The 288,358-nt window shown below is 42.3% G+C and overlaps 8 protein-coding genes and 1 long non-coding RNA gene across 21 annotated transcripts in view; 6 read left to right on the forward strand and 3 right to left on the reverse strand.

Annotated features, from left to right (window-relative positions):
- The first annotated feature begins 38,548 nt into the window (after positions 1-38,548).
- Positions 38,549-41,259, forward strand: LOC117497007. The gene is made up of 3 exons (XM_034148891.1): positions 38,549-38,993; positions 39,848-40,874; positions 41,200-41,259. The coding sequence occupies exons 1-3, from the start codon at positions 38,746-38,748 to the stop codon at positions 41,257-41,259; spliced, it is 1,335 nt and encodes a 444-aa protein (XP_034004782.1). The 5' UTR covers positions 38,549-38,745.
- An 801-nt stretch (positions 41,260-42,060) lies between these two features.
- LOC117496975 (protein NYNRIN-like) lies at positions 42,061-43,444 on the forward strand. The gene has a single exon (XM_034148857.1). The coding sequence runs from the start codon at positions 42,177-42,179 to the stop codon at positions 43,323-43,325; it is 1,149 nt and encodes a 382-aa protein (XP_034004748.1). The 5' UTR covers positions 42,061-42,176; the 3' UTR covers positions 43,326-43,444.
- A 14,861-nt stretch (positions 43,445-58,305) lies between these two features.
- On the reverse strand, positions 58,306-106,822 carry LOC117496973 (NLR family CARD domain-containing protein 3-like). Of its 12 annotated transcripts, none has more exons than XM_034148847.1 (14): positions 96,334-96,438; positions 91,633-91,778; positions 82,381-82,464; positions 82,165-82,278; positions 81,927-82,046; positions 79,810-79,893; positions 79,594-79,707; positions 78,691-78,769; positions 75,659-75,884; positions 73,085-74,888; positions 72,809-72,982; positions 69,133-69,306; positions 60,296-60,342; positions 58,306-59,505 (listed from the first exon to the last, which is right to left on the reverse strand). In XM_034148847.1, exons 3-14 carry the CDS (start codon positions 82,398-82,400, stop codon positions 58,919-58,921), a joined length of 3,543 nt encoding a protein of 1,180 aa, XP_034004738.1. In that variant the 5' UTR covers positions 82,401-82,464; positions 91,633-91,778; positions 96,334-96,438; the 3' UTR covers positions 58,306-58,918. The 12 variants fall into 12 exon arrangements, 11 of the variants coding, with proteins under 11 accessions (XP_034004738.1, XP_034004739.1, XP_034004740.1 ...); XM_034148848.1 differs by having other exon boundaries at positions 96,338-96,435; XM_034148849.1 differs by lacking the exon at positions 96,334-96,438 and adding an exon at positions 95,033-95,174.
- Positions 106,823-129,352: 22,530 nt separating this feature from the next.
- Positions 129,353-145,631, forward strand: LOC117496980 (NLR family CARD domain-containing protein 3-like; the record flags this gene model as incomplete). Its single annotated transcript, XM_034148862.1, has 7 exons — positions 129,353-129,386; positions 137,880-138,209; positions 140,313-141,792; positions 141,901-142,068; positions 142,399-142,572; positions 144,259-144,305; positions 144,429-145,631. Coding segments are annotated over 7 exons (2,844 nt in total), but the record flags the coding sequence as incomplete, so codon positions are not given.
- Positions 145,632-158,269: 12,638 nt separating this feature from the next.
- On the reverse strand, positions 158,270-162,584 carry LOC117496981. 2 transcript variants are annotated; one of them, XR_004557336.1, is made up of 2 exons: positions 162,554-162,584; positions 158,270-158,505 (listed from the first exon to the last, which is right to left on the reverse strand). It is a non-coding gene; the product is annotated as an uncharacterized LOC117496981 (long non-coding RNA). The 2 variants fall into 2 exon arrangements; XR_004557337.1 differs by having other exon boundaries at positions 158,270-158,494; positions 162,554-162,577.
- Positions 162,585-165,803: 3,219 nt separating this feature from the next.
- Positions 165,804-171,612, forward strand: LOC117496979 (cytochrome c oxidase subunit 5A, mitochondrial-like). Its single transcript, XM_034148861.1, has 5 exons — positions 165,804-165,838; positions 165,919-166,035; positions 167,953-168,074; positions 169,450-169,572; positions 171,474-171,612. The coding sequence occupies exons 1-4, from the start codon at positions 165,805-165,807 to the stop codon at positions 169,561-169,563; spliced, it is 387 nt and encodes a 128-aa protein (XP_034004752.1). The 5' UTR covers position 165,804; the 3' UTR covers positions 169,564-169,572; positions 171,474-171,612.
- Positions 171,613-175,735: 4,123 nt separating this feature from the next.
- On the reverse strand, positions 175,736-215,269 carry LOC117496972 (protein NLRC3-like). Its single transcript, XM_034148844.1, has 16 exons — positions 215,192-215,269; positions 202,082-202,237; positions 199,918-199,985; positions 197,981-199,772; positions 197,025-197,198; positions 194,647-194,820; positions 191,020-191,193; positions 190,435-190,608; positions 189,892-189,932; positions 189,721-189,761; positions 189,596-189,642; positions 188,984-189,201; positions 187,503-187,762; positions 177,650-177,769; positions 177,389-177,530; positions 175,736-176,893 (listed from the first exon to the last, which is right to left on the reverse strand). Exons 1-16 carry the CDS (start codon positions 215,236-215,238, stop codon positions 176,451-176,453), a joined length of 4,071 nt encoding a protein of 1,356 aa, XP_034004735.1. The 5' UTR covers positions 215,239-215,269; the 3' UTR covers positions 175,736-176,450.
- Positions 215,270-216,148: 879 nt separating this feature from the next.
- On the forward strand, positions 216,149-232,703 carry LOC117496976 (protein FAM219B-like). Its single transcript, XM_034148858.1, has 6 exons — positions 216,149-216,344; positions 217,498-217,606; positions 218,723-218,816; positions 220,501-220,578; positions 223,664-223,715; positions 231,448-232,703. The coding sequence occupies exons 1-6, from the start codon at positions 216,282-216,284 to the stop codon at positions 231,598-231,600; spliced, it is 549 nt and encodes a 182-aa protein (XP_034004749.1). The 5' UTR covers positions 216,149-216,281; the 3' UTR covers positions 231,601-232,703.
- An 11,463-nt stretch (positions 232,704-244,166) lies between these two features.
- LOC117497024 (AT-rich interactive domain-containing protein 3B-like) overlaps positions 244,167-288,358 on the forward strand; it is a 118,073-nt gene continuing 73,881 nt past the window's right edge. The window contains exons 1-2 of the mRNA XM_034148912.1: positions 244,167-244,489; positions 246,886-247,518. Coding sequence (XP_034004803.1) covers positions 244,454-244,489; positions 246,886-247,518 — 669 coding nt within the window. The 5' untranslated portion in view covers positions 244,167-244,453. The remainder of the gene's footprint in view (positions 244,490-246,885; positions 247,519-288,358) is intronic.

The raw sequence follows: 288,358 nt of genomic DNA on the forward strand, positions 1-288,358 counted from the left end.
TGCGGACAATCTCTGGACCAATGGCCCATTTGGCTGCAACAGTAACATCCCTCAAACCGGAATCCTCTTCCACGTCTTTGTTGGTTCTGCTTCTGAATCTCTGGCACTACTCAAGTTTGAACTGTTGGAGGTGTCTGGCCTGCCTTCTCTGGTTCTATGGCCATCTCTGAAAACTTCTCCTCCCTTCTCCTTCTCTTGTTCCTACAAGCCTCAATGTCTTTCTCAGCTACCTGTATCTTCGAAAGTGTTATCTGTAGCGCTTCCCGCTCTGTCTTTTGTGTTTCTCTTTCTCGTCGTCTTTCTTCTGTGATTTCTTCTAATCGTATGTTCTCTTCCATCAGCTGTTTGGATTTACTGGTTAGCACTCTTACTTCATACTCCAATTATTTGACACTTTTGTCCGTGGAGACTCCATTGAACTGCAATACTTCTATAAATCCAACATTTGGGGAGGGAGGAGGGACTTCGGCCAGGCTTAGATACAGCTTTGGAGTTTGGATAACTTGAGCGTCTTTAGTTTTTTCTGCTATGTCTTCCCTCACTGGCAGGTCTGCTACTTGGACCACATTTGTGCTGTCTGTCAATAGGTTGGCATATTCCAGATGGAGTATCACACTTGTAACTCTTATAAACCTTTGTTCAGCTTCCCTCCCTACATTTAGCTGTTGTAGGCATTGTTCATGTTCATAGTCGAGTACTGCTCTTCTATGGGCCAGGTTGATCATCTGCTGGAATCAACCCTCTTGTTTGCCACTGTTTAAACAGTTTCTCTATTTGGTTCCATGTCTTCAGACTATCATTCGGATTTGTTGTAGCATCTGATCTGATGTTTACCCTTTCCTTGATGTCTGCAGTTGAGCCTGGCACTGCGAATGTTCTTAACTTGGTGTCTTTTGGCGACATATTTCTTAACCTGTTTCACGCCTTCCCCCCGGTACCGGGCGGATAAACGCGTCATTTGCAGGAAACAACGTCTAAGGAATCTTAATATTGAATAAAACTATGAATGTGTTATATCCATGTAACGGGAAGAAACTCAGCTAACTGATCTTTTTAATTTTTTTTTTCAAAAAAACCCCACAATGCTAGCACTCAGCCTCTGAATTAGCCTCGATCGAAAAAACGGGACCGACAAAGGCACATAAACTCACTCAGAACTCCCTTATTACTTATCCTAGATGCACAACCAAACACTATTTTTTGGTGTCCTGGAGACACTGAATCTAACGGTGCCCACCTCAACACTCAGTGATAAACATTCGCGACGCTATCAACGAAAGCGTACATCATCACATGTGGAGCCAAGAAGCTAAACATGTAAATATAGCTCACCTTGGTCAAAAGTGGTCTTCAATGGCATTAAAACGATAAAAAAACGATGCTGCAGTTAATCCATAGGTTCATCCTATGTGTCTGTGCCTTCTTTGAAATTATTTCTGATAATCCATAAGCAATACAACTGCGTTTTAGTTTCCAAACTCCAGAAGGAGACATTCCTCCAGTTTAGTTTCGCTTTCCACACGCGAAGCGGCAACATTTTTTCTTTATAATGTGTGTCTATGTGAGTCTCCTCCTTCGATTCTATTGGCTCTAACGGTCACAAGGGTATGTCAACCAACCAGATCGAGCAAGGGGGGCCAGAGATAGGTCAAATCCACCCAAATGACCCCAGATGGCCCAGTTTTTGGCTAAATCTCTCTAAAAAGGTCAAATTTCACTTGTTTTGCATCAATCTTGATACAGGGTACTTATTATATGTTGTACTTTGGATTCCTAAAGCTTTTAGTCTACTAACCCATCATCCAAGGGTAGTTTTCACTATCTGTAAAAAATAATTTTTGGACGGACACTATAATTTACAGTTTTTTACTATGTAAAATCTGAATTTTCTTTAAAATAAAAAACATTTATATTGATTCTGACACTTCTACATCCAACTCACAGGTTTATCATTACTTTGAGAAAAGATTATTAATTTAACCCTTTTAGAAGGGAAGATATGGTCATTTGTTCTGGGAATGTCATTTTCGAGCCTGAGACCTGAAAAACATGCTCAGAGTGGAACAGGTTAAGTAGTTGGATATAGTTATTAAATGTATCAAAGATGAATTACTAATCTACTGAATAGTACCTTCGTTCCTGATAGAAAACATCCTATGTCATCCGAACTTAACTTCAAAATCTGGTAATTATTTTTTTTTTTTATTAGAATTTTTTTAAGTTTTGTTTTGTTTTGTTTAAGATTAATAAAGTAAATAAAAAATTATGCAAATTTAAAAAATCAGAAATTTAAAAAACAAAAAAATTGTACAGTGTATGGTCTTGGCTTTGAAATATGAAAATATAAATCTTGTGAAAATCTAACTTTACTGTGTATGGTATATACTAAAGTGCATGGAATTATGCTAATGTCATAAACTGTGTTTACTTATAGTATATGGTGTTTGGATATTCTACAGTCTAGGTTGAAAGACTATTATGTAAGGTTTCTTATCTTAATATCAGGAACCACCTGTGATTCTATCTATGTGTGATGAAGTATGTGTTCATCTATAACACTTGAAATTAAACTTTAGCATATTATTTTAATCAATTGGTGTTGTATTTATACGTTTTTTTTTTTTTTTTACCCCTATCTTGCGCAACAATTCTGTACAACCAGCAGAGTGCGCTGTTGTAATTTTTCAGCTTTTTCCACCCGTGGAAGCCATTCTAAAACGGACTTCTTTTTAACAAGAAGCTTATTTTCTTAATAACTACCTTTGATATGGGAAGGAAATTCACTTTATGATTAAACAGTAAAGCATAAACCAGCCGATACACATTTGCAAGCACAATTTTTAAGGATTAAACAGTAAAGCATAAACAGCTATGCAAGGACTAATATTTCAAAAATCAGATTTGAGCTTTAGAAAATACAATAATCCTTTTCTTCAAAGACCAAACTCCAACAGTATAGATAACCTGATTCAGCAAAATGGAATATATAATTCCAACTTTGACTCAAGAAGAATGATTTGTTCTACACACTATGGAGGTCATGAATATTGAATTAGCCTCATGTGAGTGAAACTGAATGGATTTCAAAAAACAACTGGTCCTCTGAATTTGCATTTCACATAATGGCGACTGCCATGTGTTTGTTTGTCATCATGAGGTCAAAACAAGATGGCAACTGATTTCAAATGCTGACCTGCAGAACAAAGAGTTTTTTGCAAGAAGAATTGCTGTCTCTGTTGAGTTGAAATCCTGAGGTGTTGATCTCAACAAAGAAACCACATTCCAGGCCAAACTTCAGAGCAGTATAACAGCAAGACACTCTCAATATGCTGAACAATTTAAACAAGTTAACAATACAAATAGTTAGAGACCATCAAAACTATTAGTCTATGCTGCTGAGCAACTCTCACGCTATTATGCGACCAAATGGGAAGCCAGTCAAACACTATTAGAAGAATATCGTCTATCTAACGCACGAATGCCGTTTTCTTTCCGTAATGCACACGCAATGATTAAAGAGTATACTTCAGACTTCCACAGACTCTTATCACCAATTAAACAAGAGACCATCTCACTTATTTCGGACAATGAAACAAGACGATTCCATTTGTTCTTGAGATTAAAAACGAGAAGATTCCATCTATTAACTCTTTAACAAGAAGAGTCCATCTTTAACTTGCTAATAAAAACGAGAAGATTCCATCTATTACTCTTTCAAGAAGATACCATCTATCTTGAGAATATACAAACGAGAAGAGTCCATCTATTTTACTCGTCAAACACAATATAATATATAAATACCGGCTCAAAAGCACATTAATATATATCCGGCTTGGAAAACACACACATTATAATCATGCAGTTAATTAATGAACAAAGAAAGGAAAATACTTACCTTTGATTTGTCTCAGCGCCACGTGATATGTATTTGCTATAAATGTGGATATTTTAACATTAAACTAGGCAGTCCTTCTCAGGAGTTCAACTTACCAGACAGACACACACTCCTAATTATTTACTATGTAATCTATTGAAGATTTTTAATAAACAGGTACTACTTTACCTTTCCGTATGGGCCCGAGTGTATGTCTGCCGGCATTGCTCAAGCTCCTTTGAAAAACTGCAGCTTCTCTCCTGGTGTAGCGATCACGTCGGGAAGTTACCAATTATTGATGTTTGCTGATTCTCTCGCGTCCAGGAAGAAGTTTAAAGATTAAGAGACAAATGAGTCTCTGAAAGGGTTCAAATTGGTTACTTTAATTTAAGCAGCGTGGTAGTGAAACAAACAAAGGGTAGTTGGGGGACAAAAGCAGATGTTGTCCCACAGCTGGTACCAAGGCAAGAGAGCGAGCACACGTTGATTCTCCCGCTTGCCTCTCTCCTTCGCTCCTCCTCTCTGGGGGCTGTGACGTAGGGGCCGCCCACCTCGATCTTCAATCGTGCATGACAGAGGATTTCCACATTCTGTATTCCCTGCCTACTTCCTTAAGCCTTTTCTCCTCCTTATCTCTGTCATGACTTTCTATTTAATACCTTATAAACAGCTGTAATAGTTAGTTTAGAAGTCCTAGAAACATCTCTACGGCACAGTTCTCATTTACGGTAACTCCCTCTGACATCATAGCTACTCACGTATGTGAAAACACTTCATTTAATATTCAACAGTAATAATATCTTGACGTCTATAGATGTAGTGTTAAAGTCCGTAGGTTTTGGTGTGCAACACTCCATGTCATTTTCACTTTACATTCAGAAAACACATTGTTAGCTATATTCTACATACTGTCCGGATATGAAGGATTTTCAGAATAAAAGCTTGGCATTGAGATTTCCTGAGAACTTCCGGATTTTTCCACAATAAAACAGCTTTTAAACTGACGATATGTTTTAGACTAAATTATGCTATTAAACATTGATTTTAATTTCTAACAAGAGTACTCCCTTCATTCTTGTGCCAGGCTCAAACCACCATGCAAAACGTATCAAGAGAGTTCAGGTCAGTTTGAAGGAGAAACAGACTCTTACTTCTGGTCTGAGGGCTGTGGTAGATTACTGAATGCTGGAGGAAAGCCAATAGACCCGTCACTCTTCAGAGACAGACAGCTGGAGATGGAAGACTGGTCCTCTTCCTCATCTTTTGAATCACTCATCTTCTCCAGTCTGACAGATACACCAGTAACACTGCAGACACACACACACACACACACACACACACACACACACACACAAACACACACACACACACACACACACACACACACACACACACACACACACACACACACACACACACACACACACAAACTTTTACATTACAATTGAATCAAAAACATCATAATGACAAACCTTGGTTTCAAAACAACACATAAGTCAGACTTCTCACAGGTTGCTCATGTAACTATCATAGGAGGCCGTGGCTCAGTGAGGGAGTGCGCTGAACTTCTGATTACTGCAGTCCAAGGTTCGAGTTATAATCTGAGCTTTATGGGGGTCTTAAAAACTAATGCACGAGCATATGCGCGTAAGCACACACACACACACACACACACACACACACACACACACACACACACACACACACACACACACACACACACAAATTAATAATAATAATCAATAATTTATTGCGCACCTTGGAGGTGAAGTGCAGGCATATTGAAAAAGTCACACTTGACTCTAAGTTGCTGATTTTTTATCAAGTCTGTAAAAACTTTTTTTTTTTTACATAGGCCTACAGTATAACAGAGTAATAATAGAGTGACCAACACTCACCCTGTTGCTCCTGCTCTGTCGAATTGTAAAATGGTGTCTGGCTTCATCACTATCACCTGTGATGTCCCTCCCTGTCTGCAGCTCCTCCCTCTGTTCATCAGCAGCACTGGGAGAAGTACTCAAGGTTCAAGGTTCAAGGCTTTTATTGGTCATACGTGCATAGCTACAGTGTAGTTATGACGATGAAAATCTTAGGTCACAGGCTCCTCCAACAGTGCAACACAATAAAACAGATAAACAGAAAAAAATAGTGCAAGTAAATAGTAAATACAAAAGGAAAAATAGTTAAAAAGTGAAATAGTGAAATAGTGCAAGTGATTGGAATGATTATATTATGTTATGATGTTGTTTCAAGTTCAGGTGTTTAATAGTCTTATGGCCTGGGCTTTCTTCCTGAGCCGCTGGGAGTAAAGGTCCTCCATGGATGGCAGCTCCGTCCTGGTGATGTTTTCTGCAGTTTTCACCACACTCTGTAAAGCCTTACGATTGAGGGCGGTGCAGCTGCCGTACCAGGCCGTGATTTTGCCAGTCAGGATCCTCTCTATGGTGCACCTGTAGAAGTTGCAGAGTATCCTGGAGTCCATATTGAACCTCCTCAGCCTGCGGAGTCTGTCTGCGCGTGCGTGAAAAGCTTCTGACACTTTGGGGCGGAGCCACTGGACTTTGATTGACAGCTGCCAGGAAGCCCGGAGTTGCCAGGTTTGATCATTACCTGAACTACCAAGAGCCGAGGAGTGACAGCAGCAAGATTAGTTGGACGAGATTTAATGATAAAGTTGTCCATAAAAAACTATTATATTAGTAAAGTGTACAATTAATATATATATTTAAATTAATTTTATATGAAACAATATATTTTTGAGTGGGCTGTATCTATCGAAAACTGCTAGCTACTGTCTGCTGAAGAGAATGAATGTCCACAGTGTTAACATGTAGAAAACGAGTTAACTTAGAGGCCGTTTTATGATTACCCTGTCAGTGTGCTGTTGAGTCAGCTATTTAGCTAGCAAACATTAGTTGGGTGATTCTCTGAATCGGGTGCCGATTTTAAATGAAAGAAAGAAAAAAAAGTTTACAGTTTTTCTCAATTGCTAACACACATTTCTTTTGTAATTGCTCAGTTTCTCAGAACACTAAACACAATTCACAAATCCACACACCAAAAGTGCAAAACACCCGACCTGGGCACTCTGGGGTCCTTAATTGCGGGCTTGAAGTTGTTACGTACCTTGTCACACTAAGGGTTTAGAAGGCTGGCAATAAGAATAGCATAACTAGGGCCAAAAGGGTGGGTGGAGTGGGTCTGGAGGACGGATTTGGGCTGACAGCCCGGGCACAGCCCAGGGGCACAGCGGAGGACCTGGAAGGGGTCTCGGGCGGATGGCCCGGGGGCAAGGCAGAGATCAAGGAGGAGCGAAGACCACAGTGTGCGAACTCAGGGGGCCGGGCATGAGACCGAAGGCAGCGGCTGGAAGAGTCAGGAGGCCGGGCTTGGGGGCGAAGACCACGGCTGGGGAACTCAGGGGGCCGGGCTCGAGGGCGAAGACCACGGCTGGGGAACTCAGGGGGCCGGGCTCGAGGGCGAAGGCCTTGGCACTCCGGGGGCCGGGCTCGAGGCCGAAGACCACGGCTGGGGAACTCAGGGGGCTGGGCTCGAGGGCGAAGGCAGCGGCTGGAAGAGTCAGGGGGCCGGGCTCAAGGGCGAAGGCCGTGGCTGGGGAACTCAGGGGGCCGGGCTCGAGGGCGAAGGCCGCGGCACTCCGGGGGCCGGGCTCGAGGCCGAAGACCACGGCTGGGGAACTCAGGGCGCTGACGAGACAGCTCCGGAGGACGGGCAGGAAGGCGCTGACGGGACAGCTCCGGAGGCCGGGCCGGACAGGAACCGGAGCCGACAAAACAGGCGTAGACGGGATGCTGGACATGACATGGGCTGGTGTCAATGGGACCCCGGAAGGAGCAAGGGCTGGTGTCGACTGGACCCCCAACGGAACAGGACACAGAGTTGGCAAGACCCCCGGTGGAACAGGTGTCGGCGGGACCTCCAACAGGACAGGACACAGAGTTGGCAGGACCCCCGGCAGAACAGTAGTCGGCGGGACCCCCAACGGAACAGGATACAGAGTTGGCAGGACCCCCGGGAGAACAGGTGTCGGCAGGACCTCCAACAGGACATGAAACAGAGTTGGCAGGTCCCCCGGCGGGACAGGTGTCGGCGGAACCCCCAACAGGACAGGATATGGTGTAGGCAGGAAACCTGGTGGAGCAGGTGTCGGCGGGACCCCCAACAGGACAGGATCTGGTGTTGGCAGGAAATCTGGCGGAGCACTAGTCGGCGGGACTCCCAACGGGACAGGACATGGGATTGGCAGGCCCCTCAGCGGAACAGGTGTCGGCAGGACCCCCAACAATACTGGACGTGGAGTTGGCAGGACCCTCAGCGGAACCCCCAACGGCACAGGACATAGGGTTGGCAGGACCCCCGGCAGAAGAGTAGTCGGCGGGACCCCCAACGGGACAGGACCTAGGGTTGGCAAGACCTCCGGCAGAAGAGTAGTCGGCGGGACCTCCAATGGCACAGGACATAGGGTTGGCAGGACCCCCGGCAGAAGAGTAGTCGGCGGGACCCCCAACGGGACAGGACATGGGGTTGGCAGATCCCCCGACGAAACAGGTGTCAGCTGGACCTCCAACGGTACAGGACATGTGGTAGGCGTCGGCCGTAGAGCCAACAAAACACGGGGGGCTGGCGTCGGCCGGGGAGCCAGTACTGGAGCCGAAACTCTTCTCTCTTTACTGTGTTTCTTTAGAGTACTCTTCTCCCTCTTAGGTGCCTTACAAACAATGGACGTCCGCTCTCGGGAGCGTCGGAGTGGTGCGGTCACCCTAAGTGACAGACCTAAAGTATCCGGGATTCAGGCATCTTCCCTCTTAGGTGCCTTACAAACAATGGACGTCCGCTCTCGGGAGCGTCGGAGTGGTGCGGTCACCCTAAGTGACAGACCTAAAGTATCCGGGATTCAGGCATCTTCCCTGGCTTGTACATTTTTGGTGATGCGCCCTGGAGGTATCAGACTATTTTAAACAACTTTTCCCCGCCTTTCAAACACTTATTCCGAGGTTTTAGCCAGTCCTTTTGCACGAAATCATTTAACATTGACGGTCTCCTGAAAAAGCACATATTCTGTGCATTTTCAGGAGAGCGTCTATGTTAAATGATTTCGTGCAAAATGACTGTCTAAAACTCTCTTCCAGACATTTAAAAATACTTTCCCCGACCATTTAAACATTATTTCTGGCTTGTAAAGTGCAGTTATGCGCCCTGGAGATATTGCACTATTTACAAAATGTAGCACTCTGTTTATTTCACACCTCCAGGAGAGACCAGGGGGAAATCACCTCTCTCTGCCCGCTCACAGAGCCCCGAAGGACGGACTAGAGACCTCCAGCACCAGTCCCTAACAGTGGGACTCTGTTTATTTCACACCTCCAGGGCGGAGACCGGGAAAATCACCTCTCATTGCCCGCACACAGAGCCCCGAAGGACGGACTAATTACCTCCAGCATGGGCCCCTAACAGTGGGACTCTGTTTATTTCACACCTCCAGGGCGGAGACCGGGAAAATCACCTCTCATTGCCCGCTCACAGAGCCCCGAAGGACGGACTAATTACCTCCAGCATGGGCCCCTAACAGTGGGACTCTGCACCTCCAGCAGAGACCAGGGGGAAATCACCTCTCTCTGCCCCCTCACAGAGCCCCAAGGACGGACTAATTACCTCCAGCATGTCCCCATAACAGTGGGACTCTGTTTCTTTCACAGCTCCAGCAGAGACCAGGGGAAAATCACCTCTCTCTGCCCGCTCACAGAGCCCCAAGGACGGACTAATTACCTCCAGCATGTCCCCATAACAGTGGGACTCTGTTTCTTTCACAGCTCCAGCAGAGACCAGGGGAAAATCACCTCTCTCTGCCCGCTCACAGAGCCCCAAGGACGGACTAATTACCTCCAGCATGGGCCCCCTAACAGTGGGACTCTGCACCTCCAGCAGAGACCAGGGGGAAATCACCTCTCTCTGCCCCCTCACAGAGCCCCAAGGACGGACTAATTACCTCCAGCATGTCCCCATAACAGTGGGACTCTGTTTCTTTCACAGCTCCAGCAGAGACCAGGGGAAAATCACCTCTCTCTGCCCGCTCACAGAGCCCCAAGGACGGACTAATTACCTCCAGCATGGGCCCCTAACAGTGGGACTCTGCACCTCCAGCAGAGACCAGGGGGAAATCACCTCTCTCTGCCCCCTCACAGAGCCCCAAGGACGGACTAATTACCTCCAGCATGTCCCCATAACAGTGGGACTCTGTTTCTTTCACAGCTCCAGCAGAGACCAGGGGAAAATCACCTCTCTCTGCCCGCTCACAGAGCACCGAAGGACGGACTCGAGACCTCCAGCATGTCCCCATAACAGTGGGACTCTGTTTCTTTCACAGCTCCAGCAGAGACCAGGGGAAAATCACCTCTCTCTGCCCGCTCACAGAGCCCCAAGGACGGACTAATTACCTCCAGCATGGGCCCCTAACAGTGGGACTCTGTTTCTTTCACAGCTCCAGCAGAGACCAGGGGAAAATCACCTCTCTCTGCCCGCTCACAGAGCACCGAAGGACGGACTAGAGACCTCCAGCACCAGTCCCTAACAGGGGGACTCTGTTTATTTCACACCTCCAGGGCGGAGACCGGGAAAATCACCTCTCATTGCCCGCTCACAGAGCCCCGAAGGACGGACTAATTACCTCCAGCATGGGCCCCTAACAGTGGGACTCTGCACCTCCAGCAGAGACCAGGGGGAAATCACCTCTTTTTGCCCGCTCACAGAGCCCCAAGGACGGACTAATTACCTCCAGCATGGGCCCCTAACAGTGGGACCTCCATAACCTTGCACACCCTGAGTCCCCGGGCCCCCACAGTTAAGCACTCCCCCACGGACTAAACACAGGTATTCACACCCACCAGAACCTCGTGCCCCTGGTGACCTTACAAGGGGGTGGTTTTATGGTGCTTCTGTGTCCGCCCATCAGCATCCATATTCGGCCTTCTTCACGGCATCACCCCCCCTTCTGTGGAGGGTATTCTCGTGCCCCTGGTGACCTTACAAGGGGGTGGTTTTATGGTGCTTCTGTGTCCGCCCATCAGCATCCATATTCGGCCTTCTTCACGGCATCACCCCCCCTTCTGGGCTGGAGGGTATTCTCGTGCCCCTGGTGACCTTACAAGGGGGTGGTTTTATGGTGCTTCTGTGTCCGCCCATCAGCATCCATATTCGGCCTTCTTCACGGCATCACCCCCCCTTCTGGGCTGGAGGTTCAAACACTTTAACTTTTGTTCACCCTCCTCTGGCTTACACCTCCTCCGCCAACACTTGAGCGCTCATCACAGGGTTCAGCACCAAGGAGAGTGCCTCCCCGGTGCTGATGGAAAGTGGCACTTTTTCTGCCCCTGGTAACCATCAAGGTTATTGTTTTTTTTTTATTTTTTATTTTAGTTTAACAAAAAACACAGTACACAGTACAGAGAGGCTAAAACATAAACTATTTACACGTACTACTGCTGCTATAACAGTACTACTAAATTTCTTAACCTACGTTTTAAAGTGCAGTTATGCGCCCTGGAGGTGTTGCACTATTAACAAAATGTATGCCCAGGATTCTGGCACCTTTCCTGGCTTGTAAAGTGCAGTTATGCGCCCTGGAGATATTGTACTATTTACAAAATGTATACACAGGATTATAATAATAATTATATACACGGTATACATATTCACAATGTTTAGCGGGATTCAGGGGACCAAATTAGGCGTCTAATTCTTACGGTGCACCAGGGCAAACAGGTTGAGTCCACGGCCCCTGCCCCATCATCAGGAGTGTCAACCAGCCCCGGTCCCGACTTCATTGGCCTCTTTCCCTCCCGCTTCCGCTTCCGCTGCTGCTGCCGCTCCAATGACCCATCAGGTGAAGATGATAGAGCTGTACTGTTATAGCAGCCCTCTTCGGAGGTCTCCCCATCTGACAGCGGTAGACATCCTTCTGATGATGATGCAGCTGCTGCCGCATCTGATGACGCCCTGAACATGGAGCGGATTCTCAATGCCTCCTTTATACCTGGCGCATTCGCGTAGAACCGGTCCGCCGTGGTTACGTCGTGACACATAAACCTGGCGAGAATCGACCGGCTTTCTGGATCTTGGTGATGCTTGATATTGTCAGCCAGGGCAGTGCGCAGGATTGTGAAGGTGACGGCTGTTTCTAGCCCAGCATCAGCCCATGCCCTCTTCAAGTGAGCGTTCAGGTTCTTGGAGGCCCGATTCCCCCTTGTGAAAAGGAAGAATTCATTCTGAGGACCCAGCAATGCCTCTTTAATCCCCATCCACCGCATGACCCAGCTAAACTCCTCTACTGTAAGCGCCAGCTGTGCTTCGCCATATGTCTTGGCCGTCTTGTGATCCTGCACATGGATGATGTAGCCCTCAGCAGTTCCCCTTATGGCTGCCTCTAAGACCTCACTGTTTTTCATGTTTGCGTACACGCCCGTACGGTGGCCATACAGGAGGCTCCAATGGAGGGTGAGATAGCCATAGAGAAGCTTCTGGGTGGTTGAGGTCGGCAGTGCCGGCCATCAGGTCGAGGAGCTCCGGGATGCGCTTCTCAGCGGCCGCCATGGCGGCGAGAAGCTCCGCCTGGCTCGGCAGACGATCCAGTTTGTTCCTCTTCACCTTAAACTGATGTAGAGTGACTGCCTTATTCAAGTGTTTCATGTTGGCTTTCACCTCTCTCATTATGTGGGTCATATCAGACTGGGTGAGCTTGCACCCCCGGGGCTTTGACTCAGACATGTACCCCATGAACTGGTGCACATTCTTCAGGAAGAACTCTGATGTTGTGACTGCCCGGCCCGGCTTTACAATATACTCGCTCCAGCCACGGATCATCTTCATGTTTCTTAGGAACAGCCAGTCTGACAGGCGGTTAACACCATGGGCCATGTATACTATGAAGTTCTTTATCCGGCTGATCTTCGACACAACATTGTCTTTCTGTTTTACTGTCGGAGTGACACCCAAACAGTGATCCAAGTATGTCTGAAGGTACGCCTCCATGCTTCTAGGCAACGTGATTTCACGCATGGTATTCCCCCGTCCACACCCAGTGGACCAGTAATTTGAGGGAGAGGGCAAGTCATTAGCCAGCTTAGAGGCACGGGTCTTCCGGCATACAGGGGTCTCGCTACCGGAGGCTACTGCAAACATGACAGTTTCCACCGGGGTCTTCACAGGGGTCTCGCTACCGGAGGCTACTGCAAACATGACAGTTTCCACCGGGGTCTTCACAGGGGTCTCGCTACCGGAGGCTACTGCAAACATGACAGTTTCCACCGGGGTCTTCACAGGGGTCTCGCTACCGGAGGCTACTGCAAACATGACAGTTTCCACCGGGGTCTTCACAGGGGTCTCGCTACCGGAGGCTACTGCAAACATGACAGTTTCCACCGGGGTCTTCACAGGGGTCTCGCTACCGGAGGCTACTGCAAACATGACAGTCTTCACCGGGCTCTTCTCAGGGGTCTCGCTACCGGAGGAAACTGGTAATATGACAGTCTTCACTGGGCTCTTCACAGGGTTCTTGACCGGTCTCTTTCCACCGGAGGCTACTGCAAGCATGACAGTCTTCACTGGGCTCTTCACAGGGTTCTTGACCGGTCTCTTTCCACCGGAGGCTACTGCAAGCATGACAGTCTTCACTGGGCTCTTCACAGGGTTCTTGACCGGTCTCTTCCCACCGGAGGCTACTGCAAGCATGACAGTCTTCACCGGGCTCCTCACAGGGGTCTCGCTACCGGAGGTTACTGGGGACTGCATGACAGTCTTCACCGGGCTCTTCACAGGGGTATTGCTGCCTGAGGCTACTGTGTTTATGCCGGAGGTACTTGGGATTGCCAGGCCCTTAAATCGTATACATTCGTCCTCTTCCTCAAGAACAGCAGCACTCTGCTTCCTGGGTTTTAGCTCCTTTTTCAGCCTGGAGCGCAGGGTCTTCACCTCATCATTGAGGGCATCCTTCTGAGCCCTCAATGCCACATTTTCCAGCATCACCTGCCTGCAGTCCTCGTTGTCACACTCGGTATGTGGGGAGAAGGGTGGAGGGTGCCCGGGGTATTCCTCCTCATTGTCTATATCCAATGATGTAGCCATTCCAATGATGGGGTTAGTCTCACGGAGGTCATGGAGCAACTGCAGTGCCACACTATGCTTCAGCCTTGCCATGACCTGATGTGCCTCATGTCGGGACAACTCAGGGTGGTCATGTTTTACATGACGGTCCAGTCTCTTCCCAGCGTACGAACACCCAGCGATGGGACAGGGTTTGGTCCGAACATTTATCCTTCCACTGGCTATTTTCAGGAGGATTCCCCTCTCCTCCAAGTTCCGCACTGCATGCTTGTGCTTAAGGTGTTTGTTCAATGCCAGATAGAAGAGTCTGCACACCGGGCATTCAGATGACATCCTTCCTGAAACACACATAATGAATTTGATCAAAATTATGTTATAGTTCTCCGTTTATATGCGTTAGCGTGAGCGGTGGTTGCGACACTGGGTCCGATGCATCAATTCATGGTGCATGGACGAAGGGAAGTATTGGGTTACCACCGGGTCAGATGGTCCCACTTCCGCACCAACGCGGGGCTGGTGATGGCAACATTGGGTCCGATGCATCAATACATGGTGCCCCGACCATGAGAGGGTTTGGGGTACCCCGGAACCAGGCACCACCCCAGCAGGAAACGGGTTGTATGGTCAAAGGAGGAAAGAGTGATAGAACCGGGGTAAAGCAAAGAAAGTGTCCGACAATAGTGACTTGTGAGGCGGCCAGAGAGTCTGTCATATCTCGGTCCTATCCTCCAGGCAACGCTGTGGCCAAAACTGGGCTAAAAACTAAAAAAACTAAAAAATATTTCATCCAGGGAAATTTGGGTGAAAATGAAAAAAAAGTACCCGGAAATAGTGCTTCATTAGCCAGCAGCAGTCCCCTGTCGACTCATGTGACATTCCTACAGGGTTACATAGAACCAGGGTGTGGGCTCCGAGCCATCTCCGAGACATCTCTAGTCCGTGTTGATAATGGGGGAAATGTACCCCAAAATAGTCCTTCATTAGCCAGCAGCAGTCCCCTGTCGACTCATGTGACATTCCTCCAGGGTTACATAGAACCAGGGTGTGGGCTCCGAGCCATCTCCGAGACATCTCTAGTCCGTGTTGATAATGGGGGAAATGTACCCCAAAATAGTCCTTCATTAGCCAGCAGCAGTCCCCTGTCGACTCATGTGACATTCCTCCAGGGTTACATAGAACCAGGGTGTGGGCTCCGAGCCATCTCCGAGACATCTCTAGTCCGTGTTGATAATGGGGGAAATGTACCCCAAAATAGTCCTTCATTAGCCAGCAGCAGTCCCCTGTCGACTCATGTGACATTCCTCCAGGGTTACATAGAACCAGGGTGTGGGCTCCAAGCCATCTCCGAGACATCTCTAGTCCGTGTTGATAATGGGGGAAATGTACCCCAAAATAGTCCTTCATTAGCCAGCAGCAGTCCCCTGTCGACTCATGTGACATTCCTCCAGGGTTACATAGAACCAGGGTGTGGGCTCCGAGCCATCTCCGAGACATCTCTAGTCCGTGTTGATAATGGGGGAAATGTACCCCAAAATAGTGCATCATGACTCAGCAATCATCACACTCAACTTTGGTGAGAACCGGGCAAAGGGGTCAAAATCCGTCAATGTGGGGGGTGAAACGGCTGTAAGCGAGCCCTGGGGGGGCACCCGGGACCGGGCAGTGCCCCCGGCAGAAGGAACCGGGTCAAACGGGCCAAAACAGGAAAAAAATAAAAATAAAAAGAACCAGGCAAAAGGGGGGAAAATGGGAAAAAAGTGTCCGAAAATAGTGCCTCATGACCCCGCAGGAGTCCCCCGCGGACTCCCCTGACATTCCTCCATGGTCGAAATCATCCAACTCAACTTTGGTGAGAACCAGGAAAAGGGGTCAAAATGTAAAAATTGTACCCCAAAATAGTGCCTCATGACCCCGCAGGAGTCCCCCGCGGACTCCCCTGACATTCCTCCATGGTCGAAATCATCCAACTCAACTTTGGTGATAACCGGGCAAAGGGGTCAAAATGTAAAAATTATACCCCAAAATAGTGCCTCAAAATCGGGTAGAGTCACCTGCAAAGTGCCCTCGCATTCCTCCATGGCTCAAAATGTCGAACTTAAACTATTTGGAGAACCAGAGAAATGTAAAAAATACGCCCCAAAATAGTGCCTCAAAATCGGGTAGAGTCACCTGCAAAGTGCCCTCGCATTCCTCCATGGCTCAAAATGTCGAACTTAAACTATTTGGAGAACCAGAGAAATGTAAAAAATACGCCCCAAAATAGTGTCTCATAATCGGGTAGAGTCACCTGCAAAGTGCCCTCGCATTCCTCCATGTCAAACTTTAAGTATTGAGAGAACCAGGCTGGGGGGTCCTTGCGCCACAAAATTAGGCCCACTCAAAGTGCTTGGTGAGCGGATACATTCTTCCATGATTTGCAACAGCCGTTATTTTTCTGAGTGCACCCAAAAACTGGGTTTCCGATTTCGTGCAGACGGTAGTTTGAAAAGTATGGATGAATCTTTTTAACAGAGAAGTGGAAATGAAGCCCAGGGACTTTTTCCCCTTCTCCGTTGTACCAACCATCGGAGAAGGGGAAAAATCGGCCCGAAGCGCCAATAGTCTGGCCCCTTCTCCCGTTGGCACTCTGTCATTTTTTTGACAATTTTTCAAAACTTCATTTTTGATTATTTTAAGTTATAATTAAGCGTTTTCTTCAATTTTTTTTGCTTTCCACGGGTGGGGGCGCCTGGCAGGCCGCCTATGAGCACCCAAATTCGGCCTGGATCATCCAGGATTTGTGGGCTAAGCTCCATAAACTGACTAAATCACCCAGAGAGGTCACCTTTCTAGCCCAAATATATATAATACAAATACATTTAAATAGTAAAAGGTGCACTTGTGCTCTGCATTACCCGGAATTTTATTTTCATAGCCCCATGATAGTGATTAAAAATCATTTTCATGGGAAAAAGTGTTAAAACGCCTGATTAAATTATATGCAGGACCCCAGTGAGCTCCAGACTATGTGCATTGTGTTGGGGAACCATATAAATGATAGAATAAATGCATTTAAATGCAAAAATAATGATTTTAAATCATTTTAGGGGGACAATTGTGGAGAGGAGCCTGAAAATGACTCTGCAGCAGGCTGCCTATGAGCACCCAAATTCGGCCTTCTTCACGGAACCACGACCCCTTCTGTGGAGGGTATTCTCGTGCCCCTGGTGAGCACACAATGACCCAGGAAAGAGTCTTCAAAACACAGGTAAAAGTGTGTTAAATAGTGGGGTAACATGTTTGAAATGACAGCACACTGCTGCTTGTTGGCAGGCTGACTCACTTCACTTGTCTCACACACACCCAGGGGGGGAGAAAGAGGACACATTGACCCAGGAAAGAGTCTTCAAAACACAGGTAAAAGTGTGTTAAATAGTGGGGTAACATGTTTGAAATGACAGCACACTGCTGCTTGTTGGCAGGCTGACTCACTTCACTTGTCTCACACACACCCAGGGGGGGAGAAAGAGGACACATTGACCCAGGAAAGAGTCTTCAAAACACAGGTAAAAGTGTGTTAAATAGTGGGGTAACATGTTTGAAATGACAGCACACTGCTGCTTGTTGGCAGGCTGACTCACTTCACTTGTCTCACACACACCCAGGGGGGGGAGAAAGAGGACACATTGACCCAGGAAAGAGTCTTCAAAACACAGGTAAAAGTGTGTTAAATAGTGGGGTAACATGTTTGAAATGACAGCACACTGCTGCTTGTTGGCAGGCTGACTCACTTCACTTGTCTCACACACACCCAGGGGGGGAGAAAGAGGACACATTGACCCAGGAAAGAGTCTTCAAAACACAGGTAAAAGTGTGTTAAATAGTGGGGTAACATGTTTGAAATGACAGCACACTGCTGCTTGTTGGCAGGCTGACTCACTTCACTTGTCTCACACACACCCAGGGGGGGAGAAAGAGGACACATTGACCCAGGAAAGAGTCTTCAAAACACAGGTAAAAGTGTGTTAAATAGTGGGGTAACATGTTTGAAATGACAGCACACTGCTGCTTGTTGGCAGGCTGACTCACTTCACTTGTCTCACACACACCCAGGGGGGGGAGAAAGAGGACACATTGACCCAGGAAAGAGTCTTCAAAACACAGGTAAAAGTGTGTTAAACAGTGGGGTAACATGTTTGAAATGACAGCACACTGCTGCTTGTTGGCAGGCTGACTCACTTGACTTGTCTCACACACACCCAGGGGGGGAGAAAGAGGACACATTGGAGCACACAATGACCCAGGAAAGAGTCTTCAAAACACAGGTAAAAGTGTGTTAAACAGTGGGGTAACATGTTTGAAATGACAGCACACTGCTGCTTGTTGGCAGGCTGACTCACTTCACTTGTCTCACACACACCCAGGGGGGGAGAAAGAGGACACATTGGAGCACCCAATGACCCAGGAAAGAGTCTTCAAAACACAGGTAAAAGTGTGTTAAACAGTGGGGTAACATGTTTGAAATGACAGCACACTGCTGCTTGTTGGCAGGCTGACTCACTTGACTTGTCTCACACACACCCAGGGGGGTGAAAGAGCACACAATGACCCAGGAAAGAGTCTTCAAAACACAGGTAAAAGTGTGTTAAACAGTGGGGTAACATGTTTGAAATGACAGCACACTGCTGCTTGTTGGCAGGTAAACATTGTTTAATTGTTTAAGTGTTTTTAAATGTATGGAACAGTGTTTTGTCTCTTTCAAAACTCTCCCGTCATTGGCCGGATACATGGGGACGATTTTATATTCACTATGACCGTTACTATTCCAGTGAGACGAAGTACGTCCGGTGACGGGAGTGATCCCATGTTAATTTTGTCCAAAAACCAGAGCATTCCCTTATCCCTCTTAGGTGCCTTACAAACAATGGACGTCCGCTCTCGGGAGCGTCGGAGTGGTGCAGGTCACCCTAAGTGACAGACCTAAAGTATCCGGGATTCAGGCATCTTCCCTGGCTTGTACATTTTTGATGATGCGCCCTGGAGGTATCAGACTATTTTAAACAACTTTTCCCCGCCTTTCAAACACTTATTCCGGGGTTCTAGCCAGTCATTTTGCACGAAATCATTTAACATTGACGGTCTCCTGAAAAAGCACATATTCTGTGCATTTTCAGGAAAGCGTCAATGTTAAATGATTTCGTGCAAAATGACTGTCTAAAACTCTCTTCCAGACATTTAAAAATACTTTCCCCGACCATTTAAACATTATTTCTGGCTTGTAAAGTGCAGTTATGCGCCCTGGAGATATTATACTATTTCAAACAACTTTTCCCCGCCTTTCAAACACTTATTCCTGGGTACAAGTGTTATATTTATTCCCCCTGGGTGTGTGTGAGACAAGTGAAGTGAGTCAGCCTGCCAACAAGCAGCAGTGTGCTGTCATTTGAAACATGTTACCCCACTGTTTGACACATCTTTACCCACGTTTCGAGGACTCTTTCCTGGGTCAATGTGTGCTCCAATGTGCCCTCTTTCTCCCCCCTGGGTGTGTGTGAGACAAGTGAAGTGAGTCAGCCTGCCAACAAGCAGCAGTGTGCTGTCATTTGAAACATGTTACCCCACTGTTTGACACAGCTTTACCCACGTTTCGAGGACTCTTTCCTGGGTCAATGTGTGCTCCAATGTGCCCTCTTTCTCCCCCCTGGGTGTGTGTGAGACAAGTGAAGTGAGTCAGCCTGCCAACAAGCAGCAGTGTGCTGTCATTTGAAACATGTTACCCCACTGTTTGACACATCTTTACCCACGTTTCGAGGACTCTTTCCTGGGTCAATGTGTGCTCCAATGTGCCCTCTTTCTCCCCCCTGGGTGTGTGTGAGACAAGTGAAGTGAGTCAGCCTGCCAACAAGCAGCAGTGTGCTGTCATTTGAAACATGTTACCCCACTGTTTGACACATCTTTACCCACGTTTCGAGGACTCTTTCCTGGGTCAATGTGTGCTCCAATGTGCCCTCTTTCTCCCCCCTGGGTGTGTGTGAGACAAGTGAAGTGAGTCAGCCTGCCAACAAGCAGCAGTGTGCTGTCATTTGAAACATGTTACCCCACTGTTTGACACATCTTTACCCACGTTTCGAGGACTCTTTCCTGGGTCAACGTGTGCTCCAATGTGCCCTCTTTCTCCCCCCTGGGTGTGTGTGAGACAAGTGAAGTGAGTCAGCCTGCCAACAAGCAGCAGTGTGCTGTCATTTGAAACATGTTCCCCGACCTTTTAACACACTTTTTACCCATGTTATGCGTCCTGGAGGTATCAGCCTATTTTAAACAACTTTTCCCCGCCTTTCAAACACTTATTCCGGGGTTTTAGTCAGTCATTTTGCGCGATATCATTTAACATTGACGGTCTCCTGAAAAAGCACATATTCTGTGCATTTTCAGGAGAGCGTCAATGTTAAATGATTTCGTGCAAAATGACTGGCTAAAACTCTCTTCCAGACATTTAAAAATACTTTCCCCGACCATTTAAACATTATTTATGGCTTGTAAAGTGCAGTTATGCGGCCTGGAGGTATTATACTATTTCAAACAACTTTTCCCCGCATTTCAAACACTTATTCCTGGGTACAAGTGTTATCTTTCCCCCCCTGGGTGTGTGTGAGACAAGTGAACTGAGTCAGCCTGCCAACAAGCAGCACCGTGCTGTCATTTGAAACATGTTACCCCACAGTTTAACACACCTTTACCCACGTTTCAAGCACTTACTGCTGGGTGAATGTGTGCTCCAATGTGTCCTCTTTCACCCCCCTGGGTGTGTGTGAGACAAGTGAAGTGAGTGCAAGGTTATGGAAGTCCCACTGTTGGGGACTGCTGCTGGAGGTCTCTAGTCCGTCCTTGGGGGCTCTGTGAGCGGGCAGAGAGAGGTGATTTCCCCCTGGTCTCTGCTGGAGGTGCAGAGTCCCACTGTTAGGGAGTGCTGCTGGAGGTCTCTAGTCCGTCCTTGGGGGCTCTGTGAGCGGGCAGAGAGAGGTGATTTCCCCCTGGTCTCTGCTGGAGGTGCAGAGTCCCACTGTTAGGGAGTGCTGCTGGAGGTCTCTAGTCCGTCCTTGGGGGCTCTGTGAGCGGGCTAGAAAGGTGACCTCTCTGGGTGATTTAGTCAGTTTATGGAGCTTAGCCCACAAATCCTGGATGATCCAGGCCGAATTTGGGTGCTCATAGGCGGACATCGAAGCACCATAAAAACCACCCCCCTTGTAGAGTCACCAGGGGCACGAGAATACCCTCCACAGAAGGGGTGGTGGTGCGTCAAGAAGGCCAAATATGGATGCTGAAGGGCGGACATCGAAGCACCATAAAAACCACCCCCCTTGTAGAGTCACCAGGGGCACGAGAATACCCTCCACAGAAGGGGTGGTGGTGCCGTCAAGAAGGCCGAATTTGGGTGCTCATAGGCGGCCTGCTGCAGAGTCATTTTCAGGCTCCTCTCCACAATTGTCCCCCTAAAATGATTTTAAATCATTATTTTTGCATTTAAATGCATTTATTCTATCATTTATATGGTTCCCCAACACAATGCACATAGTCTGGAGCTCACTGGGGTCCTGCATATAATTTAATCAGGCGTTTTAACACTTTTTCCCATGAAAATGATTTTTAATCACTATCATGGGGCTATGAAAATAAAATTCCGGGTAATGCAGAGCACAAGTGCACCTTTTACTATTTAAATGTATTTGTATTATATATATTTGGGCTAGAAAGGTGACCTCTCTGGGTGATTTAGTCAGTTTATGGAGCTTAGCCCACAAATCCTGGATGATCCAGGCCGAATTTGGGTGCTCATAGGCGGCCTGCCAGGCGCCCCCACCCGTGGAAAGCAAAAAAAGTGAAGAAAATGCTTAATTATATCTTAAAATAATCAAAAATGAAGTTTTGAAAAATTGTCAAAATCTTTCTGAGTGCCAACAGGAGAAGGGGCCAGGTGTTTGGCGCTTCGGGCCGATTTTTCCCCTTCTCCGATGGTTGGTGCAACGGAGAGGTGGAAAAGGTTCTTGGGCTTCATTTCCCCTACCCTGTGAAAAAGATTCATCCATACTTTTCAGACTACCGTCTGCACGAAATCGGAAACCCAGTTTTGGGTGCACTCAGAAAAAAAACGGCTGTTGGAAATCATGGAAGAATGTATCCGCTCACCAAGCACTCTGAGTGGGCCTAATTTTGTGCCTCAAGACCCCCCAGCCTGGTTCTCCCAATACTTTAAGTTTGACATGGAGGAATGTAGGTCACTTGACAGGTGACTCTACCCGATTTTGAGGCACAATTTTGGGGCATAATTTTTACATTTTCCTGGTTCTCAAAATAGTTTAAGTACGACATTTTGAGCCATGGAGGAATGCAAGGGCAGTCGACAGGGGACTCTACCCGATTTTGAAGCACTATTTTGGGGCATAATTTTTACATTTTCCCCCATTTTCCCTGGTTCTCACAAAAGTTGACTTGGATGATTTTGCCCACATCAGATTGTCAGGGGAGTCCGCGGGGGACTCTTGCGGGGTCATGAGACACTATTTTGGGGTACAATTTTCTCATTTTTCCCCATTTTCCCTGGTTCTCACAAAAGTTGACTTGGATGATTTTGCCCACATCAGATTGTCAGGGGAGTCCGCGGGGGACTCTTGCGGGGTCATGAGACACTATTTTGGGGTACAATTTTCTCATTTTCCCTCATTTTCCCTGGTTCTCACAAAAGTTGACTTGGATGATTTTGCCCACATCAGATTGTCAGGGGAGTCCGCGGGGGACTCTTGCGGGGTCATGAGACACTATTTTGGGGTACAATTTTCTCATTTTCCCCAATTTTCCCTGGTTCTCACAAAAGTTGACTTGGATGATTTTGCCCACATCAGATTGTCAGGGGAGTCCGCGGGGGACTCTTGCGGGGTCATGAGACACTATTTTGGGGTACAATTTTCTCATTTCCCCCCATTTTCCCTGGTTCTCACAAAAGTTGACTTGGATGATTTTGCCCACATCAGATTGTCAGGGGAGTCCGCGGGGGACTCTTGCGGGGTCATGAGACACTATTTTGGGGTACAATTTTCTCCTTTTCCCCCATTTTCCCTGGTTCTCACAAAAGTTGACTTGGATGATTTTGCCCATGTCAGATTGTCAGGGGAGTCCGCGGGGGACTCTTGCGGGGTCATGAGGCACTATTTTGGGGTACAATTTTCTCATTTTCACCCAAATTTCCCTGGATGAAATATATTTTTGTTTTTTTTGTTTTTAGCCCAGTTTTGGCCACAGCGTTGCCTGGAGGATAGGACCGAGATATGACAGACTCTCTGGCCGCCTCACAAGTCACTATTGTCGGACACTTTCTTTGCTTTACCCCGGTTCTATCACTCTTTCCTCCTTTGACCATACAACCCGTTTCCTGCTGGGGTGGTGCCTGGCTCCGGGGTACCCCAAACCCTCTCATGGTCGGGGCACCATGTATTGATGCATCGGACCCAATGTTGCCATCACCAGCCCCGCGTTGGTGCGGAGGTGGGACCATCTGACCCGGTGGTAACCCAAAACCTCCCTTGGTCCATGCACCATGAATTGACGCATCGGACCCAGTGTCGCAACCACCGATCACGCTAACGCATATAAACGGAGAACTATAACATCATTTTGATCAAATTCATTATGTGTGTTTCAGTAAGGATGTCATCTGAATGCCCGGTGTGCAGACTCTTCTATCTGGCATTGAACAAACACCTTAAGCACAAGCATGCAGTGCGGAACTTGGAGGAGAGGGGAATCCTCCTGAAAATAGCCAGTGGAAGGATAAATGTTCGGACCAAACCCTGTCCCATCGCTGGGTGTTCGTACGCTGGGAAGAGACTGGACCGTCATGTAAAACATGACCACCCTGAGTTGTCCCGACATGAGGCACAGCAGGTCATGGCAAGGCTGAAGCATAGTGTCGCACTGCAGTTGCTCCATGACCTCCGTGAGACTAACCCCATCATTGGAATGGCTACATCATTGGATATAGACAATGAGGAGGAATACCCCGGGCACCCTCCACCCTTCTCCCCACATACCGAGTGTGACAACGAGGACTGCAGGCAGGTGATGCTGGAAAATGTGGCATTGAGGGCTCAGAAGGATGCCCTCAATGATGAGGTGAAGACCCTGCGCTCCAGGCTGAAAAAGGAGCTAAAACCCAGGAAGCAGAGTGCTGCTGTTCTTGAGGAAGAGGACGAATGTATACGATTTAAGGGCCTGGCAATCCCAAGTACCTCCGGCATAAACACAGTAGCCTCAGGCAGCAATACCCCTGTGAAGAGCCCGGTGAAGACTGTCATGCAGTCCCCAGTAGCCTCCGGTAGCGAGACCCCTGTGAAGAGCGCGGTGGAAACTGTCATGTTTGCAGTAGCCTCCGGTAGTGAGACCCCTGTGAAGAGCCTGGTGGAAACTGTCATGTTTGCAGTAGCCTCCGGTAGCGAGACCCCTGTGAAGAGCCTGGTGGAAACTGTCATGTTTGCAGTAGCCTCCGGTAGCGAGACCCCTGTGAACAGCCCGGTGAAGACTGTCATGCAGTCCCCAGTAACCTCCGGTAGCGGGACCCCTGTGAAGGGCCCGGTGAAGACTGTCATGCAGTCCCCAGTAACCTCCGGTAGCGAGACCCCTGTGAGGAGCCCGGTGAAGACTGTCATGCTTGCAGTAGCCTCCGGTGGGAAGAGACCGGTAAAGAACCCTGTGAAGAGCCAAGTGAAGACTGTCATGCTTGCAGTAGCCTCCGGTGGAAAGAGACCGGTCAAGAACCCTGTGAAGAGCCCAGTGAAGACTGTCATATTACCAGTTTCCTCCGGTAGCGAGACCCCTGTGAAGAGCCTGGTGGAAACTGTCATGTTTGCAGTAGCCTCCGGTAGCGAGACCCCTGTGAAGACCCCGGTGGAAACTGTCATGTTTGCAGTAGCCTCCGGTAGCGAGACCCCTGTGAAGAGCCCGGTGGAAACTGTCATGTTTGCAGTAGCCTCCAGTAGCGAGACCCCTGTGAAGACCCCGGTGGAAACTGTCATGTTTGCAGTAGCCTCCGGTAGCGAGACCCCTGTGAAGACCCCGGTGGAAACTGTCATGTTTGCAGTAGCCTCCGGTAGCGAGACCCCTGTGAAGACCCCGGTGGAAACTGTCATGTTTGCAGTAGCCTCCGGTAGCGAGACCCCTGTGAAGAGCGCGGTGGAAACTGTCATGTTTGCAGTAGCCTCCGGTAGCGAGACCCCTGTATGCCGGAAGACCCGTGCCTCTAAGCTGGCTAAGGACTTGCCCTCTCCCTCAAATTACTGGTCCACTGGGTATGGACGGGGGAATACCATGCGTGAAATCACGTTGCCTAGAAGCATGGAGGCGTACCTTCAGACATACTTGGATCATTGTTTGGGTGTCGCTCCGACAGTAAAACAGAAAGACAATGTTGTGTCGAAGATCAGCCGGATAAAGAACTTCATAGTATACATGGCCCATGGTGTTAACCGCCTGTCAGACTGGCTGTTCCTAAGAAACATGATGATGATCCGTGGCTGGAGCGAGTATATTGTAAAGCCGGGCCGGGCAGTCACAACATCAGAGTTCTTCCTGAAGAATGTGCACCAGTTCATGGGGTACATGTCTGAGTCAAAGCCCCGGGAGTGCAGGCTCACCCAGTCTGATATGACCCACATAATGAGAGAGGTGAAAGCCAACATGAAACACTTGAATAAGGCAGTCACTCTACATCAGTTTAAGGTGAAGAGGAACAAACTGGATCGTCTGCCGAGCCAGGCGGAGCTTCTCGCCGCCATGGCGGCCGCTGAGAAGCGCATCCCGGAGCTCCTTGACCTGATGGCCGGCACGCCGACCTCAACCACCCAGAAGCTTCTCTATGGCTATCTCACCCTCCATTGGAGCCTCCTGTATGGCCACCGTACGGGCGTGTACGCACACATGAAAAACAGTGAGGTCTTAGAGGCAGCCATAAGGGGAACTGCTGAGGGCTACATCATCCATGTGCAGGATCACAAGACGGCCAAGACATATGGCGAAGCACAGCTGGCGCTTACAGTAGAGGAGTTTAGCTGGGTCATGCGGTGGATGGGGATTAAAGAGGCATTGCTGGGTCCTCAGAATGAATTCTTCCTTTTCATAAGGGGGAATCGGGCCTCCAAGAACCTGAACGCTCACTTGAAGAGGGCATGGGCTGATGCTGGGCTAGAAACAGCCGTCACCTTCACAATCCTGCGCACTGCCCTGGCTGACAATATCAAGCATCACCAAGATCCAGAAAGCCGGTCGATTCTCGCCAGGTTTATGTGTCACGACCATAGACTGTATATATAAATGGACGTAGGGTCCGTGACGTCACCCATAGGATTCTGCAGAGTTGCCGAGAAGCCCTTAGTAGGCGGAGTCGGCCACTAACGGCTCGACAGTGACGTCTGAGTCTAACTCCCGCCTGCTCCAGCCTGCTCCAAATAAGGGCAAAGAGGCAGAGCCGAGGCGGGACCTTCTGCCTCCAGCTGGGAAGTAACAGAGCTAGCTCAAGCTAAGAAGCTAAGTTAACATGCTTCCCCATCAGCACACTGCCGTCACATTTTACGTTTCTAAGGTAAGCGGACATGAAACTATTCAGCAAAACTATAAATAATAATCTAAGTTATTGAGTTTTTAGCATAATACTTCAGAATCTTAAAATCCCTTAACGTTTGTATGCAATGTGCTAAATGCAACACTGGAATCAAGCAAATATTAATATGTTTGCATGACATTAGTTATTTATATTTTGCTATCACTTAATTATACGTTTAATACATTTAAGTTAAGCTAAGGTGCATGTGATGGTAGCTAGTTAGTGCTCTTACCTGTGAGGCCTCCTCCAAACCGCATTATAACCAGACTGTATCATTAAAACTATAAGTACCAGTTCTAGATCCTTGACTTTAGACAAACAATACAAAAGACAAAATGTATTTAAAGACCAATCTTTATTTGAAGGTGCCTCTTAACCTGGGATATTAGTTATACAGTAATAGTATTGACAATCTAAAAAAACTGAGCAACTCAACAGTCAACTTTATATTTCTTATTGTCTAAAGCATTTATTATTTTCATTTTCCCCTCTCATATGTGGACGGATTGAGACAGCGTGGTGTCCAGAGAGCTGCAGAGACTTCAGGGAGAAACCTCCGTGTGATGGACGTCCAGTCTGTTGGTTTGGAGAGGACTGAGGGTCTTTCCTCTGTGAGGAGGATCAGACCTGATGGAGGAGCCCATGCATAGCTGATACCACCTGATCAGGCCTTGTCTGTCACTTTATTTGACTAAATGTGTTTACTTATACATTTAATAGGTTTACACCTTCTGTCCATATGTGCTTTTTTATTTAAAACATGTTTGATTAACTTTTGGTTCAGATTTCAATAAATTGAATTTGTATTTGCACTCCTTTTGTCCATTATTCTTACTGAAAATGTTAGATTACACATTCACATCTGACTGAAGATTGGCCCCATTTATTTGCGTTGCAAACTCTGCGGTACAAGGTACATGTTGTGAAGCTCATAAAGTGAGGCAAATAGAATTAATCAGCTGATGGAGTGTAGATGTGGAAATAGGTGCATTCGATCAGCTGACTTCACAATAAAAGTAGTTTCTTAGTGAATGTCCTGTACTGGTCTTAAAATCTCATAACATCAGCTTTTAATTTTCCTCTTGGATGTTCTTCTTGACCCTCAGAGAAGGAGAACATGTTGAGTCGTGTCTTTCAGGCATGTCCTTTCCTAACAAAAATTACAGGAAACATAAAACATATTATTGCAGAACAAGTGTGTTATTTATGAAAGAGGTGTGCTTGTGTTTAGGGGCTGTAGATATAATTATTTTGTAATTGTAATGTTTTATTTTATTTCAACAGTGAGCTACAAAGACAATCAGATTATGAATGAACAGTATGAAATTCATCAACATTGAAATATATTTTATTATCAAAATAATATTGAACTGTTATCAAAACTTAGTGCAACTGTAGAAGCTTGCTCTGTTCTCTCACTGAAATCATAACTTTTACCACGTTTTTTACAGACAATATTGAGAGATAAATAGTAGCAGTTCTCACTAATAGCTTTGCCTTCAATACCTTAAATTAGAAAGCTGACTTGCTTGTTAACATCTAAATGTAACCCTTTGCATGGAAAAAACCCTCAACTTCACTGATGTGTAGGTGATCTAGTATTTAGTATTGTTTAATGGAATGTATATCAGTGTATTAAAGTCAATACTTCATTTATTTAAACCAATATCTTTCTTGATTCTTTGTACAGTATGAAAAAAGAGTATTTGTACCTGTGCTGAAGTTAACTGCTGTGAGGAGTCCAGTTCTGTCTCTCACTCTCTGGTCCAGCCTGTCTGCATCACCTGGAAACTTTAAACAAACAGATATATATGTAAAGAACCATGTGTACAAACAATATAACTTATTCTCTTCTGTTGAACATGTTGGATTGTGTATTGTCCGAGTCAGGGTTCTTTTTATTTTACTGTCTCACAATAAGATGTGTGTATATTACAATTATTAATGTCATATTTTCAAGATGATTACTTAGATATTACAATATGGTTGGTTGAGCTGGAGTTCATTATTGAGTTTACACATTATCGTCACAGTCATCTGAAGAACGAACCCAAACGTTGTTGTTTTTATTAATTGCATTACTAAATTGGTATCAAATAAACAGTAACACAACAGCATTGGTGATTTCACATACACTACTTCGACGTTAGCTTGTCTACATACTTGAGCATAGCTACCACTCGCTTACACGCAAACCCAAGCCTTAACATTCATTACGTATCATAAACACATAAATAAAGTAGAATTTCACTTACCGCAAAACGGCATTCATGCACCGTCTGTTTTAACCGCAGAGCGAGTCACAATATTCCGATATATAAGCATGAAGAACAAACAAACACGGCCGGGATCAAGTTGTGTTCCCTGGATGAACTGGGCAGGCAGTGTCCCTGTAGCTTCACGGACGGAGCAGCTAGCAGAGAGACAAAAAGCTAACAGCAGCAGTCACCTGACAGAGCTGTCACTCAATGTGACCACGCCCTAATTTATGCAAAAACTTTAAGACCTAATATAAATAAAAGGGTCGCGTTAGAAAACAATTCACTCACAGATTCATAATCACGAAGGTGGAATCTAACTATATACATAATAAAATGTATTGGAGCCAGGGCTAGAAACGTTTTTTTTTCTGCTGTGAAAATGGGCATTTTAACATTGGGGTCTATGGAAATTGCACCTTTCTGCAGTCATCGCCTATCGGCCAATATATGAACTGCAGTTTGTGGCACTTCCGTATTGGCGTCCCGGCTCTTCCCCAGAGTTTGCCGCTTGGTCACGACGTAACCACGGCGGACCGGTTCTACGCGAATGCGCCAGGAATAAAGGAGGCATTGAGAATCCGCTCCATGTTCAGGGCGTCATCAGATGCGGCAGACATCATCATCAGAAGGATGTCTACCGCTGTCAGATGGGGAGACCTCCGAAGAGGGCTGCTATAACAGTACTGCTTCATCATCTTCACCTGATGGGTCATTGGAGCGGCAGCAGCAGCGGAAGCGGAAGCGGGAGGGAAAGAGGCCAATGAAGTCGGGACCGGGGCTGGTTGACACTCCTGATGATGGGGCAGGCGCCGTGGACTCAACCTGTTTGCCCTGGTGCACCGTAAGAATTAGACGCCTAATTTGGTCCCCTGAATCCCGCTAAACTATGTGAATGTGTATATAATTATTATTATTATTATAGTCCCACTGTTAGGGATGGTGCTGGAAGTCATTAGTCCGTACTTTGGGGGTCTGTGAGTAGGTATTGCACTATTTACAAAATGTATACCCAGTTGTTGGGTGCACTCAGAAACAAAACGGCTGTTGCAAATCATGGAAGAATGTACCCACTCATCAAGTACTCAGAGTGGGCCTTATTTTGTGCCTCAAGACCCCCCAGCCTGGTGCTACACAACGTAGGTTAAGAAATTTAGTAGTACTGTTATAGCAGCAGTAGTACGTGTAAATAGTTGATGTTTTAGTCTGTGTGTACTGTGATTTTTGTTACTGCAACGTGTAAATAGTTGATGTTTTAGGCTGTGTGTACTGTGGTTTTTGTTCAAATAAAATAAAAAATAAAAAAAAAACAATAACCTTGATGGTTACCAGGGGCAGATAAAGTGCCACTTTCCATCAGCACCGGGGAGGCACTCTCCTTGGTGCTGAACCCTGTGATGAGCGCTCAAGTGTTGGCGGAGGAGGTGTAAGCCAGAGGAGGGTGAACAAAAGTTAAAGTGTTTGAACCTCCAGCCCGGAAGGGGGGTGGTGGTGCCAATAAGAAGGCCGAATTTGGATGCTGATGGGCAGACATAAAAGCACCACAAAATCCACCCCCTTTAGGGTCACCAGGGGCACGAGAATACCCTCCACAGAACGGGGGGTGGTGCCGTGAAGAAGGACGAATATGGATGCTGATGGGCAGACATAGAAGCACCACAAAATCCACCCCCTTTAGGGTCACCAGGGGCACGAGGTTCTGGTGGGTGTGAATACCTGTGTTTAGTCCGTGGGGGAGTGCTTAACTGTGGGGGCCCGGGGACTCAGGGTGTGCAAGGTTATGGAGGTCCCACTGTTAGGGGCCCATGCTGGAGGTAATTAGTCCGTCCTTGGGGCTCTGTGAGCGGGCAAAAAGAGGTGATTTCCCCCTGGTCTCTGCTGGAGGTGCAGAGTCCCACTGTTAGGGAGTGCTGCTGGAGGTCTCTAGTCCGTCCTTGGGGGCTCTGTGAGCGGGCAGAGAGAGGTGATTTCCCCCTGGTCTCTGCTGGAGGTGCAGAGTCCCACTGTTAGGGAGTGCTGCTGGAGGTCTCTAGTCCGTCCTTGGGGGCTCTGTGAGCGGGCAGAGAGAGGTGATTTCCCCCTGGTCTCTGCTGGAGGTGCAGAGTCCCACTGTTAGGGAGTGCTGCTGGAGGTCTCTAGTCCGTCCTTGGGGGCTCTGTGAGCGGGCAGAGAGAGGTGATTTCCCCCTGGTCTCTGCTGGAGGTGCAGAGTCCCACTGTTAGGGAGTGCTGCTGGAGGTCTCTAGTCCGTCCTTGGGGGCTCTGTGAGCGGGCAGAGAGAGGTGATTTCCCCCTGGTCTCTGCTGGAGGTGCAGAGTCCCACTGTTAGGGAGTGCTGCTGGAGGTCTCTAGTCCGTGCTTGGGGGCTCTGTGAGCGGACAGAGAGAGGTGATTTCCCCCTGGTCTCTGCTGGAGGTGCAGAGTCCCACTGTTAGGGAGTGCTGCTGGAGGTCTCTAGTCCGTCCTTGGGGGCTCTGTGAGCGGGCAGAGAGAGGTGATTTCCCCCTGGTCTCTGCTGGAGGTGCAGAGTCACACTGTTAGGGAGTGCTGCTGGAGGTCTCTAGTCTGTCCTTGGGGGCTCTGTGAGCGGGCAGAGATAGGTGATTTTCCCGGTCTCCGCCCTGGAGGTGTGAAATAACCAGAGTCCCACTGTTAGGGACTTCTGCTGGAGGTCTCTAGTCCATCCTTGGGGGCTCTGTGAGCGGGCAGAGATAGGTGATTTTCCCGGTCTCCGCCCTGGAGGTGTGAAATAACCAGAGTCCCACTGTTAGGGACTTCTGCTGGAGGTCTCCTGCATTTAAACAGATTCACCAGTTTATAACGTTACTTTAGCCCTGATCAGAGCCCTGTTTTCTGGGTAAGACAGCGAGGTGCTGTACCCTGGGTCTCTGGCTCTCTGAGACCCTGCTAAAAGCAGTGACTCTGCTGCCTGCATTTAAACAGATTCACCAGTTTCTAACAAGACTTTAGCCCTGATCAGAGCCCTGTTCTCAAATCGTATTTTCAGAATCTGACCCTCTGCCGTAACTCCGCTCCCCGAGGTCCTAGAGACTCGGCGATGGTACCATTGGATGCGGGATACGTGGAAATGGGGGGGGGTACAGAAAGGCCTGAACCAAACAGAGCTTGTTATCAAAAGTTATGGATTAGTAGCAAGATTTCACAATGTAGCTCTCCAGAGTGCTGAAGGTCATTAGTCCGACAGCCGGTGGCTGAAACCCGAGTAAATGTGTTTAACTTCCCACAGTAAATGGGACCCATGGGACCCTCCCCGAGACCCCCGATGCGTCCCCCTATTTTAGAAACCCGAGGACATATGAAAAACCAAGCTCAGTAAATGACAGTAAATGTGCATTGGCATATACAGCCGGTGGCTCTATATTATATGCGGAGAGGGATCTGGGGGGATCTGGAACGCTACTTTTGGTTAGCAGAATGACTTCCTAACTATCCGGTGGCAGTATATTATATGCGGAGAGGGATCTGGAGAATACCTCCATGGCGCATAACTGCACTTTACAAGCCAGGGAAGGGGCCATAATCCTGGGTATACATTTTGTAAATAGTGCAATACCTCCAAAGCGCATAACTGCACTTTACAAGCCAGGGAAGATGCCTGAATCCTGGGGTAAACATTGTTTAATTGTTTAAGTGTTTTTAAATGTATGGAACAGTGTTTTGTCTCTTTCAAAACTCTCCCGTCATTGGCCGGATACATGGGGACGATTTTATATTCACTATGACCGTTACTATTCCAGTGAGACGAAGTACGTCCGGTGACGGGAGTGATCCCATGTTAATTTTGTCCGAAAACCAGAGCATTCCCTTATCCGTCTTAGGTGCCTTACAAATAATGGACGTCCATTCTCGGGAGCGTCGGAGTGGTGCGGTCACCCTAAGTGACAGACCTAAAGTATCCGGGATTGAGGCACCTTCCCTGGCTTGTACATTTTTGGTGATGCGCCCTGGAGGTATCAGACTATTTTAAACAACTTTTCCCCGCCTTTCAAACACTTATTCCGGGGTTTTAGTCAGTCATTTTGCACGATATTTTTTAACATTGATGCTCTCCTGAAAATGCACATATTCTGTGCATTTTCAGGAGAGCGTCAATGTTAAAAAATATCGTGCAAAATGACTGGCTAAAACTCTCTTCCAGACATTTAAAAATACTTTCCCCGACCATTTAAACATTATTTCTGGCTTGTAAAGTGCAGTTATGCACCCTGGAGGTATTATACTATTTCAAACAACTTTTCCCCGCCTTTCAAACACTTATTCCTTGGTACAAGTGTTATCTTTCCCCCCCTGGGTGTGTGTGAGACAAGTGAACTGAGTCAGCCTGCCAACAAGCAGCACCATGCTGTCATTTGAAACATGTTACCCCACTGTTTAACACACCTTTACTCACGTTTTGAGCACCTACTGCTGGGTCAATGTGTCCTCTTTCGCCCCCCCTGGGTGTGTGTGTGAGACAAGTGAAGTGAGTCAGCCTGCCAACAAGCAGCAGTGTGCTGTCATTTGAAACATGTTACCCCACTGTTTAACACACCTTTACCCACGTTTTGAGCACTTACTGCTGGGTCAATGTGTCCTCTTTTGCCCCCCCCTGGGTGTGTGTGAGACAAGTGAACTGAGTCAGCCTGCCAACAAGCATCATTCTGCTGTCATTTGAAACATGTTACCCCACTGTTTAACACACCTTTACCCACGTTTTGAGCACTCTTTCCTGGGTTGAAAAGACATGTGCTGTAGCCTGGTTCTCTCCCAGTACAGGGTACTAGTTAATGCCACTATCACCACCACATTTAAACCAGATGAACTGGTAGTTATCCGGGGTGCTGCACAGTCATTTTCAGGCTCCTCTCCACAATTGTCCCCCTAAAATGATTTTAAATCATTATTTTTGCATTTAAATGCATTTATTCTATCATTTATATGGTTCCCCAACACAATGCACATAGTCTGGAGCTCACTGGGGTCCTGCATATAATTTAATCAGGCGTTTTAACACTTTTTCCCATAAAAATGATTTTTAATCACTATCATGGGGCTATGAAAATAAAATTCCGGGTAATGCAGAGCACAAGTGCACCTTTTACTATTTAAATGTATTTGTATTATATATTGTTGGGCTAGAAAGGTGACCTCTCTGGGTGATTTAGTCAGTTTATGGAGCTTAGCCCACAAATCCTGGATGATCCAGGCCAAATTTGGGTGCTCATAGGCGGCCTGCCAGGCGCCCCCACCCGTGGAAAGCAAAGAAAAGTGAAGAAAATGGTTAATTATATCTTAAAATAATCAAAAATGAAGTTTTGAAAAATTGTCAAAAAAATGACAGAGTGCCAACGGGAGAAGGGGCCAAGTGTTTTGCGCTTCGGGCCGATTTTTCCCCTTCTCTACGTTAGTATATGTTGGTAGTGCGTGAGGCCATATGTACAGATATGTACATGGGACATGAAAACAGTGCATCTCATATTGACAAAAATAAACCTCGCTAACCGAGTTTTCTAAATCACTCTAAAAATAAGCCGTTGTCATACACGTGTAGACAACATCTGCAGAATCATAAATGATCATTACATTGGGGTCATTAAACAATTATTTCGCTAAGATAAAAAACATTAAAGTTTTGGATTTTAGTGTAATTAACAAATGTTCCACCAGATGGTGCCACACACACCCATGGGTATATTAGTGTTTAAAGCCGTGGGAAATGTTTTAATTCAACAGGAGAGGGTAATTCAATTGTTACCCAGGGAACAGGGCTGCAAACATGGCTATATGAGTGTTAAAATGCTGTCAAACTGTTTTAATTCAGTCACAATTGTCGTTTTTAGACGGTGTACATTGGACTCAATAAACATACAGAGTTATGGACATAAATGTGTCAGTATAGACGGGATAATGTACATATTAATAATATTTAATTAGTTAAATGTACAATGAGCTAAAAACAGCAGAATCACTGCTGTTAGCAGGGTCTCAGAGACCCAGAGACCCAGAGACCCAGAGACCCAGGGTACAGCACCTCACTGTCTTACCCATAAAACAGGGCTCTGATCAGGGCTAAAGTAATGTTATAAACTGGTGAATCTGTTTAAATGCAGGCAGCAGACTCACTGCTTTTAGCAGGGTCTCACAGAGCCAGAGAGCCAGGGTACAGCACATCGCTGTCTTACCCATAAAAGAGGGCTCTGATCAGGACTAAAGTAATGTTATAAACTGGTGAATCTGTTTAAATGCAGGCAGCAGACTCACTGCTTTTAGCAGGGTCTCACAGAGCCAGAGAGCCAGGGTACAGAACATCGCTGTCTTACCCATAAAACAGGGCTCTGATCAGGGCTAAAGTAATGTTATAAACAGGTGAATCTGTTTAAATGCAGGCAGCAGACTCACTGCTTTTAGCAGGGTCTCACAGAGCCAGAGAGCCATGGTACAGAACATCGCTGTCTTACCCATAAAACAGGGCTCTGATCAGGGCTAAAGTAATGTTATAAACTGGTGAATCTGTTTAAATGCAGGCAGCAGACTCACTGCTTTTAGCAGGGTCTCACAGAGCCAGAGAGCCAGGGTACAGCACATCGCTGTCTTACCCATAAAACAGGGCTCTGATCAGGGCTAAAGTAATGTTATAAACTGGTGAATCTGTTTAAATGCAGGCAGCAGACTCACTGCTTTTAGCAGGGTCTCACAGAGCCAGAGAGCCAGGGTACAGCACATCGCTGTCTTACCCATAAAACAGGGCTCTGATCAGGGCTAAAGTAATGTTATAAACTGGTGAATCTGTTTAAATGCAGGCAGCAGACTCACTGCTTTTAGCAGGGTCTCACAGAGCCAGAGAGCCAGGGTACAGCACATCGCTGTCTTACCCATAAAAGAGAGCTCTGATCAGGACTAAAGTAATGTTATAAACAGGTGAATCTGTTTAAATGCAGGCAGCAGACTCACTGCTTTTAGCAGGGTCTCACAGAGCCAGAGAGCCAGGGTACAGAACATCGCTGTCTTACCCATAAAACAGGGCTCTGATCAGGGCTAAAGTAATGTTATAAACAGGTGAATCTGTTTAAATGCAGGCAGCAGACTCACTGCTTTTAGCAGGGTCTCACAGAGCCAGAGAGCCATGGTACAGAACATCGCTGTCTTACCCATAAAACAGGGCTCTGATCAGGGCTAAAGTAATGTTATAAACTGGTGAATCTGGCAGCAGACTCACTGCTTTTAGCAGGGTCTCACAGAGCCAGAGAGCCATGGTACAGCACATCGCTGTCTTACCCATAAAACAGGGCTCTGATCAGGGCTAAAGTAATGTTATAAACTGGTGAATCTGTTTAAATGCAGGCACCTGCATTGACACCTCCAGGGCGGAGACCGGGAAAACCACCTCTCTTTGCCCGCTCACAGAGCCCCGAAGGACGGACTAGAGACCTCCAGCAGCAGTCCCTAACAGTGGGACTCTGTTTATTTCACACCTCCAGGGCGGAGACCGGGAAAATCACCTCTCTTTGCCCGCTCACAGAGCCCCGAAGGACGGACTAATGACCACCAGCATGTCCCCCTAACAGTGGCACCTCCATAACCTTGCATACCGTGAGTCCCCGGGCCCCCGCAGTTAAGCACTCCCCCACGGACTAAACCCAGATATTCACACCCTCCAGAATCTCGTGCCCCTGGTAAGACTAACAAGGGGTGGATTTTGTGGTGGTCTACCGTCCGCCCTTAAGCATCCAACTGCGGACTAAACCCAGATATTCACACCCTCCAGAACCTCGTGCCCCTGGTAAGACTAACAAGGGGTGGATTTTGTGGTGGTCTACCGTCCGCCCTTAAGCATCCAACTGCGGACTTCTGACACTCAGACACTTTTCATATTTTTAGGTTACCAAGGGCACGCTTGTCTGGCAGTTATGCACATGGGGTTTTGTCCAAGGCAGTGTGCTTAAGTCAGGGGGCCCGGGGACTCAAGGTGCGCATGGCAGGCCGCCTATGAGCGGCCCAAATGTTTTAATTAACTCGTTATTGTCGTTTTTAGACAGTGTACATTGGACGACATAAACATACGGAGTTATGGACATAAACGTGTCAGTATAGACAGAACAATGTACATATTAATCATATTTAATTTATTAAATGTACAATAAACTAAAATCACTGCTTTAAGCAGAATATCACACTTCCAGGCAGACATACACACACCCAGGGGGGGGAAGAGAACACATTGACCCAGGAATAATTGTCTGAATCATGGGTATATTAGTGTTTAAAGCCGTGGGAAAGGTTTTAATTCAACAGGAGAGGGTAATTCAATTGTTACCCATGGAACAGGGCTGCAAACATGGCTACATGACTGTTAAAAAGCTGTCAAACTGTTTTAATTCAGTCACAATTGTCGTTTTTAGACGGTGTACATTGGACTCAATAAACATACAGAGTTATGGACATAAATGTGTCAGTATAGACGGGATAATGTACATATTAATCATTTTTAATTTATTAAATGTACAATAAACTAAAAACAGCAGAATCACTGCTTTAAGCAGCATATCACACTTCCAGGCAGACATACACACACCCAGGGGGGGAAGAGAACACATTGACCCAGGAATAAGTGCTCAAAACGTGGGTAAAAAGTCGGGGAACATGTTTCAAATGACAGCAGACTGCTGCTTGTTTGCAGGCTGACACAGTTCACTTGTCTCACACACACACCCAGGGGGGAAAAGAGAACACATTGACCCATGAATAAGTGTCTGAATCATGGGCACATTAGTGTTTAAAGTCGGGGAACTGTTTTAATTCAGGACCAGGGTGAAAAGATAACACATTTATCCATGAATAAGTGTCTGAATCATGGGCACATTAGGGTTTAAAGTCAGGTGAACTGTTTTAATTCAGGACCAGGGTGAAAAGATAACACATTTACCCCGCTAAAGTGTTCAAAACATGGGTATATTAGTGCTCAAACTCGATTAAACTGTTTTAATTGCGGAGGTTTTACGTTTTGGTTCACTCGTCTCACACACCCAGAGTGTTAACAACATTTTTTACAAATTTTATAAATTAGTCTAGAGCTCCATCTATTGTAATTTGAGTGTATTACACGTCTGTCCATGGAACGCAAGTTTTGCGCCATTTGAGTGGAGTAAACTGATATGCAGCTGGAGTAACATGTACATTGAGACGCATTGGGACATATCATCGTAACTTTCAATGTTAACCTTGTACATATGAGGCACAATATTCTTACTCTACAAAAACAATGCTTCTCACCGCAAGAACAAGGCTTCTGCACCGACTACAAACAATGACAATTCTTCAAACTGACATCAATCGGAGGAGGAGGTGGAGGAAGAAGGAATTCGGTCGGGGGAGACGGAACCTCTGCCTGCTGCATCTAATCAGGGAAGTGACACACACACACACATCATACAAGCTATTGAGAAATTGGGAAAATTTGGGAAATCTGTTGTTAGAAAGGGTACATATTTGAAATACGGTACTGATACAGCAGCATTTAAGAAATGTCCCACTCTAACTTTAGCTATAATGGGTGTTGATGTCACATTTTTGGTTGATTCAGGAGCTACACATTCTGTGGTAAAATTGGCAGATTTGCCTGGTTGTAAATGTAGTGGTAGATTTATTCACTCAATAGGAGCGGCTGGAGTGACTGTAAAGGAGAAGTTTTCTGTACCACTTCAGTGTAAAGATAATGGTGATGCCAGTCATCCATTTCCCACATCAGTCAAACACAGTTTCCTTCTATCATCTGTCTGCCCAATACATTTACTGGGCAGAGATCTGATTCTCCGGTTGGGCTTAGACCTCATTTCCACAACTGAGGGTCTCGTAGTCCGACGGCCATCACCTGCGATGGTTCAAAAACTTTCATTTGATGATAAGGATCTGTTGAATGTGTGCGAATGGCAGCTAACATCTCCTGATTCTCAGGAGTTGTTGCGGTTGACTCATCAGCGTGTTTTTCCACCTGCGGTGTTCATGGAGGCTTCTCATTTGCATTGTACTGCTAACGTTGTTGAAGATCAATGTAAACATTATGAAGAGAATTTTCTGTTGGAATGTGTGAATGATGAGCTCATGCTTAAAGCTATGTATTGGAGTTGTTGGAGCAGAACACCTCTGCTACGCGCCGTTCATTGGATGAGGCTGGATCTCTATTAAATTAAGAAAGGAATTGAAAACACCGGAATCAAAGTTATAACAAATTATCTGAGTTTACTTCTAGTAGGAAACCAAACACATATACAAGTTATACAGAGTACTCGAGCACTCCGGGCTTCAGGTTTGTGACGCGGTTTTACAGGTAGACAGACCAGCTTTCAGAAAACGAGAAGTATGGACTCCAGGTTTGTGATGCGGTTTACCGTCTTCTAGCACCAGCTTTCAACAAACCAGAAGCATTTTTACACTCAAAAACATCAGTATTCATATCTATTTTTGGGGCGGAGATCAGTTTACTCCTCCTTCCCATTTTCCTCCCAAGCGAATCAGAGTTCCGTGAGGAGGAGCTGTGTAAGCTGATCACCTCCCCCAAGTGTCCTGACTGGCTGGATTCCCTTCTGGTCTGGTTCAATCAGAGTTCAGACCATAAAGTTCCATAAGGTCAAAAGTCAACCTCTATCTGCGATTAGAATCTTAACTTCATTTCTTTCCCATGAGTTCTCCACATATTTAACGATGTCTTTTAACGACTTAAAAAACAACATCTGGTCTTAGCGGTGATAAGGAGCGATGTAATGTTGTCTTTAACGACCTTAATGACGACATCTGCTTTTAGGGGTGAACCCAGGCAAGGTGTGTGTATACACAGAATCTCTGGGTCAGTGAGTTTAAAAGTGAGAATAACATTCTTTTTCTAAGTGATTATCAAAACCCGTTTGTGATTACCTAAAACAATTCAAACAATACATGTTTACTTCAATACAGTGTAGAATCATATCTTTTTACTTCAGAGTGCGCTGCACAGTGCTATTTCTGTTACACTCACACCCACACAACACAAGCTGTATCAAATCCCAGGGGCGGTCCCACACATTTCACTAGCCAGGGGGCCCACTGATAGATGGAGGGATTTGGGTCCAATCGTTAAAGACTGGGAATATATTACTGATTGGACTATCACTGATGACCCATTAATTGAGTATTCCTCATCAGGTGACGTGTTTAAGTACATCATTAACTGCTCAGTTCATGCACTGCGTTCTCTGGTTCCCACAGGCAATGATGATTATGTTAACCCTGGTTCTAGCCCATCTGACCTGGAGTTCTCATGTTTCACTCATGTTTCTGATCTCCCTGCCGCGTTAGAAGAAGTGCCTATAACGCTGTGGGCTGCTCACAAATATGATGTAGGTTTGATCCACTCAGCTGAGCCTGTAGTTATCACTCCTAAATCCACGTTCCGCCCTAATCAACCACAGTACCCATTGAAACGTGAAGCTGTTGATGGCATTAGGCCAGTTTTTACCTCTCTGCTTAAACAAGGGGTTATTATTCCATGTAATGACTCCCCGGTACGCACTCCAGTGTTCCCTGTTAAAAAGGTCCGGGACAAGCCTCCGGATGAATGGAGATTTGTCCAGGATTTACGAGCTGTGAATGCGGCTGTTCATGCACGTGCACCGCTCGTTCCAAATCCTTATCTGATTCTTTCCCAAGTGCCTGCCTCTGCAGCATTTTTCACTGTGATAGATCTCTCAAATGCATTTTTCAGTGTTCCTGTACACAAAGATAGCCAATTTTGGTTTGCATTTGAATATGATGGTAAACCTTACACATTCACATGTTTGTGTCAAGGCTACTGTGAGTCCCCTACTGTGTACAACCAAGCATTGTGTACAAGTTTGGCCTCTCTGCAAGTTTCAAAAGGCACTGCACTCATACAGTATGTCGATGACATTATGATTTGTGCACCCACAGCTGAACAATGTGAAGTTGACACTGTTGCTTTGTTAAAACACCTCGCAGCGGAGGGCCACAAGGCCAGTTTGTCTAAACTCCAATATGTACAAAGGACAGTTACATTTTTGGGTCATGTCATTTCAGGTGAGGGAAAAACGCTTTCAGATAAGCGCATTGCATCATTGGCAGCTTTGCCAAAACCTGTCACTAAACGACAAATGATGTCATTTTTAGGTATGTGTTTATACTGTAGGTCATTCATTCCAAACTATTCTCCACTCGAACTGCCACTCCGTATTATTACGCATGTCACTGGTTTGAAACCTACAGGTCACCTTACGTGGACACCGGAAGCCGATCAAGCCTTCATTAACATGAAGCTGGCTCTCCAATCCCCCACACTAGGTCTACCTGATCACACTAAACCTTTCACTCAGGCAGTGGATGAGCGAGATGGGTGTATGACCTCAGTTCTCCTTCAGGATCATGGGGGAAAACAGAGGCCTGTTGCCTATTTCTCCTCCAAGCTAGATCCTGTAGCTGCTGGCCTGCCAAAATGTCTCCGTGCGGTTGCTGCTGCTGAAAAGGCTCTCAACTCCTCACATGACATTGTTGGTTATGCACCTTTGACTCTGTTGGTTCCACATGCTGTGTCTCTCATCCTCTGTGAACAGAGAACATCACACCTCTCTGCTGCACGTTACCTGAGATATCACACATGCCTGTTAGACATGCCTAACGTCCATGTCAAAAGGTGTAATACCCTGAACCCTGCCTCTCTCATGCCTCTACCTCACGACGGTGACAAACACGACTGTGTCGCCGAGCTGCTAATTGTGTGCACACCAAGACCTGACTTAAAAGACGTTCCACTGACAAATTCTGACCTCATTTTGTATGTTGATGGGTCTGCCTCTCGCGACCAAGGGGGCACTAATCGGGTGGGTTTCTCTGTTGTTTCAGATTCTGCTGTACTCTGTTCCGGCCCACTCCCATGCCACCTCTCAGCACAGGCAGCAGAGCTCATCGCACTTACAGAAGCCTGCACGTTTGCAAAGGGCAAAACTGTAACTATCTATACTGACTCACGATATGCTTTCGGGGTAGTACATGATTTTGGGGCTATTTGGAAGTGTAGACAATTTCTGAAGTCTGATGGCAAGCCAGTACTTAACCATGTACTTATTACAGGCCTATTGGACACCATTCTGCTCCCGTTTGAGGTTGCAGTCTGTAAATGTGCCGCACACACAAGCAGCACAGACTCTGTTTCCCTAGGAAATGCGTCTGCTGACTCAGCTGCAAAGGCAGCTGCTCTGATTCCTCTTGCACCCCACGCACACTCATTTGTTAAAATTCCTGTTTCCTCCCTGACTGATAACATGTCATCACTGTCTTCCATGCAGCAGCTCGCCCCACCGGTTGAGAAGGCTCAGTGGAAGGCTGCTGGTGCTGTGTTTGACCCAACCGCCAGCATCTGGGTTGGTCCAAATTGCAATCCATGTCTTCCTAGGCATTTCTTCCCTCATTTTGCTAAGTTGACACATGGGTTAGATCATGTGTCAAAAGGAGGGATGTTAGAGGCTATCAATCAGGCATGGTTTACAAGGGGGTTCACAGTAACAGCTCAAAAGCACTGTGAAGCATGCTTAATTTGCATTACAAAAAATTCTGGCAGACCGGTAAAGGTTACAGGATCAGGAGCACATCCACCTCCCACCAGACCATTTGAGCACCTAATGCTGGATTTCATTGAGCTTAGTCCATCAGAGGGTAAGAAACATTGTCTTGTGGTGGTTGACATGTGGTCCAAATGGGTTGAAGCTTTCCCAGTAAAAGCACAGACAGCAAATGCTGTGGCAAAGGCATTACTGAGGGAAATCATTCCTAGATGGGGAATACCAGATAAAATCTCTAGCGACAATGGTTCACATTTTGCTAATGAGGCCATTGCACAGATAGGAGAATACCTGGGCATGGACATCAGAAAGCATTGTGCTTACCATCCACAGAGTGGGGGGGCGGTGGAAAGAGAGAACGGCACAATTAAAAACAAGCTAGCAAAATGCTGCGCAGACACAGGTCTGTCGTGGACACAGGCTCTGCCCATTGTGCTGATGTACATGAGGATGCGGAAACGAACACGAAGCCAACTCAGCCCATTTGAAATCCTTTTTGGTGCTCCTCCACAGATTGGAATCAAGGCTCCAGGATATCCTCTCCCCTCCACAACTTTGTGTGAGGATGCTATGTTGTCATATTGTGTTAACCTGTCATCCGCTTTAGCAGATATCAGACGTCAGGTAGCAGCAGCTCTACCTACTCCTGCTACTGGTCCACTTCATCGTCTCCAGCCTGGCGACTACGTGTTGGTCAAGGACTTCCGGAGAAAGAGCTGGAAATCCAACCGTTGGCAAGGTCCCTATCAGGTGCTTCTCGTCACCCAGACAGCGGTCAAGGTCGCCGAGAGAGCCACGTGGGTCCACGCCAGCCACTGCAAGGTCGTAGTCACAGGCCAGGAGAAACGGTAGAAGCAGACAACGACAAGTGACGTGCCAAGTCACCACCAACACTACATTGCACCACATACACCTGACTTTCACACTACACGCACACACAGGGTGACATGAGTGAGTGCCAGTTGGGCTGTTTCATATGAATATATATATATATATAAACAACTAGTTTTACCATTTTCTGAATTTTTGGATCCATCAGTAAATATCTGTATAAACTGCCCATATTGTTCATACATTAATTTTGTTTTTCATTGAATGTAACCGTTTCAATAAAGATAAATCTACTATAGGTTGAGGTAGCAACCATGGTGGAACACCTGATAACAACAGTGTGCAGAGTTTAAAGCGATCAAGTCATATTAGAGGATAGAGGAAATACAGAAAAACTGCCGTTGCAGGAAAGACGGCCGGCCAAAATCACCGACTGTGTGAACGTGAACATTAATAGAATATCCCCTCCCATTTTAAGAGCAATCTGACTATTATAATATTATTATTATTATTATTATAAGCAACACATTAAGTTGACGAAACACTCGAGTCAAATGTAATTAAAGTCAGATCCACTCGTGTCTTAGACGGGGCAGTCAGAGCCGGCCCGACCCATTAAGCGACATAAGCGGCCGCTTAGGGCCCCGCAGCCACTAAGGGCCCCCTAGCAAAAAATGAAAAAAAAAAAAAAATGGAAAATCTGTTAATATGCCTAGATTGCCTACTCTCAAAGTCATGTATTATGTTATTGAGTCAATCATATAATACATTAACCGTGCTTTACCTGAACCTCATCATGACACTAGAGAGGACGGCAGGATTGTAATTTCCCGTGTTCAGTGAATGCAACAGAGGCAAGGCACCAGACCAACCAGAGAGTTGAAATAAACATCTGTCTTATTGGCTGACAGGTACCTATCCTGTGAGCTGTGACAATGTTTAAAATAAACTGTCAGTCAGACTCAGAGTTTTTGAAGATGGACATAAGAACATTTGTTCTTAAAAAAGATGACAATTCTCAAGTGGTGGTTCACACAACAACCGCAGAGCCAGCACTTGAGCCAGGAGAAATTACAGCTACGTTGACGTTACTTTGAATCGTGGGGGTAAGCTAAACCGTTAGCAAGTAGCTATAGCTAGCCAGATATATTAAATAAACACTTTTTCATACAATCTAAATGTAATGTTTTTTAGCGTTACCTGGTGATTTAAAAGAAAGCTCTCTGGGAAATGTTGACTTACTGTTCGACATGAAGCTAGAAGCTACCTTACAGTACACAGTTGATCCTGAGTCCTGTCAGTTCAAGTGTTTCATAGTTAGCTTAGCTAAGCATCAACCGAGCACTGAAATATATGGATGTTATGTGACAGTATTTCTGAGAAAAAGTCAGCTGAAATGGTGGCATAGTTGCCACTGCTTTACGTGTCGACAGCATTTTTTAACCAACCTGGTCTCACCAGAATGCGTGACTCCACCACGACTCCTTAACACCGCAGTGCGTGGTGGAGTCACGAACTTTGCTAGATTTACATGTCGGCACCACGCAAACAACCCCAATGTAAAGTGAATGAGGCTCCTTTGTCGTGGTGCACACACGCATTTCTACAACGTCCCGCAGTGAGCTTTTATTCTATAAAACGTTTTTAAAATCTACTTTATAGCTTGTAGTAACTCACAGGAGGCTTCTTTTATTTTATTTGTATTCATAATAATTTTTATTTTTCGTCAGAATGTATTCTGGTGCATTAGTTACGAATTTTTGTTCTCAAAAACAGTGCAGTGTAATACAACTGTGATTTTTATTAAATTAGTTAGTTTTTAAGGAAGGCCAGAGCTTCAGCTATGTCAAATAGATTGTTCCCTTTAGTTAACGTTATTTAAAAGATAATGATATTCCTATTTGATCAAGTCCCCTTTATTGTATTACGGACCCAAAGAGCAATGTGAGCGTCCATTCCCATTGGATAACGGAGGATTTTACACCCGGAAGTAAGTATTCTCCTTACTGTCGATTGATTTGACAGTGATATCTGCACTACTCATCAACTAAAAAACACCAGATTATCCTTGTTAATTACACAACATTGATTGGTTTAAATTGTGTACAATGCTTTTGTATTTTTCCCCTTCGATTCGGAGAAACAAATATTTTTTCGAAGTTTAGGATGGCAGAAGACACTACACTACCCAGAATCCTCAGCTATCGTTTAGGACTACACCATGTGCTTTGTTTGACAAACCCCGTGATTCGTTATCAAGCTCTGTGATTGGTTGACCTCCAACTGCATTCCATATGAAAAAAAAAACGTTTCGTAAAAGATAAAATCATACTTTATTCAGCAGTGCTTGCTTTACTCTTTGAAAGTCATCACATGAATGCATTGTAATGAATGGTTTGGCTGCATTAAACATTACACATCTGTCGTAGTTCTTTATTTATCTACAGAGATCGGGCCTCAGAATAGACCGGAAACTATTCTTTTACCGTTCTGTTTTAATTTCACAATAAAGTTAGTAGTAATAATTTGTTTTGATATTATTGTTTTTTATTAACTACTAGACCGCTGGGTCATGTTAAGACCATCTTTTCTGTGTTGCTGTGGGTTTTTTACATCGCTTTTGTGTTACAAATATCAAAACAATAACAGAATATATCCGTCGTAAACTAAACCAGAAACAGCAGTATATTTTATTTTGTTAACACTGTAAACTTGACAGCTTTTTAACCCGCACCTCCTACTGGTTAAAGCACGTTATTACACGTTTAGAGTAATGCAATGCAGGTAGATTGTGTTGCTTTTTAATGACTGTTTTAAAATGCCTTTTTCTTAATGTCTTTCATTTTTGTAAAGCACTTTTGAATGTGTTATATTTGATGAAAACATTTAAATATTAAGAGTACATTATACTCTTAATATAGTGGGAAAGTGGAAGGTCAATGATATGAATAATATAGAATAGAAAATATCAAGAAGATACTGTAAGTGATCCCTACAATAAAACAGTTTAGTGCCTGATAGGAGGATGTGCAAAACAGACAAACTAATAAGGCTTTATTTAAACATTAAAGAATACTTTAGGTTAAGGTCTTCTTTTAAATAAGAAAAAAGCTTTGGGGGTATCTACAGATATTAAGCCTGACAAAGTACTTAACGTCTAATATATTGCATGGTTTGTTTTGGAACTTGACAATCAACTTTCCTGCAATGTTAACTATGTTGAAGCACTTATTTTAACTGATATTATACATATTAATTATACTCTTATAAGATGTATGTAGATAGTATAAGAAAGGTGCAGAATATGTTTAATGGTGGAGGTACACAGATATCGATAGATGTCTTGTAATGCACTGTTGAGGAACCTGTGACCCAAGTTTTTCATTCATTGCATAACTACACCGTAGTTGTGTATATGATATGTCAATAAACCTTAGAAAATCTTGAAATCTTGAAAGGGATGTGCAAAATAGCCATTATATACAGTTTTTAATGAACTATTAGTAGAGAATAACGAGTAATGAATATGCTTTATAGGGATCTGCAGATAAATATTTAGTCTTCTCAAGCACCCACTACCAAATATCTCGCCTGATTGTTGGCACTTGACAATCACCTTCACTGAATTTTGCTCAGGTGTAACTTAAGTCTGATTTAAGGGTTGTTTATATTTCACATCATTAATCAGAATCTGTAAAGTAACTAAAATAAATGTAGTGGAGTAAAAATACCAGGTTAACCTTAAAGAAAGCCTTCAGGATTATAAAAGACCCCCATCACCCCAGCCACAAACTGTTCTGTCTGCTGCCTTTCTGGCTGGCGGTACTGCAGCATCCGGACTAAAACCACCAGACTCAGGGACAGTTTCATCACACAGGCCAGAAGACTATTAAACACCTGAACTTTGAAACAACATCCATAACATTCATCTGGCTGCTACTTAGAAATTATTTATCTAATATATCATATTCCAATCACTTGTATATAGACTCTTATTGCACTATTTCACTTTTTACTATTTTTCTTTTTGTATTTACTTGCACAATTTTTTCTGTGTATCTGTTTTATTGTGTTGCACTGTTGGAGGAGCCTGTGACCTAAGGGGGCGGTTTGTCAAGCATGGTGTAGTCCCATAGCTGAGGATTCTGGGTAGTGTAGTGTCTTCTGCCATCCAAAAACTCAGCAAAGATATTTTTTTTTCTCCGAATCGAAAGGGGAAAATACAAAAGCATTGTACACAATTTAAACCAATCAATGTTGTGTAATTAACAAGGATAATCTGGTGTTTTTGAGTTGATGAGTAGTTCAGGCCCTTTGTTTTGTTTAATGTATACCATGTTTATCTAGGCCCTTTTTGTTTTATGTATATATGTCACACTGTAGGACTGCGGGAAATGATATTTCGATATTTCTGGATGTACAACATGTAGAATTATTGACAATAAAGCTGACTTTGACTTTGACTTTGACCCTGAGATATATATATAATTAACAAGGATAATCTGGTGTTTTTGAGTTGATGAGTAGTGCAGATATCACTGTAAAATCAATCGACAGTAAGGAGAATACTTACTTCCGGGTGGAAAATCCTCCGTTATCCAATGGGAATGGACGCTCACATTGCTCTTTGGGTCCGTAATACAATAAAGGGGACATGATCAAATAGGAATATAATTATCTTTTAAATAACGTTAACTTTAAAAACTAACTAATTTAATAAAAATCACAGTTGTATTACACACAATGCACTGTTTTTTGAGAACAACAATTGGTAAATAATGCACCATAATACATTCTGACGAAAAATACAAATTATTATGAATACAAATAAAATAAAAGAAGCCTCCTGTGAGTTACTACAAGCTATAAAGTCGATTTTAAAAACGTTTTATAGAATAAAAGCTCACTGCTGGACGTTGTAGAAATGCGTGTGTGCACCACGACAAAGGAGCCTCATTCACTTTACATTGGGGTTGTGCATGGTGCAGACACGTAAATGTAGCAGAGTGCGTGACTCCACCATGCACTGCGGTGTTAAGGAGTCGTGGTGGAGTCACGCATTCTGGTGAGACCAGGTTGGTGAATACAGTCACTGGTTTATTTATGTCTGTATAGGCCGTTGTTGTGAGTGTGGACGGTCGGAGCATATACTGCGTTAGCTTAGCCAAGCTCCATTCAGAAAACACACATTTTAAAAGGTTTTTCGCCTGCCGTCTGTCTGCAGACTTGTCAAAGCATGTGCTGTCGGCGATGAAAAGCTGGTTTGAGGGGCCCCCAGTGAATGTTTGCCTAGGGCCCCCACCAACTCTAGAATCGGCACTGCATTACACTGCTTGTTCAGCATTTTACAACTCATGCCATAACTTGTCAAAGTGCTTATTTGCATGAATGACTCGTAGTATGTAAAGAGCTCTGAGGGGTCGAGAAGACCTGATAAAGGGAAAGTACAGTCCATTTACCATTTGCATAATGAATGCTGATATACACAGGCAGATTGGTCAGCTAAAAAAAGATGCTTATATCGCATGAAGTTTTATATATTCAAGTATTTTCATTGAATCATTCTATTTGGGATACACGTTGAGTGGACTGGAAGTGAGTTCAAGCAACCATTCTCAATGTAACAATACATTGTTTATTTCATTTCCAGCCTTGAAGTAATATATATTTCACCATTGTCCATGTATATAAAGCATGGAACAAGCTAGTTGAAAGCTACTACTAACTTGCTATTAATCACACATTTTAATTTAAGTTTAGTTTATGTTATGAGACTTTTGCACCAGTCAATCCTCAAATTAAATACAGAATTAAATCCCAGGTCTATTAGAGTCTTGAACAGTGGCGGCCGGTCCATAGGGACCCACCTCTTCCCATATTAAAAAATAAAAATAAAAATAAAAATAAAAATAAAAATAAAAAAATATATTTTAAAAAATATATATATTTTTATTTTTATTTTTAATGAACAAGGTAACTATTATATAATTGGTATCAGTAAAATGTATAATCTACAATACAATCTCGTTTAAAATTGTGTTACGATGTCTAAAGTTACTGATAAGTCACATGTTTCCTGCCTGGCCTTGCCCGTGTACCTTCTCTCGTCTGGGCGCTAAGAGAGGAGCCCTCAACCAGTGCAGCAGCAGCCACTAGCAGCTGACTGTTGCTATCTGTAACGTGTAAACTATGCCGCGAAAACATAATTTCAGCCAATCAGCGTCGTCAAATATGATGGTCACAGGGCTCCTACGTGAGCGCCCGGTGCAGTCTGTGAGTTGTTTGGACTCGTATCCAAGGAGACAAAACAGGAAGCTGTCATACACTCTGGAAGCTACCATTTAGCAGCTAATGAAAACTCCGTTTTTGACATAAAAATGGAATTATGGATCATCAATCATTTTTCAAAGTGACAGACACATTGGATTAATTTATGGATTAACCTTCAACTGCGTTTTTCTCGTTTTTGATCAGAATTGTTATTCTGCAAAAGGTGAGCATATCTCCATGTTCTGCTACCTAAAGCTACGTCGTGTGATGTCTGTATTTGCTTCCCCTGTCACGAGTTCTGATCGCTCAGTGATGATACTTATATTTCTAGAATATGTGGAATCTCAGCTTGTAAGCTTGTTTGTGCATATCCGATAAGTATATCGATTGATTTATACCTAGAGTGCGTTAGCATTTTTTCGCTCAGGGCTCATTTAGACGCTTCTTGTGAGACTTGTGTTTTGTTTCGGTAAACATGGTTCATATCATCAGTTAGATGCGTTTCCTCTGAGTAGGACACATGAATAGTTTATTACATTTTAAGAAGCCCTGAGACACAGTTTCGTGAGAAAAAAAACGGGGGAAAAAAGCCCCTTAACAGGTTAAATGGGAATTAAATCAGTGTTCCCAAAGCCCCGGTGTTCTGCAGTTTGTGTGGGCCTACTGTACTGTTGCACAGTTTATGCTGTAGAAACTATGTCCAGGACAAGGTGTTTGGAAATTTTGGAAGATTCATAGCTAACCACACTGAAGTTATGGAGGTATTGATCAGTCTTCTCATATTTTTAAGCCTCAAATTGTCCTTCTCCCCCCCTCTAACATCACCAGAAGTCATGATTTAAGGGGTCTTTTCTCAAAAAAAATTACCGGGGGAGCATCCCCGGACCCCTCTAGTATTGTTTGATCACCATTTCCACAGCCCCACCTAAAATATTTTCCACCAGCCGCCACTGGTCTTGAACATATTGTCTTCAGTGATTGTGATGTTAAATCTCTGTTTCCTTGTTTCTTGTCTTAACATTTGTCCTGCTTGATATTCCAGGTGGACAAGAGGAGTTGGCAAAGACTGGAAAATATAAATATTCTTTTATCATGCAGTTCATTGGCTGTAACTTCCCTGCATCTCAGTGAGCAATCAAGCACTTCTAACAGCTTTTACGTTAGGTTAGACCTTTGTAACAGTTTAAAACTGTAAGGATTTGCAGTACTCCCTCCTGCTTCCCTTTTTTGTTTGTTGTTTGTTGTCTGTCTGTCTGTGTTTGTCTCCCGGCCTGGGCGTGGCTGACCTACTTCTGGTTCCCGCCAATTCATCTCCACAGCTGCTGCTCATTCATCTTGATCATCTACTCATCCACACCTGCTTATTAACCCGGTCTCCTCATCCAGTCTTCACCAGTTCGTCGTCAAGATTACACTGGTAATACGTATTGCTTTCTAGCTTGGTTCATCACTACTCTGGAATTAGTTTTTGTCTTACCTGTTTGTCTCGTTATTCAGAATCCATCATCTCCTCCTCCGCTTGCCACGTCCAGCCACTTCCTCGTCGGACTCATCGTCTCTTCACACAACCAGCTCCAGCCTGTTCGCAAGCCTCAGCTCGGAAACTCCTGCTCGTCACTCTCCTGTCCGGCTGGACAACATCTCACTCCTGCTCCAACCAACTCGCACTTGGGAGCGCAAAGACACAGGCTTGTCCATCTTTTTTCTGCCTGGCGTAATCCCCAGCTCTCTCCGGAGCCTCGGCGGAGGATCTCCATTCTCTGGCTTTGTTTTCCCCTTTCCTGGACTATATAACTACAGTTAGAATCCTCTGACTTGTTTAGTAATAAAGAAACCTTTTGCTGCAACTCCTGTTTCTCCTGTCCGTGTTTGCATTGTGGGTTCAGTCCTGAAAGAGTGATCACGGAGCTTAACAGAACGAACTGGTCATAAAAGAATGAACCCTGCAAACCCCGGACCGGACTCCTCTCCTGTCCAGCACGCCCTGTCTGTTCAAGGCAATCTTTTGGGTCAACATGAACAGTTAATCCGTTCGTTGGTAGACAGTAACCAATCCATGGCTCAGCACATCTCTAACCTGACTGCTCAGATCTCCCACCTGTCGACAGCAGCTATTACTCCTGCCACCTCTAATTCTCCTCCAGTATCCACTCCATGCCGGGATTTCCCCATCACCGACCCGGAGCCGTTTCATGGTGAGGTGGAGAAATGCAGGGGATTTATCTTTCAGTGCAACAAGGTGTTTCGCCAGCGCCCCCAGTCTTTTTCTTCGGATGTTACCAAGATTAACTATGTGTTGAGCTTGCTTCGTGGAAAGGCCTTAACCTGGGCTGAGGCACTAAGTTCATCAGTGGATTATGACAACCTTTCTTTTGGAGTTTTTTCTGAACAACTGTCTTTAGTTTTTGACCACCCTGACTATTCTGGCTCGGCTGCCAATCGTCTGCTAAAGATACAGCAGGGGAATCGGACTGTGGCTGATTACTCCATTGAGTTTCGTACACTAGCGGCGGAAGCCCGATGGGACGAGGCGGCTCTAAGGGCAGTGTTCGTTAAGGGATTAAAGGAGCAACTGAAGGACGAGCTGGCTGCTCGAGATGAGCCAGCAGACCTTCAATCCCTGATTTCTTTGGTTTCTCGTCTCGACAGCCGGCTAAGGGAACGTCGTGCGGAGCGAGGACAGCGTCCACCAAGTGCCTTTTTCAACAAGCCGAGCTATCTTCCCAGAAATGCTCCTTTGGATTCCACACCATCTGCGTTTTCCTCGCCATCTCACTTACCCACCTTGGACATGGAGGAGGCGATGCAGGTGGGACATGCAGGATTATCACCAGAGGAACGCCTTCGCCGCATGAGGAGAGGAGAGTGCCTGTATTGTGGCTAACTGGGGCATCTCCTTGTCGGTTGCCCTGTCCGCCCAAACGCAGGTGCTCGTCGGTGAATTTGGGTGTCCTGACGAGTACACTTCCTACCTCAATTATTGTCCCTACCTTGCGCCGTTTCCTCATACCTGCCAGACTCTGTTCCAATTCTCAGACTTTGGCTCTTTCCGCCCTCATAGATTCTGGTGCTGAGGACAGTTTTGTGGATCTGGAGCTTGCCAACCAGCTGGGAATTAAATTGGAATCATTATCGGACCCCATGACTGCTTATGCCTTAACTGGCCAACGCATCTCTAAGGTGATCCAGCAGACCTTACCTGTAACTTTGTTTATTTCGGGGAATCACAGAGAACAAATCCAACTCAAGGTCATTTCCGCTCCATCTACCCCGTTGGTTTTGGGTTACCCTTGGCTTCGCGCTCACAACCCTCATATTGATTGGGCTGGAGGAAGGATAATTGCTTGGAATCAGAAGTGTCACCTTAACTGTTTGCAATCAGCTGTACCTCCTTTTCCTGCGAAACCAGTGTCTGCTCCTTGTGATTTGTCTGATGTGGATTTATCTGGCGTACCTGTTGTTTACCACAATCTGGGGGAAGTTTTCTGCAAGGTTAAGGCTCTGTCTCTCCCTCCTCACCGTCCATATGACTGCCCCGTCGATTTGCTTCCTGGAGCACCGTTACCAACAAGCAAGCTCTATAATCTGTCCCGGCCTGAGAGAGAGGCCATGGAAAAGTATATCGGTGATTCTCTGGCTTCTGGAATAATCCGTCCTTCTTCTTCCCCTCTGGGTGCGGGGTTTTTCTTCGTGGACAAGAAGGATACATCTTTACGTCCCTGTATTGACTTCCGTGGATTGAATAACATCACTGTGAAAAACAAGTACCCACTTCCCCTGATTAACTCTGCTTTTGAGCCTCTCCAAGGTGCCACCATCTTCTCAAAGCTGGATCTCAGAAACGCTTACCACTTGGTTCGGATCCGCCAAGGTGATGAGTGGAAGACCGCCTTTAACACCCCCCTTGGTCACTTTGAGTACCTCGTCATGCCCTTCGGACTCTCAAATGCCCCAGCAGTTTTTCAGTCCCTTGTGAATGATGTTTTGCGGGATTTCCTCAACCGGTTTGTCTTTGTTTACATCGACGATATCCTGATCTTTTCCAAGAGCCTGGAGGAACACCAGAACCATGTCAGCCAGGTTCTACAGAGACTACTAGAGAACAAGCTGTACGTCAAGGCTGAGAAGTGTGAGTTTAACCAGGAACGTGTCAGCTTCCTTGGATTTATCATCAGACAAGGCAGGCTGGAGGCGGATCCTGGAAAGATTCTCGCTGTCTCAGAGTGGCCAGTCCCCACTACGTGGAAGGAATTGCAGAGGTTCCTGGGTTTCGCCAACTTTTATCGCCGGTTCATTAAGAACTTCAGCAGGATCGCAGCCCCACTCTCCAGTCTCACTTCCATCAAGGTCAAGTTCTCCTGGACCTTTGAGGCTAACGAGGCCTTTCTCAGACTCAAATCTCTGTTCACTTCTGCCCCCATCCTCATCCAGCCGGACTCCAGCAAGCAATTTGTTGTTGAGGTTGACGCATCAGACATTGGAGTGGGCGCTATCCTGTCTCAGATAGCAGGGCCAAACAACAAGCTTCACCCGTGTGCTTTTTTCTCTCGCCGTCTCTCTCCTGCGGAGAGAAACTATGATGTGGGCAACAGGGAATTGTTGGCAGTGAAGATGGCTTTGGAGGAATGGAGACACTGGCTCGAGGGCAGCGAGCAGCCATTTCTGGTTTGGACGGACCATAAAAATTTGGAATACATCCAGTCAGCCAAGCGGCTGAACTCCCGACAAGCTAGGTGGGCTCTCTTTTTCGGCCGCTTCAACTTCTCCCTCACCTATCGCCCTGGTTCCAAGAATACCAAGCCCGATGCTCTGTCCAGATCGTTCTCATCTGTGAGTCCAGTTACCTCTGCTGACTCAATTCTCCCCCAGAGTTGTGTTGTGGGAGCCATCACCTGGGAGATTAGTAATTCCATTCAAGCGGCCCTTTTGGAACAGCCCGACCCAGGAAGCGGTCCGCCCAATCGTCAGTTTGTTCCCGACTCTGTTCGTTCCCAAGTCCTGCAGTGGGTCCACAGTTCCCGTTTCTCGATTCATCCCGGTGCCAATCGAACACTTTCTCTCCTCCGAAGACACTTCTGGTGGCCTACAGTCGACAGGGACACAAGGGAGTTTGTGTCAGCTTGCACAACCTGTTCTAGGAACAAGGCCTCCCATCAGAAACCCGCTGGGCTGCTCCAACCCCTTCCAATCCCTAGTCGACCCTGGTCACATATAGCCCTGGACTTTGTCACCGGTCTGCCTCCCTCTCAAGGGAACACAACCATTCTAACAGTCGTCGATCGTTTCTCTAAGTGTGCACACTTTGTTGCTCTACCCAAGCTCCCCTCAGCCCTGGAGACCTCCCAACATCTAACCCAGCAGGTGTTCCGGCTACACGGTATCCCAGCTGACATTGTCTCCGACCGTGGTCCACAATTCACATCTCAGGTTTGGAAGGCTTTTTGTCAATCTCTTGGAGCTTCAGTCAGTCTTACATCTGGTTTTCATCCTCAGTCCAACGGCCAAACTGAGAGGGCAAATCAGGATCTGGAGTCTGCTCTCCGCTGTGTGGCCAACAGTAATCAGAGGACCTGGAGCTTCCATCTACCGTGGGTGGAATACTCACATAATTCCCTCACCTCATCTGCCACGGGACTCTCACCCTTTGAAGCCTCTCTAGGATACCAGCCACCCCTGTTCCCCGAAGAGGAGAGGGAGTTGGCTGTTCCTTCTGTCCAGAAACATGTCCAACGTTGCCGTAAAATCTGGAGGGACACCCGCTTGGCTCTCCTCCAAGCTTCCGCCAGGAGTCAACAGTCGGCCAACCGCCGTCGACATGTTGCTCCCCCTTACGCCCTTGGACAAGCGGTGTGGTTGTCCTCCAAGAACATTCCCCTCCTCACCAAGTCCAAGAAACTGTCCCCTCGGTTTATTGGTCCCTTCCCCATTGTGCGACTCATCAATCCCTCTGCTGTCCGTTTAAGGCTCCCCAGAAATATGAGAATTCACCCTACTTTCCATGTCTCTCAAATCAAGCCAGCAATCACCAGCGACCTGTGCCCTCCGGCCATTCCCCCTCCTCCCCCCCGTGTCATCGATAATCATCCTGCCTACTCCGTGCGGCGTCTCCTGGATGTTAGACGCCGGGGTAGGGGGCTACAATACTTAGTGGACTGGGAGGGTTACAACTTGGAGGAACGTTGTTGGGTTCCTCGTTCTCGAATCATGGACCCAGTCATGATTAGGGAGTTCCACAGGGCCCATCCTGACAGACCTGGTGGTCGCCAGGAGGCTCCCGTTGAGGGGGGGGTACTGTAAGGATTTGCAGTACTCCCTCCTGCTTCCCTTTTTTGTTTGTTGTTTGTTGTCTGTCTGTCTGTGTTTGTCTCCCGGCCTGCTTTCTAGCTTGGTTCATCACTACTCTGGAATTAGTTTTTGTCTTACCTGTTTGTCTCGTTATTCAGAATCCATCATCTCCTCCTCCGCTTGCCACGTCCAGCCACTTCCTCGTCGGACTCATCGTCTCTTCACACAACCAGCTCCAGCCTGTTCGCAAGCCTCAGCTCGGAAACTCCTGCTCGTCACTCTCCTGTCCGGCTGGACAACATCTCACTCCTGCTCCAACCAACTCGCTCTTGGGAGCGCAAAGACACAGGCTTGTCCACCTTTTTTCTGCCTGGCGTAATCCCCAGCTCTCTCCGGAGCCTCGGCGGAGGATCTCCATTCTCTGGCTTTGTTTTCCCCTTTCCTGGACTATATAACTACAGTTAGAATCCTCTGACTTGTTTAGTAATAAAGAAACCTTTTGCTGCAACTCCTGTTTCTCTTGTCCGTGTTTGCATTGTGGGTTCAGTCCTGAAAGAGCGATCACGGAGCTTAACAAAAACTATATTCATGTTTTGAAACATGTTGGATGGAAAAACCACTACTTGGATTCATGAGATCATTGACACATTTTTTGTCTTCAAACCTTTATTGAACTTAATATAAATGAATACATCGATTATAAGCACCTATTAGATGCTGCTCCAAACAAAGCGTTATTAAAGGAGAGGTGTCATGCTTTTCCGGTTATTACCCATCCCCTTGTGTGTTATGAAGGTTTTTATGCATGTAAACGGTGTGCAGAGTCAAAACCCTCAAAGTACACCCTGTAGCGAGTAAAACTCTAACACAGAAAATACCTCCCCAAAACGCCTCGTTGGAGATACGTCATTGTCCATTTGATTCTTCCATTTCGTTCCGGGTACGGCATGATGTCAAGCCGTACCCGGAACGAAATGGACCAATCCGTGGAGCCGTTACGTTACGTACGCGGAGCCGTTACGTTAAGCCCCCGCTGATTGGTCCAAATTGACCAATCCACGGACTTCCTCACACACACATCTGTGTGCAGGGAGCAGGCAGCTCTGCTGATTTCTCCTCCCTGGCTGCAGGCTGATAACAGACAGTTGGGATCACGGAGAAATTCTCTCTGCAGACCCATTCTCTCTGCAGACCCATTCTCTCTGCAGACCCATTCTCACAGCGTTTATCAACCTTTTTCTTACTCAATATCAAGCCACACTTATTGTTTTTACTTCGGCTGTGACTTTGTGTGTGCTCAGGATGAGTTTGGCTGTGTATCGCTAACAAGGAAACAATACCTCCACGGAGCTCAGCGCGATTCACAACGTCCCGACCAATCAGAGCACACTGTGCTCACAGGGAGGGTGGGGGCTGGAGCTATTGGAGCTACAACGAGCCGTTAAAGGCAGAGAGTGAAATTCAGTGAATACACGTAGTTTACAGAGATGCTGTTTGAGAAACCAATGTGAGTTTGGAGAGATGCTGTTTGAGAAACCAATGTGAGTTTGGAGAGATGCTGTTTGAGAAACCAATGTGAGTTTGGAGAGATGTTGTATGAGAAACCAATGTGAGTTTGGAGAGATGCTGTTTGAGAAACCAATGTGAGTTTGGAGAGATGCTGTTTGAGAAACCAATGTGAGTTTGGAGAGATGCTGTATGAGAAACCAATGTGAGTTTGGAGAGATGCTGTTTGAGAAACCAATGTGAGTTTGGAGAGATGCTGTATGAGAAACCAATGTGAGTTTGGAGAGATGCTGTATGAGAAACCAATGTGAGTTTGGAGAGATGCTGTAAGAGAAACCAACGTGAGTTTGGAGAGATGCTGTATGAGAAACCAATGTGAGTTTGGAGAGATGCTGTATGAGAAACCAATGTGAGTTTGGAGAGATGCTGTATGAGAAACCAATGTGAGTTTGGAGAGATGCTGTATGAGAAACCAACGTGAGTTTGGAGAGATGCTGTTTGAGAAACCAATGTGAGTTTGGAGAGATGCTGTATGAGAAACCAATGTGAGTTTGGAGAGATGCTGTATGAGAAACCAATGTGAGTTTGGAGAGATGCTGTTTGAGAAACCAATGTGAGTTTGGAGAGATGCTGTATGAGAAACCAATGTGAGTTTGGAGAGATGCTGTATGAGAAACCAATGTGAGTTTGGAGAGATGCTGTTTGAGAAACCAATGTGAGTTTGGAGAGATGCTGTATGAGAAACCAATGTGAGTTTGGAGAGATGCTGTTTGAGAAACCAATGTGAGTTTGGAGAGATGCTGTTTGAGAAACCAATGTGAGTTTGGAGAGATGCTGCATGAGAAACCAATGTGAGTTTGGAGAGATGCTGTTTGAGAAACCAATGTGAGTTTGGAGAGATGCTGTTTGAGAAACCAATGTGAGTTTGGAGAGATGCACAATATACATCTATTTTAGTAGACCCCAACAATGGAATTATGATCAGTGGAAATGGCCATGACACCTCTCCTTTAAGATGCATATAAGTCACATTGGTTAGTACACAACTAGCTCAACACCAAGGAGATCATTTCACTATTTTTAGGAAGATACGTATAATTTCTGCCAGCAAAGGAAAGTTAAGTTTAACTTTACATCACATTTCAACAACAAGGCAATTCAAGGTGCTTTACGAAAACATTCAAAGGATTCAGACAATATGCAAAATAAACACATTATCAAATCACATGAATACATTTAAAACATTCATTCAATACAATTGAAAGAAGAAGTCTAGAGAAAATAATATTCAAAGATTACAACTATTTTACAATTTCATTAAAAAATAAGTTTGGTAACATAAACACATGGTTGTGCATCGATATATTGTGTATGCACGTAGACACAGAAAGAAGGAATGAGGGTTCACACTCAAATGTATCTGTAGTATTGTAACATAAATCCCATGAATTTATGAGATTAATTTAGCCTCATTATATCTCATCAATCAACATGAGGAGGAACACAGTGAGAGGAGACGTGGATCACTGAAGATTTCTGGAAGTGGTCTCCTCCTACAGATAACACAGAGACACTGAGGAGTCATGTGACCAGAACCCAAACCCAGCATACAGAGGTTCAGTGAATGTGGTTCTGAAGGTGTGGAGGTGGATCAGTGTGTCAGAGGAGACTCTGTAGAAGGACAGAGAGCCAGCAGGATGATCCAGATACACTGCTACTCTACCAGAGGGGGAGGAGGATGAGGAGGAGGAGGAGGAGGAGGAGGAGGGGGAGGAGGAGGAGGGGGGGGAGGAGGGAGGCAGGACTGTTGTTCTCTTATTGTGCCAGACAGAGTAACCACCATCATGACTCAGACTCCAGGACTGATCATTCCATCCAAACACAGATTCTTCTCTGTCTCCTCTCCTGCTGATTCCTCTGTAAGTCACTGCTATGTTAACCCCTCCTCTCCACTCGACCTCCCAGTAACAGTGATCAGTCAGAGCTTCTCTGCACATCAGCTGAGGCCAATAGTTAAATCTCTTTGGATGATCAGGATATGGCTGCTCCTCCTCCACCACATATGTCACCTCCCTGTTGTTGTCAGACAGTTTTAGTTCTCTGTGTGCTGTGTTTGTGTCCAGTGTGAGTTCACAGGAATCTGATGAGAGACACAGCAGCAGCAGTTTATCATCAGACACATCTGGATGGTGTACTACAAAGCCAGATTATAGCGTTAGTGAGGTATGTTGAGCCTAACACTACAGGTTATGTTCAGAGTATAGGTCTGAAATCAGCACATACCGCAGTTTAATACCTTTTTTTGAATAGGGTCACTGGCTGTAAAATAAACCTTTACATTTGCAGTTTGCATACATTTATAATTTCCTGTATTATTTGTAAGAATGAATTGTACTTACATATATGCAGTATAATTCCTTCAGACTGTAATTTCACCCCTTTGGGATACATTTATTTGACTCGTCACGATTGTCTGTTTTACACTGCTGATATATTGCAGCCGATAAGAAAATTGATAAGTCTATTGGTATTTATCACATTTGACATTCAAACAATACATTTCACTTTGATTTATTGAAAACCTAATTGATTTTCCAGTATCCTGCCAGTGTCCGATCTAAATACAATAGTATATTGTTTAAATCCGTTGCATTACGTTTAAAGTTCACATGCTGTACAATGTCGTGAAATTAGAAATAAACAGGAGGCACAGATTGCATCGAGCAGTATATTAAATATATAGCCTATCCTGCCGTGATGTATTTTTCTTATAAGGCTGCCTCTTTATATGCGAACGCCCACAGAGCCTGAAGAGGATAACCTGAGTTGATTGGGAGTATTAGTTTTGTCGAGCGAGATAAGGCAAAGAAACCCTGGCTCTGTTGAACCCCCTGAACGCTTTATTCTTTGTTTGTTTACTGTTTACTTACATTTCATCAGACCTGGTTTTAACCTCTGCTCTCCACCATGGTCCACCCTGGAGGAAGAAACACAGTCAGAATCATTTTTTATCCATAATTTCTCGGTGGGAAAAAGACACAAGGAAGAAGGATGTAAATAACATGAAGAACAAGAACAAGCAATAGAAAGGGAATACAAAAAGAATAAGTATATTGGAGAGAAAGTTATGTTTCTGCACAGTTTTTTGTTGTTTGTTTTATGCTTGCTCTTTCTCCCCCCTCCTCTGTTTTCTTCCTCTGCAGGGCCGGAGTGTGGCAGAGGGTGTGGCTGCAGACGAGGCACACCTGTTTCCACTCACCTCATCAACTTGTTCCATAACTTTGAGCCAAATGTTTGTGTTTTGCCTGTGACAACTCTCTCTGCTTCCTGGGGACTAACGAGACAGCTCCTTTTGTTTGCTTTCTTTATAAAACACCCATAACTCTCCTAGAGTAAGTGTCTGCTTTGGGGTCCTAAGAAATATCAGAACATTACAGAGAATATGAGACAAATGTGTTTGATTTTGGGTTTGATTATTAAAACGAAAGTTACGTATGTAACCACAGTTCTATGAATCCTGGTTGACCGCCAGAGGCAGTGCTTAGCACTCTATATCTTCTGTCTCGTGCATGCGCAGGTTGAGTATTTATGTCAACAAAGTCACATGTGACCTTGTATGACCCCAGAAGGTATAAGTTCCGGTGTTGTCATCGACTTCAGTCCTATGGAAACTTCTCACGGGAACACAAGATTCAGAGTGACCAAGAACTCTGGTGGTTATCCAGGATTCATAGAACCGTTGTTACATACGTAACTTTCGTTCTATTTCATCCTTACTGACCACCAGAGGACTGGATGACTGACATCAACAGAGTCACTAGGAAGCCTGAGTACTTACCTTATAGGGATGGACTAGGTGGACTCTGCAGGACGACCACACCCAACGGGTGAGGGGCGGCAACATTCACTCTGTAGTATCTGGCGAATGTGCTTGGGGATGCCCATGTGGCTGCGGGAAATATGTCCTCCAGGGGCACACCTCTCAAGGTCGCTCATGACGTGGAGCAACCCTGTCTCCTAAAAATTACATTCCCACAGAACTAAACTGCATTCTCAATTACGTTTAGCTAGAAACGTATTTTCTCCCACGTTACGTTTGTTATGAACGTATCTTAAATACGGTTATTTTCTACATATCTTTGCCATGTATTGTCTTGCTTATAATAATGATAATAGTCATTTATAAATATCATTTTAGAGCACACATTTGAAATCAACGATCGGGCTCGATATATGGTTAAATTAAAATCAGTAGGCGAGGGTATAATTTCAACACAGTCTCAAAGGCAATGTGAGTGTCCATTCCCATTGGATAACGGAGGATTTTACACCCGGAAGACACTACACTACCCAGAATCCTGAGCTATCGTTTGGGACTACACCATGTGCTTTGCTTGACAAACCCCGTGATTAGTCTTCAAGCTCTGTGATTGGATGTTGTAGTGGCAGTGCGCAAAGTTTACACAGAGCGTCAAACAGCAGTTTGAAATGGAATGAAACCCATCGACGGCACACTGTTCAAAACAGGAATCGAACGTGTCCTACCCCCCCCCCCCCCTCCCCCTTAGGTCACAGGCTCCTCCAACAGTGCAACACAATAAAACAGATACACAGAAAAAATTGTGCAAGTAAATACAAAAAGAAAAATAGTAAAAAGTGAAATAGTGCAATAAGAGTCTATATACAAGTGATTGGAATATGATATATTAGATCAATAATTTCTAAGTAGCAGCCAGATGAATGTTATGGATGTTGTTTCTAAGTTCAGGTGTTTAATAGTCTTCTGGCCTGTGGGATGAAACTGTCCCTGAGTCTGGTGGTTTTAGTCCGGATGCTGCGGTACCGCCTGCCAGACGGCAGCAGACAGAACAGTTTGTGGCTGGGGTGATGGGGGTCTTTTATAATCCTGAGGGCTTTCTTTAAGGTTAACCTGGTATTTTTACTCCACTACATTTATTTTAGTTACTTTGCAGATTCTGATTAATGATGTGAAATATAAACAACCCTTAAATCAGACTTTAGTTACACCTGAGTAAAATTCAGGGAAAGTGATTGTCAAGTGCCAACAATCAGGAGAGATATTTGATAATTGGTGCTTGAGAAGACTAAACATTTATCTGCAGATCCCTATAAAGTATATTCATTACTCGTTATTCTCTACTAATAGTTAATTAAAAACTGTATATAATGGCTATTTTGCACATCCCTTTCAAGATTTCAAGATTTTCTAAGGTTTATTGACATATCATATACACAACTACGGTGTAGTTATGCAATGAATGAAAACCTTGGGTCACAGGTTCCTCAACAGTGCATTACAAGACATCTATCAATGTGTGTGTACCTCCACCATTAAACTGTCAAATTCTGCACATTTCTTATTCTATCTACATACATAAGAGTATAATTAATGTGTATAATATCAGTTAAAATAAGTGCTTCAACATAGTTAACATTGCAGGAAAGCAATATATTAGACGTTAAGTACTTTGTCAGGCTTAATATTTATCTGTAGATACCCCCAAAGCTGTTTTCTTATTTAAAAGAAGACCTTAACCTAAAGCATTCTTTAATGTGTTAATAAAGGTTAATTAGTTTGTCTGTTTTGCACATCCTCATATTAATATCTTTATACATCCAGCACTAAACTGTTTTATTGTAGAGATCACTTACAGTATCTTCTTGATTTTTTATATTCTATATTTATATCATTGACCTTCTACTTTACCCCTATGAAAGTATGTACTCTTCATTTTTTTTCATCAAATAACATTATTCAACAAAAATAACATTATTCAACAAAAATAATTCAATAACGTGCTTTAACCACTAGGCGGTGCACACAAGGTACACACAGTATACTAATAATAACTTGTATTATTAGTGTAGGACACTTATGTATGTATAACATCTGAAGATGTGTAGTTTTATTCATGTTTTTACATAATTGTACAGGATATTGCTATACTATTTCTCATGTTTTACTTCTACATATTAAAGGACACCTATCATGCTATATTTGTTACGCTCTCACGAGCCTACAGGACTGAACTCCAAATGCTGAACACCAGGAAGAGGACAAAAAACCCTTTGGAAAATAACAGAGGGATTAAATGTCCACTTAATCCGGGCCAGGGTTTTGTCACCAGCGGAGATGCGGAGATGCACGGAGGGAACACCGGCGAGGTGAGCCGGGGATCCAGAGCTGGCGAGAGTTGACAGGATCGAGCTGGTGTGCGTGGAAGCACGGAGGGAACTCAGACGAGGAGTCGGAGGCTGGACGTGGCAGGCAGAGGAGTATGCAGATGGATACAGCGTGGTGAAACGACAAACTGGTGAATACTGGATGGAGGACCCGGGTATATATGCAGGTGAAGGTGATTAGTGTAATCCGGATGATGAGCCACAGGTCTATTTATACGTTTCTGTTTTCAAAATACCAAACAGATCATGCATTTTAGCCATGCCTCATTTCGCTCTATGTGCTGTTTGCTGTCTACGGGGCTGATCTCTGTGAGCTGCAGCTGACCACACCCCCCTGCAGGAGAGGGAAGCCGTGCTCTGATGAAGTCAAGAGGGGGAGAAAAAGAGATCTCCGTCCTCCGTGTTTTATTATATAGAGTCGTTATTCATTTGTTTTAAAGCTCAATAAATAACAAAGAAGACCTTTGACCGGCACTTTTCTAATTTTGTCCGGAAGATTTCAACTTTAACGGACATCTTGACCAGCGAAAGAAACTGAAACTGAAACTCTGCCGCACGGTCCCCTCGTTCCTTGGAAGAGGCGGAGAGGTGGGTGTTTGTCATCTGCTGGTGGACTAACCGGAGAGAATTACAGTGCTTGCCTCGACGGGGAGGGATTGCATTGAATTAAAGCAGCGGGAGCAAACGCTTGCCTCGGGGAGGGAGAAAGAAAGCCACAGCGGAGAATAAACAGAAGGGTAACCATGGTAACTATGGGCGGGAAGTCTTCTTCGCTGCTTTTGTGGCAGACTACAGCGCCACTTACAGGCCTGGCATATGTACTACAGCGTCTCCAGCGCTTTCGAGCGGCAATGGCCGGCCGTGGCCCAACCCCACATTCTCCTGATAGGTGGAGAGTTGGCCCAATAGCCGTAGCGCCACTTCTGTGACGTCATAGCCAGTCTGTATCAGATCCGTTGCACCCCCTTTTTTAGAGATTTGGGGATGGAGGAAAATAGAGAGGGTTGTGTTTTCTGACACTTGGTGAGTTCCCTGGAACAACGGGGACACATATTCATGTATAAAAGACGTACAAAAGTGCATTTTGAATGATAGGTCCCCTTTAATATCTGATTTGTAAAACATCACAGACAGAAAGGTATATCCGTCATTTAATGGTAAGCTATTGAAATTGTGATTCCAGAGATGTGTCTCCCATCACCTATTCTCTCAACTCAGTATTAACATTCTTATATTCAAAGAAAATCAGTAATATCTTTAAAAACTACAAGTCCTTTTCTATCAGCTGTGCACCGTTATGGTGTAAATATAACCTATCTACCAATTGGATCAAATATAAAAGTCAGCCGAATTACTATTGATACTGCGAGGAGACGTGTTTTGTGAAAATAAATGTAAGATATTGTGTAATTGTTAATATATTTATGATCCACGTCATGTATTCAGTTTCGGCGGCAGTTCTTCCTGTTTGTCCAGAAGTCTTCTCATCAGGGCTCTATAAATACAGAACTACGGCAGATGTGTAATATTTAATGCAGCCGAACCGTGTATTACAATGCCGTTATGTGATGACTTCCAAAGAGAAAAGCAAGCACACTCGGAATAAAGTATTATTTTATTTTTAAATGTTTTCGGATTTCACATTGCTTAAACACGATCTCCCAACGTGCATTGCGGCTAAAACATCCAATCAGCAAGCTGAGGATCTTTCCTACATCTGTTTCCGGTATTGTTCCTGTAATGAGAGTTCACATTTATGCTACATTGAAGGGTGGAATTGACTACACATCTTCAGAAACATAATTTGCTTCAGATATACTGTAACTCATAGCAATATTGTAACCATTAAGAAAAGCCAACTGCATTAAAAACCCAGTTAACAAACACTGGGTAAAGTATTTTTCCTTCAGTAATGAAGATGTAATTCCAATGTAGACACACCTGGGGTCGCTGTTCTGTCTGTTACGCTGAGCCATGCATTGTCTGGAACGTAAAAGGGACGAAGAAGAGTGAAGTGACGTACTTCCGGTTCCACATGAAAACATTCCCAGTGCAAAAACAAATCGCTAAATAAAAAGATAAAACACTGGTAGAGTGGCACTTTACTCTGGGTGGCAAGTGACGGTCACTCGCCTTGTATGCCTGGGCAATGAAGTCCACGATCCAGTGGGACAAGCACTGCTTTGAGAGCGCACAGCCCTTTCTAGGATCACCGTAACAGAGAAAGAGCTGTTCAGACTGACGTGTGGCGCGAGACAGAAGATATCCAGTGCAAAGCACTGCCTCTAGTGGTCAGTAAGGATGAAATAGAACCTACATTTCTTCACCATCAGTTAAAGAACTGTATTGCAAAGATAATTTAAAGTTATCAGACAATGGTGCTAAGAGCAGCCAGAGGGAGAAGTACTCAGATCTCGTACTTGAGTAAAAGTAGAAATACTCAGATCTTGTACTTGTTCCAGGTGGAACTAAAGTCTGATTTAAGACTTGATTATATTTCACATCATTAATCAAAATCTGTAAAGTAACTGAAGGTATTAAATCCATGTACCTCTGGATTCTAGTGGAGTCGAAATACAAAGCAGCAAAAAATGGAAATACTCAAGGAAAGTAAAAGTACCTCTAAAGTGTACTTAAGTTAAGTACTTGAGTAAATCTACTTAGTTATGTTGCCCCACTGGTAGCAGGAACTACATAAGAGAAGGTTTGAGATCTTTGCCAGGTGTTTTTATTCCTGACTATGTGTTTGTGGAAGATCAAAATCTAACTGAATATGGGTGTAATCGTAGCAAGGAGGTTGGCTCCCAATTCTTATGTTCTGAATTGGGGGACACAGGAATCTAGTATGAATCTGCATTAAAATATATTATAAGTAACAAGAACAAGTGTTCTCTTGGGTGTTGTGAATGTAATCACAATCTATCAAAAGTTGTTGAGATATTTCCCTATACTACGCAGATTTTCACCTACGGGTGGTGCTAGAATGAAATTCTGAAGTGTTCAAGGAGGAATCTTCTAGACACCATTAACCTGTTAAACCCTGAGCCTGTTTTTCAGGTCTCAGGCTCGAAAATGACATTCCCAGAACAAATGACCATATCTTCCCTTCTAAAAGGGTTAAATTAATAATCTTTTTTCTCAAAGTAATGATAAACCTGTGAGTTGGATTTAGAAAAGTCAGAATCAATATAGATGTTTTTTATTTTAAAGAAAATTCAGATTTTACATAGTAAAAAACTGTAAATTATAGTGTCCGTCCAAAAATTCTTTTTTACTTATAGTGAAAACTACCCTTGGATGATGAGTTAGTAGACTAAAAGCTTTATGAATCCAAAGTACAACATATAATAAGTACCCTGTATCAAGATTGATGCAAAACAAGTGAAATTTGACCTTTTTAGAGAGATTTAGCCAAAAACACTCCACCTCTGAGGTGATTTGGGTGGAAATTGTTTTTTTTTCATATCTCTGGAACCCATTGGTCGATTTTGATGGTTGACACCTCTTTCTGACCGTTAGAGCCAATATAATCGAAGGGGGAGTCCCCCACACACACTCATTGTGAAAGAAAAAGGTGGGGGCTTTGCGCATGCAGTTTTGCATTAGAGTGAAGCTACAGTCTAGGGTTGCGGTCGAATAGTCCATTTAGCTTAGGAACCTTCCTAACGGAGTGAAATGACCCGGAAGTCCCTCAGTGGCAGCCATGATAAGTGCCGTTCGAATTCTCTAAATTAAAAGGAAAGGAGGTTTCAAACTTCCTTTATAACCTCCTTTAGCTTATGAACCACTGGACCTCCCTAACCGAAAGGAGAGGAGAAAATGCTGCCCCACAATGCCTTGCGGCCGCGGCATTTGCCGTCACACAACAGTCGGCCGTTCACGGAAACAACCGATTATGAACGAGAAATGATATCATGAAAGTTACGGTGCTTATTAAGCATTTTAAAACGTATGTGGTTAGTTGCCAAAGTGCTTTGTTTTGAACGTTCATCAGTATTATAATCAAAAAGATAAATATGAACGTTAGTTTTTACTGAAATGATCAAATAAAGTCAACATTTCACAGTCTTTACTGAGCTGTGTGGGGTTTGTTCAACTTTTAAAAGATGTTTGAATGGTGATATACACAGTGATAGATGTTAAGGACTAACGTTTATAATAAATACATTTGTATTGATTTTAAGATCTTTTCATACAATCATACGTATTGGGATCATTTGTATTAATGTGGACCGGAGGGAGAGGGTGACGAGCATAAGTTTTTTATTTCAATTCCAACTGTGGTCATGAAGAATATGTTTCTCTGTTGTCCCCGTTCATAAAGCATAAAACAACAGCATCAGAGCACGGTGCAGAGTCTCTAGATGAGTTTACAGTAGTCCCTCGTTCTTATTAAACATCCATGTTGTAGTCCGCTGTATAGAAAACTGTAGTTTCCATAGTTTCCCCACAGCAGCAGGCGCACATTTATGACCTCCGCTGGCACATCATAAACACGTCGGATAGTGAAAGTGCAGTCGGATTCTCTAAGTACCGCAGTCTCTTCTCCTAAATCCTTTTGAATTCTCCTATTCACTATCCCTTAACCCCATGACGTTTCACTCAGAGGTCAAGGGATAGACGATAGGGTTAGAATTTAGGAGCTGATTTTTTGGAGTATTCGACCGCAACCCTGCTCTGACATCTAGAAACCTAAAAGCATGGATTATCCGTCTGTTTGCTCATGGATTATCAGAAATCATTTCAAAGGGACACAGACACATTAGATGAACCTATGGATTAACTTCAGCAGCGTTTTTATCGTTTTAATGCCATTGAAGACCACTTTGGAGAGACTACAGAGCCAAGGTAAAAATGTTAGCATTTTTAGCTACCTAGCGTCACCTGTTTTGATGTCCGTTTTTGCTTATAACGTCGCCATTTTGTATAATTCAGTGATAATGAGGGTACCCATCGATTCTGTGTCACCTCACGATGTGAAACCATGTCATGGATATAGAGTAAAGATAAATAATAAGGTTTTGTGAGTGATTTTCGGTGCAGTAATCTGTTAGCATTTTTCGCTCGTTGCTAATTCAGAGGCTCAGTGTTAGCATTGTGGGTTTTCTTTTGAAAAAAACAAAAAAAAGATCAGTTAGATGAGTTTCTTCCCATTACATGGATATAAAAAATTCATAGTTTTATTAAATGAACATGCCCTCAGACACTGTTTCCTGCAAGATGTTGCAGCAGTGCCCCGGTACCGGGGTCTCTCGGGCTTAACAGGTTAATGTCCAAACTGAATTTAATCTCAACATATTCAGTAGTTGTTTAGATATCAGGACCATAGTGGTAGACTACTGGAATTACCATCCCTACACTCTCATTGCTTTTAGTGATGAATATGATTTTGCTTTATTTTTATGTTTTTAATAAATGTTTCCATTTGATACGACTTTAAGGGATCAATGTGTTACCTAACTCATGCTGAATAACTATAAGAAACAAGATGTCCATCATGATGACGGACTAGTACAATAGGATATGAATTTAAAGGCACCTGCATTGTGTGGTCGGTCCATACCTCAGAGTGTCCAGTCTCCAGAGTGGATCCTCCACCCCATCAGAGAGCAGTTTCTCTCCTGAGTCTCCTGGATGATTGTAGCTCAGGTCCAGCTTTCTCAGATGGGAGGGGTTGGAGCTCAGAGCTGAGGCCAGAGAAACACAGCCTTCCTGTGTGACCAGACAGCCTGACAGACTGAACACACACACACACACACACACACACACACACACACACACACACACACACACACACACACACACACACACACACACACACACACACACACACACACACACACACACACACACACACACACAGCTGACTCAAGTTATGGTCACCTTTTACGGTTTGCCCATTTAACCTAAAGTTTGAGTTAACATTCAAAGTGCTCTTTCAGAGTGATGAAGGATCAATTTTGAGTTGCTGCTGGAGAGTTAAGGGTGCAGTGGAGTGGAACAGCTGATTCACAGCTTAAACACGAACCACAAAATAAATAGAAATAGAAGTTTAAAATAAAGTCCTAACTGTTTGTACATACAGTTGCAATCGAAATTATTCAACACCCACTGCACATTAGGTTTAATAAACAAATTACTCGAGAACTGTTTAAGTAGTTCAATGAAACTAATATTACCAGGATTTTTATCCTAATTCAACAGACAATAGGCGCTTTCACACCGGAGTACTTTTCCCATACTTTTCCCTTAAAACTCCGAAAAGTTTTTTGAAGCCGCCATTGTATTTGCTGGCATTAGCATTATTAGCATTAGCATTAGCCCAGCGCACCAACGGAGAGAGACTAACTTATGGCAACACAAAAGAAAACATGGGAGCGGTGGAGTGATGAGGAGGTGTCGGCATTCTGGCGATTTACTCGGAAGGCTTCAGTAGACGCTGCTGGGAGTCCCAGCAGCTTCTACTGAAGCCAGTCCCCAACTCCGGGTACTTCCGGCCGGGGACTTCGGGTGTCAGTATATGCCGTGAAGTTGTTTGCGGCCTGCCAGTAAACCCAAAGCAGAAGAAGAAGAAGAAGTTACGTTAGCGGCTTCATTTGCGTAATCCTCCCTCAGGGTCTTATTCCGGTGTGAATGCGATCTACTAGGACAGTTCCGGGACTAAAAAAAACAGGAACTATTCCTGGGAAAAGTTCCGGGACCTATTCCTGGGAAAAGTACTTGGTGTGTAAGTGCCTATTGCTACTTTTCATTACTACTTATTAGGATCTGTTTGTTTTCTGTTTTCTTTGTGTTTTCCCTCCCCTCCCCAGCTGTGTCTTGTCATCTTGAATGGGCATGTGTGTATTTGAGTTCTGGTTTTCTGTTGGGGTTTTGTGGGTTCTTTTTGAGATCAGAGGGAAAGAGTATTTGGCTGTGTTGCTTTTATCAAGGGGCCTTGATAAAAGGTTATTAAAACATTCGTCTGTCTGCTCTTGGGTCCACCCTGCGCTGGTCAACCCTAACACTACTGCAGTCTCAAAGTGATTGAACACCTTCACGACAAGGGAACCCTTTTGCTGTTATGACCCGCTGAAAATGTGATGCATTGCCAGATACCAGCTTTTGACAGCATTCCTGAGGAATCTTAGCCCATTCCTCCATGGGAGCCTGCCTGCAGGCCTCCACTCTCAGGACAGTTCCGGTGTAGGCTCCACTCTCAGGACACCTCCACTCTCAGTACAGGAAGTGACGATTCTGACGAACACGCTTTTTTCCCCGCCCCCCGAAAGACTCGTCTGATTGAAGTTTTCAAATCACAATGGAGACTCATCACGGAGGTGATGATTCTGCTCACCATGCACTTTGGGTCGGCCTTGGTCAAGACCTTTTGACCCTCCCAGCCTGGTTCTCGTAAAAGTAGACTTAGCCATTTTTCGCTCAAATGACATCATGGAGGAATGTAACGGGAGTTGACAGGGGACTCTGCCCGCCTCACGAGTGCCTATTTTCCCCTATTTTCCCCGGTTCTATTAATTTGAATTATTTTGGCTATTTCACCCGGTTCTTTCTACCGGGGACACAGCCCGGTCTCGGGTGTCCCCCCACGGCCTGTGTCCAGCCGTTTCCCCCCCCCACTCATCCATATATTAACGGATTTTGACAATTGTTGTTGCATTTTTCTCCTCTCCTCTCACTGATCGAATGGCACACGCGACCCACCATCGGAGGGCCTCCGCCGGCCCGGCCTAGTGCCGGTGCTCTGGCGGTCGGTTCCTCCGAACTGCGGGTACGACTCTGATGGCCGGGAGGGTGTGCTGCGTTGGGGTGGGGGAAATAGGGACACCTTGTAATGTTTAGTCTCAGTACAGCGCCCCTTTCTGAACAGGAAATGCACGCTAATACAAAATAAAATCGCACTGACACATATATATATATATATATATATATATATATAGATAGATCTATATATATTTATATATATTTATATATACAAATAACGTCATCTTGTATTTTAGTTACACCCGCCGCTAGACAACAGTGGAGGGTTCGAGAAACAACCGTGTTTGCCGGTTCCAGCTCGGAACCTCCACCCCGCTGCGGGACCCGGACCCCTGAGTCAGACGGTGCGTCTTGGTCACGCTTCATATCGGCCGGCCCGGGAAGGAAGAGACATGCAGAGTGGGGGAAGTCCCCCAACCCAACGCAGCAAACCCTGCCGGCCATCAGAGTCGAACCCGCAGTTCGGAGGAACCGACCGCCAGAGCACGTCCGGCACTAGGCCGGGCCGGCAGAGGCCCTCCGATGGTGGGTCGTGTTTGCCATTCGATCAGTGAGAGGAGAGGAGAAAAATGCAACAACAATTGTCAAAATCCGTTAATATATGGATGAGTGGGGGGTGGAACGGTTGTTAACAGGCCATGGGGGGACACCCGAGACCGGGCAGTGTCCCCGGTAGAAAAAACCGGGTGAAATAGCCAAAAAATTAAAGAAACGAGGAAAATAGGGGGAAAAGTGAAAAGAAGTGTCCAAAAATAGGCACTCGTGAGGCGGGCAGAGTCCCCTGTCAACTCCCGTTACATTCCTCCATGATGTCATTTGAGCGAAAAATGGCTAAGTCAACTTTTACGAGAACCAGGCTGGGAGGGTCAAAAGGGCTTGACCAAGGCCGACCCAAAGTGCATGGTGAGCGGAATCATCACCTCCGTGATGAGTCTCCATTGTGATTTGAAAACTTCCATCAGACGAGTCCTTCGGGGGGCGGGGAATAAAAAGGTGTTCGTCAGAATCGTCACTTCCTGTACTGAGAGTGGAGGTGTCCTGAGAGTGGAGCCTACACCGGAACTGTCCTGAGAGTGGAGGACTGCAGAATGTGCCCATTCCTCATGGGCAAATGCCTCCAGGTCAGTCATATTCTTGGACGAGCGTTTTGCAACCGCTTTCTTCAACTCCCACCGGAGATTTTTTGGGATTTCCCAATAATATCTGACCATTTCTCATAAGGGGGTGTCATGTCCCCTGGCCCTGGCCCCTGGCACAAACACTCCTGAGAGTCTATTTATTTTGTCCTCCACTGTTATCAGACTACTTATATTATTAAATAAACTTGCAAAGACTCAATAGCCTCTGATCAATCAGGAGGTCTGATTAATAGTCAGAGATTAATACAGGCCTGCCGACGCAACATAAGTACATTTAGTTGTGAAATACATTAAGCCTATAAAAGCTTACTTTGTAAACTTTTAAGTTTGAATATTTACCTGAGAGTTTCCATATAACAGTGTGGCCTCTCTAGTCCAGCCGACAGCAGCTTCACTCCTGAATCCTGCAGGTCATTGTTACTCAGGTCCAGATCTCTCAGACTAGAGGACTGGGAGCTGAGGACTGAGGACAGAGCTTCACAGCTTCTCTCTGACAGGTTACAGCCGCTCAGCCTGAAGGATTTTTTTTAATTAAAAAAAGATAAGTATTATATCTCATCCATAAAAAATGAATATGTTTAATAGTGTTTGTTTTCTTTATTTTGTTCCACATACACAGCTTTCCTGGAGGCTTTGACCACTGGCAGCAGCCTCAGAAGAGCCTCCTCTGAAGCAGAGTATTTCTTCAGGTCCAACTCTTCCAGATCTTCTTCTGATGACAGTAAGATGAAGACCAGAGCTGACCACTGAGCAGGAGAGAGACTCTCTGTGGAGAGACTTCCTGAACTCAGGGACTGTTGGATCTGCTCCACTAGAGAACGATCATTCAGTTCATTCAGACAGTGGAACAGGTTGATGCTTCTCTCTGCAGACAGATCCTCATCCATCTTCTTCTTGATGTACTGGACTGTTTGTTGATTTTTCTCTGGGTCACTTTTTGTCTGTGTAAGCAGGCCTCGTAAGTGTTTCTGATTGGTCTGCAGTGAAAGACCAAAGAGGAAGCGGAGGAACAAGTCCAGGTGTCCGTTTGGACTCTGTAAGGCCTGGTCCACAGCACTCTGGTAGAGATTTGTTAGTTTAGGTTTGACTCTGAAGACTTTAGGCCGCCTGGAGGTTGTTGGTTCTTCTGCCATCAGGTTGACTCCAGAGTTGATGAAGCTCAGAAGGACATGAAGAGCAGCCAGAAACTCCTGAACGCTCAGATGGACGAAGCAGAACACCTTGTCCTGGTACAGTCCTCTCTCCTCTCTAAAGACCTGTGTGAACACTCCTGAGTACACTGAGGCTGCTCTGATATCGATGCCACACTCTGTCAGGTCGGACTCATAGAAGATCAGGTTGCCTTTCTGCAGCTGCTCAAAAGCCAGTTTTCCCAGAGACTCCATCATCTTCCTGCTCTCTGGACTCCAGTGTGGATCTGTCTCAGCTCCTCCATCATACTTGATGTTCTTCACTTTGGACTGAACCACCAGGAAGTGGATGTACATCTCAGTCAGGGTCTTGGGCAGCTGTCCTCCCTCTCTGGTTTTCAACATGTCCTCCAGAACTGTAGCAGAGATCCAGCAGAAGACTGGAATGTGGCACATGATGTGGAGGCTTCGTGAGGTCTTGATGTGGGAGATGATGGTGCCAGCCTGCTTCTGATCTCTGAATCTCTTCCTGAAGTACTCCTCCTTCTGTGGGTCAGTGAACCCTCGGACCTCTGTCACCATGTCCACACACTCAGGAGGGATCTGATTGGCTGCTGCAGGTCGTGTGGTTATCCAGAGGCGAGCAGAGGGAAGCAGCTTCCCCCTGATGAGGTTTGTCAGCAGCACATCCACTGAGGTGGACTCTGTGACATCAGTCAGGATCTCAGTGTTGTGGAAGTCCAGAGGAAGTCGACACTCATCCAGACCGTCAAAGATGAACACAACCGGGAACTGATCAAACCTGCAGATTCCTGCGTCTCTGGTTTCAGAGAAGAAGTGATGAACAAGTTCCACCAAGCTGTACTTGTTCTCTCTCACCACATTCAGCTCTCTGAAGGTGAATGGAAATGTGAACTGGATGTCCTGGTTGGCTTTGCCTTCAGCCCAGTCCAGAGTGAACTTCTGTGTTAAGACTGTTTTCCCAATGCCAGCCACGCCCTTTGTCATCACTGCTCTGATTGGTGCATCTCTTGCAGGTGAGGCTTTAAAGAGGTCTTCTTGTCTGATGGTTGTTTCTGGTCTGTCTGGTTTCCTGGATGCTGTTTCAATCTGTCTGACCTCATGTTCCTCATTGACCTCTGCAGACCCCCCCTCTGTGATGTAGAGCTCTGTGTAGATCTGGTTCAGAAGGGTTGGGTTTCCTGCTTTAGCAATGCCCTCAAACACACACTGGAACCTCTCCTTCAGGGTGGATTTGAGTTTACGTCGGCAGACTACAGCAGCAGTTCCTGAGTGGACAAACAAGAAATGTGATTAAAAAGTAAGTAAGATGTCAGTCAGCGTCTAAAAAATACATCAAATTTGGTAAAGGGATTAATTTGCACTATTATTAGCACGTTAAAGTTACCCGATTTTTTGCGAACATTAACGTTCACAAGTTTCATATCATCATAGTTAAAGGTAGGGTAGGTAAGTTTGAGAAACCAGCTCGAGATCGCTAGAATTTGAAAATACACAACCGGAGAAAATCTGCCACTTCCTTACAGAGCCCCTCCTCCAACACACACGAACGCGCACATGACCAATGAGGGCACAAGATAAGTTTGTGCACAGATGGAAGGCTGACAGGCAGGTAGGCCATCCAGTTATTTTAGCCGGGCTGGCTAAAATGATTGGTCGTGCTTTTTACAGTACCACGGCTTCCACAGATGACATTTTTTAATGGATTATTTGTCAAAGCACTTCAGATATTCATTGCTATCGGGATGTTAAGAGCATTCCATGGAATATAACAAAAAGTGTATCTCGAGCCGGTTTCTCAAACTTACCTACTACACCTTTAACTGTTTAGCTTGTTTATTAGTAATGTACCTAGAACAAAAATATTTACAGTGCAACGTTTTGTTCTCCTTATTGTTACTTCCTTCACAAATGTTTTAGTACCAGTACTAACCAATAAGCGTATTCACTGATTAAAGACTATGTTTTATAAAGTGAACCTCCTCCCATCTTTCCTCCATCTCCTCTACATCGTGTTAAATGTGTTAAACCCTCTTACTGCTCTGCAGACGCTCAGCCAGCTCCTCCTGCTTCATGCTCCTCAGGAAGTGCAGTGAGATGTTCAGAAAGGCCTCTCTGCTCCTCCTCTGCTCTTCATCCTCACCGTCCAACACCTCCTCATCCTCCCTCTGACTCTCTAAGCATTCTGGGTAATCTGAAGTCAGGACTGTCTGGATCTTCTTCAACTCGTTCTTCACAAAAGTGACGATGTGGTCCTCCAGCACCTGGAACAGAGTAAAATGTAACGTGAATCAGACATGGAGACGGCTCTGACCCCTCAGAGTAACGGCTAACTTCACAGTGACACTTGTAAGAGTCGGGAGGGCTGATCATTTATTCCGGCAAATTACTCAGACCGTAAATTAACCTAACCGAAGTTATTGAGTCTATGTAAGTTTACTGCTTGGCTCAGATCCACCAACGTCAGCAAGATCTCACCTCTATTAACTCCTGAAGAACCAGGTTCAATTAACTGCTGTTTCAATTCAGACGACCTTCTAAATCTGTTTAAGCGATCCCGAAGGATTTTGATATCAGTAAATGAGGTGTGGCCCTACCTAAGTGTGAGTGTGGCAGGGTGCGATCTTACCTCTCAAGCAGGAGAGGAGAGCGCAGATGTCTTTCAAGTTGTCCCAATCCAAAAGGTGGGATCAGTTTATTTGAAGAAAAATTCACCAAATCAATTCACATCAATTCCATACCTTTTTTCCGACACAGATGGCGGGTACTAACATTCACAAACACATACCTATATCCCGCATGTATTCGGAGGAAGATCCTCACAGGTGGCGGTTACTAATACTCACAAACACATAACAATTCATTCCACTCATTCAACCCAGAAATTCACTCCACTTTCAACAAAGAAATTCGAGAGATATTTACCAAGTTTGAGAGAACCTTACCGAGAGCAAAAACCCAGCTCTTCAGGGAGAGAGCTTTACCGGGAGAGAGTATACTAGGGGAACCTCTCTCTCTCTCTCTCCAAAAAGAAAGTTCCTCCTCATCCGCCAGTGTCTTTATGCTCAAAAACAGGATAGAAAAACCCAAAGACACCTCCTCCATACCCATATTTGTGGAAACTGGGCATGGCCTCTGATGTAAAGAACTGGACATGACCAGACATATTCTATGGCTATGGCATAAGACACACCTTCCCATGTTTGTGTAAAAAGGACATGACCCCTACTCTGCAGGACTTGCAAAATATTATTCTCGGCTATGACATAACCACCTTTTTGGGGCCTCAATGTATTTCTCCTTAAGTCAGGAGCCCCCCTCCCTGTGTACTGCTGTGAGGGGAGAGGGAAGAAACTGCCTCTCCCCTTATCAGTGACACCCATAAACCATTTTTAGGCCTTACACTCAACTTAACAAACCACTTTGTTTATACTGTAAATATAGAAAATCATAACATATGAAACATTTTCATTGTGGGTTATACAAGAATATAATTGATTATATTTGATTATAACTAACTTTCGTTTTAATTATTCAACCTAATATGAAGATCTCAACACACTCTAAATAGGAGATAAATACCGAATGCCGAATAGAATGGAACTTTAACCATTTGGTATCCAGCACCGAGGTGTGACTTGATGCTTCACTGTTCGTAACAAATTAATACAATTAAATTATAGAAAATGCCTTAATATGATTGTAAAATAGGGAGAAAAACATATTTTTAACGGTTAGATATTGCAATTCTGATTCCATAGATGTGTCTCCCATCACCTGAAACCCCTAACCATTCACTCAACTCAGTATTTACCTTCTTTGATCAAAAGATTATTAATAATATCTTTAAAAACTATAACTCCCATTACATCAGCTTTGTACAGTGATGCAAAACGACATCATATTTGTAGTTTATTGTTGGTATGCAAAGAGGTGTGGTGATAAGGGTTTTTAAAAGCCTATCTACGATTTGATCAACTATGAAAGTCAGCCAAATTAGTGTTGATACTGCAAGGAGACGTATTGTGTGAAGAGAAATTGAAGATGTCTTCAAATCAGAACTACGGCAGATGTGTTATATTTAATGCAGCCGAACCGTGTATTATGTGATGACTTTCAAAGAGAAAAGCAAGAACACGCGGATTTTTTAAAAATGTTTTCGGATTTCATATCGCATAAACACCATATCCCAACGTGCATTACGGCTAAAACATCCAATCACCGAGCTTCAATGATAGCTGAGGATTATGGGTAATTAGATGTTTTCGGCTGTCCAAAACGCTGAAAAAAGAAATGTGTCTCTCAGAATCGAAGGAGAAAAACACAAGAGCATTGTAACCAATTAAAACCAATGAATGTTGTGTAATGAACAAGGACACACTGGTATTTTGTAGTTGATGAGTACTGCAGATATCACTGTGAAATCAATCGACAGTGACGAGATTACTCATATCCGGGTGTATGCAGCAAGAGCTGCGTCCCTAGCAACCACGTTACTATAGAAACGCAGACACCAGAAATACTGTGTTCACGGCGAGAAATGACGATAACTTCACATGGACACTGGCCAATCTAAAATCTTTTTAGTAACATACGTAGTATATATACATTTCCCTGGCGAGACCTGAACAAATCTTCGTATTCTCCACAAAAAGTTGTGTCATAGTGAACCAAAGGTCGTGATAGAGGCTTGCTCGTCAACATCCGGGTATTTCTCCAATGGTGGGCCATGTTAACAATACCATGTAACTGTGTGACGTTTTGAGGGGGTGAAACCGTGTCATCCTGACGTCTCCCAGCGTGGACCAACGTGACATTTTCACGTCTTGCCGTGATACCGGGTTGGGTTAAGCTGTGAAGGGTGTGTGTGTTCGTGTGTTAGCATACTAATGGTATACATGTGTCAGCTCTCTCTATTGAACAGCTTTTAGAGGCATTAATAGGTTATTGAAAAACATGGATTTCATTCATTGTTTATTTTTATTTCACTCCTTCTAACCCCAGCTCTCACGGGTTGGTGTGGTATGGATGAAACAGTTATTTACTCAAGATATTGAGCCACATACTCACCATAAATATGGAGTCCAGGTGAGTTTGATGCTGCTGGGCAGACGGACCACCAGGACCCTCTGATCTCTGCTGATGAACTCTGTGGAGCAAAGAGGAGGATTTTAAAACAAAGACAGAAACTAAGAGTTACATGTGCTGTGTTTGAAGATCCTCATTCAAACCGGACATACAGCTTAAAAAAATATGCACATGGTCATTTCATTGTTCTAAGTATAATACCCTTTCAGAATAATGTAATGTGCAGTGGACTGCTCTCAGATGGTGGATCCTTATAGAAACAATCACTGATAAAAGTGTAATAAAGAATGATTAAACTTGTTTGTCTGTACAGACAGCAGTTATTAGGCCTTGGGGTTTGGGCACCCTATTGTATGAAGATTTGCTGGCGACTGTTTCCTGAGGCTCTCTTCATCAGCTGGGTTAAGAGATGACCCCTTTCTTACTTCTTAATATGCATAAAGAAAGGTTGTAAACATTCTCTCCTTCAGATACTGATAGGACTCAATATATGCCATGAGTCAGAGAGAACACTTTACACTGCATAAAAGAAACACTCAACATGTAAAAACAGCTAAATATAAAATGCAGGCTGGGTAGACAGAGAAAGAGACATGAATGAAAAGCAGACGGGGGACAGGAAGTAGCATTGATAAAGAAACCGGAGGACTAAAGTGAGTAGGCTGATCCGAACAGGACAGTTTTGAAGGTGGTGATTGTGTCAGACTGTCAGAAGTGCAATAAATCTTCAGTGTCTGACATCAGTTTGAAGCTCTGCTGTGTTCTCCTTGTGGTTCAGTTCTTTGCTTCAAGAATTCCTTTACAATGTGCAGCAAATAAAATGCAGCTGAGAATGATGGAGAAATAATAAAGTTTTAAAAACAACAAAATAACTTTAATTCATACCTTGGTCCATCATCATGCTCTCCATCTTTAAACATTATAAGGTGAGGCATAGACCGGTCACTCTTCATAGACAAACAGCTGGGTCCAGGAGAGTCTGGTCCCTCATGGTGGATCCTGATAGAATCAAAAACATGATGAATGCAAAGGTGCACTGAAACTCTGCTGAAAATGAAGCTGACTTTTGAATATGTTAATATTGATAAGATAACTAGTAACTTTGGATCAGTGGTTTCCATCTTGCAGGTTGGCAGGTTCAAACGTCCTATGTAGATTCCTGGTGGATCTGTTGTGGTGTCGAACCTAAACACAAACACAACAACATGCTCATTACTGCTCCTTCCTCTCTGTCACACACTGGATCTGGGAATGAACAAGAAGGGAGTCTGTGTGAGCTTATACTAAATCAAACACAATGTATTTATCTATGGAGATTTACAATGAAGTGTGTTTATCAGCAATATCAAGGATGAGAGAAGCTAATGGACGAGCGGCATATCTGCTGTGAAGTTAGGGTTAGGGTTAGGGTTTTGGGCAGCGCAGCGTGGTGCACGGGCTCTCTGTAAATATTTTTTGTTTAAAAACCTATAAAAAAATTCCTGTAATAAAACCAATACAAGTTTATAAAAGCCCTGTTTGGTCTGTGTTAAAAATGTTTTAATGAAATAAAGAAAATGCAATAAAAGGGATGAAAGAGAGCAGCGGCTGCAGCACAGAGCTCCTGCCCCCCCGAGGGGGTCTCCCCTGGTGGGGTGTCCGAGGCTGTGTCCCACAACATCTGGTAAAAGACCTGGTGAGTGGGTTAAAAACATCTGGCTAAAAGGACCGAGGTTGATTTTGTTTAAAATCGGCATGCAGGTAAAATTAGTGTGAAAAAAAAAAAGATAAATAAATACATTAAAGTGCTTAGTAAAATAAGTGCTGAAAAAAATCACATCAACACAAATGTTGAAATATGTAAAATATAAAACAAATATGTAAAATATAAATTATAAAATACACACGGGGAGGGAACATATCTTAAAGTAAAGTCAACCAAGTGTCCCTAAAAGTGTTTAAACCCAGGCCGAGGTCTAGAGGGGGGGTGCAGGCGAGACATGGGACACGCCTCGGATGATGTTTAGAAATACTTTAGTAAGGGCTGACTTCAGGGTGTTTCCCTGAGGGAGGCTCCAGCATCCATTTACAATACAATGGAAAGTAATAACTAAAATATAAATAAAATATTATAAGCAATGTTTAAATAGGAAACGGGGATTAATAATATATAAAAAAGGATAAAGATATAACCTCCTCATTTGGAACCTAATGAAATAAGAAAACATGCAATACAGTGCAAACATAGAATAAACTGTGACATGTAAAATATAAATAATAATAGATTAAATATAAGAAACATATATAAAAAGGTAGTGATAATAATAATAAACAATAAAACCCATGCATTTAAAATTCATAAAAGAGTCCAGATGAGGAAGATTTATAAAATAATAGATAGGAAATATGTATAAATAATAAATAATACAAAGATAAATACTACAATATAAATTAGGGTTAGGAAATGATATACTTTTTATTTTATTTTTTCATAAGTCCTGCCACTGCAGTTACAAAGTCTGTTCCCTTGCATGCAATAGGCATTCAATTGGGACATACTACCCACTTTCGTATCCACTGCAAAGGATTGTGGGTCAGAATAGCCAGAAAAGCATGCTGGTTTACAAACTACAAAATGCAACCAGCTGCAGTTGAACATCCTGGTATTCTGGAGTCCTAGACAGGATGCAGGGACCCCAACACGTGCTGCACAGCCCCAGATTCACCCAGAAAAACTGTATATTGAACATATAGGTGTTAGGTTGTCTCAATGTGTTGAAGGACACCCACAATGAACTGACTTGGAGAGGAGAGGATTTCAGATACAAAGTCCAGCTGACATGAGACTCCACTGGAGCGTCTCTGTATGCAGTATCATTAATCCTTGTATGGTGTTCAGGTCTGTGGGACCCGTTTTATTATTTAGCTAAAGAAAAATGATATGACATGAATGAAAAGCAGACTGGGGACAGGAAGTAGCATTGATAAACAAACCGGACTAAAGTGAGTAGGCTGATCCGAACAGGACAGTTTTGAATGTGGTGATTGTGTCAGACTGTCAGAAGTGCAATACATCTTCAGTGTCTGACATCAGTTTGAAGCTCTGCTGTGTTCTCCTTGTGGTTCAGTTCTTTGCTTCAAGAACTCCTTTACAATGTGCAGGAAATAAAATGCAGCCGAGAATGATGGAGAAATTCTCAAGTTTTAAAAGCGAACAAAAAAAAAACTTTAATTCAAACCTTGGTCCATCACTATGCTCTCCATCTCCAAACATTATAAGGTGAGGCATAGACCGGTCACTCTTCAAGGACAAACAGCTGGGTCCAGATCCAGGAGAGTCTGGTCTCTGATGGTGGATCCTAATAGAAACACAATCACTGATGAATGTTCAGAAGATAAAACTTTGTTGATAATTATGTTGAATTTCAAGCGTTTTAATAGAGAAAAAGAAAAATGACTTTTGCTTTAAATTCTTACTCTGGACTATCATCAGGCTCTCCATCTTTGAAGGTAATAGGCTGAGGCATAGACTGGTCACTCTTCATGGACACATCTCTAGGTCCAGGAGAGTCTGGTCTCTCATGGTGGATCCTGGTAGAATCAAAAACATGATGAATGCAAAGGTGCACTGAAACTCTGCTGAAAATGATGCTGACTTTTGAATATGTTAATACTGATAAGATAAATAATAACTTTGGATCAGTGGTTTCCATCTTGCAGGTTGGCAGGTTCAAACGTCCTATGTAGATTCCTGGTGGATCTGTTGTGGTGTCGTACCTAAACACAAACACAACAACATGCTCATTACTGCTCCTTCCTCTCTGTCACACACTGTATCTGGGAATGAACAAGAAGGGAGTCTGTGTGAGCTTATACTAAATCAAACACAATGTACTTATCTATGGAGATTTACAATGAAGTGTGTTTATCAGCTATATCAAGGATGAGAGAAGTCAATGGACGAGCGGCATATGTGCTGTGAAGGTGTTATGTCAAGTCTTGGACCTTCTCAATATAACTATAATTTAATTACAGTTTCCAGATATTGCAAGAGGCCCATGAGTCTCTTTGCTAATTATCAATGGTCTTTGCATTTAACAGCAGATGTACCCATGTTAAGTAAATTGGCAAAGGTCAGAGGAACTCCAAGAGAGGTCTTCCTCAGATATAATACAGTTAAAGTCTTGTTAGTTAGTGGTTCATATCCAGCATGCATTAGCTAAGAAACGATAAGGATGTTGGTGTGTTAGTTAAATGTAAAGAAATGTATGTGCGCTCATGTGCAGACGATATATATAGTTTGTTAATTGGATAATTCATATCCTGCAAGGCTCCTAAAGACTTCATGAGATAATGACCTTTTGACATCTGGAACTTACATGTTGCTCTGATGTTGGTGCGTCCAAGTTTAGGAGAACTGACAATGTGTGTGCGTTAAACATGATTAGGGAACATGTTCGTGTGTCATTTAGGATACCTATAAGTGTCGTGTGTTTCTGAATATTCGCGGGACCATTTCTGCGATTGGTTGCTGTTGAAGCAAGGTAATGTTTCCCCATTGTTGTTTGGTGGTGCGCAAATAAATAATAATGATTAATCTCAACTATTTCTGTGTTTGTGTTTCATTGATTCCTCTCTGTTTCATTCTTTCCTGTTGTGTGAGTACTTGGATCTCCACAACATTTTGGAGGTTCTACCGAGATTGCCGATGCTGGAGGTTGCTGTGTTTTTCCCTGGAGGTCTTAACTCACCCTGATCAGGCAGCTACATAGAAAGCTGTGGTAAACTCGAGGAATTGAGAAACCAGACTTGAGACTTCCACAGAAGAAATACCAACTCACAGTAAGCAAAACGTATTTGGAATTAAATGACTTTTGAAGTTGTATTGGTTAAAAGGAAGATGCAGAGGAGTGGATTTGGGATATTTGCACAGTTATGGTTGAAATCTGTTGATTGTTTGTTTTGTTTGTTGGTCTTGTTTTATGTTGATAAATGTTTATACTGGAGAGATCACTGTATCTGACCTCGTAATCTGCCTGAGAAGCTAAGGGTTTGATTGAGGGGATATGATCTTTGCTAGCCGTAAGGACATGTTATGCTGGAGGAATCACTGTATCTGACCTCGTAGTCGTGAATTCTGCCTGAGAAGATCCTAATGATTGTCTAAAGGTTCAGATATTCATTTGGCTGAGGGGATATGATTTGCTTTGCGAGCCAAGTGCACATCCGGTCCGTTCGGTAATTAAGAGATTAATAAGCCCGATCTGAGTTCAGGTAGTTAAAAGTATAAAACTTGCCTGGCGACTCTGTGAATTCACTACATACAAAAGTGGAGTTTTCCATGTTTTGTCAGACCGTAATGTAGAGTCTGTGATAAAGCGCTAAATGTTTTGGTATACCATAGTTTGTTGTTTTAATTTCTTATTGGTCAATGAAGCTGCAGTTTGAAATATGTCCCCCCTTCTCCTGAAAAGGCTGAGAGTTCGAGCCGGGGTGTGTCTGTATTTGTCTGTGAAAGTATCTCCCCCCCCTTCTCCTGATTCTGCTCTAATTGTCGAGCAGCAGCCCGGAGTGTGTCTGCTTGTTTTTTCTCTAATGCCTGAAAGAAGGCTGCATTGTGTTTCTCTGTTTAAAACAAGGAGTGAAAGATCAACGAGTGATCTGAAGTTGGAGTGAATACATTGAAAATTAATAGATCAATGTGTGATTTGAAGTAGTAGATATATTGAAATAAATAAGAAACAATGATTTGTTGCTATTTAAACATAGTCTTTGAGAACTGATTGTTACCTTTGCATTGCATTGTGAATTTCATGGTATTTGCCATTTGACTAAGAATTGTTACTTATATTTCAAAGGAACTTAATTACATACAGTAACGTTAAGGCAAAGTAAGAAGAGGTTTACTGAGTATATGAAGTACATTAAGGTAAAGGTTTTATTCAAATTAAATATAAGAGTGGATTTTTCCACCTAGTACAATACATAGAAAGAGGAGAATTGTTAAACATTAAATAACAAACTTACTGTAAGAAATATATATTGTAATGTTATTTAGGAGTTGTATTTATCATACAATAGTGACTCTCATTTGATGGTTGTTTAAAGTAGATAGGAAACTGAAAACGCAAACGATTCACCACAATTGTATTTTTTAAGTTTATGAAGTAAGTAATAAGCAGGAGGTTTTTATAAGTTTGTCAGTCAGAAGGAATCTGTTAATGTTTAAGCATGACAGAGGCTCTGTACGATGCTTGCTCAAGCCCTCTCACACTGTTGGATAACATAAGAGGTCAAGTGTGATTGATGAGAGAAGCTTGTGGACAGGAGCAGCTGCAGGGCGCAGTGAGGAAAGAGAGAGACAGGAGAATTAAGATGTTTTGAGTCTAGAGAGAGTAAATGTTATATAAAGTTAACTACTATTCTGGAAAATGTTCCTATGGTTTACTGTTTTATGAGTAACATAAAATAAAATATAAATATATATATATTACTAGATATAAGAACAACATGCTTATCTAGGTTAACAGAAAGTTGCTATTAACCAGTTTCAGCTGCAACTATCCTATCTTTGTTCTAAAGAGAACATACGTTGAATTTACAATTAATGTTAAGAAAGTTCACAATTTATATCACTAAAGACCGTTTTGGATTAATGGATTGTTCTTTAGGCCCAGAGATATTTATTCTTGGAATATATGGCGTGTCTGTCATAAACATTCATGCTTAGATGGAATAAAGTGTTGAGATGTTGAGATGCTTTTTTGTTTTTATTGAAACAATTGAGTGATAAGGAAAGAAAACCGTTCCGTGATGATTTCTTTAGGTTTCAGCTTTAGTGATGAAGATTACATTTTGTGAGGAAACCACCAATAATTCATTAACTGAAATTAGATTACTTGTTTTTCAAATATAGCACTGAATACAGTTAGTTTTGTATTCTGTTACAACCTAACCATGCTTGTAACACAGAACTTAGATAAACAATTAGAAAATGAATAGAATAGGCAAGTAGATAAAAGATGAGTCTATAGTGGTTAAGGAGGGTTTCCTTATTTTGCTCATTGACTTAGAACTGAAGTAAAGAAGAATAGTGTTTTATGAAAACTGTCATTCCTCATGGTTTTAAAGATAAATCATCAGTTGTATGGACTTTGATGTTGAAATGCATCATGGTGGAGAAGGAAGACCTTTTTGGTTTCGAATTTAAGAAGATTTGAAAGATTATGTTTATGTTCTTTTCCTGACTAGAATTTAAAAGCAGGACAAAGACAAAAGACAAAAGAGATTTTACAATGTAGTTGTACTACTTTTGATGAAGTAAAGGATCTGGGTAAACTACCACCATTGGTTTGTTTTAACATTCACATGTTTCAGCATTCCTGACCATATGGACACTCAGCCAATTTTGTAACCCGTTGGGGGAGAGATTTAAATTAAGTTTTTCTCTAGTAGCTGATTGGCTGTGATTACAGCAGCACTGGATAGTTATGCGCCACCTTTGGGTTGTACTCTGAATCAGTGTGTTGGTGAAATGTTGCTCACTACAGAAACAGAAGAAGTGTGCAAAGAATGCATCTCTGAGGAGGTTTTGACATTTTGCTTGTGATGGACATGAACCCTTGTTGTCAAGGCAACAGTGGTGTGAAGAGGAACTGCAATTTTTGGGGATTTCTACTGTCCAGAGGACAACGTGTGTCTGCTGATTGTACCACATTGATCCAAGAGTTTCCTTCCCTCCAGATGCCAGAGAGAGTTTCCTTGAGCCCACTGACCAAGGCCGTTTCTAACTTTTTGGGGACCCTGCCACTGACTACAGCTGCAGAGGTCAACGAATCACTGACTGTTCTCATTATGACAAGATCTTGAGACAGGCTTGTCTCAGACTGGTCAGGCCCTGAAGAAATCATGCAATGATTTTACAGCATAACTGTGCAAGAGTTTTCCAGAGGGTGGTGCAGAACATTATGTTTAGTGTTTAAGAAGAGAGGCTGCTTGTTTAACGATGGTCTGGAATACTGAAAAGATTAATACTATTAATATTCTTTATTTTGCATACTAGACATCTAATTATTATATCACACAGAATAATCTTGAAATATAAACTAGCTATGGGTAAAACGTGTGGTTGTTATACCATTGTTATAATGAACTGAAAGTAAATAGGGAAATAGTATCTGGTTAAAGATGAACTGATTTGATATCCTAGAGAGGGTTAGTTATAGTGTGAATAACTTTACAAAGTATTTACTAATGTATTTTGAAGTACAAATAACAACAAAAAAAACACAAGTCCAGTTTTGTTTTTTAGTTTAAATTGTCTATTACAAAAAACTGTTCACCTTAGGTCTAGCTTTAGACTTTGATAGTAAAGGAGTATTTAGGTTTATTTTTTATATATCTGATATTTTTTATGTTGGCTATTCACTAGATAGAGATTTATTGAGGACATTTCTGAAGATTGAATATTTGTTCCATTTCTAATATTCCTATTTAAAACGTAATTTTAGAGTAAAGAAGGTTGATGCTGAACTTGGAGAAATATGTTAGTGGTTTGCATGTCGTAAACAAAGAGGCTTTGTTTGTTCAATCACCAGTTAAATGTGATACAGTAATAATGATTTACTTCAGTACCTGGTACTATAATATGGTTTGGTATGATTGATTTGGCTAAAACTTTGTTTAACATCCTGATGTAACATTATGAGATATGTTCACTTCTAAGGGTAAACTAATTAATAAAAAGGACTATTATTATTATTAAGTAATTCAAATAATTAATTGAAAAGGCCGATGACTGCAGGTTCATTTAGGGATGCCTTGCAAGAACATTAGTACATTAATAAAGTGTATTGATAATTTGTTTGTTTAACATCTGAAGAAAATTGTGCTGCGAACACGGGGAAAACTTTGTTGCATTGTTTGACATCAACACAATGATGTCACTGATTAAAAACTCCAGCTGGTAGAATATCAAAGTGCACTACTATAGGACATGAGATCTCGAGACTGACTTAGACTTTGCAAAGACTGAATGAATGTGAATTGATTTGTCAATTCCTGACTGTTACAGTAACACTGACCCACCGACAAAAGGTGATTTTATTTTGGGATGCACACAATGCTTTTGGCAATGGATTTCTGACTATGCAATATTAGTTGAACCATTGTGAGACATGACGCATGAACTTTGTCTGACTCTGCATGATCCCTGCATGGCTTGATGACTATGTAACTTGATATTTAACATTGTTGATTCTTTTTGACAGGAGAAAGTTTTCCTGATGATGAGTCATAGGACTTTGAAATAACAATGTATGTGAAGATGGGTACTCTGAGGTATCTTACTTGGGGAAACATGGTCTCTATGGTTTTGAGGACAATGTTTCCAGGAGGGGTATATTGGGTTTATTGTTCTTGTTCACGTGAATTTGTTAACCCTCACATGATCCAGAGGGCAAATGAAACAACTTTTTTGCCTAAACAACTTTTTGCCTAATGTTCGAAGTTGAGATCTGATTGGTTTCAGCACCGTGGCTGAACAATTTTGCAGAATATGTTTGTTGTGTGCTTAGGAAATTGTGTGTAAGTAAAAACACAACACAAACAACATTTCATGGTTTCAAGAAGTTTACAAATTATAGGTAAGACTCTAAGGCCTAGTGGTCGACTGTAGGCTGTTAACCCAGAATGCAAGTGCTATTTTCTACCCAGGTCAAAGCTGTTTTTCCCCTTGCAATCTGAAGGAGGGAAAATGGGTCATTCTGAGGCAGACAGGGTTTAAGGAGCTGCGTCTGGAGGCAAACTGGAGTGTCAATGAAGGCAGCTGGATGACTCCCTTCAGTTCCAGCTATTCTTCCACTGCTATTGTCTTATAGGTTTGGGTCAACACGAAGAACAAAACCCAAAATGTCTGAGATGATTTACAGCCAAGTATATTAGTAATCTCAAACTCCAGAGAAGAAGATCTACCGTGAAACTGTTCTTTTAAAGAAGTCTCAGTTTTCTGACTACAGTTCCGTCCAATTCAAATGGTAATGATGTTGCTTCAGATGTCATCAAGGGATTTTGCTATGAGATGGGACACCACAGCATGAAGGCTAAGATAGATATTCCATCTAAAGGCTACGCATGGAGATCGGAATGTGCACCCCCTGAAGAAGTGTTTAATGGACAATATAACAGAAGCAGAACGAGTAGACAACAGTTACATCTTGCTATAAGTGTTTTGGAAGATTTTTCATTATGTATAATCAAGTATTAAATTGAATGTTACTTTGTTATTATGTATGTATGTAAATTTGTTAAACTTGAATGGGACAAATATATTTTTTCCTCTTAAGCATACTGAGGTTTTTAAATGATTTTCCATTTAAGTAAGAGTAGATTAGCGCAAATTGTCTTTTCTTCCACTTTTTGTGTTATAATCAAGAAGGTGGTTTTTTGGCTATTTGTGAGTAGTACAGGTAACCCTGTGACTTCTGCCTTGAGTAAAATGATTATTCATTGATAAATATTTTTCAGAAAGTCATTTTGGACTTTCCAGGGCGGATCTCAAAAGGATATTTGTAAGAGTTTTTTTGTATGATCTGGAAACTTAAATTAATAAAAGGAGGGAATGTTATGTCAAGTCTTGGACCTTCTCAATATAACTATAATTTAATTACAGTTTCCAGATATTGCAAGAGGCCCATGAGTCTCTTTGCTAATTATCAATGGTCTTTGCAATTAACAGCAGATGTACCCATGTTAAGTAAATTGGCAAAGGTCAGAGGAACTCCAAGAGAGGTCTTCCTCAGATATAATACAGTTAAAGTCTTGTTAGTTAGTGGTTCATATCCAGCATGCATTAGCTAAGAAACGATAAGGATGTTGGTGTGTTAGTTAAATGTAAAGAAATGTATGTGCGCTCATGTGCAGACGATATATATAGTTTGTTAATTGGATAATTCATATCCTGCAAGGCTCCTAAAGACTTCATGAGATAGTGACCTTTTGACATCTGGAACTTACATGTTGCTCTGATGTTGGTGCGTCCAAGTTTAGGAGAACTGACAATGTGTGTGCGCTAAACATGATTAGGGAACATGTTCGTGTGTCATTTAGGATACCTATAAGTGTCCTGTGTTTCTGAATATTTGTGGGACCATTTCTGCGATTGGTTGCTGTTGAAGCAAGGTAATGTTTCCCCATTGTTGTTTGGTGGTGCACAACTAAATAATAATGATTAATCTCAACTATTTCTGTGTTTGTGTTTCATTGATTCCTCTCTGTTTCATTCTTTCCTGTTGTGTGAGTGCTGGATCGCCACAACAAAGGTAAGGGTTAGGGTTAGGGTTAGGGTTAGGGTTACCCCTAGATTCCACCGGGTCCGTCTGCGCCGTGTTACGGCTGCGCCGCGGTTTTGGTCCGGCCTCCTCCGGCGTCATACCCTACCAGGCGCGTTTCAGAAGCATTTCAGAAGCGGAGTCTTGCCTGCCGGCTCGCAGTTTTTGTTGATTTGGGCAAATTTCCTGGACAGGCTACTTTGTACAGACAAAGTTAATAATAACTGTAATATTCCAGTTATAAACGACATGAATCAAAGATGTTTTGCTGTATTTTAGTGGTAAAAAAAATGCATTCATCATCATAATTATTCTATATATATAATTTACACAGTGCCTGTAAACCGGAGGAGAACGCTGGCATTTCTCCTCCTACTTGAAAGACTACGGAGGGATAGGGTCTGCAAAATTAGTTTGTGTGTGTGTGTATATATATAGGTCTATATAGCTCTGAACGTTCCACTTCCTGCCTGCCCAACCTTACGTTACGGCTGCGCCGCGACAAAAATAGGATTCGATCCTAATTTTAGAAAAGCCCTGCGCCGAGCCGCTTCTGGGACGCTTCTGGGACGCGTCTGAGCCGTAACGCGCCGCGTGTGGTGGAATAGCACCCATTGACTAGAGTGGCCGCGATCACCTTGAGCACCGCGGCGCAGCCGTAACGCGTCCGTAACGCGTCCGTAACGCGTCCGTAACGCGCCGCAGACGGACCAGGTGGAATCTAGGGGTCAGGGTTAGGAAATTATATACTTTTTATTTTTCCTCTTCAAAAGTTCTGCCACTGCAGTTACAACGTTTGCTCTCTTGTATGCAATGGGCATTCAATTGGGACATACTACTTCTTCATAACATTGCACCTTTACCCTCTTTTTTATCCACTGTAAAGGATTGTGGGTCAGAATAGCCAGAAAAGCATGCTGGTTTACAAACTACAAAATGCAACCAGCTGCAGTTGAACATCCTGGTATTCTGGAGTCCTGGACAGGATGCAGGGACCCCAACACGTGCTGCACAGCCCCCATATTCACACATATAGGTGTTAGGTTGTGACAATGTGTTGAAGTGCACCCACAATGAACTGACTTGGATAGGACAGGATTTCAGATACAAAGTCCAGCTAACATGAGACTCCACTGGAGCGTCTCTGTATGCAGTATCATTAAAGACATAAAGGCTCTATACCCACAGTGACTGTGAAGAGACCACAAAGGATGTTTTATAACCTGCCTGGTATGTGTGCGCTTCAAAGATAAAGAAATAAAAACACCTCAGTCACGTTGATCCGAGCCGTCAGTCCGGTTCTTACATTTCCTCCCAGCACTAAGGATGCTTACTCAGATTACAATCAAACTGCTGCCAAAAACTGTCACCTTTACAAGGAAGTCTTTCTTGAAAAACATTCTCCACAATACTTTAGAATAGATATTTAGCAGCAAGAAACATTTAAACGGTGATACAGAACAAAAGATCCTGATGATCAAACATTTACAGGTTCCTCTGGTAGGATTCTCCCCTGATGAGTTTTAGGAAACAAAAACATGTTTTCAGGTTAGGTTACTTCTTTGTTGGAATTATCCAATTATCCAATTTCCAAAAAGCATTTAAATCATATTCTTACCTTCTGAATGTCCTTCAGGTCAATTGAAACACCTTCATGCTTCATGTATCACTGCTAATCAGTCCTGTGTCTGCCTGCATCTGATCTGAGGATGCCGTCACACCCTCATAACTTCAGAGCATCAAAACACATGAGTCACAAGAAACCTGTCCAACAAGCACAAGAAACCAATCAACTTGAGATATGGTGTAGTTCTACTAGCTGTCCACTAGATGGTGGTAACTGATCATCCAATTAAATAAAGCTCAGCACTAATTTACAAATGTTAACTCTGACAGTTGACGTGATGGCATGTCATGTCATGTCATGTCATGTCAATTGTAACTATGGATCCTACACCAATAACACAATTAATCAATGTCATTTATAATCGCACTTTTCATTTTAATAAACAAAACTCAAAGTGCTGCAGAGTAAAAATCTGAATAAAAACATTTACACATTAATTAGACAGGACAACAAGAGGAAGGTTAAAGTTCAAGCAAAAGGCTTTGTTAAAAAAACCTTAGGGTTAGGGTTTTTGGCCTTACAAGTACTTAAAGGTGGGGTAGGGGTAAGTTTGAGAAACCGGCTGGAGATACACTTTTTGTTATATTCCATGGAATGCTCTTAACATCCCGATAGCAATGAATATCTTCAAGTGGACCAATCATGCTATATTTGAATAATATAGTGTAGGACCATACCTATATAAGGCATATTTATACTTTTTTTTTTTCAAAATACCAAACAGATCATGCATTTTAGCCATGCCTCATTTTGCTGAATTTGACATTTTTTAGCTCTGGATTTGCAAGGGCAGATTCTGTGAGAACAGCACCATCTACAGGCCTGGCATATGTACTACAGCGTCTCCAGCGCTTTTGAACGGCAATGGCCGTGGCTGTCTCCTCCTGATTGGTGGAGTTGGCCCAATAGCCGTAGCGCCACCGTCCTGACGTCAGGACAGTGTTCAAATCTGGATCAGTTTTGATCAGATCCGTTGCAGCCCCTTTTTTAGAGATTTGGGTATGGAGGAAAATAGAGAGGGTTGTGTTTTCTGACACTTGGTGAGTTCCCTGGAACACCGGGGACACATATTCATGTATAAAAGACGTACACAAGTGCATTTTGCATGATAGGTCCCCTTTAAGTGCTTTGACAAAAAATCCATAAAAAATTTCATCTGTGGAAGCCGTAATACTGTAAAAAGCACGACCAATCATCTGAGCCGGCCCGGCTAAAATAACTGGATGGCCTACCTGCCTGTCAGCCTTCCATCTGTGCATAAACTTATCTCGTGCCCTCATTGGTCATGCGCGCGTTCGTGTGTGTTGGAGGAGGGGCTCTGTAAGGAAGTGGCAGATTTCTAATTATAGCGCACTCGAGCTGGTTTCTCCAAAATTACCTACCCCAAACTTTAAGCTTCAAATAAGATAAACCATATTGAGTGATACAAATAAAAATGCATTTTTTTGTTTTTGATTTTGATTGGCCAAGTTGGACATTGCGAGTTAAAGGTAGGGTAGGTAAGTTTGAGAAACCGGCTCGAGATCGCTAGAATTTGAAAATACACAACCGGAGAAAATCTGCCACTTCCTTATAGAGCCCCTCCAACACACACGAACATGACCAATGAGGGCACGAGATAAGTTTGTGCACATATGGAAGGCTGACAGGCAGGTAGGCCATCCAGTTATTTTAGCCGGGCCGGCAAAAATGATTGGTCGTGCTTTTTACAGTATTACGGCTTCCACAGATGAAATTTTGAATGGATTTTTTGTCAAAGCACTTAAGATATTCATTGCTATCGGGATGTTAAGAGCATTCCATGGAATATAACAAAAAGTGTATCTCGAGCCGGTTTCTCAAACTTACCTACCCCACCTTTAAGTATTTATTTATGGAAAAAAAAATGTTGGATGAAGTTTTAGTGAACATTTTTGCTAAAACGCATTGTTCTACAACGATTTGTGACTTTTTGAATGGCCAAGTTAAATACTGGATTCTGATTGGTGTTAGTTGCTCAGGATGCTCTGATCAAGGGACCCTGTGCTGTCATATCGATCCGGTCAGTTTAACTTAGTTTAAAGAAATGTTAACTGTCAGAAAACACCATGGAATACTTTGAGAATATGATATTTTAAAGTAAATAAACAGAGAAGAAGAACACTAGTGTTTAAAGGGAATGGGCTCTGGCTGTATTTAGAGACTGGTTGATGGGAAATACAATTTAAACATACTTGGAAAGTTACTGAAAACCTGGATCAGCGCTGCTGTTTTTCTAAAGTGGACCTATCATGCTATATTTGAATAATATAGTGTAGGACCATACCTATATAAGGCATATTTATACTTTTTTTTTTTTTTAAATACCAAACAGATCATGCATTTTAGCCATGCCTCATTTTGCTCAATTTGACCATTTCTAGCTCTGTTTTAGCAAGGGCAGATTCAGTGAGAACAGCACCATCTACTGGCCTGGCATATGTACTACAGCGTCTCCAGCGCTTTCGAACAGCAATGGCCGTGGCTGTCTCCTCCTGATTGGTGGAGTTGGCCCAATAGCCGTAGCGCCACTGTCCTGACGTCAGGACAGTGTTCAAATCTGGATCAGTTTTGATCAGATCCGTTGCAGCCCCTTTTTTAGAGATTTGGGTATGGAGGAAAATAGAGAGGGTTGTGTTTTCTGACACTTGGTGAGTTCCCTGGAACACCGGGGACACATATTCATGTATAAAAGACGTACAAAAGTGCATTTTGCATGATAGGTCCCCTTTAAGTTACGTTGCTGCAGTTCAGACGCTGATACTCGAACAGAAGACGGACCCCTCCACTAACATATCTCATGCTATCACAAACATCCCATCAGAAAACTCAACGCTCCATCAAACAGTTTCAAATACAAAGTCCAGCTAACATGAGACTCCACTGGAGCGTCTCTGACTGCAGTATCAGTAAAGACATGAAGACCCTTTACACACAGTGAATCTGAACTTTTTTTTTTAAAAACATGTCAGTCACGTTGATCGGAGCTGTTGGACCGGATCAGTCACTGCCTGCATGTCTCACTGCTGATGATATCTCAGATTACAATCAAACTGCTGCCAAAAGCTGCTGGCACCATTACAAGGAAGTCTTTCTAAAATCATTCTTCTTTAACTCCGAGGGACATTCTCCACAATACTTTAGAATAGATATATAGAATCAGCATCAGGAAACATTAGTCCTGTCCATTTAAACGGTGATACAGAACAATTTAATCAAAGTGATCCTGATGATCAAACATCTACAGGTTCCTCTGGTAGGATTCTCACCTGATGAACTGAGTTTAAAGAAACAAAAATACTTTGTCAGGTTAGGTTACTTCTTGGTTGGAATTATAATCTCAAATAAAAAAGCATCTCAATCATATTATCACCTGCTGAATTCCCTTCAGGTCAATTGAGACGGCTTCACATGAGGAGTAAACTCTTCCTCGTCAGTCAGAAACCCAGTCAGTGAGAGGTGATGTAGTTCTACCAGCTGTCCACTAGGTGGTGCTAACGGACCCTCTAATGAAATAAAGCTCAGCACTAACACATGATAAAGCAGCGTGGATCACGTGCACGTGTGCCTGATCGGACACATTATATTACATTTAGCCGACGCTTTTATCTAAAGTGACTAAAAAATGTACAATAAATCAAACAAGCTATAAAGAGACAAACTAAGAACAGCAAGACTCCAGCAGGTACATTCACTTCAAACATCCCAAACTTTTTTAAGGTACTAAATACAGAATGAGAAGTGTATTTATGTTTTGGCCAAGGTGCACATTGTTAATAAATGTTAATATTGTTGATAAAAATGATCAGTTAAATTCTCAAAGAGCAACGCATCAAATGGCAATACACATTGGGACTAATGTCGATGGGACTCAATTTCAAAGGAAACCAACATCAAAAATCTGCTTTTGACTCAGCCGACTGTGACTTCAGAAACAAACAGGTATAGTTTACATGATGTGCCTGCATGAGAGGAAAAACACTGTCTGCTGTTTGCTGCATACTAAGTACTGGATTCTGATTGGTCTGTTATTTCAGACTTGGACAGGTACACAAAACCTGGATCTGTGCTGCCGTCATTTTAAGTCACGGTTGCAGTTCAGACACTGATAATAGAACAGAACAACGGACCCCTACATATACATATCTCATGCTATCACAAACATCCCATCAGCAAAGTCAATGCTCCATCAAACAGTTTTAAATACAAAGACATAAATAATAAGACATAAAGACCCTTTACACACAGGTATTATATCACGTCTGCTATGTTTCAATGTTAAAACATTAAAAACAAACATGTCAGTCATGTTGATCTGAGTTTTTAGACCGCATCAGACACTCCCTGCTTTTTTCACTGAAGATGTGAACTCAGATTACAATCAAACTGCTGCCAAGACCTGTCGCCATTACAAGGAACTTTTTCTAAAATCATTCCTCTTTAATTCTGAGACTAATTCTCTACGATACTTTGGAATAGATTTATAGAATCAGCACCAAGACACATTTATTCTGATCAGTTAAACAGTGATACAGCACGATGTGATCAGAGTGATCCTGATGATCAGACATTTACAGATTAAGTTTAATTAGGTCCAGTAATTTATTGGTTGTATCTATCCCCAAATCTATATTAATGTACCTAACAAATTTACAATCTAAATAATTTTCTCACCTACTGAATTTCCTTCAGGTCAATTTAGACGCCTGCGTGTGTGGAGAAACTCTGCTCATCTCTTCCTCATCAGTCCTGTGTCTGTCTGCATCTGATCTGAGGACGCCGTCACTCCCTCATAACTTCAGAGTATAAAAACACATCAGAGTGACGTGAGAACAGGTCCAACGGGAAGAAGAACCAGTCAAGGTGAGAGGTGATGCAGGGGATGAAGTTCTACTAGCTCTCCACTAGATGGTGCTGACTGACAAAACCTTTCAGATCAGCAGGTACAAACACATCAGAGTGACATGAAACCAGCGTAGCCACAAACCTGGAATGTCAAGAAGCTCAGGCTGCTCGGGTGATGTTCTTTTTCCACTTCTTCAAACACGCTTTGGCTTGCAAACACATTTGATTTAATGGCAAATGTACTCCTCTGCCCCTGTAAAAACGTTGTATCTTCATTTTAAAAGCTTTTCATGTGAAATATCCATACATGTGTTATGTTTAGGCAACCCTATAGCATAGGTTAGGTAACTGCCTAGTTATATTCATCCTCAAATGTGCAACCCCAAACAAATATTACATTATATTCTGTTACAAAACAACCATATTTTTGTATTTCACCCACATATTCCAAAAATGGTTTTAGGGGATTTATGGTGGCAGAGATAAATCAACATCTGTGTTTTTAAATCCTTAAATGATGACTGAAGTTAAAAGGAGAGACTTGGTCATTTAAGTCGAACATTTGGAGCAATTTTGTTCTGTTTTCTACGTAAGGACATTCCTTTGTTTTGGGACTAATTGAGGAATGCCATCTGGGTAACAGATAGCTGTATTTGAACCCTGCTCACTCAATGCCTGCATGTTACATTAGGTGTTGAAAAATAATAGTATAACAGTATTGAGTATGTAAGTCGCTTTGGATAAAAGCGTCTAACAAGTAACACGTAATGTAATGTAATGAAAAATAATAGTCCCTCAGTCAAATTGATCAGTTTTTAAGACCTGTTCTGACACGTCCTTCATTTTCCACAGATGACAGGAAATGAAGATTACAATCTAAGTGCTGCACATTCTACTTGAGAAACACTGACAACATTAGCTGACGACCTGGATCACCTGAAATCAAACAAAGAGCCAGGACAAGACAATTATTTAATGTTATGTTTGAATATGCAAATGAGGCTTTATGATATTCTAACTTTTGGTGACTTAAGAAACAATCTACAAACACAAAGATAGAAAAGTAAAAATAAAATAAACAAGTAAATGTCGATTTAGGATGTTTTCTTTCCACTTGTCTGAAATAAGAGATCACAATTCGACCAATGCATGAAAAATATGTTTTTTCCTTTAGTAAGTCATTTAGAACCATCTAGTGGACAGCTATTGGAACTACATCACCACTAACACTGACTGGGTTTCTGACACCGGTTACACAGGTTTTCACGTCACTCTGTTTGTTTTGATACTCCCAAGTAATTGGTTGAGTACATGTACCCCAGTGATGTTAATTATGCCTGTGATGATAGGTCAAATTAAAGATCAGAATTTCAAACCCTCCCGAGAGAAAAGGGATGCACCGTTGGCCTCTTTCGACGACAGAGATTACATGCATGCATAGGCATTCCTCGGGGAGTGCCAGAGGAGTTTAAAGCTAGAAATCAGATATTGGCGGGGCTCTTATCACTCTTCTTTTGGGTAACTATTAATACAAATGTTGATATGATAAATTATATTTATTATATTCAGCAACGTTTCGTTAATTCCACTCATGATGCTATTAAAGGATTAGCTGAACTGTTCGATGCTCCCTCCCGCAGAACTAAATGGCACCAGACATGAAAAAAAAACTGCTGAGAAAGGAGGTGTTTGTGATCTGTCCGTGATGCTTGCTGTACATTTATCCCTAACAACACTACCCCTGAGAGATCTGGCACTAAAGCTTCAGCAGGGCTTCGGTCACTCAGAGAAGAGTTAGCTGAACACTCTGGGTAGAAACTTCACTTACAGGCTGGTTGATGGCATGCTAAATGGAAAGCGGTGACTTTAGCTATTCTCACCTCATGAAAGCTTTTGACAAATCAGTATCAAACACTTTGTTGGCCTATCAACCCCTGAAGACTGAAGCTGACATGTTGAAGTCTACTCCTCATCCTCTTTCTCCAGTTCTGACTTTGATGATGAAACAAATGCGTAAATATCTTTTGTGTTGTTTCCTTCAGATTAGCTTGCTCATATATCCCAGTGACTGCAATATGGCATATGTTTTCATCATACACTGTGTAAATTGAATCCTTGTGAATTTTGAATGCCAATGATAACATGTATAATACTTCTATATTTGTGATCAATATGTAATATGATCAGAAGAGTGGAGTGTAATGGAACATGTTATCATGCTGAGTGAGCATTTCAAGTTCACCATCTGTTCTTCTTTTACAAGCTATTTCTCACAACAGGTAGCAGTAACATGTCCTAACCTAAATGAGTCGTAAATGGTGTTAGAGCTATTTATTGTTGCTAATGTTTTTGCTAGCTGGTGTGTTTAAAAGAATCCTATATGTTTCTAATCAGACAGATACACACATGATCAACACGGCTGCTTCATCACATCTCAATGTCGCTGCTGACTGTGTTTCATTAGATTGTCAGTTACCCCCATCTAGTGGACGGCTAGTAGAACTACATCACCTCTCACTGGTTTCTTGCTCTTGTTGGACCTGTTCTCACGTTACTCTGATGTGTTGTTACACTTTGAAGTTATGAGGGTGTGTCTGCGTCCTCAGATCTGATGGACGCAGACACAGGACTGAAGAGGATGACATGAGCAGAGTTTCCTCCACACATGCAGGCGTCTAAATTGACCTGAAGAGAATTCAGCAGGTGAGAATATGATTTCCAAAATGTTGGATTATACATTTGGGGATAAATACAACCAAGTAGTTACCTAAGCTAACCACAGAGTTGTGTTGACTAAAACTCAGTTCATTGATGAGAATCCTATCAGAGGAATCTGTAAATGTTTGATCATCAGGATCACTTTGATCACATTGTGCTGTATCACTGTTTAAATGGACAGGACTGATGTTTCTGGATGCTGATTCTATATATCTATAAAGTATTGTGGAGAATTTTCCTCGGAGTTAAAGAATGATTTTAAAAATACTTCCTTGTAATGGTGCCAGTTTTTGGCAGCAGGTTGATTGTAATCTGAGATCATCAGTGCTGTGAGGGAGTGTCAAACCTGGATCCACGTGACTGAGGTGCTTTTTTATTTTTAATATTTGAAGAGTAAACATACCAGGAATGATGTACAACCTCTTTGTGGTCTCTCCACATTCACTACGTGTTTAGGGTCTTCATGTCTTTACTGATACTGCATTCAGAGACGCTCCAGTGGAGTCTCATGTCAGCTGGACTTTGTATTTGAAACTGTTTGATGGAGCATTGAGTTTTCTGATGGGATGCTTGTGATAGCATGAGATATGTTAGTGGAGGGGTCCGTCTTCTGTTCTAGTATCAGCGTCTGAACTGCAGCATCGTAACTTCAAATGACAGCAGCACTGATCCAGGTTTTCAGTACCTGTCCAGGTCTGTTTAAATTGTATTTCCCATCAACCAGTCTCTAAATACAGCCAGAGCCCATTCCCTTTAAACACTAGTGTTCTTCTTCTCTGTTTATTTACTTTAAAATATCATATTCTCAAAGTATTCCATGGTGTTTTCTGACAGTTCAAATGTCTTTAAACTAAGTTAAACTGACCGGATCGATATGACAGCACAGGGTCCCTTGATCAGAGCATCCTTAGCAACTAACTACTATACAGAGAAAACAGACCCACCAATCAGAATCCAGTATTTAAGTTGGCCATTCAAAAAGGCCAGTTATATCATCTGACGGTATGAGCAGAAAGTACTTGATAACTTGCTGTTGTTACTGCAATGTGTGTGCGACACAACTATTTGGCCAAGACGCTGCAGGCGGGCGGCTCAGTTGGCTCTGTTGTTGTTTCTGATGTTGGTTTCCAGGGGAATTCCATGGTGATCAGTCCTGTTGTTTATTATCATTTGGTGTATTGTGTTTTTGACAGTTAAAGTGACAATGTTTCAGCGTGAATATCAGAAGATGTAAGTCACAAATCGTTGTAGAACAATGCGTTTGATAAAAAATGTTCACTAAAACTTCATCCAAAAATAATTTGTTCTTAAATAAATACTTGACTCGCAATGTCCAACTTGGCCAATCAAAAATAACAACAACAAAATGCATTTTTTTTTAACAAAGCCTTTTGCTAGAACTTTAACAATCCTCTTGTTGCCCTGTCTACTTAATGTTTAAAATGTTTTTATTCAGATTTGTTTACTCTGTAGCACTTTGAGTTTTGTTTATTAAAATGAAAAGTGTGATTATAAATAACAATGATTTATTGTGTTATTGGTGCAGGAACCATAGTTAAGATTTTCTTGACTTTAACCTGGAAAGAATCCTAATAAAAGAATAGATCTGTGTCTTCAGGCGTCCGCAGAGAGGACGGAGATCAGTCAATATAGTACGTCTGTGGAAAACTCTTCATCACAGCTACACTAGGATGCTATTGAGATCACGTCAACTGTCAGAGTTAACATTTGTAAATTAGTGCTGAGCTTTATTCCATTAGATGATCAGTTACCAGTTAGTAGAACTACATCCTCTCTCAAATTGACTGGTTTCTTGTGCTTGTTGGACAGGTTTCTTGTGACTGATGTGTTTTGATACTCTAAAGCTATGAGGGAGTGACGGTGTCCTCAGATCAGATTATTACATTACATTACATTTCATTTAGCTGACGCTTTTATCCAAAGCGATTTACAATTACCAATTACAGGGACATTCTCCCTGGAGTAAATAAGGACTAAGTGCCTTACTCAAGGGCACACTATTGGTGGTGTTCCTGGCGGGATTTTAACTCACAACCTTCCGATCTTCAGCCCACCTCACTATCCATTAGACCACCACTATCCCTAGCAGATGCAGACAGACACAGGAATGATGAGGAAGAGATGAGCAGAGTTTGTCTAAATTGACCTGAAGGGAATTCAACAGGTGAGAATATCATTTAAATGCCTTTTTGGAAATCTGGGATTATACATTTGGGGATACATATAATCAAGACGTTACCCTGCCTTACCATGGAACTTTGTTTCCTGAAACTCAGTTCATCAGGAGAGAATCCTAATAGAGGAATCTGTAAATGTTCATCATCAGGATCACTCTGATCACATCGTGCTGTATCACTGTTTAACGGCCCCTACACACGGCGGCGTGCGTTGATGCTTCAACACTTCTGCCCATTCACTTTGAATGGGGTGACGTCACGATTCACCGAACTGCATTCTGGGAGCAAAGCGTAGATTTTCTCGCAGTGCTCGTTGCAAAAGTAGAGCAATGTTCTACTTTTGAAGCTGAGGCGGAGGCGTCAGCCAATCAAATCCTGCGTATGCAAATCTGCCAGTACAAACCGCGTGTATGCTGGGAGAGCCAGACCGCAATTCATTTCCTCATATGCCAAAAAATGGAGGAGAAAATAATCGTAGCGGTAGGGAATCACCCGGTGCTTTCAGTCTCTGTTCACCTACCGGGATACAAACCGGAGGAGCCAGGCATGGAGGGAGGTGGCAGAGACAGTGGGTGAAACTGGTAGGTTTTCGCCTGTTTGGGGAGTTTATATCCAGTGTACTTCGTTTGAATGGACAGCAGGCAAAGACAGTATATTTAGCCACCATGCAATGTTGCATAAAATAGCACCATAGACATTAATTAAAAATCGCTTTTTAGATATTAATGTCTATGGTGAGATTCATACACGGGAGCCTTTTTAAAGCCTTTTTTACCCCGCTGCAAACAGAAACCCCCCCCCCTTCCCATCACAAACTTTACACAGACCCCCCCTTCCAATTATCAACTCCTGTCTTGTTTCCGCAAACTCTTGTGTCCTGCAGCAGCTAAAAGTTTTGCAAGCCCCCGTTCGTTTAGTACCTAAAATAATAGACATCGCTTTTTCCAGCTGACAAACCCGACTTTCTGGTCACTTCTTCAATTTTCCAGCCCTTGGGGAGAGACACGGGAGATTCATGTGATTGGTTGTTGGTCGCGTTGCTCGCGTAAACTCCCCAAGCTCAAGACACGCCCACCGCCAAGCGGCAACGCACGCCGCCGTGTGTAGGCTGCGTAACTGGTCAGAACGAGGGGTGGTGACCCTTGTTATATAAACACAGGCGGAGCCCTCTACTGGACTCTATGGGTATTTCCCTCGATCCTATCATGCAAGCATTCATCCACTGAGACTTTCTAGACGTACCCGGCCCGGGGCGTGCCTACCTGAATGCGCACGCATCTCACCGCATAAAAGGAGGTCTCGCCTCCTTACTGTCATCCTTTACCTCTCTTCAGCAAGCAGCATAGGACATACAGGGCCCCTGAGAAGAGGGCTCAGCCTGTGTTTACATAACAAGGGTTACCATACGTAACCCCTCGTTATATCTCTCACAGGCTCCGCCCTCTACTGGACTCTATGGGTACAGTGGGCGGAGCCCCGATGTATATACGCGCTGTCGTCCCACAACAACACTGTTCCATCTCACTGTTTCTGACCGGCATTCTGGTTAGCAGCCGCTGCGCCTCACTCACCTCTCCCTCGCCCGTAACCGTGGAGAGATTAGGGGATGTGCAATCAGCTGTTGGGCCCCAGCGATAAAGCTGTGGTACTCTCTGGTGACCCGTCCCGCCGCAAAACTCCCCGCCAATGGGGGGTCGAAACAGAAAGGGCCGACTCTCTACTGAGGTCCTTGAACGCGCCGCGGCGCGCTCTCGTGGGAGCGCGTGCTCCGCCATGATGCTTTCACCCAAACAGTGAAATGCATCAAGCGGAGCTTTTTACACTCGGCGTTAAATGTTTCCTAACCCTGCTACGCCGGCCATAATGTCCCTGTACCCGCATAGCGAGGTTTGTTACTCTCACCCACGCATGCGCACTAGCTGCCTCCTTTACTGGAGTTACAACCTGGGCAGCGAGTGGGGAAACTGTACGGTCAACATTACGTGGCTGTGTGGATGTGTGGAAAGAAAATACACTCAGACTGGAATACAAGTTATCTTTTTTATTTAGAAAAGAAGACTTTGATACCAAGGGGTCAAACAGGGAGGAGGCGGGATTCCCCCTTGCGTACTGGCCGGAGAAATCACCTCTCTCCGCCGGGACGCTTCCTCCCGCCGCCAGTCAACTCCTGGAGGACGGAGCTCCCCATCCCGCACCCCTTCGCTGCGGTGGAGCGGGAGCCCGCCAGGTTCTGTCCTCGTGAGGGCCGGTACCTTGGGACGGACCACAGAGGCATTCAGGTAGGCCCGCCCCGGGGCCGGCTAGATCTAGAAAGTCTCAGTGATGAATGCTTGCATGATAGGATCGAGGGGAAGTACCCATATAGTCCAGTAGAGGACGGAGCCTGTGAGAGATATAACAAATGTTTCTTGGTGCTGATTCTATAAATCTATTCCAAAGTATCGTAGAGAATTCGTCTCAGAATTAAAGACAAATGTTTTTAGAAAGACTTCCTTGTTATGGTGACAGTTCTTGGCAGCAGTTTGATTGTAATCTGAGTTCACATTCATCTTCAGTGAAAAATGTAGGGAGTGTCTCATGCGGTCTTAAAACTCAGATCAACATGACTGACAAAAATGTTAACATTGAAACATAGCAGACGTGGTATAACACCTTTGAGGTCTCTTCACATTCACTATAGGGCCTTCATGTCTTGTCTTTAATGATACTGCATTCAGAGATGCTCCAGTGGAGTCTCATATCAGCTGGACTTTGAATAGGAAACTGTTTGATGGAGCATTGAGTTTGCTGACTGGATGTCTGTAATACCATTAACTATCTATATGGAGGGGTCTGTCTTCTGTTCTAGTATCAGCGTCTGAACTGAAGCAAGCAAACGTAACTTAAAATGATGGAAGCACTGATCCAGGTTTTCTGTACCTGTCCAAGTCAGAAATAACAGACCGACCAATAAGAATCCAATATTTAGCTTGGCCCTGTAACAAAAACAATTATTATCATGCTGTATGTACATGATACCTGTTTGTTGTCTGAAGCCTCTACGCTGTGTTCAAGTACAACTATTTGGCCTAAACGCTGTAAAGGCGGGCTGACACAACAGTTGGTTCTGTCAAAAGTACATTTTTGTTGATGGTTTCCAGGTAATTGAATTCCACACTGATCTTGAGTTAATGGGTCTGTTACCACCACCTAGTGGACAGCTAGTATAACTACATCACCTCTCACTGACTGGGTTTCCGACTGATGAGGACGAAATGAGCAGAGTTTCCTCCTCACATAAAGGTGTCTAAGTTTACCTGAAGGGATTTCAGCAGGGGATAATATGATTTAAATGCCTTTTTTATTAGGGGTTATACATTAGGGGATAAATGAGCTTGAGCAGGTCTCCCTTGAAAAAGAGATAAATGATCTCAATGGGATTAATAAAGGTTTGAAATTAAATGAAAACATATTACCAAGTTGATTCCTAACCTGACCTAAAAACTAGCTTTGTTTCCTAAAACTCAGTTCATCAGGTGAGAATCCTACCAGAGAAATCTGTAAATGTTTGATCAGGATCACTTGTTCTGTATCACCGTTTAAATGGACAGGTCTAATGTTTCCTGATGCTGATTCTATAAATCTATTCTATAGTATTGTGGAGAATGTCCCTCGGAGTTAAAGAATGATTTTAGAAAGACTTCCTTGTAATGGTGCCAGCAGCTTTTGGCAGCAGTTTGATTGTAATCTGAGATATCATCAGCAGTGAGACATGCAGGCAGTGACTGATCCGGTCCAACAGCTCTGATCAACGTGACTGACATGTTTTTAAAAAAGAACATTGAAGAGTAAACATAGCAGATGTGATAAAACATCCTTTGTGGTCTCTTCACATTCACTGTGTTTAGGGTCTTCATGTCTTTAATGATACTGCATACAGAGACGCTCCACTTTGTGTCTGAAATCCTCTCCTATCCAAGTCAGTTCGTTGTGGGTGTACTTTAACACATTGTGACAACCTAACACCTATATGTTCAACATAGAGTTTTTCTGGGTGAACCTGGGGGCTGTGCAGCACGTGTTGGGGTCCCTGCATCCTGTCCAGGACCCCAGAATACCAGGATGTTCTACTGCAGCTGGTTGCATTTTGTAGTTTGTAAACCAGCATGCTTTTCTGGCTATTCTGACCCACAATCCTTTGCAGTGGATAAACAAGTGGGTAGTATGTCCCAATTGAATGTATATTGCATGCAAGAGAACACACTTATGAAGAGGAAAAAGTAAAAGTATATAATTTCCTAACCCTAACCCTAACCTTCACAGCAGATTTGCCGCTCGTCCATTAACTTCTCTCATTCTTGATATTGCTGATAAACACTCTTCATTGTAAATCTCCATAGATAAATACATTGTGTTTGATTTAGTATAAGCTCACACAGACTCCCTTCTTGTTCATTCCCAGATCCAGTGTGTGACAGAGAGGAAGGAGCAGTAATGAGCATATTGTTGTGTTTGTGTTTAGGTTCGACACCACAACAGATCCACCAGGAATCTACAGAGGACCTTTGAACCTGCCAACCTGCAAGATGGAAACCACTGATCCAAAGTTATTATTTATCTTATCAGTATTAAAATATTCAAAAGTCAGCTTCATGTTCAGCAGAGTTTCAGTGCACCTTTGCATGTATCAGTGACTGTGTTTTTATCAGCATCCACCATGAGAGACCATACTCACCTGAACCCCGTTGTGTATCTATGAAGAGTGACCCCTCTATGCCTCGACCTATTTGGTTTAAAGATGGAGAGCATAATGCTAGTGCAAGTCCAGAGTAAAAATTAAAGCAAAAGTCATTTATCTTTCTCTCTATTAAAACGCTTGAAATTCAACATAGTTATCAACAACGTTTTATCTTTTCAACATTCATCAGTGGCGTTATTGTATGATCAGTATGACAGATGAACAGATCGCCACTGGGCTTTCAACTAAAGACACAGGCACTCACTTGTTTAATTATTTTGCTTTTGTGTTTATAAATTACCTCCAGGGCCGCATCAAATGGTTTCGAGGACCGTACTGGTCCGCGTATAGGAGGCCGGTGGTTCCCCACCACTGCTTTATACGTTGAAGCATAGACTGTTCACTCCTCATGGAAACACAGCTGGGTTCAGGAGGGTCTGGTCTCTCATGGTGGATCCTAATAGAAACACAATCATATGTAAAATAATATGCTATATTACAGTACTACTACCTCTGGGTCTTTGTGTGTCATTCAAGCTCGGCTCTGTGTGTGGCACGAGCGCATTGTGTGAGCGAGCGAGAGAGAGAGAGCGGTCCCGGGGATTGTTGTTATTAGCATCTGGTTAGCTAGCTCTGTTAACGATTATAAGGAGCTTTTCCAACAACAAGGTGGAGGAGAGTCCTCTCCTCTCAGACTGAGAGACTCAGTGAGCTAAAGGACTCTCTGAGTGTTTAGATAGTTCACTTTAGTCTAAGTTATCTCAGTGGGTCTCAAACGGTTTGGTCAGGATTAATGTAAACAAGTATTTCCGCGGCACACGTTTATATGATCATTATAGTTATAAGAAAAACAGTTATGAAATACTATATGACAGTAAAAAAAGAATAAAGTTTGAAAGGGGAGTGATTAGTAAAATATCCATAAAGAAAAAGAAAATCAAATCAAATCAAATCAAGTTTTATTTATATAGCACATTTTTAAAACGATTTTTGGTCGAGCCAAAGTGCTGTACAAATAATAATTACCTTACAGTAAGGACACTTTACAGAAAATACAACAGCACAGTTTGTGCAGAATATCAGTATGAGAAAAAAAATCTGTTTACAGTTCTGTTTCATATGGGTGTTGAGAGATGTATCCATAGATCTCTTAATGTTGCTCTCAAAGTGCACCAGATTGATGCTTTTCACTTCAATATTATAAAAAAAAAAAAAAAAATCCCGGGGGAGCATGCCCCCGGACTCCCCTAGAAGAGGTGAGGACTAGGGATGGGTATTGTTTGAAATGTATCGATTCCGATTCCGATTCCGGTTCTGCTTATCGATTCCGGTTCTTATCTATTCCGGTTCTTATCTATTCCGGTTCTTATCTATTCCGGTTCTTATCGATTCCGGTTCTTATCGATTCCCCGTTTCGATTCCAAAATTGTAAAATAAAGAGGTCAAACGTTTAGATAACAAAAATATCTTTATTCTTTTAAGCTTTAACTGACATTTTTACAAATAAAAAATATACATGCAATACAAATGTATTGCACAATAGCTGTGCTTTATGTTAACTGAGCTAAGCCTGTGGCAAGCTATCAACAGGCATTACACTGTGCCTTGTCTTTTTCTGTATTAGTGTAGTGGAGCCTCACTTTAGAGCGTTTACCGCGACCCATCTTTGGTGTTATGAAGTGACTGAGCTTGTGAACTGTTTACGGGAGGGCGGGGGGAGCCTCGCTGCGGGGCAACTGTGGACCTCTGTTGCCGCAACTTACATGATGCCGTTTAAAAAAATTAAGGGCGGTGCCGGCCGTCAACGGCCCGCTGACGACCGGCCGTTCTGTGATTCTCCAGAACACACAGATGGCCAGTCCGCCCTGACTGTATTCCACCGGGTCACCGTGGCGCTGCGGCGCAGACGGACCCGGTGGAATACAGGGTCTACCGCGTTTAGGAACCGTTAAGCAGAACCGAAATTGTGTATTTTGTATGGGTACCCGGTACCCGGCATTGTCTTATCGGTTGACTGTAAGGTTTCAGTGTTAGAGTTCTTTTAGTTTATTGTTTTGTGTTTATTTTTGTGACCTTGCATTTTATTTTGGTATTGACTCTACCCTCTCTTTTCAGGTGTCTACACTTCCTGTCTTTGTGTGTCACCTGCCAGCTTGATTGTGGTCTCCTGCTCCTAATTGTTTTTCACCTGTGCCTCATTACCTATTGTGTGTATATATAGCCCTTCTCTCCTTTTGTCTTTTGTCGGTTCGTCTTGTCTAAACACCAAGTCCATGTCTGTATTCCCTCGTGAACTATTGAGCAGCCTAGTCAAACCTAGAGAACCTTTGAGTATCCTAGTTGATCCTAGTAATCTTTTACTTTGAAAAGTCTTTTGTATAATAAAAGATAATTTTGAAGTCAAAACCGAATTGTGCATCTTAGTTCCTGTGAGTCCTTCGTGTCAGTGATGGACCAAGGTGAATTAAAGTTATTCAAAGTTGTTGTTCGCTTTTACTTATGAATTTCTACATCATTCTCAGCTGCATTTGATTTCTTGTACATTGTAATGGAATTTTTGAAGCAAATAACCGACACAAGGAGAACACAGCAGAGCTTCAAACTGATGTCAGACACATATTTCTTTATCTTTGAATTGTACACATACCAGGCAGGTTATAAAACATCCTTTGTGATCTCTCCACAGTCACTGAGTGTATAGGGTCTTCTAGGGTGAAAAAACGTGTATTCAGCTCAAACACATCGCTGCATTTATTATCCAGTGGAATGCCCTTACCTACTGGCCTAGTTAAATCAAAGTGGTTACTTTTTTTTGGCTGGGCAGTGTAGTTTTACACACCGTCTTATTTGACTTTCTCAGGACTTGAAACAGTTTTTTGGGGGCAGAGCCCCACAAAGAAAAAAATATATTTACACACGTAAGGTCATCATCTTAACAGTTTTTTATGCTCATCGAGTCATCCGTGAGCAGAGCATCAAGTTGACATGTCTATTACAGCTGAATGTGGCGATTACCATCTTGTTCAGCAAGCTCACAAACTTATTAAGATTTAAAGCTTCAGTGCGTTTTGATTCAATGCTGAGTACAGCCAAACTTGACAGTCTCTTCTCTGTCATTGTAGACCGCAAATACCTCATTCCTTCCGTCTACTTGGATCCGAATGCTTCTCGTTTTGCGCCGTCCCCCCGTTCAAATGAAATCGCTGCCAATCATATTTCCACACTCGCGCCAAGGCTGGGGGAGGGGTTACAAGGCTCGCGTCTTGTGATGCATTCACTTGCACTCGGACATTAGAGATTTTCTCTTATAAATGTCCGATGAGCCACAACTTTTCTTTCAAAACAAAGCTGCCAACTGGGGTAGTTGAACCGCCACTGATGCTATGAAGAAGTTGTATGTCCCAATTGCATGTATTACGAACCCACTAGGGATGAGTAAGATAACATACACCAGATGGATTTGGTAAGTAATTATAATAGGATTTAATGAGCAACAACAAAGGTGCACAACAAAATGAGGTCAAAAGAAGCCTAAGCCAAACAAAGAAGCCAAAAGGGCGCAGTTCTACTGCTGGTAACAGGAGGACTCTTAAAAATGAGCCTAATTAACACACCTGAGATCTCTTCTAATTCACTTTATTGGAAGGAGGCTGCAGGAAAACGCAGCTAACTAGATAAACTAAACACACGCTACTCTAAACACATAAATCAACACGCTACTCTAAGCACACATATAAACACACTAAACACACAACACTAAACACGGATCACAATAGTCAAACACAGTCTATAGCTCAAGACTGAAGAGTCCACGACACAGGAGCAAAATGTGTGAGGCGTCTGATCGCAGCAGAGCCTCCCGAGTGATAATTGTCCCCAGGCTTTGTAGTAATCTCCGGAAGGTGTGCTCTGGGATTGCACGGGGATTGGAGAGCGTCAGGCCCGGCGTGCTCCAATCAGCGTCTTCGGAGGAGGACCAGGAGATGATAGCCAACGACATTGGGGCAACCACACAGCTCATTTACATATTACACACAGCTGCAAACAATCTCAGACAGGTTAACGGGCAGACAGAAACAGCAGCCGTAACACCTCCTCCCTTAAGACACAAACCTATGGTTTTGTTAACCTACCTAATAACTAACAAACTTTGTAACTGCAGTGGCAGAACTTATGAAGAGGAAAAATAAAAAGCAGATAATTTCCTAACCCTAACCCTAACCCTAACCCTAACCTCCACAGCACATATGCCGCTCGTCCATTGACCTCTCTCATTCTTGATATTACTGATAAACACACTTCATTGTAAATCTACATAGATAAATACATTGTGTTTGATTTAGTATAAGCTCACACAGACTCCCTTCTTGTTCATTCCCAGATCCAGTGTGTGACAGAGAGGAAGGAGCAGTAATGAGCATGTTGTTGTGTTTGTGTTTAGGTACGACTACAGAGGACTTTTGAACCTGCCAACCTCCAAGATGGAAACCACTGATCCAAAGTTATTATTTATCTTATCAGTATTAACATATTCAAAAGTCAGCTTCATTTTCAGCAGAGTTTCAGTGCACCTTTGCATTTATCATGTTTTTGATTCTATCAGGATCCACCATGAGAGACCAGACTCTCCTGGACCCAGCTGTGTGTCCATGAATAGTGACCGGTCTATGCCTCACCCTATTACGTTTGAAGATGAAGAGCTAAGGTAAGAATTTAGAGCATAAGTAATTTTTGTTGTGCGCCATTACATGTTTGAAACTCTCTAAATATTTAATTATTTATTTATTAATGTATTATGTATTTATATTTTAGTATTTATCTGTGTATTGTTTATTATTTATACATATTTCCAATCTATTATTTTATAAATCTTCCTCATCTGGACTCTTTTATGAATTTTAAATGCATGGGTTTTATTGTTTATTATTATTATCACTACCTTTTTATATATGTTTCTTATATTTTATCTATTATTATTTATATTTTACATGCCACAGTTTATTCTATGTTTGCACTGTATTGCATGTTTTCTTATTTCATTAGGTTCCAAATGAGGTTATATCTTTTATCCTTTTTTATCCTTTCATTCTTGATATTGCTGATAAACACTCTTCATTGTAAATCTCCATAGATAAATACATTGTGTTTGATTTAGTATAAGCTCACACAGACTCCCTTCTTGTTCATTCCCAGATACAGTGTGTGACAGAGAGGAAGGAGCAGTAATGAGCATGTTGTTGTGTTTGTGTTTAGGAACGACACCACAACAGATCCACCAGGAATCTACATAGGACGTTTGAACCTGCCAACCTGCAAGATGGAAACCACTGATCCAAAGTTACTATTTATCTTATCAGTATTAACATATTCAAAAGTCAGCTTCATGTTCAGCAGAGTTTCAGTGCACCTTTGCATTCATCATGTTTTTGATTCTATCAGGATCCACCATGAGGGACCAGACTCTCCTGGACCCAGCTGTGTATCTTTGAAGAGTAACTGGTCTATGCCTCACCCTCTAACGTTTGGAGATGGAGAGCATAGTGATGGACCAGGGTATGAATTAAAGTTATTTTTGTTGTTTGATTTTAAAACTTTATTATTTCTACATCATTCTCAGCTGCATTTTATTTCCTGCACATTGTAAAGGAGTTCTTGAAGCAAAGAACTGAACCACAAGGAGAACACAGCAGAGCTTCAAACTGATGTCAGACACTGAAGATTTATTGCACTTCTGACAGTCTGACACAATCACCACATTCAAAACGGTCCTGTTCGGATCAGCCTACTCACTTTAGTCCTCCGGTTTGTTTATCAATGCTACTTCCTGTCCCCAGTCTGCTTTTCATTTATGTCTCTCTGTATGTCCGGTTTGAAGGAGGATCTTCAAACACAGCACATGTAACTCTTAGTTTCTGTATTTGTTTTAAAATCCTCCTATTTGCTCCACAGAGTTCATCAGCAGAGATCAGAGGGTCCTGGTGGTCAGTCTGCCCAGCAGCATCAAACTCACCTGGACTCCATATTTATCGTGAGTGGACGTACAGCTACTCCTGCTGAATACAACAGCCACAAACTCACTACTGAATTGTGATCAATACTAATCAAGTCTAATATGCATTTTTAGTATTTACAATTGTCGTTTTAAGTGTTATGTATAAGTGCCTCCCAATGCCACTCAATACATAATGGAAGTTGCATTTTTTTATTGGGTTAAAAGAGCAGCCTGTAATGATTTGGTAAATTGCCCGAGAGCGTTGCTAGCGAGCAACAGCTTGCAGTCCTGTGCGGGCACACACACACACACACACACCCACACACACACACACACACACACACACACACACACACACACACACACACACACACACACACACACACACACACACACACACACACACACACACACACACACACACACACACACACCACACACACACACACACACTACACATACACATACACATACACATACACATACACATACACATACACACACATACACACACACACACACACACACACACACACACACACACACACACACACACACACACATACACATACACACACACACACACACACACCACACACACACATACACACACACACACACACACACACTTCTTGTGCTTATGCAACCCTGTCTCCTACAAATTACGTTCCCACAGAACTAAACTGCATTCTCAATTACGTTTAGCAAGAAACTTATTTTCTCCCACGTTACGTTTGTTACGAACGTATCTTAAATACGTTTATTTTCTACATATCTTCTAGAAGCATATTTTCTCCCACACGTTACGTTTGTTATGAACGTATCTTAAATACGTTTATTTTCTACATATCTTTGTCATTTATTGTCTTGCTTATAATAATGATAATAGTCATTTATAAATATCATTTTAGAGCACACATTTGAAATTGACGATCGGGCTCGATATCCTATGGTTAAATTAAAATCAGTAGGCGAGGCTGTAATTTCACCAGCTGCGAGGCAGAAAATAATAGTTTTATCATGCCAAAAAGCTGCTGTGTCGTTTATTGCACCTCAAACATTAAAACAAATCCAGAGTTACGTGTTTCTGTACTTCCTCTAAGAAGAAAGGACAGAAGAGCTCTGTGGCTTCAGGCTTGATCGCCGTTCAAATGACAGCTGGTTTCCCCGAAAGTGGGCGGGGCTGTAAAGTGACGTAGGAAAGATCCTCAGCTCGCTGATTGGATGTTTTAGCCGCAATGCACGTCGGGATATGGTGTTAATGCGATATGATATCCGAAAAAAAAATCAGAGTTTAGGATGGCCGAAGACACTACACTACCCATAATCCCCAGCTATCGTTTGGGACTACAGTCCCGTTGACAAACCCCATGATTAATCTTCAAGCTCTGGGATTGGATGTTGAAGTGGCAGTGCGCCAAGGTTACGCAGAGCGCCAAACAGCTCTTTGAAATGGAACGAAACCACGGCAGACTTTCCAAAACTGGACTCGAACGCCCCCCCAGAACTACACATGCAGGCTATTGTGTTTCGCAACATGTTCTATGGCACGTCTCTACTGGGAATTGTAGTTTTAAAAGACGTTTTCGTTTTTCCCAAAATTAGAAGTTGACAGTATTAAACTGTACAGCCCTGGAGGTTTAGGGGATAGGAAACAAATTGGTGTGTACAAATGTAAAACATGTAATTAATAAATGGGTGAAAATCGCTTGTGTCCATAATGGGAAGCATTAATATTTACCCACATGCCAGCTCATTGTTACTTTGTAATTCTACTCCACTACAATTCAGAGGTTAACCTGGTATTTTTACTCCACTACATTTATTTTAGTTACTTTGCAGATTCTGATTAATGATGTGAAATATAAACAACCCTTAAAGCAGACTTTAGTTACACCTGAGTAAAATTCAGGGAAAGGTGATTGTCAAGTGCCAACAATCAGGCGAGATATTAGTTGGTGCTTGAGAAGACTAAACATTTATCTGCAGATCTCTATAAAGTATATTCATTACTCGTTATTCTCTACTAATAGTTCATTAAAAACGGTATATAATAGCTATTTTGCACATCGCTTTCAAGATTTTCTAAGGTTTATTGACATATCATATACACAACTATGTTGAAGTTATGCAATTAATGAAAAACTTGGGTCACAGGTTCCTCAACAGTGCATTACAAGACATCTATCAATATGTGTGTATACCTCCACCATTAAACTGTCAAATTCTGCACATGTCTTATACTATCTGCATACATAAGAGTATAATTAATGTGTATAATATCAGTTAAAATAAGTGCTTCAACACAGTTAACATTGCAGGAAAGCAATATATTAGACGTTAAGTACTTTGTCAGGCTTAATATTTATCTGTAGATAGATACCCCCAAAGCTTTTTTCTTATTTGAAAGAAGACCTTAACCTAAAGTATTCTTTAATGTGTTAATAAAGGTTAATTAGTTTGTCTGTTTTGCACATCCTCATATTAATATCTTTGTACATCAGGCACTAAACTGTTTTATTGTAGAGATCACTTACAGTATCTTCTTGATTTTTTATATTCTATATTTCTATCATTGACCTTCTACTTTCCCCCTATGAAAGTATGTACTCTTAATATTTTTTTCATCAAATAACATTATTCAACAAAAATAACATTATTCAACAAAAATAATTAAATAACGTGCTTTAACCACTAGGCGGTGCACACAAGGTACACACAGTATACTAATAATAACTTTGTATTATTAGTGTACTTATGTATGTATAACATCTGAAGATGTGTAGTTTTATTCATGTTTTTACATAATTTTACAGGATATTGCTATATTATTTCTCATGTTTTACTTCTACACATTAATATCTGATTTGTAAAACATCACAGACAGAAAGGTATATCCGTCAGTTGATGGTAAGCTATTGAAATTGTGAATCCATAGATGTGTCTCCCATCACCCAAATCCCCTGACTATTCTCTCAACTCAGTATTTACATTCTTATATTCAAAGAAAATCAGTAATATCTTTAAAAACTACAAGTCATTTTCTATCAGCTGTGCGCCGTTATGGTGTAAATATAACCTATCTACCAATTGGATCAAATATAAAAGTCAGCCGAATTAGTATTGATACTGCAAGGAGACGTATTGTGTGAAGAGAAATTGAAGATGTTGTCTAATTGTTGATATATTTATGATCCACGTCACGTATTCAGTTTTGTGGCATTTCTTCCTGTTTGTCCAGAAGTCTTCTCATCAGGGCTCTATAAATACAGAACTACGGCAGATGTGTAATATTTAATGCAGCCAAACCGTGTATTACAATGCCGTTATGTGATGACCTCCAAAGAGAAAAGCAAGAACAATCGGAATAAAGTATTTTTATTTTTTTTAAATGTTTTTGGATTTCACATCGCATAAACACCATCTCCCAACGTGCATTGCGGCTAAAACATCCAATCAGTGAGCTGAGGATCTTTCCTACTTCAGAAACATAATTTGCTTCAGATATAACTCATAGCAATATTGTAACCATTAAGAAAAGCCAACTGCATTAAAAACCCAGTTAACAAACACTAGGTAAAGTATTTTTCCTTCAGTAATGAAGATGTAATTCCAATGTAGACACACCTGGGGTTGCTGTTCCGTCTGTTACGCTGAGCCATGCATTGTCTGGAACGTAAAAGGGACGAAGAAGACAAAGTGAAGTGACGTACTTCCGGTTCAATGTGAAAACATTCCCAGTTAAACAACAGAAACAAATCGCTAAATAAAAAGATAAAACACTGGCATGTAATTTATGTTAGAATAAATAGAATGGTTTTGAATAATAGATGAGAGTAAAATCTACGTCACTTTACAGCTCCACCCACTTTTGGGGAAACCAACGCTGTCATTTGAACGGCGATCAAGCCTGAAGCCACAGAGCTCTTCTGTCCTTTCTTCTTAGAGGAAGTGTGAGGTGTTTGAGGTGCAATAAATGACACAGCAGCTTTTTGGCATGTTAAAACTATTATTTTCTGCCTCGCAGCTGGTGAAATTACAGCCTCGCCTACTGATTTTAATTTAACCATATATCGAGCCCGATCGTCAATTTCAAATGTGTGCTCTAAAATGATATTTATAAATGACTATTATCATTATTATAAGCAAGACAATAAATGGCAAAGATATGTAGAGATAAAAGTATTTGAGATAAGTTCATAACAAAAGTAACGTGGGAGAAAATATGTTTCTAGAAGATATGTATTCAATAAACGTATTTGAGATACGTCCATAACAAATGTAGCGTGGGAGAAAATAAGTTTCTAGAAGATATGTAGAATATAAACGTATTTGAGATACGTTCATAACAAACGTAACGTGGGAGAAAATACGTTTCTAGCTAAACGTAGTTGAGAATGCAGTTTAGTTCTGTGGGAACGTAATTTTTAGGAGACAGGGTTGGCTTATGTCCCCCCACACCTTCCAGACAAAACAATGTACTCTAAGTTACGGGAACATCTCACTTTCTCGCGCTGTATGACACAATGTATCATACATTCTCACAGGAGCGAGCTCTGTGCCCCTCGAGAAAGAAAAACCTCTCACTTTCTCGCAGTAAATGCCCCTCCATTACTGCCTCTCATGCAGTTATATTTGTGCCTTGCTCACATTTGACTCATTGACACAATGAGTAGGCGACCGATTAGAGGCTCTGGACAAATGTTTTGAACCAGATGAAGAGGAGATTGAACCAGACATAGAGGACGATGTCTCAGAAATGGAATACAACAGCGATCCAGACTATTAACCTGACCAACAGTCAACAGACAGGAAGAGGCCCCTGAGGGAGAGGAGCCCTGAATATTTATTTGTCTCTAAATGTTCTTGAGGAAAACACTGAACAGTATCAGTGTCTTATTTTATATTCAGCACAGTGAATGCTGAACTTGATGGGCCCACCGGTGGGTCCGGACCATATACTGTAGTTAAAAGTACACAATGAAACAATGAATTGCTTGCATCAAGAATCTCAGCTACAACACCAACTAAAGCATTTCTATCTCCAGTAAACACAGCCTACATGGCAAGCATTTTTATAATATACAGTAATGTACAGTAAGCACTATCTTTGAACTTACTGCAAATAACATGAAACATGAAATTCACCCCTGGTGTCATTCTGTCTATCACCCCTTGATTCTACTTGCGTTGACTGTTCAAATGAGATGTCAAAATGGGATAAGGGGTTCCAGAGATATGACTGTGCAAAACACACCGGTCAATTTTGACCAAAAATAGTATGGGAAGGGGGGTATGACCTAACGCAAGATAAGGGAATGCTCTGGTTTTTGGACAAAATTAACATGGGATCACTCCCGTCACCGGACGTACTTCGTCTCACTGGAATATTAACGGTCATAGTGAATATAAAATCGTCCCCATGTATCCGGCCAATGACGGGAGAGTTTTGAAAGAGACAAAACACTGTTCCATACATTTAAAAACACTTAAACAATTAAACAATGTTTACCCCAGGATTCAGGCACCTTCCCTGGCTTGTAAAGTACAGTTATGCGCCCTGGAGGTATTGCACTATTTACAAAATGTATACCCAGGATTCAGGCACCTTCCATGGCTCGTAAAGTGCAGTTATGTGCCCTGGAGGTATTACACTATTTATAAAATGTATACCCAGGATTCAGGCACCTTCCCTGGCTTGTAAAGTGCAGTTATTCGCCCTGGAGGTATTGCACTATTTACAAAATGTATACCCAGGATTCAGGCACCTTCCCTGGCTTGTAAAGTGCAGTTATGCGTCCTGGAGGTATTGCACTATTTACAAAATGTATACCCAGGATTCAGGCACCTTCCCTGGCTTGTAAAGTGCAGTTATGCGCCCTGGAGGTATTGTACTATTTACAAAATGTATACCCAGGATTCAGGCACCTTCCCTGGCTTGTAAAGTGCAGTTATGTGCCCTGGAGGTATTCTGCTATTTACAACATGTAGCACTCTGTTTATTTCACACCTCCAGGACAGAGACCGGGGAAATCCCCTCTCTCTGCCCGCCCACAGACCCCAAAGGACGGCCTAGAGACCTCCAGCACCAGTCCCTAACAGTGGGACTCTGTTTATTTCACACTTCCAGGAGAGACAAGGGGAAAATCCCCTCTCTCTGCCCACTCACAGACCCCCAAAGGACGGCCTAGAGACCTCCAGCACCAGTCCCTAACAGTGGGACTCTGTTTATTTCACACATCCAGGAGAGAGTCCGGCAAAGTCCCCTCTCTTTGCCCGCTCACAGACCCCCAAAGGACGGCCTAGAGACCTCCAGCACCAGTCCCTAACAGTGGGACTCTGTTTATTTCACACCTCCAGGAGAGAGTCCGGGAAAATCACCTCTCTTTGCCCGCTCTTAGACCCCCAAAGGACGGACTAATGACCTCCAGCACCAGTCCCTAACAGTGGGACTCTGTTTATTTCACACCTCCAGGACAGAGACCGGGAAAATCACCTCTCTTTGCCCGCTCACAGACCCCCAAAGGACGGAATAATGACCTCCAGCACCAGTCCCTAACAGTGGGACTCTGTTTATTTCACACCTCCAGGACAGAGTCCGGGAAAATCACCTCTCTTTGCCCGCTCACAGACCCCCAAAGGACGGACTAATGACCACCAGCATGTCCCCATAACAGTGGCACCTCCATAACATTGCACACCGTGAGTCCCCGGGCCCCCGCAGTTAAGCACTCCCCCACGGACTAAACCCAGGTATTCACACCCACCAGAACCTCGTGCCCCTGGTGACCCTAAAGGGGGGTGGATTTTGTGGTGCTTTTATGTCCGCCCATCAGCATCCAAATTCGGCCTTCTTATTGGCACCACCACCCCCCTTCTGGGCTGGAGGTTCAAACACTTTAACTTTTTTTCACCCTCCTCTGGCTTACACCTCCTCCGCCAACACTTGAGCGCTCATCACAGGGTTCAGCAGCAAGGAGAGTGCCTCCCCGGTGCTGATGGAAAGTGGCACTTTATCTGCCCCTGGGAACCATCAAGGTTATTTTTTTTTTTTTTTTTTATTTGAACAAAAACCACAGTACACACAGCCAAAAACATCAAATATTTACACGTTGCACTACTACTATTACTAGTACTAGTACATTGTTTACCCTGGGTTGTAAAGTGCAGTTATGCGCCCTGGAGGTGTTGCACTATTAACAAAATGTATACCCAGGATTCAGGCACCTTCCCTGGCTTGTAAAGTGCAGTTATGCGCCTTGGAGGTGTTTCACTATTAACAAAATGTATATCCAGGATTCAGGCACCTTCCCTGGCTTGTAAAGTGCAGTTATGCGCCCTGGAGGTATTGTACTATTTACAAAATGTATACCCAGGATTATAATAATAATTATAACAATTTATTTGAACAAAAACTATATACACGGTATACATATTCACAATGTTTAGCGGGGTTCCGGGGACCATATTAGGCGTCTAATTCGTACGGTGCACCAGGGCAAACAGGTTGAGTCCACGGCCCCTGCCTCTTCACCGGGCTCTTCACAGGGGTCTCGCTACCGGAGGCTACTGCAAGCATGACAGTCTTCACCGGGCTCTTCACAGGGGTATTGCTGCCTGAGGCTACTGTGTTTATGCCGGAGGTACTTGGGATTGCCAGGCCCTTAAATCGTATACATTCGTCCTCTTCCTCAAGCACAGCAGCACTCTGCTTCCTGGGTTTTAGCTCCTTTTTCAGCCTGGAGCGCAAGGTTTTCACCTCATCATTGAGGGCATCCTTCTGAGCCCTCAATGCCACATTTTCCAGCATCACCTGCCTGCAGTCCTCGTTGTCACACTCGGTATGTGGGGAGAAGGGTGGAGGGTGCCCGGGGTATTCCTCCTCATTGTCTATATCCAATGATGTAGCCATTCCAATGATGGGGTTAGTCTCACGGAGGTCATGGAGCAACTGCAGTGCCACACTATGCTTCAGCCTTGCCATGACCTGCTGTGCCTCATGTCGGGACAACTCAGGGTGGTCATGTTTTACATGACGGTCCAGTCTCTTCCCAGCGTACGAACACCCAGCGATGGGACAGGGTTTGGTCCGAACATTTATCCTTCCACTGGCTATTTTCAGGAGGATTCCCCTCTCCTCCAAGTTCCGCACTGCATGCTTGTGCTTAAGGTGTTTGTTCAATGCCAGATAGAAGAGTCTGCACACCGGGCATTCAGATGACATCCTTACTGAAACACACATAATGAATTTGATCAAAATGATGTTCTAGTTCTCCGTTTATATGCGTTAGCGTGATCGGTGATTGCGACACTGGATCCGATGCATCAATTCATGGTGCATGGACCAAGGGAGGTATTGGGTTACCACCGGGTCAGATGGTCCCACCTCTGCACCAACGCGGGGCTGGTGATGGCAACATTGGGTCCGATGCATCAATTCATGGTGCACAGACCAAGGGAGGGCTTGGGTTACCACCGGGTTGGATGGTCCCACCTCCGCACCAATGCGGGGCTGGTGATGGCAACATTGGGTCCGATGCATCAATTCATGGTACACAGACCAAGGGAGGGCTTGGGTTACCACCGGGTTGGATGGTCCCACCTCCGCACCAACGCGGGGCTGGTGATGGCAACATTGGGTCCGATGCATCAATTCATGGTACACAGACCAAGGGAGGGCTTGGGTTACCACCGGGTTGGATGGTCCCACCTCCGCACCAACGCGGGGCTGGTGATGGCAACATTGGGTCTGATGCATCAATACATGGTGCCCCGACCATGAGAGGGTTTGGGGTGCCCCGGAACCAGGCACCACCCCAGCAGGAAACGGGTTGTATGGTCAAAGGAGGAAAGAGTGATAGAACCGGGGTAAAGCAAAGAAAGTGTCCAACAATAGTGACTTGTCAGGCGACCAGAGAGTCTGTCATATCTCGGTCCTATCCTCCAGGCAAAGCTGTGGCCAAAACTGGGTGAAAATGGGCTAAAAACAAAAAAATATATATTTCATCCAGGGAAATTTGGGTGAAAATGAAAAAAAGTACCCAGGAATAGTGCCTCATGACCCCGCAAAAGCGTCCTCCAGGCAATGCGGTGGCCAGAACTGGGTGAAAATGGGCTAAAAAAATATATATTGTCCGGAAATAGTGCCTCATGACCCCGCAGGAGTCCCCTGTCGACTCCCCTGGCATTCCTCAATGGACAAAATAATCAGAGTTAACTTTTGTGAGAACCAGGTAAAGGGGTCAAAATGAGAAAATTGTGTCCCAATATAGTGCCTCATGACCCCGCAGGAGTCCCCTGTCGACTCCCCTGGCATTCCTCCATGGGCAAAATAATCAGAGTTAACTTTGTGAGAACCAGGAAAAGGGGTAAAAATGAGAAAATTGTGTCCCAATATCGTGCCTCATGACCCTGCAGGAGTCCCCTGTCGACTCCCCTGGCATTCCTCCATGGGCAAAATAATCAGACTTAACTTTTGTGAGAACCAGGAAAAGGGGTCAAAATGAAAAAATTGTATCCCAAAATAGTGCCTCATGACCCTGCAGGAGTCCCCTGTCGACTCCCGTGGCATTCCTCCATGGGCAAAATAATCAAATTCAACTTTTGTGAGAACCAGGAAAAGGGGTCAAAATGAAAAAATTGTATCCCAAAATAGTGCCTCATGACCCCGCAGGAGTCCCCTGTCGACTCCCGTGGCATTCCTCCATGGGCAAAATAATCAAACTCAACTTTTGTGAGAACCAGGAAAAGGGGTCAAAATGAAAAAATTGTATCCCAAAATAGTGCCTCAAGAGAATCTTTTTGACAGGGAAGGGGAAATGAAGCCCCTGAACCTTTTCCCCTTCTCCGTATTAGGTGCCTTACAAACAATGGACGTCCGCTCTCAGGAGCGTCGGAGTGGTGCGGTCACCCTAAGTGACAGACCTAAAGTATCCGGGATTCAGGCATCTTCCCTGGCTTGTACATTTTTGGTGATGCGCCCTGGAGATATCAGACTATTTTAAACAACTTTTCCCCGCCTTTCAAACACTTATTCCGGGGTTTTAGTCAGTCATTTTGCACGATATCATTTAACATTGACGCTCTCCTGAAAATGCACATATTCTGTGCATTTTCAGGAGAGCGTCAATGTTAAATGATTTCGTGCAAAATGACTGGCTAAAACTCTCTTCCAGACATTTAAAAATACTTTCCCCGACCATTTAAACATTATTTCTGGCTTGTAAAGTGCAGTTATGCGCCTTGGAGGTATTATACTATTTCAAACAACTTTTCCCCGCTTTCAAACACTTATTCCTGTGTACAAGTGTTATCTTTCCCCCCCTGGGTGTGTGTGAGACAGGTGAACTGAGTCAGCCTGCCAACAAGCAGCAGTGTGCTGTCATTTGAAACATGTACCCCCACTTTTCAACACACTTTTACCCACGTTTTGAGCACTTTCTCCTGGGTCAATGTGTCCTCTTTCCCCCCCTGGGTGTGTGTGAGACAAGTGAACTGAGCCAGCCTGCTAACAACCACCAGTCTGTTGTCATTTGAAACATGTTCCCCGACCTTTTAACACACGTTTTACCCATGTTATGCATCCTGGAGGTATCAGCCTATTTTAAACAACTTTTCCCCGCCTTTCAAACACTTATTCCGGGGTTTTAGTCAGTCATTTTGCAGGATATCATTTAACATTGACGCTCTCCTGAAAATGCACAGAATATGTGCATTTCCAGGAGAGCGTCAATGTTAAATGATTTTGTGCAAAATGACTGGCTAAAACTCTCTTCCAGACATGTAAAAATACTTTCCCCGACCATTTAAACATTATTTCTGGCTTGTAAAGTGCAGTTATGCGCCCTGGAGGTATCAGACTATTTTAAACAACTTTTCCCCGCCTTTCAAACACTTATTCCTGGGTACAAGTGTTATATTTCCCCCCCCTGGGTGTGTGTGAGACAAGTGAACTGAGTCAGCCTGCCAACAAGCAGCAGTGTGCTGTCATTTGAAACATGTTACCCCACAGTTTAACACAGCTTTACCCACGTTTCAAGCACTTACTGCTGGGTCAATGTGTCCTCTTTCACCCCCCTGGGTGTGTGTGTGAGACAAGTGAAGTGAGTCAGCCTGCCAACAAGCAGCAGTGTGCTGTCATTTGAAACATGTTACCCCACAGTTTAACACAGCTTTACCCACGTTTCAAGCACTTACTGCTGGGTCAATGTGTCCTCTTTCACCCCCCTGGGTGTGTGTGAGACAAGTGAAGTGAGTCAGCCTGCCAACAAGCAGCACCGTGCTGTCATTTGAAACATGTTACCCCACTGTTTGACACAGCTTTACCCACGTTTTGAGGACTTACTGCTGGGTCAATGTGTGCTCCAATGTGTCCTCTTTCTTCCCCCTGGGTGTGTGTGAGACAAGTGAACTGAGTCAGCCTGCCAACAAGCAGCAGTGTGCTGTCATTTGAAACATGTTACCCCACTGTTTGACACAGCTTTACCCACGTTTCAAGCACTTACTGCTGGGTCAATGTGTCCTCTTTCACCCCCTTGGGTGTGTGTGAGACAAGTGAAGTGAGTCAGCCTGCCAACAAGCAGCACCGTGCTGTCATTTGAAACATGTTACCCCACTGTTTGACACAGCTTTACCCACGTTTTGAGCACTCTTTCCTGGGTTGAAAAGACATGTGCTGTAGCCTGGTTCTCTCCCAGTACTGGGTACTAGTTAATGCCACTATCACCACCACATTTAAACCAGATGAACTGGTAGTTATCCCGGGTGCTGCAGAGTCATTTTCAGGCTCCTCTCCACAATTGTCCCCCTAAAATGATTTTAAATCATTATGTTTGCATTTAAATGCATTTATTCTATCATTTATATGGTTCCCCAACACAATGCACATAGTCTGGAGCTCACTGGGGTCCTGCATATAATTTAATCAGGCGTTTTAACACTTTTTCCCATGAAAATGATTTTTAATCACTATCATGGGGCTATGAAAATAAAATTCCGGGTAATGCAGAGCACAAGTGCACCTTTTACTATTTAAATGTATTTGTATTATATATATTTGGGCTAGAAAGGTGACCTCTCTGGGTGATTTAGTCAGTTTATGGAGCTTAGCCCACAAATCCTGGATGATCCAGGCCGAATTTGGGTGCTCATAGGCGGACATAGAAGCACCATAAAAACCACCCCCCCTTGTAGAGTCACCAGGGGCACGAGAATACCCTCCACAGAAGGGGGGGTGGTGCCGTGAAGAAGGCCGAATATGGATGCTGATGGGCGGACATAGAAGCACCATAAAAACCACCCCCCTTGTAGAGTCACCAGGGGCACGAGAATACCCTCCACAGAAGGGGTGGTGGTGCCGTGAAGAAGGCCGAATATGGATGCTGATGGGCGGACATAGAAGCACCATAAAAACCACCCACCTTGTAGAGTCACCAGGGGCACGAGAATACCCTCCACAGAAGGGTGGGTTGTGCCGTGAAGAAGGCCGAATATGGATGCTGATGGGCAGACATAGAAGCACCATAAAAACCACCCCCCTTGTAGAGTCACCAGGGGCACGAGAATACCCTCCACAGAAGGGGTGGTGGTTCCGTGAAGAAGGCCGAATATGGATGCTGATGGGCGGACATAGAAGCACCATAAAAACCACCCCCCTTGTAGAGTCACCAGGGGCACGAGAATACCCTCCACAGAAGGGGTGGTGGTGCCGTGAAGAAGGCCGAATTTGGGTGCTCATAGGCGGCCTGCCAGGCGCCCCCACCCGTGGAAAGCAAAAAAAAGTGAAGAAAACGCTTAATTATATCTTAAATTAATCAAAAATAAAGTTTTGAAAAATTGTCAAAAAATGTCAGAGTGCCCACGGGAGAAGGGGCCAGGTGTTTGGCGCTTCGGGCCGATTTTTCCCCTTCTCCGATGGTTGGTGCAACGGAGAAGGGGACCAAGTCCTTCCACTTCTCTGTCAAAAAGATTCATCCATACTTTTCAGACTACCGTCCGCACGAAATCGGAAACCCAGTTTTTGGGTGCACTCAGAAAAAAAACGGCTGTTGGAAATCATGGAAGAATGTATCCGCTCACCAAGCACTCTGAGTGGGCCTAATTTTGTGCCTCAAGACCCCCCAGCCTGGTTCTCCGAATACTTTAAGTTCGACATGGAGGAATGTAGGTCACTTGGCAGGTGACTCTACCCGATTTGGAGGCACTATTTTGGGACATAATTTTTACATTTTCCTGGTTCTCCAAATAGTTTAAATTTGTCATTTTGAGCCCTGGAGGAATGTAGGTCACTTGGCAGGTGACTCTACCCAATTTTGAGGCACTATTTTGGGGTACAATTTTTCCATTTTGACCCCTTTTGGCCGGATGTCACAAAAGTTGAGTTTGTTGATTTTGCCCATGTCAGAATGTCAGGGGAGTCCGCGGGGGACTCTTGCGGGAACATGAGGCCCTATTTTGGGGTACAATTTTTCCATTTTGACCCCTTTTGGCCGGATCTCACAAAAGTTGAGTTTGTTGATTTTGCCCATGTCAGAATGTCAGGGGAGTCCGCGGGGGACTCTTGCGGGGTCATGAGGCCCTATTTTGGGGTACAATTTTTCCATTTTGACCCCTTTTGGCCGGCTCTCACAAAAGTTGAGTTTGTTGATTTTGCCCATGGAGGAAAGCCATGGGAGTCGACGGGGGACTCCTACTGGGTCATGAGGCACTATTTCCGGGTACTTTTTTTTCATTTTCACCCAAATTTCCCTGGATGAAATATTTTTTTGTTTTTTTTGTTTTTAGCCCAGCTTTGGCCACAGCGTTGCCTGGAGGATAGGACCGAGATATGACAGACTCTCTGGCCGCCTCACAAGTCACTATTGTCGGACACTTTCTTTGCTTTACCCCGGTTCTATCACTCTTTCCTCCTTTGACCATACAACCCGTTTCCTGCTGGGGTGGTGCCTGGTTCCGGGGTACCCCAAACCCTCTCATGGTCGGGGCACCATGTATTGATGCATCGGACCCAATGTTGCCATCACCATCGCACCAGCCCCGCGTTGGTGCGGAGGTGGGACCATCTGACCCGGTGGTAACCCAATACCTCCCTTGGTCCATGCACCATGAATTGATGCATCGGACCCAGTGTCGCAACCACCGATCACGCTAACGCATATAAACGGGGCACCATGTATTGATGCATCGGACCCAATGTTGCCATCACCAGCCCCGCGTTGGTGTGGAGGTGGGACCATCTGACCCGGTGGTAACCCAATACCTCCCTTGGTCCATGCACCATGAATTGATGCATCGGACCTAGTTTCGCAACCACCGATCACGCTAACGCATATAAACGGAGAACTATAACATCATTTTGATCAAATTCATTATGTGTGTTTCAGTAAGGATGTCATCTGAATGCCCGGTGTGCAGACTCTTCTATCTGGCATTGAACAAACACCTTAAGCACAAGCATGCAGTGCGGAACTTGGAGGAGAGGGGAATCCTCCTGAAAATAGCCAGTGGAAGGATAAATGTTCGGACCAAACCCTGTCCCATCGCTGGGTGTTCGTACGCTGGGAAGAGACTGGACCGTCATGTAAAACATGACCACCCTGAGTTGTCCCGACATGAGGCACAGCAGGTCATGGCAAGGCTGAAGCATAGTGTGGCACTGCAGTTGCTCCATGACCTCCGTGAGACTAACCCCATCATTGGAATGGCTACATCATTGGATATAGACAATGAGGAGGAATACCCCGGGCACCCTCCACCCTTCTCCCCACATACCGAGTGTGACAACGAGGACTGCAGGCAGGTGATGCTGGAAAATGTGGCATTGAGGGCTCAGAAGGATGCCCTCAATGATGAGGTGAAGACCCTGCGCTCCAGGCTGAAAAAGGAGCTAAAACCCAGGAAGCAGAGTGCTGCTGTTCTTGAGGAAGAGGACGAATGTATACGATTTAAGGGCCTGGCAATCCCAAGTACCTCCGGCATAAACACAGTAGCCTCAGGCAGCAATACCCCTGTGAAGAGCCCGGTGAAGACTGTCATGCAGTCCCCAGTAACCTCCGGTAGCGAGACCCCTGTGAGGAGCCCGGTGAAGACTGTCATGCTTGCAGTAGCCTCCGGTGGGAAGAGACCGGTAAAGAACCCTGTGAAGAGCCAAGTGAAGACGGTCATGCTTGCAGTAGCCTCCGGTGGAAAGAGACCGGTCAATAACCCTGTGAAGAGCCCAGTGAAGACTGTCATATTACCAGTTTCCTCCTTTAGCGAGACCCCTGTGAGGAGCCCGGTGAAGACTGTCATGCTTGCAGTAGCCTCTGGTGGGAAGAGACCGGTAAAGAACCCTGTGAAGAGCCAAGTGAAGACTGTCATGCTTGCAGTAGCCTCCGGTGGAAAGAGACCGGTCAAGAACCCTGTGAAGAGCCCAGTGAAGACTGTCATATTACCAGTTTCCTCCGGTAGCGAGACCCCTGTGAAGAGCCCGGTGAAGACTGTCATGTTTGCAGTAGCCTCCGGTAGCGAGACCCCTGTGAAAAGCCCGGTGGAAACTGTCATGTTTGCAGTAGCCTCCAGTAGCGAGACCCCTGTGAAAAGCCCGGTGGAAACTGTCATGTTTGCAGTAGCCTCCGGTAGCGAGACCCCTGTGAAGAGCCTGGTGGAAACTGTCATGTTTGCAGTAGCCTCCGGTAGCGAGACCCCTGTGAAAAGCCTGGTGGAAACTGTCATGTTTGCAGTAGCCTCCGGTAGCGAGACCCCTGTGAAAAGCCCGGTGGAAACTGTCATGTTTGCAGTAGCCTCCGGTAGCGAGACCCCTGTGAAAAGCCCGGTGGAAGCTGTCATGTTTGCAGTAGCCTCCGGTAGCGAGACCCCTGTATGCCGGAAGACCTGTGCCTCTAAGCTGGCTAATGACTTGCCCTCTCCCTCAAATTACTGGTCCACTGGGTATGGACGGGGGAATACAATGCGTGAAATCACGTTGCCTAGAAGCATGGAGGCGTACCTTCAGACATACTTGGATCATTGTTTGGGTGTCGCTCCGACAGTAAAACAGAAAGACAATGTTGTGTCGAAGATCAGCTGGATAAAGAACTTCATAGTATACATGGCCCATGGTGTTAACCGCCTGTCAGACTGGCTGTTCCTAAGAAACATGAAGATGATCCGTGGCTGGAGCGAGTATATTGTAAAGCCGGGCCGGGCAGTCACAACATCAGAGTTCTTCCTGAAGAATGTGCACCAGTTCATGGGGTACATGTCTGAGTCAAAGCCCCGGGGGTGCAAGCTCACCCAGTCTGATATGACCCACATAATGAGAGAGGTGAAAGCCAACATGAAACACTTGAATAAGGCAGTCACTCTACATCAGTTTAAGGTGAAGAGGAACAAACTGGATCGTCTGCCGAGCCAGGCAGAGCTTCTCGCCGCCATGGCGGCCGCTGAGAAGCGCATCCCGGAGCTCCTCGACCTGATGGCCGGCACGCCGACCTCAACCACCCAGAAGCTTCTCTATGGCTATCTCACCCTCCATTGGAGCCTCCTGTATGGCCACCGTACGGGCGTGTACGCAAACATGAAAAACAGTGAGGTCTGAGAGGCAGCCATAAGGGGAACTGCTGAGGGCTACATCATCCATGTGCAGGATCACAAGACGGCCAAGACATATGGTGAAGCACAGCTGGCGCTTACAGTAGAGGAGTTTAGCTGGGTCATGCGGTGGATGGGGATTAAAGAGGCATTGCTGGGTCCTCAGAATGAATTCTTCCTTTTCACAAGGGGGAATCGGGCCTCCAAGAACCTGAACGCTCACTTGAAGAGGGCATGGGCTGATGCTGGGCTAGAAACAGCCGTCACCTTCACAATCCTGCGCACTGCCCTGGCTGACAATATCAAGCATCACCAAGATCCAGAAAGCCGGTCGATTCTCGCCAGGTTTATGTGTCACGACGTAACCACGGCGGACCGGTTCTACGCGAATGCGCCAGGAATAAAGGAGGCATTGAGAATCCGCTCCATGTTCAGGGCGTCATCAGATGCGGCAGCAGCTGCATCATCATCAGAAGGATGTCTACCGCTGTCAGATGGGGAGACCTCCGAAGAGGGCTACTATAACAGTACTGCTTCTTCGTCTTCACCTGATGGGTCATTGGAGCGGCAGCAGCAGCGGAAGCGGAAGCGGGAGGGAAAGAGGCCAATGAAGTCGGGACCGGGGCTGGTTGACACTCCTGATGATGGGGCAGGGGCCATGGACTCAACCTGTTTGCCCTGGTGCACCGTAAGAATTAGACGCCTAATTTGGTCCCCTGAATCCCGCTAAACATTGTGAATATGTATACCGTGTATATAATTATTATTATAATCCTGTGTATACATTTTGTAAATAGTCGAATACCTCCAGGGCGCATAACTGCACTTTACAAGCCAGGGAAGGTGCCTGAATCCTGGGTATACATTTTGTAAATAGTGCAATACCTCCAAGGCGCATAACTGCACTTTACAAGCCAGGGAAGATGCCTGAATCCTGGGGTAAACATTGTTTAATTGTTTAAGTGTTTTTAAATGTATGGAACAGTGTTTTGTCTCTTTCAAAACTCTCCCGTCATTGGCCGGATACATGGGGACGATTTTATATTCACTATGACCGTTACTATTCCAGTGAGACGAAGTACGTCCGGTGACGGGAGTGATCCCATGTTAATTTTGTCCAAAAACCAGAGCATTCCCTTATCCGTATTAGGTGCCTTACAAATAATGGACGTCCGCTCTCGGGAGCGTTGGAGTGGTGCGGTCACCCTAAGTGACAGACCTAAAGTATCCGGGATTCAGGCACCTTCCCTGGCTTGTACATTTTTGGTGATGCGCCATGGAGGTATCAGACTATTTTAAACAACTTTTCCCCGCCTTTCAAACACTTATTCCTGGGTTTTAGCCAGTCATTTTGCCCGATATCCTTTAACATTGACGCTCTCCTGAAAATGCACATATTCTGTGCATTTTCAGGAGAGCGTCAATGTTAAATGATATCGTGCAAAATGACTGGCTAAAACTCTCTTCCAGACATTTAAAAATACTTTCCCCGACCATTTAAACATTATTTCTGGCTTGTAAAGTGCAGTTATGCGCCCTGGAGGTATTATACTATTTCAAACAACTTTTCCCCGCCTTTCAAACACTTATTCCTGGGTACAAGTGTTATCTTTTCCCCCCTGGGTGTGTGTGAGACAGGTGAACTGAGTCAGCCTGCCAACAAGCAGCAGTCTGCTGTCATTTTAAACAGTTCCCCCGACTTTTTAACACACTTTTACCCACGTTTTGAGCACTCATTCCTGGGTCAATGTGTCATCTCTTCACCCTGGTTCTGCATTAAAACAGTTCCCCTGACTTTAAACACTAATGTGCCCATGATTCAGACACTTATTCCTGGCTAAATCTGTTATCTTTTCCCCCCTGGGTGTGTGTGAGACAAGTGAACTGAGTCAGCCTGCTAACAACCACCAGTCTGCTGTCATTTGAAACATGTTCCCCGACCTTTTAACACACTTTTTACCCATGGTATGCGCCCTGGAGGTATCAGACTATTTTAAACAACTTTTCCCCGCCTTTCAAACACTTATTCCTGGGTTTTAGCCAGTCATTTTGCACGATATCATTTAACATTGACGCTCTCCTGAAAATGCACATATTCTGTGCATTTTCAGGAGAGAGTCAATGTTAAATGATATCGTGCAAAATGACTGGCTAAAACTCTCTTCCAGACAGTTAAAAATACTTTCCCCGACCATTTAAACATTATTTCTGGCTTGTAAAGTGCAGTTATGCGCCCTGGAGGTATTATACTATTTCAAACAACTTTTCCCTGCCTTTCAAACACTTATACCTGGGTACAAGTGTTATCTTTTCCCCCCTGGGTGTGTGTGAGACAGGTAAACTGAGTCAGCCTGCCAACAAGCAGCAGTCTGCTGTCATTTTAAACAGTTCCCCCGACTTTTTAACACGCTTTTACCCACGTTTTGAGCACTCATTCCTGGGTAAATGTGTCATCTCTTCACCCTGGTCCTGAATTAAAACAGTTCCCCGACTTTTTAACACACTTTTACCCACGTTTTGAGCACTTATTCCTGGGTCAATGTGTTCTCTTTCCCCCCTGGGTGTGTGTGTGTGTGAGACAAGTGAACTAAGTCAGCCTGCCAACAAGCAGCAGTCTGCTGTCATTTGAAACATGTTCCCCCACTTTTTAACACACTTTTACCCACGTTTTGAGCACTCTTTCCTGGGTCAATGTGTTCTCTTTCCCCCCTGGTTGTGTGTGTGAGACAAGTGAACTGAGTCAGCCTGCCAACAAGCAGCAGTCTGCTGTCATTTGAAACATGTTCCCCCACTTTTTAACACACTTTTACCCACGTTTTGAGCACTCTTTCCTGGGTTGAAAAGACATGTGCTGTAGCCTGGTTCTCTCCCAGTACTGGGTACTAGTTAATGCCACTATCACCACCACATTTAAACCAGATGAACTGGTAGTTATCCGGGGTGCTGGAGAGTCATTTTCAGGCTCCTCTCCACAATTGTCCCCCTAAAATGATTTTAAATAATTATTTTTGCATTTAAATGCATTTAATTTATCATTTATATGGTTTTACAACACAATGCACATAGTCTGGAGCTCACTGGGGTCCTGCATATAATTTATTCAGGCGTTTTAACACTTTTTCCCATGAAAATGATTTTTAATCACTATCATGGGGCTATGAAAATAAAATTCCGGGTAATGCAGAGCACAAATGCACCTTTTACTATTTAAATGTATTTGTATTATATATTTTTGGGCTAGACCCGTGACCTCTCTGGGTGATTTAGTCAGTTTATGGAGCTTAGCCCATAAATCCTGGATGATCCAGGCCGAATTTGGGTGCTCATAGGTGGCATGCCAGGCGCCCCCACCCGTGGAAAGCAAAAAAAAGTGAAGAAAACGGTTAATTATATCTTAAAATAATCAAAAATAAAGTTTTGAAAAATTGTCAAAAAAATTACAGAGTGCCAACAGGAGAAGGGGAAAACTGTTTGGCGCTTCGGGCCGTTTTTTCCCCTTCTCCGATGGTTGGTGCAACGGAGAAGGGTTAAGAGGAAATTATATAAATATACCTTGGAGGCTGCTCACCTCTGAGAGGGGCTAAATCCTCAATATTGCCTTGAGAGCTTTTACTTAAACACATTTCTCCGACATCTCAAATATCTATTTCACAAATTAATTATGTCATGTGAATGCTCACTGTAGATTAAAAGCACTAAATGGGCTGGCTCCGGCCTAGATAGCTGAACTCCTCCAGCGCTACACCCCAGCCAGAGCCTTAAGGTCTGCTGACCAGCTGCTGCTGGTAGTGCCCAAGACCAGGCTCAAAACCCGAGGGCACCGAGCCTTCGCAGCAGCTGGCCCTAGGCTCTGGAACACTCTGCCCCTCCATGTGAGGTCGGCCCAGACCCTAGGGGTTTTTAAATCTACTCTTAAAACACACTTCTTCTCCCTGGCCTTTTAGTCAGAGCGGAGCATGACTCCTGACTTTTCCCTGTGTTTTTATATATATCTGTTGTAATTTATTGTCTTTTATTGTGATTGTAGTAATGTGTTTTTATGTGATTGTAGTATTTATTACATGTACAGCACTTTGGCCCGACCAAAAATCGCTTTTAAATGTGCTTTATAAATAAACTTTGATTTGATTTGATTTGATTTAATTGCACCTCTATTGTTAAATGTAATACAATTGTGCAAATACAGAAGTGCCACGTTGAAAAATAACAGTTAATTCAACAATCATTAAGGATCACGTCTTTATTATGAATTGTGTAAGAGCCACACACATCAGCATGTGAGTATGTGTGCTGGATTATATTATTACATTACCAGGCATTGTATTTGTGATTCCTGTGAACACAATAATAATAATAATAATAATAATTTCAATTTTTATAGCGCCTTTCAAGAGACCCAAGGACGCTTTACAATGGGAAACAAAACAACAACATAATGATAGTCACACAGATACACAGGTTAGAAAAATAACAGGTTGCTGGGTACTGCATTTTAGCTGAGGCCAAAGGCCCGAGTGAACAGATGGTGTTTAAGTTGTTTTTTGAAAGTGTCCAGAGAGACGGCATTCCTGATAGCAGAGGGGAGAGCATTCCAGAGGGTGGGGGCTGCGACACTGAAGGCTCTGTTGCCAAAGGTTTTCAGTTTGGAGAGAGCATGGAGAGCAGCCCGTTGTTGGAGGACCGCAGCTGACGAGAGGGGGTGTAGGGCTGAAGGAGGTCAGAGATGTATGCAGGGGCTAGGGAGTAGGGTGGGGGTAATGTGTTGCCAGGGCTTAGTGTGGGTGAGGAGCCTGGCTGCAGAGTTCTGGCCGTACTGGAGCCTGTCCAGGGCTTTGCTGGTGACCCCGAACAGAACTCCATTGCAGTAGTCCAGGCGAGACGAGATGAAGGTATGAATTAATGTTTCTGCAACGGGGTCGGGGAGAGAGGGCTGGAGTCTGGAGATGTTTCGAAGGTGAAAGAAAGCAGTTTTGACAGTAGACCTGATGTGGGAGTTGAAGGTGAGGCTCGAGTCCAGAGTGACGCCCAGGCTGGATGGAGCAGCCATCGACGGTGAGGAGCAGATCTCCGACCTTCCGGAGCAGTGTTTTTGGGGCCACAACCATGAGCTCTGTTTTGTTTTTATTGAGTTTCAGTAGATTTGTTGACATCCAGGTTTTGATGTCGCGGAGGCAGTTGACTACTGACGGTGGGGGTAGCTGGGATGATGGATTAGTGCTGATGTAGAGTTGGGTGTCGTCGGCATAGGAGTGAAAGTTGAGACCATGTTGGCGGATGATTTCACCGAGGGGGAGCATGTAGATGTTAAATAGAAGGGGGCCGAGCACCGAACCTTGCGGCACACCTTGGTTGACAGGGGCTGGGGGAGAGCTGGATTTTCTGATGGTTACAAACTGTTGCCTGTTGGAGAGGTAGGAATGGAACCAGGAGAGGGCTGTACCAGAGAGGCCAAGGTAGAGGGATAGGCGGCTGAGTAGGATGGTGTGGGAGACTGTGTCAAATGCTGAGGAGATGTCCAGGAGGATGAGGATGCTGACGAGGCCTGAATCGGCAGCTATGAGGAGGTCATTGGTTATTTTGATGAGGGCAGTCTCTGTGCTGTGGTTGGATCTGAAGCCTGATTGGAAGGGTTCATAGAGCTCATGGCTGGACATATGATGGTGGAGTTGGGCAGCAACAGCTCTTTCCATGATCTTGCTGAGGAAAGGAAGGTTGGAGATGCTGGGGTCCTCAGGGTCAAGACCAGGTTTTTGAATGATGGGGGTGACAGCTGCTATCTTGAAGACGGCGGGAACCTTGCCTGATTCCAGGGAGGAGTTGATAATATTAACAATGGTGGAGCAGAGGATGGGGAGGCAAGTCTTGACCAGGGCAGAGGGCATGGGGTCGAGGGAGCAGGTTGCAGCCTTAGCTTTCGAGACAAGTTTGGTGACCTGAAGGGCATCCACTGGTGCAAAGGAGGAGAGACAACATTGAAGCAGGTGTGAAGTTGAGGGAACAGTGACCAGAGGTGGCGTTGCGTGTGAATAAGAGGGGGCAGGGGACCGGAGTTCCTGGTGGATGGAGTTGAATTTGTCCTCAAAGAAGTCAAGGAACCTGGTGCAGAGCTCGGGGGCGTCTGCAGGTTTGGGGTGTTCAATTGGGCGGAGTAGGCGGTTTATGGTGGAGAAGAGCATACGGGGGTGGTTTTGCTGGTTCCTGATGAGAGAGGAGTAGTATTGTGCCTTAGCTTTTGAGAGAGCTTCCTTGTAGGATCTCACATGCTCTCTGTAAGCCTCCAGATGGACTGTGGGGCCAGATTTTCTGTGGAGCCGCTCCAGTTGGCGGCCAGAGGCTTTCATGGCACGGAGACTGGTGGTGAACCAGGGGGCTGAATGGGTGAAGGAGACAGTACGAGTAATGAGGGGTGCAAGTGAGTCGAGACTCTGGGAAAGAGCAGTGTTGTACGGGGCTACCAGGCCTAGGCCTGTCGCGATAATCGATAAATTGACTTATCGTACGATAAATTAAAATGGACTCGATAACTTTTCTGAGCTCGATAAATTGCCGTTTACATAAGGCATTTTAGCCAGGAGCGCTGTGGCTGCAGGCGCGCTGTGGATGCCGGCCACGCGCGCTGTGAGGGGCGGGGCTGACACAAGTTTCCTGAAGTTCCACAGGAGTTTGAGATAGCGGACAGAGCTGTATATGTATGTTGAGAAAGCAAATGTTCCAATCATACGGACCAGACATCAGAAAGACTTCACCCTGCCAGCTCCAGAGCACAATGCCTTCGTAATGTCTGATTCGGTACCTGTGTGGGTGGAGCTGTCATAGTTTTACTTTGAGGAAGTTGGCATGGGGAGCTTGTATTAAGCACAGACCTTATAGAGTGGTGCAGGAATGAGTCCTAAAACCCGGAAGTGAGTTAGCATTTTACCACTTCCTGTTCCCTCGTCTCAAAGTCAACGTTTTTTTTAACATGTTTTTGAAAATAGCTTGAAATAAGGTCTGTGGTTGCAGTGGCGTTTTTATATGTACAAAAGTGGTGGGGCACGAACAACTTCGATTTGTATAAACTTCTGGTGCTTTTTTAAACACGTAAAGAAATAGCTGTAGGCTATCCATGGTTCCGATAGAGAGAGAGGGGGGGGGGGGGGGGGGGGGTATAAGGAAAACACAGACACTCATCACCGAGGTCACAATATCAATCGATCCAGCGGAGCAATAGCCTATAGGCAAAACACAGACGATCAACAAAAGATATGAAGTTGATGGTCAACTTCATTCATTTTCTTTCCGTTTTACTGATTGTAATCGCTATACGCTGCTCTCTCTCGTCTCCTCTTCACAACTACACTTTTTGCGGCACACGTACTTAGAGCTAATCAGCTCTCTGAATTATGAGATGACGTTTGGTGGGGATGCCAGGCACACTGCCACACTGGTGATTATTTTTTTGCCGCACACATTGAATAGAAAAATACTCTGAGCATGCGCAGTGTAGTTTTTACAGAACACATTCACTTTGACAGCAGAGAGAGGGGCTTGCCCCACATCGCTCAACACGGCTCATTAGGTACACTGTAAACACTAATTAGAATAACACAGACTAAAACAGCAATGTACAGACTAATAAGATGACTAAACATGATCTTAAAATATATTTTAACATATATTGTTTTTGCATATTTTTGGAATTATTATTTACATTACTTTCAGCTGACACTAGGTGGGGCTGTGTTTTGTTCTACGACATTAAATCCATCAGCAGTGACCCCATGCGACCCCCAGGAAATGATAAAAGGAACTCACCTTGTGGTAAACCAGAGAGAAAAAAAGTTTGAGCTCCATCCTGTTTCAGTTATAATCCTTGATGTGGTTCGGAACATGATATGGTGTTTAATCACGGCAGCATTTAGCTGAGAATCTGCTGAGTTATCAGCCTTTACCTCTGCAGCTCTGCTCCAAAGGGGGCGGGGCCAGCAGCTACAGTCAGAGAATCAGCCATTAGGCTTGTTTGAGACAAGCGAGACCGACGCAGACCTGCGCAATTGCGATCAACGTCTTGCTAGTGCGTTGCATGATGGTTAGTCATTTTGTCCGACTTGCTCTGGAGGCTCGCCTACATGAGACGTTGAAATCTCGCGGGACAAAGATGCCCGCAGACTTGAGAGCGAGGCGCGGCGAGGCGGCGCAGTTTCTCTCCACGGGGTGCGGAAGCGAAATGCTTCATGGGAAACGACTCGCTGGTATCTCGAGCTGAGCGCTCATTGGTGGTTTTTACCCCGTGCTGGTGATTAAACTCTCCATTGGCTTTGCAAAAGTGTGTTGTTGTTTTGTGTCAGTTTTACGTTGCCACTTCCATTCACATTTTTCATCATTGTTCCACAATGTTTATCATCATGAAATTAATATCTATATATTTTATACTATACTTGCACTGCTTACCGTTTTCATACTTTATATATCTTAGCATATTCATACACACTGTTCATACTGCTCACAGGCTGCTGTGTATATCTAGTGTATTCATACCCCTCACTGTTTATTCATCATTCAATTCATTCTATATTTTATTCTGTAGATTGTGTACATTACTTTTCACTTCACTGCTTTTTGCACTCCTGGTTAGAAGCTAAACTGCATTTCGTTGTCTCAGTACCTGTAATCTATGCAATAACAATAAAGTTGAATCTAATCTTGAGCAGGAACAAATGTATTTACTTAGTACATATCTGACATTAACGATTAAACACATTTGTGCATTCTTTATATGCACCTTAAAGTTGTTTGCAATCTGCCAAAAAACCGAGAGAAGAAGAAGAAGAAGAAGCCGACTCCGAGTTGTCCGACTTCAGGCGAGCTTTTTGAGACCTCCCCCGGCTGCGATCGGCTATTCTCGTCTACTTTCGAGGCGAGCCGCAGCTCATCTCAAACAAGCCTATTGTCTAACAGGGCTGAAATAGAGGGATATGAGGGATGTTAAAATGCAGGATCTGTTGGTATTTTGAGCAAAACACATCATAGACATGTTTTTTTATATATTTGTATATATCTGAGACCCATAATATATGCCTAAAAATAGCATGATAGGAGATCTTTAAGATACTCTGTAGGTAGTCACTTAATGTGCTGAAGAAAGTTACTTAATGTAGCATCTTACTTACTTTTTAATGAAATGTCTTGTTTGTCCATTCAGGAACTGCTGCTGCAGTCTGCAGACGTAAACTCAAATCCACCCTGAAGGAGAGGTTCCAGTGTGTGTATGAGGGCATTGCTAAAGCAGGAAACCCAACCCTTCTGAACCAGATCTACACAGAGCTCTACATCACAGAGGGGGGGTCTGCAGAGGTCAATGATGAACATGAGGTCAGACAGATTGAAACAGCATCCAGGAAACCAGACAGACCAGAAACAACCATCAGACAAGAAGACCTCTTTAAAGCCTCACCTGGAAGAGATGCACCAATCAGAGCAGTGATGACAAAGGGTGTGGCTGGCATTGGGAAAACAGTCTTAAAGGGCCCATGTCATGGCCATTTCCACTGATCATAATTACATTGTTGAGGTATACTAAAATAGATTTATACTGTGCAATTTTCCAAACTCACATTGGTTTCGCATACAGCATCTCTGTCAAGCATGTGTATTCAGCAGTATTCACTTTCTCCACTAAACGACTCGTTGGAGCTCTTGCCCCCCCCTCCCTGTGAGCCTAGTGTGCTCCGATTGGTCAGCTCGGCCACTCGTTCTGATTAGTCAACCACCAGAGAGGCTGCGCCCATGTCAGTGCTTTTCCCGGCTGCTCTCAGCGTAACATCAGTCTTATCATGGCGTCGGTACAGCGGTATATTTTATATACATATATATTTTTAACTGTTGTTATAGAAGAGTGTGACGGCCCCAGGGCCTTTGTCTTACGATGGGGTGGAGCTGAAGAAGCTAATCAGCACGATCACGGACACCTCCGGACACTACGGCCCCAGTCTCTCTCCAAAGCGGCTGCAGGAAGACTAACTCTGCGATCCTCTCAACCACCTATCTTTGCATTTACCACAATAAATGTGCCGTGGTTTTGTAAACTCGTGTATGTCTCCTTGTCTTTCCGTTGTGGCCTACGAGCCGCTCATAACAAAGAGTAAGTTATTTTTACCCGTTATAAACTACTACTGTTTGATGAGAAATCAAATCATGGTTTGCTATATATGAATTCAGGGAAGAAAGGATAGGCCTACTAAGTATTTCCATTAAACTTTATTTTTAGAAATGTACAAAATGAACATAAATATACATATATACACGGTATATCATCCATTCCTCCTCCTCTTGCCTGCGCACAGCCGGTGCGGTGCGGTGCCTTTTAGCACGACGCCTCAGTAGTAGTAGAATCCCTTCCCCGTCATGGATTGTCCGCCAGGATCTGGCTGGACGAAATCAAATGCAAATCACAAAATATTAGAGAAACTTAGTTGTTTTAGATTCGTTAGTAGTAGTTGTGTAATGAACAGCTTGCCTGCTAATATGCTAACCTAGCTTTGTTTACCTTGGTAGCTAACACGATATGAACGTTAGCTTGGAGGAAAGGCAACTATAATGCAGTGTAATAAAACTACTATGAACAAAAGCTAGTGGTTCATATTAGGCTAGCAATAACGTGTTTATAATTGCAATCGTATACGGGTATTCTGCTACCATACAATGTAACTTGCATGAATACATTGTTTTGCGCTAGCATACAGCTAGCCTCGTTAGCTACATGCAGTATATGTACGGTCACAATGTACGGTAAACCGGAGTATACTGTATGAGTATTCCGTGTGTGTGACTGCAGACATTCTCCTGCCATGACAAACATGTAAGGCCATCTGCTGACATTGTAGTTGATATATTTAAACGCTAGCAACGTAGCATCACAAAAATGTTTTTCTGACCAAAACTAGCTCAAGCTCCGTGTGTTAGATCGCTACGCCAGCTATAATGTAATTACGTTTCGCGACTGACCGGCAAATCACCCGCAGTATACTGTCAATAGGTATTTTGTGTGTGAATGCAGACATTCTCCTGCTATGAGATACATGTATGCAAGGCCATCTGCTGATATTAGAGTTGATATATGGAAACTCTAGCAACTTAGTTAGCACAGTTAGCACTGTGTCAATGGCTTAGCAGTCCAACACAGTTTACACATTTAAACAGTCTTGTTTGATAAATACACAAATAACAATGCAAACTTACAGGTTGTATACCCAGATCTTCCCCTGCTCCAAACGGTCCAAACAAGCTGTGCATATCCGGCCTCAAACTGGGCAATGTTTTTGGAAGCTTTCGTCTGTGAAATGCCGGTTCATCGAACCTCTGGAGGAGGAACACGCCGCTGCTGGTGTGGCCATAGCTCTTCGGGATTGGTCCATTTCGTTCCGGGTACCGCATGACATCAGGCGGTACCCGGAAGAATCAAATGGGCAGTGACGTATCTCCAACGAGGCGTTTTGGGGAGGTATTTTCTGTGTTAGAGTTTTACTCGCTACAGGGTGTACTTTGAGGGTTTTGACTCTGCACACCGTTTACATGCATAAAAACCTTCATAACACACAAGGGGACGGGTAATAACCGGAAAAGCATGACATGGGAGCTTTAACACAGAAGTTCACTCTGGACTGGGCTGAAGGCAAAGCCAACCAGGACTTCCAGTTCATATTTCCATTAACTTTCAGAGAGCTGAATGTGGTGAGAGAGAACAAGTACAGCTTGGTGGAACTTGTTCATTACTTCTTCTCTGAAACCAGAGACGCAGGAATCTGCAGGTTTGATCAGTTCCCGGTTGTGTTCATCTTTGACGGTCTGGATGAGTGTCGACTTCCTCTGGACTTCCTCAACACTGAGATCCTGACTGATGTCACAGAGTCCACCTCAGTGGATGTGCTGCTGACAAACCTCATCAGGGGGAAGCTGCTTCCCTCTGCTCGCCTCTGGATAACCACACGACCTGCAGCAGCCAATCAGATCCCTCCTGAGTGTGTGGACATGGTGACAGAGGTCCGAGGGTTCACTGACCCACAGAAGGAGGAGTACTTCAGGAAGAGATTCAGAGATCAGGAGCAGGCCGGCACCATCTTCTCCCACATCAAGATCTCACGAAGCCTCCACATCATGTGCCACATCCCAATCTTCTGCTGGATCTCTGCTACAGTTCTGGAGGAGGTGTTGAAAACCAGAGAGGGAGGAGAGCTGCCCAAGACCCTGACTGAGATGTGCATCCACTTCCTGGTGGTTCAGTCCAAAGTGAAGAACATCAAGTATGATGGAGGAGCTGAGACAGATCCACACTGGAGTCCAGAGAGCAGGGAGATGATGGAGTCTCTGGGAAAGCTGGCTTTTGAGCAGCTGCTGAAAGGCAACCTGATCTTCTATGAGTCCGACCTGACAGAGTGTGGCATCGATATCACAGCAGCCTCAGTGTACTCAGGAGTGTTCACACAGGTCTTTAGAGAGGAGAGAGGACTGTACCAGGACAAGGTGTTCTGCTTCGTCCATCTGAGCGTTCAGGAGTTTCTGGCTGCTCTTCATGTCCATCTGACCTTCATCAACTCTGGAGTCAACCTGCTGTCTGATGAACCAAGAACCTCCCAGAAGTCTGAAGATGAATCTGAACTAACACATCTCTACCAGAGTGCTGTGGACCAGGCCTTACAGAGTCCAAACGGACACCTGGACTTGTTCCTCCGCTTCCTCCTGGGTCTTTCACTGCAGACCAATCAGAAACTCCTACGAGGCCTGCTGACACAGACAGGAAGTGTCTCAGAGATCAAAAAGGAAACCGTCAAGTACATCAAGATGAAGATAGAAGAGGATCTGTCTCCAGAGAGAAGCATCAACCTGTTCCACTGTCTGAATGAACTGAATGATCGTTCTCTAGAGGAGCAGATCCAATGGTACCTGAGATCAGGACGTCTCTCCACAGATAATCTCTCTCCTGCTCAGTGGTCAGCTCTGGTCTTCATCTTACTGTCATCAGGAGAAGATCTGGACGTGTTTGACCTGAAGAAATACTCTGCTTCAGAGGAGGCTCTTCTGAGGCTGCTGCCAGTGGTCAAAGCCTCCAGGAAAGCTCTGTAAGTGAAGGATGAATGGATTACGAACATCATCAAATGTGTTTATGTCTCATGGAGGAGAAATATTACTTTATTTGTTTATCTTTTTTAATAATCCTTCACGCTGAGCGTCTGTAAGCTGTCAGAGAGAAGCTGTGAAGCTCTGTCCTCAGTCCTCAGCTCCCAGTCCTCTAGACTGAGAGATCTGGACCTGAGTAACAACGACCTGAAGGATTCAGGAGTGAAGAAGCTGTGTGCTGGACTCCAGAGTCCACACTGTGAACTGGAGACTCTCAGGTCAGTATTCATCATTTGTTTTAAAGTTTACACCGTAAGCTTTTATTGGCTTAATGTAATTTAATTAATTGACTCACTAAAGAGCTTCTTTTGACTTAAAAGACTTAAATAACACTGTGTGTGTGTGTGTGTGTGTGTGTGTGTGTGTGTGTGTGTGTGTGTGTGTGTGTGTGTGTGTGTGTGTGTGTGTGTGTGTGTGTGTGTGCGTGCGTGCGTGCGTGCGTGCGTGCGTGCGTGCGTGCGTGCGTGCGTGCGTGCGTGCGTGCGTGCGTGCGTGCGTGCGTGCGTGCGTGCGTGTGCGTGTGCGTGTGCGTGTGCGTGTGTCTGTAGGCTCTCAGGCTGTCTGGTCACAAAGGAAGGCTGTGCTTCTCTGACTTCAGCTCTGAGCTCCAACACCTCCCATCTGAGAGAGCTGGACCTGAGCTACAATCATCCAGGAGACTCAGGAGTGAATCTGCTGTCTGTTCTACAGGAGGATCCAGACTGGAGACTGGACACTCTCAGGTATGGACAGACCGTCAGCATGAAGAACTTCTTGTTTCTCTTAATTCTGTTCAGAGAAGTTTTAAAGCCTGAGTAAGAAAACACACTGACCCAGTGGCGGCTGGTGGAAAATATTTTAGGTGGGGCTGTGGAAATGGTGATTAAACAATACTAGGGGGGTCCGGGGGGATGCTCCCCCGTTACATTTTTTTGAGAAAAGACCCCCTAAATTATGACTTCTGGTGATGTTAGGGGGGGGGGGACAATTTGAGGCTTAAAAATATAGAAGACTGATCAATACCTCCATAACTTCAGTGTGGTTAGCTATGAATCTTCCAAAACTTCCAAACACCTTGTCCTGGACATAGTTTCTACAGCATAAACGGTGCTAACAAGCTGAGATTCCACAGATTCTAGAAATATAAGTATCATCACTGAGCGATCAGAACTCGCGACAGGGGAAGCAAATACAGACATCACATGACGTAGCTTTAGGTAGCAAAACACGGAGATATGCTCACCTTTTGCAGAATAACAATTCTGATCAAAAACGAGAAAAATGCAGCTGAAGGTTAATCCATAGGTTAATCCAATGTGTCTGTGTCTAAAAAATGATTGATGATCCATAATTCCATTTTTATGTCAAAAACTGAGTTTTCATTAGCTGCTAATGGTAGCTTCCAGAGTGTATGACAGCTTCCTGTTTTGTCTCCTTGGATACGAGTCCAAACAACTCACAGACTGCACCAGGCGCTCACGTAGGAGCCCTGTGACCATCAGATTTGACGACGCTGATTGGCTGAAATTATGTTTCGGCGGCATAGTTTAAAGATAGCAACAGTTGGCTTCTGCTGCACTTGCTGCCCTCTCGTCTGGGCGCTATGCACAGCGCCCAGACGAGAGGGAGTAATGAGGGCAAGGCCAGGCAGGAAACATGTGACTTATCAGTAACTTTAGACATCGTAACACAATTTTAAACAAGATTTTATTGTAGATTATACATTTTACTGATACCAATTATATAATATTTACCTTGTTCATTAAAAATAAAAATAAAAAATATATTTTTTAAATATTTTTATTTTTATTTATTTTTATTTTTAATGTGGGAAGAGGGGGGGCGGCGCCCCTAGCGCTCCTATGGGACGGCCGCCACTGCACTGATCCATTAAAATCGTATTGAATGGAAACATTTATAAGTAACATTAAAATTGAGGAAGTAAAATCATTCTCATTTTCATTATTTATCAGGGATGTGTTGGTTCTCTACTTAGGTCCTGACTATTCAATCTTAACAACTACTAAATATATTGAAATGAAAATTGAAAATGATTTAAAAATGATTGAAATGATTTTCATTGTACTGTAGAACCACCAGTAGGATCAAACAGTTTTTTCCCATTTCACCCCCTGTCCCATGCAGCCCCAACAACAGCCTCTAACAGACTTCATGCAATGCTTCATGGGATGCATCATTAGAACTATAAACTCTAACCCTAACCCTAAGACACACGACCAAGCAAAACAAGTATAATTTCTTATGTGGCCTAAAGTAAAAAAAGGGCGAAATGGGAAGACACCGGATCAAACTTCTGTTGTTTGGGGAAACATCGGAACTTTTGTGCAACACACGAGAACACCTGTTCTTACACCTATAAGATTTTATAATGCATTAGAAACTCATCCTGACTGTGTTTCTTTCTCCAGACTGGACCATGGTGGAGAGCAGTGGTTAAAACCAGGTCTGATGAAGTGTAAGTGTGGATTCATGTTGACTTATGATGACAAAGAAGTAAACAACATCAGAACACAAAATACATAAAGCCTTCGTATGAAACTGATGATAAACCAATGCTGGATCTTTTTCTCTCTATCAGATGCCTGTGAACTCACACTGGACACAAACACAGCACACAGGAAACTCCAACTGTCTGTCAACAACAGGACGGTGACACGTGTGAGAGAGAAGCAGCCATATCCTGATCATCCAGAGAGGTTTGACTCCTTGGAACAGCTGATGTGTAGAGAAGCTCTGACTGGTCGGTGTTACTGGGAGGTCGAGTGGAGTGTATGGGTTCATATATCAGTGACTTACAGAGGAATCAGGAGGAGAGGAAACAGGGGGGACTCTCAGTTTGGACGGAATGATCAGTCCTGGAGTCTGAGGTGCTCTGATGAAGGTTACTCTGTCTGGCACAATAAGACAGTAACATACATCTCCTCCTCTTCTTCCTCCTCCTCCTCTGCCTCCTCCTCCTCCTCCTCCTCTGCCTCCTCCTCTTCCTTCTCCTCCTCCTCCTCCTCCTCTAGGAGAGTAGCAGTGTATCTGGATCATCCTGCTGGCTCTCTCTCCTTCTACAGAGTCTCCTCTGACACACTGATCCACCTCCACACCTTCAGAACCACATTCACTGAACCTCTGTATGCTGGGTTTGGGTTCTGGTCATTAAACTCCTCAGTGTCTCTGTGTCTCTGGAGGAGGAGATAACTTCCTCTCCAGTGGTTTGAATGTTGTAAATAGAGAAGGCTTCACTTTGGTTAACATTTGGCTCAATGATTGTGCGTAATTGAGGAGCGGCATTTCGTTATTCTGCTCCATATGTCTCTGTAACGGAGATGATCTCATGTGACATAGATCTCAGACTCCGTTACGCTTTATATGGCTTCCTCATTGGTGAAGCACATTATTTGCAACACATATGAACATTGGATATACATTCCTGGGTCACAGGAAAATATATATAGGCAATAATACAATAAGTAAGATTAAAAACATATGTTTCTTATAACAAATGCAGTTTGTTAACATTTTAATTTATGTACACATATATCGGGTTGTTAATTGTAAGCACATGTCTGACTGTAGCACCCATATCAATGGTACCTCCTAAATAGTGGGGCTATAAAAGGCTGCTCTTAGTGCCATTGTTGGGTTGGTGTAGGTTGGTGACAGTCGGTGGTATTGCAGAGTTGAATTGTCCAGAATTGAAGAGTTCAGCAGGCCTGGCTATTTGCCGTTCTCTTGTAAATAGTTGTAAATATTGTGAATAGTGTAAATAAATGCCAATGCTGATAATTGGCTGGATGTTCTGCCTCTGCCTGCTTACTGTTGGTCGACCGCTCATAGGTCAACCTAACCGTCTGAAACAATCTCCCAGTAATTGCATATTTTAATATGTTTATAAAGTACTTTGAATTGCTTTGTTGTTGAACAGTCATGTAAAGTTAAACTTGCCTTTCCTTTGCTGGCAGAAATGTTAGATCTCTTCCTAAAAATTGTGAAATGATCTCCTTGGTGTTGAGCTAGTTGTGTACAAACCAATGTGACTTATATTCACCTTAATAACGCTTTGTTTGGAGCAGCATCTAATAGCTGCTTATAATCGATGTATTCATTGTAATTAAGTTCAATAAAGGTTTGAAGACAAAAGATGTGTCAATGATCTCATGAATCCAAGTAGTGCTTTTTCCATCCAACATGTTTCAAAACCAACCCTGTCTCCTAAAAATTACGTTCCCACAGAACTAAACTGCATTCTCAATTACGTTTAGCAAGAAACGTATTTTCTCCCACGTTACGTTTGTTATGAACTTATCTTAAATACGTTTATTTTCTACATATCTTCTAGAAACATATTTTCTCCCGTTACGTTTGTTATGAACGTATCTTAAATACGTTTATTTTCTACATATATTTGACATGTATTGTCTTGCTTATAATAATGATAATAGTCATTTATAAATATCATTTTAGAGCACACATTTGAAATCGAGAATCGGGCTCGATATATGGTTAAATTAAAATCAGTAGGCGAGGCTGTAATTTTGCCAGCTGTTACTCTCATGAGCGAGGCAGAAAATAATAGTTTTAACATGCCAAAAAGCTGCTGTGTCATTTATTGCACCTCAAACATTAAAACAAATCCAGAGTTACAGTACGTGTTTCTGTAAGAAAGGACAGTAACAGAAGAGCTCTGTGTCTTCAGGCTTGATCGCCGTTCAAATGACAGCGTTGGTTTCCCCAAAAGTGGGCGGGGCTGTAAAGTGACGTAGATTTTACTCTCATCTATTATTCAAAACCATTCTATTTATTCTAACGTAAATTACATGCCAGTGTTTTATCTTTTTATTTAGCGATTTGTTTTTGCACTGGGAATGTTTTCATGTGGAACCGGAAGTACGTTACTTCACTTTGTCTTCTTCGTCCCTTTTACGTTCCAGACAATGCATGGTTCAGCGTAACAAACTGAACAGCGACCCCAGGTGTGTCTACATTGGAATTACATCTTCATTACTGAAGGAAAAATACTTTACCTAGTGTTTGTTAACTGGGTTTTTAATGCAGTTGGCTTTTCTTAATGGCTACAATATTGCTATGAGTTACAGTATATATCTGAAGCAAATTATGTTTCTGAAGATGTGTAGTCGATTCCACCTTTCAATGTAGCATAAATGTGAACTCTCATTTCAGGAACAATACCGGAAACAGACGTAGGAAAGATCCTCAGCTCGCTGATTGGATGGTTTAGCCGCAATGCACGTTGGGAGATGGTGTTTATGCGATGTGAAATCTGAAAACATTTAAAAATAAAATAATACTTTATCCCGAGTGTTCTTGCTTTTCTCTTTGGAAGTCATCACATAACGGCATTGTAATACACGGTTCGGCTGCATTAAATATTACACATCTGCCGTAGTTCTGTATTTATAGAGCCCTGATGAGAAGACTTCTGGACAAACAGGAAGAACTGCCGCCAAAACTGAATACGTGACGTGGATCATAAATATATCAACTAATTACACAATATCTTACATTTCTTTTCACACAATACGTCTCCTTGCAGTATCAATACTAATTCGGCTGACTTTTATATTTGATCCAATTGGTAGATAGGTTATATTTACACCATAACGGTGCACAGCTGATAGAAAAGGACTTGTCGTTTTTAAAGATATTACTGATTTTCTTTGAATATAAGAATGTAAATACTGAGTTGAGAGAATAGTCAGGGGATTTGGGTGATGGGAGACACATCTATGGATTCACAATTTCAATAGCTTACTGTTAAATGACGGATATACCTTTCTGTCTGTGATGTTTTACAAATCAGATATTAACGTGTAGAAGTAAAACATGAGAAATAATATAGCAATATGCTGTAAAATTATGTAAAAACATGAATAAAACTACACATCTTCAGATGTTATACATACATAAGTGTCCTACACTAATAATACAAAGTTATTATTAGTATACTGTGTGTACCTTGTGTGCACCGCCTAGTAGTTAAAGCACGTTATTTAATTATTTTTGTTGAATAATGTTATTTTTGTTGAATAATGTTATTTGATGAAAAGAATATTAACAGTACATACTTTCATAGGGGGAAAGTAGAAGGTCAATGATAGAAATATAGAATATAAAAAATCAAGAAGATACTGTAAGTCAGTGGTTCTCAACTGGTCAGGCCTCGGGACCCACTTTTTACCTGGTCAATACATCGCGACCCAACATTTTGAAGCACTCAAATCTATTCAACAAAAAATCGTGCTGTAATATATACGCTTTTGAGCATACAATATTAATAAAAGTGAAGTACAGTGCATATATCCCTTATATCCCTTCACAGAACTAAAGTATGCTTTTAAAAAAGGTTTAATGAGATGATGGAATCAAAGCTGAACTATATAAAAAGGCACACATGCTGAAACCCAACCCCAGCAGGGGGGTCTGGGGGGATTCTCCCCCAGGAGATTTTTAGAAATACTAACATAAACTACGCATTCTGGTACACTCTGAGAAGAAAATCGGGCCTTCAAAATAAAAGTTTGACTTTTTCCCCCCAAAAAAAGAAAAAAAATTCCAACCCACTTTTGGGTCGCGACCCACCAGTTGAGAACCACTGCTGTAAGTGATCTCTACAATAAAACAGTTTAGTCCCGGATGTACAAAGATATTAATATGAGGATGTGCAAAACAGACAAACTAATTAACCTTTATTGACACATTAAAGAATACTTTAGGTTAAGGTCTTCTTTTAAATAAGAAAACCGCTTTGGGGGTATTTACAGATAAATATTAAGCCTGACAAAGTACTTAACGTCTAATATATTGCTTTCCTGCAATACTCTTATGTTTGTAGATAGTATAAGAAATGTGCAGAATATGACAGTTTAATGGTGGAGGTATACACACATATTGATAGATGTCTTGTAATGCACTGTTGAGGAACCAGTGACCCAAGTTTTTCATCCATTGCATAACTACACCGTAGTTGTGTATATGATATGTCAATAAACCTCAGAAAATCATGAAATCATGAAAGGGATGTGCAAAATAGCACATCCCTTTCATGAGGGGGGGGGGGGGTAGGACACATTCGATTCCTGTTTCGAATAGTGTGCCGTCGATGGGTTTCATTCCATTTCAAACTGCTGTTTGATGCTCGGTGTAAATTTTGCGCACTGCCACTCCAACATCCAATCACAGCGCTTGAAGACTAATCACGGGGTCAAGCAAAGCACATGGTGTAGTCCCAAACGATGGCTGAGGATTCTGGGTAGTGTAGTGTCTTCTGCCATGCTAAACTCCGAAAAAATATTTGTTTCTCCGAATCGAAGGGGACAAATACAAAAGTATTGCACACAATTTAAACCAATCAATGTTGTGTAATTAACAAGGATAATCTGGTGTTTTTGAGTTGATGAGTAGTGCAGATATCACTGTAAAATCAATCGACAGTAAGGAGAATAGTTACGTCAGGGTGTAAAATCCTCCGTTATCCAATGGGAATGGACGCTCACATTGCCTTTGAGACTGTGTTGAAATTACAGCCTCGCCTACTGATTTTAATTCAACCATATATCGAGCCCGATAGTCGATTTCAAATGTGTTCTCTAAAATGATATTTATAAATGACTATTATCATTATTATAAGCAAGACAATAAATGGCAAAGATATGTAGAAAATAACCGTATTTGAGATACGTTCATAACAAACGTAACGTGGGAGAAAATACGTTTCTAGCTAAACGTAATTGAGAATGCAGTTTAGTTCTATGGGAACGTAATTTTTCACACACACACACACACACACACACACACACACACACACACACACACACACACACACACACACACACACACACACACACACACACACACACGCTCACGAAGCCGAAACGGAGCCGCGGCTTCGGAGCCCTCAAACAATACACTTTGATAACGGCTCCCAAAGTGGGTAAGTCTGGAGACGACACGCTTGCGGCTCCGTGTGTACGCCCTATATGATCATTTCCTGAAAACGATGATGCCATAGCCCCGCCTCTCCCCACCTCTCCTGCTCACCCCCGCGTCACCCGCGTCATTGCTGATGCGTTTCGCAAACAACAACAACAATGGCGGATCACAGGGTTGCGTTTGTGCTCCAGACGCTACTGACAATGCTACAGATGTTAGTGCAAAATCTACAGCTCCTCCACCACAACCATCAGCAACAAGTGGACATGGAGAACTACATGAACTACTACTTGTTGCTAGATCCACCGCGGAGAATAAACAGATGGGCAACCAGGCAACCATGGCAACCATGCTCGGGGGATCTTATTCGCTGCTTTTGGTGTATATTTTGTGGCGGAAGTACAGCGCCACTTACAGGCCCGGCATATGTACTACAGCGTCTCCAGCGGGTCGAGCAGTCTCGTGCGGACGGACACATTTCTTGAGCCCATTCCGTGTGGATGCAAGACTTTTTTGATATCGACATTGGTTCGTTTTCGTTTTCGTTTCGTCTCTGTGTGGATGGGGCCTTAATACTCCAAAGATAAGTTCATAAAGTTTGAAGGGCTCAATGCAACCATCTTCCAGTTAGAACAACATTTGTCATAATGTGTCATTAGATATATAAAGATAAATGGAGAACATTGAAATATTTTAAAACACAGAAGTTGTTATCTTTATAATTCCCAATAAGGAATCTGTTAGGATGTAACACGGTCAAACATTACACATGTAATGCAAAATTATTTTTGATTGTGGAGGAAACTTCTGTGTAGCAATGCATGGAGTCACCGACTCAGGAAGAAGACACGGTGAGAGTTGGAGCTTTGATGTCAAACACTGATGGGTTTATTCAGAGTATTCGGCCGGAGGATTCACATCACAAATCAAACAGTCAGAGGTTCCGACTCCACGGGAGAGTTGCCACGTCAATTCTGAAGAGCCTCTCTCTATGCTAGACCTTTTAACGGGTTCACAGAGAGAAATCAACATCTCTGAAGGAGTAGACTAAACAGCTGGGAACACTGAACCACCTGCGTCCGACACTCATGGCCTCAAGGATTTCACATCTTAGAGTCCACAAACACCGATAAAGAAGTGCCTCAGTGTTCTCACAACAATTACCCTTCGTGCCAGACAAGTTGACCGGTCACAAACTGGTGACAACAACACATATGGCACCAAGGCCTTTCCTTAAAGGAGATAACAGAGGTCAGAGTAGATCACAAAACGTCACAGAGCAAAAGGTTAGATATCTAGAATAATTATTCCTTAACAGTTCCTCTCTTTTTATCATTTTTGATAACCTTAAAACATTAGTCTAATAATAATTCTGGTCAATACTTAAATCAATAGGCGTCTTCAGATTCGAGTGTGGTCTCACCTTACATTCAATTACATCACAAAGTAGAATAAGATTGAAACATTCAATCACAATGATTGATACAGCCAATCATAATAGGAACAATTATCTCTCATCAGTGTTTGGAGCATCTTTTGTCAATAAGTACAATAATGAACACACATAAAAACACAGATACATAATAGCAAAATATTTTAAACTAATATCTTTTATCATTTAAACCATTAGTTAATGTCATTTATCAAACTATAAAATCAAAACCAGCTTGCAGCTTAAAGATTTGCTTTAAGGCAATCACTAGTCAAAAGCATTTAAAACTTAGGATCATAAGAGATCCAGCTAAGGCATAACATTCACAGTGGTGATTTGATCAATCTGCAATCCGCAAAGTTACAGTGTCCTCAATTTTAGGATTACTTTACGTTTACTTCATTACGCTTTAGCCAAGAGTAAGGCACTTAGTCTTAGTAAAATCAGTACATTCATTTTAGTCAAGTACATTGTTCAAAATCTGAAAAGGAAAAGTTAGGCAAATATTCAAAGACTTTTGTAAAAACCTGGAAAGGAAAGATTAAACATTCTTAAAACTTTAATTCATACATTTGTAAATGCTACAACTGATCTGTACCAAATTAAGTCTATCAATTATTCTTATTAGCCATACTTACCTGAACATCTACTTATGGTACTTGGAAAGGGTTCTTCTGTGTTTATCCAATGTTGAATATAGAATATCAATTTCTTTAAATTATACTTCTCTAATTTGAGGATCAAATATGCTACATAATTGTTATATGACTTATTATAAATATTTGTTTTTTTTGCCAAAACTGAAATTAATCCAGTATACTTGAAACACCATTTTAGGTCTGTCTTGTGCATGGGTAATACATTAAAGAGTAGTGTTGTTAAGCCTGATTGCTGGATGATTAAGGATATTCACATTATCTGTTATAATATTAGAAATACCTTATTATTCAATACCTTATAATCTGAAAATATTTATTTATTAATTTTGTTTAGTGTGAAAGTGTAATCTGATCTGACTAAATATATTTATCACCACTATTTAACACATGTCTGGTCATTGGAAATATAAAAACCAATCATTAATTGTACATCTTTAAACATCTGGTCATTCAATTCAAAGTTCATCTTTGTACGAGAGCTGGAGGAACATGTCCGTCAGTCTTCGTTCTCCTCCTCCCTTTATGACACCGAGTGTCTGGTGTGTAAAGGCATCCTGATACTGTAGATTAGCACTGAGGTGCTGATTGGCTCAAACTCTTCTTCATCAGAGCGCCATATTTCAACCCCCCAATTGCTCTGCTTTTGTGTGGCTCATTCAGTGAGCATTGTAGCTGACCCCCCAGTGAGACGGAGGCTCATCTGCCTGTATTCCTTCTGCTATCTGCTTGAGTACAACTGCGTATTCCTGATGCATCCAGGTGGGAGAGGTTAGGAAGACATCAAACTCCTCCAAGAAACATGGAACCTTGTATTATAGAAGCCTCTGAAGCCCTCGCTCGTCCTGCAGGGTTGTCTGCTAGAGCCCACCGAGCAGAAAGATGAAGAGAAGAACCCCCTCTTATCAGAAAGGTGAAGAGAAGCATCCCATCTCGAACGACCTCGTGCTTCCTTGCACGTGGCTGGGGGTGCTCTCTGCACCCGGAGAGTGTGACCCTCTCTCTCTGACCCTTGGCCTTGAGAGCTGTCCTAGTTATTGGATTAACACCTGATAGGGATGTTTTCTGAGTGAAGACAACTCAAAGTAATGGATTAGCACATTATCATTTAATTACAAAAATAGGATAGGCCCCTCAGAATTATTTGGGAGCCTTCCTGACACATGCACATTATCATTTTGAAGGTTTGTGTTAGTCATTGAACATGCAAGAATCATATACTCATCAGTCCATAGCAGAGAAATGTTATTGTAAGTTAAAGGTGAGCTAGTCCCTGTGGATATAACCCCTTCTCAATGATTCTAAATGTATATTAATTCACCATTTACCTTTTGATAAAATATTAGTTTATCAGAAATATTTTGTCTCTTTCATAATACATAGGTTTGAGAAATAAATTACCCAATATAAAATAAATTACTCAATATAATTGACACTTTCCTCCCTTTTCTTACATATGGTACATATGAAATAATAACTTAGGAGTCTATTTAAGCATGGTATAGTTTATAATCTATTAATCGAGAAGACTCAGTATCACCTGTGTGCAGCTGTACCATTGTGATAAACATATATTATGCAGGAAATTGATACATTTGTTGAAAAACAAAGCATATCTGATTTGGGAGTAAAAGTTTCATCCCTTTAACATCTGAGTTATTACTGAAGGCATAGCATGAATAATATTGGGTGTCTGAGGGTGTCATTACTGAGAAATGTCAAACAAAATCAAAACCTTACATTTGAAAACAGGTTTGCATTCCTCCACTTAAGGAGACATTATCATTGGAAACAATAAAAGCTAATTGTTTTGATGTACAATCTATAAATTGAATTGTTAGAGCAGAACAGAATGGTTGTATTGCAGCCTGAGTTTCGTGCAGCCTTTAGTTTTACCAGGTGGAAACATTGTCTATATAATGTGAATACATAGAGAACTAGACATTAAGAGACCCCTGACATTAGGCCTATTTGAACAATAGTAGGGGCTTTTACCAGCTCGCCAACTTACAGGCATCCTCTGCATAGCAGTATGAATAGCCTTAAAAACAACCCACTCTGCGGTAACGAGAGTCATGTATCCGAACCAAATGCCCTAAGTGAAGCCGTTAGTCTCATCTGACTGACCCAAGGGTTGGTGCTGGTGTGACAGGGAGGCTTCCAAGTGTTCATAGCAGATGTCATGCTTTCAGTTCATGGCTCAGTGGGGGGGAGCAGACCCATGTGAGACAGTATCAACGGCTGTAATGTTCAGTTTGAGGAGTGTCATTCTCTCTGGGAGCAGGAAATGGTGTCCATTCAGACCAGACCATTAATGTCATGTAGAGCAGCCATAGCATCTCTGTGACTGCACTCAGCCGGACTGCAGCAGGGCAGAACTGGGTGACTTTTAGTGAAGCCGTCCAAGGTCATAGACAAAATGGAACCACGTACTAACAAAAGGGACACAAGGTCATCAATGTCTCTCTTTACCTTTAGCCTAATTGTAAAACAAATTAGTGGAAGAAATGTGGAACCCTAATCCATCATCATGTGAAATTTAGAGTTAATTTAAATAATTACTTATGGGTTGAAGTCAAATTAACATTAACATTAGAACTAAAGTCAGTCAAAATTGGACGTGCACGGATCAGAATTGAATCAATACACCCCAGCTCTGTAATGAAAAGGATATCAAGATGAGGTACATTAAAGGAGTGTTAAAACATCCACACATGCACACTTATCTTATTCTAGTAGAGATTAGAGGACAGGTCTAATGTTGTTAACAAAATGATCAAGTCAAAGTTATTTTATTTATTTTATCTTATGTACCACATTTAATTTAATAATTAATCTTAAATTACTAATAACTTTAAAGAAGGCAACAATTTACAATGTGGATAAGGTGAATACTTATCCAAAGTGTGTGTGTGTGTGTGTGTGTGTGTGTGTGTGTGTGTGTGTGTGGTGTGTGTGTGTGGTGTGTGTGTGTGTGTGTGTGTGTGTGTGTGTGTGTGTGTGTGTGTGTGTGTGTGTGAGTGTGTGTGTGTGTGTGTGTGTGTGTGTGTGTGTGTGTGTGTGTGTGTGTGTGTGTGTGTGTGTGTGTGTGTGTGTGTGTGTGTGTGGGTGTGTGTGTGAACAGCTTGTCTGCCCAAGGTTAAAACATTTGGGACAGCAGTGAGAATGTTATGAGAAACAATTTGTTGCTTAGACTGAACTCGAAAGAAGCTGAGATTAGAACATTTGAAATAAATCAAAACACTTGTACATTAATTAAATACATTTGACATTTAGCTTGAGCTGGGTTCAATACTTTCTTTATGGTATTTAAATTGGGCTCAAGTAGAACCTTTACATGGATTTGGCTTGCAACACAAAGTGATACCGATCTCTGTCTGTTATGATTTGAAAGTCTCATGATTTAAAGTGTAGGGCTGTGAAGGAGAGGCCCTTGGAAAACAACATCTACTTTTTTAACTGTAATTACTTATTGTAAAGAGATTGCAACATTATACTTTTTAAAGAATTGCTCAATTTATTTAACACATTTATTATGCACACTGTAATGAAAACGTCAACAAATATATTGATCCTGGCTTAACCAGCGACCTTTACTCTTTTGTTCATAAGCTCGGTTTCAGAAAACTTGTCAGTAGTTTAACAACTATTATAATTGTAGTAATGTCTATGGAGACCAATTGGTTGATACGAGAAATAATTTGAAGCAATTTAATAAAGAATGTTAAACTATATTTAAAACTGTAATTAAACTTCAACTTATATTAATTATCTGAATCCAGTGGCCAGTTGGAACAGATAATCAACAAAGTTTCCATTTTGCAGCAACAGCGCAAAATGTTTCAACAATAATTTGTATTATGTCTGAGTCTAGTTCTGTCTTATCAGCTTTGTTTCGGAATGTGTTCAATACATTACGTTTTTTTTCATTATTACCATACAATACATAGATTTAAGAATAAATGAAACAAATAATACAACATTGACCTAAAACAGCAGACAGATTTTGCCACCCTGACCTCCTCAAGCAGGTTGTTTACGACCAGCAGTGATGCCTCTTAGGGTCTCAGGGTGCAGGACGGGGCATACAGTAGGGTTTATAAACAATAATAAAAACACTCTTTTGCTATTTATTTTCATTTTGCAGCACATCTATACTACCAGAATTTTGCAAAACACTATATATTATTTATTTTTCTCAAGTCATTTACTTTTGGTGAGTTAACTAAAGCTTAGTTTATTTTACCCTAGCTATGGACTGATTCATTATTAGTTGTTACAAAACATGCACAAGACGGCGGTTAGTACAAGAAAAACCACACTGCAATTAGACGAACAAACATGAACTCATAATAAACACCAGCGTGACAGCAAAGTTTATCCAGCTCAATTTAGTCCGGATTAAAGAGGTTTCAGAGGGGGTAGGGATATGATCTCTCCCCAATGGGGAACCCAGTGGGGCACCTTGACTCGCACTCCCACCCTTGTATACAAGTCCTAGATCGGTGCCTGAAGACCGTCCAAGAGCAATAACTAGCTTATCCTCTTGCGACCCCACTATCCCTGTTCTAGTGGTGCTATGCCCCCCCGATCAGGAGCACATAGACTTTTTTCTCCACTACCATTTCTATCCGAAACTACACAGTTAACTGTAGTCCTACTCGACCAGCCTATACACACGCCATCATGTTCATCACAACGATGAAACACAGTTTTGTTCTACACTTGCATGCCACTGCCCACCCATGATCAATTAGCCTATAATTGTATGTATGCACCCCGGACCGGCACCAGTTCCTCCAGCAATGTAGGGAACTGTGGCGCATCAGGTAATGCACGCACCTCACACTTGCCAGCACGTCTTAAACGGCCACAAGCCACGAGAGTGCTTTTAAACCGTCTCGTTTTTACTAGAGACGGCGGTGGTGTGAGTTAAAGCTATAGACAAAAGCTGTGATTTTCTCCCTCTGAGTTCACTTCACCAGCTCATGCAGATACAGGGAGGTATGTTACACACATTCCCCGGAGCCGCAGCTGGAGCCGTGTTTTTTTTTAGAGGCGCTGGGGGTAATATCTCTGGCTGCTTGAGTTAACTGCTAGTGTTGGCCGCTGAAACCCTCGGAATCTCGGCGATTTGTTCATTACAAATCTCTATTTTGATTTTACACAGAAGTTCCACTTTACTGCTGTCCTCATTAAGGTCTTTTTAAACATCTCCGTGTATGCCTGCACGGCACATACGTCCCGAGCAGCACACACAGAGGGAACCAGCCAAGACAGAGTCCCTGGATGATCCCCTGGGGTTACTAGCCCCAAATGTTCATTAACCAAAACGAAACGCAACCGCTTAGCTTCACAGATAATTTTAGGATACCGTCAATCACAGATTCTGGTAAGGCAATGTCCAAATGTAGATTTGAAATCACACTTACCAGTTTCTGAAGATCTGTTGGTATCCTGCCGACAACGCCAATTTGTGGAGGAAACTTCTGTGTAGCAATGCATGGAGTCACCGACTCAGGAAGGAGACATGGTGAGAGTTGGAGCTTTGATGTCAAACACTGATGGGTTTATTCAGAGTATTCGGCCGGAGGATTCACATCACAAATCAAAGAGTCAGAGGTTCCGACTCCACGGTAGAGTTGCCACGTCAATTCTGAAGAGCCTCTCTCTATGTTAGACCTTTTAACGGGTTCACAGAGAGAAATCAACATCTCTGAAGGAGTAGACTAAACAGCTGGGAACACTGAACCACCTGCGTCCGACACTCATGGCCTCAAGGATTTCACATCTTAGAGTCCACAAACACCGATAAAGAAGTGCCTCAGTGTTCTCACAACAATTACCCTTCGTGCCAGACAAGTTGACCGGTCACAAACTGGTGACAACAACACATATGGCACCAAGGCCTTTCCTTAAAGGAGATAACAGACGTCAGAGTAGATCACAAAACGTCACAGAGCAAAAGGTTAGATATCTAGAAGAATTATTCCTTAACAGTGATCAATATGTAATATGATCAGAAGAGTGGAGTGTGATGGAAAGTGTTATCACCCTGAGGGAGCATTCAAAGGTCACCATGTGTTCGTTGTAAGGTTAGTGGTATTGTCCTTTTGTGGAGTGTACATGATGTTTCTCTATTTGCTAGCAGGTGTGTTTCAAAGAATCCTATATATGGTATGTTTATCTTTTATATCTATCTTAGCCCCTCCTCTTCTATTTTTGGTGTGAAAATGTGAATCAAAGACCCTCTGCAGACCTCCTGAATGTTGTTCTTCACTGCAGACTGCTTGACTCTGTGACCATTTACCTTCTTGCAAAAATAAACTCCCTAAAACACTGTCTTATTCCAATAATCTTCATTTCAGTATAACAGAAAGGTTTCCTCACCATTTTATTATTATTTGTTAGTTTGTCTCTGTACATTTCCTCCACAATTTGGCGTCACGAACAGGATCCCTTGAAAGACCGTCAGGAACCAAAAGAGGACGGGGACTGAACTCCTTCAGCCTCGACCTCAAGAACATCTTTAAGAGGTGAGAGGACCGTTCTGCCGAGGTTCTGACCGTCTTCCTGGAATCCAGCAGACCGGTTGTGTCCTTCTTCATTTAACATCTGGTGAGATACTGAAATATTGATTATCTTTCTAAATATCAATAAATATAAATATATATATTGCTACTAGGGGTGGGGCAAATAGTTGATACAGCATAGTATCACAATACTGTATCGATACACGGACGCCAAGTATTGATATTTTCTTATATAAACTATATATTTATTATTTATTTATTTTCTTATATAAACTGTAGCATATCCCTCCGAAAGATGGCCGTATATAAACCAGGAAGTTACGTGAAGACATGTATACAATTGCAATGAAAGTTACAAAAACAATGCCATCTCCTTTCAAGGTTCAAAGAACACAAATTGTGTTATTTACATAAACTATTCATATTGCAAATACATTTTTTAACCAGGAAGGGAAGATGGACATGGATATGACACATGTGATATGCAATATCCCAATATATTGTATAGCAATACTTAGCATATCGTAGAATCGCAATACTATCGTATCGTGGCTTAAGTATCACGATAGTATCGTATCGTGGGGAGCCTGGTGATTCCCACTCCTAATAGCTACCCTAATAATTAACAAATAGATTAAATACATTCGTTCAATGATATCTTGATAAGTGACTGTTAAAACCCATGCTTGATGTATGGTAACATACAATATCCACTGTCTACTGTTACGGAAGAAAAGGAGAGTTCATATACCCTCCAAAGTGCTTGAGGGTGGGACTAATAGAAGCATCTTTTGGGGGGGGGGTGCTTTTTACGGCAGGCCAGGGGGTGCATTTCACGACGGGGGTGCATAATTTGATACAACACCGGCAGCACTACACCTTACTGCACCTGTTCTTATTATCCATCCATGCTACACCCCAGTCAGACGAGACATATACCACGTGATGACACGTTAGGCTCGTGTTGTGTTCAAGGACCCTGACCATGGCCAGGAAAAACAGGCACTCGCTTGTTTAATTATTTTGCAATCTAGATTTCTTTAATTTAATTATTTTACTTTCTTTAAGTGTTTATAAATTACCTGGGAGGGGCGTATCAAATGGTCTCGCGGACCGTATACGGGCCAGAGGCCGGAGGTTCCCCACCCCTGGTTTAGAGGTCGATGGGAATAACCGGCCTGGGGAAGTTTGGCTTCAGTGCTGCTGCAGCAACTTCAGGCTATTGCACTGCTGCTCATACCAACACAGTCTCACTCCCTGATTGTCCAATAGCAACGCTTGGTCAGGGTCCTTTGGCGTGCAGTTGTGACGCGCCGAGTCTCCTTCAGCTTCATAAACGGACGCAAAGAGCTTTCAACTGATTGCAATGTATTCCCATCGGCGGCGGTATTTGACGCTCAGGGAAGTACCGCATCGGTCCATGTCGGCGGCAGTTAAAGGCATGTGAGCGTCCATTCCCATTGGATAACGGAGGATTTTACACCCGGAAGTAAGTATTCTCCTTCCTGTCGATTGATTTTACAGGGATATCTGCACTACTCATCAACTCAAAAATACCAGATTATCCTTGTTAATTACACAACATTGATTGGTTTAAACTGTGTACAATGCTTTTGTATTTTTCCCCTTCGATTCGGAGAAACAAATATTTTTTCGGAGTTTAGGATGGCAGAAGACACTACACTACCCATAATCCTCAGCTATCGTTCCGCTTTGCTCAACAGACCCCGTGATTAGTCCTTAAGCTCTGTGATTGGTTGACCTCCAACTGCATTCCATATGAAAAAAAAACGTTTATTATTTTAATCACAAATAATGCATGTGTCAATGTAACGAGTATTATTTACGTTAACGAGGTAAATAGGCTAAAAGAAAAACATGTTTTCCAAAATAACTACGCAGTCTCTTGAATGACAATATGCCTGCACCCAGTGGCGGCTGGTGGAAAATATTTTAGGTGGGGCTGTGGAAATGGTGATCAAACAATACTAGGGGGGTCAGGGGGGATGCTCCCCCGGTATTTTTTTTGGAGAAAAGACCCCTTAAATGATGACTTCTGGTGATGTTAGAGGGGGGGGGGGGGAAGGACAATTTGAGGCTTAAAAATATGAGAAGACTGATCAATACCTCCATAACTTCAGTGTGGTTAGCTATGAATCTTCCAAAACTTCCAAACACCTTGTCCTGGACATAGTTTCTACAGCATAAACTGTGCAACAGTACAGTAGGCCCACACAAACTGCAGAACACCGGGGCTTTGGGAACACTGATTTAATTCCCATTTAACCTGTTAAGGGGCTTTTTTCCCCCGTTTTTTTTCTCACGAAACTGTGTCTCAGGGCTTCTTAAAATGTAATAAACTATTCATGTGTCCTACTCAGAGGAAACGCATCTAACTGATGATATGAACCATGTTTACCGAAACAAAACACAAGTCTCACAAGAAGCGTCTAAATGAGCCCTGAGCGAAAAAATGCTAACGCACTCTAGGTATAAATCAATCGATATACTTATCGGATATGCACAAACAAGCTGAGATTCCACAGATTCTAGAAATATAAGTATCATCACTGAGCGATCAGAACTTGCGACAGGGGAAGCAAATACAGACATCACACGACGTAGCTTTAGGTAGCAAAACACGGAGATATGCTCACCTTTTGCAGAATAACAATTCTGATCAAAAACGAGAAAAACGCAGCTGAAGGTTAATCCATAGGTTAATCCAATGTGTCTGTCACTTTGAAAAATGATTGATGATCCATAATTCAATTTTTATGTCAAAAACTGAGTTTTCATTAGCTGCTAATGGTAGCTTCCAGAGTGTATGACAGCTTCCTGTTTTGTCTCCTTGGATACGAGTCTAAACAACTCACAGACTGCACCGGGCGCTCACGTAGGAGCCCTGTGACCATCAGATTTGACGACGCTGATTGGCTGAAATTATGTTTCGGCGACATAGTTTAAAGATAGCAACAGTTGGCTTCTGCTGCACTTGCTGCCCTCTCGTCTGGGCGCTGTGCATAGCGCCCAGACGAGAGGGAGTAATGATACACGGGCAAGGCCAGGCAGGAAACATGTGACTTATCAGTAACTTTAGACATCGTAACACAATTTTAAACGAGATTTTATTGTAGTATTATACATTTTACTGATACCAATTATATAATATTTACCTTGTTTATTAAAAATAAAAATAAAAAATATATTTTTTAAATATATATATTTTTATTTTTCAGGTTTTTAATGTGGGAAGAGGGGGGGCGGCGCCCCTAGCGCCCCTATGGGCCGGCCGCCACTGCCTGCACCTCCAAGGTGCGCAATACATTATTGCGCAATCTATGCCTGTGAGCGTGCTGTGCGAGCCGAGATGATGTGTGTGTGCGTAGTTGAACCTTTTCATATTTAAGTTTGTAGCAAGTAGAGGGCTGCTGCTGTGTGTGTGTGTGTGTGTGTGTGTGTGTGTGTGTGTGTGTGTGTGTGTGTGTGTGTGTGTGTGTGTGTGTGTGTGTGTGTGTGTGTGTGTGTGTGTGTGTGTGTGTGTGTGTGTGTGTGTGTGTGTGTGTGTGTGTGTGCGTGTGTGTGCGCATGCGTTAGTTTTACAGACTCCCATAGAGCTCAGTTTATAACTCGAACCCTGATTTGTTGTAATAATGACGAAAACATAATACATTTCACAGTAATTATAATACAAAATAAAAACGATTTCCTTAAAAACATTATGATTTGTCATCACGCTCGTGACCCCAGGTTGACACCACCAGCTCGCCGCCCTCAAGAACGCAAACAAAACAGCTCTATAACGGCAGGCAAAAAAACTTTACTTGACTTATTTTCTAAAAATAATATCATTCACGAAGAAAAGACAACCTGTACAAGCTGTACAATTGTACAACCTGTACAACCTGTACAACCTGTACCTGAACACCTGCCACAAGTGCGCGCGTGCACACTTGTGGCATTGTTTGGGATGATCTTATTAAAATAGCGTCCACCCAGTAAAAAAAATCCCACTGGTAACATATGAAGGAGAAATATGACAGAGAGTGAAAAGTGTGCCAACCAGCCCCGCTGTCCCCTATAACAGAGTTATAATAATGTATTAAAAACCCAGCAGGGCCTGGTTTTAACCAACACTCACCCTGTTGCTCCTGCTCTGTTGAAGTGTAAAATGGAGTCTGGCTTGCTTCATCACGTTCACTTTAGATGTCCCTCCCTGTCTGCAGCTCCTCCCTCTGTTAATCAGCAGAGCTGGGAGAAGTACTCACGTCTTGTATTTGAGTAAAAGTAGAAGTACTCAGGTCTTGTACTTGAGTAAAAGTAGAAGTACTCAGGTCTTGTACTTTAGTAAAAGTAGAAGTACTCAGATCTTGTACTTGAGTAAAAGTAGAAGTGCCAGAGTATAGGAATACTCTGTTCCAGTAAAAGTCCTGCATTCAAAATGTTCCTCAAGTAAAAGTAGAAAAGTATTACCATCAAAATATAGTTAAAGTAACAAAAGTAAAAGTAGTGATTGTGCAGATTGGTGCATTTCAGAATAATATATATGAAATGTTTTATAATGATTGATCATTAAAGTGTTCTCAAAGCTGGTAAAGGTGCAGCTAGTTTGAATGACTTTGTATACTGCAGGGTAGCTTGTGAATTTACTCCAGGTGGAACTAAAGTCTGATTTAAGACTTGATTATATTTCACATCATTCATCCAGAGAAGTAACTAAAGGTATTAAATACATGTAGTGGAGTAAAAGTACACCATTTACTTCTAACTTGTAGTGGAGTAAAAGTACAAATGCAGGACTTTTACTTCTAACAGTGTATTCCTACACTCTGGTACTTTGAATTGTACTCAAGTACAAGATCTGAGTAGTTCTTCCACCTCAGCAGCTCCTCCCTCTGTTTATCAGCAGAGGAGAAGTACACAGATCTTGAGTAAAAGGAGGAGTACTCAGATCTTGTACTTGAGTAAAAGTAGAAGTACTCAGGTTTTGTATTTGAGTAAAAGTAGAAGTACTCAGGTCTTGTTCTTGAGTAAAAGTAGAAGTACTCAGGTCTTGTATTTGAGTAAAAGTAGAAGTACTCAGGTCTTGTTCTTGAGTAAAAGTAGAAGTACTCAGGTCTTGTATTTGAGTAAAAGTTGAAGTACTCAGGTCTTGTATTTGAGTAAAAGTTGAAGTACTCAGGTCTTGTATTTAAGTAAAAGTAGAAGTACTCAGATCTTGTACTTAAGTAAAATCAGAAGTACCAGTCCCAGAGTGTAGGAATAATCTGTTACAGTAAAAGTCCACCATTTCAGAATAATACACCATTTACTTCTAACTTGTAGTGGAGTAAAAGTACAAATGCAGGACTTTTACTTCTAACACAGTATTTCTACACTGTGGTACTTCTACTTTTACTCAATTACAAGATCTGAGTACTTCTACTTTAACTAAAGTACAAGATCTGAGTACTTCTTCCACCTCTGATTGGCTGAAATAATCGTCTTTACAATTCCCTGCTATGTCAGCTATTCTCATGTTTTATTTTTGAAAAACTGCTCCCGGAAGTAGTATGGAACCTGTCACTCATGCATTAGCTGACAGAAGAGCCTCCCTGCTCCCGAGAAGAAAAACAACAAAGTCCCACCATGGCTGTTTTGAGGAGTAAATTGTGACAACTACCGACAAGATGATGAACGACATCATAGAGGAACCGGAGAAGGACACCCTACTGGAGCCGCAAGTCTTCCCGGTAATGTCTGCTAAAGATAGCCCGGCTAACGCTAGCTTGTAAATAGAAACTGGGAGGCTAGTTGAAGACGGTTTTTATGAATGGGCGTAGTGGCCAAACGGGGGTACTACAACTTCAAGGATGTCACCGGTATAAAAACAGCTTTATTCCAGCAGCAAATTGAAGTATAATAATTAATAAAGAACAATGAATAATAAAATCTTGGCAAGTTATGTGGAACAACGACTCAAAGGCTAGAGTTTATAATAAAAGTAAGACTGCGCATGCGCTATGGGCCCACATCCGGGTATTTTCTGAACCTACAGTCGCTCTATTTTTGGCTTCAAGCGCCACTGAGCAACTCTCATAGGAATGAACGCCTCTCTCTCTTTATTCATCCATAGGCTAGCTGCTAGCTGATTAGCTTAGCCTGGGATTCCGACAGTTGTTTATATTAGTCGTGTTTACAAAATGAAGTGTTTCTCTTTTTCGTAAAACAATGCTAAGATTGAGTTTGATTGACATTAAGTGACATTATATAGTTGGCCCACAAACACCTACAGTGTTATACTTTCTTATTCCATAAACAGAACTGCTGGGGACCTCTGGAGGAGTTTTCACTTTTTTTAGAGACAGTTATGGAGTAACTTTTGTAGGATTGGAAGAACTACTTAGATATCTAATTTAAGTGAAAGTAGCCTAATAGAAAACATACTATTGTTACAAGTAAAAGTCCTGCATTCAAAAAGTATTGCCTCAAAACTAAGTACCAAAAGTAAAAGTACTTATTGTGTGTAATGTCCCATTTTAAAGTTATATACATAAATGTGTAATCATCCCAGCTTGTACAGGTAGAGCTCATTGTAATGCCTTTATATGCTGTTATTGGATATCTTAACCTTTAATTGTATATCTTAGTTTATGTATAGTTTGTATGAGCTAATAATCTGAATCTGTAAAGTATCTAGAAACTCATTTTGTTAAACAAATGTAGTAAAAAGCACAATATTGGCTTCCAAATTGTAGTAGAAGTATAACTCAATTAAAGTACAAGTACTTGAGTTAATGCATTTTAAATCATTACACATAGCTAAAGTACACTTTAAAATGTAAATACTGTTCCAAGTAAAACGCCTATTCAAAAGTTACTTAACTACCCATTGATTCTCATCAAAATACCTAAAGTACCAACAAAAGTACTTATTTTGCACAAAGGCCTTTTCCAAAATACTGTTTACTTTAACAAATTGGATTTTTATTTGTTTAAGCATTAGTTTTGGCAGCTGGTAAAAGAAGAGCTATTTTAAACGATGTATACAGTGTTTGTTAGAGCCGTTTTTACTTTAAGGTCATTATGGTTTGAATGTTTGGCTTATTAATATAAGGCTTTAGATTCAAACAACTATTTATCTTTCATGAATTACACTAGGGTTTAAAAGATGAACATTTAGATGATTAATACGTTGATTGAAGTCTCTCTTTTTGCTGTGAAATGTGCGCTATCAAGGAGAATTAGACGGGGATCGATTCATCACATTATATCATGTAGAATTGTCAGAGAGAAACCATGATATATTAATAGAACAATAATGTAATTGTTAGCTAATGAATGTTTCTATGCTGAACAACGGCAACATGACAACGTTTTCATTGGTCCCTCTTCTTTAGAGAAGGCCAGGAAATGATGGATACACGGATCGTGTTCAAATCAATAGGCACGCAATGACTCTAATATTTGTGTCTCTTGTATTATTTAAAAACATTGTAAATGAACCTCTGTATGTCATGTTTTCAGCTCCATTGGCCTCCAGATGTTACTCCCACGGCCGGGTGGAGACGGACGAGGAGTTTGACGCCGGCTGGGTGACGTACTTCAGCAAACCTGACATCGATGCCTGGGAGCTGAGGAAAGGTACCTTTGTGCTTTTTAAATATCTTCTGATGATGTGGCCTCGCTCTGTTGTTAATAGTGTGGTTCATGTTATGGTTATAGTTGGGGTTTCATTGAAAAGTGTGGACAAAAAGAATACATTCTGTCAAAAGTTAGACTATTTTCAGTCAATCTGGAAAAGTGTTCTGGTTGTTATAAGCCCCAATGTTTCTAGGAGTTGGGTTTTATTCCCACTTTTAACAAAACTGTGTGTATTGTTTGGATAAAATGGTGCAATATAATGGTTGCTCTTCTTCTTATTGCTTATTCTAAATATAGTACAGGCAAGAGATGCAAATAAAGGACACAGCAGGACATTTAGAGATGAGAACACCAGGTCAAGCTAAATAAAATATATGAATAATATTAAATAAATAACCCAAAACAAAACTAAAAGGATCCCTAACGCACCACACACTGAACTACACACAGATATAGTCCAAGTTACTGAGGGTCCCTGAACGCACCACACTCTGAACTACACACACACACAGCTGGGTTACTGAGGGTCCCTGAACGCGCCACACTCTGAACTACACACAGATATAATCAAAGTGACTGAGGGTCCCTGAATGCACCACACTCTGAACTACTCACACGTATAGTCAAAGTTACTGAGGGTCCCTGAACGCACCACACTCGAACTACACACACATATAGTCAAAGTTACTGAGTGTCCCTGAACACACACACACTCTGAACTACACACACACACCTGCTGGGTTACAGAGGGTCCCTGAACGCACCACACTCTGAACTACACACGCACCAGCTGGGTTACTGAGGGTCCCCTGAACGCGCCACACACTCTGAACTACACACAGATATAATCAAAGTGACTGAGGGTCCCTGAATGCACCACACTCTGAACTACACACACATATAGTCAAAGTTACTGAGTGTCCCTGAACGCACCACACTCTGAACTACACACACACACTGCGGGTTAACAGAGGTTTGCCCTGAACGCCACCACACTCTGAACTACACACACACAGCTGGGTTACTGAGGGTCCCTGAACGCGCCACACTCTGAACTACACACAGATATAATCAGAGTTACTGAGGGTCCCTGAATGCACCACACTCTGAACTACACACACACACAACTGTTACTGAGGGTCCCTGAACGCACCACACTCTGAACTACACACAGATATAATCAAAGTTACTGAGGGTCCCTGAACGCACCACACTCTGAACTACACACACATATAATCAAAGTTACCCGAGGGTCCCTGAACGCAACCACACTCTGAACTACACACACACACAGCTGGGTTACAGAGGGTCCCTGAACGCAACCACACACTCTGAACTACAACACACATATAGTCAAAGTTACTGAGTGTCCCTGAACGCACCACACTCTGAACTACACACAGATATAATCAAAGTTACTGAGTGTCCCTGAACGCACCACACTCTGAACTACACACAGATATAATCAAAGTTACTGAGTGTCCCTGAACGCACCACACTCTGAAAAAGGATCCCTTCAACATTTTTAAATAACTAGGTTGACGGTCCAATGCACTCAAGAACCAAAGACACACACATACGATATGCATATTATATTTATTGTCCCATTTCATGTTTTGTAATGGTTTGTGGCAATATTATGAATGTGTCATTATGCTGCTGTCAAATCCTCGTCTCAGTACGATACCAGTCACCTCTGTGGAAACATTGGTATAACTGTCTTTTTTAATTTATATTGAAGTGTATGTCTTTTAAAAATTGATCTTGAGTCTCTTCAATAAAGCTGACGAATATCTTCTCCACAAGAAATTGTCTTAAAGTATTTTTCATGAACCTTAAATTCAGACGACTCTTGCTAATGATTGCTAATTCTTTGAAGTAATACATTTGTTTTTTTAAATGAATGTAAGCCTGAAGGCATGAACACCCTGATCGGGTACGACCTGGTGCCCGAGGCTAAGATCGTGGACTCGGCGCTCAGAGCGTGCCGGAGACTGAACGACATGGCCAGCGCCATCCGTATCCTGGAGGCCGTTAAGGTGAGATCACGTATCGAATTGTGGAAGAAATGAGGCCCTATGTCTCTTCCTAACCACTCTTACTTAATGTCCATGAGAATGTTCAAGATTCAAGGCTTTTATTGTCATGTGTACATAGCTACAGTTTAGATATGTCAATGGAAATCTGAGGCTCCTCCAACAGTGAAACACAGTAAAACAGATCAAATAGTGCAAGGCAAGTTTATTTATATAGCACCATTCAACACAAGGGAATACAAAGTGCTTTACAAACATGAAGACATTAAGAGCATTAAACCATTAGAAAACATTACAAAAGATATAAAACATGAATAACACAGGTACATGAATAAAAGTTAAGATGTGAAAAGTTCAATTAAAAAGCAGCGGCAAAAAGAAAATCTTCAGCCTGGATTCAAAAGTAGTAAAGAGTGCAAGTAAATACAAATACAATAGAATATAATAGAACTAGTGGCAAGAATAGTCTATAAGATGCAAACAGATGAATGTTCTTGGATGTTTCTTTCAAGCTCAGGTGTTCAACAGTCTGATGGCCTGTGGGATGAAACTGTTCTGGTATAATAACATAATGATCTGGGATTAAAGGAAGTAGTGAAGGAGAATTCATCAGGACACTGGGAGACGTTAATGATGAGACGGAGGGTGTTTGGATGTGCCTCTGTTGTGGGGAAACTACAAAGCCACTAAAAGCACATCTAATACTTGAGTCCGTGCATAGCATGTTGTTTCTTGAGGGGTTTCATAAATGTGTGAAGCTAATTGGTTGCATGAAAGCCATTTAGTATCATTGTATATAACGGCTTTGAATAAATAATACTCTATGGAATATATATATACATAAACACTTATCTTTCGTAAAGGATGGTCCAGTGTTTCCTTAAGGAGGCAACAAGGGAAGCAAGGTGGCCCACTGAGAGGCTTCTAGGTCAATTCACTCTGTTAGGAACATTTCTGAGTGAAAGATGAATAAATAGTGCGAGAGAATGATTTGAGATGTGCAAGTAAATACAAATAGAATAGAGATAGTGCAAGAAGAGTCTATATACAAGTACATGGAATCTGATATATTAGATAAATAATTAGCAAGATGCAAACAGGTGAATGTTTATGGATGTTCTTTAAAAGTGCAGGTGTTTAATAATCTCATGGTGCAATATAATGGATTGAAGTAGAGAACAATATTATCACCGTAGTATTCCCATGTGTTGTGTATGGAAAGACTTGTTGTTTATTTGATACTAGATGCTAATTGTTGTTTAAACCAATCCTAAAGGAGGGCTTCAGTCCATATGTATTGCTGATCGCTGTAAGTAGTGTACGCTGTGTTCTCCATAACAACATCCTCTTCATTTGTTATTTCCTCTGTGTCTTTCAGGACAAAGCCGGCCCCCACAAAGAGATCTACCCGTACCTGATCCAGGAGCTGCAGCCCACGCTGTCAGAGCTCGGCATCTCCACTCCAGAACAGCTCGGCATGGACAAGTTATAGACCCTCCAGGTGACGATGCTCTCATTACAACATGTGTTTTTTAGCACATCTCTGCACACGTGTCTCAGGACAGTTTCATCACCCCAAAATGACTCTACATCAGGGGTCTCCAAACCTCAGCAATAAAGAAAGTATAAATGGAATACGGCCCACAAATGAAACTTGTGTTCGTCTTATATTGTACTTCTTAAATATATATGTACAAATATATTACAACAGTAGTAATTCATGTGTTAATGAGACCACTTTTCTAATAAAGCTGGAAACATTTTCTCTAACAATCTTAGTTGATAAGAAAAAAGCCCAATGACTTATTTCCATAACAAGCTTGAAACACACCGTTCCTATTCCTCCTTATTTAATCAATCTGAAGCTTCTGTTTTAAGGGATGAGCTGCCAACACTCACGAGCATCACTTACCTACATTTGATTGGTTTTGCTAACTTATAAATGAACTTATGAGGCAATGAACCTCTACTGAGGGGCCCAGCCCTCGGTGAAAAAGGTTTGGCCACCCCTGCTCTATTTACTAATTACTCTTCTTTGTAACTCACTTTTTAAATCGGTTTCTATCAATGTGTTGGAGTCAGTTTCCCCACGGTTACAGAAATCTGCCCTTTAAAAATGTCGCCTTTGACATTTTGAAACACACACATTGGCGTTTACATACGTTCACATACAGAAAAATATTCGAAGAGGCTGGGCCGCTCATAGAGGTTTATTGGCTCATAAGTGAAGTTTATAAGTTAGCTAAACCAATCAAATGTCAGTAAATGATGCTGCAGCCTACATGACAGCTTCCATAGGTTTCATTCATTTTGTTAGCAGCTCATTCCTTAAAAGAGAAGCCTCAATTGCTCATCATAAGAGGGAAATAGGAAGGGTTGTTATTTCAAATAAGTTATTGGGCTCTTATCAACTTAGATTTGTGTAGAACATGTTTTTAATTGACTGAAAGTGGGCTCATTAACACATGAACACTACTGTGTAACATTGTTTTTACAGATATATTTAAGAAGTACAATACAAGACAAGCTCAAGTTTCATTTTGTGGGCCGCATGCCATTATACTTTTTGCATTTGCATTTGGTAGTTTGGACATCCCTGTTATAGACCAAAAGATTAATAAATAATTAAACATAAGCATTAGTTGCAAAGGAAAGTCAGATTGGTGCATCCAGACAGTCTGAACAGATAGAATGAATGCATTTTGGTCTTAATGTACATTATTTAATTTCATATTCTGTTCTTGTACATATTCTATTTACATGTATATAGACTCCTTGCTCTATTTTGTATGTTATTGTATATGTTGCATTGTTGGAGGAGCTCAGGTCAGAAGAATTTCATTGCCATGTCTACACTGTAGCTTTGTGCATATGACAATAAAACCTTAGAGTTTGAACGTCTGCACAGCCTTCTCTTGATAACTGGACTCAAACTCACACTGTACATTTCACATTTATATTCAATCTCATATTTAATAATCCAGTCCTGGCTAAATTAAAGTATATATCTAGTCTTTTCAGTTCTCTAATGTTCAATGCCTTGTCTTTTCATGCTGCTGCAACGCAAACATTTCCCACATTGGGATCAATAAAGTTCTTCTTATCTGATCTTATCTTAAAATATACCACACAGTAGTCTGACATATATTCAGTGTTCCAAGTCTTTTAGTTTTTTAGGTTCTTTTGTATTAAATGTATATTTTTTGACCTCTTTTGCAACTTATGGTCTGAAGTTGTTTATGTTTGCACCACAATACACCAGAGCTAATCCCTCTGTGTGTACCTGGTGATAAACTTGATTCTGAATTTAGGAAGTTAATGCGTGTTAAAAATGTGCAGCAGCTCATGAAGGATATTGACTTCCTCTCATCTGAACATGTCTCCTTCTCCTCTCTCCTCATGGTCCTTGGATGTATAACGAGATGACGATGAGCTCTTCTGATTCCCCACTTTAAATATGTCTATATATTGTTGATCAAATCCATGCTTTCCTGTTGTGTACAAAATGGTGGACCTAATAATAAAGAAACCAATCATTTAAGAACGTGTGTTGTTCTTTTAGTTTTGTATATAAATGCATCATGTTTTCCAAGTTGATCAAATAAACTCATGAATACAAGATTAAAACATAGTTTCTCTATCTTGGTCAAAGTGTTGATGAACCAGTTTGTACCTTTTGGTTTGATGAGCTTCAGGTCACCAGGACTTGCTTTGTTTTTATTTCTGTACTTGGGTACATTTCTACGCTGAAGGATTTTAATTCTGCTCTCTGCAATGAGCAAAAAACGCATTGGTGGCTAAATATATTTGACTAAATATACACTGTAATTAAAAAAGTATTTCCTTATCCATAATTACTCGTGACATATTGCATAGTTATGATATACCCCTGTTCTTTGGAAACAATATACATAAGAAACAAGACTTTAAATCCATATTTATTCTATAAGAACTGCAGTGAGTGCATATTTGAGTTGTGTTGTATTTGTTAACACGACTAAAGTACACATTTGAATTATTGTTGTCGATTCACATATACACAAACCAAGTATAAAGTCCAGTCGTTGTTCTAATCAGTATTTACATATAAGTGCTTTGTTATTGTTTAACCTTTTATACATTGCAATAAAACAACACAATGATTTGCTTCTGAACATGAAATAGAAACCTTGCAGACAGGTGTTTGCCCCTCTTTGCTCTTCTCTTCACCACCAGATGGCGACAGGAGCCTGGATATCTGTTTCTTTCTCATAAGCAGTAAGTTGTACCAAAGCCCTATAACTGAAAGAGTTGCAACAGCGGAAGTCCAAAATGTTTGATCGTCACGTGGTGGTCTCTTTATAGGGCTTTGCTTCAGTCTTACTCATACAGGGGCTGTTTCTCAAAGTCGAGGACGCTTCCTTCGTAGGACATGTCCTTCCGAGTCAGGTCCTTCAGAGGCTAGGCAAGAATCCTTCCTAGCATTCGGAGAACGAAGAATGGAACAGGCTAGCAAGTGTGCAGGTGTGCAGGTGTGCGTCATATGAGAGGCCCCGCCTTAAATTGAGCGCGATTTGTTTGAAGACTCATAACTGATTTGCGAAGATCGAAGATGTACTTGAGTAACTGTGTTTTGTAAAAGGATCATCTCTCCAGGACAGAACCACTAAACTAACATAACACGTTCTCCTTCTGTTTGCAGCCTTGAAAAAATCCTGGAGGATAAGCAGCCATAAGAAAATCATAAAATCACCATCACCAATCAATAATACAATGTGTATTCATATATCATACTTGATGTCTGCAAACCTCTTTTACACATCTTGGTGCACATTGTAGCATAAACCACAAATATCAACAAAAGAGGCAAAGTCCAAACAAGGTTCATTTTAATTATTTATTTGGAGGCTCTGAAGGATCCTTCCTTGACATTGAGAAGCAGCCACAGTATAGGAAAAGCAATTACAAAAGGTTTAAAAATAGAAAAGCATTTCCTTGTGTGTGTGGTTTAGGCATGGATGTATAATAAGAACTGGATACAGCGTCGGAGGCGGGGTCTCGTTCTTTCCTATGAGAGCTGCTCATTGGCGCATGAAGGCAAAATGGCCCAACTTTTGAGAGAGCGAAACGTCACAGATTACCCGTCATGCTTGGCTGTCAGAGCAGAAGAACCTGTGGGTGTTTCTCAATGTCGAGTGCGCTTGCTTGGTAGCACATGTCTTCCGAGTCACTTGCTTCAGAAGCGAGGCAAGAATACTTCCTGGCATTCGGAAAACAAAGAGTGGAACAGGCGAGCAAGTGTGCGTCATATGAGAGGCCCCGCCTTACATTTTCCGCCACAGATTTGGGGAAATTGGTCCGTGCGCAAAGCATTGTGGGGATTTTAAGACCGCAGAGTCTACACATGTGCAGCCTCGAAATTTCTCGCTACGAACAGGCCCGGTTCCAGAACAAAATGACTCAGGGTGCATCTGAGATTAGAGAGGGTGCAGTGGTAAAGAGCTATTTTTATTAGTGGGGAGTGCACCTAACACCCTCTAGAGGGGTCGTCACCTCCTCTAGGGGGGTCCGGGGGCATGCTCCCGGACCCCGGGAGCAATATTGAAGTTAAAAGCATCAATCTGGTGCACTTTGAGAGCAAAATGAAGAGATCTATGGATACATCTCTCAACATCCATATGAAACAGAACTGTACACAGATTTACTTTTTCTTAATGGATATTTTACAAATCACTCCCCTTTTAAGACCGAAATGTCTACAGGCATAGCAGAAGATGGCATCTTTTTTACAGGAATATTCCAGCCAATCTCTGTTTTGAAACCATGAGCTGCAAAATGAGTGCCTTACCCCACTGTACAGGCGAGTTGGGTACTTTTTTAAATATACCTGGGCAGGCTCTGTTTTGCCGAGGTCCTCTGGCACTTGCGGGCCGCCGAGGGGTGGCGTGTTTGGGGCAACGAAGAAGGCTGTGGCTGCTCCGCCTCCGTGGGCGAGGCGGGCGGGAGGACGTTTTTTTTACGGTAACGTAATGTCCCCATGATCTGAACTGTTATTACATGCAGTAGATGCATTGTTACTGCTGGCGATAAAGGCTGGATGTTTTAACCATTTTCCATCATTGACTGCTGTGTAAGCACTTTGCAAATGACGAACGCGCAGGGGCACAGGTCACGCGCACCTGACATAATAACGTTACTTACTGTTTAAATTGACCAAATAAATGCAGCAGACAATGTTATTTAACCACAATTACAATTTATTTTATTTCAACTATATTCTTCTTCTTCTTATTATTATTACTACTATTATTATTATTATTATTATTATTGTTATTATATATGTAATATATTTCACCCCTTATGCACCCCCGTAGAACCGGGCCTGGCTACGAAGTACGCCGGGCTCGGTAGAATTCCAAGTATGCTGGACATTGGAACAGTCCTTCGGCGGCACTCGATGACGTAGTATGCTTGAAATAGTGGCTCTGGCAGAGTTCCCGTTAGCCGGTAATTACCGGACTATGACCGGTAAAATATGCTGAAGACCGGAAAATCTAAATCAAAATGTCCGGTCAAAATAATTTTCCCTTAGCGCAATACCGCATCAGTTGCGCCATTTATGTGACCGACAAGAAGAGTATGTGACAGACAAGAAGAGTATGTGACAGACAAGAATAGTCAATTCTAATGTCTAACACTTAATGTGGAGAAAGAGATGTCCTGTATGGGTGGATTGGTGCGTTGATCTGTTGGTAATGCCTCGGGGTTTCGGTGGGCATGTAAACAAATGTATATACTATACTTTGTGGCCTTACCCGGTTGGATAGCGACGCTTATTGTTTAGGTGTCTTTTAATAAGCAGGTAGTCATATCATTAGCTAGAACTAGCTGGATCTGATCGATATGGACATAAACGCGAGTAGAGTCTAATCTGACGGGAGAGAGAGATCAGCTGCTGCTGACGAGTCGACACGCAGCTCTGCATGATCACCTGCAGCGGCGAGCGGAACAAAACACACACTTCAGGTTAGAATATCACACTTAGCTATTTGAATTACCTCTCAAACTACCTAAACTAGTTATAGATATGTTTAGTTTTACTGTCGGGTCACTCATGACTGGATCCGCGAGCTGCATGATACTGGCGGGCTGTCAGGAGAAGGAGAGAGCGCTCCGTTTATTATTCCCGCGTTTTTGTAAGTTACTGTACACTTTTGAATAACGTAGTTAATCTACTATAATTAGTTTGTTTAATATCGAATAATATCAATTCGTTTTAAAACTCAATAAATAACAAAGAAGACCTTTGACCGGCACTTTTCTCATTTTCTCCGGAAGATTTCAACTTTAAAGGACATGTTGACCTGCAAAAAAATATTCTAACGGGAACTCTGGGCTCTGGAGCAGCTTTACTCGACATTGAGAAACGGCCCATATGTGCACTCACAGAGCATGCGCCCCTTAAGCCCCGCCCCCCGAGCTCCCACTCTCGGCTCACTAGAATGAATGGAGAGAGAAAATATATCTAGATTCGGCTTTTAGTGCATTTTATAACTTTAAGGACCGAATTATTCTAATCAAGGCTATAAAATAGTTCATACTGGGTATTTTATTTAGTTAAAAAAAAAGATCCACCGATTTACAGATGTCTTTTTCCCCATGTTAGTCAATGGGGAAAAGTATTTTTGGGCCGGGTGACGTCACGGACTGATACGGATGTTGCAGTACCGCCGTTTGGACACAACCCATTTTGAGAGTCCGGAGCACTTCCTGGGGGCTTGGGTTTAGGGAGGGCGGCGCCCTATCGCCCCCTATGGGCCAGCCGCCACTGGGTAGAAGTACAAAGTAGCAAAAATATTGAGTTACTCAAGTAAAGTATAAGTACTTCAGAATTGTACTTAAGTACAGTATTTGAGTAAATGTACTTAGTTACTGAACACCACTGGGTTTAATTCACTACCTAAGTATATTATATTTACATTCACCAGCACAAACAGGTACAGGTTTTTGCAGTTTGATAATACAACACAAATAAAACTCCAAATCACATGCCTAGGTACCAAATGCCCCAAAATCCCAAATCTTACCCAGAAGTCAGTACCAATTGGTAAAATAACAACAAGCCCTTATTTTTGTCATAACCCGGCTCCTATGCCTGACAAAAATGTGAAAGGATGCAATGGATGCTGGTAAATTAAAGTATTGTATGTAATAAAGTAAACATTTACTTGAAAAAAAATACGGGTTGCTACTCTCAGGAGGGAGTCCAGGAGAAAAGAGAGAAGGAAAGTGGCCTTCGCTCAGAATCTGTGTTACCTTCAAGGACAAGGGGGAAAATGTACAGGTAACAAAACAGAGGACTAGACTTCAACTGTCACACACACTCCACAAGGTTTTTCCTCAGCTCAAGTTGAGCTTTCTGTAAAGATACGGGTCCAGCTCACGGAGAGCATTGATCAGAACCCTGCTGGCTTCAGCTCCTTTATTTCGCACAGCGTCCACCATCTCTCGTGCTCCGTCATTTTGGGGTTTTGCTCTGGCCGACGTCATTTCAGATTCGGTGATCACTCCAGACTCAAAGAGTTTATCCAGAAGGTCGATCAGGAGAGTTGGAGTCACTCTTCGAATGAACTCTGTCCGAACTGAGAACAGCCACTGGTCTGCAGAGTCTCTGCTCTCTGCTGAGTCTCTGCTCTCTGCTGGGACTCTGCTCTCTGCTGGGACTCTGCTCTCTGCTGGGACTCTGCTCTCTGCTGGGACTCTGCTCTCTGCTGGGACTCTGCTCTCTGCTCGGACTCTGCTCTCTGCTGGGACATTTCTCTGGGACAATTCATTCCTTGGAACTGGAAGATAAACAGGGAAAATACTTTTGTTAACCAACAATCACATTAAACAGATCTCTTAAAAATTAAAGTATCTCGACATTCCCAGAGGTGGATTTCTGTTCACTTAAAGTTATAATATGTAACATTTCCTCATTAAAATGTATAAAAACTCCTACAACTGTATTATTTATATTTTGTTGAGTTGTGTACAAACATTATCGCAAATGGTTCAGAGAGATGTGTAATTTTAATCAAGGTAACAGTACGTTCATCACGGTCTCCTGTAAGTGGCGGCATATCCACTTAAGCATTAGAAGCTGAAGACTACAACTCCCATAATGCCACGCTGTTTCACCACTGCACAACACTAGTTTTTATTATGGTTTTAGAATATAACAGCTTGTGTGTTTAGTAATGATGCGCTGCCATGGAGCCTTAATAGAGAATGCTATGAGATGGAGCTTTAGAGTTATCCAGTCTATCACTGGGTCTGAGCTCAGGTGGAGTCTTTACCTTCCAGTGACACGCGACAATACCAGACTACATTTCCACCTTGGTCCTTGACCTTCAAAACCACTCTCTCTGTGCTCGTCGTCAGGGAAACTAGAAATGCCGGGTAGTAGTTTGGTCCAAACCTGGAATCAAATGTTTTACTCTGGAAACCAGAAGCAGAAGTTAAATGTTTATCTGGATCTTTCCTGATTGTGAATCCACATGCAGATAAATGTGTGTTAATGATCATTGTGTTTCTTTAGAGGAGTATCAGTGACTCACCTGAGGCTGAATGAAGAAGCCCTCAGGTTCACAGTGCACACTGTAACTGTGATCAATGTCCAGCTCACAGTCGGAGGAGATTGGGATGTTCACAGGCAGAGCACGTCTGTGTTTAACAACCTTCAGAAACAGGACATTTTGATCAATTTAAAACAACATGTTGACAGACCTGCTCTACAGAGATATAAGAATTACAATCAATTAAGAATAACATCATGAGGACATATGTGAGTAGATTAATTAAAGTGTATAGGTTAGATATTTTTGGATGAGATTCCAATTCTCCAACACATTTTTTAATATATTTATTAGGGTTGTTTACAGAGCCCCTAAAGCAGGGGTGCCCAACCAGTCGATTGCGAGATGTGTCTAAAAATAGAACAACAATATTCAGTTTTATCGTTAATGTCCTATAACATAATCTTCCTGTGCCAGAATAATGCACTTGAACGCATCAAAGCTTTGTGATTGGCCGGCGTGACCCCATGTGTCGGGCCGTGGCTGGTGGGCAGTGGGCACTAGTTAGCTGACGTTGTCCGTGGCAACAGGAGTGACAGTCCGCACACACACAAGACCGCAATTATGGCAGAAGCAAAAAAGCCCAAAATATATCATTTTCACTCAGAGTGGGAGGATGATTATTTTTTTGTTTATTCCAATTCAAAGTCCATCTGTCTCATCTGCAATGCGAGCGTGGCTTTACCGAAGAAGGGTCATTTAGAGCGGCATTTCAAAACGGTGCACAAACGCTACGAGACGGAATTCCCTCCTAATTCTGCCCTACGCTCTTCTGTTCGTTGCGTGCATATGTAACAGAGTTAAACATGTGAATACATCATTATAAGTTTGTGAATGTTTAATTCATAATAAGTTGTGAATTTTAAGAGATGAGATTGTTTCATTTAATATTTTAAGTTTTGTTTACCGTGGGAACACCTTCCCGTTGCACGTCTTTGTTTACTTCCGGTATGTATTTTCCACCCTCCGCGGACTGGCCATCTGCAGAATCTGGAGAATCACAGAACGGCCGGTCGTCAACGTCTGGCTCGATTCTCTGACGGGCGTCACCGCACTTCATTTTTTATTTTTGTAAAAGTTGCACCGACAGAGGTCCGCCGTTTCCCCGCAGCGAGCCTCCCCCCCAGTTGACAGTTCGCTAGCACTTGGTTCAAAAAACGTTGGGCACCCCTAAAGGGTCATGAAAAAAATAAAACTAACTTGTGCGCACAATATACTTTCTCGTGCACTCAAGAAAGTTACCGGTTCACCAAGTAGGAGAGATGTGCCTTTTACACACCGCCTTCACTGTGTTTACCTTCATTAGAACAGCTGAAGAGAGATCGAGGCTGCTACGTTTTAACCACACACACCTCTACACACACACACCTCTACACACATCGAACTGCCTGATTATTACGCCATATTATTAGTTTTATGAAGATGTCCGGTCGCCAGGGCGTGTGTGTGTGTGTGTGTGTGTGTGTGTGTGTGTGTGTGTGTGTGTGTGTGTGTGTGTGTGTGTGTGTGTGTGTGTGTGTGTGTGTGTGTGTGTGTGTGTGTGTGTGTGTGTGTGTGTGTATGTGTGTGTGTGTGTGTTGTGGGGAAAGGCCCATAACTGTGACCCAGTCTATCAGTTTGTACTGACCTCACTGAGCACAGGCACCTGTAGCCTTGGCTGCTGTGCTCTCAGTGTTTTGTCTCCCTGTTCCTGCCTGTTGGCGTCAGCTGATAGAGGTGTTATCGTTTTATCTTGTTATGCACAATGTTGATTCTCCTCTCAGAACAAGCTAAATACATGGGTCTGGGGTAGAGTGCTTGCATCTCAACCTGTGTCAACTCGTGGCTCATGACCTGTCTTGTGAATTCTCCGGCCGAAGCTCCAAATAAACCATCAGTGTTTGCCATCAAAGCTCCAGTTCTCCTCGTGTCTCACCGAGTCCTGTTTCCAATTGCTTCAGAAGTTTCCCTCACGTGTGTGTGTGTGTGTGTGTGTGTGTGTGTGTGTGTGTGTGTGTGTGTGTGTGTGTGTGTGTGTGTGTGTGTGTGTGTGTGTGTGTGTGTGTGTGTGTGTGTGTGTGTGTGTGTGTGTGTCGTCATCTCCTGTGTGCTCCACTTCCTACTTGGGGCACCGGTAACTTTCTCGTGCGCACGAGATACTTTTTGTTTTTTCCATGACCCTTTAGGGGCTCCGTAGTTGTCAACATTAACGTGTCAAAACTCACGATTAATCTGGAAACCTTGACACGTTAAAAGAATGAATGCATATTAATCACAGGACCAATTCCTGTAACGCGATCACACGTGATGCCGGCTCTAATCCCTAAAAACTACCAGAGGCTTGGCTAGCCATGGCTAACATCACTGTGACAGTCTAATGGAAGATCAAGGACAAAACTCCCCAGTTTGAATACTTAATGTCCGGCTCTGACCTGAGGACAAGCAAAGGACTTTTTGCTCCACTGATCTAAACAAACACTAGAGTTAGATATTTGAAACAATTACTATTTATAACAGATAGGAAAGTTTACATTTAGCCAGAAGGTTTATTACCTGGGCGGGTTACTATACCCATCCCCCTACCTGAGGAAGACAAAAGGACATAGGAGAGGCCAACTCCTCTCTTTTCCTCTCATCTCTGTAACCCCCTTTTTGTATTCTCTCAAATCCTTATCACCTTAGCCTTTTCCTCTCTGTACTTTTATTTCATTAGTTCTTAGTTTAGTATTAAACATTTCACTTAAATGGCTTTTCTTTTGTAAATAGTATATCCTCCAGCCACCTCCCCCAGGTCCACCGCTGTGTTCCCTCCTTTATTCCAGCACAGCAGCCACCGCTCATCGGTTCAGTAAGACAATGCAGTCCGTATGCTTGGTATGGTCATTTTCAGTTATTGATTTAAAGGTCACCTATTAAGCTAAATCCTCGTCTTCAGTGTCTCTTCTACATCAACATCTGTCCCCTCTTCTTCATGTCTCTTCTACACAACATGTGTCCCCTCTTCTTCATGTCTCTTCTACATCAACACTGTGTCCCCTCTTCTCATGTCTCTTCTACATCAACATGTGTCCCCTCTTCTTCATGTCTCTTCTACATCACCATGTGTCCCCCTCTTCTTCATGTCTCTTCTACATCAACATGTGTCCCTCTTCCTCATGTCTCTTCTACATCAACATGTGTCCCCTCTTCTTCATGTCTCTTCTACATCAACATGTGTCCCCTCTTCTTCATGTCTCTTCTACATCAACATGTGTCCCCTCTTCATGTCTCTTCTACATCAACATGTGTCCCCTCTTCTTCATGTCTCTTCTAATCAACATGTGTCCCCTCTTCCTCATGTCTCTTCTAATCAACATGTGTCCCCTCTTCTTCATGTCTCTTCTACATCAACATGTGTCCCCTCTTCTTCATGTCTCTTCTACATCAACATGTGTCCCCTGTTCTTCATGTCTCTTCTACATCAACAGTGTCCCCTCTTCTTCATGTCTCTTCTACATCAACATGTGTCCCCTCTTCTTCATGTCTCTTCTACATCAACATGTGTCCCCTGTTCTTCATGTCTCTTCTACATCAACATGTGTCCCCTCTTCTGTTCTTCTTATGTCTCTTCTACATCTCTTCATACATCAACATGTGTCCCCTCTGTCTGAAAAGGAGCTGATCAGATTTTGGCCACTTTATGATTCAATAAACGATTTTTGGCTTGTGTACCCATTAACCAATCAGCAACCAAGGTAACCAGTATTTGCTAATATTCAGTTCAGATAGATCTGATTCTTCTCACAACCAAGACAGTTTGAAAAGAGGAGCAGTGGCTCAGTCAGTAGGGGCTTGGACTGAGAGCCTACGTGCGTGTTTGGTCCCGGAAGGAGAGAAGTGAATTGTTTGTTTTTGTGTGATTCTCGTTTGTTTCGTCCAACGTATAGTTTGTTTTTTTTGTTCGTAGTTCCCCCCCCCAAACAGCTTTGCTGTCTGGGGGTTTCCCCCGACCTGTGTGTTTTTCTTTTTGATGGATATACTGGCAACGAAAACTGGAATGGCTTTATCAACTGCATCACGGATCACGGACATTGACACATTACAGCGGAGTGTGGAGAGGGATGGAAAAACTGTGAATGAACAAGGAAAGGACAATGACAACGAGAATACGAGCGGGACAAAATGGAAAAACAGGAGTAGGGAACAAAAAGAGGTGAGAGAGGAGTTGAGTGGGTGGTGGAAGGGAGGAAATATAGAGAGCTTACTGTGGTGGTGGCGGTGGAAAGCGGAAAAGCAGTGGTATCTGTAATGGATCTGCTAAAAGGAGTTAAAAAAGAATGTGGAGAGGTGATGGGGTGCAGGGTGAAAGGAGATGGCCTATATGAAGTGACAATGGCTGATGAAAAAGGAAAAAATAAAATAATGGATGGGATAAGGATAAACGGAGCCATGGTGCGGGGCAGAGACTGTATGATAAAAGAACTTACAGTATCATTCCTTAACATACCGGCTTACATTTTGGATACCACAATTAAAGGCAGATTGGCAATGTGGGGGGTTCTGCCTGTCTCGGCAATAAAGAGAAGAGTGTGGCCAGGCACAAAGGTTGCTGATGGGACGAGGTTCCTGCGGGTGAAGTTCAACAAGGAAGTAACGTCACTCCCGTACTCAACCAGATTTGATACTCTCGAGGGTCCGGAGTACTTCAGGGTGATCCATAAACAAGTGCCGGTCTGCAGGTTGTGCATAAGGCCAGGGCATTTATATAAAGAATGCCCTGAGTTCAGATGCTATAAATGTGCCAAGCAGGGACACTATGCCCGGGACTGTGTGGCTCGGGAAGAGGGGGCGAGTGGAGCCAGGGGGAGAAGAAGTGCCCAGGCGGAAAAAAACTGAGAATGAAATTGAGGAAGAGGAGGTGGAAGTCAGGAAGAGAGTGAAGAAGAGGGCAGAAGTGATGAGGCTGGGAGCAGTTTAAACAAAGAAGCTGTGGCTGCTGTTGCGGCTATATTTGTTGCTGCTGCTGCAAAGAGAGCCGCTGATACGGCTGCCGCTGACGATGGAGGAGACGGAGGGAGGAAGAAGGGGAAAGCAGACTACGGAGGTGCGTGTAGTAGTGGAGCCAATGCTGCTGCTGTTCCAGCTGCTGATGTTCCTGCTGCTATGGATGCTGGAAAGGCTGCGAGGAGTGGTGAGGGTTTGGTGGATACTGAGGCGGATGCTGATGTGGATGTTGATCCGGGTGCGGATGCTGATGCGGAGGCTTGATTGCGGATGTGGAAGCTAAACCTGATGCTGGAGGAGGAGCTGTCGGTGAGAGGGAAGGAGGAGAGGGAGCAGGAGATGGAGGAGGTGATGGTGGAGACGGGGGACAGACTGCTGAGGAAATGGAGGTCAGTTCGGTCGTGTCTGACATGGAGGAGGGAGGAGACTACGAGGAGAACGAGTCTGATGGAGAAGAGGTGGAGATGATGGGACCTCTGGGGGGGAAGATCTTCGGAGAGACAAACGCTGTGATAAGAGCAGAGGAATAAGGAGAGAATCCAGCAGGCTAAATGCAAAGAGGAAAGTAGAGAAGGATAAGGAGGTGGAGAAAAGACGGGTGAAAACAGTCAGGAGGAGCTACAAAGTGTCTGGAAAAAAAAATGAATAGAATGAATACAATTACAACTTTCATAACACTCGTAATGGTGACAATTTCCTCCTTCAATGGAAATGGGCTGAGGTCCAAGGACCGGAGAGAGCAGGCCTTAATAATATGTGACTCAGACATTATATGCTTGCAGGAGGACACATTGGGATGAGAGGTGTGTGGAGGATGTAAGGAAAGAGTGGATGGGAGAAATGTATGTAAATAATGGGAGTGTGGGTGCTAGAGGGGTGTGCAATATTAATTAAAGCAGGGGTGGTAACGAATATAAGGAAAGTGGAGGATGATGGTGTTGGGAGAATGGTTGGGATAATGTTCGAGTGTATGGGGAAACTTTAGATTAGTTAACGTATATGCACCGAATGAGGTTAGAAGGAGGAGGGAGTTTTTTGAAGGGTTAGAGGGTACATGTGGGGGAAACTGTATGATTGTTGGTGACTTTAATGTGTGGTGTTCGAAACTGGATGTGTCTGTTAATATGGGTTTTAATAGTGATTCATCACGTGGTGCTCTCAAAACAATAATGGGGACAAATGGACTGCTGGATGTGTGGAGGGAAAGGAACAGTAGGGAGCGGGGTTTTTCTAGGGAATAAAGTGGTGGGAGGTATATTAAACAGAGTAGAATAGATTTAGTGTGGAGTAATTTAGGGGAGAAATTGGCAGATTGGGTATAGGAAATACTGCCATGAGTGTATCATAACATCTTGAGTTTCTGCATTGGAACAGGTGATGAAGGAAAGAGGAGGTGGAGTGGTGCCTAAATGCCTGTCTGCTGAAGGATGATGGATATAAGTTAAAGTGAGAGAATGTATGGAAAAAAGGGGAGGTTTGAATGGTGAGGATGTGGGGGGTGTGTTGGGAGGGATTTAAAAATGAAATAAAAGGGATAAGTATAGGATTTGTAAAAATAGGAATAAAATAGAAAGAGAGAAAGAGAAAAAGGTTAGGGAAGAGTTACATTTAGAGGCTCAAAGGGTAGATATAGAAATAGGGAGAGATCTGGATGAGTATAGTCGTCTGAAGGATGAGCTGGGGGAGATAGAGAAGAGAAAATGTAGAGGGGCTATAGTTAGAAGTAGGCTAGGTATGCAGTTGAAGGAGAGAAAAGTACAGGGTTTTTTTTGGCATTAGAGAAGTAAAGCAGAGAAAGAATAATATAGAGCAGGTTGAAGGAAAACCTTTTATAGGGAGTTATTTGAGGCTGAGGAGATTGATAGGGAGAGCTTTAGAACAGGTGATAGATAGTATGGAAGCTAGGTTGAGTGATGAAAGGTAGGGAAATGTGTGAGGGGGAGATAGGACTAGGGGAGATAGAGTTAGCAATAGCAGGGTTAGGAATAAGAGTCCAGGGATAGATGGTCTGACATCCGAGTTCTATATAGAGTTTAGGGAGGGGCTGGCGCCAATACTCCTTAAAATCTACAGGAGCCTGGAGGAGAGGGAGGAATTGCCGGCCGGTATATCTACAGGGATTATTAGTATATTGTTTAAGAAAGGAAATAGGAATAAATTAGAAAACTATAGACCACTTAGTATGTTAAACACGGATTATAAAGTGCTAGCACGGGTGTTAGCGAATAGAATTAAGAGGGTTATAAAATCAGTAGTGGGAAACACACAGGCGTATAGTATTCCAGGGAGAGATATTTGTGACACTATTAGTAGTATTAGGGACACAATTAGTCACATGAAGGAGGGTATAGGTGGGATAGTAGTTAGTTTAGATTTAAATAAAGCTTTTGATAGGGTTAGTCATGGATTTTTGTATAGAGTGTTAGAGAAGGCAGGATTTGGGAAAAGATTAATAGGGTGGGTAAGGAGGATTTATAGTAGTGCAGTCAGTTGCGTTAAAATTAATGGGGTGGTAACCAATGTGTTTAAGTTAGGGAGGTCGGTCCGGCAAGGATGCCCTCTCTCAGCAATGCTGTACGCGCTGTCAGCCGAGCCCCTCGCGACTCTGCTGCGGCAAAACAGGTTTATAAAAGGAGTGGAGGTGCCAGGAGGGGGGGTTAGTTTAGTTTATCAGTATGCAGACGACACCAACATTACAGTTAAAGATAGGGAAAGTGTTAGGGAAGTGTTGAAGACAGTCAGTTTGTATGGTAGGGCATCAGGAGCTAGGGTGAATTTAGATAAATCAGAGATTATGTACATAGGACAGGTGAGGGATAGGAGTTGTGATATAGGGTTGAAGGAAAATAAGGACTATTTTAGGGTGTTGGGGATCAATTTAGGGATTAAAGAAGTGGAGGGTAGAGACAGACAGTATGTAGAGTTAATTAATGGAATAGTGAAGACGTTGAGGTTTTGGAAGATGAGGGGGCTTAAGTTGAGGGGGAAGATAGCTGTAGTGAATGGGTTAATCATGAGTAGGGCACTTTATATAATGACGGTTTTAGATGTGCCGGATAGTGTAGTGAATGAAATAGATAAGATAGTTAGTGAGTTCATATGGGATGGGAGGGGGGTAAGGATAGCTAGAGAAGTGCTAGAAAATGAGTGTAGGGATGGAGGTTTACAGCTGATAAACTTAAGAAGGAAAATTAAAGCAATTAGGATTAAAATGATGGTTCGCTATTTGGGAAATAAGGAAGATCAGTTATGGAAAATATTCTTAAAGGAACAAATAAATAAATGTGGAGGATGTGGTGATAGTGCTATTTTTATGGTGCTAAGAAAGGGGATGTTGAAAGGTTTGAGTGCTTATCAAAGGGAAGTAATGAGTGCATGGGGTGAGTTTTTGAAGTATGTTAGGTATGAGTGTGTGAATGTGCAGCAGGTGTGGGAGCAGCCGATCTTCCTTAACCCTAGGATCACTCATGAGAAGTGTTCCTTATTCAATCTGCCGATGTGGAGAGCGGGGATGAGGAGGGTTAAGGATTTAGTTTTAGAGTATGTACCAGGCTTTATGAAGGCACAGGTGATAGTGGAGGAGGTTAGGGAAATAGATGAAGTGATGTATCCAGGGACAGCTGAACGAATGATGGAAGAAATCAAAGATGGAATGCCGAGTGAATGGTTAACAATGATTGAGAGTGAGATCGTTATAGGAAAGGAGAGTGTGGTTGATTTATTTGTGGGGAAAGAGGATGTCAATGTTAAAATAGAAGATGTTAAAACAAAAAATATGTATAAATGGTTAAAAGGGGATGTTATTAGGAGACCTGCATCAGAGAGAGTATGGACGAGTGTTGTGAACGGTCTGACTGGAAGAAGAATGTGGGAGAATGTGAAAATTAAATGGGAACAGTATTGAATGTGAACATTTTGATTTTTTGTTGAGACATAATAGGGTGTTTAACAATCTGATAATTAGTCATTTTGAGGAAACTGTTGAGAGAGAGTGTGATGTTTGTAGAGACCAGGTTGAAACATGTTTGCATGAGTTTGTTGAATGTAGAGAGCTTGGTGTTTTTTTTGGAAGGATGAAAGAGTTAATTGGTAGATGTTGGAATGAATGGTATGTGAGAGAAATGGATTGGAAGGAGCTGTGGCTGTTGGTGTGATTGAGAAGAAGGATGAATGCAATGTGAATCTGTTAAACTATGTTCTGAGCCACGCCAGGCGTGCGTGTCCAGATAAGGAGGAACATTGCCCATTTCGAAGGTAAAATGTCTGACGTGTGGCACATAATGAAGAGGACAACAAAAAGGGACATAAACCTTGTTCTCATACACGTGAAAAATGACATATTTTGTGAGGATTTTGTAATGGCAGCAAATTAATTGAGATGGATGAGGAGGGAGCTCTGTGCTTCAACTTTGAAAAGTGACATAAGACACACTACTTTTCAGTGAAATAATGACAGTATATGTCATTTTTTGTATGCGTTTCATACATTATATGCAGAAAGTACTTTATGTAATTGTGATGAACTGTTAAATGTCTATTTTTGATAATAAAAGATAAAAAAAAAAAAAAAAAAAAAAAAAGTAGGGGGCTTGGACTGTGAGCTGTAGGGTCCCCCGGTTCAAGTCCCCGAACAGACGTAAAATATGGAGTGTGGACTGCTACTTGGAGAGGTCCCAGTTCACCTCCTGCCCTGCCGTGGTGCCCTTGAGCAAGGCACTGGACAACCCCCCCACCGTGCATTTATGTGTGACCTTTAAAGAGGGTTTCATCCCTCCAATTCTATTCTATTCAGTAGGGAGCCTGGGGCCACAACTTCTCTGTGGAAACAGCTGTGGTTTAAAACAAGCATTTAGGCTGATGGTGAGCACATTACCTCCTCCTCAAGGACGTTGTTCTGCAGCAGAAACACATCCAGTATTTGTTCCACTCGGCCCGGGGGTCGTAGGAACAGCAGAATTTTTCCCTTTATTCGCCACTTTAGAAGCCTTCTCAATTTATCGATGATAAGGCCAAAGGAAGAGAGGTGAAGCACCTTCACCACCACGTGAGTGTGTGTGACCTCCAGCGGCTCCAAGATGCTCAGGCCTTCATCAGTGATGTGGACGACAGACAACAGGCCGTCCAGGAGCAGCGCTGTGGAGCAAAGAGCTGGTCATCTGTTGCATTGCTGCTAACACAGCTTCATCATCTTCAATGTCACACCACTTTAGCTCAGAGCTAATGTTCATCTAATGTCATTCACTTTGGAGCCTCACTGGGATGTACCAGTTTATATCCTTCACCTTTTATTTGTAATGTTTAATTATTGTTCCGTCCCCCTGTGATCTTTCTGGATGTGAGCGTGCGTAATTATTTTCTCATTCACAAGACTGCTGAAATGTTTGTAATCTGCAGCCAGAGCAGCTTGACTGTGTCCGGTCTCATGTCTGAGTGATTCTCTAGATGTGTGAAGAGTTCTCTAAAGCTTTTAGGGCGTAGAAAGTCTAACTTATAAATGTTGTTGTCTGTCGTTTTGTTTTGTACATGCTTCAGCCAGACTGACAATGTAAAGAGCAGAAAGAGCAAGAGATGGATAACAAAGTCATAATTAATCAAACTGCTAGCTGAGAGTGAGAGTTAGCGTTGAGTTAGCACTGTTAGCAGCTAAACATGCTGTGGACTGACAGGTCACAGTTTAAATGTCTTTAATATCCAGTGAGGAGACTGCAGAGGACCCAAAGAAAATCCAACTCAGTATTTAGAGCTGCATTGCATCGTATGCTTCAATAATGATGTCATGAAACACATCCACTAAATGGATGTTTTAATCATTTCATTCTTACTTCTTTTGGGGACACGACTATTTTGAATGTAAAGAACAGATTTGGTGTCTGAATTATCTTATCAAGGTTCAAGGTTCAAGGTTCAAGGTTCTTTATTTAGTCATACGTACATAGCTACAGTGCAGTTGTGCCGATGAAAATCTTGTGTCACAGGCTTCTCCAACAGAGCAACACAAAACACAGATACACAGAAAAATATAGTGCAAGTAAATAGTAAATAGTAATACAAAAAGAAATAGTTTAAAAAAAGTGAAATAGTGAAATAGTGCAATAAGAGTCTATATGCAAGTTATTGAAATAGGATATATAGGTAAATAGATAAATAATTTTTAAATATTTGTTAAGTAGCAGCCAGATGAATATTAGGGATGTTGTTTCAACTGTTCAGGTGTTAACAGATTTTGCTTCAACAGTTCTGGTGGTTAACAGTCTTATTGTCTTTGTTAAACTAGTTAACTTTTGAACAGTAGTGGATGGTATAAGGTGCTAAACATTATATAAGTGTATTTGTTAACACTGCAGATGTCTTTACCATCCTCTGTCTCGCTGTGTGGCAGGTGGAGCTGGCAGACGGCAGCTTCATCAGAACTCTTCACGTCGAACAGCGGCCCTGCTGCCTGCTTGCCAGCTGATTGGAGGAGGCTCTCATCCCAAGTGGCCGCCCTGTACAGAAGCTCCGCCTCCTGAGCCATGACGAACACCAGGCCAGTCGAAGCACACTGGAACATACCTGGACCAGGACACCTGAACCTGTAGACACACAAGAGACAAGTTACTACAACAAGCCTTCACTGGCCTGTGTTCTGACTGACAGGTGTTCATCCAGCTGGAGTCTGACCTGGAGGAGGGTTTGTTGAAAGATCTGAAACACCTGATGATTACAGGAGCATCACTGAAGATGTGTCCACATGCATCAGAATGTGTGTAAACACATTTTCATTAAATTAACAAAATGTCTAGTCCAGCGAGGATCTAGACTGGTACAAGAAAACAATCCTACACACAGAGGCATTATCTTATTGATGTCTGCTGGAAAGAGATTGGATGCAGTACCTCAAGGTGAAAGACTTGAAATTAAACACAATTAAATCAATATATATTTTCAATGTGTTTAAAATAATATTTGGTCATGTTATAGGATTACCTGTATGAAGACTCAGTTGTGTGTTCAGGTGAGAAGGATTCAGGAGCCTGGAACAAACAAAGTTATTTATTTTATTAGAAATCAAGTTAAGTTCTAGCTTCAACTCTCAACTGCTCCTCTCTCACCTTTCTGTCTGTCTTCACTTCCTGTTCCACATCGGAGTCACCTGATGGAGAGAAGAGGTGACAGAGAACAATAATAATAAAACTATAATAATTATTGTACTATAAATACCTTTTAAGATCAGATGTATTGTACAATATCTTGATGAATGGAGGGTATGGTTCAGTACTCACAGTTCTTCTGTATCTTGGCTCTGATTGTCTCGTCATTGATCCTGCAGGGATGAACACAATCCAACAGTTTGAGATCAAGTTAAAATAATAGTTTGTTCTTTGAGTTAGTCAGCTTCAGAGTCCTGACTGATCCAATGCTTTACATCACATCATATCTTCTCTGCAAACACTACGACTGACTGCGCACAGCTCTCAGCTGCATTAGAGAATTCACTAGGCATTAGTCCAGGAACATAGAAAAACAAACAGACTTCCTTTTTAACTGTAACATCCCATTTGTCTGTTAATGAGTTGCTCCTGACTGAAATGTGGCGTTGCATTGTCAGCTTGTATTATATTGCTTGATAATAATGAAAGTAAAGAAACACAAGATGAACAAAAGGAGAAACTGCAGACAAATGGTAACAGCCATGATTTGTTGTGCTAAGCTAGGCTACGCCTGGAAGGTGGAACTGGAGAGATTCCCCAGTGAGAGGAACACCTCCACCTCCCTGTGTTTAATACAATACTGCTGAACCAGCAGAGAGTCCACCCCTTACTGACCTGAGAGTCTCCAGTCTGCAGTCTGGACTCTCCAGAAGATCTCTCAGCAGCTCCACTCCTGAATCCTGCAGCTTGTTCTCTCTCAGGTCCAGATCTCTCAGGTAGGAGGGGTTGGACTTCAGAGCTGAGGCCAGAGCAGAACAGCTGATCTCTGACAACCTGCAGCGCCTCAGTCTGAATAAAGAACACATGATCACATGGTTAGTTTAAACTATTCAGTCAGTATAAGCATCTTTTAGCTTCATAAAAATGTTGGAAGAAGCAAATACTGAATATATGTTTTGTGTTTGATTGGAAATACTTATTAATTGTACTCCTTTGTCTTTTATATAATGTAGTAAAATGAAGCTTGATGGAGGTTCAGTGTGAATTATGCAGAGTATAATTCTTATTGTAATGTTTACATTTAAAGCTGAACATTGCTCTGCCACTGTCAGGGAAAGAAACCACAGAAGAAGAAAACAGACTTTAGCATCAAGATACTCCGTGAGGATCAGGATCATATCAGCCTGATGTCTGCAGCTCAGAGTCAACACAACTCTCACATATTCATCTCAGCACAGAAGTTAAAGATGGAGAACTGACCTGAGATCCTCCAGTCTGCAGTCTGGACTCTCCAGAAGATCTCTCAGCAGCTCCACTCCTGAATCCTGCAGAGCGTTGAGACTCAGGTCCAGATCTCTCAGATGTGATGGGTTGGACTTCAGAGCTGAGATCAGAGCAGAACAGCTGATCTCTGACAAACTGCAGCCCTCCAGACTGAATAAAGAAAACATGATGTAAGTTTAGAAAAACAAAGTTTCAGCTTAAAATATTCAAGGTTCAATAATCTGTTTATAGCTGGAGAAGTAGAGAATGTAGGAGTTTATAAAGTGGACATCCTGACAGGTTAAAAACTGTAAGATCCAGAAAGAGAAAAGAGCTCTCATTAATATGAAAGACAACGTGCTTCACCTTCAATAAAAAGTGGAGACTTCACATCTGAACCTCTGCTCCATCTACACTAACTCATGATGTGCAGCCAGACTAATACAAACCCACTGAAACTGATTCAACTCAAGATCACACACTTTACAAATATGACAAATATGTCGGGATGAATTTAGAAGAAATGTGATAAAAAATAGACAGAGAATATTTATTTCAGAAATAGTGGAGCCATACATCCAAAGCATCTTCAGTTTAAACTCCTCACTCAGTATGAGCATCATGTAGCTTCATACAAATGTGAGAAACAGCTAAAACTGAACATATTTGTCAGTGTTTGATAGTTTTAATATAAAATATTTAATTATTGTATTCATGTGTTTATAATGTCATTTATTTAAAACACATGATGGAGAATATAAGATGAATTTGAGGTTTTTAGGAGGTTCAGAGTGAATTATGCAGTTTGATTTTTCCTTAAAGAGCAACTTGCAGGTTAGAGACCCCAGTGAATAAATGTGTAGGAAAATGATGTATACACTAGATTTTCAAAACAATATACATAAATAAACACTACAGTGACATCTGGCGTGGTTTCTGTAAGACATTTTTACTTCCGCATAAAAGAAGACCACCCGCGTGTGACGTCACATGAGGGAGAGCGGCCGGTCTAACGTATTAATAAACATGGATCACAATGCTACTTTTGACACAGAAGAGGTTGAAAATGTATATTCGAATGCATATGACGGACCACAACCTTATAATGATGAGCCTGCTAGGCGTCCAAGAGACCAGGAGCAGCCAAGGATTAGAAGGAATAACGGCCATCGGAGAGAAATGGAGCTGTGGTGTGAGGAGAACCAGTGGAGAACAGGGCAGCTGTCTTGGTGAGTGACCGGCGTTAGCTACAGTTCATGTTAGCTAACGTCGGTCACATCACAACATTGTAAAGTTAGCTATCATATATCAGGCTATAACTAAAGTAGTATTGATCATATAGAAACGTTACTGGCAGGACTGTTGATACTGATCCATGACAGAAACTAATGCGCAAGTATCAGCCGTATCTCGCGTTACCTAATGCAACTCCACACTACGTCTGACAGTGCTGTGTACCGGAGGGGGAGAGAGAGGAGCGAAGGGGGGGAGAGAGAGGAACGAAGGGGGGGAGAGAGAGAGGAGCGAAGGGGGGGGAGAGAGAGAGGGAGCGAAGGGGGGGAGAGAGAGGGAACGAAGGGGGGGTTAGAGAGAGGGACGAATGGGGGAGAGAGAGAGAGAGAGGAACGAAGGGGGGAGAGAGAGAGAGGAGCGAAGGGGGGAGAGAGAGAGGAACGAAGGGGGGAGGGAGAGAGGAACGAAGGGGAGAGAGAGAGGAGCGAAGGGGGGGAGAGAGAGAGGAGCGAAGTGGGGGAGAGAGAGAGCGAGGAACGAAGGGGGGAGAGATGAGAGGAGAACGAAGGGGGAGGTGAGAGACGGAGAGGAGCGAAGGGGGGATTCAGGATCCTATCAGCCTGATGGTCTGCAGCTCAGAGTCAACACAACTCTCACATATTCATCTCAGGCACCAGAAGTTTTAAGATGGAGAACTGACCGAGCCCCTCCAGTCTGCAGTCTGGACTCTCCAGAAGATCTCTCAGCAGCTCCACTCCTGAATCCTGCAGAGCGTTGAGGACTCAGGTCCAGATCTCTCAGATGTGATGGGTTTGGACTTCAGAGCTGAGATCAGAGCAGAACAGCTGATTCTCTGACAACTGCAGCTCTGCAGACTGAATAAAGAAAACATGATGTAAGTTTAGGAAAAACAAAGTTTCATCTTAAAATATTCAAGGTTCAATAATTGTTTATAGCTGGAGAAGTAGAGAATGTAGGAGTTTATAAAGTGGACATCCTGACAGGTTAAAAACTGTAAGATCCAGAAAGAGAAAAGAGCTTCTCTATAATATGAAAGACAACGTGCTTCACCCTTCAATAAAAGTGGAGACTTAACATCTGAACCTCTGCTCCATCTACACTAACTCATGATGTGCAGCCAGACTAAACAAACCCACTGAAACTGATTCAACTCAAGATCACACACTTTACAAATATGACAAATATGTCGGGATGAATTTAGAAATGTGATAAAAAATAAATAGAGAATATTTATTTAGGAATAGTGGACCCATACATCCAAAGCATCTTCAGTTTAAACTACTCAGTCAGTATGAGCATCATGTAGCTTCATACAAATGTGAGAAACAGCTAAATCTGGAAATATTTGTTAGTGTTTGATAGTTTTAATATAAATATTTAATTATTGTATTCATGTGTTTATAATGTCATTTATTTAAAACATGATGGAGAATATAAGATGAATTTGAGGTTTTTAGGAGGTTCAGAGTGAATTATGCAGTTTGATTTTTCCTTAAAGAGCAACTTGCAGGTTAGAGACCCCAGTGAATGAATGTGTAGGAAAATGATGTATACACTAGATTTTCAAAAGAATATACAAAAATAAACACTACAGTGACATCTGGCGTGGTTTCTGTAAGACATTTTTACTTCCGCATAAAAAAAGACCACCCGCGTGTGACGTCACATGAGGGAGAGCGGCCGGTCTAACGTATTAATAAACATGGATCACAATGCTACTTTTGACACAGAAGAGGTTGAAAATGTATATTCATAACAGCGTTGTGATGCCAAACAGCGTCAATTCAGACTGACACACATTCACTTAAGGGGAACTGGGGATATGTAGGGATTGAGCATCATGTAGCTTCATACAAATGTGAGAAACAGCTAAAACTGACATTATTTGTAAGTGTTTAATAGTTTTGATAGAAATATGTATTAACTGTAATAAACTGTTTATTATATCATTTATAAAAGAAACCTGATAGAGAATATAAAATGAACTCCAGGTGTTTCAATGTTCAGAGTGAATTATGAAGTGTAGGATTTTCTTGTTGTATTTTAATGTAAAGCTCAACATTAGTCTGCCACAGTCAACACATGTTCTGTAGAATCCCATATGTCTGGTAACAAGTTGCACTGACTAACATGTGGCTTTGCATTGTCAGCTTGCATTATATTGTTCTTGGGAGAATGAAAGAAAAGAAACATAAGATGAACAAAAGGAGAAAACTGCAGACAAATGGTAACATCACATGATTTGTTGTGCTAAGCTAGGCTACGCCTGGAAGGTGGACCTGGAGAGATTCCCCAGTGAGAGGAACACCTCCACCTCCCTGTGTTTAATACAATACTGCTGAACCAGCAGAGAGTCGACCCCTTACTGACCCGAGAGCCTCCAGTCTGCAGTCTGGTCTCTCCAGAAGATCTCTCAGCAGCTCCACTCCTGAATCCTGCAGCTTGTTGTGACTCAGGTCCAGAGCTCTCAGATGTGAAGGGTTGGACTTCAGAGCTGAGATCAGAGCAGAACAGCTGATCTCTGACAACCTGCAGCGCCTCAGACTGAATAAAGAAAACATGATGTAACTTTAGAAAGCAAAGTTCCTAGAAAGGGCGCGAAAGTCATTTCATTCATTAAAATAATAGTGTCTTCATGTCTTGAAGCTGCTGAGTCATATACTGCACCTCAAACAACAAATACATCCAGAGTTACAGTTTCTTTACTTCCTCTACAGAAAAAAGGACAGTGAAAGAAACTCAGAAATCTCAGTTTCAGATGAAGCCTGCTGCAGACCCCACCGGACATCCAAGGAGATAATAAGGTTCTCTAAGGTTTAATAATCGGTGATAATCGGTGATAAGAAGATGCAATTACAGTATGTATACAGATTTCATTGATCATGAGAAATGTGAATAAAAATAGCTCACAGTTTAGATTGTTTAGATTTCAAAATAAGGATTGCATTATCTGTAAATAAATCCCATAAAACAATACATCATTACAAATAACATGAAAGGAACAATGTGAACTTGGTTCAGGCGGCATCCAACTATTCAGGTCACTCACAATAACTTGTCGTGTAAAGGTCATCGCTTTCAGCAAGCCACAGTTGGTATAGTTAAAATAATCCTTGTAGCAATTCACTCTCAACACTGCACTCTGCTTCCAGTCAATTAGCCTTCAACTGAGTCCAGCAAAAGCTTCACATGGATAGTTTGCCGCCCACTCACGGCTTCTGTACATTTGCACTCTTCTCTTTGTTACAGTAATCATACGGGAACAAAATATATTTCTAAAACATGCTTTGAGGAAAAAGATCAGTTGTCTCCTTGCTTGGAGCATAAGTTAAATGAATTTGAATCAAAGCTGGATTCCCCAATAACTACTCGAAGCAGCCAACCGATGTTCTGTAACAGACAGAAGTAACTGTGATTGAGTGGAGCTGGCTATTTTTGAGGTATGGCCTCCTGAGGGGAGAGTGCTGTCCGCTGGAGCAAGTTGCCCTCGTAATGTTTTGTCTGATGGTCTGTCTTCTCAGGGTATTGAGGGCGCTCCATGCTGCCCTAAATGCATTTTGCTGCAGGGAACATTCGGGGCTGTTTGGACGAAGATTGTGAGAAATCAATCTCCAAGTTTGCTGATGCTTCTGGGCAGAAGTGACGAGATAATGTAGACTGTCTCTATATAGTTATCAAGTGCATTATCTTTTTTTTGTGTTGCCTAAATCCACGTTTCTCTTGTTTGAACTTTATAATGACACGCCAATGTTTCGGCAGATACCTGGATAATGCCTACAATCATATATTTCATTTATGTTATATACAATCAGAATAATTTCATAATAATAAATAATATCTCTAAGGTTTAATAATCGGTTCAGAGCTCAAAATGGTTTTAATGTCAGCAATGATGTGGAAAACCCCTCTCCCACTCCGGCCTCCCTCTACCTGCTCCCTCCTCCAGCTCACCTGTGGGAAATCCTTTCCCCCATGAACAAAGAAGCTGGCTGGCCTCATGCAACTCCTGAGAACCAATCGTTTGAGTAAATAATCAGTACGTGTTCCTTTCCTTTGTATTGTATGTTCATAGCAGCTCCAGTAGTTTACCTCCCTATTTTCTGTACCGTTTAGATTTGGTTACTTTATTTCTACATTACATATAATAATGTAGAAAGATAACTGCTTTGCTGGAGTATCATTTGAAGTATGAATGTTATGTTTGAACTAACTAAGATGTGTTGTACTTTCCTACCAGATCAACCAGACAACAATTAAGACAAACAAGAATCAACAAATTACAATGAAACAATGATCTGGAACTCCTGCCTCCATGTGCTCATCTTTAAATCCACTGCGTTGACTGTTTAGTCCTTGAACCAACCACCCTCACCACCCTCCATATTCTTCAAAGGATGTAGATTCAAAACAATTGATAAGCTCAAACTCTCTGCAGCAGTTTTTCTCAGCAACATCTTTGACCTCCTTCATCTCCCTCACAGCTCATCAGTACTGACAGCATCTTCACTGACTCATGGAGCACAGTGAGAGTGAAGGCTGAAAGGATATCTCACATGAGAGCGGTTGGACTTCAGATTCACACATTTACTTTCTCTGCTTTTTGTTGTTCTTTAAAATACTCAGCCATTTAGAAAGAAACATAAAATAATGTAAATGTCTTTGAACTCTTAGTACTAAACTCTGGAATTAGAAATAATATAAATGTTAAATAAATAGAAATCCACATGAACTACAGCCAGTGATCTGACCTGAGAATCTCCAGTTTACAGTTTGGACTCTTTAGTCCAGAACTCAGCATCTCCACTCCTGAATCCTGCAGCTTGTTGGCTCTCAGGTCCAGCTTTCTCAGGTGGGAGGGGTCGCACTTCAGAGCGGAGGCCACGACTTCACAGTCAGAGTCTGAGATTCCACAGTTAGGAAATCTGCAATGACACATATATTACAGCATGTTATTATAAAACAAGGGGAAACATTACATTTACTTCATGCATTTGATAAAAAACATTTAGAATATAATGTTTTGAATAACTCTGATGCTAGTAATTAATATCTTATTGAGTTTGCTGTAAGCTTTTTCAGTGTGATCTGATCCCATGTTTGTCCCGTCGGACCTACCTTCTGCTGTCAGTGAACAGAAATTAAACAAATCGACAATATAAGAGATGTACATAATGATAAGTTAATATATTTGGATGTGCATGACACTGAATGCATAATGTGTTGGCTTCTCAAAGCGTCTAAGAATGTATAATGCACACAAACATATTGAACAAACCAATAAGTTTACATTATTTTCAACAAAACACCATGAAAAATATGTTATCTGTGTATCAGCGTTAAAACACAATCTGACCTCTGTTCTTGGTGGGATTATGTAGGTCTTGTTTTAAAAGAGTCAACATAAATCAGATATTACTCTGTGTCTGATTGAACTATTAAGAAACTGCAGTAATGTAATAATAACTTTACTGCATTCACTGATATCTGTGAAATACTGCTGTATGTTGTGATCACATGTTGCTGTGATAAATCATAGGTCCTTCAGAAAAATGAAGAAAAGAAAAAACTGAAACATTTTTAATTATTAGAATAATTACATTTATCTTTCACAGTATTTGAAACAGCAAAAAGTTGAATAGTGTTTATTAAAAAAATATCCTTAATATCTACATTAGTTTATAAAGTTAATCACATCTGGACTCACACAGCCTCGCTGCAGTTCATCAAATCTGGAATCACTCTCTGTCGTCCCTCCTCTAATGTTCCGTACTTCTCGTGGTCCAACTCATCCAGAACCTCCTCTGACATCTGCAGCATGTAGGCCAGAGAAGACAAGTAGGTCTCTGATGGGTTCTCTGACTTCAGGAACTCTGTGATCTCCTGATGGACTGAGTGGTCCTTCATCTCTGTCAGACAGTGGAAGATGTTGATGCTCCTGTCAAGAGAGATTTCATCACTGTGCATCTTCTTCAGGTTGTTGATGGCTCTCTGGATGGTTTCTGGACGGTTGTCTGTGCGACCCAGCAGGCCTCCTAAGAGTCTCTGGTTGGACTCCAAAGAGAGGCCGTGGAGAAAGCGGACAAACAGGTCCAGGTGGCCATTTTCACTTCTGAGGGATTTCTTCATGGCTCCCTCCAGGAAGACATCCAGGGATGGGTAATCCTGATCACTGTTATACCTGTTGCTATAGTCTCCCTGCAGGAAGTCCTTCAGAACCTCTGTGTTCCTGTTGGTGTAACAGTGCAGCATGTAGACTGCAGCCAGGAACTCCTGAATGCTCAGATGAACAAAGCAGTAGACTGTTTTCTGGAAGATCACTCTCTCACTTTTGAAGATCTGTGTACAAACTCCTGAGTGCACCAAGGCCTCAGTGACATCAAGACCACAGCGCTCCAGGTCTTCTTGGTAGAACATGATGTCTCCTTTCTCCAGATGTTCAAACGCCAGCCTCCCCAGCTTCAGAAGAACCTCCCTGTCAGCCTTCGTCAGCTTCTGTGGACTCGTCTCATGTCCCTCACCATACTTCTGCTTCTTCCTCTTTGTCAGGACCAGCAGGAAGTGGGAGTACATGTCAGTGAGGGTCTTGGGCAGCTGTCCTCTCTGGTCTGTAGTCAACATGTGGTCCAGAACTGCAGCAGTGATCCAGCAGAAGACTGGGATCAGACACATGATGTGGAGACTCCTGGAGCTCTTGATGTGAGAGATGATTCTGCTGGACAGCTCTTCATCACTCGATCTCCTCCTGAAGTACTCCTCCTTCTGGTCGTCAGTGAAGCCTCGTACTTCTGTTACCCTGTCCACACACTCAGGAGGGATCTGATTGGACGCTGCAGGTCGGGAAGTTATCCAGACGAGAGCCGAGGGAAGCAGCTTCCCCCTGATGAGGTTTGTCAGCAGCACGTTGACTGAGGACTGCTGAGAGACATCAGACACAACCTCATTGTTTCTGAAGTCCAGAGAAAGTCTGCTTTCATCCAGGCCGTCAAAGATGAGCAGCACTTTGCAGACAGCCAGCTGCTCTGCTGTGACCTTCTGTAAGGTTGGATGGAAAACATGGAGCAGCCTGAGAAGACTGTACTGCTCACCTTTGATCAGGTTCAGCTCCCTGAAGGAGAGCGGGATCACCAGACTGACATCTTGGTTTTCCAAACCCTCGGCCCAGTCCAGAGTGAACTTCTGCACTGAGAAGGTTTTTCCAACTCCAGCGACTCCGTTGGTCAGGACCGCTCTGATGAGAGGTTGGTCAGGTAAGGCTTTAAAGATGTCCTGGCACTTGATTGGAGTGTCATGGAGGGGCTTCTTCTGGGAAGCTGTCTCCAGCTGCCTCACCTCATGTTGGGTATTAACCTCTTCACTCAGGCCTTGTGTGATGTAGAGCTCAGTGAAGATGCTGTTGAGGAGGGTTTCACTTGTATCAGTTCCTTCAGTCACATGTTCACATCTCCTCCTCAGACTGATCCGATGTTCATCTAAAACCTCCTGCAGACCACTATCTGCTGAAGGAGAAGGAAACGTGTGAGTAATACAAATAAAACAAATAAATAAAAGGGTTCAGAATGAATGTCTTTGCTGTAACAAATGAACCAGGAAGAATCCTGTTTTCAGACATGAAGACCCCAGCAGACAGATATTTAGACTTACTTTGTACAGTGCTGGTCTCACTGGCTCTCTGCACTCCAGCTCTTGTTCTGGATGTGTTCCTCGTCCCTCTGTTGAGATGAACACATCCTTTATAGCGCAGGTATATGTACATAATAAAAACATCTTCCTGTCTGGATTCATAACATAATTTAAAGTTGGACACAGCAAGTTCATCGTATATAGCAACTCACACGTCATCAAAATTAGGGCTGGGCGATATGGCCTAAAAATAATATTGCAATATTTTTAACCTGTATCGCGATAAACACAATATAAATTGAGATATTTAGAAATCCCGTTCCATACCCAACACACCAGTATGAGGATTGTTACATTAAGACATTAAGGGCTAGTCATGATCATTTGCATCTCGTCTTCATCTATTGTACATCGTGGATCACGTCGGAACTTTCAAAACACCAAACACAGTAGCCACACAAATACTCGCTCAGTCTGGTCCACAAAGCCCTGCTCCTCCTCGGGAATAATGCTGAACCAGACGGGCTCGGAGGTAAAGACGGGTGAGGGTGTTTGCGGACGCAAAGGACAGCCATAGACTGTAGAGGACAGCCCGCTAGGGGAAGCAGTGAGGTCTGTTGTGTGTACCATACAGAGTCTATGGTTCATACACATACATTAAAAACACTGAATTAATATGAGGTACTGTAAAGCTTGGCTGCTGATGTTTTCCTTTACTGATTCAACGTCAGCACGTCAGCACGTCAGCACGTCAGCACGTCAGCACGTCAGTGACGACAGTAGCAGAATCTCAACACTGACAGGTTTGTGCGTCAGAGCGTCACACAAATATCTCGATCAAGTTGACATTTTCAAGTTGCGGCTATACGCGGGTACAGGGCCGGCTCGTGGCATAGGCAGTATAGGCGAATCCACCCGCAAATAAGGTGGGAAGAAAAAAAGAATTTCAAAATGTTGTCTCCGTCCTCGGCTCTGTGTGCGTGTGGCACAGCACATTTTGTGTGAGCGAGCGAGACAGAGAGAGGGCACTGGTTACAGGGATTGTTGTTAGCATCCATAGACTGGATATCCAGGGGTGCACATCACTTTTTTAGTGAGTGACTCAGATGAGTACCAGGAGACAGCGTTTGGTACTCACCCCACACGTAGCGTGGTTTTAATAAGTGCAGTCTTCCTCACTATCCTCCTCAGTGTCTCCTTCACTGTCCTCTAGTTCCTCTTCTTGCATGGTAGATGATGAAGATGCTGCAGATGCACCTCCCTGTCCCTGTTTAAGCCTCAGATTTGCATTCTCCAAAACTTGTTGGCAAAACTGTGAAGTCCTTGCATTTCCTGAGGCCAAGTTGAAGGATCAACTACTAAGAAATGAGCACATGACTTGAAGTCATATCTGATTTCAGATGTGGGAAGTAACTAAGTACACTTATTCAAGTACTGTACTTTGGTACAATTTTGAGATACTTGTACTTTATTTGAGTATTTCTATTTTATGCTACTTTGTACTTCTACTCCACCACATTTATGTAATACCTTTAGTTACTTGACAGATCTGGATTAATGATGTGAAATATAATCAAGTCTTAAATCAGACTTTAGTTACACCTGGAGTAAATTCACAACTCGGAAGCTGCACAGCATCGAACCGCAAGACCCTGCAGCGCATCGTGAACACAGCTGAGAGGATCATTGATGCCTCACTCCCATCCCTCCTGGACATTTACAACACCCTCCTCGCCCGCAAAGCACTCAGCATTGCTGGTGACCCCACCCATCCCTCCACCTGCCTCTTCACCCTCCTTCCTTCAGGGAGGAGGCTCCGCAGCCTGAGGTCGAGCACCACCCGACTAAAACACGTTTCTTCCCACCAGGCTGTCAGGAGGCTGAACTCTCTTCCCTCGTTGTTTTTCAACAAGATATCAAGACACAAAATGTGCTCTACCAAATGGTGCCACTGGCAGTTAAAGGGTTAACAACATCCTGCCCACCAAGTTCTTACTCTTGTTATTTTCCATCTGAAAAAGATCTATTCAAAAAGATGTTTCTGACCCACGCCACGCAGGTTTAACTTTCTTCTTCTTTGTTTCTGTACTGCGCTCATGTAGTTACGAAATAACAGTTTAGATGATCAGATAACATAAACACTGAATCCTCTTCAGGTCAGTTCACCGGAGAAACAGACTCTCACTTTGTTTCTGAGGGTCCAGGTTGATCCCTGAAGTCCAGAAGTCTGTCTGTAGACCGGTCACTCTTCAGAGACAGAGAGCTGGGGACTGAAGATGTGTCCTCCTTCTCATCTTTTGAATCACTCATCTTCTCCAGTCTGACAGATACACCAGTAACACTGCACACACACACACACACACACACACACACACACACACACACACACACACACACACACACACACACACACACACACACACACACACACACACACACACACACACACACACACACACACACACACACACACACACACACACACACACCACACACACACACAACACACACACAACACACACACACACACACACACACACCACACACACACACAACACACACACACACACACACACACACACACACACACACACACACACACACACACACACACACACACACACACACACACACACACACACACTACACACACACACACACACACACACACACACACACACACACACACACACACACACACACACACACACACACACACACACACACACACACACACACACACACACACACAATTTTACATTACAATTTAATAAAAAACATCATAATGACAAACCTTGGTTTCAATACAACACATAAGTCAGACTTCTCACAGGTTGCTCATGTAACTATCATAGGAGGCTGTGGCTCAGTGAGGGAGTGCGCTGAACTTCTGATTACTGCAGTCAGCATGTCGTGGGCTTGCCCACATCCTGTCGCTCTGGATAAAAGCAGAGATTGCAAAAGTACACACACCTTTACTCAAGTAGAAGTACAGATACTCGTGTTTAAAAATACTCTGGTAAAAGTAGAAGTACTGACTAAACTTCTTTACTCAAGTAAAAGTAAAGAGGGCTTTGAAATGTACTTCAGTAAAAAGTACCCATAACTAGCAGCTGTTTTAAAGAGTACCTGACCTCCCTTTATATTAATAGAACAATAATGTCATTGTTAGCTAATGAATGTTTCCATGCTGAACAACGGCAACATGACAACGTTTTCATTGGTCCCTCTTCTTTAGAGAAGACCAGGAAATGATGGATACACGGATCGTGTTCAAATCAATAGGCACGCAATGACTCTAAATAATAATGATCACGCCACCAAACACACATTCAAACTAAAGTAACCAGCCTGTTTGGGAAATGTAAGAAGTAGAAAGTACAGGTATTTGTGTTCAAAATGTATGAAGTAAAAGTAAAAAGTCGTCAGAAAAATAAGTAGTGGAGTAAAGTACTGATACCAGAAAAATGTACTGAAGTACAGTAACAAAGTATTTGTACTCCACTACTTCCCACCTTTGGATAAAAGCGTGTGATAAGGCAGTGGTCCGCTGCCTGGTATCGATGTTACCGATTAACGTGTGGCCGGGTAACTGGTGATATTCTATAACGGTAGGCAGATGTATCAGGGGCGTGGCCTTTTAGGAGCCATTAGCTGCGTTCACACCAAGTACTTTGCCGTATTTAGTGCCGGCACTCAGAGCCCCAGCACTTATGACCCCAGGGCATTTAGTACAGATCGCGTTCACACCGGAGTACTTTTCCCTAAGGGAAGATTACGCAAATGAGCCGCTGACGTCACTTCGTCTTCTTCTGCTTTGGGTTTACTGGCAGGCAGCAAACAACTTCACGGCGTATACTGCCACCCGGAGTCCCCGGCCGGAAGTCCCCGGAGTTGGGGACTGGCTTCAGTAGAAGCTGCTGGGACTCCCAGCAGCGTCTACTGAAGCCTTCCGAGTAAATCGCCAGAACGCCGACACCTCCTCATCTCCACCGCTCCCATGTTTTGTTTTGTGTTGCCATAAGTTAGTCTCTCTGCATTTGTGCGATGGGCGAATGATAATGCTAATAATGCTAATGCGAGGATAATAAAATGGCGGCTCTACAAAACATTTCAGAGTTGTACGGGGCGTGGTTTGCAATTCGCCCAGCCAACCAGAACTGGGGCACTTTTTTCCCCCAGGAAACTACGATCTCTCAGCAGGCACTAAAAATGGGGGTAAAAGTTCCCGAGATGAAGTGCTCTTTTTGGTGTGAACGCGACATAAGGGGTACTAACGGAACTAAACGCGAAAAGTACGGTGAAAAGTACTCCGGTGTGAACGCGGCTAATGTGGAATAACCAGGAAATACACATTTCGATCGCTTCTTCTGTCGTTTACATTAATCTTTTGGTATATGTGGCTCCATAGGAACACTTTGATGCACATTCAGTACCAGTGTGTGAGGTTGCGGTTGCGATGCCGATATCCGGACGCGTACAGCGAGGACTACAAAATGACAATGAGGTGACTGGGGATGTGTGTTCAAAACATTGTAAGCTTGAATAAATCATTTAAACCAGTTATTTTTGCCAGACTTATTACTGAATATCATTCTTAATGTGATACCAAGTCCATCTGAGACCTGTGTATACCTTCAGACAGCCTCCAAGTGAAGCACGCACAGTTTACTCACAGTTTGAAAGCAGCGTGGAGAAGTCTTCAGCTGTGGAGCTGTGATCCGCTCAGGTTAAACTGTGATACGACTTCTGTGGCTATCTACCAGCGATCATGTTTAATATTAAAGACTACACACATGTATCCCTTATCAAAATGGTATTCTGCACTTTGCAGCACTTTTCCAGATAAGATGTGACTGTTTACTTGGTTAACTTTTGTTATGCATCGATACAGCGACACCAAATGACAAGGGTACTCACATACGTTGAGAACTAGAAACACAAATAACTTTTTCACACTGTTGTGAACATGTTTTATGCTTTTATCTTTGTGGTCTTTGTTCTCATATGTTGTATCTATTTCTGTGTAACTTGGTAATATTCATATTAATTCCTTGTTATTGTTGTCTTTCCATCTGTCGGTGATGATTATAACTACATAACGAAACACATGGCCTGATTTGCATATTTGAACTTAATGTGTGCACTGGAATACATTTATATGTGAAATGACCACTTATCACAACATAATGTGGACTGGCAGGCTGATAAACTAGGATATCTGATCTCGGTGGGTCTTAATGAGGCTTGATACAGACCTCAGTCAGTATACTATTTATAAGAAAATGCCTACTATAATATATATATTATATGGCTTAAAGTATACATAAATTCGCTCACATTATAAATGATGGTGGGGTTGCATTTTTCTGAATCTTTTAACAATGTTAATGTGTGAAATTCAGCTGTGATGAATGAAGATGTCATTTCGATGGACACTGAATTATATTTTTGAATAGAGGATTGGATTGGATTAGTTTTGAGTCATAAAGATAAAGCAACACTTTCTCAGAATCAAGCAAAACTAAGAGTTTAAGAGAAAAAACAACCGAGTCAAGCAAAATAAATTAAAACAATAAAACTATAAGTTGAAAACAAATCATTTGTGTAATCATGTCAACTATATGTCTTTTTTCTTTGTTTTAACATATTTTTGTTTGCAGTTCTCTTTCCTTCTTTCTCAATGATCAGACCTTTGCTCTCGCTGCAGCTCTCTCGTTTGCGCTAGTGATGTGTCGGTCGCGAACGAGCCGATTATTTTGAACGGCTCTTTGTACGAACGAAGGGAACCGAGTCGTACTTGGTGAGAGCCGTTCTTTTTATCGTTCAATCGTTGGTCCGCACTCACTGCCTGTCAAAATCCACTCGCCTTTTAAAAAGCTTGATTTTGTTCCCCAAACGTATTCTGTGAAGACCCGCCCCTACTCTGATTGGTAGGTTTCAGCACGAGGAGTGAGATGGGGTGGGTCTTAAGGGAATACGCGAGAGAGAGAAGTCATAACAAGTGGTAGCCTAAAGCAGAGCCGGCCCGACCCATTAAGTGACATAAGCGGCCACTAAGGGCCCCCTAGCAAAAAATAAATGAAAAAGAAAATGAATTATTTATTTTTTTATCTCAGTACACCGTTTTTTATCTCAGTACACCGTCGCCGTGATAAGTATGTTTAATTAATCTTGTTAATATGCCTAGATTGCCTACTCTCAAAGTCATGTATTATATTATTGAGCCAATCATATAATACATTAACCGTGCTTTACCTGAACCTCATCATGAGAGAACGGCAGGATTGTAATTTCCCGTGTTCAGTGAATGCAACAGACGCAAGACACCAGACCAACCAGAGAGTTGAATGGAAATAAACATCTGTCTTATTGGCTGACAGGTACCTATCCTGTGAGCTGTGACAATGTTTAAAATAAACTGTCAGTCTTAGACTCAGAGTTTTTGAAGATGGACATAAGAACAATTTTTCTTAAAAAAGACGACAATTCTCAAGTGGTGGCTCACACAACAACCCCAGAGCCAGCACTTGAGCCAGGAGAAATTACAGCTACGTTGATGTTACTTTGAATTGCGGGGGTAAGCTAAACCGTTAGCAAGTAGCTATAGCTAGCCAGATATATTAAATAAACACTTTGTCATTCAATCTAAATGTAATGTTTATTAGCATTACCTGGTGATTTCAAAGAAAGCTCTCTGGGAAATGTTGACTTACTGTTCGACATGAAGCTAGAAGCTACCTTACAGTACACAGTTGATCCTGAATCCTGTCAGTTAAAGTGTTTCATAGTTAGCTTAGCTAAGCATCAACCTAGCACTGAAATATATGGATGTTATGTGACAGTATTTCTGAGAAAAAGTCAGCTGAAATGGTGGCATAGTTGCCACTGCTTTACGTGTCGACAGCATGTTTGAACGTATTTGCAGCAGTAAATGTGGCTGTTTGGCCACTGACGTTGCCATAACAACACCTGAATGTAAATGTGCAACCTCTTTTTGTGACAGATTCTTGCATGAAATTATAATTCTTCTGAATGATATTCCTATTGACAGTTAGTTTTTATGTGAACATTATGAGATGGACAGCCAGAGAGAATAAATGAAAAACAGTTATGAAATACTATATGACAAAACAAGAATACAGTTTAAAAGGGGAGTGATTTGTAAAATATCCATAAAGAAAAATCTGTTTACAGTTCTGTTTCATATGGGTGTTGAGAGATGTATCCATAGATCTCCTAATTTTGCTCTCAAAGTGCACCAGATTGATGCTTTTAACTTCAATATTTAAAAACAAATCTTCCCGGGGGAGCATGCCCCCGGACCCCCCTAGAGGAGGTGAGGATCCCCTAGAGGATGTTTACATGCTTATTTATACAATATGTGTGCTTATGCTAACATCATAAGACAGGAGCACTAGAGTGAGGGGGGGCCCCAAGCCAAAGCTCGCTTAGGGCCCCCAAAAGTCTAGGGCCGGCCCTGGCCTAAAGGACAGGTAGACGACGTGTTTTTCGGATGGAAAATGAGCCAAACGCGAAAACGCAGCAGCATTTGGATGCACTTCAACCAAAACCCAGGCAGTGATAAAGCAGAGTGTTCTAATATTAAGAGTTGCGTGAATTTCATGCAAGGCAAGGCAAATGTATTTACTTAACACATACATAGGGTAAATTCAAAGTAGTACATTCACTGACATGAATGACATGGATATGGCGCCACCCTGTGTCATGTTTACAATGCAGATTATTGACATTAGGTCTGGCAATACAGTCAATCATTATCCTGGTGATTATTATAAACCTAGTAACCCCGCCCCCTTTAAAAAAACGGCTCTTTTGAACGGCTCTTTGAAAGGAACGGAGCCATAAGATCCGGATCCCTTCAAAGAGACATAATTCCCATCACTAGTTTGCGCTCCTTCATTTTTTGTTTTCGATTCTGACTAGGGATGTCCCGATCCGATCACGTGATCGGGGATCGGAGCCGATCACGTGATTTTCACGTTCAGCTGGTGACTCGGGAGTCGGGACAGAGAAAATGTCAGGAGTTTGGAAGTATTATAAAATTGAAAGCGAAGGCAGTGTAACAGCCAGATGCAATGTTTGCAAGGCGGAGGTTCCGCGTGGTGGAAAGAACAGAGCTACGTTCAACATGACCAATCTAATACAAACACCAACAACAACACGACGAGTACACAGCGGCCACTCAGGTAACGGCACTGAAACAACCGACACTTTCAGAGACTTTTAAAAGGAAAGAGAAACTACCCCAGAACAGTGAAAAGGCCAAAAAAATAACAGCCAAGATAGCTGAATTCATCGCGTTGGATGACCAGCCGTTATCTGTTACCTTTTTTTTCCTCTTAATGCATTGCATAAAGATCGGATCGGGAAAAATCGGTATCGGCAGATTGTCAAAATCAAATGATCGGAATCGGATCGGGAGCAAAAAAAGGTGATCGGGACATCCCTTCTGACACAAACATCCGAGGGGGGCGGGACTTTCAGGGGTGCGTCCCCATTGGCTACTCAGTTTTTGAGTGACAGCCCAGTCCACCGGCGATTGTACAGTGCAACTGCGGTAGCTGAGCATGGACAGAAGACCCCCAGAAGAACCAGCATCTCAATTATTATAATACTACAAGTGAAAATATATGTAAGTATTGATCATTTGTGTTGTTTGTGCTGTACTATACGGTCTGTTTCTTTATTGTGTTAAGTGAGAAGTAAAGAAGAGCTGTGCTATGAAAGTTAGCTTTTGCTAACTTGAGATCCATAACAATGCTAGCTAAGTAGCCTAACAGCAGGGTTATCTACTTAGCTACCAGTGCGTGAGCGCTCAGACACCGGCACACACACACAAACAGACTCGTGTGCCTGACTCTACCAACATGCTTTCATGATTCTGTTTAGACATGCAAGTATAAGCCATGATAGCTTATTTTATTAACACGCTCAATTTATATGAAAATCAATGGAGGCTGAGTTTACTTCTTCTCTCTGTAGGAAAACCTACCGTCCATGATGCCCCTGAGCTGAGTTTTATTTGTCATACAAATGTTGAGCTTTGGCTTCTCTTCTATGCATTGCAAAATGCTATACATGGGCTACTCGTTCTGAGTATCAGATTTGAGCTCTCTTCCTATTCATTTCCAATTCTATTTAAAAAAAAATGTTGAATTAATGGCACAATTAAGTTGTTTTTTTCTATATGGAGACCTGTTGATAGTTCACTTCATATTTTTCATTTCCTAAAACAATTATGTTCCTCTCATATTAACAGTGTGGATCATTGAGACAGCGTGGTGTCCAGAGGTCTTCTCCCATTTCCCACTTCCTGTGAGGGGACAGCACGAAGGGGGGGGGGGGGCATGAAGAAAGACCTGAACCATCTTCATCCACGCTGGGCGTTGCTGTTATCGCTTGCTCAGTGTCATTTAATTTGACCAAATGTCTTTACATATACATTTAATAGATTTTATTATTATCTACCTTTTTGTTTTATGTCCTTTTATTTAAAACATTCTTTGAGACTTCATCTTCTGGTTCAAATTTCAATAAATGTAATGTGTATAATCACTCTTTTGTCTTTATTCTACATGAAAATGTTAGAGATTCCATTCAAATCTGTTGATTATTCATATCTTCCTCAGGATAGGAATAGTATGTTGAGTTTTTAATGCTAAATGTATATCATTTTCTCACAGGATATAGAATGAGACAACACAGTTTTTATCCATTGTGTATGAATGCTTCAGCTCTTCAGACCAACATAGTAAGATGTGAGCATGTTCCTAATTGTGTTGGTATGCAACCTAGGTCTGGTCTGTTTAATAAAGCAAATCTGCCACTTTTATATTGTAGAATTTGTTTTATTATTATTAAAGCAGTCTTTAATTGTTTGTCCTAAACATAGCAATGTATGCTTTTGAAATGTAACATGTCTTTGAAAAAAGAACAGTATACAGTTTATATTGTGTATCACCTTTAGCATAAAATAAATAGATAGACGGACACTTTATCAATCCCAAATTGGGAAATTATTTTGTTACAGCAGCAGTGTGTTCAGGTATTAAAATATTTAAAGTTGGAATAAAGTATAAACTACACAACACAAGTATAATGCACAGCAATCCATAAGATAAGTCTGATATTTTCATGAAAACTCCCCAGGAGGCACCAACACAAACGTGGCCGAGTGGACTCCGGAGTTTGCTGCATGAGTTGCACTGTATGATCTGTGGTGTAGTGGGCTGTCACTCAAAAACTGAGTAGCCAATGGGGACGCACCCCTGAAAGTCCCGCCTACCTGGGACGTTTGTGTCAGAATCGCAAACAAAAAATGAAGGAGTGCAAAGGAGAATAGCTGCAGCGAGAGCAAAAGTCTGATCATTGAGAAAGAAGCAAAGAGAACTGCAAACAAAAAGATATGTTAAAACAAAGAAAAAAAGACTTGTAGTTTACATGATTACACAAATGATTTGTTTGCAACTTATAGTTTTATTTTTTAAATTACATTTATTTAGCTTGACTCTGGTTTTTTCTCTTAAACTCTTAGTTTTGCTTGATTCTGAGGAAGTGTTGCTTTATCTTAATGACACGAAACTAATCCCATACCTTTCATAATATTGTTTGCCGAGACCAAAATTAATGACCAAGCAGCATTTTAAAGTCTAAATATCCCTGCACATGTAGCAATGACATTTCTGCTGCTATCTTTGCAAAACGGGGGGAGCCTCGCTGCGAGGAAACGGTGGACCTCTGTCGCCTGTCAGCGCAACTTCAATGATGTCGTTTCAAAACGTAAACAAGGAAGGGCGGTGCCTGCCGGCCGTTCTGTTGATTGATTGAATTGATTGAAAAGTTTATTAACAGCTTGTATATTGGGTACAGTACAGTACAGCTCAAAACATACAATTGTTAAGGGGATGCAGACCAGAGAAAGACTTTCGTCTTGTTTACATCAGGGTCCCCCATTTCCAATTCATCATATCATTTAAGACATATAAGACATATATGACATACAGATGGCTTATTTACAATTTACATACAGGTGGTTTTTTACATACAGATGGATTATTTACAATTTTCATTTTAGATTTCGTTCTAATACATCCTAACCGGACATTTAAGACATACCAAGTCTACAGATATACAGTTAGTAACAGAGTCTAAAATGCGAGTATATACATAGATGGGGGGGGGGAAGCTGTCCATTGTACGACAGGTTGAGATTTGTACCATTACCGGGGCCAGTTTTGCAATGCTTTCCCCCGAAGGTGCTCTTTAAGAGAGGTTTTGAAGGTAAGTATAGTTTTACTTTCCTTTACAGTTGTGGGAAGAGCGTTCCACCTTGATGTGGCATAATTGCGAAACGTGTATTCCCCTTTTTTTGTGCCAAATCTGGGTTTTACATGATTTGTGGAGCTCCCTCTGGTGTTATGATCATGGTATTCCTTGACCTTTGGGAAGAATTTTGACATGTACATGGGTACCATAGAGGTGTAGTGGATCTTGTAGACCAGGCCCATTGCAAGTAGCTGTACTCTGTCGTCTACTCTAAGCCATCCTAGGTTGTCAAAGTGGGCAGAGGTGAGGTGGGTTCTAGATGAAAGGTCAAGCAGTAGTCTGACCAGTTTATTTTGCGATGTTTGAAGTTTTGTTTTTAGCGCCTTGGAGGTGCTATGGTACCATGACGTGCAAGCATAGTCATAGTACCCTTGAATGAGTGCTCCTGCCAGAGTTTTCAGGGTGTTTTTGTTTACCAGAGAGGAGATCCGGTATAGGAATCTAGTTCTTTGATTGACTTTTTTTATTACATTGGATGCCATTTTGTCACAGGAGAGGTTTGCCTCAAGAATAGATCCTAGGTATGTAATTTCCTTCTTACTTGTGACAATAATGTCACCCACTGCAACTGAGAAGTCGTCGGATTTGCTGAGATTATGTTTCGAACCGAAGAGAATGGACTCTGTTTTACCCAGGTGTAATGATAATTTATTATCGGCGAGCCAGGTGCAGATTCTGCCGAGCTCGGAGCTGAGGGTTTTTTCAACCTGCAATCTGCTCCTGTCAGAGACCAGCAGGGCTGAGTCGTCCGCGAACAGGAACAAGTTGCAGTCACATGCTGATGACATGTCATTTGCATAAATTAGGAACAGTAACGGACCTAATATGCTTCCTTGTGGAACACCACAGCTCACTGGGAGGGGGGGGGACAGAGTACCGTTTACCTCCACCATCTGTTCTCTCCCCTCCAGGTAGGATTGCATCCAGCTCACCGATAGTTTATCAAAACCAATTGCTTTTAGCTTGTCAATCAGAATGGGGTGATTGACAGTGTCGAAAGCCTTTTGTAGGTCCAGCATCACCATGCCGCAGTATTTACCCTCGTCCACCTCTTGTTTGATGTGGTCGGTCAAATAAAGAAGGCATGTGTCAGTGGAGTGGGATGTTCTAAAGCCAGATTGAAATTCATAGATTAGTTTCTTTTCTGCGAGGTACTTTTCGACCTGTTCATATACTATTTTTTCCATGACTTTCGAGATGGAGGTAAGTATAGAAACAGGGCGGTAGTTGCCTGGGTCCAATTTGCTGCCCTTTTTGTGCAGGGGGGTTACTCTTGCAATTTTGAAGTCTTTGGGTACTTTTCCCTGTTTTATGGAGAGGTTAATTATGTGAGCTATGACTGGTGAGATGGCGGTTGCTGTGTCTCTGAGGAATTTGGAGGGGATATTGTCGTGGCCAGTGGCCTTGTTAGGTTTGAGGGCGCTCAGTTTAATGAGTACCTCTGCTGTTGTTACCCTTGCTAGACTGAAATCATCTTTGCGTACCCCTAGGTTTTTGTAGTAGGTCATGATGTGATCTACTCCAAAAAGCCCTGAGTGGGAGGGTAATTTATTTACAAGAGTTGTGGCTATGTTTGTGAAAAAAATGTTCAAGTACTTGGCCACATCCAGTTTGTCTGTGATGAGCCTGTTATCTGTCTTTATGTTTACGTTTGAAAATCTCGTTTTGAGTTTTTTACTGCAGCCAAGCTGGTTATTGAGTAATTTCCAAAGTTCACGGGGTTTATTTTTGTTTTCCTCAGTTTTGTCATTGATGAAATTCTTTTTGGCAGTTTTGATCATGGAGCTTACGTCATTTCTTAGTCTGTTTCTTTCAATTTTTAGTTCAGTCACGTGGGCCTGGAGTTCACTGCTCGTGCTTTTGGAAAGCATTGACTGACTTTTATGAAACTCAGAGCATTTTTTGTCTCTGGTTTTCATGGCGGTCAGTATGCCGGAGTGCATCCACGGCTCAGCGCGATTTTTTACCCTGGTTGTTCTTAGGGGGGGCCAAATCATTGAGTATTGCAGAGAATTTGTTTTTGAAACCAAGCCATGTTTCTTCAACTTGTGTACCACTGAGCTCATCTGACCAGTCCAGGCTCTCCAGTTCTAGGTTAAAGGCCTCGCTAGAGTAGTTTTTGAGGTCTCTAGATATGACTGTTTTGTGACAGCCGGCCTTTTGTTTTAGCTTTTTGCGGGTACAGAATATCATATAATGATCACTTAAACCGCATGCTATAACCCCTTTACTGGAGATCCTGGACCTGTCAGAGGTCAGAATGAGATCAATGGTAGTTTGTGTTGTTTCACATACCCGGGTGGGTTGGGTGATTAGCTGGCTGAAGCCGTGCAGATCACAAATCCTACTGAAGGACTTGAAGACGGACGTGTCTTTACGTTGCATATCCGTGTTCCAGTCTCCAATAATAATTGTCTCTACATCCCCCACATCAGCCAAACACCCATCTAATGTATCATAAAAGTCACTCTGTTCCGGTGGTCTATAGATTGTCCCGACTATTACAGATTTAGCATTGTCAAAAAGAATTTCAACCCACACAGATTCAATATTTTCATGATGCAGGTCAGTACGGTTTTTGAAATTGGTGTCTTTATGTATGTACATGCAGACACCACCTCCATTCACGTTCCTGTCCCTTCTCACTACAAGATAATCTTCAATTTCAATCTCTGAATCTGTAATGGAATTGTCCAATTTGGTCTCAGAAAAGCATAATATGCTTGCCTTACCGTTCATGAACAGTTGCCTGAGTTCAGCCAGTTTGTGTCTCAGACTGTTAGTGTTCAGATGAAAAATATGTAGTCCATTTTTGTTGTTTAAATGCATAATGTCGTCAGCTTGAAGATATTTGTCTTTGTCCGTTACAGCAAACGGCTTGCGGCCTGCCGTGGTGCTTGGAGCGGTGGGGTGGTGGGGGGAGGGAGGCTCCGTTGTAGCTTTAGCCGTCGATATGCTAGCAGGGTGGCTAACAACATGGTGGATATTTGTTCCCTCGGATCTCGGTTCTCTTCCTCTCGTCACTGCCTCATGCGTGTCTGTCTGCCGAGGCGTCCCCGGGGGAATGTCGAAGTCTCCGTTGATTCCTCGGTCTCCGCTGTCTCCATGGTCTCTGTTGTCGTCGCGTAGTTGTTGCTGTAGCGGAAGAGATGCTAGTTGTGATGCTAGTTGTGATGCTAGCTCCTCCAGCCTGCAGGACTGGCTTCTTGTCTGCACCGGGCCCGGATTCAGATGGATGTCTCCCGCTAACAATAAGACCAAGACGATCATACTTCTTCGGTCTAGTTTGCCTGACGGGGGTAAGTACTTTCGCGTCGGGTTTGCAGTTAATAATGCATGAATGCTTGCACTTCCAAAAGCGAGGTGTTTCCTTTCCCAGCCGTTGAGAAGGTAAAAGTCATTGTGGTTCATTTTATCCCCGCTTTCATTACTCTCCTTCACTAAGTGATGTTGCCTCATTGATGAGTTGAGGTAGGAGTCCATAATCCATATTGTCAGGAGGATGAAATATGTGAAAAATCGTGAGGAATAACCTCCAATGCGGGAGCTCTCGGAAATGCGACCACTCATAGCGAAACCGGAAGACTTAACCTGTGATTCTGTTTGTCGTCACTTCACAAGTGATGCGCGTTGCTGCTCCAAAGTTAAACTACTTTCAACAAAGGACGTTCACAACAGTTGATTTGAGCACGCAAAAACGGTGCCGGAGCATCAGCACTACAGTCCTTTATCCCCCCATACTTTGAAGGCTGGTCCGTGAAAATATTGTCGGTCCAGGCAGGAAATGAAAAAGTGAAATACATTTGAAAAAGTCACACTTGACTCTACGTTGCTGATTTTTGATCAAGTCTGTAAAAAATGTTTTTTGTGACATATGCCTACAGTATAACAGAGTAATAATAATGTATTAAAAACCCAGCAGAGCCTGGTTTTAATCAACACTCACCCTGTTGCTCGTGCTCTGTCGAAGTGTAAAATGGAGTCTGGCTTCATCACTTCCACTTCCCTGTCTGCAGCTCCTCCCTCTGTTTATCAGCAGAGGTGAAGTACACAGATCTTGATTAAAAGGAGAAGTACTCAGATATTGTACTTGAGTAAAAGTAGAAGTACTCAGATCTTGTACTTGAGTAAAAGTAGACGTACTCAGATCTTGTACTTCAGTAAAAGGAGAAGTACTCAGATCTTGTTCTCGAGTAAAAGTAGAAGTACTCAGATCTTGTTCTTGAGTAAAAGTAGAAGTACTCAGATCTTGTACTTGAGTAAAAGGAGAAGTACTCAGATATTTTACCTGAGTAAAAGGAGAAGTACTCAGATATTGTTCTTGAGTAAAAGTAGAAGTACCAGAGTATAGGAATATTCTGTTACAGTAAAAGTCCTGCATTCAAAATGTTCCTCAAGTAAAAGTAGAAAAGTATTATCATCAAAATATAGTTAAAGTAGCGACAGTAAAAGTAGTGATTGTGCAGATTGGTCCATTTCAGAATAATATATATGATATGTTTTATAATGATTGATCATTAAAGTGTTCTCAAAGCTGGTAAAGGTGCAGCTAGTTTGAATGACTTTGTATACTGCAGGGTAGCTTGTGAATTTACTCCAGGTGGAACTAAAGTCTGATTTAACACTTGATTATATTTCACATCATTCATCCACATCTGTAAAGTCACTAAAGGTATTAAATACATGTAGTGGAGTAAAAGTACACCATTTACTTCTAACTTGTAGTGGAGTAAAAGTATGAATGCAGGACTTTTACTTCTAACAGAGTATTCATACACTGTGGTACTTCTACTTTGACTCAAGTACAAGATCTGAGTACTTATTCCACCTCTGATTGGTTGAAATAATCCTCTTTACAATTCCCTGCTACGTCAGTTATTCTCATGTTTTATTTTGAAAAACTTCTCCCGGAAGTAGTATGGAACCTTTTCACTCATGCATTAGCTGACAGAAGTGCCTCCCTGCTCCCGAGGAGAAGAGCAACAAAGTCCCACCATGGCTGTTTTGTGGAATAAATTGTGACAACTACCGACAAGATGATGAACGACATCATAGAGGAACCGGAGAAGGACACCCTGCTGGAGCCGCAAGTCTTCCCGGTAATGTCTGCTAAAGATAGCTAACGCTAACTTGTACATAGAAACTGGGAGGCTAGTTGAAGACGGTTTTTATGAATGGGCGTAGTGGCCAAATGGCGGTACTACAACTTCAAGGATGTCACTGGTATAAAAACAGCTATATTACAGCAGCAAACTGAAGTATAATAATTAATAAAGCACGATGAATAATTAAATCCTGGCAAGTTATGTGGAACAACGACACAAAAGCTAAAGTTTATAATAAAACTCAGACTGCGCATGCGCCTTGGGCTTATATCCGGGTACTTTCTGAACCTACACTCGCTCTATTTTTGGCTTCAAGCGCCACTGAGCAACTCTCATAGGAATGAACGCCTCTGTCTCTTTATACATCCATAGGCTAGCTGCTAGCTGATTAGCTTAGCCTGGGATTTTGACAGTTGTTTATATTAGTCGTGTTTACAAAATGAAGTGTTTCTCTTTTTCGTAAAACAATGCTAAGATTGAGTTTGATTGACATTAAGTGACATTATATAGTTGGCCCATAAACACCTACAGTGTTATCGTTTCTTATTCCATAAACAGAACTGCTGGGGACATCTGGAGGAGTTTTCACTTTATTTAGAGACAGTTATGGAGTAACTTATGTAGAAGTGGAAGAACTAATTGGATTTCTAACTTAAGTAAAAGTAGCTTAATAGAAAACATGCTATGTTATAAGTAAAAGTCCTGAATTAAAAAAGTATTGCCTCCAAATTAAGTACTAAAAGTACTTGTATACTGTAGGCGCATTCACACCGCAGTACTTTTCCCACAAAGGTTCATGAGAACTTAGTTCTCTTTAGTTCTCATGAACTAAGTACAGATCGCGTTCACACCGGAATAAGTTCCTGGGGAAGGATTAGGCAAATGAAGCCGCTGACGTCACTTCTTCTACTTCTGATTTGGGTTTACTGGCAGGCCGCAAACAACTTCACGGCGTATATTGCCACCCGGAGTCCCCGGACGGAAGTCCCCGGAGTTGGGGACTGGCTTCAGATTCATTTTGTAAAAAGCACTTTGAGCTGCACGTGTTGTATGAAAAGTGCTATATAAATAATGCTTTATTATTATGATTATTTAGCTGCCAAACATATATTAATGTACAGATTGTTCTCAATTCCTCCGTCCTCAGGGACCCAGTAATGGCACCAGACCTAAAACAGCTGACGGAGGCATCCGGCCAGTGGAGAAAAGAGGACCTTACATCATGTCGAGAGCTCCAGCAATACACCTCAAACTACGTGAGTAACTCTATTAACTATTATATAACGCCTGTGTGTTGGTCAGATTATAATGGTTGTTATTGTGGGGGAAACTTCTGAAGCAATTGGAAACAGGACTCGGAGAGACACGAGGAGAGCTTTCTTTAGTTGAAAGCCCAGTGGCGATCTGTTCATCTGTCATACTGATCATACAGTCAATAACTTTGTTGTTATTAGCATCTGGTTAGCTAGCTATGCTAACGAATATAAGAAGCTTTTTCTACAACCAGTGAGGTAAAGGCACATCTTTATATGATCATTAAAGTTATAAAAAAATAAGAGAATGAAGTAAACAGGTATAAAATACTATATGACAGTAAAATAAAGTTGTTATTAATAAACAAGAATACAGTTTGAAAGGGGAGTGATTTGTAAATATCCATAAAGAGAAATAAAATCTGTTTACAGTTCTGTTTCATATGGGTGTTGAGATATGTATCCATAGATCTCCTAATGTTGCTCTCAAAGTGCACCAGATTGATGCTTTTAACTTCAACATTTAAAAACAAATCTTCCCAGGGGAGCATGCACCCCGGACCCCCCTAGAGCAGGTTAGGTCCACCCCCCACTTAAATCATGTTTACATGGATAGGAAACTAAATACATTTGCACACATCTTGTGTCCATATCTTTCTGTTTTGGTGGTCATGCCACACCGTGCACGTGAATGCATGCGCGAGTCATGGTAAGATATCTGGATTAAGAGGTTGCCTTTTCTTTGCACAGCATGAAAGAAAGGCCAAATGAATGGGCTGTGATTTTTGTATTTTTAAGCAGAGGTCAATAATTTGTACGGCCCTCGGAGGATGTTGAAAAAATTGAAATGGCCCTTGAGAGGAAAAAGGTTCCCCACCCCTGCCTTAAGGACTACAAATATGGCCTCTTTCAGGTTAAAAGTGCCACTTATGATCCTGAAAATGTCAGAATTGGATTCAACATCCTCAATAACCCCCCAAAACACTCCTAAATTGTTTTCTATGTGCTGGAAACCCGTACTTTACATTTCTATCTTAAAAAATGGGGTACTCAACATTTCTGGGTTCACAACAGGACTCTAAACTAGACTAAAAACACACGTCTGTTTATTTTCCACAGAGAAACACAGGGAGATGGCGAGGAAAGCCCTGAAGAAGAAAGCTCTTTCTCCAGGACCCCCTGTGGTGCATCAGCCCCGACAAGGAGCCAAGAGGTGAGGAGACGTTTGAAGATTACATTACATTTCATTTAGCTGACACTTTTATCCAAAGCAACTGACAATAAGTGCATTCAACCGTGAAGAGACCAACTCAAAAAGCAAGAGTCCTGCAGATACACTTCCTGTCTATAACCCTAACCAGATTAAAAGCTACTGCATTAGCATCACTTCAATCCAAATGCTTTTCGAAGTGGTACGTACAGAAGTTAAAGGGGACCTATTATGCAAAATGCACTTTTTTATGTCTTTTTTACATAAATATGTGTCCCCGGTGTGTCAGGGAACTCACCAAGTGTCAAAAAACAAAACGCTGTAGTACATATGCCGGGCCTGTAAGTGGCGCTGTAGTCTGCGACAAAAGCAGCGAAGTAGACTTCCCGCGCATGGTTGCCCTTCTGTTTATTCTCCGCTGTGGACGCTCTGGCTCTTTTTCTCCCTCCCCGAGGCAAGCGTTTGCTCCGGCTGTAATTCTCTCCGGTAGTCCACCAGCAGATGACAAACACCCACCTCTCCGCCTCTTCCAAGGGACGAGAGGACCGTGCAGCAGAGTTTCAGTTAGATTTTTCGCCGGTCAACATGTCCGTTAAAGTTTAAATCTTCCGGACAAAATTAGAAAAGTGCCGGTCAGAGGTCTTCTTTGTTATTTATTGAGCTTTAAAACAAATTGATAACGACTCTATATAATAATATAAGAATACAAAACGGAGCGTCTCTTTTCCTCCCCCTCTTCTGACAGCCCAGCAGCTGATATCTGAGCAGGAGAGGCGGGGCTATTTCTTCGTTATCAGGACATGATCGTATAGGCGTAGACACGGAGCCGTTTGCCCCCCCAGAGCGTTTCGTTTGCAGATCTACCCACCTTGGGACCCGTTATCGTTATCGTTATCGTTTTCTGCGTTTCCGTGTCGGCCTCGTGTGGCCGAACCGTCTATCTGATAGAGAACTGTAGCGGATACGACCGTTATCGTCCTCTCGTATTCACAGCAAGCATGGTAACATGACGCTCGTGCCGGGGCCGTGCCACGCCCCCCTCTTCTGCAGGGGGGCGTGGTCAGCTGCAGCTCATTTGCCACAGAATCAGCCCTTGCAAAAACAGGGCTGAAAAAGAGCAAATAGAGCGAAATGAGGCATGGCTAAAATGCATGATCTGTTTGGTATTTTGAAAAAAAACTTCACAGACATGTTTTATATAGGTATGGCCCGACAATATATTTATCAAATATAGCATGATAGGTCCACTTTAAAGCAGAATCAGTCTGTTTGGAACAGGGCTGTAATAGAGGGGTATGAGCAGTATGAGGCATGGCTACAATGATAATCAAGTTTTACACATCGCAGAAATCAGCACAACCTCAGGTAATGTTATATGTTACTCATTAAAGACTTCTATACACTATAATAGGGGATATTTGCCCATAAAACAAAAAAACGACTAAAAACGGAGCTTGAATTTGTAACTTAAACAGAACTTCGAACCATAATATTGAAAAAAAACATCCAACACAGAAAATTGCACACAGTTGTTGGGATTGTGCCAGAAGTGATTAGAAGCTTCTAACTTCTTCTGTTCATGAGTTATGCTTTGAAGATGACGTGATATTTGGGACCGTGGGTCTCAGAGGGTTAACGATGTTTGTTTTGCACGATTTTTAAAACATTTTCTGGTTTCTTCTTCCAGGACGGTGAAGTATAACAAGGGCTACGCTGCTCTGAGTCAACATGCTGGGGACAGTTTAGTGGCTCTGGACTCAGACAGGTGAGGTTCACAGGGTTCAATTCCTACTGAAGGCAGTCACCTGAACCCAGAGAGGGCAAAGTACACATCCTTTACTTAAGTAGAAGTACAGATACTCGTGTTTAAAAATACTCTGGTAAAAGTAGAAGTCCTGACTAAACTTCTTTACTCAAGTAAAAGTAAAGAGGGCTTTGAAATGTACTTCAGTAAAAAGTACCCATAACTAGCAGCTGTTTTAAAGAGTACCTGACCTCCCTTTATATTAATAGAACAATAATGTCATTGTTAGCTAATGAATGTTTCCATGCTGAACAACGGCAACATGACAACGTTTTCATTGGTCCCTCTTCTTTAGAGAAGACCAGGAAATGATGGATACACGGATCGTGTTCAAATCAATAGGCACGCAATGACTCTAAATAATAATGATCACGCCACCAGACACACATTCAAACTAAAGGAACCAGCCTGTTTGGGAAATGTAAGAAGTAGAAAGTACAGGTATTTGTGTTCAAAATGTAAGAAGTAGAAAGTACAGGTATTTGTGTTCAAAATGTAAGAAGTAGAAAGTACAGGTATTTGTGTTCAACATGTAAGAAGTAGAAAGTTCAGGTATTTGTGTTCAAAATGTAAGAAGTAGAAAGTTCAGGTATTTGTGTTCAACATGTAAGAAGTAGAAAGTACAGGTATTTGTGTTCAAAATGTAAGAAGTCAAAGTAAAAAGTCGTCAGAAAGATAAGTAGTGAAGTAAAGTACTGATACCAGAAAAAAGCACCGAAGTATTTGTACTCCACTTCTTCCCACCTCTGCCTGAACCCTGAATAACGTACTGATCTACTTAGCGTTTTACATTCTGTCCATAGAACATGTCACCTTGGAATTTACTAGAATGTGTCCAGCTCTAGTGTCCCTTAGTAGAGATACAGTTGAGAGTTTTCATGCACAGAATATTCAATTTTTGCCCTTATATATAAAAAAAGACTGTCTAATAGCTCATGACTAATGGAAGTAAATATTATTCTAAAACTCCTGTTGACATGCAGACATGCAAATAGACTTTTGTTTTTAAAGTTTTCAGACAGGTTCAACCAGCTTTGGTGTTGCAATATCTGCACATATCCAAAACTCTATAAAGTCTAAGTGTTTAAAGTAGGTGAGTTTCATTGGACCGTCTTTTGGTCTTCCATCTCTAGTTCAATCAGGAGAGACGTTGATGTATGAAATACATATTTATTACGGGACACGTAATATGAATGTAATAATGATTGCCAGAATTATAACAGGAGAATGGAATGGTGTTTGGCGATTAGGCCCCAGTTTGCAGGGTAATCATTCAGGAGGGGGAGAACCGCTCCGATGAAACCCCCCGGGGTCTAGACACTGGTGGTGGTGATAAGTAGGTGAGAACGGACTGAAGGGAGAAGGTTTAGGCCACATTTACACGAGAACGAAACGGCTTGTATCTGCATAGTTTCTCTTACGTATAGCCCTATTATTTACACGAGGCCGTAACGAACGGACCCCACAAACGATAACGGGTCCCAAGGTGGATAGATTTGCAAACGAAACTCTCTGGGGGGTCAAACGAGTCCGTGTAATCGCCTCTATACGAATATTTCCTGAAAAAATAACGATAGCCCCACCTCTCCCTGCCTCTGCTGCTCACTGCTGTAGCATGGCCAGTAGCTACTGCTAGTGCTACTGCTAATGACCATGCTACAGATGTTAGTGCAACATCTACAGCTCCTCTACCACAACCATCAGCAACAAGTGGACATGGAGAATTACATGAACCACTACATGTTGCTAAATCCACCGCGGGGCATAAACAGAAGGGTAGCCATGGCAACATTGCTCCGGGGTCTTCTTCGCTGCTTTTGGTGTATTTTGTGGCGGAAGTTACAGCGCCACTTACAGTCCCAGCATATGTACTACAGCGTTTCCAGCGGTCTCGTTTGAACAGACACGTTAAATGAAACGAATGCATGTGAACGGAAGACTTTTTTGAAAACGCATACTGTGCATAAACGCAAACGTTCCCGTGTAAAAGCAGCCTTAGCTTGGTCCTGAAGGAGACGGGAGGCGAAATGGGTGGAGGAGGGTTGCGTTTTGTCACCTGAACTGACAGCTGACAGAGGGAAGAGCAGATATAAAGGGATTAGCGGGAGCTATGATAGGCTTGTGAGAATGGAGAGAGGAGAGATTGGTTAGCTGGGGAGTGACACCCGATCACTTAATGAGGGAGGAGAGAGGATTGAAATGACATGTAATATGAATGAAGAGCTTGGTCTTCCTGATTGAACTTGCGCTGAGCTTTCATTTGGTTTTGTTGTACCATGCAAAGAGCTGGCTGTAAACAGGCGACTCCAAATTGCATTTTGCACTCAAAGGATACTCCTTAAATGTTTTTCTAAACAAACATAAAGACTTTCTTGGTCTTTTTGGGCTGATAGAGGAACCCTAAGGAATTAGAAATCACCTTAACTCACATTTTATTCCACATGTTTGAGAGATGTAGTGTTTGTTTAGTTCTTTATTGGAGAAAAGAGGGATTTAAATCCACTTTAATCAGACAACACTTTGATACATTAAGAGAGTCTTTCCATACATTCCTAATTCTTTTGACGCCCTCCCATATTTGATTTTGTATTTAATATATATATAATCCTTGAGTTATTAAGACTGTAAGGTGCTTTTTTTTGTTTACATTTGAGGCAGTGTGACTTCCTTTTGGGAGAGTTTTGATGTAGGAACACTGTTTGATTGAGTTCTCTGTGTTTTTGAGATTAAAACATAATAAACCAAAACAAAAAGCTCCTAAAAACCTGCATTTTATCAGAAAATCCTCCATTTAAAAAACAATGTCATATTGTGTCCTTGGGCAAGACACTTCACCTGAACTTGCTCCTGTGGGTATTGTCCACAGTAGACCATTACATGTATGATCTGTATGTGTAATGTGTATTTGTAAAGCGCTTTGAGTCATTGATAAAGCGCTATAATAAATATAAGGATTATTATTATTATTATTATTATATTGGAATAATTTGAAGTACATCAGTGTGTTTGAAGACGGATTTAAAGAACTTCCTGCTTGTCTTCACAGTGACGAGGAGATAGATTTTGAGCAGTACTCTTCGGGATACTCTTCAGCCGAGGTGAGTTCTCCTTCAGATGCTTTCACATATTTCCCTCACGATGCAGTCGAACTGGCCAAGTGACTATGAGTGTGTTTCCTGTTCATGCTAATATGTTCAAAGATGGGCTTCATTTCTCTATTTGCATCTTTGTGACTTCTGTGCAATCCATCCCTTTGTCAGCACACGGTTTCTGCACGGTGTAAAACTGGTTCATTATTTTAAGATTGTTTTTGTCTGACAGTCGCAACACCACATTATACTTATATAAAAAAGTATTTAGATCCTTTACTGAAGTAAAAGTATAACTAATTATATTAAAAAAGTACATTAGATGTCACTTGTTAGACTTTTATATATTTAAAGTGTGTTGTTTTTATGAATTTTTACTGTTATCCAAAGTGACTTACATACACTCAATACTGTGGAGTACAATCCCCACAGGAGCAATTTAGGGGAAAGTGTTATCAATGTTGAGTCAATTTAAAAAAACACTGTGTAGATTAGAAGTGCAGTACTGCATCATAACATATCACCACTGTGCATGAAACCAGTCACACACCCACACACACACACACACACACACACACACACACACACACACACACACACACACACCCTGCTCAGATATGGAGTCGGGGTGGTTTTCCTGGCCGTTTAGCAGAAATCAGTCTTTCTTGTTTCCTCACATTACTGTAGAAGTAACGCCGGGTTACGTATTGTAACCCTTGTTATATAAACAGAGGGCCCAAGAAAGGTGAAGGCGCATCACGTCCGGGGAGGGGGTCAGATGCCAACTGACCCACAACCCCCCCCTCCCCTACAAATTCTGTGTTGCCCCAGCAAGCACAGACGAGGAGAAAGAGCCAGACATGTCCAAGAGATAAAACCTTATAAAGGGGCCTGGCGTCGACCAAGACGCCGCTGTGCATAAATCCTCCACACTGTTGAATAAGGCTGTTGACACAGCTACAGCCCGTGTGGAGTGCGCACGAATCCCCGTGGGGCAGGCTCTCCCTGCCTGTCTGTAGGCATGTGCAATGCACTCGCAGAGCCAGCCTGCCAGGCGTTTCTTGGACAGAGCTTTCCCGATCACCCCGCCCCCGAAGCACACGAACAGCTGTTCGGTGCGTCTAAGGACAGCCGTGCACTCCACATAACATGCTAGCACACGCACCGGGCAGAGGAGGTGCAGTTTAGCCTCCCTGGCCCCCCATGGAGGGGGAGACTAAAACCCCCTAACTGAATAGCCCTCGACCTGAACGCACTCCTTAGGTCTTTAGACACAAAGGAGGGGTTCGGTCTAAGTGTCGCGCCGCTCCGGCCACCCCGAACTAGTAAACAACTCGGGTGCACCGACAGAGCAGTTAACTCGGACACTCTTTTGGCTGACGTTAAGGCAAGAAGCAAAGCTGTTTTCCCCAACAATGCTTTCAGAGGGGAGAGCTCCAGAGGCTCAATGGTCCCGAGGCCAGAGCCTCGAGCACTAGGGGCAGGTCCCACTGCGGGGTGGAGACGTGCACTACAGGGCGCAGTCTCCTAACCCCCTGTAAAAACCGCAACATCAGTGGTTGATTAAAGGCTGACCTGCCACCAAAAACCCTCACGACAGGACGAGATGGCTGCTGCATACACTTTCACTGTGGAATGCGCCAGCCCTCTGTCCACCAGTAAGTGTAAGAAGGATAAAATAGAGCCCAACTCACAAGATAGGGGCTCTATTCCCCGCTCCTCACACCAATGCTGGAATCTCAGCCACTTCGGCCTGTAACAGGCTGTGGTGGATTCTGCTCTAGCTGCCTGGATAGACTGAATAACGCTGTCAGACAATCCACCCTGTCTCAGCCTATCCCTCTCAGGAGCCAAGCCTGAAGAGGACGGCCCAGAGTGGGTAACGCCCCGATTGCACCTGCCCCTTGAGACATCGCCCCCCAGAACTGGGGGATCGCCCAGGGCTGGCCCACCTTCATCTGTGTCATTTCTGAGTACCACGGAGCCCTGACGCGATTCGGTGCTACCAGAATGACTGCCAGACGTTCTCGTCTCACTCTCCCCAGGACTGGGCCCAGATCTGCTTCACCACCTCCGGGTGAAGCACTCGCCTGGCAGGGGGCCGCCCCTCGACCTGAGGTCGGCCCCTCTGTTTTCCAGTCCCGGGACATGGAGGGCTCTCAGAAATAACACCACCTCTGAGGCCCATAACCACAGCTCCTCCGCTGTGGTCAACAAGGAGGCGGAGCGGACCCCGCCCTGCCTGTTGATATAAGCCACTGTGGTGCTGTTGTCGCACCTGACCATTACATGTCTCCCCTGAATTAGGGGCATGAAATGCCGGAGGACTAACACTACTGCCCGTAGCTCTAGGAGGTTGTTGTATCGAAACTCTGTCAGAGCCCAGCGCCCACCTATAGCTCTCTTCAGGCAGGTCCCTCCCCATCCTGTTCCGGACGCGTCCGTGAACACTGTGATGTAGGAGGTCACCCGTCCCAGTGGAGACCCCCTCCGGAGGTGGTCCGGAGACCCCCAAAACCGGAGGTTGCCCCCACTGAGGGGGGGGAGGAATGGTCACCAGCCGTCGTTTGTGCCTCCAAACGCAGGCTGGGGAACCACCTCTGCAGGCGGCGCATATGTAGTAACCCCAGCGGGACCACCATGTGAGCAGCCGCCATGAGACCCAGAGTCTGCATGACAGTTAAAGCTGTCACTGTCGCCCCCTGTCGCAGCCTGTGCACCGCCCTGAGAAGGGACGCACGTCTGCTCTCTGACAGGGTGGCACGCAGCGCGCCTGCATCGAGCACCACACCCAAATACAACGCCTGTTGGTGAGGTATGGGGGTGCTCTTTTTCCAATTGATCGCAAAACCTAATTTGGTTAGGTGTGTGATCAACTGTGCTGTGCAAAACATTGCCTGTTCCCGGGACCCAGCCATGACTATGAGGTCGTCTATGTAAAAGAAAACTCTCATGCCGTGTGCGCGCAGCGGTTGAAGCGCTGTGGCCACACATTTGACTGAATGTGCGTGGGGATAGGGAATAACCGAACGGCAGCCTGTTGTACTCGCAGGCTGTTCCCATGAAGGCAAAACGCAGATACTTTCTGTGCTCTGGAACAATTTCCACATGAAAGTACGCGTCTTTCAGGTCGATGGTGGTGAACCAATCGCCTGGCTGCACAAGCCCTAGTAACTGTTTCACAGTTAACATGCGGAATTTCCTGCTGGAAATATGGCGATTCAGGCATCGGAGATCTAGAATAGGTCTGAATTCCCCTGTTTTCTTGAGAACCAGGAAATACATGGAATAAAGACCCTTCTCTCTGTGCTGAGGCTGCACAACAGACACAGCCTGTTTCTGCACCAGAGCCTGAATCTCTGCTGAGAGGAAACCCATCTCCTCCTGGGAAGACAGATTTACCTCTCGCATGCCCATAACAGGAGGTGGGATGCTGCAAAACTGGAGTGAATAGCCCCGTTTCAGCGTCCTGTCCATCCACCTTGTCAGTACACAGCTGAGTTTCCATTCCCCATAACATTGTGTTAATGGGCAAGCCCTCAGCTGTGGGGCCGCAGCTATAAAGCTGTGATACTCTCTGATGACCCGCTCTGCCGCAAAACTCCCCGTAAAGGGGAGATTCGCCCGTGGGGGTCGAAGCAGAAAGGGCCGATTATTTATTGAGGACCCTGAACGCACCGCCGCACGCTCACGTGTGAGCGTACGCTCCCTCGTAATGCTATTTTCCTCACTATGGAAAACAGTATTAACCGGAGCTTTTACAGGCGTAGTGTGTTTTACTAAGGCCACTGAACGCACTGCCACGCGCCTCTTTATGAGTGCGGGCGTTGCTATAATGCAGTTTCCACTCAGAGAAAAAAACGGCAGATTTTCCACTGAGGTACCTGAACGCACAACGGCACGCTCCCGTGAGAGCGCGCGCTCCGCCATAATGCTGCTTCCTCTTAGAGAGAAAGAGGCATTAATCGGAGCTTCTTCTGTCCATGAACGCACCGTGGCCCGCTCTCGAGGGGGGGCCGTCATAATGCTATTTTCCTCACTATGGAAAACAGCATTTAACCGGAGTTCTTACAGGCGTAGTGTGTTTTACTAAGACCCCTGAACGCACCGCCACGCGCCTCTTTACAAGTGCGGGCGATGCTATAATGCAGCCCCTATCACTATAGTAAGCAGCATTATTTGGAGTCTTAGCTTCAGGCATAGAATGTTTTCTAACAGAAAAACGTCGGTCATAATGTCCCTGTACCCGCACCGCACTATAACAGTGCTGTCTGCGGTTTATCACTCTCACCTGCGCACTCCCACTAGCCTCCTCCCTAACGGGAGCTATAGCTGGGGCGGCGAATGGGGAATTTGTACAGTCATCAACATGTGCAAGTGTATTGTGGAAACAAAGGACACTCAGACTTGGATACAGATCAACACCATCTTTATTTTTTAAAGGTTTTAACGGGGATCTGGGCATTAAATAGACAGATAACTCCGCGAAGATAGAGTTCCCCACCCGGGTGCTCTGCTGTTGCGGAGCCTGCCTCGGTTGGACAGCCCCTCCCCGTGATTGCCGGTATGCCGGTGCCACGGGGTGGGCCGTAGAGGTGGAGGGCGCTGCAGCTACGGGACCCCCGTGCCGGCGCCTCTCCCTCCGCTTCACTGTCGTACTACGCTCCCTCCTCTGCATGGTATGCGAGGCGGGCACGTAGCGGAGCCTGAGGAGGAGCTAGCGATAGCATGCGGCTAAGCTGGACTCTCTCCTCCTCTAGGCGGCTGACTGGGTGACCGAGGAGACCGACCCAAAGAGCCCCTCCGTGAACACGGGGGCTCCGAGGAGATCTCTCGGTCCTTTTTTAGTTAGGGCCGTGAATCCTGGCCACACGTGACGAGACGCCACTGTGGCCAGGGAAATCATCCGCCCTGCTGCGGTGGCCACGCCATAAATCAGATTATTTATCTAACTAACAGCGTGGTCCGAATAATCGCTCTCGTCCTGAGACGGGAGGGCGGGGGCGTCTGCCTGAGGGTGATCAGGAAGACGCCAACACGCCAAGATTATCGGGGCCTTCGTTTTAAATGGCTGCTGCCATGTCGCCTCCACACACCGCCATACCTCTGGCAGCTGGGGCGAAACGAAGGACGGCTGCGCCGGATGCACCGGGCCATAAACCCCCTGATCTTAGGCGGTTTACAGGCCTCGGTGGCAGCGGTGGGGGGAGCGGTAAACCTACACGCTCCGCCGCCAGAGTCATCACCGCTGGGAAATCCATCCGCGCAGAGCTGAGAGTTGGACCTCCGGATAGCGAGGCGTCCTCGTCGCCGATCATCGGAACCGGGGCCGTCTGGCCCACGGCAGGGAGAACTTCGCTTCTCGAATTGCCCATGTCCACGACGTCGAGATCCAGCTCCTCCGACTCCTCCTGCGGGGCAATCTTCTCCAGGAAGTGCTGCCCACGATGCTCCCTCGTGCGCCGCGGGATCGCCTGACAGGCCGAGCACGCCGGCGTCGAGCCCATACCGTTCATCGCGTGGTCGGGCCCCAAACACGTGAAGCAGAGGGGGTGCGGATCGACTCCTGAAATCAGGTTCGGACAATACGGGCAGGTCCTATGGTCCAGCCATACTCTCTCTCTATTACTTTCACTTCAATACGTCTTACGTCTTCTGTGGAATCACTTCCGCTTAGCTGAAGAGAGAAAGGATAGCAGTTAGTGATGTGTCGGTCGCGAACGAGCCGATTCTTTTGAACGGCTCTTTGGTACGAACGAGGGGAACCGAGTCCTACTTGGTGAGAGCCGTTCTTGTTATCGTTCAATCGTTGGTCCGCACGGTCCGCACTCACTGCCTGCCAAAATCCACTCGCCTTTTAAAAAGCTTGATTTTGTTCCCCAAACGTATTCTGTGAAGATCCGCCACTACTCTGATTGGTAGGTTTCAGCACGAGGAGTGAGATGGGGTGGGTCTTAACGGAATACGCGCGAGAGAGAAGTCATAACAAGTGGTACAGGACAGGTAGACGACGTGTTTTTCGGATGGAAAATGAGCCAAACGCGAAAACGCAGCAGCATTTGGATGCACTTCAACCAAAACCCAGGCAGTGATAAAGCGCACCATTTGTAAAGGCAAAATATCCTTTAAAGCAGGGTCAACAAATAATCTCCATCGCCACTTAAAAACACAGTATCTAATATTAAGAGTTGCATGAATTTCATTCAAGGCAAGGCAACTTTATTTACTTAACACATACAGAGGGTAAATTCAAAGTACATTCACTGACATGAATGACATGGATATGGCGCCACCTTGTGTCATGTTTACAATGCCGATTATTGACATTAGGTCTGGCAATCATTATCCTGGTGATTATTTTGCAGATAAACCTAGTAACCTTAAAAAAAACGGCTCTTTTGAACGGCTCTTTTGAACGGCTCTTTGAAAGGAACGGAGCCATAAGATCCGGCTCCCTTCAAAGAGCCATAATTCCCATCACTAATAGCAGTCAGGAGGCGAGGCCTCCTTTATACGGTGTGATGCGCGCGCATTCAGGTAGGCCCGCCCTGGGCCGGCTACGTCTATAGAAGTCTCAGTGGAAGAATGCACGCGGGATAAGGTAGTACCCATAGAGTCCAGTAGAGGGCGGAGCCTGTGAGAGATATAACTAGAATGTGTACTTAAATGCAAATTCTAAGTTTGTTATTTTTAGCGGCAGTGCGTACATTTAAATGACCCATAGGTGCTTTCACACCGGAGTACTTTTCCCCCCGAACTAGGCCGATAGGGGGGGGGGGAGATTTGGTTTCATACCAAAAATGATCTGGAACTAGTCCCTTGTTCGCGCAAACCTTTTCACCCCCAGATAGTCCCTGCTAGCGATGTAGTACTTTCCTGAGGAGGAAATGGTTCGTGGGTGTGTCGGCCACACTAACCATTTCTGATTGGCTGGGCGAATTGCAAACCACGCCCCGTAAAACTCCGAAAAGTTTTGTGAACCCAAAGCAGAAGAAGAAGAAGTGACGTCAGCGGCTTCATTTGCCTTATCCTCCCTCAGGGACTTATTCCGGTGAGAACACAATGTACTAGGACTGTTTGGGGGACTGAAGAGTTCGGGGGGAACAAGTACCGGCTAAGTACTTGGTGTGAAAGCAGCTCATGAATCCTTGTGACACTCCCAGATCTAATGTACGTTAGAGGGTCTGGATCATGTGTCTCCTCAGTGACCTTAAATATATGTCCTATGGTTGTTGCATGAGAAGCTGCTGTGATGCTAGTTCAATTCCCGACTTGATCCGACAGTAGAGTGGTATTATTGGACAAATAGTGAATGTCCTCTTCCAATATCAGAGTACACATGATAACAAAGGTATCCCAACTGTAGCTGTGTACATGACAGGATGTATGATTACCTAGAAGAGCATCAGGACTGTTTTAGGCATATGATAGCTCTGTGATTAACATGATGATTCAGCCTCTATGGAGATAGACATATGACAAGCATGATCATTTCTGACGTGGAGCTAATCTGAACTAAACATTGAATACTGCTTTCTATTCCTCCATCTTGTGACTGTGTAACTCCCTCTCTTGGATATCAGCATGTGAAGGACACTGTTCAGGAACTAGTTGATGCTCTGTATGTGATGACTCCTTCCATTCTGGAGAGGATCATAAATACATGGATCCTGAGATTGAAGCTCATGCCGGGGACCAGGGATATGTTTCTAACCGTTATCATACTCTCTTCTTCCTGCAGGTGCACCCTGATCTGAGCCGGCAGCTGCTCCAGGACGGATATCGCCTCGATGAGATCCCCGATGATGAGGACCTGGACCTGATCCCGCCCAAAAAAATGGGTTCTTCTGTGTGTTGCTGCTCCTCCGAGAGTCCGTCCTGCTGCATTCAATGAGGTGGGACTCGGGACTCTAACGCATGGATGTTGTTAGGAAAATGCTGAATGTACTCTTCCAATATCTCAAGACAAAATCTCAAGCCTGAGATTCTCGAGAGCAAAACGTCACAAATTACCCAAGATTCAAGGATTCAAGGCTTTTATTGTCATTTGTACATAGCTACAGTGTAGTTATGTACATGAAAATCTTAGGTCACAGGCTCCTCCAACAGGGCAACACAATAAAACAGATCAAATGGTGCAAGTAAATACAAATAAAATAGAATAGAAATAGTGCCTGTATTTGCGCTTATAGATTTTGCAGAGTTGAGTTTTCCCTTAAGCCCCGCCCCCAAGAGAGAAAATAAATCTGGATTCAGCTTTTAGTGCACTTTTACAGCTCTTAGGACATAATGATTCTAATAAGGGCTGTAAAATAGTTCTCCCCTACTTTACAGACGTCTCTTTCCCCATGTTGGTCAATGGGAAAAAGTATTTCTGGGCCCAGTGACGTCACGGACTGATACGGAAGTTGTAGTACCGCCGTTTGGCCACTACAAATATTTTATTTTTTTCGAATAACCTGCTGCCTCAGGACTTCAGCTCTGAAGCCGGACTCCTCCAACGTTAAGACGAAAGAACAAGCCTTACTCACTGTGATCATCCCTTTTTTTAACCTTTTCTTTTTATAGAACTTTATTGAAATGCTTACTATGCCACTGCACTAAAGTGTGGCATGTTATTCCATTATGTGGGATATGTTCTAGTTTACTCAGAGGGCGAGATGTCTTTTTTCCGCCCCATGAACAGGTCTGTAAAGGAGAAGCTCACCTCCAAAAATGGTTATTTGTATATCAAGAACTCACCATGTGTTACCTTGAATTCTTAAAGGGACCCTATTCTGCTGTTTGGGGGTTTTCCCTTTCTTGTAATAATAATAATAAATTACATTTTTATTAGAGCGATTTTCAAGGCACTCAAAGCGCTTTACAATTACACATTACACATATTAGACACTTAACAGTTATTACTGTGGCCAATGCCCACAGGATCAAATTATTATTAATATTATTATCATTGTAGTGTATTCTATATAGGTTTTGGTGCATGGTCTGCAGAGGCTAAAATCCATTGGTCTCCTTTGTTTACTTCCCGAACATGGTGACATCGCTATGTAACACTCGCGTTCCTATTGGCTAGCGCTCCAACACATTGTGCGTGATAGGCTAAAGGGGTGGGACATCTCTAAGTGGTTGACCAATCACAACAGAGCCGGCCAGCTAACCAATCAGAGCAGACTGGGCTCTGGTTTCAGATAGAGGGTGAAAAGAGGTGCTGCAGCACAGTATGAGACACTACATACTGATATACACCTGAACATCAGCAGGAGAGGACTCTTTAAAGTAGAGACACTACATACTGATATACACCTGAACATCAGCAGGAGAGGACTCTTTAAAGTAGAGACACTACATACTGATATACACCTGAACATCAGCAGGAGAGGACTCTTTAAAGTAGAGACACTACATACTGATATACACCTGAACATCAGCAGAAGAGGACTCTTTAAAGTAGAGACACTACATACTGATATACACCTGAACATCAACAGAAGAGGACTCTTTAAAGTAGAGACACTACATACTGATATACACCTGAACATCAACAGGAGAGGACTCTTTAAAGTAGAGACACTACATACTGATATACACCTGAACATCAGCAGGAGAGGACTCTTTAAAGTAGAGACACTACATACTGATATACACCTGAACATCAGCAGAAGAGGACTCTTTAAAGTAGAGACACTACATACTGATATACACCTGAACATCAGCAGGAGAGGACTCTTTAAAGTAGAGACACTACATACTGATATATACCTGAACATCAGCAGGAGAGGACTCTTTAAAGTAGAGACACTACATACTGATATACACCTGAACATCAGCAGGAGAGGACTCTTTAAAGTAGAGACACTACATACTGATATACACCTGAACATCAGCAGGAGAGGACTCTTTAAAGTAGAGACACTACATACTGATATATACCTGAACATCAGCAGGAGAGGACTCTTTAAAGTAGAGACACTACATACTGATATACACCTGAACATCAGCAGGAGAGGACTCTTTAAAGTAGAGACACTACATACTGATACGAGCCTGAAAATGAGCCTGGTAGGGCCCCTTTAATAAAAGCAAAACTGTATGAAAACAGCTGTTCACAAACTCTCCCTCAGAACTTATGCAGTATAATCCAAGTCTCATTTATCCAGTTACATGCTCACTACTTCACAGGAATCATTACTATTTTAACAGTGAGACTGGTTAGAGCTTAAGTGTTATAACGAGTCAGATTTTTAGTGAAATTGCATTTGTTTTAGGAAGTAGTGAGCTACTCCATCTTGGATCATACTGCACCAGTTGTGCAAGAGTTTGTTAAAAGAGGAGACCCCGTTTACTCTAATTGATCCAGAATTGTCTCTGTGTTTTGACGCTTTGTTTAACATGGAGGTATGTGAGAAAAACGAAGTGTTCTTCATGAATTCAAGGGCCACACAGGGTGAGTAATTCATAATCAAATGATCATTTTGAGAGTGTTTTCCTTTGAGCACAACATGCATTGTGTTTTAATGTTTATCATGAACTGCTATATGAAGGCGATCACGTGACATTCCCCGACTGCTGTTGCATTAACCCAATGCTTCTCTACTAAAAAAATACTTCAAACTGTTACTCTGTTATGATATGGATACTATGTGGGGAGAAAATGACACCTAATCCAACAAAAAACACAACTTAAATGTGCTTTTTAACAATTAGCAGAGCACTAAACTACAACGGGATGAATGGGGATTGAGAGAAGACACTTTTATATCACAAAATGTCTCAAAACGTGATGTAAAATGTCAAATAGAAGCTTGATACAGGATTATTACAACATATACTTGGAGAGAAAAGCAAAATGAGCTCTTACCAAATGTTACACTAATATATATACGCCATTGAAGCGCTGTGATGGATGGACCAATGATATCTGATTTATAATCGCTGTATCGTAGAAAAACAACTCATTCCAGGAAACTAAAACTCTCCATGTATTAATAAAAAGCTGATATACGTATTCAGATTCCCATATAAGTCATGATATACATACATCTCTGGAAAAACATGAAGAATCCACTCCACATGTTTCTTAAATCTCAATCTCTACATGTATGGCATTAACTCCGGTGACTGTTAAATGTCAACACGGAGAAATGTAGTCAATGGTTTATAGAACACACATTTCACACGATTTTACTCAAACACACACCCAGAGAAACGGATAATGCTTCAGTGGTCTCTTCATGTTTTCCAGAGCTGTGTGTACGCAGAAGAGTTACTCACTAAAACTCCATTTATAAATAATAAAAAGCTGATTGGAAGCTCAATACACTTATACAGATTCCCATATAAGTCATCTTATTACACGTGTGTTTTTTTATTTAAATTCCCCTTTTTATTTTTGAACCAATTGGGTTTGATGGGATTAAAACAATCGTTGGAATTGTTTTATTATAACTATTATTCATTGGAAAGGAAACACTTGATTGTGTTTAGACATGGACGTGTTTCTAGATTAAATTCCCCTATTTTTTCTTTATAAATAATAGGTTTAATTGTTTTATTATTACACTTGATTGTGTTCAAACATGTCTATGCTAAGACATAGACATGTTTTAAAGGTCCCATGTCATGCTTTTCCGTTTATTACCCGTCCCCTTGTGTGTTATGAAGGTTTTTCTGCATGTAAACGGTCTGCAGCGTCACAAACCCTCAAAGTACACCCTGTAGCGAGTAAAACTCTAACACAGAAAAGACCTGTCTATGCTGCCCCAGAACGCCTCGTTGGGGACTTCTCTTTTTCCATTTGTTTCTTCCGGGAACCAAGTGACGTAACGACGACCCCTCCGTGGATTGGTCAAAATGGACCAATCCGTGGAGCCGTTACGTTACGTCCGTGGATTGGTCCAAATTGACCAATCCGCGGACTTCCTCACACACACACACTCAATCTTTTCTCAGCTGCAGCTCCGCCGATTTCTCCTCCCTGAGACGGCGGGACGCGGCGAGGCTGTGAGTCGGTGTGTGAGCACACACACAAACTCCCAGCCAGGCTGCGGGTGTGTGTGTGTTCGGGCTGGGTTTCGCTGTGTCTCGCGGTCTCGCAGACGGCCACTGGGCTCACAGGGAGGGGGGGGGCAGGAGCTCCAACAAGCCGTGTAGGACAGAGAGTGAATACACATACTATACAGAGATGCTGTATGAGAAACCAATGTGAGTTTGGAACATTGCACAATATAAATCTATTCTAGTATACCTCAACAATGGAAATATGATCAGTAGAAATGGCCATGACATGGGACCTTTAAATTCCCCTATTTCTTTTTCAAACAAATTGGGTTTAATGGAATAAAAACAATTGATTAAAATGTATTATTAATTGGAAACTAAACTCTTGATAGTGGTTAGACATGGACGTGTTTCTAGTTTAAATTCCCTTATTTTTTCTTTAAAACAAATTGGGGTTAATGGAATAAAATAAAATAGGTTTAATTGTTTTGTTATTATTAATTGATTAATTGAAAGGAAGATATTTGTGTTTTTGCCAAGACACAGACATGTTTAAATTCCCCACATTTTTTTTATTATTTGGGTTGGATAGAAGAAAAACATTTGTTTGATTTAAATGTATTATTAATTTTATTTAGATATTTAGCATTTTCGACCCTATTGTGGGATCAGAGTTACTCTATTTTATTTATTTATTTATAACTATATTTGTTTGGGACTTTAAAAAACAGTCATTACAGTTTTAAAAACAGTAAATCACATTTGCATAACAACATGTTACTTCCACTCGTGTTATACTTTTTAAACATATTTATCACTTTGAATATATGTTGGTATTATTTTCAGTTTGTGTAATCATGTGTTGCTTTCTACATACTAAACATGGATTTGCTCAGAAATAGTTTATTATTTACTGTTTCCATTTTAAAAAACATGTTACACTCGTGGTCATACTTTTGTGTTTACTTCTCAAACTGCGTAAACAAAAACAACATCAGAGCAAAAAACAACGGTCATTTTCCTAAGAGGTGTGTGTAAGTGTGTGTGACTAGAAATTAAATTGCCTTTCACACACATTTGTGAAGTAGAGTTTGAGCACACTCGCATACATAACATTAACATATAGCAGACTTGTTGCCACCGTAAGGACTTTGAGGACTAGAAAATATGACTTTATTTTGGGATTAAAACTAAAATTCTGTTGAAAAATGTGACATTATTTCCATTGTTGTTTCCCCTCACAGCACTCCTTTGTTTTAACGTGGGTCATTGAGACTGAGTCACATGATACGAGGGGGTGTAAATGCTTTAAATACATTAAAGTTATATTTAAACTGCGATGATGAATCTGCACGATGTCTCTAAGTTACATTACATGCTAAGTATCCCAAATATGTCACTCCTCACCTGTGGTCAGTAGAAAGTACACCTGACTCACCTGAGCTATGCAACTAACGGACAATCTGCTGTTGTATGATGGTCATCTTTTTTTTTGATTGTACTGTTTATGGGTTTACATTATTACAATAAAAACGTATCTATACTTTCATGTGTTTTATTCAGGTGGAGGATGAACGCTCTTTATTTTGTCCCACGTGTACATGCACACACAGGGACAGTCGACCTCTGCATTCTTTTGTATTCAACTTAATACTTCCACCCCATTTTATTTCAGGGGACAATGTATGTTTACTCCATTATATTTATTAAACACTCACTTACTTTTTACATTTATAAACACAGGATATTCTTAGGGGAAAAGATGCAGAAATGAACTTCTAATAACCCAGTATTTTAAGATAAGATCAGATGGACCTGGATTAATCCCTGTGGGGACTTCCAGAGTTAAAACAGGAAAGTACAAGGTAAAAAAATATTACAAAAAATAAAATTATATATTAACTGTTAAGATATTTACATAACTGAGTTTGGATTGTTAGATATATTAACATGTAAGTGTTAAGTCAAAGTCATTTGATCACTACTCGCTTGGGATAGCATCAGCTGAATACAATTTAAAGAGGCCCTTGTGTTTTTTGTAGTGTGCTCTATGGTTTTTAGTGCATGTAAATGGTCTGCAAAGACTAAACGGGAGTTTCTACCCCCCAATCACAACAGAGCCGACCAGCTAACCAATCAGAGCAGACTGGGCTCTGGTTTCAGATAGAGGGTGAAAAGAGGTGCTGCAGCACAGTATGAGACACTACATACTGATATACACCTGAACATCAGCAGGAGAGGACTCTTTAAAGTAGAGACACTACATACTGATATACACCTGAACATCAGCAGGAGAGGACTCTTTAAAGTAGAGACACTACATACTGATATACACCTGAACATCAGCAGGAGAGGACTCTTTAAAGTAGAGACACTACATACTGATATACACCTGAACATCAGCAGGAGAGGACTCTTTAAAGTAGAGACACTACATACTGATATACACCTGAACATCAGCAGGAGAGGACTCTTTAAAGTAGAGACACTACATACTGATATACACCTGAACATCAGCAGGAGAGGACTCTTTAAAGTAGAGACACTACATACTGATATACACCTGAACATCAGCAGGAGAGGACTCTTTAAAGTAGAGACACTACATACTGATATACACCTGAACATCAGCAGGAGAGGACTCTTTAAAGTAGAGACACTACATACTGATATACACCTGAACATCAGCAGGAGAGGACTCTTTAAAGTAGAGACACTACATACTGATATACACCTGAACATCAGCAGGAGAGGACTCTTTAAAGTAGAGACACTACATACTGATATACACCTGAACATCAGCAGGAGAGGACTCTTTAAAGTAGAGACACTACATACTGATATACACCTGAACATCAGCAGGAGAGGACTCTTTAAAGTAGAGACACTACATACTGATATACACCTGAACATCAGCAGGAGAGGACTCTTTAAAGTAGAGACACTACATACTGATATACACCTGAACATCAGCAGGAGAGGACTCTTTAAAGTAGAGACACTACATACTGATATACACCTGAACATCAGCAGGAGAGGACTCTTTAAAGTAGAGACACTACATACTGATATACACCTGAACATCAGCAGGAGAGGACTCTTTAAAGTAGAGACACTACATACTGATATACACCTGAACATCAGCAGGAGAGGACTCTTTAAAGTAGAGACACTACATACTGATATACACCTGAACATCAGCAGGAGAGGACTCTTTAAAGTAGAGACACTACATACTGATATACACCTGAACATCAGCAGGAGAGGACTCTTTAAAGTAGAGACACTACATACTGATATACACCTGAACATCAGCAGGAGAGGACTCTTTAAAGTAGAGACACTACATACTGATATACACCTGAACATCAGCAGGAGAGGACTCTTTAAAGTAGAGACACTACATACTGATATACACCTGAACATCAGCAGGAGAGGACTCTTTAAAGTAGAGACACTACATACTGATATACACCTGAACATCAGCAGGAGAGGACTCTTTAAAGTGGAGACACTACATACTGATATGACCCTGAAATTCAGCAGGAGAGGACTCTTTAAAGTAGAGACACTACATACTGATATACACCTGAACATCAGCAGGAGAGGACTCTTTAAAGTAGAGACACTACATACTGATATACACCTGAACATCAGCAGGAGAGGACTCTTTAAAGTAGAGACACTACATACTGATATACACCTGAACATCAGCAGGAGAGGACTCTTTAAAGTAGAGACACTACATACTGATATACACCTGAACATCAGCAGGAGAGGACTCTTTAAAGTAGAGACACTACATACTGATATACACCTGAACGTCATCAGGAGAGTACTCTTTAAAGTAGAGACACTACATACTGATATACACCTGAACATCAGCAGGAGAGGACTCTTTAAAGTAGAGACACTACATACTGATATACACCTGAACATCAGCAGGAGAGGACTCTTTAAAGTAGAGACACTACATACTGATATACACCTGAACATCAGCAGGAGAGGACTCTTTAAAGTAGAGACACTACATACTGATATACACCTGAACATCAGCAGGAGAGGACTCTTTAAAGTGGAGACACTACATACTGATATGACCCTGAACATCAGCAGGAGAGGACTCTTTAAAGTAGAGACACTACATACTGATATACACCTGAACATCAGCAGGAGAGGACTCTTTAAAGTAGAGACACTACATACTGATATACACCTGAACATCAGCAGGAGAGGACTCTTTAAAGTAGAGACACTACATACTGATATACACCTGAACATCAGCAGGAGAGGACTCTTTAAAGTAGAGACACTACATACTGATATACACCTGAACATCAGAAGGAGAGGACTCTTTAAAGTAGAGACACTACATACTGATATACACCTGCACATCAGCAGGAGAGGACTCTTTAAAGTAGAGACACTACATACTGATATACACCTGAACATCAGCAGGAGAGGACTCTTTAAAGTAGAGACACTACATACTGATATACACCTGAACATCAGCAGGAGAGGACTCTTTAAAGTAGAGACACTACATATTGATATACACCTGAACATCAGCAGGAGAGGACTCTTTAATGTAGAGACACTACATACTGATATACACCTGAACATCAGCAGGAGAGGACTCTTTAAAGTAGAGACACTACATACTGATATACACCTGGACATCAGCAGGATAGGACTCTTTAAAGTAGAGACACTACATACTGATATACACCTGGACATCAGCAGGAGAGGACTCTTTAAAGTAGAGACACTACATACTGATATACACCTGAACATCAGCAGGAGAGGACTCTTTAAAGTAGAGACACTACATACTGATATACACCTGAACATCAGCAGGAGAGGACTCTTTAAAGTAGAGACACTACATACTGATATACACCTGAACATCAGCTGGAAAGGACTCTTTAAAGTAGAGACACTACATACTGATATACACCTGAACATCAGCAGGAGAGGACTCTTTAAAGTAGAGACTCTACATACTGATATACACCTGAACATCAGCAGGAGAGGACCCTTTAAAGTAGAGACACTACATACTGATATACACCTGAACATCAGCAGGAGAGGACTCTTTAAAGTAGAGACACTACATACTGATATATACCTGAACATCAGCAGGAGAGGACTCTTTAAAGTAGAGACACTACATACTGATATACACCTGAACATCAGCAGGAGAGGACTCTTTAAAGTAAATACACTACATACTGATATACACCTGAACATCAGCAGGAGAGGACTCTTTAAAGTAGAGACACTACATACTGATATACACCTGAACATCAGCAGGAGAGGACTCTTTAAAGTAGAGACTCTACATACTGATATACACCTGAACATCTGCAGGAGAGGACTCTTTAAAGTGATGTACATTTGTTAGTCGTAAACATAAAATACTGCCTATTTAAATATTAAAATGTAAATACATTTAGCTGATAATACTTCTGTACTTAAGTACGTTTTTTTATTCAGGACTTTTGCTTTAAAAGTAATTATACTTTCACAGAAAGAAAAAAGGAAACTGGTCATATGTAATTGATAATTTGTTTACAATGGGATCTAAACTCTTTAAATGAAATCTAATAAGGTTTAAGAGACAGCATTATCAACCTTTATCCACTAGGGGGCAGCAGATCTCCATCAGGCTGATTCCTCAATGACAGCGAGCTACTGTTCAAATATAGATAGTATTTCATTTAAACATTGCATTACTTGTTATTGATCATTCAGAGAAAGCTGTAATGCTCTCTCTGGTAAGAAGATCCATTTCCAACAAAACAATTTGACATTCTTATCAATCCTAACTGTACATTCATATGATTCATAGATCAATATGTATCATTATATTACATATTTGAGTACAAGGAGTACCTTTGAATATGTTTTTCTGATACATACCTCTACTCGCCATCTGCATCATTGAATGTATTAACTCATCAATGCATCAATAACTATAATCTAATCATTATAATCCTGTGTACTAATTGTATTATGTTTAGATTCTAACCCTCTGTTTGAGGTACAAGCAGGTAGAATTACCCAAAATATAACAAAAAGTACATATTTTTGTATCAGAACATTTGTTTATCTACAAGAGTAAAATGCTAATTGATGCAACAATACTATTATCTAATAATGTCATATAATAGTACATCTCAGATTCAGAATGACTACTTTTGCTCAAGTAAGATATTGGACTTGTACTTGTAATGGAGTATTTCATCTTTAATGTATTGGTACTTTGTTTTGTAAAGAATCTGAATACTTCTTCCACCACTGCGTATAAGTACTTTTACTTTATCACAGTTGTACTTCACTACATTATGAAGTCCAAATTAGGCTACTTTTGACCAGAGGTGGGATAAGTACTCAGACCTTGTACTTGAGTAAAAGTAGAAGTACTCAGACCTTGTACTTGAGTAAAAGTAGAAGTACTCAGACCTTGTACTTGAGTAAAAGTAGAAGTACTCAGACCTTGTACTTGAGTAAAAGTAGAAGTACTCAGACCTTGTACTTGAGTAAAAGTAGAAGTACTCAGACCTTGTACTTGAGTAAAAGTAGAAGTACTCAGATCTTGTACTTGAGTAAAAGTAGAAGTACTCAGATCTTGTACTTGAGTAAAAGTAGAAGTACTCAGATCTTGTTCTTGAGTAAAAGTAGAAGTACTCAGATCTTGTGCTTGAGTAAAAGTAGAAGTATTCAGATCTTGTACTTGAGTAAAAGTAGAAGTACTCAGATCTTGTACTTGAGTAAAAGTAGAAGTACTCAGACCTTGTACTTGAGTAAAAGTAGAAGTACTCAGACCTTGTACTTGAGTAAAAGTAGAAGTACTCAGACCTTGTACTTGAGTAAAAGTAGAAGTACTCAGACCTTGTACTTGAGTAAAAGTAGAAGTACTCAGACCTTGTACTTGAGTAAAAGTAGAAGTACTCAGACCTTGTACTTGAGTAAAAGTAGAAGTACTCAGACCTTGTACTTGAGTAAAAGTAGAAGTACTCAGATCTTGTACTTGAGTAAAAGTAGAAGTACTCAGATCTTGTACTTGAGTAAAAGTAGAAGTACTCAGATCTTGTTCTTGAGTAAAAGTAGAAGTACTCAGATCTTGTGCTTGAGTAAAAGTAGAAGTATTCAGATCTTGTACTTGAGTAAAAGTAGAAGTACTCAGATCTTGTACTTGAGTAAAAGTAGAAGTACTCAGACCTTGTACTTGAGTAAAAGTAGAAGTACTCAGACCTTGTACTTGAGTAAAAGTAGAAGTACTCAGATCTTGTACTTGAGTAAAAGTAGAAGTACTCAGATCTTGTGCTTGAGTAAAAGTAGAAGTATTCAGATCTTGTACTTGAGTAAAAGTAGAAGTACTCAGATCTTGTACTTGAGTAAAAGTAGAAGTACTCAGATCTTGTACTTGAGTAAAAGTAGAAGTATTCAGATCTTGTACTTGAGTAAAAGTAGAAGTACTCAGATCTTGTACTTGAGTAAAAGTAGAAGTATTCAGATCTTGTACTTGAGTAAAAGTAGAAGTACTCAGATCTTGTACTTGAGTAAAAGTAGAAATACTCAGATCTTGTGCTTGAGTAAAAGTAGAAGTACTCAGATATTGTTCTTGAGTAAAAGTAGAAGTACCAGAGTGTAGGAATACTCTGTTACAGTAAAAGTCCTGTATTCAAAATGTTCCTCAAGTAAAAGTAGAAAAGTATTATCATCAAAATATAGTTAAAGTAGCCACAGTAAAAGTAGTGATTGTGCAGATTGGTCCATTTCAGAATAATATATATGATATGTTTTATAATGATTGATCATTAAAGTGTTCTCAAAGCTGGTAAAGGTGCAGCTAGTTTGAATGACTTTGTATACTGCAGGGTAGCTTGTGGATTTACTCCAGGTGGAACTAAAGTCTGATTTAACACTTCAATCTCAATCTTTATTTATTTATATAGCACATTTAAAACAACCTTCAGTTGACCAAAGTGCTGTACAGGCAATACATATTAAATAACACAATGGGAGTACAATAATAAAACAATAATTAAAAACATGATAAAAAGCACAATAACTAGAAAAATATATATTTTTTTAAAAACACATACAAATGTAAAAATGTAATGTTCAACTAGTATTAAAAGCCAGTGCAAAGAGGTGGGTTTTTAGCTGAGATTTAAAAAGTTCACTATAACACTTGATTATATTTCACATCATTCATCCAGATCTGTAAAGTAACTAAAGGGATTAAATACAGGTAGTGGAGTAGAAGTACACCATTTACCTCTGAACTGTAGTGGAGTAGAAGTAACTGAGTATTTCTACAATGAGTAATAGTACTTGTACTCGAGTACTCTGTTGTCAGGGGGCGGGGCTTAATGCGCCACGCGGGGGGTGTCACTCAATTGAAGGGAGGAAAAAAAGAAAAGCGACTGAAGGGAGTTACCTCTCCGAGAAATGAGAAATGAGACCGGGCCGTTTTCCAGTCGGTGCCCTTTGCTATTAAACCAGGAAATCCCTACAATTACAGGGGGCCAAAAGAGCCAGAAAACCAGGGGGACTATTCGGAGAGGTTTGCCCCGGAAACAGCACTCACACAGCGGGCTTTCTGCAGGAGGATCGGTCGGTGCATGTATCTCTGAGTGTGTGTGAGTGTGTGTATGTGTGTGTGTGTGTGTGTGTTTACAAGTGTTTGAACCAGTGCCACAAACGAGGGAAGGATAAATTCGAGGAAGGAAGGAGGGATGGTGGACAACTCGAGCAGCAGTAAGGCACAGATGGTGAGTCCTTTACATTTATCTGGAACCAGCTGTGAGTCATTTCCCCCAAAAAACAGAAGCAAACTTTGATAGTTGGACCTGATGGTAGGTGACTCTTTATACTGATTCAAGCCCTTCTTTATGTCTCTCTATGTTGTAGTTCTGCCTGTTTGACGGCTTCATAAACATCCATTAGTGAGGATGTGGCAGCCAGCTAAAGCGGAAAGGAGCTGGGAGAAGTGTTCTTTACTTAAATAATACATTAAATATATAAAATACTCCATTACAGGTAGAAGTACTGCACTGGAAATCGTGTTTAAGTCAAAGTACAAATCAGCTCAATGTACTTAAAGATTAAAAAGTAGTAATTATGCTGAAAAATAGCCTCCATGTGTCATTTATTACTATACATATGACATTATTAGATAATATGAGAGGATTATTTCATCCAATAGCATTTTACTCTTGTAGATAAACAACGTTTTGATTAAAAAAACGAATTTAAATTTGTAATTTTTTGGATAATTCTACTTTTTTGTACCTTTTTTTGTTTATTTTTTAGGTTAAAAGTTCACAAAAATAAGCTAAAGATGTCAAATAAATGTAGTTGATGAAAAGTATAAAGTAGTAGTTGTAAGTATTGTACTTAACTAAGTACATGTACTTAGTTACTTTCCACCTCTGACATTTTTTACGTATTTATTTTAACTCTGGTTGACTGTTTTTGTAAAGCAGCTAATGCTAGTTTGAACATGTATGTGGATGGAGAGTAGGGACTACATGTAATATAACAATACTAGTTTAAGTATATTTTGCAGTACTGGTACATCTAAACATGACTTAATGTGTGTGTGTGTGTAGTTACTTAATGAAATGACAAATAACGTTAGCATTTACGTTACAAGTAGGTATTTCTTTAGTAATAACCTCCATTCAGTGGCATTGTTGTGACTTTCCATGCATCATATCTTGCTATAATTTCATTCTAATGTCAAAAGGACCATTTTACTGTCAGTGCTAAAACTCAATAGTAATTTGGACCAAATATTTCCACCAAAGGCTTTTAATGTTCATATGTTGGCATTACAATCCCTTTACGATACATCATAGTAATACTTTGTTAGCATTTTCATGCTTTTTCTCACATGGTGATACCAATTTATTGTGTTTTGTTGGCGTTAAAGCATTTTTGCAGGACTCCTTTAAAGACATTTGAGGTTGCTTTCATTTTTTTGCAATGGTTTGATCTGTTTTGCAATGAGCCTGGTGACATTACTGTGGTATGTCTCTGCTTCTACACATGCTCAGGGAGTTATTGTACACATTCGGAGCCCCCTACGTCACCACAGTATACATATTTTCTTTATTTATACAAGTATAGTTTGTTATTGAGATGCTGAGGATGTTCCCACTCACTCAGCTCAGGCCCTCAGTTCAAACATTGACTAAAGAGCAAGGAGCTTTTACTACATGAAGATACGGTTGGATTATCCATGGTATTTTCTTATGTACAAATCAGACTGCTTGGTTTCTAGTGTAGCTTTGATTTTTTTGAAGTGTGCAAGGAGCATGCATTTGTTCCTGTATACTAAGACTGTTAGAATGACTGTGGTCAGATATCCTACATCTTAAAACTGAGTTGAAGTAAACCTATGAAGAAAATAGAAGCTATCTGTCCGATACAAATGATCCAGCGTCTTCAAAAGCATCAAAATCGACCCACAATTCATCAAAATCAGTCCACCAGGAGTTCAAAAATGGCTATTTTCTGGTTAAAACGGCCATTTCTGATCCTGAAAATAGAAGAAATGGATTCAGCATCCTCAATTACTCCCTAAAACCACTCCAAAATTGTCCAAGCCATTTTCTTAACTGATGGTCACGTAATGCTAACTAAAGCTAATTAACGCAACTAATGCTAATTGCAACTATAATGGTGTAATGACATTTAGGTTGATTTGAACTCGGGTTGACTGTTTTCCTCTTTAATTAAGATATCAGAAGTTATATCAACTTTTCCTTTGGACTATTTTAAAGCAGCTAATGTTAGTTTGAACTAATGTATGTATGTTAAGGGGGAGTAGTAGGGCTACATGTAATACAAAAATACTAGTTTTACTACATTTTGCAGTAGTGGTGCAGCTAAACATTACTTGTGTGTGTGTGTAGCTACCTACTGAAAGGACAAATAACGTTACCGTTTAAGTAACAAGTGGGTCTTTTTTTGTAATAACCTCCATTCAGTGGCATGTTTGTGACTTTCCATGCATCATGTCTTGCTTTCATTTCATTCTAATGTCACTTTACTACCCCTACAGTACGTCATAGTCATATTTGTAGGTATTTGAATGCATCCAGTGGCTTGAATTCTGTGACTCGTTTCTCATATTTGGATCCTTTTCTCTCCTCCTCCACAGCCCAGCATGTCTCAGGACGCCTCAGGAGGAGTGGGCTTCCCTCAGAGCGGCTCCTCGGGGGGCATGAAGCTGGAGGCCGTGATGGAGCAGCTCCAACGCCAACAACACGCCCGTCTAGAGATGGAGAGGAAGGAGAGGAAACTTCGTGAAGCTCACATCATGTACGCTCAGCAAGTGGCCGCTCAGCAGGCAATCCTGACGGCAGCAAGAGCGTCTGGAGCGGCCAATTTCATGGGAAAAACCCTCGGTGTTCCTGGGGTAATGTTGCCTCCTCGAGTGTCCAATCAGAGCAGCGTCGACTCGGAAAGAGAGGATGATGAAGATCGAGGAGGGGAGGAGGATGAGGATGATGATAATGAGATGATGGAGGGAGATGAAGGCAGTGAGGAAGAGGAAGGGAGTGCGAGTGGTTTGGAGTTTCTCAGAAAGCAGACCCTCGCCTTGCAGCAAAACGCCTCCAGAATCCCTCCTCGTCCGTTTGGTAGTTATTCGGCGTCCGCCCCTCAGAGATCTGCCTCTCCACCAATCAGAGTGAAGCAGGAACCAGATGAGGGTCTTTCTCCAGCGGGACCCCAATCTGCAACTTCCCCCAACGGACAGGCCGACTGGGGCTTCGACGATCAATTCAGACAGGTACGGGCCATGGTTTGGCAACATTACATTACACTAAGTGCACGCATCATCCGTACTGAACAACTCAAGCAGCTACTTTCATACAAATACTTCAAGTCAAAAAGTAAAGTCAACTTAAAAAGTGTCTGGTGCTGGATTTGTATACTTGGGTGTAATGATAGACCCTCTGCTTTCCTGGAAAGACCAAATTGAACAGACAAAACAGAGACGGTCTTTCTGGGCGAGTAGACAACATTTTCTTCTGTTTTTCACATGTGAATTCATTTAGAAGTGAAATGTCCGATCTGTCCTTAAATCTAATGAGCTGCCAATCAAAACACGGTCCATTGTGCCCCAGATTAGTAATTCCTTTCACCACCCCCCCCCCCGTCGAGGGTTTACATGATCTCTCCGTTTACCCCCCGCTGTGAGCGTCTGTTTAATCTTGATTGAAGAACAAATCTCTCCCTCGGAATCTGTGTGAAACACTTCAACTCTCAGGAGACGGACGACCGCCGATCGGCTTTTGTGGCAAAAAAAAATCCTCCTAAGTGAGTCCTGGCAGAGAGCCAAGCTGGGTGAAATGTGTTCACACTCCCTCAGTGTGTGTGTGTGTGTGTGTGTGTGTGTGTGTTTGGCTGGGATCCAGGTAGTAGAGTCAGAACTGTGGGTGGTTGGGTCAGCACGAGGATTTTGGGGCGGGTGGGAAGTTTAGATGTAGTGCACAGTAGCAACCTGTCTCTCACACACACACACACACACGCACACGCACACGCACACGCACACGCACACGCACACGCACACGCACACGCACACGCACACGCACACGCACACATCCAAGTCCGAGAGTTTTTTCGGCTGCGTGCCAAGTGCACTTTCCCTTGAAGGTAAATATTGCCTCATCACAGTGTTACAAAACGCTGGAATGCCAACTGGGAGCCAAGTGGAGGGGAAGAAGTACTTATATTTAGTACTTAAGTAAAAGTAGAAGTACTCGGGTCTTGTACTTGAGTAAAAGTAGAAGTACTCGGGTCTTGTACTTGAGTAAAAGTAGAAGTATTCAGATCTTGTACTTCAGTAAAAGTAGAAGTACTCAGATATTGTACTTGAGTAAAAGTAGAAGTACTCAGATATTGTACTTGAGTAAAAGTAGAAGTACTCAGATATTGTTCTTGAGTAAAAGTAGAAGTACCAGAGTGTAGGAATACTCTGTTACAGTAAAAGTCCTGCATTCAAAATGTTCCTCAAGTAAAAGTAGAAAAGTATTCTCATCAAATATAGTTAAAGTAGCGACAGTAAAAGTAGTCATTGTGCAGATTGGTCCATTTCAGAATAATATATATGATATGTTTTATAATGATTGATCATGAAAGTGTTCTCAAAGCTGGTAAAGGTGCAGCTAGTTTGAATGACTTTGTATACTGCAGGGTAGCTTGTGGATTTACTCCAGGTGGAACTAAAGTCTGATTTAACACTTGATTATATTTCACATCATTCATCCACATCTGTAAAGTCACTAAAGGTATTAAATACATGTAGTGGAGTAGAAGTACAAAGTAGCATACAATTGCAATACTCAAGTAGTGTGTGTGTGTGTGTGTGTGTGTGTGTGTGTGTGTGTGTGTGTGTGTGTGTGTGTGTGTGTGTGTGTGTGTGTGTGTGTGTGTGTGTGTGTGTGTGTGTGTGTGTGTGTGTGTGTGTGTGTGTGTGTGTGTGTGTGTGTGTGTGTGTGTGTGTGTGTGTGTGTGTGTGTGTGTGTGTGTGTGTGTGTGTGTGTGGTGTGTGTGTGTGTGTGTGTTGTGTGTGTTGTGTGTGTGGTGTGTAGTGTGTGGGTGGGTGTGTGTGTGGGTGTGGTGTGTGTGTGTGTGTGTGGTGTGTGGGTGTGTGTGTGTGTGTGTGTTGTGTGTGTGTGTGTGTGTGTGTGTGTGTGGTGTGTGGATGTGTGTGGTGTGGGTGTGTGTGTGTGTTTGTGTGTGTGTGTGTGTGTGTGTGTGTGTGTGTGTGTGTTCTACAGGACATGCTGTATCTGAGCTTGATCTCTATCATGTGTCTGGGTTTTATTACTGGCTATTTAAAGGCAGATGTCTCCGGATGGTGCTTCCCTCTCTAGAGCACATTTCCAAATTTAGGGAAGGAGTGTGTGTGTGTGTGTGTGTGTGTGTGTGTGTGTGTGTGTGTGTGTGGTGTTGTTGTGTGTGTGTTGTGTGTGTGTGTGTGTGTGTGTGTGTGTGTGTGTGTGTGTGTGTGTGTGTGTGTGTGTGTGTGTGTGTGTGTGTGTGTGTGTGTGTGTGTGTGTGTGTGTGTGTGTGTGTGTGTGTGTGTGTGTGTGTGTGTGTGTGTGTGTGTGTGTGTGTGCGCGTGTGCGTGTGCGTGTGCGTGCGCGTGCGCGTGCGCGTGTATCGGGGGTGGCTGCATTTTTATTAGTATTGTATGTCAACGATGTTTCTCACAGGCGTCTGTTAAATTAAAAATAGAGATGTCCGAATGACATTTAGTACTTGCTGGTACCTGAACTGTGTTTAAATAAATATATATATATATATACCTTTTTGTATAAATAGTTGTTGTGTTATGTTAAATGTTTGTTCCCTTGTCTTAATATTTGTGTCACACTCTAAAGATATCCCTTCTTCTTGCTGTTCTCTGCTTGATATCACATTGAGGTGAATACGTGTGGGCTAGTGAAGACCTTCCCCTTGATTTGATCGACCCGGATGGACTTTTCTGTATTTTATAGACCAGGCGAGGAGACCAAGTCCGATTGGTGCATCCCGACAGTCTTCAAAGATCTGTGTGATTCTGCATAAGAGTTCATATCATTGGGTTTTGGACTGAGACAACCGCACGTTTAACGATCGACATGTCCACCAATTTCCAAAGGATTCATTAATAATGGCATTATATCCGATCGCTGCATAGACTCACACACTTTCTGATACTGGTCTCATATGAAACCACCTGTGGAGTTCAGTTTGTTGTACTGTGTGTGTCTCATGGTTCATAAAGGCGTCCGAGGAGTCTTTATTATTCTGTGAGGTGTTTTTGTCCGAGCAGAAGATCAGAGTTGTGTTTGACCGCCTCTCTATCTGTGGCTCGGTGTTTTATTTTATGATCAGGGGCGTGTTTCAGCCTGGGGGGGGGGGTTCTGGGGAGGCATTATGGGACGAGAAATGTCTCTGGCCTTTTTTTTTTGTTGTGTTTCCTCTCTTTTATCTTTCCTGTCATTATGTCAGCTCTGCAGTATTTAATGACGGCTCATCTCTTCAGGCAGTTTCAGGTTTCAGCTGTGGGGGAGGGGTGTGTGTGTGTGTGTGTGTGTGTGTGTGTGTGTGTGTGTGTGTGTGTGTGTGTGTGTGTGTGTGTGTGTGTGTGTGTGTGTGTGTGTGTGTGTGTGTGTGTGTGTGTGTGTGTGTGTGTGTGTGTGTGTGTGTGTGTGTGTGTGTGTGTGTGTGTGTGTGTGTGTGTGTGTGTGTGTGTGTGTGTGTGTGTGTGTGTGTGTGTGTGTGTGTGTGTGTGTGTGTGTGTGTGTGTGTGTGTGTGTGTGTGTGTGTGTGTGTGTGTGTGTGTGTGTTGTCTTCGAGAGGCCTGGCAGATGCCGCAAATACCGACCCCCCCCCCCCCTCCTCTTCTCCTCTCTCCTGTAATAATGTAGGAGAACATTTATCATGATCTAAAAGCAGTACTCAAAAAAGTACCGATGCATTACTGTCGAAATACTTCATGACAAGTCAAAGTACTGCATAAAAGCAGAGGTGGGAGAAGTACTTATACACTTGTATACTTGTACTTGTGTAAATATATTTAACATGTTCATACAAATGCTCAACTTTTCTTTCTGAATGCAATACACACATTCCATCACAACAGAGTGAATATATTGGGGTTTCCGACCGACAACACGAGAGATGTTGCCGTTTGGGCTTTGAGAGAATCTGATGCACTTTTTTAACAGTTTTATGACTTTTTATTGACTAAACAATTAATAAATAATGAAAAATGATCGTTAGTTGCAGAAAAAGTGGGATTGGTGTAAAAAATATATCCATTAATTTAACCATTAAATATAACATTGATTTAACGTTTACTGTATCGTGTATTAATAATTGGTCCAAGGACAAAACTGAGCTCTCTTTCGATGCAAAATGTGGATTTGACATCATTAATTTTTTTATTTGAACAGATTTTTCTCCACTTAAAGCTGGGGTAGGTAAGTTTGAGAAACCGGCTCGAGATACACTTGTTGTTATATTCCATGGAATGCTCTTAACATCCCGATAGCAATGAATATCTGAAGTGCTTTGACAACAAATCCATAAAAAATATCATCTGTGGAAGCCGTAGTACTGTAAAAAGCACGACCAATCATCTGAGCCGGCCCGGCTAAAATAACTGGACGGCCTACCTGCCTGTCAGCCTTCCATCTGTGCACAAACTTATCTCGTGCCCTCATTGGTGATGTGCGCGTTCGTGTGTGTTGGAGGAGGGGCTCTGTGAGGAAGTGGCAGATTTTCTCCGGTTGTGTATTTTCAAATTCTAGCGCACTCGAGCCGGTTTCTCCAAACTTACCTACCCCACCTTTAAACAAATCAGATGAATATCCAGAGCGTGCCTCCCTCCTCTTGTCCTCCTCTTTAGTGATTTGAATATTGAGTGAGGGGTCAGATTTGGGGACACAGACAGACACGAGGAGCTGGTGTTTTCCTGTCAGTGATGAATGTGTGGTGACCTCAACCCGGAGTAAATAAATGTCAAACAACGGGACGACAAAGGCGTCTTTTTGGCCTCCAGGACAGAGGAGGCATGACCTCTGTAATCCCACCAAAACCACCACCATCACATGGACCCCTCCATTCCCCCAGATCATCCCAGTGTGATTCATGGTTTTAATCGAGCTGTATATATGGTGGGGGTATATATGTGGGGATTGGGCTGCAGATGACTGGATGTCGTAACTAAAGAAATGTTGTGTGGGTGTAACGATTAGAGCTGCACCGTTAATATAAAATGTATTATTTTGTGTGTTTTATTATCTTTGCCATTTTATAATATAATGTCTTTCATGTTTGTAAAGCCCTTTGAATTTCCTTGTGTTGAAAGGTGCTGTTTAAATACACTTGCCTTGCCTATGAAAAGCCCAATATGGAATTCTGCAACTCCCAAAATCCCAGTTAGTTACATTTGGAAAAGGCAAAATATGTGGAAATATCTGAGTTAATGATGGTATTTTTTAATATCCTCTATGATCGTGAATTTATTGCAAAATCAGTCAAAAATAATAGCATTTTTACCAAATTGTGCAGCTGTTGCAACGATGAATCAAAGTGGATCTTCATTAGATCCTGGCAGACTTTTAAGATATCCCCAAATATTGTTTTATTGTCCGTCAAATCCATCCTGAATCTCAATGAAACGTGTGATTTGCACTCTCCGCTGCTGCAGGTGTGTGAATGCAGAGGATTTAGGTTGAACAGGTTTCAGTTGTATGTTCACACCTGGGTCATTGTTCCTGTGCGACTTGTCTTTGTGACAAAAGAGACGTTGGCGTGTCTTCATTTGCATCTTTGTGATCGCAGAGCGTGATAACGAGACAAACAAACTGACTCCAGGACTTCCCACAGCTTCACAGAGCTGAACAAGAATAATAAGTCTACCACAGATTGGTGGATATATTTGGGTCGTCTCCAACTATCTGCTGCTCGTGTGTTTTAATAAGATAAGACGTACTTTATTGATCCAAAATTGGGACATTTTTACGTATTAAAAACAAAGGCATTGCACATAAGGAGACATTCAAAGAGTAGAAACATCTCAGAAATATACAAGTTGACCGTGAAGATAAAAAATATATAAAAATCAGAGGAATAAAACACTATCGAAGGGTCAATTTGACACACTATAAAGCAGGATATTATTTACTTTAAAGTGTGGAAGGATGAGGGAAATTACACAAAGCATTCTCAACTGTACTTCATTTGGTTTCTTTGCAATGCACGGCTGGTTTGACTCGGTGTAAATATGCTTTTTCTATTTTCACTCTTCCACTGAAGACAGGATGCTAAGATCATAGGAACGTCCCATTTAAAAACAGCTCGAGCATAAATTCAAACGCAACTCTAGATCCTTTCACTTGCAGCCAGACAAAGGAGCGTCTCAACTTCCTCAATTGTGCAACGTATTTGTTGTCTGCTCGCAAAAATGTGCCTGGTGTTAGCAGCAACGTTATCTCAAATGTGAGGGTTTAAGATCAGATAAGAAGTACTTTATTGATCCCAATTTGGGAAATGTTTGCGTTGCAGCAGCAAAAAAACAAGGCTTTGCACATAAGGGAAATTAAAAGGGTAGGAATACACAATTCTAAAATGTAAACATCTCAAAATAGAGATACAACGGCATTAAAAAAGTAGAAAATATACACGTTGAAATACACATTTACAGTGTAACGCTAGCGGTGATTCTCTCTAACCAATCAGTACGTACCATCCACACATTCTGCTCATGGAAGACCATCAAAAAACGAATCCAAGTTGAGTCGTTCCGTAAATCCAGTGGAAAAATAGCAAATAAAAAGCCAACATAATTAGCTTAACACATTTTGATGAGGTGATGGTCTCGTGGTGAATCAGGACTTTGCAGGGTTTTATTTCCAGTCTTTAGAATCCACTTATCTTTGGTTGCTAATATAAAACCACACAAGAGCTATTCATGAGCGAGTTGCTCCGTACAATGCAGTGGAGATATGGCAGCCTGATGTGTTATTGGTCAGCAGAGAGGTTTGTTGCTATATTTGGGGGAAAAACAACAAATGGGACTAATATTACATTTACTATATGAGAGGAATGACCACTTTTACAACGCTTTCATTGAGAAATGCAGTCAATTGAAACGATTGAATACCGTTTATAGGCCAGGACCTTTCTGCTGCTCCACAATACTACATGTTCACACATTTTAACCTTTCTAAATAATGTGCTAACTGCGTTTTCGATTCATTTCTCATTGTGCGGCGCTAATATGCTGCAAAACGTAAAAAAACATGGTTATTACTTTAGAAAACCAGAGGCCTGACTGTCCTGCAGAATATAAAGAAAGCTCTTCTAAAACTCCCATGTGAGCGCAGCGAGGCCACGGGTTCTGTGGGAAACGCTGCAACTGTTCTTCTGCTGAGAACTGTTGCATAATTTAACTGTCGCCACGGCAACACATCGAGCAGGAAGTGGTTGATCTGCAAGGCTGCAGAGATCAATAAGGTGTGTGTGTGTGTGTGTGTGTGTGTGTGTGTGTGTGTGTGTGTGTGTGTGTGTGTGTGTGATAATAAAGAATGATATAGTATAGGTAGTAGCTACTTTCATTATTATTATTTTTCTTAAATGCAGTTTCTGGACACGTGATTTATGAAACAAAAAATACTGTGTTTGCTTTTAATTAATGTTTAATGTGCATTTTTTTAAACTACACTATTCTGTAAGTAGGCCTAAAATACAAGAGGTCACATTTCAGATCCTAAATATCTTGATTGATAATTCCTTTTATAGGATTTATTTGCGATGCATTTGATATTGAGGAAATCTAAAAGTAATGTAAAGTAATCCGGTTACATTACTTTTATATTCTGATAATCAGATTACTGGTTTTACAGGTAAATAGGGAGGAGGCGTGTGGCGCAGTGGACTAGTGCGTTGGTGTTGGGATCAGGGGAGCACAGCTTCGAACCCCACTGCAGTCAGCATGTCGTTGTGTCCCTGGGCGAGACACTTCACCCCAAATTGCCCACAGTACTGAGTATGTAAGTCGCTTTGGGTAAAAACGTCTAACAAGTAACATGTAATGTAAAATAGTATTAGTAACGGATTACATTTTTAAAGTATCCCTCCCTAAACCTGTTCAGCAGATGGACTCCTATTGGATTTCTGGAAAAGTTAAGAAGACTAAAAGGTTTTAAGTCGATGCACTGAATTAATCAAATGTTAGACGCACGTGCTCATAAACAAAAGTCAATAATTTGAAGTAGTTATTTCTTAATCTGTAAAAAAAAGTCATGGTAAATGTCAGTTTAACTATTTTAAAACTAACCAAATGTTGCAAGGAATCCAAAAATGTAAGTTTGTTAACTAAGTAAACTGAAACAGTGTTTTCATAACTGTAATGAAAGTCAACGGTTCAGTTTGTTCAGCCCAGTCTCTCGTTGTGGGAGAAACGGTATGACCTTAGTATTAGTGTTTCACTCCTCGCTGCAAACTGACCCGGTTTCTATCTTTTCTTCTGGATGTATTGCTGGTTGTCTCACGTGCCTGAGCTGTCAGTGGGTTTTAAATGTATGTAATGTGTACTTAATGTGTACTTAGTCCTGTTCTGTTTACTGGACTTCCTGTCTGATGCAATAAGGCTGGAATTACCGTCTGACCGTACAATGTGAATCTTTCTAATCCTGGCTTCTGTGATAAATGCTCCGGACACTCAATGCTTAGCCTCATTTCCAAATTAGCTGCAGCGCTGATCTCAGTGCAGATTAGACCGACTGAAGGTGTCTGATTTTGACTTTATTTTTAACTCACTCACTGACTCACTGACCATCTTTCTCTCTTCTCGTTTCATGATTGCACTTTGACTAAATCAGAACTGAAAAATGTACAAGATAAGAGAAAAATCTGCAAAAATAGACCAGAAATACATGAATTTTGTGCCGCAAGAGGTGTTTTTAAGTGGTAAATTCAGATTTAATGACCAATAAAAGCAGATATTATTTAACTTGTACATGTCTTTCTGTTCCCAAGGTGTGTGTTGGTAGCACGTTGCACACACTGCGGTGTTCACACTCGTGTTTATGGTGCGTGTCGCTGGGATTCCTCAGTTTCTGTTGTTTTTTAATGCAGTGTGAAGCGTTTCTGCCTCATTAACAGCAGCTGGATGAAAAGCTTTTTAACGCTGGATTGTTTTTATTTAAATGCCATGTCGTTGTGATTGATGCTACTGTGTGCTAAATGTAGCTCGACTGCTATGGCTACGGGTTCATTTGTGTCAGGATGGAGACACAATAACAGCGTCGTACTGAACAATCAGGGATGTGTAATTAGGTTTTTGCTTTCCTAGTTTCCTGCTTTTGTTCAGGGCAATATCGGAAAACATTTAACCTCATTTGAATTGTCTGATTTATTTGGAAAATGTCACAAATGAGGGGTCAAATGTTAAGAAATAACATTATTATCTCAGTATTTATCCATTGAGCCTGTCATGTGAGCGGTGTAATAGCAATGTTCATAGTATGTTGCTAATAATTAGGACATTGTGTAAAAGAAATGACATTTGATCAATTTTTAAACAGTCATTGAATAAGCCAAGATAAGTCAAATAAAAACAAGCTAAGATATGTAGGAAATACGAGAATAAAAGTCACGTTGCAGGGTTAGATATATATATATATATTATGTGATATCGTAAAAGGCGCGTGCAAACAGGAAAGTAATCTGTCTTTTTAAAACCAAGTTTTATCGATAATATTGCAAACAGTCATTTGAAGCTAAGGCACTTTCTTTTACTTAAAGGTCCCATGTCATGGCCATTTCTACTGATCATAATTCCATTGTTGAGGTCGACTAGAATACATTTATATTGTTCAATGTTCCAAACTCACATTGGTTTCTCATACAGCATCTCTGTATAGTATGTGTATTCACTCTCTGTCCTAAACGGCTTGTTGGAGCTCCCGCCCCCCCCTCCCCTCCCTGTGAGCCCAGTGTGCTCTGATTGGTCGGGACGCTGCGAGGCTCGCTGCTCACTGAGCTGTCTAATGGCGCATTTCCATTGCAGCGCGTAGCTCGCTTTAAGCGTGCCGTGTCGTGCCGTCCACTTTTTTGGTTGTGCTTCCACTAGGCCTCGTTCCGGCGCGGCACGGCGCGGGGCCACTTTTTCCCCTCTTTTCTGGCCCTAGAAAATTGTGGTTCTATCGGGGCCAACAAACAGGGCTGAGTCGGGCTGAGTATGCTAAACTAGAGAGAGGAGCGCTGGCAAGAGGGCTAGAACTACAACAAGATGGACATATTTGACCGTGATTTAATTGTAATACACGTTTCAAAATGATGCCGAAGTAACAACATACTGATACCGGTTAGTAAAAACCATGAATTAATGCTTTGTCAAGTCTGCAGACAGACGGCAGGGGAAAAACCTTTTAAAATGCGTGTTTTTCTAGATGGAGATTGGCTAAGCTAACGCAGTATATGCCCCGACCGTCCACACTCACAACAACGGCCTATACAGACATAAATAAGGCAGCGACTGTATTCACCATGACACAGGCAGTCTGTGGTTTGTACTTGTTTAACTTTTGTCGAGTTTCTGAACATATATAAGGAGCTGTGAGCTCTGAGTGCTCACAGCTAACGGCTGTGTTGTGTTTCTGGATTTCTCATTGAAGATGACGTCACGGCTCCGCCTACACTGCGTTACTATAGTAACTACCCCAGTTCCTAAACTGTAATGGAAGCGCAGCATGAAGTGAGTCGGCCCTGTTAAGGCCCAACGCGGCCAAGCCGTACCGAGCCGTACCGAGTGTGGCCGAGGCCGACCGTGTAGTGGAAATGCGCCATTACTGGTGTGGTTTCCGGGTCGGCGATACAGTGCGAAACTCATCCTGAGCACACACAAACACTCACAGCCGAAGTAAAAGTGTGGCTTGATATTGAGTAAGAAAAAGGTTTATAACGCTGTGAGAATGCGTCTGCGGAGAGCATTTCTCCGCCATCCCAACTCGTCTATTACCAGCGTTCAGGGAGCTCTATGCAAGTCAATGGGACGCCCTGTTAGTTGAACATTTACGCTAAAGGTCCTGGTGTGTGAGGAGCTCCGCGGATTGGTCCATTTTGGTTCTGGGAAGAAACAAATGGAAAAAGAGAAATGTCCAACGAGGCGTTCTGGGGCAGCACAGACAGGTCTTCTCTGTGTTAGAGCTTTACTCGCTACAGGGTGTACTTTGAGGGTTTGTGACTCTGCAGACCGTTCACATGCAGACAAACCTTCATAACACACAAGGGGACGGGTAATAACCAGAAAAGCATGACATGGGACCTTTAAAACTAAATAAACATGTTATAAAATGAGACATTTATAGACAGTATTTATGTATAAAATAAGAGTGCTCTGTAATAGATGAAGAGTTATGTGATATAATAAAAGTCAGGGGCAAACAGAAAAGTCGTTCAAACTAAGTTTATATTATATATTAAATATTGATCTGGGTAAAAATCTCCTGTCTAGTTTATAGTGCAAGTGTTACCAAACAGTGATGGCACTTTTGTTTGATATAGCAAATCTCACTGAGCTTCATTTTGTGCTGACCGGCTCTAAAAGTGTCCTTTAATATAAACATGAATGAAGGAATAAAGGAAACAGTGCAGTGTAAGATATGAAGAGTCATTTGATTGTAATGGTGACAGAAAGGTGTTTGTGTACACCAAATGTAAGTTAATGGTGACAGAAAGGTGTTTTTGTACACCAAATGTAAGTTAATGGTAACAGAAAGGTGTTTTTGTACACCAAATTGTGGCAGCTGACTCGTATTAATGTGGATTAAATCTCCCAGAGTAGTGCTGCATTTCTGAGTTTTTCTAAAAGTAATCTGATTTAATGAGATTGTAACATTGCTCTCTGTGTTTTGGTACATGAGTGTGGATGGCACACATGTATTAAACTATTAAATATCAGCGTGGTACAGCCAGTCTTTCACATGCAAATGCCAGTTTCATATGTATTTTTTAGAGTGTAATCTCACTGAGCTTCATTTTGTGCTGACCGGCTCTAAAACTGTCTTTCCATATATATAAATGAATGCAGGAATAAAGAAAACAGTGCAGTTTACCGTATGAATTGTTATTTGACGACGAAGGCATTACATTTCCCCTTTTTGGGACAATTAAAGGAATTCTGATTCTGGTAACAGAAAAGCGTTTTTGTACACCAAATTGTGGCAGCTGACTCGTATTAATGTGGATTACATCTCCCAGAGTAGTTCTGCATTTCTTACTAGTTTTTTCTGAGAGTAATCTGTAACACTGCTCTCTGTGTTTTGGTACATGAGTGTGGATGGCACACATGTATTCAACTATAAAATATCAGGGTGATAGCAAAAAAATGTCACACACAGTTGCCAGTTTCTGATGTATTTTTTAGAGTGTAATCTCACTGAGCTTCATTTGGTGCTGACCAGCTCTAAAAGTGTCCTTTAATATAAACCTGAATACAGGAATAAAGGAAACAGTGCAGTGTAAGATATGAAGAGTCATTTGATTGTAGTGGTGACAGAAAGGTGTTTGTGTACACCAAATGTAAGTTAATGGTAACAGAAAGGTGTTTTTGTACACCAAATGTAAGTTAATGGTAACAGAAAGGTGTTTGTGTACACCAAATGTAAGTTAATGGTGACAGAAAGGTGTTTTTGTACACCAAATGTAAGTTAATGGTAACAGAAAGGTGTTTTTGTACACCAAATGTAAGTTAATGGTGACAGAAAGGTGTTTTTGTACACCAAATGTAAGTTAATGGTGACAGAAAGGTGTTTTTGTACACCAAATGTAAGTTAATGGTAACAGAAAGGTGTTTTTGTACACCAAATTGTGGCAGCTGACTCGTATTAATGTGGATTAAATCTCCCAGAGTAGTGCTGCATTTCAGAGTTTTTCTAAAAGTAATCTGATTTAATGAGATTGTAACATTGCTCTCTGTGTTTTGGTACATGAGTGTGGATGGCATATATCTACTACACTATTAAATATCAGAGTGGTACGGCCAGTCTTTCACATGCAAATGCCAGTTTCATATTTATTTTTTTAGAATGTAATCTCAGTGAGCTTCATTTTGTGCTGACCGGCTCTTAACAGCCACGTGTGGACGATTCCCCCCCGACCAGAAATAGAGGTATTGAATTTAGTAGCTAGATGAAGGGGGGGAGGGGGTTATTGGGAGAGAGGGGGGGGTTATTGGGGGGGGGGGGGGTTAGTGGTCTGTTTTAACGCTGCCCCACCCAGAGGAAACATTCCAGACAGAATTAAAGAGTTAACTCTTCAAACAAGGGACTGGGAGAGGGGGGGGGGGGGGGTAATGGTGCTAGAGGGAGGGTAGTGGAGGAAAAAAAGTATTCATATTATTCAAGGAAAAGTATGAATACACTGAAAATACTGAAACAAAAATAAAATGAAAAATATGATATCAAATTTAAACAATATAACAATTCTGGATAATTAAAAAAATAAATGTTAGGAACTTCAGAAGCCAGGTGATCATAACACTTATTTTCATCATTAGAAAAACAATGCTTTTATTCCACAAATGGCTAAATTCCTGCTTTGAATGCACAACTCTTTGCATCAAAATAAGACGGAATCATCTCCAATTGAAACCAAAACTCTGAACTCCAAATGAAATCAACCATTCCCTCAATGCTCTGTTTATCGCTGTTACGTAACACATGTTTTTGCACAAAAAAAGAACCTATAATACGATTATTCCTCACATTTCTTCATTGCATGTTTGCTTTGTTTGCTCACAGTGATACTGTGTTTTCAGACCCTAGTTTTCAGAAGGTGGAGCATTTTAAACGGCAATATCACCAGAAGATCATGTTTATTTTAATATAGGAAGCCAATATCATTATTCTGATTAATATTCGATTCATTGTGCACAGATCTGAATCCTTAAATGGAGCACAATTGGCATTACACTTCTTTTAAATGAAGCTTTGTGGTCTCTTTGTTAAAAAAGATTGTGCAACCTTTGTCCTAAAGTATTTACAACACATTACAGAAGAGTTGTCTTTATTCAGATTAGGGTTTTTCCAGTATCATGCCCTTCTTTATACATATCTGACATTACCTATCCTACCAAAACATCACTAAATACTTGATTTGATACATTTTAAAAGTGGATATTGTCATTATGCTCATCATATTTGGACTCTCCTGGTTCCTCATGAGTAAGCGTGCTTTAGAGAGACAGAAAGCACAGCTGTTGGGACATGGTAATGCTCATTTCCTCCGTGGATTCATCGTCTATATGCAGAAGTGATTTGCATTGTGGACATGTTTGCGTAAAGTTGGTCCCTTCAAGTCTGCATTTAGATCCTCATGTTTACTCAAACTAGTCCCTTGGACAACCTTTAGAAGTCTGTACTTAAGTACATGTTTCTGGTATCAGTACTTTACTCCACTACTTCTCTTTCTGACGACTTTTTACTTTGACTTCTTACATTTTGAACACAAACACCTGTACTTTCTACTTCTTACATGTTGAACCCAAATACCTGTACTTTCTACTTCTTACATGTTGAACACAAATACCTGTACTTTCTACTTCTTACATGTTGAACACAAATACCTGTACTTTCTACTTCTTACATGTTGAACCCAAATACCTGTACTTTCTACTTCTTACATTTTGAACACAAATACCTGTACTTTCTACTTCTTACATGTTGAACACAAACACCTGTACTTTCTACTTCTTACATTTTGAACACAAATACCTGTACTTTCTACTTCTTACATGTTGAACACAAATACCTGTACTTTCTACTTCTTACATGTTGAACTCAAATACCTGTACTTTCTACTTCTTACATGTTGAACTCAAATACCTGTACTTTCTACTTCTTACATGTTGAACACAAATACCTGTACTTTCTACTTCTTACATGTTGAACTCAAATACCTGTACTTTCTACTTCTTACATGTTGAACTCAAATACCTGTACTTTCTACTTCTTACATTTTGAACCCAAATACCTGTACTTTCTACTTCTTACACTTTTAACTCAAATACCTGTACTTTCTACTTCTGACATTTTGAACACAAATACCTGAACTTTCTACTTCTTACATGTTGAACCCAAATACCTGTACTTTCTACTTCTTACATGTTGAACACAAATACCTGTACTTTCTACTTCTTACATGTTGAACACAAATACCTGTACTTTCTACTTCTTACATTTTGAACACAAATACCTGTACTTTCTACTTCTAACATGTTGAACACAAATACCTGTACTTTCTACTTCTTACATGTTGAACCCAAATACCTGTACTTTCTACTTCTTACATTTTGAACACAAATACCTGTACTTTCTACTTCTTACATGTTGAACACAAATACCTGTACTTTCTACTTCTTACATGTTGAACACAAATACCTGTACTTTCTACTTCTCACATTTCCCAAACAGGCTGGTTCCTTTAGTTTGAATGTGTGTTTGGTGGCGTGATCATTATTATTTAGAGTCATTGCGTGCCTATTGATTTGAACACGATCCGTGTATCCATCATTTCCTGGTCTTCTCTAAAGAAGAGGGACCAATGAAAACGTTGTCATGTTGCCGTTGTTCAGCATGGAAACATTCATTAGCTAACAACGACATTATTGTTCTATTAATATAAAGGGAGGTCAGGTACTCTTTAAAACAGCTGCTAGTTATGGGTACTTTTTACTGAAGGCTTTTAATAATACATTTCAAAGCCTCTTTACTTTGACTTGAGTAAAGAAGTTTAGTCAGTACTTCTACTTTCACCAGAGTACTTTTAAACACGAGTATCTGTACTTCTACCTGAGTAAAGGATGTTTTACTTCTGCCCTCTCTGGATGCCGGAGAGCTCATTTCTCTTTTCTACATTGACATGTTTTTCTTGCCTTTGCATCCGAGGTGTCTGCCTTTCTGCTGAAATAATGACCGCCATGCGTCATCATGCAAAAGGTCGTGTATAGGATGTCCCTGCATGCATATCGTCACCGAGGGAAACACTGCTCCTCGGCTCCATTGAATTCAAATTCAAAAGGCAACAGGTTCTCGCATTTAGATGCAAATGTTGCACGTCCATTAGAGAAGTCACACCTTTTTCTTTTCTTTTTTTTCATCCCCAAATCGACCCTGGGGCATTGTGACTTCCTTTGCTTCTAATAATAATAATAATAATAATAATAATAATAATAATAAAGCTTTGTTTTTGTAGCACTCTTCATACTTCACTCTGCACGTGCAGCTTTTTGATTTGATTTATTTCGAATGTTTAAAAAAACAATACAAACAAATAATAATGAAATGAAACATGATAATTATTATACTGTTCAAACGTAAAGCAGTGTCAAATTGATAAACACAAATATTACCGCCTCTAAATTATATTTAAACAAATGATTTAATTACACATCCGAAAAGGGGTCTTTGGCTTTTCTTCTGTAACAAATGCAAATTTACCCTCCGTTGGATTCTGATTCTGATGCCTGCTGTAACTCGATCAGTTGGTAGTGAAACCCCCTCCTCTCACACACACACACACACACACACACACACACACACACACACACACACACACACACACACACACACACACACACACACACACACACACACACACACACACACACACACACACACATCTCAACACCTGCTCTTTAATGAAGGCAAACAGGGAGGTGTACGAATGAAACAAAGACCTCCAGCAGCTGCGAGGTCATGTGACTCTGAGACGTCTCCTTGGGTTTTATATAGGCTGCTGATATATACAGTACACATGTATATAGAGTAGTGATCACACACTGTGACCCTTGGCACAGTGTGAACGGTCCTGATGTCCTTGTACCAGTGTTCAATTTGTGTAATGTGTGTTTAACGTCATGCTCCGCTGCTCACACGTCGCATTCGGTGCACGTTCGGGGTATTTAAAGGTCTCCTATCATGCAACATGCGCTTTTGGATGTGTTGTAGACTCTCAAAGTGTCAGAGAATACAACCCTCTCTCTTTTCCTCCGTACCCACATTTCTAAATCTCTCAAATAGTATATTAGGAGACCTTTAAGGGTAAAATGAAGAAAGCCTTAAAGGTCAGCCTACTGTGAGGGTTAGCCGTTACGTGGCTAACGTTAGCCCCTTCTCTTTAATAGCATGTATTTTTGTGGTATTTATTGGCTATTAAATCAACATTTTGTAGATATAGTGATACCAGACCAGATATTCTCTTATATTTTCCAATGTAATATAACGTGTTGTTTTGCATGGTTTTAAAGGACTCATTACAGTCATTCCCAGTGATGGCGTTTTCCCCTTTTGAAGTCTTTGTATTCCCATTACTGATGATTATATATCAGATATCTCATTGTGTGTAGTCAACAGTTAACTCAACAACACCGTCGATATCGAGGTATTGGGTCAGGAATATGGTGATATTTAATATAACCCCATGTTCTGAGCTTGGTACTGTCTGTCTGTATATTCTACTGTCGACACAATACATTGATTATGGTGCTGATACTCTATTTGACTCTTTACGATACTTTGCATTGAGGAGTAGGAAGAAAGCCAAATGTCAAATGTGGTCTGAAAGTGAGCAGCTGAACAAGGACTTTCCCCAAATAAAATACTATTGATAAATAACTAATCAAACGTGTATTACGGACATCTGTCTATACTTTGTGATCCTGTACAATAACTACATTTAGAGCAACTTCACGAACGTATCTTGCTTTTAGCCCAAAGGCGTTTGTGGGGATAATTTACTTTTCATTTCTTTATAACACTCATTTAAATAGTCTAATGAAGCCCTGGCTGGAAGTTATGAAATTGTAGCTGCAGAGAGTATTTGAATAAGTCGACCCGCTGACACTCGCCACATGAGAACGCTTTACCACATGTCGTGTTTTCATGTAAACAACATTTGTTGGATGTCATTTGAGAAAAGGCTGCAGCGCTTTAATGGAGCGCAGATTGGATATGGATCGGCCTTCATATTGCTGATATGGATCAATAGAAAGGACGTTATAGATAGCAGAGCTGCACAATACATCTTTGTACGCTATCATCTTGGAAAAAAAAGGGATTTTGAATTAGCTGAGAAGGAGATTATGTAGAAAACGGGACTTTAACTCAACCTGATTCTTCTATTGGTGCAGACACATGTTTGAAATAATTAAACAATCAATGTGTTGTGTTGAGTATACAAGACGCAGGAAGGAAGCATTGGTTCCACTTTAAATGCATTGGAAATATTGTTGTTTTTGCAATATTCAACAATGTTGATGCATTTTTTTCTCACTTTTTAGCACGTTATGTCAAAATTGCAAAACGGACTCGTGCAATATTCACATTTCAGGATGCTCGATGTTTGTTAAAGGCTAAATATGTGTTAAAATACCATTTTGAACAAAGTATTGTGGAGCTGCAGAGATACACGCCTACAAATTGTATTCTACAGAAAAACTCCTTAATAATTACCTATATTTTAATTTAAAACTTCTAATCTCAATTATGTATTTTTCCTCCAAAACCTGCAGCTTTAGTTCGAAGTTGGAAAAAAACACTACATTTGCTTGATATTGCAATGTCGATATGATTCGCAATATTGTGTGGGAGGCAGTGGCTAGTGCGTTGGTGTTCGGATCAGGGGAGCACAGGTTCAAACCCCACTGCAGTCAGCATGTCGTTGTGTCCCTGAGACACTTCACCCCACATTGCTCCTGTGGGGATTGTTCACAGTACTGAGTATGTAAGTCGCTTTGGATAAAAGCGTCTAACAAGTGACATGTAATGTAATGTCATAATGGAGGGATTCATCCTTTTTGCATCCTTTTCTTATTATAAAAGAAGATATATTTAAAGTGATCAAGGTCTTTTGTTTTAAGAGGGTCTGAACAAACACAGATATTGTATAAAATCTGCAAAAACACCAGGACTTCTCTTCCTTTAGATTTCATTGTGCAGCCACAGATATTAATATATGCCACACTTATGCCTTAGATGAAGCATAATTGGCATTACACTTCTTTTAAATTAAGCTTTGTGGTCTCTTTGTTAAGAAATATTGTGCAACCTTTGTCCTAAAGTATTTATAATGGTAAATGGACTGTACTTATATAGCGCTTTATCCAGCCTTTACAACCCCTCAAAGCGCTTTACATACTACATGTCATTCACCCATTCACACACATTCACACAGAGCAGTGCACCTTACTCTAGGACCTAACATTCACACAGAGCAGTGTACCTTACTCTAGGACCTAACATTCACACAGAGCAGTGCACCTTACTCTAGGACCTAACATTCATACAGAGCAGTGTACCTTACTCTAGGACCTAACATTCACACAGAGCAGTGCACCTTACTCTAGGACCTAACATTCACACAGAGCAGTGCACCTTACTCTAGGACCTAACATTCACACAGAGCAGTGCACCTTACTCTAGGACCTAACATTCACACAGAGCAGTGTACCTTACTCTAGGACCTAACATTCACACAGAGCAGTGTACCTTACTCTAGGACCTAACATTCACACACATTCACACAGAGCAGTGCACCTTACTCTAGGACCTAACATTCACACAGAGCAGTGTACCTTACTCTAGGACCTAACATTCACACACATTCACACACCGTTGGCCATGCCATCGGGAGCAACTCAGGGTTAAGTATCTTGCCCAAGGATACATCGACATGTTGGCTGCATGGGCTGGGATCGAACCCACAACCTTCTGGTTGAAAGACGACCGCACTCCCTCGCAGCCACAGTCGCCCCAACTTATCACACATTAAAGAAGAGCTATGTATATTCAGATTAAGGTTTTTCCAGTATCCTGCCCTTCTTTATACATATCTGACATTACATATCCTACAAAAACGTTCACTTAAGTGTTTAGGTCACACATTTTAAAGTGGCGATTGTCACGCTGTACATCATATTTGGACTCCACAGCTTTCTCTGGCAGCCTGCCGTTTCCCACAGAAGATAAAGTGTGTGTTTGGCTGCGAGTAGAGGAGGTGTGGAGTTGAAGAGTGAGTGTTTTCTATTGTTAGCAGCTTTCTTGGCTTGTCTCCTTCTCTACTTTGGCTGATTTCCAGGGCTGTAATGTGCTAACTGGGCCACTGTGTCAAGTGTAAACACATCAGAAGGAGGTGAAAGAAGTACAGCAGGCTTTCCTTTCACTGCTTTCTAGTCATTGCGCTGCCTGCCAAAAATCAAGTTTATAATAGCACGCGGCCAGGTTGTTTGGCTGCCAAGTCTTCAAACACAAGCCGAGTGTAATCACACGCTTGAAGAGGGAGCGAGGGAGGAAGCATGTTGAAAAAAAAGAAAAAAAAGAGGTCTTGGCTGCTGCCCAGGAAACGTCACATTGCTCTGAAAGCTATGTGTTCACAGCTCAGCTTCCAACGTTTACATTCTTCATTCTGGGCTGGACATCCTCCCCAGATGCTCACTTCCTGAATCACAACATCACATGGAAAGCAACAGTAAGCAGAGGGGGGAAGAAGTGGAGTACAAATACTTTGTTACTTTACTTAAGTACATTTTTCTGGTATCAGTACTTTACTCCACGACTTTCTACTTCTTACATTTTGAACACAAATACCTGTACTTTCTACTTCTTACATGTTGAACTCAAATACCTGTACTTTCTACTTCTTACATTTTGAACACAAATACCTGTACTTTCTACTTCTTACATGTTGAACACAAATACCTGTACTTTCTACTTCTTACATGTTGAACACAAATACCTGTACTTTCTACTTCTTACATGTTGAACACAAATACCTGAACTTTCTACTTCTTACATTTTGAACTCAAATACCTGTACTTTCTACTTCTTACATGTTGAACCCAAATACCTGTACTTTCTACTTCTTACATTTTCCAAACAGGCTGGTTCCTTTAGTTTGAATGTGTGTTTGGTGGCGTGATCATTATTATTTAGAGTCATTGCGTGCCTATTGATTTGAACACGATCCGTGTATCCATCATTTCCTGGTCTTCTCTAAAGAAGAGGGACCAATGAAAACGTTGTCATGTTGCCGTTGTTCAGCATGGAAACATTCATTAGCTAACAATGACATTATTGTTCTATTAATATAAAGGGAGGTCAGGTACTCTTTAAAACAGCTGCTAGTTATGGGTACTTTTTACTGAAGTACATTTCAAAGCCTTTACTTTGACTTGAGTAAAGAAGTTTAGTCAGTACTTCTACTTTTACCAGAGTGTTTTTAAACACGAGTATCTGTACTTCTACTTGAGTAAAGGATGTGTGTACTTTTGACATATCTCGATGTTCAGCAAGTGAATACACGGCATCATGTAGAGCAGGGGGTGTCAAACTCAAATACACAGTGGGCCAAAATTAAAAAATGGGTACTAGTCGAGGGCCGGACTGGTTCAATGTTTATTGCAGAACTTATTGAAATGAACTTATTGCACATATTAAACCTGGAACTAACAAAGCTTAAATGATTGCCTATAAAAACAACATTAAACATTAAATAATCAGTTGCATTCATTTCTTATGGCTCTATTTGCAGCTTCATTTCTTATGAGTACATTTTCCCACAGGCCAACAACAGCTTCAACAAAACTATTCCCCTCAAAGAAAAACCAAACATGCTCTGTTGTCTCAAGAAAGAAAGTGCAGAAGGAAACATCCATTAAACTCAGTGTGCTGCTCTGTGATGCTAGCTCAAGCCAGATACTTGGCATCTCATCTTGGGTGCAAGTTCATCAATGTTTGGGGTCAGGCTCTGAGCGGAGGAGACCCTCAGGATTGAGTGAAGGTGTGCGTGCAATATACCGGCGGGCCAGATCTAATAGTAATTAGAAATTATCCTGCGGGCCGAAATTAAATCCACCAAGGGCCTGATTTGGCCCCCGGGCCTTGAGTTTGACACATGTGCTGTAGGGAGTCATCATATATGAGAATGAGCAAAGTCCTGTTCTGGTGATTCATTCACACAGCTGAGTTATAATGAAGAATATTGTCATTTATTTTGGACAAAATCCAATCTGCTGAGAGTTTAGATGGCTGTGCTTTCCTTGAAAACATCCCATTTGACATTGTATGACACTTTAAGCCAAAGGAGCTCACAATAAGTGCAATCAAGCACGAGGAAACAAACTCAGAACAGCCAGAAACATGCCGTTTACTCGCTTTAAATAAGACACACCATTATTTGGTGCTAAATATGTGGTATACAGTATTGTTGGTATGTTTGCATCATGGATATATACAGAGAACTGTGTGAGGAAAGTTGTTTGTTGAACTTCTTATGACCTCAAGACTTTTCAAATGTTTGTTCAGGGAAGTTAATTTAAAACAAAATGCATTTACTGATTTACAAACGTCTCTTTCCCAATGTACATCTATGGGAAATGGTATTTTGTGACCAATGGCATCACGTGACCGACCTAGAAGTGTAATTCCACCATTTGGCCACCACGAAATTAGCTTTGAAACCCAGCGCTTTTATTAGGTGCTTAGTTTGCATAAAGTAAGTAAAATAAAATAAACATACACAGATGTTGATCCCGTTAAAGTATTTCCAGGCTTGGGATTAAAAATACTATATCTTTCTAGAAAAACCCCTGTTGATATAACAGTCTCTCAGGCTGGGACACACAAGGAGGTAGAAGGTATGATAGTAGAAATTAAATAGAATAAATAATGATCCGTGTCGGAAGATTTGAGACAAAATGAATATATAGAAGGTAAAATACTAATGATAATACTAAATAATTATTATAAGAAATTAGCTATTAGATATAATCAGCGCCACAGTACTGACGCTGTGGCGTTATACTAAAAAGAAAACGCCTCCGATTGTGCATTTACTTTCTAGTATCAGTTTGAAATGTCACTTTATGGACTTAAATTATTTTCGCTTTTAATCAGACCGTGCAATGCTTTATTTGAATGTTTATTGGGTGGTTTGCTGCACACTTGCAAGGCTTGTATTGAATGATTTCAGATGGGGAAAAAGCCCATCAGGCGGTGACCTATAGCGGATCTGGTTAATCGACAATCACTCTGTGAATAGAACTATGGACCATGTCAACGGCAGTCAATAATCAAAAGCCCCGTTAGTAAATGATTAAAGAGGGGCACAGAAAATGGAATTATTAACAGCATGGCCCACAATGAATGTATGTTATAAGGAGGTGTATGTAAGAAGAGAGAGGGGCTTCATCGCTCCACTCGTCCACTTTTAATCAGGGAGATTTAATCTGTGTGTCGAGTTCATAAGGCTTTTAATAGTGGACATTAATAAAGACACAGATTAGCTTTTTATTAGCGACAACACCCTTTTTAAAATGGTGTTTTATTGTTTATTAAAAAGCTCTTACCGTCTGATCTCTCTTGTGCCATCTTGTTAAAGCACTTCTTGCTGCACCTGCTGTCTGAAAAGTGCTATAAATATATAAATCTTTATTATTATTGATAACAAACATCAGCATATTAATGTGAATCATGGTTCAATAGTGTTTGTGGCAGATTTAGGACGCCCCATCCCCCGTTGATCAGCCGCCATCTGGTCTCACAAAGACCCTAAATTAATGTGATTAGAAAACCTAAAGAAGCCCCGAGCCGTTCTCTCAGGATCGGATCAGGTTTCTCTTCCTTAGTTTACTTTCAAAAGGCATCACATTTGTTTTTTCGCAGCCCTCGTAATGTCCCATTCTTCTCATTCACACGCCTCTGAAATACAGATATGATTACAGCTCTACTAGTGTGATGATTAGAAGAAGAATCGCAATTTCGTTGTGTCCTGTGTCGCAGTTTAAGATGTGTATTTGGTTTTAAAAGTGGCTGAATGTTTGATAGGAGGTAGCGTCAGATATTAAGCAATGAATATGAGTGCTAAAGCCTTTAAAAATGAAGAAGAATAGATGTTTTATGGATAAAAAACACGTTTTAAAGTGGAACGATAATGACGTAAATCTTGGCACTGTATTGTCTGGATTAAATGTGAAATGGATTTTCTGTGTACCTGTCGTTATGACGTTGGAAACCCTCTTTGTTTTATTGGTTTTCCTATTCACAGTACGTTCTTTCTGCTACTGTTGTTTTACATTCAGTACATTGTATTTGCTCTGTTATCTCTATCATATAACAACCCAATTTCCCTACGAGAATCATTACAGTTTTATCTTATCTCATCATACATACCGTACTCCTGTACTCTAACTGCAGCATATATGTGTGTAGTATAAAGCATGCATTTAATTGGGTTAGGCACCTTGAGGCTGTGGAGAATTGAAATACCTGGTTTGACTAGGCTTACTAATTTACCTGCCAAATATCGTTATAAAACAAGCCTCTGCAGAAAGGTGACCTCAAGTGTGTGAAGCATGATTTGTGTTAGTAATCCTCTTTAAGTAGGCTATACAGTCTGTATGTTAATATGATTAACCCTTATCCGTGCTAGGAATAAGATTGATAAACCATATAAGCACATTTTATCAGCTTCTCAAGATCAGATGTTATTTGGTTTTTCTATTATCCTCGAAACAGGAGTTTAAGGGCAAGTACAAATTGACTTTGAGCAAGTAGATATCTAACAGCAGTCAGTTGAAAAAACATTAAAGTTGAACCCTGACCAGAGCATAATATGGATGGTTAACAATTTATTTAGGGCTGGTTTGCAAATATAGAATGAATGGACTTTGTGCAGTTGGTCGGTCTTACAATGAACAAAGCTTATTATAGCTCTGCTAACTGGCTACCGTTAGCTTTAGATAATGTATCGCCTTTATTATCATGGCATACTAGATTTGTTGGTCACAAAAGTGTGAATGACCAATGAAAACTATTATTTCCAAGGTTTTATTTCACAGTAGGCCTATGGCTAAACGTTTAGGCTATTTAACCAGCTGCTGGCTTACAATGGTTGTATAGTAGAGCAGTGCAGGGATGATGTATTTTTGCAGTCGACCTAGTTAGCATCCATCAACAAACAATTCAATTGTAGTTTGTAAATTCTAGAAAAATCTGTGGAAAACACACTTTTGTGATATTTACAAGCCTTGTTCAGCAGATAATCTCCACATATGAACGTCCCTTTATGATTTCTGAAGTAAAAAGCTAATGTTGGGCTATAAAGGAACTACAGCACGGTCACATGACTTCACGTCACCACCGCTAAGCTAAAGGCGGCAAATGTTGGGCTATAAAGGAACTACAGCACGGTCACATGACTTCACGTCACCACTGCTAAGCTAAAGGTGGCTAATGTTGTGCTATAAAGGAACTACAGCACGGTCACATGACTTCACGTCACCACCGCTAAGCTAAAGGTGGCTAAAGTTGTGCTATAAAGGAACTATAGCACGGTCACATGACTTCACGTCACCACTGCTAAGCTAAAGGCGGCTAATGTTGGACTATAAAGGAACTACAGCACGGTCACATGACTTCACGTCACCACCGCTAAGCTAAAGGCGGCTAATGTTGGGCTATAAAGGAACTACAGCACGGTCACATGACTTCACGTCACCACCGCTAAGCTAAAGGTGGCTAATGTTGGACTATAAAGGAACTACAGCACGGTCACATGACTTCACGTCACCACCGCTAAGCTAAAGGTGGCTAACGTTGGGCTATAAAGGAACTACAGCACGGTCACATGACTTCACGTCACCACCGCTAAGCTAAAGGTGGCTAATGTTGGGCTATAAAGGAACTACAGCACGGTCACATGACTTCACGTCACCACCGCTAAGCTAAAGGTGGCTAACGTTGGGCTATAAAGGAACTACAGCACGGTCACATGACTTCACATCACCACCGCTAAGCTAAAGGTGGCTAATGTTGGGCTATAAAGGAACTACAGCACGGTCACATGACTTCACGTCACCACCGCTAAGCTAAAGGCGGCTAATGTTGGGCGTGATGACGTTTTGTCATCTCATTTAGACACTTGTTAGCAACCGCTGTTTTTAAATTCACTAGTGGGGTATTTACTGACGTATTGTATGTCGTAGAATTAAGATTTCTTCAGCTTGTGTTGACCACAGACCTTATTTCAGGCTAACAACCAAAAACACATTAAAAAAACTGTTGACTTTGAGATTAAAGAACCAATAAAGGTAAATCTCTCATCTAATTTCCTAGTTTTTAGACAAATTTCTGCACCACTCTATAATCTATGACCTCTACAGCAGTGATTGTTTGTTTTCATACATCCTTGCTCATTAATTACCATGAGTTTAGTTGTTCTTTTCAATTGTTTTGGTTTCTCTGTTGTCCTCTGAGTGTCCAGTAGAGATGTAGTGTCTGTTTGGCCCCTGAAGATGAGCTCCAGATGCGTGAAATGAAGCAGTATTTCGGCCCGTGAGTCCCAGGGGGGCCACAGGCTGTCAGAGGTTGAAATGCCCCCGCACACTTAACGCTATCTGAGAGGAAACAGATACCTTCAGGGCTCTGAATGGTGGAAACAGCTCCTTATCGATTAGTCCCTGCAGAAAGCTGTGAAAAGCGCTTATGGTTTGAACATTTGATACTGCAGATTCAGTCGAGATAGTCACAACTAGAGCCTCTGATGGAGAGGGGAAGAAGCCTGGGAATAAAAAACCTAGCAAACACCAGACAAAGAAGTAATTCACCCATCTGACTGCAGGCGTGTGACCTCTGTCGCTTCATATGTAATGAGATGTGTCCTTAAAGGTCACCTATTATGCAAAATCCACTTCTTCATGTCTCTTCTACATCAACATGTGTCCCCTCTTCTTCATGTCTCTTCTACATCAACATGTGTCCCCTCTTCTTCATGTCTCTTCTACATCAACATGTGTCCCCTCTTCTTCATGTCTCTTCTACATCAACATGTGTCCCCTCTTCTTCATGTCTCTTCTACATCAACATGTGTCCCCTCTTCTTCATGTCTCTTCTACATCAACATGTGTCCCCTCTTCTTCATGTCTCTTCTACATCAACATGTGTCCCCTCTTCTTCATGTCTCTTCTACATCAACATGTGTCCCCTCTTCTTCATGTCTCTTCTTCATCAACATGTGTCCCCTCTTCTTCATGTCTCTTCTTCATCAACATGTGTCCCCTCTTCTCCATGTCTCTTCTACATCAACATGTGTCCCCTCTTCTTCATGTCTCTTCTACATCAACATGTGTCCCCTCTTCTTCATGTCTCTTCTACATCAACATGTGTCCCCTCTTCTTCATGTCTCTTCGACATCAACATGTGTCCCCTCTTCTTCATGTCTCTTCTACATCAACATGTGTCCCCTCTTCTTCATGTCTCTTCTACATCAACATGTGTCCCCTCTTCTTCATGTCTCTTCTTCATCAACATGTGTCCCCTCTTCTTCATGTCTCTTCTTCATCAACATGTGTCCCCTCTTCTTCATGTCTCTTCTACATCAACATGTGTCCCCTCTTCTTCATGTCTCTTCTACATCAACATGTGTCCCCTCTTCTTCATGTCTCTTCTACATCAACATGTGTCCCCTCTTCTTCATGTCTCTTCTACATCAACATGTGTCCCCTCTTCTTCATGTCTCTTCTTCATCAACATGTGTCCCCTCTTCTTCATGTCTCTTCGACATCAACATGTGTCCCCTCTTCTTCATGTCTCTTCTACATCAACATGTGTCCCCTCTTCTTCATGTCTCTTCTACATCAACATGTGTCCCCTCTTCTTCATGTCTCTTCTTCATCAACATGTGTCCCCTCTTCTTCATGTCTCTTCTACATCAACATGTGTCCCCTCTTCTTCATGTCTCTTCTACATCAACATGTGTCCCCTCTTCTTCATGTCTCTTCGACATCAACATGTGTCCCCTCTTCTTCATGTCTCTTCTACATCAACATGTGTCCCCTCTTCTTCATGTCTCTTCTTCATCAACATGTGTCCCCTCTTCTTCATGTCTCTTCTTCATCAACATGTGTCCCCTCTTCTTCATGTCTCTTCTTCATCAACATGTGTCCCCTCTGTGGAAAGAGACTCTGAAAGTTTCAGGAACAAAGATTCTCTCTCTTTTTGTCCTGATCCATTTCTATAAAAACCTGTCTGAAAATGAGCTGATCAGATTTTAAAGTAACAGACAGAGAATCAGCACTTTTGAAACAGGGCTGAAACAGAGGGGATTATGGGTAATGCTGCAATGATCTGTTTGGTGTTTGGAGCCAAACACTTCAGAGACATGTTCTGTATATATCTGAGACCTGTAATATATTGATGAAAAACAATATAATAGGGGACCTTTAATAGCAGTGGAGGCTTTCTTGGTGGATTGTGCATGTATCGGGGTATAATGAGAAGGTTTATAAAGGCGTCTCAGGTCTGTGTGATGTCTCTTTAGCTGCCATTAGCACAGGGGTGAAGTGGATGCTTGCTCTTTCAAAGATGTGAGATATGTGAGGTATTTTTAGCCGAAGCTTTTAACCCATAAGAAACCCACTAATAGCTGCTTAGACCCGAACGCAGCCGCTGGAGCTTCTACAGTGAATTGGTTTTATATCACGGTTGAAGAAGTACACTAGTACAAGTATGACAAGTTTAGATACTTACTAAAATACTGGGTATAAATACTACTTCATATCATATACAAGGTAACGATGAGTGTTCAATTAATGTAGTGGAGTAAAAAGTACAGTAAATGCTGTGAATGAGGTGAAATAGAAGTGTAAAGTAACATAGAATGGAAATACTAGTCTCTGTATGAAAAGTTAAGATACGTTTTTAAAATACTGGGTATACTCGTAGTATAGTGCTGCATCATATTACAAAAATTGGGTTGTTTTGTCCAAAAAGTAGCACCTAACTATGAGTTAAATACATTTAGTGGAGTAAAAAGTACAAGAAATGCTTCCAAAACGTAGTGGAAGTATAAAGTAGCATACATTGGAAATACTAGTGCATGTATGACCATTTTAGTTACTTTTGCAATACTGGGTATATTGGTTGTTTAGTACTACTTCATATCATATCCACTACAATGTGTTAATGGATAAAACACAGGTAACTATCAGTGTTGTGAGTAAAAAGTACAGTAAATGCATCCAAAATGAGGTGAAATAAAAGTATAAAGTACATTCAATGGAAATACTAGAACCAATTTTAGATACTTAAAATACTGGGTATACTGGAATTGTAAGTTTTATAAAAAATGTAATGGGTTTATGTGTAAAAAGTACCCGGTAACTTTTAGTTAAACACATCTAGTGGAGTAAAAAGTACATTCAATGTTACCAAAACGTAGTGAAGTAGAATGTAATTGAAATACTAGTACAAGTATGACCATTTAAGATAAAAATACTGGGTATATACTACTTCATATCATATACAAGTGTTGTGTTAGCTGGTAACTGAAAGTGTTAACTATATGTAGAAGATGTAAAAGTAGTAGTAGTACAGTACTGCATCATAAATAAATCAATGATTGTGTTTTTATGTGTAACTGGTAACCTACTGTGTTACCAAAATGTAGTGAAGCAGAAGTATAAACATGGACACACTCAAGACAAAACACTACTTAAGTACTTGAATAAATGCACTTTCCATTACTAGTTTGATTGTATAACTCGTAAAGCCTGAATGTGCTTTGTGACTTTGAGCAAAAACACATCCGTCACTGTTCACCTCACAGAGCAAAGCTAATGGCTGCAAATCAAATGATCCATGAGTGGTTTCTGAGGGGCGTCGTGCAGCCTCTGTGCAGCTTGCACGGAAACCAGGGTCTGAAATACCAACTATGTGCAATACATATATATGCCGTAATAACTGTGCAATATATACCTGGCTGCTGAATCCTCAGAACTGTTGCAGGATGTGTATTTTGTAAATAACAAAAAAAGCATGATTCTTAGTTAACATGAAGCTGTCTTTGGCTCTTTTCTTCTCTGTTGGGTTAATCCCTAACCCTAAGGCAAGGCAAGTTTATTTACACAGCACCTTTCAACACAAGGCAATTCAAAGTGCAATTCAAGAGCATTAAGAAACATATTCACGCTCATTTAAAGAAGGGATTCTGATTCTGAGGAACTGGCACAGATGTGATTCTCTAAATGTTTGCTCTGCTGTGAAAGGCTCTTTGAACCAATGAGTGTGAACTCCTGGCCGCAGCAGCCTATAAACGTTGCATTTGTGTGAGGCAACGAAAAGGGGCAGAAAGTGTGATGGGGGAAGGGCTCAGGAATGTGGTGTCTTGGTGAAAGAGCTGAACAAATGCACTCAGTTTATTTGGCAAAGCAGACTTGCTGCTCACCAACAGACGTGTTTACCCAGGAAGTAAATATGCAGATCCTCCCCTTTTCCTTTCAGACGTGGAGCTTCCTCTGTCTCTCCGTTTAATTCTAGTCAAAAGGGCTTTACTGCCGGGGGAAAACACACGTTTACATTGTGAAAGCTGGTGTGAAATAAAGAGAGGAAACATGGGGGGTTAGAAAAGATGGTTTAGATTACTGAGATATGTGAAGCAACTATAACAAAGTTTAGTTTAAGTGAGATGTTCGTTCTTCTTTCTAATGCCATAGATCAGGGGGGTCAAACTCAAATTCATCGCGGGCCACATTAGCATTATGGTTGTACTCAAAGGGCCGGTTGTAACTATATAAATATAAATATATAATATATACAAAATAATGTATTATATTACATTATTGCCTCTGCATTGGATTATTATCAGATAGGCTAATAACTTAGTAATTAACTACGTCTGAAAGCAGAAGTCCAGGGCAAATAATTCTCTCTTCAGTGCGCATGTCCAGTGCGCGATGCATTGTGGGACATGTCGTCTGTAAAGTGGCATGTAACCATATAATAACGTATTATATTCTTTGCAAGCTCTTGGGGGCCACATCAAATGAAGTCGCGGGCCGGACTTGGCCCCCGGGCCTTGAGTTTGACACCCCTGCCATAGATAGTGTAAAGTAAAACAGGAAACATGGAGGTGTTACGTTGAATACAGATCGTTTAGATTACTGATATCTGTGTAGCTTTGCTATAAATAAATACATAATATGTAAAGTTTAACTTGAATATACGAAAAAGTACAATTGTGCTTCGAAAGTTAGTGTTGAATAAAAACAAACATTTATGTTAAAGGTTGAAAAACTATAGTTTAGATAAATGAGAACTGCTTATTTTAAGCAAATATATAAATAAAAACAACTGAAGTTTAACTTGAATATAGAAAAACGTGACATTTTACTTCTTCTTTACTGTTTATTTATAGCGAGACAGAGCACAACTGACTGAGCTATCTGAAGATGTCTATCTGTTGTCCCCTGGCAGGTGGGCGAGAAGATAACCCCTTAAATACAGAAACATTACGTGAAGCAACACAATATGTAAAAGTTCATCAGTGTGCGATAACCATGGATGTATAATAAGAACTGGATACAGCGTGGGAGGCGGGGCCTCGTTCATTCCTATGAGAGCTGCTCATTGGCGCATGGAGACAAAATGGCCCAACTTTTGAGAGAGCGAAACGTCACGAAAGTATTCATATAATCATTTAATCTGTTCTTATTGTGCGTCCATGGGTAAAGGTACAACTCATGTAGTGCTGAACACGTCACATGAACGTGCCGGGCGGCGCGGTCCCGCGGGTTAGATCCGCGTTCATAATGCCGAGGAAAATAACTCACAGAATAACGTTATTAGCACATTTTACAACTTGAGGACCGAATGTTTTTAATAAGGGCTATACAAGTGTTCATCAAAATGATCCATCGATTTACAGACGTCTCTTTCCCGATGTTAGTCAATGGGAAAAAGTGTTTCCGGGCCCAGCGACTGATACGGAAGTGTAGTATCGCCGTTTGGCCACAACGGATATTTTCCTCTGAGTCCGGCGCACTTCCTGGGGCTTCGTCAGAGTTACAAAGAAAAGGCAGTTTTTTTTCGACAGTTTTGATCAACTTTAGCCAAAGCTATTAGCTGGGTTTAAAAACTACAAAGCTTCCATATGTTATTCCACTTTTCTCTACTTTAATTGAAAAAGCAGATTGTTCATCCATCTAGTAAATACACTAAAGTAAAGATAAGTTCACATAACAACGGAACAATTCAGACATTGCTGTTGAAACAGTACAACTACGAAGAACTATGTCAACACAACACATTTTAAAAAGTGTATTTAAAGGTAATACTCTGTGTATCTAAGTCTATACATCCAGTGAATGCTCAGTGCTACCTTTTGACATGTATTACATTTTTCTTGCTGTTTTCCCATGACTGCATACATTGAATAGTTGCCAAAGCATGCCATTACAAACAAATACACACTTATAATAAACCTTAAAGTATAAAAGGGTTTGAAAAACAAGGGGATTCTGGATGAGATGTAACACAGGAGGGGCTCTTCTCTCTGTGTCTCCGGGGGGAAATCGGATTAGGTTCAAAAAAGCGTGTTGATCGGTGTTTAAGGTTTAGCTCCTGCATGTGCCTGCCTGTCTATTTTCATTCTGTCTTTCTACCTGTGACCTCCCCCTCCTCCCCCTCCTCTCCTCTCCTCTCTGTCTCTCTTTCTTTCTTTTTTCGGGGCTTTGTAATTGGAGTGATTAATGGAGGGAGGGGTGGTCTCGCCTGAAGGCCCGCTGAGAGGCTCTGATTCTGGGCAGGTAGAGGCACGTTTTCCCCATGGACGTTTAGCCCCTCGTCGCTTTGTCTGATCCCCAAAACATGGCGAGTCCCCGGGCCTTTTTTCACTTTAATGCTCCGTAATTATTCCTAATGAGAGACGAGGATCTTTAGAAGTGAGACCCCGTGAATCAGAGTCAGGTTTTACATTTCGGGCCCTTCATCCAACGTGCATATTTTCTACTCTCTTGTTTATTTCTAGTCTTTTCATTTTTATTGTACAATGTCTTTTGATGCTGCTGCAACACAAATCTTATCTTATCTTAAAGTGTTTCTTTGACAGACAGTCTACAGATTTGTATCCTTCATGGTTCATTTGTATATATTTAACTTTTTAGTTCTGTTTTATTTACTATTTTCAGATGTTTATATTTGATTTTTGTTTATTTTCTGTGCAATTCCTTGTTTTATCACGAACAATGTTCCAATTTGGGATCAAAGTATATCTTATCTTATAAGAATCAGGTTTATTGCCAAGTAGTTTTACACATATGAGGAATTTGTCTTGGTGTATTTGGTGCATACATAAACACAGTTCAATATGATTAAAATAAGGAAAATAACCAACAAATAGAGAACTATTGTAAAAAACTTAAAAAAAAACTATTAAAACAGATCCCAAAAAACATATGTGCATTTTGCTAGATACTAGAAGAGGTAGCAACATATTCAGAGGGATGTGCAGGACTGACCTAAATGAAATAAATACAAACAAGCTATTGTTCACAGATCTTAATAAGTAAGACCCAGTGAATCAGAATCAGGCTTATTGCCAAGTGTGGCGCAGTGGATAGTGCGTTGGTGTTCGGGTCAGGGGAGCCCAGGTTCAAACCCCACTGCAGTCAGCATGTCGTTGTGTCCCTGAGACACTTCACCCCAAATTGCTCCTGTGGGGATTGTCCTCAGTATTGAGTATGTAAGTCGCTTTGGATAAAAGCGTCTAACAAGTAATGTAATGTTTACATTTACACATGGCGCACACATAAACTCAGTTAAAGACGATGAAAGATAGGGAAAACAACCCAAAATATAAGTTTAAAAAACAATTTTAACATAAAATATGGAGAAATTCTTACCAAAAAACGACATACAGTAAAATAATCGTAATAATACAATAAAAAAAGGGATTAAAAGAGGTTAGATATTAGATTAGGTAGATATTACGAATATTCTTTATATATATTAGAAAGTGAGACCCCCCCTCCCTCTCGCTGCTCATGTAATTATCCTCTGTTGGAGTGTGAGCCCCTCACCATAGTGAGCAGATAAACCCCTCCTTTCTCTTCTCCTCACTGTAAATCCAAACCCCCCCCCGAGGAAAAACTCTCTATGAATTATTCCTGGAGTCCCGCTGTGCGATCAAGCCCCCAATTATTTAATTTGGATTAGACATTGCGGCCCCTCCCCCTCACATAAAGATCGTTTTTACTCTCCTGCTGAGAGGAAGAAGCTTACATGTTTTCTATTATAAAAAATACATTTATTTCAAACAAGTAAAATAAATAATTACAAAACAAAAAATGTTGCAGTGCATAGTCATGTAAGAGAAAACAAAACAAAGTGACATTTACAACAACAACAACAACAGCATTAGCAACATAAACAGTCCCACATCTAGTGTTCGAAAAGGAGTGAGAAGATATCCCCTCACCCCCTTGTCTCTAAATTATTCATTTATAATTTATAAATAATTATCATTATTATTATTATTATTATTTATTATTGTTGTTATTATTATTGCCTTACTCCATACTCTCTTTACAAAGCCCACGCAGATCAGTCCCTACGGTAGATTTGAATCACATTTAAGAAAGAAAAAGCACATTTCCTCTTTTATCAAACCGTACAAAGCAACAGGTCTCCTCTCTGGCTTCTCACCAGATTGACATTAAATCAACAGATTTCTCTCGCTGTTTTGACAGGCAGCAGTTTGGCTAGAAAAGATCATCCTGTGAGCGAGATGTTGAGAGTACCTGTGGGATGAGTGTGTGTTATTGTGCGCTGTGTTACTGCTCTGCAGGAATGTGAGTGACTTTAACATCCCCCCCCCCCCAACCCTTGATTTACTGGCGTACGTTGCTATAGGGATTGTCCTTGTGTGTGCATGTATTTGTGTTCATTGAGCCAAGGTGTGGCTGTTTACACGGAGAGCTTTGATGAGGATCTCCCATGGAAACCTTCCAAATGTATTTGAGTGTCTTGTCGGGGGGTGGAGGGTCTCCTGCTGTTGTTAAATACAAGCAATATGCCATTATGTGCAAACAACAACACAAACAAAGACACAAATGGCACCACTGTTTCACAACAACGTAACACTTAATATTATTCTTTCTACTGTCTGCTACTCAGTTAGTCCATCCATTACTGTAATGTGCAATACTAATTTGACTTCTGTTACATGACGCACACTTAATTCTACAGTATTACACTTATTTATTTTATAAATACCGCCGCTACTTACTTATCTATACCTGAATGTGTACTTCTGTAAATTGTAACATGATAGCTGTGGCAGGAAATATCTTATTTGTACACGGAACAAATGGGTTTCTGATATGGGTTTTATGGCACGTTCTACTTCATCTTCACCACAAAGGGAAATAAGTTTATGTTATTATGTTACATTTTACTACATTAACAGCATTAGCTCCTTTTCACAAAATGCATGTCTAAAAAGTAAACTAGTGGACTAACTCTTAAAGTCACAAAAGAGTCAAATTATTAAAATATTTTACAAAAAGTCAATCTGAACTTTAACAGTAAAATGCAACAATATTATGTATAAATGTCACATGTATAAATATAGTTAAATACACACAACGAGGCCATCTTTCTGCACAATAAGTACTTTTTATACTTTAAGTACATTTTGATGATGTTGTACCACATTTTGAATGCAGGACTTTAACTTGTATTTTGACAATAATGTATTGGTATTTTAACTCAAGTAAAGCGTAAAAGTACCAATATATTGCTTTTCTGTAAAACTCTTCTATATCTTCCAATATATACTTTTACTCCAGTAAAGCGTCTGAATACTTCTACCTTCTGCTTTTCTATAATACTCTTCTATATCTTGCGTCTCTACCTGCTGCAGCTATGTAAATATCTTCTTTCTGGGATGTTTAAATGAATCCCGCTCTCATTCTGACTTCTGGTTCCTGTGACTTCCACTCAGTTCCCCCGCTGTAGATGACTGAGGGTGATGAGTATTGACGGGTGATGTGAGTTTGTGTCCGGGGGGGGGGTTTGCGGACTTCCAGGGGTATTGATCCGCCTCCGGTTCAATGGCTGTGGCCCTGGGGGGGGTCTGGGAACAGTGGCTCTCAGTGGGTTAGGGGCTAAAGGGGCTCTAATACGGCACGTGCCTCTCTTCATTAGACTCTTGTTTAGTCTGTGGGATTAAACCGGCTGCATAACAACAACTGATCCCAGCTCTGCTCCAGCAGCACTTGTGGGTCTTTTGGGGTTTTATCTGCCATCCTTTGATCTGTTTTATTTGTTCTATGTCCTATATTCATGTTGCTCTGTTGGAGGAGCCTGTGACTTCCGTTTTTCATTGCCATATCTACACTGTAGCTAATGTGCTAATGATGATAAAGCCTTGAAACTTGAATCTTGAAACATCCCACCAGCCTGTAATCTGTGTAAAAGTGACCTACTTCCCTTCCACGCTGCCTCACACGGGGTGTTTAATTGGCTGATTTCAAAGCTGGTGGGTTAGGGGCTAACTGTGCTAACGGGGCTAACGGGACTAAGAGGTCTAAGGGTTAGGGGCTAACGGTGCTAACGGTGCTAACGGTGCTAACGGGACTAACGGTGCTAACGGGGCTAACGGGACTAACGGTGCTAACGGGGCCAAGAGGTCTAAGGGTTAGGGGCTAACGGGGCTAACGGGACTAACGGTGCTAACGGGGCTAAGAGGTCTAAGGGTTAGGGGCTAACGGTGCTAACGGTGCTAACGGGGCTAACGGGACTAACGGTGCTAACGGGGCTAAGAGGTCTAAGGGTTAGGGGCTAACGGTGCTAACGGGGCTAACGGGACTAACGGGGCTAAGAGGCCTAAGGGTTAGGTGCTAACGGGGCTTTTTACGAATATATCATATTCCATTTACTTGTAGACTCTCCTTGCACTATTTCTATTTTATTTGTATTTACTTGCACATCTCAAAACATTCTCTTGCACTATTGTATCTGTTTTATTTGTTGTATGTCCTTCATGTTGCTCTGTTGGAGGAGCCTGAGACTTTTGACATATCTGTAGCTAATGTGCAAATGAGGATAAAGCCTTGAAACCTGCCTGTAATCTGTATAAAAGGGACCTCCTTCACTCCCACGCTGCCTCACACAGTGTTTAATTGGATGATTTCAAAGCATGTGTGGACATGTATGGTCGATGTCAATTAATCAGTTGATTTTCCGAATCAATTTACTCGTGTTAGGTCGAAAAAAAGGCCAAAAAGCTTGGGAAATGTTTCTCAGAGCCAGAGGTAACGTTTTATTTTGTCCACAACTCAGAGGTATTCTGTTTCCAGTAAAGAAACCAAACAAATATTCACATTTAAGAAGCTTGAGTCAGATCAGTTAGTCCTTGGTGTCCTTTGTTTTCCCAGCCTGTATAAAAGTACTTCAACACACAGTTTTTAATTGACCTTTTCCAAAGCACATTTATTTGATCTTTCCATTACATTACATGACACTTGTTAGACGCTTTTATCCAAAGCGACTTACATACTCCATACTGTGGGCAATCCCCACAGGAGCAATTTGGGGTGAAGTGTCTCAGGGACACAAAGACATGCTGACTGCAGTGGGGTTTGAACCTGCGACCCCCTGATCCCAACACCAACGCGCGAGAAACCGATGAGTGTGATTCATTTAAGGACAACACTTCATGAACATTCTGAACCAAAATACAGCATGAAAGTTACACACATTATGGGTTTAAATTAAAGTCATTATTAAATGTATGCAGAAACATTTCGATTTGAGGACAGAAGATTATTCAGCAGCGCAAAGAATGGACGTAGAGCATTTTGGAACCAAATCCTAAATGCTTAATAAAATCACATGATGCTTTTATTAAGAACGAGCCCCTTTCATCTAATAACGGCTCCACTATCAAATTGGAGAAATGCTGTCAACATCCTGGCCAATCAATGGCCTCCATCCCCCACTCCAGCAGCAGCCATTAACCCTTCCTGTTCCAACATGCCTCACTAAAATGGTGGCTCTACTGGAGACATCCTTTTCTCTAATGGCTGTGTAGAATTTCCCCCTCGAGCTATGTATCGACATCCAAGAAGTAGGAGTGTGTGTGTTTTGTGTTGTGTGTTGTGTGTAGATGGAGGGAACTGCAAAGAATGTGTACTTGTTGCACTGTAGTGAATGACTTTAAGGTCATGGGAACACAAAACAATACATGGGGCTCAAAAAGTGAGTATTTACAGAGGAGGAGAAGTACTCAGATGTTGTAGTAAAAGTAGAAGTACTCATATCTTGTACTTGAGTAAAAGTAGAAGTACTCAGATCTTGTACTTGAGTAGAAGTAGTCAGATCTTGTACTTGAGTAAAAGTAGAAGTACTCAGATCTTGTACTTGAGTAAAAGTAGAAGTACTCAGATCTTGTACTTGAGTAAAAGTAGAAGTACTCAGATCTTGTACTTGAGTAAAAGTAGAAGTACTCATATATTGTACTTGAGTAAAAGTAGAAGTACTCAGATCTTGTACTTGAGTAAAAGTAGAAGTAGTCATATATTGTACTTGAGTAAAAGTAGAAGTACTCATATATTGTACTTGAGTAAAAGTAGAAGTACTCAGATCTTGTACTTGAGTAAAAGTAGAAGTACTCATATATTGTACTTGAGTAAAAGTAGAAGTACTCAGATCTTGTACTTGAGTAAAAGTAGAAGTACTCAGATCTTGTACTTGAGTAAAAGTAGAAGTACTCATATATTGTACTTGAGTAAAAGTAGAAGTACTCAGATCTTGTACTTGAGTAAAAGTAGAAGTAGTCATATCTTGTACTTGAGTAAAAGTAGAAGTAGTCATATATTGTACTTGAGTAAAAGTAGAAGTACTCATATCTTGTACTTGAGTAAAAGTAGAAGTACTCATATCTTGTACTTATTATTTTAATCCAAATCCGTAAAGTAACTAAAGATATTAAATAAATGTAGTGGAGTGAAAGTACACCTTTTCCCTCTGAACTGTAGTGGAGTAGAAGAAGCATACAATGGAAAAACTGAAGTAGGGAACAAGTACCTCAAAAGTGTACTTAAGTAAATGTACTTACCATTTACAAACTATACAGTAATACTAAATAAAAATATGTGGATGAAGTGGTTTTCCTGTAGGTTAAATGTTTGAAAATGCTTCTCAAAGCTCAAGGTTATGTCTTGTTTTGTCCACAACTCCAAGATGTTCTGTTTACTGTAAAGAAACCAAAACAACCGTTTAATAAACTTGAATCAGAATATTTCTACAGTTTTTCTTTGAACGTAACTCAAAGCGATGACTCCATTATGAAATAAATTGGCAATCAATGGAATAATTATGTGAAAGCAAGTAAATTCACCTTCGCAGCTCAAGTGTGTCTCTGAAAGGAAAAGTAATAGTTTCCTTAAACCCACTCTGACCTGCTGAAATGTCTTGGTTCGTCCACAACTCAAAGATATTCCATTTACTATCAAGAAACCAATCAGTATTCACGTTTAAAAACTACAATCAAAGCATTTAGACGTTTTTAATAACTCAAACCGATTGATTATCAGGATATCTGGTCTCGAAAATGTCAGAAAATGGTGGAAATATTTCCCAAAGCCCAAGGTGACGTGCCCAAATATCCTGTTTTGTTCACAACTCAAAGGATATTCTGTTTACTGTAAAGAAACCACAATATATTCACGTTTAAGGAGCTGGAATCAAACTAGTTGCAGCTCTACACTTAAGCAGCCCTTATAAAATGACCTATGACCTCCTATTCTTTTGCAGTATTTAGAATCCCATTGACTTTTTGTTGCAGTCCTCGCCATGCTAACTTCCTGTTTGGCCTACAAAAATATGTCATCACTGCATCACTATATAAGTATTGTGAAATAAGGGTTTATGCAGATTATGTAAAACCCTTAATTTGGAGTAAAAACTTAAACCCATAATGTCAATTACTTCCCAAAGACTATGAAACAAAACATGAAACGGTTCAAAATGACTATTACAAGCATACAATGTAAGCAATGTTTGTCATTCTCAACAATAGACGTGGTGTGTGGAGTATTTATTACAGTTTGACCCCCTTTATTACACTTTGACCCCCTGCTGAGCAGCTCCAGATCACTTCTGGTCATCTTTCTAATTCTTATCCCTGATGTGGCGCGATGCCAGGCAGGCACGTGTGTTCATAATGTGATTATCATTAAACCTGTAACAGCCTGAGAGGAAACAGACTCCTGTTCTGCAGCAGGAGCAGGAAATGCATATAAATATATATATACTTATACAACCAGAGGTGGAAAGAAACTAAGTAGATGTACTTATGTACCATTTTGAGGTACTTGTCTTCCATTTTCTGCTGCTTTGTACTTTTACTCCATACTTTTTCTTTGACTGTATATACCATGCTTTTTGTTGAATATTATAACGCCATTAACTAAAGTGTAGTTTGGATATATACGCCCAAGTATTTGGCTGCAACACATGTTAAATGTAGGAAAATGTTAAATACATAAACCACAGTAACAGAGGCACTTATGGTTGGAGCTATTCATTGATTTATAAAATAAAAATAAAAATAGGTAAGACTGTTTTTTTCTTGCTGTTCCGCAACTTTTTCATTATTTATCTTTATTTGAGCAATGCTTTTATTTTGAAGGCAGCTTCAGGCTCCAGGTCATTAGGTATGTAATGGTAGACAGGCGAAGGGGGGATTTGACACTGTAAAGGCTTATTTTTATTGATCAAGCTTCAAAGCAAGAGAGGAAGTTTAAAAGTATTTTGACTTTTTGCCGTGTCTTCAACCGAGACGCTTCCCATTCACTTTGAATGGGGTGAGGTCGGGCTTTGCCGAACTGCATTGTGGTTCCCTCGCGTCGCTTTGCCTCCGAAAGTTGAGAAAAGTTCAACTTTTCAAGCTTCGACGGAAGCGTCAGCCAATCAAATCAGATGCCAGTACAAGCTCTAGCCAATCAAACTGCGTGCTTGTGTGTCCGGGGCGGGAGATTAATGTGATTGGTTGTTGGTCGCGCTCCAGACACGCCCACCGGCAAGCTTCAACGCACGCTGCCGTGTGGACGCACCGTAAGGAAATAAAAGCACACACTTTATTGCTGCGTAAGATTTCCGACCTTATGCCATGTTTGTTTTTTAGTTTGTTTTTTGATTTGATTGTTTTTAGTTAAAGGAAATATCCCTGCTATAGTTGAATCACACATAACGCCATTAACTAAATTGTAGTCTGGATATATACTCCCA

The sequence above is a fragment of the Trematomus bernacchii genome, unplaced genomic scaffold (assembly GCF_902827165.1).
Source record: "Trematomus bernacchii unplaced genomic scaffold, fTreBer1.1, whole genome shotgun sequence".
In the NCBI taxonomy this organism is placed as follows: Eukaryota; Metazoa; Chordata; class Actinopteri; order Perciformes; family Nototheniidae; genus Trematomus; species Trematomus bernacchii.

Coding starts and splice junctions, on each gene's coding strand:
- LOC117497007 (XM_034148891.1), top strand. CDS start 38,746: ATGGTTCAAAAACTTTCATTTGATGATAAGGATCTGTTGAATGTGTGC. Junction 38,994..39,847: donor CTTAAAGCTATGTATTGGAG/TTGTTGGAGCAG, acceptor TTTACTTCAGAG/TGCGCTGCACAGTGCTATTT. Junction 40,875..41,199: donor TCGCAGCGGAGGGCCACAAG/GCCAGTTTGTCT, acceptor CCCCCACACTAG/GTCTACCTGATCACACTAAA.
- LOC117496975 (XM_034148857.1), top strand. CDS start 42,177: ATGTCATCACTGTCTTCCATGCAGCAGCTCGCCCCACCGGTTGAGAAG.
- LOC117496973 (XM_034148845.1), bottom strand. CDS start 106,548: ATGAGGAGTGAACAGTCTATGCTTCAACGTATAAAGCAGTGGTGGGGA. Junction 79,708..79,809: donor ATGGAAACCACTGATCCAAA/GTTACTAGTTAT, acceptor TGATTCTATCAG/GATCCACCATGAGGGACCAG. Junction 60,343..69,132: donor TGGAGACTGGACACTCTGAG/GTATGGACCGAC, acceptor TTCTTCCTCCAG/GGTGGACCATGGTGGAGAGC.
- LOC117496979 (XM_034148861.1), top strand. CDS start 165,805: ATGATGGATACACGGATCGTGTTCAAATCAATAG. Junction 165,839..165,918: donor GATCGTGTTCAAATCAATAG/GCACGCAATGAC, acceptor TCATGTTTTCAG/CTCCATTGGCCTCCAGATGT. Junction 166,036..167,952: donor TGCCTGGGAGCTGAGGAAAG/GTACCTTTGTGC, acceptor GTAAGCCTGAAG/GCATGAACACCCTGATCGGG.
- LOC117496972 (XM_034148844.1), bottom strand. CDS start 215,238: ATGAAGCCAGACTCCATTTTACACTTCGACAGAGCACGAGCAACAGG. Junction 191,194..194,646: donor TGCAGACTGGAGGCTCTCGG/GTCAGTAAGGGG, acceptor TTCTTTATTCAG/TCTGGAGGGCTGCAGTTTGT. Junction 189,762..189,891: donor AGCCAAGATACAGAAGAACT/GTGAGTACTGAA, acceptor TCTCTCCATCAG/GTGACTCCGATGTGGAACAG.
- LOC117496976 (XM_034148858.1), top strand. CDS start 216,282: ATGATGAACGACATCATAGAGGAACCGGAGAAGGACACCCTGCTGGAG. Junction 217,607..218,722: donor AGCAATACACCTCAAACTAC/GTGAGTAACTCT, acceptor TATTTTCCACAG/AGAAACACAGGGAGATGGCG. Junction 218,817..220,500: donor CCCCGACAAGGAGCCAAGAG/GTGAGGAGACGT, acceptor TTCTTCTTCCAG/GACGGTGAAGTATAACAAGG.